The sequence below is a fragment of the Equus asinus genome, chromosome 9 (genome assembly GCF_041296235.1).
Source record: "Equus asinus isolate D_3611 breed Donkey chromosome 9, EquAss-T2T_v2, whole genome shotgun sequence".
In the NCBI taxonomy this organism is placed as follows: Eukaryota; Metazoa; Chordata; class Mammalia; order Perissodactyla; family Equidae; genus Equus; species Equus asinus.
The window spans coordinates 62,253,256-62,541,613 of record NC_091798.1 but is presented as its reverse complement, the minus strand read 5'-3'; the positions used below and the strand labels follow the sequence as shown (position 1 = coordinate 62,541,613).

At 39.2% G+C, this 288,358-nt stretch overlaps 3 protein-coding genes across 27 annotated transcripts; 2 read left to right on the top strand and 1 right to left on the bottom strand.

Annotated features, from left to right (window-relative positions):
- The first annotated feature begins 98,722 nt into the window (after positions 1 to 98,722).
- APC (APC regulator of WNT signaling pathway) lies at positions 98,723 to 215,661 on the top strand. 23 transcript variants are annotated; one of them, XM_070517586.1, is made up of 18 exons: positions 98,839 to 99,135; positions 145,499 to 145,611; positions 150,062 to 150,214; positions 155,257 to 155,341; positions 156,449 to 156,650; positions 160,397 to 160,505; positions 163,145 to 163,258; positions 170,859 to 170,942; positions 178,312 to 178,416; positions 189,697 to 189,795; positions 192,821 to 193,199; positions 194,904 to 194,999; positions 196,300 to 196,353; positions 199,961 to 200,100; positions 200,674 to 200,751; positions 201,043 to 201,159; positions 206,363 to 206,577; positions 208,072 to 215,661. In XM_070517586.1, exons 3-18 carry the CDS (start codon positions 150,080 to 150,082, stop codon positions 214,652 to 214,654), a joined length of 8,595 nt encoding a protein of 2,864 aa, XP_070373687.1. In that variant the 5' UTR covers positions 98,839 to 99,135; positions 145,499 to 145,611; positions 150,062 to 150,079; the 3' UTR covers positions 214,655 to 215,661. The 23 variants fall into 23 exon arrangements, with proteins under 23 accessions (XP_070373700.1, XP_070373696.1, XP_070373684.1 ...); XM_070517597.1 differs by lacking the exons at positions 98,839 to 99,135; positions 145,499 to 145,611 and adding exons at positions 132,833 to 132,891; positions 133,326 to 133,428 and having other exon boundaries at positions 193,124 to 193,199; XM_070517585.1 differs by lacking the exons at positions 98,839 to 99,135; positions 145,499 to 145,611 and adding exons at positions 132,833 to 132,891; positions 133,326 to 133,428.
- A 14,079-nt stretch (positions 215,662 to 229,740) lies between these two features.
- On the top strand, positions 229,741 to 234,848 carry SRP19 (signal recognition particle 19). Of its 3 annotated transcripts, none has more exons than XM_014842934.3 (5): positions 229,741 to 230,000; positions 230,595 to 230,670; positions 232,668 to 232,739; positions 232,835 to 232,946; positions 234,320 to 234,848. In XM_014842934.3, the coding sequence occupies exons 1-5, from the start codon at positions 229,960 to 229,962 to the stop codon at positions 234,451 to 234,453; spliced, it is 435 nt and encodes a 144-aa protein (XP_014698420.1). In that variant the 5' UTR covers positions 229,741 to 229,959; the 3' UTR covers positions 234,454 to 234,848. The 3 variants fall into 3 exon arrangements, with proteins under 3 accessions (XP_014698420.1, XP_044636036.2, XP_044636037.1); XM_044780101.2 differs by having other exon boundaries at positions 229,743 to 230,000; positions 230,566 to 230,670; XM_044780102.2 differs by lacking the exon at positions 230,595 to 230,670 and having other exon boundaries at positions 229,850 to 230,000.
- Positions 234,849 to 241,020: 6,172 nt separating this feature from the next.
- On the bottom strand, positions 241,021 to 277,624 carry REEP5 (receptor accessory protein 5). The gene is made up of 5 exons (XM_014842922.3): positions 277,385 to 277,624; positions 276,552 to 276,645; positions 258,906 to 259,044; positions 248,347 to 248,515; positions 241,021 to 243,347 (listed from the first exon to the last, which is right to left on the bottom strand). Exons 1-5 carry the CDS (start codon positions 277,500 to 277,502, stop codon positions 243,298 to 243,300), a joined length of 570 nt encoding a protein of 189 aa, XP_014698408.1. The 5' UTR covers positions 277,503 to 277,624; the 3' UTR covers positions 241,021 to 243,297.
- Between the last annotated feature and the right edge of the window lie 10,734 nt (positions 277,625 to 288,358).

The following is a 288,358-nucleotide window of genomic DNA, read 5'->3' as shown; positions in this document are numbered from 1 at the left end:
TAGATGTACAGATATTTAGTCTTGACATTAATCTCCGGAAAAATCCAGGATGTACTTTTAGCAAAACTGCCTGATTCCCAAGAACAAGCATGTGAAACCAACTCAGCTCATTACATTCACAAAGTCCTCTATGATATGCTTGTGGGTAAAGTGGTGAAATGGGAAATGGATGAGGATCACAATTTTGGCATGTAAATATGCTTGTTTGGAAGCAGGGGCAAGATTTGAGGCAGTGTTGGTGCCTGGGCTGGATTCAGCAGGCGGGTTTCAAAAGGAAGAGCCAAGAACAAAGCCAAGTCTTCATCAGCACTGCTAGCGGGTGCAGGAAGGCAGCCAGGGCTCCTCCTGTGTCTCCCAGGAAAAATAAATCCAGAGTGGACTAATACCAACAGGGGTCATCAAGGTCATCCTGAGGATCAGATGAGGAAGGTGAGGCAGACCTGGGGATCATTACTAGAGGTGAGATAAATCTATCAGGCTGTGTAGTCAAGTGTTACTTTCTAAGGGAGGAGCTCCAGGTTTCCCTTTGCAACCCTGTCTCCAAGTGGTCTGTCTGCCCAAAGGATGGTGATTAATATGGCAACTGCTGTTGTCATTTGTTGGTTTCACTACCAGCATCCATTCTTCCTCCTTCTGACATCGGTTCCTTGATCTTTCATTATAGGAACACCCTTTTTTTTGCACTGGCTGCATTCTCTGTGGACATCAAGAAGTTCCACTGCCACTCCCAGCATAGGGCGGGGATGGAACCCAAGGTGGGCCAATCACATACTCTCTCCTTAAAATCTGAATCTTGATCAGAGAGACAAAAGACAAAACAATTGTTGCTGAAACAGTAGCAGCACCTTGAAAAGACTGTTCCTTATGTTCTTGATCTTTAGATCCCCAAAGCTACCTCTGTTCTCCTCTCTCCAGGCCCGATTCTTCCACTCTCCCTTTAATTTTCTGAGCTGCCTCATTTCCCTCAAATAGATCCAGTTTTTGCCAAGGATTTTGTTCATTCTGGCTACAGGTTGCTTGCTGGTAGCTAAGGAATTCTCACTGACCCCACAAGCTGTGTTGATAAGGGAAAATCTAAAGGTTCTCTACAAACTTTGGAGGATTCTCATACAGGAAAAAGACAGTGACCTTGTTCTGTCTCCGGTTGCACATATCCACAGGAAAGTCACAGGAAGCAGACTCTAACTTTTGTACGTTCAAGGACCGAGTTCATTTTCTTCACCCTTGATCTGAAGTGCCCAATACAGTGCCTGACACAGAGTAGGTGCTAATTAAATGTCAGTTGCATGAGTAAATGGAATAGAGAAAGAACTTTCCAACGATTGGTTTAACAACAGAATTGCTACATCATGGAGTAGTGAGCTCTTTGTCACGGCAGAGATTGAAATAGAGCCTAGATCTCTCAGGATGACCAAAAAAAAAAAAATCCTGCATTGAAAAGGCGGTTTCCAAAAAGCATTCTACCGGCTTTGTAATTCCATAATCATTTCTTATTTGCTTTTAGAAAATATATTTTAAAGTAAAAATAGAACACTGTCTGCGTTATTATAGAGAGCACAGACTAGGTGGTCAGAACAAAAAGTATATATTTTTTCAATGTTAGGAGGGCATTTCTTCACATGCCCACAAAATAACCAGCAAAAGCTGTAGCAGGAGATGTAAACCATTGCTGGGCTTGTTTGCAATGACCTACACTTGATCTATTTTTAGTCTCAAGGAAAGTGAAATAATGAGAAAATAGATAGTTTGGTTGCCATGGTTATTCCCATCCACCAGCTCATCTCACCACCCATTTTCCATCATTTCTGATAACCCAGTTTCCCAAAGTGATATTTTAGGAGCCTATAACCCAGGCTCTTTATTTAATGGGTTCCCCTGGTGCCACCCTCATCCAGCCACTTTTCACAGCTTCCCTTTGTCTTGCCAGTCTTCAGCATGGCTGGGGAATGGAAAATGCCCAGCCTACGGCTTCCAAGAGTTTTCAGTGCAGGTAAGTCTTGTGCTTGGCCGCAACCACTTCAGGATCTTCATGGGTTCCTGAAACTCAAGGACACATCCTTCCCTATGTCACCAGGGCTAAAAACAATTGAGATGGTGGGTGGCTGTTTTCTTTAACACTAATTTCACTTATTTTATAAGCAGCGCACCTTGACAGGGGAGGCAGGTAGAATTTAAGAAAACACAGTCTGGAGAGTATACTACCTTGTGAAACTAGACATCTCTCTTGGTTGCTTCGGATTTCTTTAGTAGCTGACAAAGACATACCCCAACTTTTGGCAGAAGCCCAAGAGGATGGAAAAAATCCTGTTGGGGCCTCTTTGGAGACACTTTATAGGGAATTACCCTCGCTTGGTAAATTCTGGTCTGTGTCATAGCAGGTTGTGGGAGTTTGGCTTTCTATAGACTCATGCAAATTTTTTTTAAAGATATTGCTGGTGTCACACTTCTAAACACTAGGTGGCAACCTTGCCTTTTGTGTCACCAGTCAAAGCCATTATATAAAATCATATTAATGAAATAAATTAAACCACCAAATCTCAGCCTTCCTCTATCACAGTTTTATTTTAATATTGGCATCCAGATAGAACAAACAGCGAAAGGCCATCCTTAAAAGCAGGCTCAAATTAGGGGAGCATTAAATATATATAGACTTGAATTTTTTAGCAGCATTCATCACAATTGTTAAAATTCCCTCAGCTTCCTGCATGTGGATTAAACACTGGTTCCAGGGATGGAGGATTCTCTGGGGAACAAGAGATGAGGTCCTTGCTTTTGTGGAGCTTGCACTGAAGTGGAGGAGGCACACACTATACAAATATATGAAAATAATTTTAGATGATAACTGCAATGAAAAAATGACAGCACAGTGTAATAGCAACAGTGGGGAAAGAGATGGTGGTCAGGAAAGGCTTCTGAGGAGATGACAGACAACCCAAAGCCCGAATGAAGAGAAGGAGCCAGCCGGGCCAAGAGCAGGGGAACAGTGGTCCAGGTGGAGGGAAGAGCAGTGCAGCAGCCCTGGGTGGGGACAAGCTTTGAGTGTTAAAGAAATAGAAAGAAGATAATGTGGCTGGCGCATGGGGAGGGGAGGGAACTGGACGATAAGCAGGGGCCAGACCACGTAAGATAGTTGGCCAAGGAAGGAGACGGAATTGTATTCCAGGCTCGATAGGCAGCTCTGGAGACAGAGTTGGAAGGGTGAAGGGACCTGAGTTCATCCTAACCATTGTTGCCAACGAGAATGTATTAGGCTCCTTACAGTGCTCATGGTGGGCTGACCATTAAGATAGCAGGTTTAGTAGACTCAGCTCCCACCCTAGGACCTCCCAACCAGGAACAGACCTCAGGGGCACAGCACACCCCAGTGAAGGCATCCTTTTGAGTGTGGATCTCTGAAAGGAAAAAGCATAGCAGAGAAAAATTCAATTCTTTGAAACACTAAACACTGCGACAAGCATCTATTTCCTACTGAGAAAGTATTTTAACCCACGAACCTCCTTTATGCCAGAAAGAAAAACAGAAGAGGTAGAATTTTCCCATCATGATACACACAGATCAAATTTAGGCTCTGGGAGACGTGAGTTCTGCCTGGCTGTCTTTGCCTGGCACCTAACAATGAAGCTTTATAATAAATGATGATGGCAACAAATTGATAAGAGATGATCTATTTAATGCACTAACTGAGGCATTTTAGCCAGAAAGCAAACATTCTAAAATAAAGGCAGTCTTGCTCAGCTAGTCCTAAGACTTGCCTTTCGATACAGCCACACCCAGACCTGTTTATGGCCTACACTGCTCGCTCAGCTTTGTGGGTGGCACTGAGCAGCACCTCGGGAGGCTGCGAGCAGAAGGGGGCGGAGGAAGCTTTGCCTGCTGACCACACAAAACAAAGACAAAGGAACAGGACTGTATTTTCCTGCCAATTGCATGTGTACACAGACGATCATATGGAGCTAAGCTGCCCTTTTATGACTTTTCCCCCGTTTTTGAGGTTGCTCTGATCAGTGTCATCAACTGAGAAGCTGACCCATTCAAGGATCATCAATGAGGAGTGCATAGCTCATGGGGTCAGTGTCCAAGTGGACAGAACATGCCCCATTGAGAGGGGACAGCCACTCCCCAGTTGGGGCCAACTGTTTCCATGCAAAAATGTGGTTACTGACGTTATAGGATCTCCTGATTGTTCTAGAAAAACTGGAAATCCAGATTTTCATCTGAAGTTTCCTGCTTTTTAAAATGTCTGCAACTGATTCAATGAAAAAAAAACCTTTGATGGCCAAATATAATGTCTATGGGCCTTATGTGGCCTGTGGGCCACCTGTTTGTAAACTCTGCTTCAGTCATTTATTTTCTAATATGTATTGTGAAAATTTCAAATGTGTAGAAAAGTTGAAATAATTTTCCAGTGAACACCTCTGTATACTATCCCCCAGATTCTACTTGCTTTACCATACATCTATTCAGCTGCTTATTTTAATAGGATTTTAGTTCCGTGGAAATTTGAAGGGGCAGGAAAGAGGGAAGGAGAGGGCACGTCCTGTGGAGGTGACTCTAGTCTATTACCTCGTTTCTTAAAATTCAGCCTCGGGAGGAGGGGGAAATGGGGAATCGCTAATCAAAGGGTGTGAAGTTTGAGCGATGCAAAATGAATCAGTTCTAGAGATCTGCTGTACAACATTGTACCTATAGAAGGCAATACTGTATCGTACACTGAAAAATCTGTTAAGAGGGTAGATATCACGTCAAATGTTCTTGCCAAATTAAAATTAATAATTAATTAATTAATGAAAATTAATAATAGTAAATGTTTTAAAAATTCAACCTCTTTTGCACATGTGGGAACCCCGAGAAAGACTATTTTCAACCTGCAAGAAGTTTTCTATTTGGCCATGATTTAAAAATGGGCCCTAGGGGGCCCGCCCAGTGGCATAGTGGATAAGTTCACACACTCCACTTCAGCAGCCCGGGGTTCACCAGTTTGGATCCTGTGTGTGGACCTACACACTGCTCATCAAGCCATGCTGTGGTGACATCCCACCTAGAAGAACTAGAAGGACTTACAACTGCATATACAACTATGTACTGAGACTTTGGGGAGAAAAAAAAGAGGAAGATTGGCAACAGATGTTAGCTCAGGGCCAATCTTCCTCACCAAAATAAAAAAGCTTAAAAGAATCATTAAAAATAGGCGCTAGGAATTAGAGGTGTCAAAGCCCTGGTGAGCCATGTCAGCACTGGGCAGACCCCACCTGCCTCTTGAAGTGATGTCCCCAGGAGTGAGCCCCTGCACGCTGGAGGGTTTTGTGGACTAAAGAGAGCACACATTCTTCTGCCACCTCCCTGGACATAGTCAGAACCTCTGACACTTCAGAAGTGAGACCTGGAAGGTCCAGGCAGGGCCACGGGCCGTGGATTACCTTTCACTGCCCTCAGTTTAGTTAGAAAGGGGTAGGTGCAGACCATGGGATCCTGACCAGGAAGAGAGCCCGCAGTTAGTTAGAGATGTCACTCGCCCTGAGTATGTGTGAGCGGAGCCTCTTCGCACACGGGATGCTCATTTTGTGTGGGAGGTTAGAGTTGAAAGCCTTGACTGTGAAAACTGATTATTTTAATTAAGTCTCAGGAGACTTGATGCAGAACACTTCTCGGAGGTTGAAAATAGACTTTCTCAGGGTTCCCACATGTGCACTGGGACCCAGGGAAGGTATTTAAATCCCGACAGCAGCTCTGGTGTTGGCTTGTCTGGAGACGTTGATCAGCAGCCTGCTCTTGTCCTTTGTGGTGACTGAGGAGCACTGAGGGACAAGAGGGAGAGAAAGCTTTCGTGCCTACTCCTGTCCCCCACTGCTTTCCACTGAGCTGAAGGAAAATTACATTCCCCGTGTGTGCGGGAGGAGCGTATCATTAAGGGATGGTAATCACCATGGTAACCAAGGATAGTCTGCTACAAGCAAAGGGAAAAAGAAAGAGCGTCAGGCCAGAGCTTGCTACACCCACATTAGCTCAAAATGCTCAGGCTTTTAAGTAATATGGAAAAGGAATATATTTTCTAGACTGACAGCTGGACCAAATTTTAGAATCATTAAATTCTTAAAGTGAAAGAAGGCTTATGGAATGTCCAAGGGCTGCAACCAATTGCTTCAGGGTCAGCTGATCAGGTAAATAATCTGGCCAGTGACACCATAGGTTGGGGGGGGCGGCAGGAGAGCATGTACAAAGCTGGAACTGGGCTCTGAGAGAAGGGGCAACAGCTTCTGCAGCTGCAGCCAATTGCAGCAAGAGGAGAGGCCAGCCCTGTTATGTTAGATCGTGCAATTTTCAAAGAAAGCTGAGAATGCAGATTTTTATGTGAAGTATCCTAATTTTGACTACTAATGAAAACTAACTTCAAGCAGGTCAAATAAAACACATCTGTGAACTCCAGTTTACAACATTTGGTTCAATATGTACACCCACTCTTTTTTCTTAAACCTTGAGGATACTGAGGTCTGGAAAACTTGTTATTCATGCAGGTCACACAGTCAGTTGGTGAGCAAGTCAGACCTCTGGGGTCTGGACTCCCAGTACAGTGCTCCTTCCCTTGTAAAATGTTGTGGTGAGAAGGCAGCTTAGCTCCAGGGGCCTCGTTCCTACTCTGATTGGTACATAAACGCTGCTGGCAGTAGGCCTTCCTATGGGCTAAAAATTTAAATGCCATAAAAACAGTTCTCAGAGAGTATGAGCTGTGTGGGTCTACCCATTCCTATCCGTTCCTTGTTAGATCGTTTCTTGAATAGTTTGTGTTTACTGTTACATAGGATTTTTAAAATTATATTTTTAACTGGTAGCTGTTTGTATACAGAAAGCTATTAATTTTCTCATTACATTTGTAATACCCACTTTACTGAGTTTACTTACTTTTCTCTAATGACACATCAACTCATTGTCATGGAATTTCTAAATATAGAACCAAATCTTCCGCAACTAATTGTTATTTTCCCCCTTATCTCTTTTTCTTGTCTTTGCACTAATTAATACTTCAGCAGGACAGTGTTAATTAAGAGTAGTTAGTGGGCATCTTTGTCACATTCCCAAATTCAGTAGGAATTCTTCTTTTGTCTCACCATTAAGCATGATGCTGGCTTTTTCTATATTTCTTAAACATATTAAGAAGGTATCTATTCCTATTTTATTAAGAACAGTTTGAAAAACAATGAGTATATATTATATTTTATCAAATTCTTTTTTTTAGCACCAGTAGAGATGACTAAATAGTCTATTCCTTTGAGAAATATGGGGAACTACATTCCTAAATTTCCTCGTGTAGAATCACCTTTGCCTTCCCGAGTGAGGTCTATTCTTTTAAAGTTCTGCTGGATTCTGGTTGCAAACATTTCATCTAAGGTGCTTATATTCATATATGGTCAATTGTTCTCTTTCGTTGTGATATCTTTGACAGGTTTTGTCATTGATGCTATTCGATATTTATAAAATAATTTGAAGGCTTTGCTTCTCTCCTCTATACTCAAATGGTGTAAATAGCACGGGGGTTGTCTGGTCTTTAAAGATTTGATTGACTTTAACTATGACAATTTCGAAGTCCCATGGCCCTGACCAAGTCTGGCCCCCACTCTTCTCCAATGACCAATTCTGTCTCCTGACGGAGAGGCCCTCTCCTTCACATCCTCCCCCCGAGAGTGTGTGATCTGCCTCCTTGTCAGGAACAGCTTTCATCTCCCTTCCTTTAATCCAATTTCTTAATCCTGGTGGCTGAAAATCCCATTTCCCTGAGTGCCTCTCAAGGCCTAGGAGTCTTCAAAGGAACTAGAACCCTTCTGTGACAACCCAAGGGCTGAGGTGTCATTATAGAGTAGATTCATTCAGGCTACCTCTTTCCTCCTGCTTAGAAGGAGTACCAGACCCAAGGGGCTTGTTGCACTTAATCACTAGTCTTCAGCATTTGTTAGAGCTCTGTGTATTAAGTGTGGCTTTACCTGGCCAGTATGGGGATGTCTCTTCTTCCTCTTTTACTTTGTCCAATTCTTATCCTCTTCACTTTTTCCTTCTCTTCCTCTCTCCTTCTTTTCTATTCCTTTCCTCCTGCTAATGACAGAGGTATGCGTAGACTAGATTGTAAGACCAGGAGACATTCTGGCCTATCTTTCTGTAGCTCAAATCCTGGATTCTAGCCTTTCACCAACATTTTTGTTGTAATAAAACCAAGATCATTACAGCGTCTCCTAGCCACTCCAAATGAGTCATATTGGCAATGAAACTTCAATAATTTCATTTTTTCCACCATCCTTCCCATAGATGAAACCGCTAATGGAATTGACTACAGCTGGGTAGAAGAGCTATTCTGCACCAAATACTCCATTTCCTCATCAGGATGCTCTCAAACTAACCTGCGAGCTCAAGAGTTTTCTTGACCCAATGGACATTTTGAGGATGTGGTCCAGAGAAGAAAAGCTCCAGGCCTGGACCACATGAATGTTAAAATTGGGGCAAATTGAAAATCACATGCCCTAAAGATGAGAACCAGAAGTTGCCCTTCCCTAGACATCTTACTATCAAGAGGAAGAATGTGCATGGCCTTCTTGGGGCTGATCGTTTCCAGATCAGGCAAAACTGTGCCACACATTTTCTGGGATCTCTGTGCCCAATCCTATGCTCTTTCTGCAGCCCATCATCCTAGATGAGTTTGGGGCAAAATTACAACCAAAGAAAGAAATTTGCTGATGACAAGAACACGTTCTCACCGTCATAAACAGGAACAGGTGGCTGAGCAGCAGGTTCTTAAATACTGGGCCACTACAAGAGAGGGAAGAGAGTAATACAACATTTGCACTTGCAAAAATATCCTGCCTTTAATAACAACTTTACACTGTAAATGCAAATGATATGTTAAACTCAGTGGAGAATGGCATGATATTGCCATAGTTATTTGGTAGGACAGTAAAACAATGTTAGCAGAAGCCCTGCTAGGCACTTGACTGGTACTTAACATTTTCAAAGGTTCTGACAGGCAGCAATTCATAGTAAAGCTTTCCATGTGCTTTCTCTGGCTTGACGGTACTTTAGAAGCACGTAAATAGCTCTTTTCTACATGCACGCCTGAATGAAGTAGCTGGCTTGGTCTATATCCTCAACTGACAGTTTTTAAAGGTGCCATAGCCATGGAGGAAGTCAAATTATGGACTACTTAGCAGCCTAGAAATTAGTGGTCCTTCACTTGAGACTTTAATCTCTAGTTATGGAGAAGAAATAATATCAGTTTCTCTTCCTGGTTTTCACTTTTCTGTGCCAGCATACCCCATTAATGAAGCCCCGGAGAATACAAAGTCTTTAATCAGATTTTAGAAATGCACATGTACCAACTTTGTCAATAATAACAAAAACTTCATGGGACAGAAAACAGTTTTATCTATGCCCCCCCCCCCCCCACACACAGAATTTACCATCCATACTATTGACCAAATATGTGAAAGCAATCTATTCCATAAATGACTCATTGTACATTTTTATTGGGTCAAGGCATGTATTTCTTTTGAGGATGAGATTCCAAACTCCCTTGGATTATTTTTCATAGTTTATTACAGTCTTCTTTCTCTAGGTTGTGACAAAGATTCTTTGCTTGACCAAACTTTAGTCAGGCTCCTGAACCTTCTCCTAGGCCAATTCATGCACTTCCTTATAAAATCAAGTTTTACCAAGAACCCTGCTAAGTCAGTTCAGCAAGAGTCCCCTGTCCTCTATATCTTAACCCCCTTGATATCTAATCAGGTTCTTCATCCTCCATGATCCTCCAGTCTCATTCCCCTGGCCTGTCTTCAGCAAAGATCCTGTTAGGTTGGTTCAGCCAGAAACCCCCCAACCCATGACGTTTCCCCTCGGTAATTTTCCGTCCGCTGATCCCCACCCTGCTCCTTGGCTATAAATCCCCACTTGCGCATGTTGTATTCAGAATTGGGCCCAGTTCTATACGTGGTCTCTTTTCCCCCTATTGCAATAGTCCTGAATGTGATCTGTTTTTACTGCTTTACCTACTGCCCAGCTCTGTTTTTTCTTTGAGAGTTAGACAACTATGGTCATATACTTATTGTCCACTTCTAGGAAAATTATTCTAATTAAAAATAAATACCTATGGACAAGTTAGAAAAAATAGACTTTCAACTTTTCTTTATGCTGAAAGACAGCATAAAAAACGTAAACAAAAACATGTACTTCAATCCACACACAGCATTACTGAAGCTGTCCCACATACAAAGCATGTGCGAGGCATAAGGATATCGTGATGAACAAAACGTGGTTCCTGCCTTTAAAGATTTCACAGCCCATCTGCGTGAAAGAAAATGTCTATCTGGACTAAAGTATAATAGTATTTAAAGTAGAGGTGTGCCATAGATAGATCATAGATAGATGATGATGATAGATAAATAGACAGATATAGATAGATGGATAGATAGACAGACAGACAGAGATAGATAGATAGATAGATAGGATGGAGATACAAAGGAGAAAACAATTCATATGCTTGGGATCATAGGGTGATCAGAGAAAGCTAGAGAGAGGAGCTGGTGTTTTAACTTAACTACAAAGTTTAAGTAAGTAGCTACCAGCTGGACAAGGAGAAGGTGATTCTGGGCAGAGGGCAGAGGTACCACAAAAGCAAAGGTGGAGAAGTAAGAAGACACATAGCACTGTCCCCCAATACTCCTGAAGCCCAAGGATTCCAGCCCAGCATGAAGTCAAAGCTCAGTAAGCTTTTGCTGAATGCACAGATGCAGACATGAATGAGGCAGTCCAGGGAAGAAACATAAGCCATTGATCTCAAAATTGGGACAGTCCTGAGAAGCTGATCTAGCTAAAGTGTGACATCTGACAGAAGGTGGTGGCTAGACTAGTGAGTTTGTGAAAGGCGTGTGATAGAAGCCCAACTGCATTTCTCACTGGGATAAAGCTTTTGACCATGAGAAAATTTTCAGCAGAAAAAGATGAGAACTGGAAGGGACCTTAGAGAGCATCTAATTCAGTCCTGAAAGGTTACAACAATGGGCTCAAGCTCCAGATTCTGTGTCCTAGCGCTGGTCCCCCCACAGTCAACACTGAATGACCCATCACAGCCAAGGCCTCCGACCACTCTGAAGGAGGGAAGAAACAGAGGAAAGAAGGAAGGGGTGCAGAGTACACGGGAAGAAAAGCAGGCAAGCAGGCTGGCTGGCCTGTGGACCCCGGCCTGAGATTTGGCTGGCATTTGGTTTATTCCTCAGCATCTTGCTGGAAGGGAAACTCCCTTGAGCCCAGTTCCCATCAGAGCAAAGGAACAGCTTTTCACAGCCTGCTACACAGAAACAAGCCGCCTTCAGTCCCTCTCGGGGAGGACAGGCTTTTGTGGGACTTCAGCAACAGTGTTGGTCCTTTTTTCCCCACTCCACCAGGGCAATTGGTTGCAAGTTTCCAACCCAGCCCTTCAAACTCTTACAGGAAATTCCTAGAGACTAATTAGTCTGGCTACAAAGTCTTTGGCAGCTCAGCTCTGAAGCCCTCCTTTGAATTCTAAAGGAACCGGCAGAGGCCCCTGGGCCTCTGCTCCTGGGCTTTCCCCAGCTTTGACCCAGACACCTGGGTGGGATGGGTTTCCCCATGTGGAAGAAAATTGATCCTTGATTTCTTTGCCCCAGTGTTCTCCTATTCCAGGTGTCCTGAATTAAATATTCTTCTTACAGAGGAGGAGGTTTTAACCTAGTGGTTCTTAAACTTTAGTATGCATCAGAATCACCTGCAGGGTTTGCTAAAGCGCAGATTGCTGACCCCCGCCCCGATTCTGACAGTAAGTTCAAGTCGAGCCTGAATTTGGATTTCAAACAAGGTCCCACATGATACTAATACTTGTGCGCTATCATAGCTCATACTTTGAGAACCACTAAATCAGGAATCTGGTCTTATATTTGTTTCTTTTTTTTCTGCAAACAAGTTCTTCTCTACCTACCTACACCTAAAAATTGCCAGGAATTCCTAAATTAGGAATCAGGCCTTGTATTTTTTCCTGCAAACAAGTTCTTCTCTGCCCTCCTATACCTCAAAATGGCCCTCTGTCCTTCTTGGGAACATAATTATTTCATCGATTAATTACTGTTCAATCTACTTATCACGACAGCAATTTTGTTCCTGTCATCATGAGACATTCTTAATTTTATTTCCTGCCTCTCTTATCTGGACAAGCATCTTATTTATAATCTCCAGGCCCAAATACATGTATAACAGAAACAATAGAACAATATAGTCCAGAGAACAAAGACTTTGTTCTTTCCTAAGAAAAAGGAGCTTCAGTTGAAAGCTTGTGCAAGCTTTAGATACAAAATGGAGTAGCATGCACATGGAGTGATGGTAAATTTCCTGCTAGCATTCTAATAGGCTCTGTTAGTGAGGAAATTTTTTCCCTGGAGAAGGTTAAGAATTGGTGCCAGAATTAATTAAGGAAAAAAGGTGAGTGAATCTTTTCCTCTGTTGAATAGTCTATTCCACGTGGCCTTGCTTGCTCTAGTAATACCAGACAAGGTATAGTGTGAGTTTCTCCACTGGTGCCCTGAGCTGTCCTTCAAGAGATGCCAGGGCAGGGCCATTGAGCTATTAGAGGGGTTGGGTAAATCCACAAACTCCCTCTCGTAATGATTTGTCACATGTTGGGCTACTTCTGAAGAGGGAAGGAAGCTCCGTGGGCAGTATTTCTGAGCTCGTGAGAAGACACAATTAGAAGTCAGTTTTGGAGGTGGCCACTTGGGCCACCCAGATTGATGGCCTGGAGTGGAGATAGGGAGGTATAGTCCACTCTGGGTGTTACAAGATACCAAAAGCTACAGTTATTTGCAGGTGGCATGGGTCTGGGAGTGGGGCAACAGAACAGGCGTTAAAGAGTTGTGAAATGTGGATTGAACATGGAAAAAAATGTCTCCAAGAGAGAAATGACAGAGGGTTGTGGAGAGTTGAGATGAGTAGATGTGAATTTTTGGAGGCGACTATTCACCCGACTCAGGCACGAGGTGGAGGATGAGGGAGATGCTGTCAGCTGACAAAGAAAGTGACTTGTGGACTGGGTGGGTGAACCTTGGGACATGTAGAACAGACTTGTTAGGTTACTACCTAAGCTCCACCATTCTGGGTACAACGCATTCTGTGAGTTAGAATATTTCACCTGCACCTTGAGCATTCTCCAAGATTCTGTGTTGTGCTGGACTGGCTGACACCAGGCCATTTTCTTACAAACTCTACTACCTCTCCTTTCCACAGTAAGGTGATTGGTGCTGGGCCTCTACAAAATGGCCAAAATAGGGGCCAACCTGGTGGCATAGTTGTTGGGTTTGCATGCTCCCCTTTGGCAGCTCGGGATCCTTGGGTTCAGATCCTGGGCCCAGACCTACACACCGCCTGTCAAGCTATACTGTGGCAGCATCCCACATACAAAAAATAGACGAAGACTGGCACAGGTGTTAGTCAGGGCAAATCTTCCTCAAGCAAAAAGAGGAAGATTGGCAAGAGATGTTGGCTCAGGGCTAATCTTCCTCACCAAAAAAAAAGAGACCAAAATAAAATCACTAAAGAGAAGAAGTGAAAAGTATAAGAGTTTCTAACTCTGAAACCGGTATTTGGTTCAACAATCTCCAACTTTTATTTGTGTCTTTTGTTCTCTTTACCAGGTGTATCATCTCACACATAAGTCTGTTCTGTTTGTTTCTTCCCTCTTCCTCGTAGAAATACAGACTTCAGCCTAGAAGGCAGTTCCATGAGGGCAGGAACTCTGACTGCTTTGTTCATAACCGTATATTCATTGCTGACTGCCTACCTGGCATCATGTGTGCTCAATAAATGTTTGCTGAATGAATAAAGGGGGGAAGGGTTGCAGGCTGGAAAAGAGGGGAGGAAACGTTTCTGAACGGTGAATCAGGCCAAAAGGCCCCTTAACGAGCACCATCCCTTTGGATGATGCACCTAAAATTCTCATGACTGCACTTTCTCAACTCTAAAATAGGGGTGATCATGCCCACCTTGCAGGGTTGTCGTGGGGATTGGAGAAACACATGGAAAATACTGAGCTCTGCAGAGAAGGAGCTCAGGAAATTATAATCATTATTGTTATTATTGGTTTGCTTATTCCATATATCCAATCGTTCTGCTGCTCTTTTAACTATAGCCAAGGATATCCTAAGAAAATTAAGCCGGTGTTAATCCAAGTAGTCTGCAATTTGGTGTTTTTCAACTCAGCAATATACTGTATTGTTCTTATTTTCTCTTTCCTCAATTGAAAAGATGCCCAGAAGCAAATAACTAGCCACATATAGATTGGACAGCAATTTCCAACCAGTGCACAAATACTCTGATAATGCGTTTAACATGCAAGTCGATTGCACATTGGATTTTCCAAGCAGACTCTCGGCCTTCTGTATCAAGAGGATTATATTTGCCATCTACTCTCTCTGGCTGTTCTGTGGTGAGGATTACTGAGTTGGTATGTATTAAGTACTTTGAGCTGCAGGGAGGAAAAGGTGTCATAGGGACACAAAGAAGTATTAAATGCCAAAGAAACAAATTGCTTTAATTCAATGGCATGTTCAAGTTTTTACCAAAAAAATCATAAGGAAATAGTAAATCATGATTTCCACAAATAATTCAACTCCCTTTTGGTTTTTCCTTTCCCCTTTTGGTTTTGCCTATGTGAAACACTACACAAAATAGAGAATAATTCTAAAATTAATGAATTTGCTCCTGTTTAAACTTTAAACATCTCAGAGCTAATTAGTTGTTTAGTTCTCATAAGTTCTAATGAAAACACTTCATACATATGTTGTATCCTCACAGCACAAAGTCAAGATTCATCAAATATTTTATGTGACTGAATTTATGATCAAGGCAAGATGCTTTAATTAAACAAGTAATTAGCCTTGAGGAGAGAAATGAACACAAAAGTACAATTAGTGAATTTGTTCACTGTTCCTCCCAGTGACAAAACCAATAGCCATTCTATATGCAGTTAGATATTATAGTTCCTTTGATCGTGGGAATTACGCATGATCCTCTGATAGGCACAGTGGCAAAAATAAAAACACTAAAGTAAAGTAATGAACTTGAGTACAATGTACCAGAATAACAATTAGACGAGGAGCCAAGAAACCTGGGTTTTAGCTCAGGCTGCCCCTCCTCAGCTTTGTGTCTCAGGACAAAGGACCTCAACTGTCCTCGGCCTCAATTTCCTCAATTATAAATTATGGAAGGTGAACTACATGATTTCTTAAGTCCCTTCCAGTGCTAACATTTTTCAAGCTTATGTGGAGGAATTCCTCCCTTTCATTTCTTATCTTGGAAGCCCCCTGCTTCCTAGCACTGTGCCTGTCAAGCACCATCTCTGCGAGCAACTTACAAGGTAGGTCTGTCAGTGAAGAGAGAGGCTCCTGCCTCATCTAGTTTTGTTTACAGAGGCGGCAGTTCAGCACATCCTCTGTGCTTTCAGCAGGAAGCAGCCAAGCAGCAAAATTGCTCTAGCATAAAACAAATCCAGCTGCAGGGCATCTTCAAAATGCTCCCTATGTGTTTTTCCATTTAGCCTACTATTAACATTTTAAAGCACAATTTAGAGCTACAGTGTGCAGCCTTCTGTTACAAAATGAATCCAAGGTTCTCATTACTGGATTTGGGGTGGCAGGGGAGGGTAGGAGGGAAGGAGGATGTTCAGAGAGAGAAGATACTTTAGAATGTGGAGCATGATTTGCCTTGCATCCGTCCTGTCCAAGCACTCACTACCTGTGCCTCATGCAGGGCTTCAGCCCCACTCTTCCAACAACCCTGCCAGTTCAGAGCTGTGGGTGAACTGCAGACTGAGAGGGGATGGGAGCAAGGCCAGCCTAACTTGCAGCTGGAATGGGTGGTTCACGTGAGACGGGAGACCTGAGAAGCTGTGAGTCTGGACTGGCAGGAGGAGTGGAAGCAGTAGACAGAGAGGACATCCCAAGCAGGAGGAGCAGAATAACAAGGCATGGAGGAAGAAAAAGTGTGGTGTTTGAACAGTGCAACTAGTTCTCAGTGGCTTTAGGTTTAATGGAAGAAAAAGCAAGAAATAAGAAGGAGAGATAAGCAGTCACCAGGCATGTAAAGCTTGTAGGACTGTGTCATGCTGCCCAGATCGCCTGCTCTAAGACGGAAGGACTCATTCCATATTTGCTACTCACCCAAGGTCATACTCACTCCCCCAGGGGCCACCCACACCCAATAACGTGCTGATGTTGGAGGGTTGGGCACATATAAAGGTTCCCAAGAGCACTCCCTAGTACATTTCCTGCATGCGGAAATCAGCATGCAGCAACTGATCAAATCTGATCAGCAACTCAGATTCTGCTTCTCGGGGAACCCAACCTGCAGCACTGTGTTAGAGAGATGGATGGTACCCTGCTGGCAATGGTGAGATGCTGGAAGGATGTAAACAGGGGTTAACCCTCATCAGATTCGCAATTTTAAAACATGACTCTGTGGCAGTATGTGGAGGATGTATGGAAGTGGGCAAACACAGAGGAATATGGTCATGTGGGATATAATATAGCCTGCAAATGCACAACCAGAAGAGTGATCACAGAAACAGAGCTCCGCCACAGAACAGAAAAGCTCACAGAACAGACTCAAATAAAAAAACCACACAATTCATTCAAACAATTCAAAACACAGGGCAATAAACAAGGGGAAGAAATAGAATATGTTGACACAGGATAGAGTGCAAGTAGGTGGAAGGACCATGCTGCTGAGTCATGTGCAAATGTCCTCCTCTCCCCACCCTCATTCACATCAGCCTTCCCCATGACGGCATGGCTATGAGGACCAGAGTTGAGGTTTGAGCAAGTGGCCCACAGAGGGAAGGTACCCAAGGTCAAGACACACTTGCTCTATAGAAGGGCACAAGGCAAGTACACCTGGGCACAGCTGTAGCTTTCCAAATAGCCTGCTGAACAGCTACAAGTTTTATCTGCAATTCTTGGGCAGAGCACATGTGGGGCTAGAATGGAATTGTAATCATACTGGATGTCACCGCTGGGTGACTGATTAGGGGTGACATATCACTGTCATCCCAACGAAAGCACAATCATCCCCTTCTATCTGTAAGCAACTCTATTTGTTATATCACATTTTCTATTTATTCTACGTATCCTTTGCATGTCTCATAGGTTAATAACTTACTGTCTATTTTTAACACATCTTATGAATTCTACCTAAGTGTCACATGCTACTTGTTTAATCTTTGTCTATACTTGAACATCCTATGACTTTTGTCTATATCTCATAAGCTTTTCCTTTACTTACTATCAATCCTTCATACTTCTTAAGAGTTACATCCATTCTGTTTGATCTGTCTTTTATAGCAGAAGTGAATATTCTCAAATACTACCTCAAATGTACATAGAAATAGAGACCATTTGGAAGGTTTTGCAAAAGTGGAGGCTACAGATGATGTGATTTTGAATTAAGAAAGTGGCTGTGGAGATTCAAAGGTGATTCCATGAGGGGAAGTGAGCAGAAATGATTATTGATTAGATGTAGTAGGTGAATATGAGGGACACTGTTGGCTGGCTGACCCAACATCTATTCCATGCCCCTTCTCCCTCCCAGTGTAGAGGCTAGAAAACCTGAATACTCATTAGCAGCCTCTCGTGTTCCTGGGGGTGGCCATAGGTCACCGTTCTAGTCAATGACTTATATGGAAGTCTGCTAGAGGAAATCCTATGAAAGCAGTTGCTTCTCCTGGTCATAAAAAGGACAGGTAAAGCTGGAGCCATCTCTCCCATCATCTTCCTGCCTTAAACAAGAAACTGGTGCTTGGAATTCTGACAACCATAGTTTTATCTACCATGGTGTGAGAAGCCACTATGCTAAGAATGGCAGAATGGAAGCATAGGAAGAGCCTAGGACTTGATGACATCTTTGATCTGCTGCTTCATCCCTGGACTGCCAACCTCCAGACCTATTGTTATGGGATAAAAATGAACCCTACTGTTACATCACCATAGGCTATATTTTCTGCTACTTATAGCCAAACATATCCTAAGCCCTTAGTGAAAAGGCGAGAGGAGGCAGTATCGTTTAATCAAATGACCAGACCTTCATGCAAAAGACACTGTGAAATACAGCCTTTATTTTAGGTGACCATTAACCCAACTAAAAATAGAAAGATAGCTTACTAATACAAGGCGACAACTAGCAGTATTTTCCATAGGAGGATCCACGCTGCTAGTGCTCAGCAAGCAAAGTCAAGTTTCCCATCCTCCCTGGTTCTCTAGCATCCCGCAATCACAAATGAATTCAGACTGATTCAGCTAAAATCTTGGAGATGGCGGGGCCCAAGATCAACATTTTTAAAAGCTCCTCGGATGACTCTAATGAGCAGCCAGTGTTGAGAACCTCTGCTTTTAGCGAACACATCTGTTTTGGGATAAGAATATGGTCATCCTTCCCTCCTTCTAAACTTTATATGCTGTTGAGCTTAGTTATCTGGATCTCTGAGAAGAGGTGGGAACTAGCAGAACATTAGGAATCACAGATACCTGTTTCCTCCTGTAGATTTGTTGTGATACTGTGAATCTTGAGTGCAAACTACAGGCGCATGCTTTTTGGAGTATCGAGATAAAGTCTGTAGAGTGGCATCTTGCCATTCTGCTACATTTCTCTGTCAACTGCTATGTGTCACCAAACTCCTATCCACATAGCAAAGAGAAATAATCCTACTGCTCTCCTTCTGTCCACAAATTTTTCTACAGTTTAGAATCCCTTTTTAGCCTGAGGCTTTTTTTTTTTTTTCCCAGAGTAGAGAATGTTTCTAATCATGCTTTTATCAAGAGCCTTTTCTGGTGTCTCAATTCAGCCTTACCTTTGTAGTGGTCATAATATTTCTTGCCACAAAACTCGGATATGCAAAATTGTAAAAACTTAATGTTTTCCATAACTGAATCTAATTTCTATCTTGAGACCCCTTTCTACTTGGTGGCAGAACTAGAAACAAGTTAATTTCAGGTAAACTCAGTCCATTCAGGGTTTTTCTCCCTCCTGCCTTTACCCCAGGGGAGACTGTGGGGAGACTGATAGAACATCTGGACATGGTGGGGGCTCATCTGGTCCTTGGATGTCACCTGTCCATGCTGGCATCCTTTGCCATGTCCTTGTTCCTAGGAATCACCAATTGTCAGCATCTCTCCCTGCTGGCATCCAAGGAGGCAACTGAGTTCCCATCTGGCCTTTGATATAAGGACAGTGCTAACATCTGCTCTTGGGCCCCCTCTTCCCAATATGACGCATCTCCTAATCTGCCAGGCCTCCTTGAGATACTCCTGCACCTGTTTCTGGCAAGTGTGGATGCACTGCTGGCCACTCCGGGCTGTGGGAGGCTCAGGACTGCCCTGCTGTGCTGAGATTGCTCCTCCCCAACTCGCACCCTAGGGCAAAGGGCAAGACAATCTCAGACCTTCATCACTTTCCTCGGACCTCCTAGGAAAGCAAGGCAGATCCTTTCAGCCCTTGACTCTCTCATTCCCATCAGCCCAGAGAGGGGCCAGCCCAGGGCCACCCCTTAGAGACACACAGCAGTTTGTCCCTCTTCTCCCTCGTTCCCAGCCCACCGGATATTGATCTATCAAATCAAAGTAAACAGGAGAAATGCTGGTTCAATGTGTTGGGAGAGAGTAGGGGCAAAAAACGTTTATCTTTGGACATATACTAATTAATTTGTAATTAAAGTTATTAATACACAAAACCTATTTAAAACACATTAATATTTCAAAAATATTATTCTGCCACATCTCCTTGTCGACCTGGAAAGTCTGCCTCCAATTCACTCATAGTCATCAAGAAAAATTACATTAAAAACTAGACACAATAAAACAGGGATTTTTTTTCTACTAGTGAGGATATCAAAGCTCATTTTTTTCTCTTATATCGCCTTTTCTACATTTTTCAAATTTCTACTGTGAACTTTTTGCTTTTTATTTCTATAGTAAAAACATCTGGAAACTATCCAACTAAACCTCTGCTGAAAAGAAAAGGCATAAAAAAAGATTGATAAATCTGATCACATAACAATGTAAAATTTAAATAAGGTGAAAAAACTCCATAAATGAAATAAAAAGACAAATGACAGACTATAAAAGAAAAAAACTTCTCACACGAGTGACAGGAAAAGGATTCACGAAAAGAATTAATGCACTAGGCAAACTATACAAACAGCTTATTAACCAAAATATAAAAGCAAATGACCAAAAGCATAAAAAGAAACCCACTCAATCCACAAATGCAAATCAAAACAAGCCTGAGATATCATTTTTACTTATCAGATTTGCAAAGTGAAAAAAATTTATAAAACTTGGTAGTTGGTTAGGGTGTAGGGACAGATATTACATTGTTCTTGAGAATATAAATTTGAGTAACTTTCTTGGGAGAAATTTGGCAAATTGATCCAAATTTTAAATATATTTCTAGGAACACCTTGCAAAAGTACACCAACTGAATAAGTACATGAACAAGGATAATCATTGCAGGACTGTAGGTGACAGCCAAAAAAAGGTGGAAACAACCTAAAGGACAATCAAAAGATGATTGGTAAAATAAATTATAGTACATTGATATAATCAAATACCATAACCATTTAAAACAAATATGAAGTGATGTGTCATATTCTAAATTGGAAAATTTGCCAAGATATGTTATTAACTGAAAAACCAACGTGCAGGACAAGGTGAATAGTATAATAATCCTTTTCATGTAAATAAAAAACTATATTATGTAAATATCAGTGCTTATGTATTCACAGAGAATATTTTTGGGGAGTAAACAGAACCATTAACAGTTTCTCTCCAGTTTGAATATTCTGACCAAGTCCATGTTTAATATCAACCACGATTATCTACCTATGGGATTACAGATAATTGTTTTCATACAGAATTTCTGTCAAAAAGATGACCATTAGGTTAATAAAAAAGCAGCAATATGTAGAATTTCATGAAGTCCATCCATGCCTCTGATCATTGCTTCTTAAAGAATGTGATAAAAGTTATAGCTCTGAGCCGTCCAGTGCAGCTGCCACCAGCCATGTGTGGCTATGGAGCACTTGAAATGTGTCTAGTCCCAATTATAATGTGCTGTATGTGTATAATATACATCAGATTTTGAAGACATTACAAAGAAAAGAATGTAAATGATCTCTTAGTAGCTTTTTATATTTATTACGTTAAAATAATATTTGGATATATTGGATAAATAAAATTAATTTTATCTATTTACTTTTTAAAATGTGGTTACTGAAAAATTGCAAAATTTTGAAAATTTGAAAATTACAAATGTCAGCATTATATTCATAATATTTCTATTGGACAGCACTATTATGGATTCTCTCTCCATAGGTTCAAGATGTTGTTTGCAGTTTTGGGGTATTCACAGTCCCTGAGTCCATCCAGAGACCCCAAGTTAGACACCCCACTCCAGCTACAGATTAGGCAAAGCCAGCAGAGAGCTGGGTGTTTGGACTGGTCCAGATTGGGTCACCATCAAATGTGTTTCCTGAGCTGCACTTTATGGTGATGCCGTCAATCTTGGTTCAGGATCACTGTTATCAACATTCCTTTGGAGCTTGTTGATTTGCTGATGAATGGATATTGTGATGACTTTTATCACAGAATCTTTATAGAACTTTATAAGGAAGATAACATCAGAGTTGTGCTTCTACTGACTAATTAATTTGTTATTATAATAGCCAATATTTATTGAGCCTTTCTATACACCAAGCACAGTTTCAAGTTCTTTACATCTTCAGTATTACCTTACTTAATCCTCGCACACAACTTGGTGAGGTAGGTACCACGATTATACCTATTTTACAAGCAAGGAAATTGAGAGTTGTTGCTCACAGTGACTGAGCCCATAAATGGTGGCTCTGACCCAAAAGCCCAGGTTCTAAATCTCTGCACTATCTTTTATGGATGCTGTGAATTGTAGCCCAACCAGGCTTTGTTTTTGGTAATAGCTGCTAGGAAGTTTGGAGCATAAGAAGTGTGTAATGCAGTCTTGCAGTGTCCTCATTCCTGGCTGTATTGTATATCCCTACATTTGTTTTCTTTCTTCTTTTTTATCTCCTGATTAAATCCCCTTCCCGTATTTTATATATACCGCTAAGTTGCCACACAGCCTTTCAGAAGAAGGCATTGTATGTACCTCCTCAGATTCTCATCGTCTTGTATGTCTCCCAGACCTTGGCTGCTTGCTCTGCTTCCATCACCACTGTGACCGTGGCTTTGTGCAGGCCTGGGAAGACTTCAACCTGAACCCATACCCCATGTCTTTACCTCCTCCCATCATTTTTTAACTCAGATGAAGTGCCAAAGGGACCAAATAATACAACCAGGAATAGCAGGGGAGTTAACTTGCTGTAAGGTGACCTTTAACCAATGGGCAACAGGAGATCGGAGGAAGATAGCAGATAAATATTTTCTCTGTACCTATGTCCAACAGACCATTCCAAGGCACACATTTTCTGAACAGACTCTTCAGAAATATCCCATGTGTTCAAGCAATCCATGGTCCCTTTTCAAATCTTGCAAAGAAGTAGCGAGCTTGGTATTTGCTTGATATCCTTCCGTATTTTAATTCCCTTTTCCTCACTCTCACTGCCCTGGGATTACACCTCCCAGTAAAGCATTCTCTCTCCTCTCTTTTTTTTGTTAGTGGAGGAATGGCAAATTCACTCTCTCTGTTTGAGCTGAGATATCGATCTTTTCCTTTTTCCTCCCTTTAGACAGAGTTGGTTCTCAGTCCTTCAGACTTAGACCACGACTAACACCATTGGCTCCTTGATTCTCACTCAGGCGTTTGGACTCAGACTGAATTATACCACCAGCTCGCCTAGTTCTCCAGCTTGCAAACGGCAGATAAGGCGTTATCTCTTAACCTTGCCCCAGGCTCTGTTTTCCAGAAAACCAAACTAAAGCTATAGGGTATAAATTAATCAATTAATTTTTAAAATGAACTTGCCACGTTGTAGCAGAGCAGAATATGGACGTACTGTTGAAGCAGGCTAGCTGTGGAAATGCTATACCAGCCAGACTAGAATTTTTAAATTGGTTACCAACCTGGTCATTATAATTTTCAAATTTTTGTCATTGTCATCATTACCACAATCACCTTTCCCTTTAGATAATATAATGGATTACTGAGAGAATGTGAAACCGCAGAGGGATCTCTACCACCGGGTTCCCCACTTCTGTCTGACTTGGCTACAAATTAAGAGGTTCCCACCCCACCCCCCTTCAGGTTCAATAATTCACTAGAATGACTCACACAACTCAGGAAAGTACTTTGCTTATGATTACAAGTTTATTAGAAAGGATACAACTCAGGAAGAGCCAAATGGAAGAAATGCATAGGGCAAGGTATGGGCTGAAGGGTGTTTGAAGAGCTTCCATGCCTTCTCTGGGCCTACCTCCCTGTTCATCAACCCGGACACTCTCCAGACCTCATTGTTCAAGAGTTTTTATGTTTCAGTACATAAGGAGTGACTGATTAAATCACCGGCCATTGGTGATTGAACTCAACCTCCAGCCCCCTCCCCTCCATGAAGGGAGGCCTGAAAATTCCAACCCTTTATTCACTTGCTTGGTCTTTCTGGTGACCAGCCCTTACCCGGAAGCCATCTAGGGACCCCAGCCTGAGTCACCTCATTAGCATAAACTCAGATATGTTTGAAAGAGGCTTGTTATGAGTAACAAAAGACACTGCTATTACTCAGGAAATTTTAAAGGTTTTAGGAGCTTTATGCCAGGAACTGGGGCAAAGGCCAAATATATTTTTTATTATATAACATTTGTGTATCTTTCCAGAGATATTTAATGCATATAAAAACAAACAAATTTTTTATGCCACTTGAAAAATCCCATAGAATAATATATATATAACACTTCATCTTGCTTTTCTCATTTATCGGTTTGTCTTAGAGATCAACCCATTTCAGAACACAAAGCACAGTCTCATTCTTTTTTATTGACTACATTGCAATTACATGGAAGTATAATTTATATAACAAGTCCCAACGTATAGACATTGAGGTTCTTTCCAAGTTTTTGCTGTCATGAACAACTGAAAGTAGCATTGCTGGTCAAACTTTAGGTGCATGTCAATTTTGATGGCAGAGCCTAATGCCCTCCACGGTGTTGCACCAACCTACACTCCCTCTGAGAATTCCTGAAAATGCTTACTTCCCCATACTGTTGCCGTTACAGTATGTATCAAACGTATTAATCATTGGCATCTGATAAGCAAAAAGCTGTTCTTCATATAGTTTTCTTTATTTTGCTTTTATTGTAAATGATACCAAGCATATTTTCTGATATTTTTTTTTTTTGGCTGAGGAAGATTCACCCTGAGCTAACATCTGTTGCCAATCTTCCTCATTTTTGTATGTCAGCGCCACCATCACAGCATGACCACTCATAGTCAAGTGCTATAGGTCCAAGCCCAGGAACCAAACCTGGGCTGCCAAAGCGGAGCACACCAAACTTAACCACTAACCCACAAGGGCTGGCCAAGTATATTTTCCAGTTTTAAGAGCCATTGGTATTACATTTTCTGTAGTCAATCTGTTATATACTTTGTCCATTTTACCATTGGGTTTTTTGCAGTTATTGATTTGTAGGAGATCTTTATATATTAGGAAAATTGCTCTTCAGGAAAAGCATGAAAGAGGTGAGGGAAGCAGGATAGAGAAGGGGGAAGAAAGGGACAAAGGAGGGCTTATGCTCCACATAAACCTCCCTGCAGAGTTGTCTGTCCCCTAGTGAGACTAGCGGCCCCAGTATCAGTCAGTGGTCAGTTTCGAGGATAACTTCCAGGACAAGGTGGGTCACTTCAACTGAAGGCAATCTCCAGAGAAGGAGGCAGATGTGAGCCATTAGCAGCCAACACTCACAGAGCTGGGAAAGGGTGCTCCGCCTTGGTCATGGAGTTTGGGTGGGCCAATAAAATAACATCCACCACAGGAGGTAAAAACAAGTGTTTCATTTTGGACATGGTAAGTTTGAGACATATTTGAGATATCAAGGGTCAAGTAAGCAGTTGGAAAGTCTGTAACTCAGAGAAGAGATCTGTACGAGACATAAATTCTGTAGTAGTCAACATTTAGATGGTTTTTTTAAATCACGCAGATACCTCTGTACTGATATTTAAAAAGCTCTAGCATATACAGTAAAGTGAAGAAAGCAAGATGCAGAAGAGTGTTTGATACTGCCTTTTGTGTAAGAAAGGGGAAAAATAAGAATACATATACAGACACACACACATATACTTGTACGTATACATATATTTGCATGTAGAAAAGGAAACATTGGGAGAATACACAAGGAACTAATAACAGGGTTTACCTGAAGGGTAAAGGGTAGGAGTGGATGGAGACAGGAGTAGACATGAGACTTCTTAAAGTATTTTTATATCATTTCAAATTTTTTAGGTTATTGCCTATTGTAGAAATAAATACAATTTAAATTTTTTTTAAAGGAAAGAAAGCTATGTGGATAGTTGAGATCTTCTATGAAGAAAGAAAGAAAAAGAAAGGAGGGCCCAGATCCAAGATCTAAAGAAGATCAACATTTAGAATTAGTGGAGGAAGGATCAACAAAATGCAAGAAGCAAGTGAGGTGAGAGGTTAAAGGAGAAAACCAGGAATAATTGGTGTTAGGATTCCGTTCATGGACGCAGTGGTATATGAGCCACAGTTAAACCATTGGGAGCTTAATACTGGCCACGATGGGAGTATTTATTTGCACTGTGAAACAAGGAAAATGCTACAGTCAAGGCTTTTCCCCTCTTTGGAGCCAGTTTACCAGCACACCACAGCATGGAGGTCAGAAGAAGGAAAGTGCTGAGAAGGGGGCGACTATTCAACAGCATGAAATGTTACCGAGAGACCAAATGAGACAAGGGCAGAAAAATATCTATCATTCATAGGGATATCAACAGAGAAGTCGTTGATGAGTCAACAAGAGCAGTTTCAGCGGAGAGGTGGGTGTGGAAGCCTGACCTGGAGAGAAGAGTGAGAAGGGAAGAAGCAAAGACACTAAGCATAGGCAATTCTTGCAGTAAGTTTTGCGTGAAGGGGAGGAACATAATCAGTAAGTTGCTGATGGGGGATCAAGGGAGGAGAATGCGTGCGTTTTAAGTGAGTGATATTAAAATGGACACGTACACTGATAAGAGTATCCAGGGAAAAGAGAACATTGAAGAGAGATGGAAAAGCCTAGAGCACTGTCCTTCAGATAGCATCCAGAGCACACGTGTAGGGACTCCCATCTGGTAGGAAGGACATTTCTTCCATTAGAGGGAGAAGTTATCAGTCTCCAAGCAGCATCTGTGATAGGGCCGTGCCTGGACTCTCCCATCTCCCTGCCTGTGAAAGTTCATTACCAACACCTTGATGTTTTTCCTAAGACAGAGTGCACACCTATGCCTTTCTTTGAGATGTGTAACCACATACTAAATAAATTTCTAGCCATTCCCAGTATCTCAAGGTAAGCTGGAGTCATATCTAAAAACCCAGAGCTCCAGCTGGGGAAAGAAGGGAACCTACTGAAGTGTGTAAATATTCTATGCAGATGAGTTTCCAAAAAAAGGTTAGAGGTAATTATGTGTCAGTATTTCACCGTCTGCCACTTCTAGATTATACTTGACTTCAAAAATGTGCTAATGTTTGATTAAAGCTTTCTTGCTTTTAGTAGCTCAGCTAAAAGCACAGCTTCTAGTGAACAGGTGGTACATTAAATTGAAACATAAAAGAAAGAGAATAAAAGTGCTTGGGATGAGGAGAAAGGCCTTTAGAAGATGGAAGAGATGATTACCTTAATTGCTTCAAAAGGGAAAGGACTGAGCTTTCATTCAGAGGGAGGCGCTCCAGCCACAGTAGCAGTTTTCCACTGTCTTCTCACTATTTTGCAGCTGTAGAGACCAGTGCCTTTGATGAATCACACTTGAAAGGGGTCCTTGCTATGCTAACTGGGTGTTCATAGGGTTATGAAAAGAACAAGGGCTTTGGGTAAAATGCCTAGCACCCTACCTGTGATGAACAATATCAATTATTTTATTATTATTATTTAGTCATTTCTTTCTTTTTTTTTCTTTTTTAAAGATTGGCACCTGAGCTAACAACTGTTGCCAATCTTCTTTTTTTTTCCTTTGTGCTTTTATCTTCCCAAACCCCCCGTAAATAGTTGTATATCCTAGTTGCAGGTCCTTCTAGTTGTGGGATGTGGGATGCCGCCTCAACGTGGCCTGACGAGTGGTGCCATGTCCGCGCCCAGGATCCGAACCCTGGGCCGCCATAGCGAAGAGCGCGAACTTAACCACTTGGCCATGGAGCCAGTCCCTAGTCATTTATTTCTGAAAATTCTATTGTTGCTCTGTTATTACCCAAATGTGTGAGCATGACATGTGACTCACACTGTATCCCAACTTGCTATTACAGGTGAATTGTCCAGTGATTAATAACTGTGACAATTAGATGAAGGATGAATTCCTATTTACAGCTCTGCTGGATTTTAAGATATTTCTATTCAAATAAAGATTTTGTCTGTGAAAATTGTATACAGATTGACTTCCATTGTAACTATAACTGACCAATTGGCAGCTTCTTATATTTCAGTTGGTGTTTAAGAGCACCTTAAGAGTTTCAAACTAGTGTTTGGGACTCAGCCATCTCGTTCTCAGTAGCAGTATGTTGTTAGGGAAGATTTCTCTCCCTCTGTTTGGGAGAGTGTCTTAGGATAAGCTCCTTGGGAGCAAAATCTGAGATGGAGATTCTTGTGTAAGCAATTTGTTGACCGAGTGAGAGAGTATTCTCAGGAAATATCTGTAAGGGAGTGAGGGAAGCAGAATAGGGGAAGGGAAATCATTAGGAAAGATGTGGTTTCAGGAGAAGTCTAGCCTCAGCCTCATCTCACCAGGAACTGTAAAGCATGAATTATACCACAGTTTGTTCTGCCTTGAGGTGAGGGGGCGGGACTTTTATACCACCCCCTATCAGTCAGTCATGGTCACACGCCACCCTCCCGGGAAGGGGGTCATAACCTCCCTGGCTTCTCTGAACAAGAGGGCTTTCATTGGCTAAGGGCAGGTGCCCAAAAAAGCGGCAGCTGTGAGCTGCTATTGGCAGCCAAAACCCGCAGTGAATGGGGTAGGGTGGAGTTGGGGGGGAGCTCCAGCCTAGGAAAAAAGGATCTGAGTGGGACACCGATAGCGCCTTCCTGAGAAGACAAATGGCGATAGTGATTCCAATCCTAGGCCATCTTCCAGGAGCAGATCCAGCAGGGGAGGCCAGCCATCTGGATCACTGCACCCAGTTGTTGAATGCTCACTCATTGGATTTCTCAAGGACAAAAACAGAGCTGCCAAGTAGTCCCAACTTCTCAGAGAACTAGAATTACAGAGATGTTCAGCCCACAAGCCTACTGTTCCTGTTCCCCTATTTAAGGGTTGTTAAATGTTTTTGTAGGGTACTCCAGGTCACAGCAAAGGCACAATTCTTATTCTAGAAATGTTTACATTTTACAACATTTGTTGCTATTAAGAATTGTCCATATAAGATGATAACAATGACATCATTATAATATGAGTCTTGCTGTCTCTTTTACAAGTTAAGTCTCACAGGGCAAAGCCTTGGTTTGGATAAGTAACCTGAAAAAAGGCACAGGCAATTTGCTAGGTACGTGATGTTATATTGTTAGGAGAAAAATAAGTACACTGTGTGATCTATGTTGTCGGTGACCAAAGGTTACTTCAGTAACCCATGAGGTTAGCAGATGAGCTTCAGATGAGCAAATACCACAAATCAATACTTGCTTCTGCAGCATATGAATCACAGTGAGCCTCCTTGCGGATTTCAATGCTCTTATTCTGTCTACTACTGAAAATGCTTTCTCAAGGCACGGTTTCCTGACCTGAGAGGGTGATTATAATAGTCCTCCATTGTAATGTTTCTGGTTCACGATCAGTGCTCCTCCCCAGAGAACACTAGCACACTGAATGGAACTGCAGAACCTGAGATCAGGAGCCGTGGCCATGTGCACGGTTGCTGAGTGGTGGAATTTCCTGGTGGGAGGCAGTACACTGAAGAAGGAACCTGGGGCCAGAGTGCTGAGGTGAATTCAGGGTTGAGGAGAGAAAGTGTTTTGTCTTGCAACTCCTAAAAAGAATTCTCTCCGTGAGTCAGGAAGCAAGATGGTTCTAAGGAGAAGAAACAAGGAGAAATATGATTGATACCTAAAGAAATGACAGAAGTCATCCCGTGAGAGCATTTGGAAGGCAATAACTGTGTCACTTATTTTCCGTGAAACTCCCAAACACCCACCTCTGCACGTGGAGGGAATGTGGCTAACTAAGCTGGAAGCTCTTTGGCATTTTTGATTTTTCCATCATCTTCCAGAGTGCTTGATATTTAGTAAGAGCTTACTAAGTCCATGTTTAATTAACTAATATTGTGTTGTCATTGATGTCCTACAGGCCAATTAGTTTTTTGGTTTTTGTTTGGCTTTTTTTGCTGAGGAAGAGTTAACTTGAGCTAACAGCTGTGCCAATCTTCCTCTATTTTGTATGTAGGTCACCACCACAACATGGCCACCGATGAGTGGTGTACATCTGTGCCTGGGGACCAAACCCGGGCCACTGAACTTAACCACTAGGTCACAGGGCCAGCCCTCCAATTAGTTTTAACTTATTCAAATTTAAACAGGTGATATCAACTGGACACCTGTGTGAAAACATAGATTTTTGAGAAATGCTATGTTTATACATTGCCTCAAGAAGCCTTTAAATTTCTCAATTCCCACTCCTTTAGTTAAATGATTTGGTGAGAAAGTCTTGTTTCCTGGCTTCTTTGCAGCCCCAAATTTCTCAGAACAGTTTTTTGCAGGTAAATGTAGCAGCTCTCTGGGTGCTAACCTACTGATGTTTCCACATCACTGAAAATAGCTTGGTGATAAGTGCTGTAGCCCAGTAGTAAGTATAAGAATCTCCTGGGGATCTTATTAAAATACAGATTTCTAAAAACACCCTAGGGATTATCAGTTATTAAGTCTAGAGTAGAACTCAAAAATCTCATTCATAACAAGCGCCCAAGTTGTTCTGATGCAGATGTGTCTCAGTCAGCTATTGCCACAATAATATTATGTCACAAACCACCCAGATCTCAGTGGCAGACAATAAGCACCTACTTCTCACTCACTCGCACATCGGCAGGTAAACTGGAGTACAGCTCATCTAGGCTAGACGAGGCTCCAAGCTTTTGGCTGGGTCCAGGTCTGCTCCATGCAGCTCTCATCCTCCTCGAACCAGCATGTACCTGAGGCAGGTTCTTCTCATGGAGAAAAGCAGGAGTGTGAGATGGCAAGCCCTACCACTCACACGTGCCAAGCCTCCCCTCACATCTTGTCTGCCAACATCCCACTGGCCAAAGGAACATGACCAACGCAAAAGTCAAGGGATGGAAAATATACTGTCTTTGTGGAATCCTGGTGAGGGGAATAGATATTTGCTGAACAATAATTTATCCATCACAAGGTAGTACAAAAACTTTGTACTTTGAAAAGCACTAAAGTCTCTTGAACCGTCCAGGGACGGTGAATGCACGGTCAATTTTTTGTTTAGTTAGTTATTCAACAAACATTTATTAGTGACTACCAAATGCCAGACAGGCAGGTAATTAGTTATTGTTTGTCTGTAAAGAGTCTGGTCCAGAGGCAGATAAATACATAGATAATTACCAGGCGGTGTGCCAGTTACTATATAATAGAAATAAAAGAAGAGTTTATTTTAAAAAATCTAAAACAGACCTGAAAAGCAAAATGTAAAGCTCCTGTGAGCCAGCAATCATAAAGAATCCCTAAGATATGGGAGACACATAGAATCAGATTGTAAGATGAAATCAAATCCCAGAATACTCACTGGGAAAGCCTGCTGCAAACAATGGAAGTGGCTCCTGGAATGTGCCAGGCTCACAGGTTGTAGACATGAGGGCAAAGGGTGTCCTGGGATACCAGCAGCATAGCAAACAGCAAGAGTTTCAGAGATGGTTTTCTTTGGCCCAGATGGGGGTACTCATTCCCCCTGAACCATTCCTGTGACTCTCACTGGCCCGTCTGGATCAGAGTCCCGCTCCTGCAGGGAGAAGCTCAGGTGATCAGCCACAGGAACAGACCGCGTGGGAGGTGGTCTCCCAAGGGAAAGTCAAGGTACTGGCAAAAGAAATGTGTCCTCATGCTGGAATGCGATGCGGCAGAAACAAAGAGATTTATTCATGCTGACGTGGAAATACCTCCAAGACGTGTTGTTGGGTAAACTAAGAAAGTGGCAGGCTATTTTATATGTGGTATTTATGTGAATAAATTGTATATTTCTGTATGTATATTTGTATATCTAAAAATGCATAGAAATGTTATAGGACACACACTAAAAAGTCCCAAAAATAGTCAGTTAACTTGGGGAGGAGACTGGGATTTTGGGGTGAGGTGTAATAGAAAGGGACTTAGAGTTTTTCCATATTGTCTGAGGCTGTTTGCCTTTCTTCCCTCTCTAGAAATCCCAAGAACATAGGGACTTTGCCTGTCTCATTCACTACTGTATCTCTAGAGCTTTGAAGAGTGGCTGGCACATTTTTAATAGGTGCTTAGTAAATGTTTATGGCATGAAAGAATGAAGAGCACTCATAGGGATGAAGGTGGGAAGGCCATGGACCGATTAGGAAACTTCTAATAGTGCGGCATGACCAGAGTGCTTGGTACAAAGGAGTGGCAGAAGATGAATCTGAAAAGTAGACGGGAGTCCCCTCATAGGAAGTGACAGGGAATTGCATTATTCACTGGGTAACAGAGATGTCAGACAGGTGAGAGACATGATAGGGTTTGCATTTTAGAAAGGTTACTTGTGCAGCCATTTGAAGGATGGAATAGAGGAAAGAAGATGGAGAACTATGTACCAGTCAAAAACCTGCTGTCAGAGCCCAGGTGAAAAATGAAGGATCCTGAAACAAGGAAGCAGCAGTCAGGATAAGGAGCAGAGGATGGTTTTGAGAGATATGCTGACCTCGTTGATCTACAGAATGTTAGGATGGGTGGGGTGTGGGAGAGGGAGGGGTCTAAGATGACTCCCAGGTATCTGGATAGGCAACTATGAGGATGATGGTGCCAGTCATCAAGAGAGGGGAAATGGGAAAAGAAGTTTCTGGGTGAAGGTTATGAGCTCATCTTCAGACATATTGATTTTTTTTTTTTTTAAAGATTTTATTTTTTTCCTTTTTCTCCCCAAAGTCCCCCGGTACATAGTTGTATATTCTTTGTTGTGGGTCCTTCTAGTTGTGGCATGTGGGACGCTGCCTCAGCATGGTTTGATGAGCAGTGCCATGTCCGCGCCCAGGATTCGAACCAACGAAACACTGGGCCGCCTGCAGCGGAGTGCGCAAACTTAACCACTCGGCCACGGGGCCAGCCCCCAGACATGTTGATTTTGAAAGAACTGTGGGGCATCCAGGTAAAGATGTTCAACAGAAAACCTGAGGTCTGTACTGACGTCTCACTTTTTTTCTGCCCAGGGAGAGATTTTAATATTTCATTAAACATTTTTAAAGGGACTAATCCTCAGACAACAGTGTTTAGTGCTTACTAATTTAACAAAGGAGGGACAGCCCAGCAGAGATGGTTTTTGTCCTGAGGCCTAGCTCCGTCTAATAAATGTTATCCTTTTGCTTCATTAGCCAGAATAACATTAATCATGTAATTTGTTGTAAGGAAAGAGACTGAAAAATGTACCCTTGGAGAGCTAAAAACAAAAAGTCCACAGAGAGGTATTTGGGTACACAGGTTGCCTTCAATTTAAATGGATTCTCTGGCAAAGGATTGTGGGGAGAGACAAAGAAACTCACAACCCCCCAGCTGAGGTTCCCATCTGGCCGGAAGCTCAGCTCTCAGCTCTGAACTCCAGAGCACCCATTTCTTTCACTTGCTCATGCAACCTTCTCTTTCATCTGTTTCAAGGCTCAGAGTTTGCAGTAGTGACAAATAGTAAGAATCAAGACTAATAGCTACAAACCTTGATGCCAATGGCATTCTGATTCCCCTGGGAACCAAGGTCTGCACCTGGCACTTCAGTGCAGGGAGCTAAGGAGCACAAAAGAGCCTTTCACCCCAGATTCTTTTCCCCTACTCTGAAAGGGTGAAGCCTGGGATGGGGAGAACTTTCCTCTCCCACAACAAAAGCTGAAAACTTAACCCACCTTGTGCCTAACCACCAGCCTTACTGGAAAACCTTCCCCTCTTTGTCTCTTTGTATTTCACAGCTATTGGAACTGGATTGTTCAAAGAAGTACCTGACCTTGTTGTCAGATGCAAAACAGAAAATGCTGACCCTGAATTCCTTTATTTGCTCCCGCTGCTAACCAAGCAGTACTGCAGAACCTCAGACTCTTCAGCAGCTTTAGTCAGGCTGGGGGTTTAGAATAACGAATGCGTAAAGCTCCTTGACAGGAGCCGGTCTCTTCCCTCCAGAGGGAGGGAGGCTATTAGCAAGGAGTAAGCACAAAAAGAGATGATAGGTAGTCACGGTGAGGACAAAGGCCAGTTTCAGCCAATGCTGTTTGACCTGCTGGTACTGTTTCTACTCAGAATGGTTTCTCTGCTTTGTTGTGTTGTCTGAGTCCTGCCATTAACTTTGTCAGGGGAAGAAAGTGAGCCCATAAAGACAGAGGCAGTATCTCATTCATCTCCAGGACTTAGCACAAAACCGAGATTTAGAGAGGCAGAGATAACGGGAGGGGGGCATCTTTTGCAAATTTGAAAGGTAAATAGCTTTTATTTTCAACTTGCAGAAGAGAAACATAGGTTTGGAGATGTTAAACTGGTTCAAAACACAAAGCTAGTCAACAGCAGTGTCTCAGTTGGGCACCTTTGCAGAATACAAGTCTGACATATTTAACCAAAAAGATTATTTATCAGGAGGATATTGGATATAGGGAGGATGGCAATCTAGAAACCCAAATCAGAGAAAGGAGAGGAGTTAGGACAGATGCAAGGATAGCAGAGATTACTCAACCATCTCACTTAGGAGTCAGTTCACACCAATTTTTTTTTCCCCATACTTGCTATCACTCTGCTCAAGATGTTCAGAGTCCTAGGAGAAAGTATTGGATTGGCCAAGCTCAGTTCCACATGCCCACTGCTTGGAGAGCGGTGGGCAAGACACACCATCTCCAAAACTTAGAGCTTCATCAAGTTTACATACAGTGGGGACAGGTTATTCCTCCAAAGGAAAATAGGGTGCTGTTAGAAAGAGGAAATGGGTGCTGAGTGGCTACAAATTCAAATGTGCCCTCCAGGGAACAGAGTTCAAGCTCAAGGACATTTGATACCAAAGTTTGCACTTTTTCTTTCACTAGGCCAGCATGGTATAAGCAGTGGTTCTCAACCAGCGGTAATTTTGTCCTCCTACCCATAGAGACATATGGCAATATCTGAAGACATATTTGGTTGTTACAACTGGGAAGAGGTGCTATTGGCATCTAGTAGACAGTGGCCAGAGATGCTGCTGAAAAATCCTGCGGTACACGGTACAGCCCTCCACAAAAAAGAATCATCCAGCCCAAAATGTCAATAGTGCCAAGTTTGAGAAATTCTAGTATAAGCAAAGACAGAGAATTGAGATAATACACTGTGGGTTTAAGAAAATTCAGTAATTCAATTTGGTGGAAGTATGGATTACATACAGAAAAGTGGAAGGGGAAAAAAACTTTAAAAAATTAGTTTCAGACTAGATTTTGTAGGTCTTGGAGGGCAGGCTAAGTTGTCTGGACTGAATTTAACAGGATTGGGTGCTTCTTAGCCCAAAATTATAACTTAATTGCCTGGGCCTAGCAGATCTCTCTATTTATTGTGAAGTTTACCTCTAGAGCACCTTTGGAGCACATGATCAAATGACATGAGACCGTCAGTGACATGGTCCCATCAGCATCCCCCATCCTGGGCAAACTCTAGCATCTTCCCAAGAGTTTTGCTGCTCTATGCTTCTCCCATCTCTCAGGTGCATGATATTGGGAATGTCATTGCTTCTTAGAGTAGAGGCTCCTGCTAAAGAGATTAACACTATTGTCAACACTCGTTCAAGTAATATAGCTCCTGAATGATCTTTATTCTTTCCAGAATAACCTGTTTTTAAAATTAACGTATTTCACTTATTCACATTTTTTCACACCTCTGAAATCAAGATATACTTACTATCAATAGTATGTCCTAGTTTAATTGGTGAGCACTTTTTTCTTTCTTAGGAATATAAAAAATAATGGCATTTATAATCAATGGCACTTTAAATGCAATGAAATATGATATATTTATTTTCCTCTCATTTGTCACTGGTTAAATTTTATTCACACTCATTTAAAAGAACTGGATGTTGGCATTGTATGTGGGTATTAGTGTTGGACTCTGGCAGAATGCTAAGAACCATACAGAATATCATGATGGAACTGGCCCCTCTCTGTCATCATTATTTTATAATTAGAAATACAGCTCTTATGTTGAACAGAAGAGGTTTTGTAACCATGCAACCATCTCCCCGGTGGGAACATCCAGGGCCTGCCCCCAATGAAATGTTTCGTCTGTGTTTCAAAGCTTTTAAAGAGTATGTGAAAGAAACATTCATTCAGGTCAAATTGCCTTGGCATATGCTTTTCGGCTGTTCTTATTTTATGCAGACTTCCTTGGTCCATCATTAGATAATTTTATTTGTACAAAGGAAATGGAGTAAAATTTCCTTCTACATCACTTCTCTATTTCTCATCTTTATCCTCTAACAGGACTTCCTCCCCTCCTTTTTCATCGTCATACATCAGTAAGATTAATATGCAATGAAATCCACTCTCTTGCAACGTTATCAGCCTAAGAAACAAAGGCGTTAAGTAATACTAAAGAAGAACGGGAGATGAATAGTGGTGAAGCTTAAGCAACTGTGAATTTCCAGGAAATATTTATGAGCTGATTTAAATACTAATGAGCTGGTAGTCTGACAGCAGCAAGAAGACTGAAATACAGGAGCACGAAGTCTCCGCTGGGCTGTGGGTTGTCTCGTATCTACACAAGCTGTACAGTAGAGCAACCACATTTTAAGCCTCCTGCTAACAGACATTTCAAATTGCTGTTAAGTGAGAAATTGCCATTTTCCCACTGATTTTAATTTTTTATTTCTACCATGGTACTTACCAAATGATTTGAATCCCGTGTTGATAAAAGTAGCTAGGGCCTAGCTGCAAAAACCACTTCACCAAACCTTTTATTTAGATGACTACTGTGTTAGCAAAGACTCTTTCAGTTTCCTTTTTCTGTTCCCTTTAAGAATCCACCAAAAAGCCTCTCCTTGCAAGTTCCTATGCAGCAGCGTGAATGGCACCTCTAGAGTATAGTAAGAGGTAATTTATCTGAAAATGTCTCCTGTCCCAGCCTGACTGCAGAAAATACTTCAGTTGCTTATGGGTTAGAAAAGATAAAAACACTTGCTATTATAATAAAACAAATTTAACTTCCAAAGAACTTTTTACATAGATTGCCTTGGGCCTGACAATCTGCTGACTTGATCCAAAATAAACAACTGGCTTTTGCATTTCTAAATCATATTTCAAAGTTTCACACACAGAATTGCTGTTAGGGCTTATTCAGTGGGGATGTTTTTTCTTTTTTTGCCTTTTTCCTAACATGAAGATGCTAAGTAAGGCAGGGAGAAAAATAGAAGGAGCAACCCAGAGATTCTCTGGAAATTTAGTCATCTTTAGAATTGGGAAGCTGTATGTCCCAAAAGTAGGTGGCAGAGAGTCTGGTCACACCATCTAGAAACCTTGTACATTGTGTTGCCCTGGGGATAAGGGGGCTGGGAGGCCTGGACTAGATCAAGGTGAATGAGACACTCACTTCCTGCAGAACTTTCCCATGTCTCATTGGCCAGAATGAGGTCACATGCCACCATTAAAAGAGTCCCTGAGAAGGGGAATGGGATGACAATGATAGGCTTAGGTTAGCTAAGATTTACCCTAAGTCACATCATGGAAGGATAGTTACTCAAGCAAACTTAGGGCTTTGTAGCAAGGAAAACGGAGCGAGTAGCTGTTGGCTGGTCAGCTGGCAGTGTGTGCTACAAATGCCAATTACGAGTGATCAGACACTGGGAAGAAAATTTAACACTAATTTTTGTATCGTGTTTATCACTCGTCAGTACAGGGAATGGCCATGATGTTGTGTAAAACAAACTGGAAAAATCTTCAATGAAACAATATAGTTAGATCCTTACCTCCCAGCTGGCAGCATAAGAAATTCCAAGTGGGGGCCGGCTCGGTGGCCGAGTGGTTAAGTTAGCGCGCTCCGCTGGCGGCCCAGGGTTCAGATCCTGGGCTCGGACATGGCCCTGCTCGTCAGGCCACGTTGAGGCGGTGTCCCACATTCCACAACTAGAAGGACCGGCAGCTAAGATATACAACTGTGTACAGGGTGGGTTTGGGGAGATAAAGCAGGAAAAAGAAAAAAAGGATTGGCAACAGTTGTTAGCCCAGGTGACAATCTTTGAAAAAAAAAAAGAAATTCCAAGTAGATTGTAGAATTAAATGTGGAAACTTTACTACTATTAAATGAATACATTGGAGAACTCTATTATAGTCCTGGAGTCAGAGTGGCCTTTCTAATTAGGACTGAAAATCAAGAAGCCATAAAGGGAAAAAAGTTTCAGCATGGAATGAAAATACCAGAAGCAAAGCCAAAACGTAACTGACTAACTGGGGTGGGAGATGGGGGGCCCTGTAACTCATATCATAGACCATAACCTAATCTCCCTATTGTATAAGAGCTCCTAGAAATCAATAAGAAAAAAAAGCCATCGACATATAGAATAGCATAGAATGAGAAGCAAAGGATATAAACATCCGATTCACAAGAAAAAAAGTCCACAAATGTCCCTGAAACATATGAAAATTGTTGAATTTCACCTTTCATTTTAAGAAAAATTAAAATTATCCTAAGATACCATTTTTCATCTATCTGATTGGCAAAAGTTTGATAACACACTCTCTTGGCAGGGTTGTAGGGAAAGAGTCACTCTCGTAAAAGGCCAGACAGTACAAATTGGTATAACTCCCATGGACGGGAACTTGGAAGTATATGTTAAATGACTATACCCTTTAATCCAGCAATCCTGTTTCTGAGAATACATCTGTGGATTCTATATCCCATAGATATATTTGATTACTTACAAAAAGATTTTTCAGGGCTAATATTTAACTGGTGCATACACGTAAGACCTAACTGGTTAGTTGATGGCCAGTATCTATCCTAAAAGGTGGATGTCTGTGATATACTTCAGTTTGAAATTTTTACATATTACCCCTTTAGATGTGTAGAAGGCTATTTTTTGCAGAAAATTATTGGAGACAATCCAAATAGCCAACCAAAGTGGACTAATTAAATAAATTACAGTGATCCATATAGTGAAATAATATGCAGCTGCACAAAAGAATGAGTAGTGATATGGAAAGATCTCCAAAACCCAAGATAAAGTTAAAAAAAAAAGAAAAGGTAAGGTGCTGATCAGTATGTATAATACTCCAACTTTTGTATAAAAACAAAGGAAAAATAAGTACCATTAATTTATCAAAAATAAGCATAATTACATTCACTTATAAAAACTTAAAGAAATTCTGAAGGAAACACAAGAAAATAATAACAGTGGTTACCTGTATTAGGAGAATGGTGACTGGGAGGATGAAAGACAAGGATAAGAGGAAAATTTTTCACTATGTATCATTTATTTTTCTTTTGATTTTGACCTTTGTTAATGTATTTGTTCAAAAGTTTAAATAAAATTTATTAAAAATCTACAATTGTTTACTGTTGCCTACATTTAGTTTCCAAATCTTTAACTTGGCATTCAAGACAAATCACAGTTGAACTCAAATCAACCTTTCTGTGATTGATTCCTACTAATTTCTCCCCACCCCTCCCCAGACCCCTGACACACACACACACACACACAGACACACACACACACACACACACTGTCATCCCCGGAACCTCTTCCTAAAGATAATCACTGTTAACAGATTTCACTTCAGAAAAAAATATAATATGCATACGCATATGTTTATATTATATTACATCATTTTTTAAAAATTTGTGCACGTGATCACATTTTTATTTATTATACATTTTTAAGAATTTTCTGTATCATGAATTTTTTCCATTTATTTCTATATCTCGTAAGTTTTATATATCAGTACATATGGCTTTTTTTTTTAATGGTTAGATAATATTCTATCACAGAGATACATCATAATGTAACTTGTTATCTCCCTTGCTGGACAGTTAGATTGTTTCTGTTACGGTTATTGTTAGTACAAACAATGCTGCAAGAAATATCTTGGCATCCTTTTGCCATGATATCAAAGTGCAATTTTTAGGCAAATGTTATACACATTTAAAAATTTGATTGACTGTGTCAAATTGCCTTCACAAAGGTTATATCATGTTATGATTTCAACAAGTATGTGAAAATACTTGTTTCCTCATTCTCTCACCAATATCGATTTTGAAGATTTTGAAAGTTACCTGATAGGCAAAAAGTGTTCTTTTAATGCTTAATTTGCATTTCTTTAATTATTAAAATGAGCATATTTTTATATGTGATATAGGAATTTGTGTTTCTTTTTCTATGAACTGTCTGTTTTAGTTTTGTAAAGTCAAATGAAGCCATCTTTTCTATTATAACTCTAGGGTTTAGAGATGCGTTTCAAAAGGCTTCTCTACTTCCACATGACACACAAGCACAAAAATTCTCCTATATTTTCTTTTAATATCTCATATATCTTTAAAGTGTTAAATCTTTAATCCATCTGGCTTTGAGGGATGGGGGAAGAGGGATGGTATATCCTGAGAGGTAATGTGGTAACTTAATTTTTTTCCAAATGTCCCAATTCAACTTCCTGAACAATCTAAACCTTCTTCATTGATTTGAATTATTCGTTGATATAAATTTATTATATACAAAATTCCCATAGGCAATAGGTCTTGTCTATTCTGTTCTATTCATTTGAATATCTCATCTCACTAATACCCCAACACAAGTTACTATAGTTTTAGAGCATGTTTTTCATCTGATAAGGCTGGTCTCCACTTCGTAAGTCTTTTTTTTTTTTCTTTTCAAAACATTCTCAGCTATTTCAGTACATTTAATCTTCCAGATGAACTTACAGGTTAATTTGAGGGAAATAATGTTTTTATAATACTGAGTTTTTCTTCCTCTAAGTCCAGTGTACAAAATGTCGTGTGAAATCACTAGACAATTACTTAGTGAATCTGAGACCAGATCCTTGTGGACATTTATGACTGGATTAGTTGTGTGAGTCATCTATGGCATAATTTCACAATTCTCCCCTTTCTCAAGTAGACACAGGAGAATTACATGGGTATCGGGAAAACCGGACCCAGAGCAAAAAATAAACAGTCTGCATATCCTTCAGGAATTTTTTAATAGAAATATTAATCATTCACATCCTGTCCACAATGAGAGTGGAGCTCCAGCCACAATCAATACTGCTGCTTATGTGTGATGGAGGCTGTCTGCGTCTTGGGTGTAGAATTCCTGGCTCATGGCCATAACCAATACAGGAATAAATGCCATTTAATTCCACCCAGCTGTTCCTGGGGCCTTCCGTGGGTGGGTCTGCTGAGGGGTGTTTCATTCGATTCACAAGAAAAAATGTGCCCCTGAATGTCTTGGCACAGAGCCAGATTTGCTAGGACTTTCTAAACACACCACTGCGGGGAAGAAGCTGAGAAGACTGTTCACATCACTGGCCAACCAGCTCAAGGTGTTCTGCTGGGGGCTCTGTGAGCTTGCTGCAGTGTTCTGAACATGCGCTTCATTTCGTACTGAAAAACCAGTGCTTTGTGTTCAAGGTAAGGTCTTTCTAACAAACGGGGTTAGGAAGTCATCTTTACCTATTTAAATAAATGAGGCAGTGGAAACAATTAAACAGAAATTATAGTTTACATAGTATTAAAGGCGACATCAATCTATGTAAATTAGTATAATGGAAGAGAATGCAGTGCTCTTAATCCGAAAATATAGACCTTCTTTTGCTTGACAGTAGGTTACCAAATTGATGCGTTGTGGTTGTGTTTTCAGGTGTGCCAAAAAAGCTATTTCAGGTTCTGCAACGAGTAGTCATATCCCATTTCACATCACATAATTCCAGTGTTATAATTCAAAATTATCCTTCCTCCTGTGAAAAACTAGGGCCCCTGTGTGGTTTGTTCTTTTGTTGTTGTTTTATTTTGTTTTGACACTTCCTAAGGCTATGTTAGAGGGTTTAGAAATTGTGCACTGTGTTCAAGGTTATACCAAGAGAAAGGCTAGCATGGCCAAGGCCATGTGGCATAGCAGGGCTGGGACGTTTGTAGAAACTGAAATATGGCTAAATGGGTTGGGACAGCCCCAAACCAAAAGCTCCCTGCATTTTTGCCCCTGGTAGACAGAAACTATATGGAAATAGGAGGAAAAAGAATCTTTACTGAGAACCCGCTTGATACAGGTGCATATTTGATCATAGTTAACCCCCACCACACCCTGATTTGAGAACTAAGTCTCAATATTTAAATTAGCTGTATGCATTTTAACTCATTCGTCAAATTCTTAACAGTTCCAGTATGGAAAGTCTGTAGGCTGGCCAGCTCACCTTTCAGGAAACACCTTTACTGAGCACCTACTATGTTTCAGACCTTTCTTAAGACTTCTGTTGACAATTTGTAGCCCACCATGTTAGCTTTTCAGTATTCCAAATCCATATTAATTTACATAACAGATTTTTTAAAGTATTCAGTTAAAAAATGTATTGCATAATCTATAACACTTAGAGAAAGGGAAGTTGGGAATTTCTCCCAAGGAGAAGTTTTAAATACAAAGAAGAATTTCTTCTGAGATCTAGATGCTCCAATTGAAAGGATTTTAGAATGTTCTCAAGCCCTACAGTGCAGCACATCATAGGAGCGGCCTTCCTTCACATATTTTCAATCGTAAATAACAAGGTGCTGGAGAGAGGCTGGCTCAGATATGGTTGACTGTTGCTCAGCATCCATTCAGTTTCATTCTCTGTGCTTTCCTACAGCAGAGGCTAGAAAACTGAAATCTACATTTTCCAGACTCTCTTGATTCCAAGGTTCTGGATGCCACTGGGCTCTGGTAATTAGATGCACTTACATTTGATTTGGAGTATGGGAGCAAAGCCAAGAACATCTTCCTGTGACTGTTTCTACTGGTAAACAAGGTTCTCAGAGCAGGTGGTGCCTGGAGTCAGACTTCCAATTTTAAGTCTCCAGCTTTAAGGGTAATGAGAGGTAGTTGTGTTCACTTTGGCAGTGGCTTTCTGGTCCCTACATCACTGCTACACTGCTATAGCTGTGTGTTCTTTTTTTTTTTTTTTTTGAGGAAGATTAGCCCTGAGCTAACCTCTGCCAATCCTCCTTTTTTTTCTGAGGAAGAGTGGCTCTGAGTTAACATCCATGCCCATCTTCCTCTACTTTATATGTGGGACGCCTACTACAGCATAGCTTGCCAAGCGGTGCCATGTCTGCACCCAGGATCCCAACCAGGGAACCCTGGGCCGCCGAAGCGGAACATGCACACTTAACCGCTGTGCCACGGGGCCGGCCCCCGCTGTGTGTTCTTAAACTCAGTATTGCCAGTGGCCACAGCTGATCCCTTCTACTGCAGTCTTTCCAATGATTTTAGAATATGAATGGTGAACATGTTACCTTACATGGCAAAAGGGGCTTTGCAGGTATGATTAATTTAAGGACGAGGAGATGGGGAGATTATCCTGAATTATCCAGGTGGGTCCAATGCAGTCACAAGAGTCTTTTTTTTTAAAGATTGGCACCTGAGCTAACAGCTGTTGCCAATCTTCCTTTTTCTTTTTTCCTTTCTTTTTCTCCCCGAAGCCCCCCAGTACGTAGTTGTATATTCTAGTTGTAGGTCCTTCTGGCTCTGCTATGTAGAATACCACCACGGATCCAAATTGGCAAAACCCTGGGCCACCAAAGCAGAGTGCATAAACTTAACCACTGGGCAATGGTGCCAGCCCCAACAAGAGTCTTGATATACAGGATATACAATTGTAATAAAACTAAGTGTCGGTGCTAATATTCTAATTTGCATTCTTGCCTGGAGTTAAGCAGAAGCAGGGCCCAAGCCCAGGCCCGTCCATCTTCTGAGCCAGGGCTCTTAACACTATACTCTGCTACCCCACCATTCCAAGCTCACGGCAGATGCCCAGGCCTGTGCCCCTTTTTATTCTAATAAAGGGATCTAATAAAACTTATTCCTTACCAGATGCTGGTAAGTTAACACAAAGCGTCTTTTCTCATTTGTAGAGACTTAGAAGATTCTCTTCCTTCCAATGGCCATTGTGGTATTTTCTGCAAAGAAGCTCCCCCTGTCGCCCTTCCTAGTACATTTCTAGACCTTTGGTTCTCAAGTCTTTTCCTGCATGTGGAGTGGTTGTTAAAACGTCCAGCTTCTAGAGTTCCAAGTCCATACATCTGAGTGGGCTCTGAGGGTGTGCACTTTCACATCCCAGGTGATTCTGAGACGGGCACACCAGGGACCTCACTTGAGAAATACTCTTTTATATAAAATTATAGAAGAGCCTTGCTTTCTGAGTCCTCAGAGACAGCACTTCCAACATTCCAATTGCTTTCGTCCTTCTAGCAGGGTTAGAAGCAGGCATTCTTTGCCTGACTATGCAATGGCATTACAAAAACTGAATCCCACAATGACTAATGATAGGGGTCATATTGTTTTGTATTTTCTTTGTGGTACAGTAATGCTACTAAAGTTAGCTCTCTTTTTAATATTATTATAATAAAAACATTTAATATTACTACTGATCCCATTGCTTTTTTTCAAGTCTTGTTGAAATAGTCAATGCAGTTCAACACTCCCAGACCTACTCCAGTAGGACTGGATTTTCTGAAATGTAATTTAAATTCAACTACAGACTGTTTCACTGAAATTGCCACTTATTAGTTTGTGGTTTAAGAAATTCCTTCTAAGTGACAGCTCAGAAGCCAACTTCCCTTCACTGAAAACAACATTATACTGGCTTCCTTTAGATATTTACAATATTTCATTGAACCAGAGAATTTTATTGCTGCAAAGAACACTCTAGAAGTTGTCCAACCCAGCCCCATCATTTTGCAAATGAGGAAAATGAGGTTTAAAAGAAGGAGGTGACCTGCGTACAGTTATACAAGTAGTTAAAGGACAGAAGTGAGACTAGCAACTACTTTTCTGACTCCTGGTCTCTCCAGAGGCTCAGTCTCACCATAATGTTATTTATAAATACTCTTTTGGCACTTTCATTGCTTCCAGTGTAAGCTAATTTTTTATGGTGGATAATCTGGAGAAGATGAAATAGTCATGTTTTCGTTTTGCTATTTTTCCTTTGAAGAAATCAATTCAAGACCTCCTCCATGTTGACTCTAACTTCTTTCCCCTCGTTATTTGTTATTCAAAATTGGACTGTTAAGACAGAAAAATGTCTGTCGATCTCTACTTTGTTAGCCTTATCTTGATAACTCTCCCATTCAAATAAAAACAATGTTTGAGGTGAGGCCTAGAACACTTATTTCACTGTTTCAGCGCATCGTTGAGCATATCAAATCCAGCCCTAACCCCAAATCCTCTCTGCCTTGACCACTATAAAATAGTTTCATACTAAATACCCAAGTGAAGTTCTTTGAACAGTTGTTAGCGCAGGAAACTCAACACCCAGAATAGTGGCAACAGAGGTGGTAGTGTAACAGCTGGGGGAGTGTTCCGCTGGCCACAAGCAGACGTGGTGCGGGTCCAACTCTCAAGTTACCATTGCTCTCATTTGGATCCAGGAGCAAAGGCCTTGACAGTGAATGCCCGGATTCAGTGTGAATCTCGGAGACACCCATCCCCAGTCTAATTAGCATGACCAAATGACCCCTGAAGTCTTCCTATTTGCTAAATTCTTCTGGCCTGCTTGTCTTTTTCCTGCCAGTGGAGAAGCAAGGGGAGAGCACTGTTGACAAGCAGGACATTGGACTATATACAGCAACTGGGGATCGAAAGGGTGGAGAAAGCTGGCAGAGAAAGGAGCGGGGAGATGGGAGGGGCACAGGGCACAGTGTGGCTAATGCTGATCCGACTTTACCTCCGTCCTGATGAAGTCAAGTTTCTAAAGCAGCCATACAGGGCTTCCGGTTTCAGCTCCGACATGTAAAACAGTCATCCTCAGTGATTATCTTGACATGAAGCAGAGCAGGAAATTGAAGTGGAGGAGGGGGTTCTTATTGTGTCTCTTGGCAGCAGGGCTGACAACAGTCAGAGGTGGAGGTAGTAATTTTGTGGGAGAGGCTTAAGATAAGTGTTGTGTGTTTTCACATGTCTTTTACAGATTTTCAGTTCAGACATGTGAAAAATTGGGTTGGCCCTTATGTTTATTGTTGCCTTGAATTCCAGTCCATCTGGGACAAAGCAGTCTTGCTTGGTTACATCCCACTGGAAAATTAGTTCAACGTCTTTTCCTTCCTCCAGAACACAGCTTTTCTTTGTAACAATTCATTCATTCAATTTATTTATTCTTTCAGCAAATAATTATTTCTATGTACTGGCACTTGCTAGGTGTTTGAGACATGGTGGTGATTACAGCTGCCTTCATTAAAGCTTAAGATCTTGTAGGGGAAGCATACAATCAAATAAATCACGATAATAAGGTGCATTAAGTGTTATGATAAAGGAAGTAAGGGATGAATAGCTGAAACAGCAATCTTGTCTGCTTGCTCGCCTATAAAATGGGGATGATAAAAAGAATGTCTACCTCTGGGGCTGGCATGAAGACCAGATGAAATGATATGGTCAAGACGCTTTGTTAAGTTTAATGCCTCTTAGTTGTATTCCCTTGTCAAATCCCCTATTGAAATAATTTAAATGCTGCAGAGAAACATTTGCAAGAATACTGCTCTTATTTTGAGAGCCCAGGCTCTGGTTCCAGAGGATACAAGAGGCTGGCCAGGCATCATCCCCCAAGTGCTATACAAACACTGTGTACCAGCCTTGGTGACTGAGTTACTCCCCCGAAAGCCCTGCTCTACTAGGTGTCTATGTTCCAGAGCAGGAGGAGACTGCAAGGACACAGGCAGTAACCAGTCAAATGCAAGGCACAGAAGGGCGATGTCCTTCAGGTCCCAGCTCACCAGGAACCCACCTGACCCACGTCCACTCTCCTGACTTCCTGTCTTTCACTCAGTGCTTCTCACAGTTGTAATCGTGTCTTTGTGTGATCATTTAATCAATTTCTCTCCCCTGCGGTAGACAGTGTGCTCCACCAGGACAGAGCCTGGAGCTGTTTGGCTCGCCACTGTCTGCCCCAGCCCCAGCCAGGGATAGGGGAATTGAGCTGCTCAGTTGATATTGCCTGAATGAATGACAGAACATGTATTATTTACTTTGACTTATATCCCTTGGAAGTATCACTTTCTAGCTGGACAATAGTTTCCACTTGACATTTCTCAATGATGAAATCCCTTTAAGACTGTTCCTGGGAGATAGTACAGCAGGCTGGGGAAGTTACCCAAAGTGAAAGCTCAAGTTGAAAGGGGTCAGGACAGCCACGCAGGCTCCCTTTCAAGTGCCTAGAGCCGAAAATTCTAGAAAGTCTCACAGCACACCTCCAGCTGGGAAACATTTTCAGAAATGGGGGAAACACATTCTTTTGAAAACAAGGCATTTGATGCCCTTTAGTGTCTGGAGAGGCAGCTGGGCTCGGTCCCCTAAGGCGAGGAGGTTCCTTCATCAGGGGAAAGTTCCAGTGTGTCCTGCAAAAAAATAAATAAATACTGACCCTCAGCTTCTGGTCTTTGTCTTTATGCCCTGGTTGTGAGCAGTAGTTTTACTGGGAAGGAGGAAAATGGGAATACGTTTTGAGTATGTGCGTTTTTTCCTTGGTGCCTGCTGACTCCCGTGGAGGCTGTAAATCCCAAAATCCAAACACAAGAAGCCCCTGTCCGGAAGCAATGACCCCCCACGTTGGACTCCACTCAGTGTTCACATGAAGAATATCCTTGGCAAAGAGCAGGTACAGAGTAGTAGTGGTAAAAATAATCATTCTCTCGATTTTCAACTAAATATGACTCCTCATCGCTAAAGCAGTATAAGCTAATCAGATTTTTTTGACCTCTAACAAAGCAAATTGAAAATCAATAGGATATACAAAACCAGTATTAGACATAACAAAGATATTCTGGACTGCCGTACAAGTAGTTGTCTTACATCACTATCTTAGAATTTTGAGTGTTCCACTCTTTCCTATATGGAGTGAAGGGAGAATAGAAGAAATAGAATTTACCATATACATTTCTTTCTGTAAGAAACTATATGCTGGGGCCAGCCCAGTGGCATCGTGGTTAAGTTCATACACTCTGCTTCAGCAGCCTGGGGTTCACAGGTTCAGATCCAGGCACGGACCTGCACACTGCTCATCAAGCCATGCTGTGGCAGCATCCCACATACCAAATAGAGGAAGACTGGTACAGATGTTAGCTCAGGACCAATCTTCCTCACCAAAAACAAACAAAAAACCACTATATGTTCTGTATATGGTGAAAAAGGTCCTGCCAAAGACTCTATAGATAATCTAAAGAGAGAGTGAGTTTAAAAAACAATGAAGAATATTGGAGCCTTTTGGTTCAGATAAACCTTCTAGGGGTAACCAGAAAGCTGAAGGGAAATTGAGGTTAGCCAACTGGCTCCCAAATGTTTTTGCCAAGCTGAGGGAGTGACACCAGAATCGTTGACAAATGAGGCTTTCAGTAGACATTGCCCAATGAGACGCTGGTACTGAGGAGGAAGTGATGGTGCTTTAGGAGACAGGGTAGGAAAAGGGGCACTGAACAAGGAGAAATACAGTTAAAATTAGAAAGGTTAGGGGAGGAGTTTAAAGGCAAAAGTCATGCCTATTACAGTTCGTTTTCAAACCTCCTCTAGTGGAAAACTAAGATGACTACCATGTCTGCAAGATTTATTCACTCAAGCATATCAGAATCAAGTCCTCTTTTCCCCTGAAAGAAGCAATGCATTAAACCTCTGTCCTACACATTGTAACCAGGAGACCTGACGAGGCCAGGTCCCCATTATACCATTTTTAGCCCCAAGACATTTTTCTTCATTGCACTAAATAGGAATTATTATTTGAAATTTATGTATGTGGTTATTTGATGAAGGTCACTCTCCTCCATTAAACTACATGTTCCCCAGTGACGAAGATTTTGTCTTCTTTTTCTCTAACCACTGGTTCCTAGTGTCTAGCATGTTGCCTGACACTTAGGAGACACTCATTTATTAACTAAAGGAATAATGAATGAATGGAGCTTAATTATCCTTCCCCTTTTTCTCTTCTTTTCATCTTCCTTTTCTACTCAGTATTTTCTATTTTCTTCTCTGTTTTATTTTACTTCATTTCATTTTCAGATCAAATCCAAAATTCATCTCAACTCTTCCACACATTGGGTTCTTTTGGTCAACAGCCCAGCATAAAGCTAGGGGTAGCCTCTTTTGCCTCCAAACTACTCATATGCCTATCTCATACAACAAAGATTGGGGACCTTAGAGATCCCTAAACCAGCAGTCCCTGGGGAGGCTGGTGAAGTGCGGTGGTTTGAAGTACAGACACTGGAGTAGAATGCTGGAGTTTGAATTGTACTTGGGTAACTTACTAAATGTGTGATCCTATGTGAGTTGCTTGACCTTTCCAAGTTTTAGTTTCCACAACTGTAAAACGAGGATAATAATAAAACCAACCACCTCCAAGGGTTATTATAGTGATTAAATGACTCTAAGCTAAGCACATGGACCAGTGTCTGGTCCATGGAGAGCACAATCAGGTATCAGCTGTGCTCATGGTACCACATGGTACCATGTACCATGCTACCACAAAATTAATTGTGGACTTTCTTTTACATTTTTTGCAAATGGTCCACAATTTGCACCCCAAAAGTGGATAAAGGGACTCAATGTTAGACCCTTATCCCCTGCTGCCTGTCATTGCTCATTGGCAGTCTACTTCCCCAGCTATCCAGGCTTCAGGAATGTCTGCTCTGGACTAGGGGGACAGGGCAGTGGTCTGGGGATGTGGTAGAAGGAGGAAAGAACCCAGTCAAAATCAGAGCTCAATGGCCAATTGCTATTCCTGCGCAGAGATTTCTTTGTCTCCATTCTTGGCCTTCAGGCAACTGTGACCTAAAGGCACTCCCTTGAATCTCCAGGGAGGCGTCTGTGCCTAGAAACATAGCATCATTCCAAGAGCTCTCTGCTCTTACAGCTGCCTTTCCAAAACACTAGCAGGAGTCATGTGGTTGAATTCCTGCACCACTCAGAAAAAAGAATGCTTTATAACTTTACTTCAAGCATCTGAATCTTTCTCTTCAGATCTGGAGAGAGATGAGGTTTCCATGACATGCAGCTCAGCAGGCTGAAATGGTTGGGGTCTCAGCAGGGACAAAAGGTGAGAAGCTGCCCAGAGCAGCTCTGAGGCCAGGGTCACTGCACCCACTAGCCACTGCTTGAAAGAGGGCTTTTCTGAGAGAAACAGGAAAGAGTGGATTTGCTGTCAACATTTCTGCATTTTGCTCTCCAGACAACCAAAGAAATCAGGATGACAGGCAGAGTCCCCTGCAGGGGAAAAGCAGCTCTTTGCAACCCAGATTAGAGGGCTGGGAGTTGGGAGGAAAATGGAGGAGTCAACCTTGACACGCTTCTATTTGTCCAGGATGTGGGAAGAGGTAGGAAAGAGACAGAACTCCAGCACGTCTCCAAATGGATAGCCCCTGAGGCTTGAAGCTGGACAGATGGATGGGACCAGCACTGTACACAAAGCCCACTGCAGCTTTCCGGGTGAGGGGCTGTGACTGCAGAGATGGAACCTGGTTTGTCAGGGACCCCAGGGAGTGCTCAGAAAGCAGAACTCCTGCGACAGGGTGACTGAGGCTGAGATAGGCTGCCTTCGTGCACAATAGTACAGAAAAGAGAAAGCCCATCAGGGTTTTGCATTCTAGGCCATGTTTGTGGGCTGCTGCCGAGGGGGCTGTGCCTGGAAAGCGAGGACCCGAAAGGGGCAGGGGCAACCTGAAGCTGTGTGACTAGGCTCACAAGTGCCAGAGCAGAGCCGTCTGGAGGATCATTCTTGTGTATGCTGTGTGGAGTCAAACTCGTACACAATTACAGTGATAAATAAATGAAAAGCAATAGGATATGTTGGAGTATATGAAGAACCCATTTGGTTTAAAACTAATTTGGCCTGAACTTGTTTTTCCAAAAGGGCCTGATGTGGCCTATTGAGTATGCATTGTGCATCTGCTTTAAACATTTACAATATCCCAAAGCCAAGAATGACGCCCTTAAAGATGGGGATGTAGCTTCCCTCCATATTGGCATTTCTTTAAGTATAAGCATCTCTTCCTGGAAACTAAGGATTAATTACTGACCTGCTGTCCTCACCTTGCGACCCCTGATCTGCTGACCACTGACCTGCTGTGCCAGCTAAGCATCTCATAAGAGTAGTAAAAGAGATATTCCCATCATATGTGATGTATGCTCTTTGTTCCAAGATGATAAATAACTACGCTGTTACACCCCACTTCTTTGGTGCCCTTCCTTCCTTGGGGAAGGAAGGCCCCAGGCTACATATAGTCCTCAAACTTGGTTCATAATAAACTCACCCAATTTTGATTTATAGATTGATTGTGGATTATTTACATCAACAACAGGATGCCCTTTTTTCAAGATTGAGCCACAAGGCAGGAATTCTATGCATCCTTAAGGTCGACTCAAAATTTCCCAGTTTGTGGGAAATAAGGAAGGGAAGAAGTTTGTCATCGCTTTCCTTCCCACCAGGTTTCTCTCCTCTGGGCCTGATTTCAAAACACTTATATAATCCTCATCTTTGAAGTTAGCCTGATTTTTAATTTCTCACTGAATTTCATTTTTCTTTGTTTCCATTTAGATAAACCTTTTTTTGCCAACAGGGTATCTAATGAAGGAAGCAGGGGATCTAATCTGGAAATGCTTTTTTATGAGTTATACCTCTTCACAGGAAGGAGAAAATACTTAAAACACTGAAAATTTTAATATTTGATGTAATTTTCCAAAGCTACAAAATAATTAGGACCCAAAGCAAAAAATCTTGAGGAAGGACCCTTTACCCTCTATTTAAATGGAAAAATAAGTTGATTTCCAGAAAAGAGAAGCTTTGATTTTCATAAGACCCCTGGGTACCACTAATACTACTCTAATACTGCTGTTAATACCCAATGCCACTTACTGTCAATAGTCAATAATACTGTTGATACTATTATTAAAGTCACTATTAATCGTTATGCAGTACTCTAAAGCCACACATTTTTTCAGCAACCACATACATTTAAGGCTTCTAGCTCTTCTAGGCCACTCTCATTTTAATAATACATTACATTGACACAGCATTTTCCAGCTTTTCAAAATGCTTTTTGATACATTATCTCACATTTATTCCTCAAAATGATCTTCCGAGACAAAGCAAGCATTATTTTTGGCTTTGTTTTTAACTAGCTTATTTCTTGAAAAATACACCCATGCACATGGTAACAAATTCAAGGGTATAAATTGAAAGTGAAGTCTCTCTTTACCTGTCCTGCCCTGCAGTCTCCTCCTGAGATAGAACTACTATCAGGGGTTTCCACGTGTCCTTTCAGAAATCATTATGCACACAGTACAGAATCCTATCTACGTGTGCCCTTTAAAAACGAGCTCACATACATGGGAGCAGACTCTTCTCTGGTTTGTGCCTTGTTTTTTTCAATTAACCATGTATCTTGGAGATCTTCAATACAAACCTATAGAGAGCTCCTCCTCATTCCGTGTTTGATAGTGCATGTAACTGGTCCTCTAGTGATGGATATTTATGTTATGTCCAGGCTTTTCTGATATAAACAATGCTACAATGAGCAATATTAGCAAAAACTTACATAGTGCGTACTTCATGTTTTTTCATGTATATGAAAAAACTATCCTGTAACATAGAAACTATCATTACTCTGTTTCAAAGATGAGAAAATAGGCAGAGAAATTTTCAGTAATTTGCCCAACGTCACACAGCTATGAGGGGCAGAGTAAGATTTGAATCCAGGCAGTCTGGCTCCAGAACCCAAGCTCTTAACCAAACCACTATACTTCGTCTGTGTTTTCCATCTGCAATTAGATCTGAAAAGCCAGGAAACACTTTACAGCTGGGGAAACTGAGACCAGAGGGGTTTGTGTTGCCCAGCTGAATGGTGGCAGAGTGGGACTAGAAACCATGCTCCCAATTCCCAGACCCTTGCTCATTCCACTCCCCCTGTTGACGTGCCAAAGCCTTCAGAACGTGGTCTCTGAATTCCTGAGAAGTTCTGAACACTTAGACGTGAATGGAGAGTCTACACTGAGCAGTGGTTTAGGAGAGTCTTCCAGAGACGTGGGGCTGTAATGAATGAGTTTATTTCTCAGGGTCTGTCTAACGCTCAGATCCTGTGCTAACGCGTACTATAGTCAAAGCAAATACTACCACAGAATATCTTTAATGTAAAAATGTACTTTTTGGGTTACAAGTTTAGAGATAAATTATACCTTGTTTTATTCAATGTTACCATTCATGTTTAGCTATTACCGCAAAGAAAAATGTATTAAGTCATGGAAGTTTAGACTAAAGAAAGTATGCCCAATGAATCCTACGTGACTACTCATTCCCCACAGAGAAAGTGGCATGGAACCAACAGCCTCCCCCAGGCTTGGGAATCGCACAGCTGCAGTCTATATCTGAAACCACGTTCCCAAGTGCTGGGCAGCACTTGAGAGTTGTGAGCAAAAACGGTTTTCAAGCAACCCTTGAATTTAAATAGTTCAAGAATATCCCTCAGATCCTCACACCCCCTGGTCCTGGCCCCACTTGATTATGAATGCCTTACATTAAAAAGACGGAAAGCTCCTTAGAAACGTCTAGTACAGCCTTTCACCATCATAAGGCCTCACATTGCCTAGTGCTTTATTGTCTTCCTATCACTTCACCACTTGTAAGTTCCTGGGACCCCCATGACCACCCGATGAGAGCAGGTACTGTGTCTTCACTGTTTTTGTATTGCTTTCACCTGGACAGAGCTTGACCCACAGTGGAAGCTCCACAAATGTTTGTTGGACCCTTCCCTATTTGTATATTGTCTGAAAATTTCCCCCCACTATCATCCCAGCTGTTGCCCAGGGAACCTGAGCTCTTCCAGCAGCTTGGCAGGCTTGACGGAGAGAACCAGGCTCCCTGCCTTTGCTGCCAAAAGAAAGACTTGAGACAGGTTTCTGGGCTACATATTTAGGTTTATAACTTTTTCTTCATTCTTTCATCAGTTGTGCACTGACTATGTGCCATATATACTGCCAGACACTGGGTGTACAGAGATGAGCAAGAGAGGCAGAGTTACAGTCTCATGTGAATGACAGACACAACAGGCAACACACAAATGTACATATAATCACAAATCACGAGAGACTACTATACTATGTACATGCTGGGTATATACTACTGTACAGTCATGCATTGCTTAATGACAGATATGTTCTGACAAATGTGCCCTTAGGAAATTTCAACATTGTGCAAACATCATAGAGTGCACTTACGCAAACCTAGACGGTATAGCCTACTACACACCTAGGCTATATGGTATAAATCTGATGGGACCACCATCTTATATGCGATCCATTATTGACCAAAATGTCTTTAGGCACATTTTGTACTAGGCGGCATATGACAGTACTAGGAGAGAGACTACCAAAGGAGATGTAATTTAGATTGAGAGATCAGAGAGGGTGTCTCTGAAGAAATGAGATTTAAGCTGAGATTTAAAGGATGGGAGGGGTCCAGCTACTCAAAGAATAGGGAGGAAGAGAAGGGAGCAGCATGTACAGAGGGAACAGCTTGTATAGAGTCACAAATGCAAGAGAAAGCTTGGAGTAAGAGACACCTCTGGTGCCCCACATTACATCCTCTCAGCCATCCTCTGTTTCAGCCGCAGCTGAGGCAGACAGTCCCTGTGAGCACGAACTCACCTCCCGCTGACAGCCACCACCTCAAGCATCTGTGCCTCTTTCTGCTTTCTCTGATAATGCCACGTGTGCAGCCTGAAAGTGCAGAGACACTAATGCCTCCCCCACGGAAACTCTCAACTCTGGGGGACAGGAGCTGATAGACAAATGTCCCAGCCTCCCCTCCTTTAGGTTAGCATCTCTGGGAGGCATTTTATATACTCCTCAGGAGGTCTCAGCAAAATAGAGTACTGTTGCCAGAACAGCCATCTCAAAAAAATGCACTAACATTGGTTTTTTCTCTTCTTTTCTTTCTCTCTTCTCATGCCCTCACTCCTTCTAGATCACCCTTCAATTTGCACCTAAGTCATTTCAAGGGAGCTCAATCTAGGATACATCCACATTAGAGGAACTGAAAAAAGGTCTGAAAGGGAGTGAGCAAGGAGGAGAGTATAGGAAGGTGAGGTTGGAATTGTGGGATTGGGACAGACTATGCAGAGCTGTGGGCCAGAATGAGGGTGTTATAGTACATCCTTGTGGGTGGAGACTGCATTATGGTATACCCAACCAAAGTGGGCCCACTTCCTGGTGAAGTGAAATAAGAGCCGTCATCAGAAGTAGCTGTCGCACAAAGTAAAATTTATTTGAAGCAAATAGGAGACCATGAGGAATCATTTCCAAAGTTGTGACTCTCTCCAAGTACAGGACAGCAGGGACCTTTTATTTCAGATGTGGAATGAATATTCAAAAGCGAGAGGTGAGTATTTGCTTGTGCAGGCTCAGTTGGAAAACATGCGTCCACATACTTTTCATGTTATGGTAATAAGGCCTAAGCTCCTCCTAGGGCAGAGATCTTAGCATTAAAATGAAGTAAAGGATGACTTTAGGTCATCTCTCAGCTCACCTGCATAAGCGCTGCTCTTGCGGTGAGACTCAGTCTGGTTCAGGGTGATTGGTCATTGCATCTCTTAACATAAGCAAAAAAAAAAAAAGAACAATTTGGAGAAACAGTTAAACGCTTCTGAAAACTCCCTTGAGTTCCTTGGGGCGATTAGTCAGTGACAATAGTAGGTGTACAAAGCAGGAGGCTCTAACAGTAGTCCAGGCAACAGAAGATGGTGGCTTGGCCTGTAATGTTAGCTGAGATGATGAAAAGAGATGGACAGGTTGGGATATGTTTTAAAAGTAGACTTGTCCACACTTGCTGATAGATTGGGTTAGAGGAAGGAAGGGATCAAGGGTGATTTGGCTCGAGCAACTGGGTGGATGGTGGTAACATTTAACTAAGAATGGAAGGATGATGAAGGAACAAGATTGGAAAGGAAAATCAAGTGTAATTTTGTGCTCATAAAATCTGAGATGTCTGTGTGATATCCAAGTAGAAAACGTCAAGTACACATTTGGATATATGAGTCAGGAGCTTAAGGGAGTGGCCAGAACTGTAGATTTAGGGGTCTCTGTTTATATGTGGTGTTTAAGCCAAGGGACTGGATGAGTTCACATGGAGAAGTTGGAAAGTCAGAGAAAAGAAGAGGATCTGTATGGAGACTTAAGGAACTCTGACATTTGGAATTTAGGTAAAGAATGAAGAGGCAGAAAATGAAATTAAAAGGGAGACATCAGAAATATAGGAGCCTTGTGGTACCACACAGTCCAAGAAAGGAGAGTGTTTCAAAAAGGAAGAGATGGTCAACTGTTTTGAACGCTGCTCAGAAGTGGGATAATTTGAAAACATAGAACTATCATCAGCTCTCATGTCTTTCATCAGCATTAAATTATGAAAGGCACATACCCTCAGGCCAGGGATCCCAAGTGCAACAAAGCTACTCCTGAAAGCAAGTAGATGACTAGAGGCAGTAACTAAATACTTTGTCTGGTTTAGGAAACATCTCACTTAGAGATCCTTAGATTTGTGTGCCTCCATCTGCCTGGGCCTCTCTTCCTACCTATCTACTAAGTCTATATTCTTTGTCTAGTCCACTGACTTCTGGCTCTGGTCCAAGTCCTTGAGTTCTTCTAGCCCCAAGGAAGCTATCAAATTAGTTTTCTAGAGTAATATATTCCTTTTCTAGGGCTGCCATAGCAAATACCACATATTGTATGACTTAGAAATTTAAATCACTACTCTGGAGGTTAGAAGTCCAAAAGCAAGGTGTCAGCGGGGTTGATTTCATTCTGAGGCCTCTCCTTGGCTTTGGCCGTCTTCTCCTTTGTCTTTGTCCTAATCTCTTCTTATACGGACACCAGTCTTATTGGATTAAAGCCCACTCTAATGACCTTATTTAAATTTATTTACCTCCTTAAAGACCCTATTTCCAAATACAGTCAAATTCTGAGGTGCTGGGGGTTAGGACTTCATTGTACGTATCTTGGGAGCACACAGTTTAGCCCTTAACAGATATATTATTCTTTCCTCAGGTCTTAGTCATGAGTTAAGAATCACACTGACATACGCCTACCCTTCCTGGTTTCCCAGGTCACAGATCTATACAATTACTCAATTTCCAAACTCTTGCTCTCAACTCTTGTCTTTTGTTTACTCATTGCTTTCCTCTTTCATGTAACCTTTGAGCTTTCTTGGTTTCTCTGTTGAGGCTTGCTGTAAGCACTCAGGATTAAATTTGCCACACTGTTGGCTTCTATATACAGTAATTCAGCAGGGCTATACAGACTGGCCCCAGGAAAATTCACCAAGATATACAGGGCCTTTCTTCACTGAAGTTGAGAGCTCTATGGCACAGGAGATTAGCTTTATGAAAGTAAAGCCCATCTCTTCCAGCAACTCTTCAGTTTAGATTAGCCAGGGATGGCTAATGCTCTAAGATTGTATCGGTGCTGGGGAAAAAAACTATCTCACAGCCATCTCCTGAGAAGATAGCGTCATATAATTAGAGAATTTGGAAAGGTGTACATCTTGCAGCCATGTTTTCAGGATAATCAGGAGATCATTTCCATCTCCTAAGCCAGCCCAACTACCTGCAACTGAGCTAAACTCCCTTGAATTACGTCATTTTTATTAGATTGCTCCTCTGTTCAAAACTTACCTGGTCTCTTTCTTGTGTATTTCATCTACCCTTGCTCCTTTTGAAGTCTTCCATAAGCCAGTCCTACCATACGACCATCCATGTGACAAAACAAGCTTTCCACTGACGCGGTCCTTTCTCCCTAGGGCCGCGGAAGTCAACATTGCCTCTCTTCACGTGCCTGTAGTCTGTACTCAGAATGTCCTCCTCGGTGTTCCTTGATGGAACCCTGCCTACCACTGTACTCCAGGCTTCACATTACTGTCCCTTTTAAAATCCCAGGGCCCTTGATAGCCACTCATAATTTAACCTTTACCTTCCCTTGATTTTTAATCCCATTCTGTGCATCACTCTGAACTCTCTTTCCAAATTATAGAGTCCTCTTTAATCTCACCGCCTGCCACTGACCTAGGTCAAGCCCTTACTGCATCTCATCAGAAAGACTTTAATAGCACGTAACTAGTATAATATAGTCCCTCCTCTACTTAGAAATTCTTCAAAAGCTCTCAGGATGAAGTTCATTCTCTTACCTAGCACACACAACCTCTTATGCTCCAGCCTCGCTGCCCTTTCTGGCTTCATCTGCCAGCCTTTCTCCTCCCTGCCCCCCCACCACCATACACACAGCTTTGACGCTTTTTGTGTGTGTGTGTGACGCCAGTCACACATGCTGATTTATACCTCTCATGTGCCATTACCTGGAATGTACCTCCATGCCTCATTCGCTCAACCAATCCCCACTCATTTTGTACACTTAGCTAGAGTGAAGTCTTCTCCAGGGGTGCCGGGTGGTGGCACAGTGGTTAAGTTCGCAGGTTGCGCTTCTTGGCAGCCCAGGGTTCGCCAGCCCAGATCCCGGGTATGGACATGGCACAGCTTGGCACACCATGCTGTGGTAGGCGTCCCACATATAAAGTGGAGGAAGATGGGCACGGATGTTAGGTCAGGGCCAGCCTTCCTCAGCAAAAAGAGGAGGATTGGCAGCAGTTAGCGCAGGGCTAATCTTCCTCAAAAAAAAAAAAAGGAAATCTCCTCCAGGAAGTCTTCCTTCATTTAGATGTCCCTGGACTGTGTCTCCAAAGAACCCTATTCCTATCACTCCCAGCACTTCTTGGCCTGTTCTGTAAGTGCTAGTTCACTTCAGGAGCAGGGGTTATGGTTTTTTGTATTGGAATCCCCAGTGCCCAGCATTGCAACTGGCACATAATAATAATAAAATATCCCACAAATATTTGTCACATGATTGACAGAATTAATGAATTATTGGCTTCCTGCCTGCTGTCTCCCCTTCTTCTAATCTATCCTACATATTGGTGCCATAGTAACTTTTCTATTAGAACAAATATCTTATGTCTTCCCTTCCCGAAAGCCACTAATGGCTCATCATAGCTAACAAAATCCAGCCCCTTCAACTTACAATTCAAGACCCTTGGCAATTGGATTCCTGCTCTGCACACACCCCAGTTACACTTGCTGTTTTGTAAGAATGTCTCCTGTGCTTTCCAAACCCTTGCCGTTGACTCAAACCAGAACAATCTGCCTGGAGTGATGTCCTTTTGTTTTCCCCTCTCATGTGCTCCTATCAATGTCCAACCCATTCTCCAAGCCTCAGGTCAAATCCCGTCTCCTCTATAAAATCATTCCCAGATTTCCCCTATGCCTGAGTCACAATTAATCTTTCACTACTTTATAACCTTTTGATATCTAATTATAGCATTCATTGCTTTTTGCTTTTTATTAGGGGTGTGTGTGTGTGTGTGTGCTCGCATGTGCACATATTCCCCACTACATCATGAGCTCCTAGATGATCAGGCCCCCACAGCACCTAGGACATAGTTCATGCTCAGTAAGTGTACTAAGCTGAGAACCTTTTTGTTGGAAGAAGTCCTGAGTGCCAGGCCAACTTCTATTCCAGGCTTGGCTGCTTATAACCTTGGGCAGGTCCCCTAACTTCTGTTGGTGTCTCTTGCCTCATCTCTAAAGAAGATTAATCATATCAGGAATGCTGTGAAAATTAATTATTTATCATTTCGAGAGTGCCTTGAGATCTTTCAAGATTGGCATTTCTATTTTTGTGGCAACTTTCCCACTAGAGCTTGCAATTCTTTTAAAAGAATCTCACAAAGGAGAGGCATGAACTGTTCAAAGAACTGTTTTTTCAGAAACTGAAATAATTACATCCTGTGTTTCACACAAGGTCGTCTTTTACCCTTATAGTAAATGATGGAGTCTTTAAGAAACCTGCTTTTCCTACCAGTGACTTTAAAGTGATTGCGGTATTTATGTTGAATTATAAAAAGATGAGTAAGGATTCTATCATGCAGAGAACAGAGATTTCCCTGAGGGAAGATATAAGTGGAGAAAATGTTTAAAACATACCAAATGTAAATGACCTTTACAGAAACAAATCTCCTGGTCAAGGCTAGTGGTAGAAACACTTACTTGAGTAATTTGTTCATTTCAAGACACTCAAGACATAACCAAAGTCAGGGGCAAAGAGAGCAAAGTCACTGATATAATAACTCACATTTCATATACATTAACTCAGTCCTCACAATACTCCCATGAGATACTCAGGGCAGGTCTTACTAAATCTGTTTTATGGTTGAGGAAATTGCAAGCCAGTGTGGTTATGCAACTTGTCCAAGGCCACTCCAGAAGTAGTGGAGCCAGGACTCAACCCAATCTTTTGTCTCAAGTCCAGGGCTCCTCCCACTGACCTCACTACACCTCAGCCCTGGTGCTCTGAGCATTGTGCACAGGACACCAAGGCTGCTTGAAGATGAGAAGGGAGGGCAAGGAGGACAGGGTCTTCAGAGAACTTCCTATGCAGCTTCAAGTCCCTCTTCCAAACCAGGTCCCTTAGCCGCTCTACATAAGGATCCAACTACTTCCAGATGCTAGTCCTCTCTCCATGTGTGGGTGAGCTTTGTTTTTCTGTCCCCTTCACCTCAGTCAGGGCTTCCCTCTCCTCGTAGGCTTCCATCAACTGGCTGCTGCATGGCAGTAACTTGAAAGTACTGAGCAGGGAGAATGTGAATGGTGTCAGAACGACACGCCCAGCACACAAACGGTAGCATCAGGGGGGATCTCAAGTTAGCACCCACAGCAGCTGCCCCTGTGGTTCTCTGAAAAGGGGAGTGGCACCCAGAGACTGCAGTTCCTACAGTCTGAGGGGACACCCTTAACAAATGTCCATGGCCCAGATATGAACCTCCAAACTTTGCATCCCTTCTGCCAAATCCCTCCTCTGAGAGAAGAAGGGAGTGAAAGAGAGAGGAAGGAACACAGCCTCTGAGTCTGAAGTGGTGCTTCCATCCAGTCCCTCACATCTTAAAGAGGGAAATGCAATCCATCCCATGGCTGGTTTTCTCTCTCCATTGTGCTCTCACAGCATTTGAACGGCTCTTGCGACGTTCCTCACCTTGGACCTTGGGTTATAGTTCTCTCTGGATGTGTCTTATCTTCCCTATTGGATCATAAGCTTATTGAAAGCAGGGGAAAGGTTCACTTTTGTGCTAACAGTAATGGGAAGCGCTATTTATTGAATGCTTCCTGGGTGGTAGGTACGGGGCTAAGTACTTTACATACCAGCCTTTGCAACAGCCTTATGAGGCAGATATCATTAGTCTCATCCAAATTTTATAGCTGAGGAGAAAAAGAAGTGGAGAAGTTCTCTGTTCCAGATGTCACATCTAATAATCATCAAAGCCAGGACCAAGAGTGAAGTCTGTCATTGTCCTTTTCTGTAACCCCTGAACACCTAGGAAGACAATATAATGTTTATTGCATTAGAGTAGGACCTAGAAGTATATTTAATAGGATGTCATATGTATTTACTTGATTTAAGTAAACTGCTGTGTAGTTTAATTTAGAAGGCACATAATAATAAGAGCTAACTTTTTTATTGCTCGGACCTGTGCCAAAGGTACTATGCACTCAATCTCTGACTCTCTGTCTCATTCTGCCTCCCTGTCTCTCTCCTCCAAAGCAGAACATCTTTCTTTATTTTCCCTTGAATTTGTTTATTGAAGAAACTGGTTCACTCCTCTTGTACGGTTTCCTGCAATCTGGATTTTGTAGATCATGTTATATAATCCTCATAACAATCAGGTGATTAATCTTATGAAGTAGGTACTATTATTATTCCCATTTTGCAGATGAGAAAAAGATGACTCAGAATGATGAAAATTTCACTTACAATGACATAGGAAGTAGTAAGTGAGGACACAAACTCGGGTCTCCCTGACTCCAAGGCCCGTGCTCCTAGTCACCAGGTCAGACAGCCTCTCAATATGGCCTCGCCCAGTGAGCATCTGCCAAATGGATGTCAGTCGTTCTGCTATAATTCATTTTACCACTTAGACTGAGACACAAATATTAAAGTAGAACAGGCTTAGATGTTTTAGGTTCATTTGCAAGTTTTATGAGGGTCATAACTAATGTTCAATGTTTGACTAGAGCAGCACAGCACACAATTCTCTAAACTAACAAACTTAGAAAGTTGTCTTCAATAAATCAAAGACATCATGATTTTATCATAGGTGGTCAATTTACAGTTTTTTTCTTTTACAAAGTTCTTTGACTCATAAGTTAAAAAGATAAAATACAAAAGCGAGTTCAAAAAGCATTTAACTAAAATGATAGATCCATAGTGGCTTATGAAAGAAAGCCAAGGATATCTATGATAAATATCTCATCTTTAAAAATTGTAAATAAAAGTAATAAATGTTTATTATTGAACATTTGGAAAAGATTTTAAAGTACAGAAAAAATAAAAGCCACCTACCGTGGTCTTACCCTCAAATCCTCCACCTGTTGAGGTTGACATGGGAAAAGCAACCAGTCTCTTCCACAGCATGTGACTGCAGAGAGGAGGTGTGGCTGCAGGTAACAAAGGTCTGATTCCTAGAGAAGTTTTCAGAAGCGATAGAGTGTATGCTCACAGACGCTAGAAGGGGGAGACATTTGAGATAAGAAATAAAGTGTTGGGGACGGCCTCATGGCCTAGTGGTTCAGTTCAGTGTGCTCCATTTCAGCAGCCTGCGTTCCATTCCTGGGTGAGGACCTACACCACTTGTCGGCAGCCATGCTCTGGTGGCCACCCACATACAAAACAGAGGAAGATTGTTACAGATGTTAGCTCAGGGCGAATCTTCCTCTGCAAAAAAAAAAAAAAAGGAAAGAAACAAATAAATTGTCTAGTGCTAATGGGGTAAGAGTCATAAAATCTGAGAAAAACAAATAATAAAATACAGATGTTGATACAAATAAGTATCAATTGTTGATACTTATTGATAATTAAAATGAAAAAAATGAAGAGTGGAAGATAAGAAGGGATGTGATGTGGGTTTATGTTTTAGGTGAGTTCCAGAAGTTTTGACACGAAAATCACTTGCATTTTAGAAACAGAGATTTTGACCTTTGTAGTAGGAGATCAAGTCACAGGATGACATGGGATGTAAGAAACTGAGCTGTAGATCATTTCTAAAAAGATGAAAGACTTCACCTTTCCCAAAGATGCCAAGCCAGGGGTTCACAATGCCACAGCCAAGGCTGTACATCAACCATTCTTGCTTCCTATTGCAGATCCATCCTGGCTGTCCCCCTGCCCAGGTCTTCACTGTCATCTCCCATTCATTACAACATACCTGGGCTCCTATGGGGTGAATTTCACTGCGGTTGCTAGCAGATCTGAGATTAGAACCTTGTACCTCTAAGTGTGGTCCCTGGACTAGCAGAGTCAGCATCATCTGGAAACTTATTAGGAATGCAGAATCTCAGGCTCCACCACAAACTTACTAAATCAGAACCTGCATTTTCACAAGATCCTCAGCTATATCTTTGGCTTCTCTCAGTGATGGTTCTGACTCATGACCCTGTCAGTCTTTGGAAAACCTCATCAGATTTCTTTGCTCTAGACCTCGGGGCTCCCCTTTCCCCACTGTCACCCCAACACAACCTGGACACACTGACCAAATCATTTTCTAGGACTCTCATGCTGGGGATACGTCAATGAACAAAACAGACAGCATTCCCTTCCCTCACAGAGCTTACATTCTAGGGGAGGGAAATAAACTGATGGGAGAAAAAAAAAAGGTGAAATATGAAAAAAACAAAAAAAATGCAAATCCTAGCCTTTAGCAAGGTCACCTCTACTCAGGCACCAACATCAGGCCCGGGTCCTCTGTGTAGAGATCTTCTGCCTCTGGCTTGATGTACACCTCCACCCCGTCTTTCTGCTTGCCAAGGGAAGAAAAAGACCTTGGTGACCCCGATGCTAAGACCTGACATAAATGATTCGAGTTCTGCAGTTCCCAGGGCAGATGGAAACAGTTTGACATTGCCCTGCAACTGGCCTTTTTCCAAACATAATTCCTTCTGGAGATAGTCATGTTTTTAAAGGTAACCACATGCACATCTGTAATGTAACCTGTGGTGCTTATTATGGTATTTAATGAATGGGGTGTAACAGATCAGAGTTTTATAGACGGACCTAATAAGCAGGCCTACTTATTTTTTCCAGTCGTAAGACTGCTCCACAACCTTCTTTGCTGCCTCCTTTAGGTCATTTCCATACTCAAAGACCCACAAACGTAGGAGGCAGGGACAGGTTATTGTTTCCTAGGAGTCAGAGGTGACAGCAGGTTCAGCTCCTGAGATGCCACCTGGTTATTCTGATTTTAAAACGGAGACTTACCAGACTTCATTTTTTTTAAGAGTTGTGTTATCATTATTTTTCTTCAGGCAAAATAATCAATCATAAACTAATTTGGAAATTTTTGAATCGAGAGAGAAGAAAAGCAGGCTACAGGGCAATGGGGCCAAGCAGGAAAGGGAAAGAAGCCGAGGGAAAGTATTTTCACGAAAACAAGTGAAGTCTTAGCTCAGAAGCCTCACTCCAGCCAGAAAGAAAGAACGGTCTCTTTCTCTGTCCTTCATAACCCCAGCCCAACTTACTCTTAAAAATTCTGCTGCTTGGTGTGTTTACAGGAATCCACCCAGGAATATGGAGTTATATTTCTTCCTTACAGAAAGATTTTGATTTTACGGTTTCAGAAAGTATACCTATAATGTCCAGGCCTAAATGAAATATTTACATTCCTCTAGTTTTCCTAATCTTTTTTTTTCCCTGCTTTTTCTCCCCAAATCCCCCCAGTACATAGTTGTATATTTTAGTTGTGGGTCCTTCTAGTTGTGGCATATGGGATGCCGCCTCACCATGGCCTGACGAGCAGTGCCATGTCCACGCTCAGCATCCAAACCAGCGAAACCCTGGGCCAGCGAAGCAGAGCGGGCGAACTTAACCACTCGGCCACGGGTCCAGCCCCACTAATCTTTATCCACATGGACACTTACTTTTTACATGATTCTAATCATTGAGGAGGTATGATTTTGTGTTCTACATTTTTAACTGTGTTTCTACTGAAAATTTTTTTTTTGCAAGTCATCAAATATGGCTCGGGACCCTATTCTGTAATTCTTACATTTTGAAATAGAAGATTTTTATTTTAAAGTGGTTTAAGTTATTGGGCCAGGCTGGTGGCACAGTGGTTAAGTTCACGTGCTCTGCTTCAGCAGCCTGGGATTCACAAGTTCAGATCCCAGGCACAGACTTACAGACCACTCATCAAGCCATGTTGTGGTGGTGTCCCACATACAAAACAGAGGAAGATCGGCACACATGTTAGCTCAGGAACAATCTTCCTCACCAAAAATAAATAAGTAAATAAATAAAAGTGGCTTAAGTTATTGCAAAAACTGAGTTGCAAGAGTTGCTTCAAGTGGAATATCTGCTTTATTTAGTTTCTAGGTTAAGAGACTCTGGCTTATAGAGATCCACTTCATCTTTGCAATGGCTGTATATATTACATTGGTTGGACATAAGTTGACTTATTTAAAGAATTCGTCTCATTTAATCTTTTTTACATTATGTTTTATAACCGATTGTTGCTCATATGTAGGAAACCTACTGATTTGGCATACTTATAGTTATTCCTGGCTTCCTTACTTATATCTCTCATTAGACCTCATTGTTTTCCCTTTGATTGTCTTAAATATCCTAGGAAGACAATTTTTTTGTTGTTGTTGAGGCAAGATCAGCCCTGAGCTAACATCTGCTGCCAATCCTCCTCCCTTTGCTAAGGAAGACTGGCCCTGAGCTAACATCCGTGCCCACCTTCCTCCACTTTATATGTGGGTTGCCTACCACAGCATGGCTTGCCAAGCGGTGCCATGTCTGCATCCCTGATCCGAACCGGCGCACCCCAGGCCGCCAAAGTGTAACATGCGCACTTAACTGCTGCGCCACCGGGCTGGCCCCCTAGGAAGACAATTTTATCATTTAGTGATCATGACCTTTCTGTCTCTTTTTTTCTCAATACTTCTCATCATATTTCTTCCTGTTTTCTTGTGCTTTGGCTAAGACCTCAAGAAGAGTGATAAATATCACTGAGCATGACCATCTGTGTAACTTAGGTAAAAGTTGATCTTTTGAGTTCTAGAATTATTGAGAGCAAAGTTATCTAATTAACCTGTATGGACCCAGCCTGAGCGTGGTGTTCTCGAGCGCCACCTTGCTTTCTCTTAATTCGATGATGCACCTCGGAGATAGAGAGTTCAAGGTGGACGTTCTAACTGCAGACAACAGGGGCTGAATGAGGAGGTGACGGATGCACTTCTGTAGGTGGTGCTAATTTGCAGTTTCCAGCCTCAGACATCATCCTAGTCTATCCTCAATTTCCTGTTTCTGCCACCTTCTATCACAGGGGAAGAAAAAGAATTAGGAACCCTCAGGTTTTGCTGTTTTCACACCTGTCCGATCCCCAGACAACTGTCCTCCCAGCTGCACGTGGTAACTTAGGAAGGGAGAGCTGCTGCATCGACTAAGTAGCAAAGGACTTATGTGAATGCCTATTGTCTCTCCAGGTCTTGGTAGGAAGGCTAAATAAACCTAAAGACTTTGGTAAAATTACTTACCGATATTACTAATGCAATCTAGAATATTGCTTTACGTTGAATGGGCAGATGGTTAAAAAAAAATTATTTCCACTTGATCTAAAAAAATTAGGCTAGAAGACTGGAATTATTATGACTTCGGGGGGAAAAAGCAAAGACTGTCTGAGGTCAGCACAATTCTGTCAATAATGAAGTTGAAAAAGTTGGAAAGTTATGCTGTTTTTACTGAGTCTCATCTTGTTCTCAGTAATTGCTTCCTTTCAACCATAAAGTTGTTTAGTATAGGAGAGATATTCCAAGGCTTCTCTTTATATTCACTGCTGCGAGATCCCATTTTAGCATAATTACAGTCTTGGAGTTGCAGAAACAGGCTCACTCTATCTAGCTATGCAGCTGGCTTTCTCAAATGACAATAGGATGTTCACCAGCTTAGCAACGTCCAAGGCTGTGAGCCAGGGGGAGGCCCTCATGCTGAAATTTTCCCCTTGCTTTGTCTGTATTTCTTCCGTGAAAATGGGGAAATGGTTCAGAATTTTTAAAAGACAGTTTTTTGTTCTCTTAGGACTTTTTAAAGGACATGCTGAGCTTCAAATGCAGATTTCAGAATCCCAAATCATAGATCATTCATCTTTACATCTCAAAGTGATATTACTGAGCAAAAAAACGAAAAAAAAAAAAAAACTTTGCAGTGTTTTTCTTTTCCCCTTGTCCTTCTTCCTATATTTCTCTTTTCTTTTTGTGAGAAGGCCAAAGAAAGTCTAAATTTGACTGCCTCCTTCACTTGCAGGGTGATTCCGCATTCACCTTGACTCCTTGCTACAGAAATTCTTTTCATGTTTTGAAATAATCAATAACTATTCACACATAACCCTCAGTTATCTACTTAGAGACTTCTGCTGGCAGCTGCACTGATTTCCCTCCCTGCTTCTCATAAGGCCAGGGCCCCTCCTCTCTTCTACCCTGCTCAGCAATATGTATTGCCTCCTGCCCCCAACTTCTGTTCATTCTTCCTTCACACAAATTCTTACATCTATCTCCTTTCTATTCAATTATCACAACCTTAGTTCAGGTCTTTGTATCTCATGTCTGAATTGTTACAAAAGCTTCCTAAATGGTCTGTCTACTTCTAGGCTCTTTCTATTTAAACTCTTTTGAAGGTTTCAGATCAACTTTCTTATAGCACCTTTGAAAAAGAAATGAACAAAGAAGGCTTATAAGCCATCCATTATGTGTCAGGTGCCAAAACTGCTGCTTCAAATACATAGACGAAAGATACCCTCATGAGTGGGCTTTCTGCTCTGGTCAAACTGATGTCTTTCCTGGCTCAGGGGCAAATGAAAGATCTTTGAAATGTCTGGAGAAATGTTATTGTGTCGACTTGGGTGGAGAAGGGAGTTACTGTCATCTAGTGTGTAGAGGCCAGGGATGCTGCTAAGCATGCTACAATGTACAAGACAGCTCCCTACAACAAAACAGTAAGGTACAAAATGTCAGTGATGCCAAAGTTGAGGAACTCTGCACATGTAAATAGTTAACTCACGCATTGCCCCTTTAGCTCCATGCCTCTCATCTCCATGTAATCAAATCCTACCCATCCGCCAAAGCTTACTTCAGCTCCACCTCTCCTAGTTCTCTCTCTGAATTCCTAAAGCACTCTTGGTCTGTACCACTCACAATGGGTATATCAAGCTTCATTCTTCTTTGGAGCTAGTGCTCCGCATCCCATGTGCCTTATCTTCCGGTATGCTATCTTGTCAAGGTATTGCTGAAGTCACTGGGTCCATATTCTACTTTATTGTCCATAGCACCAAACACAGGGCCCTGCATATATTACACAATTAGTAAACACTTGTAACTCGAAAGAGGAGTCCATTAGCACAGAAATTGACAGTTGAGGTGGTCAGAGGAGAATCTGCTGCAGAGTTGAGATTAGAGCAATTAATCTGCAACAATCTCATTAAGAGCAAAGCTAAGGGGAGTGAGAATATAGAGAAAGGGAATGGACCTCAGGATGTACTGCCTAGGATAAGACGGAATGTGCACTTAATCAGATTTTTTATTGCAGAAAAATATACATAACAAAATTTGTCAATTTAACCATTTTTGAGTGTACCATTCAGTGATATCAAATACATTGATATTGTTGTGCAACCATCATCACCAACCAACTCCATAAGTCTTCATCTTGCAAATCTGAAACTCTATACTCATTGAAGAGGGGAATGAATCCCCATTCCCCGCTTCTCCCAGCCCCTGGGAACCACCATTCTATTTTCTGTCTCTACAAATTTAATTACTCTAGGAATCTCATATAAGAGGAATCATACAATATTTGTCCTTTTGTGACTGGCTTATTTCACTTAGTATAATGTCTTCAAGGTTCACCCATGTTGTAGCATGTGTCAGAATTTCCTTCCTTTGTAACTAAATAATATTCCATTGTATGTGTATACACATTTTGTTTATCCTTTCATGTATTGATGGACACTTGGGTTACTTCCACCTTTGGCTATTGTGAAAAATGCTGCTATGAACGTGAGTGTATAAATGTCTGTTTAAGTCCCTGGTTTCATGTCTTTTAGGTATATACCCAGAAGTGGAATTACTGGATCATTTGGTAATTCTATATTTAATTTTTTGAGGGAGCGCCATACTGTTTTCCACGGCAGCTACACCATTTGACATTCCCACCAACAACCCATGAGGGTTCCAATTTCTCCACATCTTGACAACGTGTGTTATTTTCTGATTTTTTAAAAATAATAAGCATCCTAGGGGCTGGCCCCGTGGCCGAGTGGTTGGGGTCGTGCACTCAGCTGCAGGCGGCCCAGTGTTTCATTGGTTCGAATCCTGGGCACGGACTCGGCACTTCTCATCAAACCACACTGAGGCAGCGTCCCACATGCCACAAATAGAAGGACCCACAATGAAGAATATACAACTATGTACTGGGGGGCTTTGGGGAGAAAAAGGAAAAAAATAAAATCTTTAAAAAAATAATAATAATAATAAGCATCCTAATGGTTGTGAAGTGGTATCTTATGGTGGTGGTTTTGATTTGCACTTCCCTAAGGACTAGTGATGTTGAGCATCTTTGCATTTCTTTTTGGCCATTTGTGTGTATTCTTTGGAGAAGTGTCTGTTCAAGTCCTTTGCTCATTTTTTAATCAGGTTGTTTGTTTTGTTGTTGAGTTGCAAGACTTCTTTATATATTCTAAATATTAATCCCTTATCAGATTTATGATTTGCAAATATTTTCTCCCATTCCATGGGTTACCTTTTCACTCTGTTGGTAATGTCCTCTGATACACATATGTTTTTAATATTGATGAAGTCCAATTTATCTATTTTTTCTTTTGTTGCCTGTGTTTTTAGTGTCATATCCAAGAAGTTACTGCCAAATCCAACATCATGAGGATTTTCCTCTGTGTTTTCTTCTAAGAGTTTTATGGTTTTTAGCCCTTACGTTTAGGTTTTTGATCCATTTTGAGTGAATTTTTGTCTGTGGTGTAAGGTAAGGCCCAACTTCATTCTTTTGCATGTGAATATTCAGTTTTCCCAACACCATTGATTGAAAAGACTGTCCTTTCCCCATTCAATGGTCTTGGCATCCTTGTTGAAAATCTTTTGACCATATATGAGAGGGTTCATTTCTGAGCTCCCTATTCTATTCCATTGGTTTATTTGTCTGTCTTTATGCCAGTACCACACTGTTTTGATTACCGTGGTTTTGTAGTAAGTTTTGAAATCACGAAATATGAGGTCTCCAACTTTGTTCTTCTTTTTCAAGACTGTTTGGCTATTTGGAGTCCCTTGAGATTCCACATGAATTTTAGCAAAAGTTTTTCTATTTGTGCAAATAATGTGTTGAAATTTTGATAGAGATTGCATTGACTCTGTAGATCACTTCAGTAGTATTGACATCTTAGCAATATTACATCTTCCAGTCCATGAACACTGAATGTCTTTCCATTTATTTGCATCTTCTTTAATTTCTTTCAATGTTTTATAGTTTTCAGTGTACAAATTCAATCAATTCTTTTTTAAAAGAAGTATTTTTGCAAACAATATAGTAACAATAGTATTGGAAATTTTAAAATAGAAATTATTCATTTCAAATCTCACTTCCCAACAAATCATTTGGCATCATTTTCCCTGTGTCTTCTTCTAGTCTTATCTGCATGTATATATAATTTCAATATAATTACAATCATTATGTAAGTCCAATTTTGAACCTTGGTTTCTATGTTTGTTATCACACTCTATTTATTTTCCATGTTGTCACATAGTCACTTTAACAGATTCTGAGGGTGCTATACCAATAGTGGACTCTATCTGGAATGGGGAAGAAGGCTAGTGACCTGAGATTTGGGGTTGGGGTAGGGATGGAAATCATCTTTTTAAAAAAAATTTCACTAAGTAGTGGAAATAAATACTTCCTAGGCAGAATGAAAATGAGATTTAGAGATTGCTCTGGGAAACCTGTTTGGTACTTGAATGAGACTAGTTACAATTCAAGAAAATATATGGACTGGCTTTGCCAGTGCCTCCTCTGAATATTCTCTAATCCTAACTCTAAAAGGCAGCCTTTGACATTTAGAATCCATCTTGAAAGACAAGAGTCCCAAAGCATCAAGAACATTTGTTTGCTGCACTTATCACAGGGGATGATGGAAATATTTATATCCATCTGTAACTTTCAGTTACTGTTCTATGAAATTCTGTTTTTCAATAGCTGTTCTATGAAATTCTGTGAAACTGGATAAAATGCAAATAGATTTTCGATATGAAGAGCCACTTTAGTAATATTTGATTTTATTACCTCTCTGGAATGAAAAACTAAGCTGACAGCGTTGAGTGTTGAACTGGGAGGGATGAATTGGTAAAGACAGGTTTGGGAAGCCTTGCCATGCCCAGGTTTATAATCAGAGTAGTGAACATGCCCCTACAGCGAAAGCAGTCTGTCTCCTAGAATTACCTCTCCTCGAGTAGTTAGAAGGAGTCTCTACATACTTGACTGCACCGTTGAAAACCCACAGCTTCATCTTTCCTTTGACAAAATTTACACCACTTCTTGGATGAATTTGAGGCTTGATGAAATGTGATCATAGGTCTTAGATTCTTCCTTTCTCCAGCTGCCCCATCCATTTTTTTTGTTTTTTCTTAATTTAGGGACTATGTACTTCTAATCAGACTTACTAGGGATATTGTGGATGAAAAATTCTACTAAGTATTTTTCTTCATCATCATCATCATCAGAGACTCCTATTCCAATTTGAAAGCTTTTTATATAAATATCTTAATAAGTCACATGTTTCTACTGTCACCACTTTCTCCAGGTTCAGGAATTAAAACATGGGTAAAGCACTCAGAATGTTCATTTTAATTAACTTCTAATGTTTGCTTTCCCATTCAGTTTAAAATGGAATATTTTTTTAAACTGGAATATATTTTGGCAGTCTTGGATTAAAACTTTTTTTTTTTTAACTCCCAGAGACCAGCCCTGAAAGATCTGAGACCTTACTTAAGAGGTTAAAGTAATAAATATCCCACTGAATAGCTACTAGAAAACGGGCTAGTTTAACTTTTTAGGCCAAGTGCCCAAGGTGGGCTGCTTCCATCTGTGGGGCACACACACCTTATTGTAGAGGGCAGAATGCACACATTTTAGCCAGTCACTGTTAGCATGCACCAGAGAAGTAGATAGCTCCATTAGGCAATGTCAGAGAAGATAAATGTGTCCAAATTACTTGCCAAAAATGCTTAGTAAGCGTCAGAGAGATGGGTTCTGCTTTCCAAATTATTAAGCAGCTATTCAGAAGTACTGAAACATCCATTTTTCATTGCAGATTGTTGACAGAAGCCAGGGACAGCTGTCTTTCCATGATGCCCTATGGTAACACCCACCGAAACTTTTTCCCTTCACTGCTCAATACACTAAAAGCTGTGAAAGGACATGCATCATTTAGCAACCCTGACATCTAGGATTTAACTGAAGGATTTTATGCAGAGAAACCCATGGTTCCTCGAAGGTCAATTGTCTACCTTTAGATGAATTTGTTTCAGTAATATCACCTTGCCTGGTTTTCTCTGCATAAAAATACTGAAGTAAATGATCACAGTAGGTATAGGTATTGTACGTATAAGAGTATCATAGTCTGTCGGGTATGCATCTCTCTGGGAGGCAGGACCTGAATCTGAGATATATGATATATTTAAAATGCATTTTGCTTTGATTCTACAAAAGATAGAATGGAGAAGTCAACCACCCCCGAGGAACTATTTTTGAAAGTGAGGTCGTTGATTATCTGCATCGGAATTATCTGGCTTTTTAGAAAATTCAGATTTCAGGGTTCCACCCAAGTACGGCCTGGGAATCTCTTTTTTAGCAAATACCACAGGGGATTCTGATGCAGGTGGCCCCATCATCTCTTGCCTAGGAAATACTGCCCTGGGGAGCCAGCAGAGCACCCACTGAAGGTCTCCCTCAGAGGAGCTGAGTTCTCTTCCTCCCCCTTGGTGGAAGGAAGGAACCGAGCGTTTTACACTGCTGAATTATTTTAGGCAGAACTACTCATACAAAAGAATTAAGGGTAGTTGGTAGCATTGTTTTGATGTCTGTCAACTTAGTCATCTTCTTTTCTCATTCTGGTATTTCTTCAATTTTTCTCCATGATGAAATGAACCCTTGTGCTCCAGCTGTGGGCCCTCAGTCATCCTCATTTATTTTTATGCTGCTCACTAAAGAGCAGAGAGCTAGCCACTATGGCCACGACATTTAGGGAATGATTCAATCATCAAATGATTATTCTTTTATTAGTAACTACTAGGGAGGGACTAGAATTCTGGCTAGATTTCCCTTCTGACCACTAAAAGACTTTGAAGAGAAAGCACACAGTAGGAGGTATAGGAGAATGTAGGAGGTATAGGCGCATTCTCTGTTTGAAACCATTTCTTAGGAAACTTGTATCATGTAGGCGGACTTCCTCTTTCATGTTTTTCTCATGGCTTTGGAACTCCCTGCCTTCTCACCAATTCCTCTGATGAGAATACATGGTTGTCCCACTTCTCTGTTTGCCCCTCATCTCTGCTTAGGGGACTCCAGCTAAAACTTTCTCCTCCTTCCTACACACCAGAACATGTTCTTCTGTCAAGTTTTGCCTATTCACGTATTAATATCAATGCAGAAATCATAAGTAAAATATTATCAAACAGAATCCAGCAGCACATCAAAGAAATAACACAGCAAGGCCAAGTGGGCTTCATTCTAGAGATGCAAAGGTAAGTCGCTTTTAGGAACTTTAGTAACTTAATTCATATTAATAGCTTTTAGGAGAAAAGTCATCTAAGATCATCTCCAGTGATGCTGAAAAAGCTCTTTAAAAAATGTACATCTATTCTTCATTAAAAACTCTCAGTCCTTAATATGATTGAGTTGATCTATGTTAGCCCAAAAGCTATCATCACACTTAATGGGAAACCACCAGAAACATTCTACCGAAGTCAGAAACAAAGATATTTATTCACTCTCACTTCTCTTAAGAGGCACTGTAGTAAAATGGTCAAGTTTGTGGGCTTTGGCGTTCATTTACCAGGATTCAAATCCCAACTTAGCCACCTAGAACATATGTGACCGTGGGCAATTTACATAATATTTCTGTGCTGAGCTTCCCTTTCTGTAAATGGGGATAATGATAATACTTACTCCTTAAGGCTGCTTGCTGTGACGTTTAAATAGTTTGGTAGGTGTAAAGTACTTATACGCTATAAGGCATATAAATATTCAACAAATTTTAGCGATTATTGCCATTATTTAACATTATATTTGAGGTACTAGACAAACCACACAGTTAGGAGAAGAGAATTAGAGTATTAAAAGGAGAGATAAAATTATCTACATTTTCAGTTACTATAGTTGTAAAACTGGAAAATCCAAGAGAATCTACTGAAAAACTACTACAAACAATAAGAAAATTCTATAAATAGCAGGGTATAAAATTCATATTCAGAAATCAATAGACCTCATGGATACGAAGAAGACTTGAATAAAAAGAAAGGCATAACGTGTTCCTGGATAGGAAGATTCAACATCATAGAGATGTTAATCCTTTCTAAGTTAATTTATAAATTTGTCACTGTCATTAATAAAATGCAAGGAATTTTTAAAAACTGGCTAACGTGATTCTAAATTTCATAGGCAAAAATAATCATGCAGGAAGTTCCAGGGAAATTCTGTAAAGAAAGAGAAAAGTAGTAATTTATACCACTAAATATTAAACATTATAAAGCCTCAATAATTTTAAAAAGCACACAAATAGACAGATTAACTGAATAGAATATAAGCTCAGAAATGAACCGACACACACACAAGAATTCACATACGACAAAGTTGTCATCTAGAATTAGTTGGGAAAGGAGGAACTATTAAAAAAAAAATTGGTGATGGGGTAATGGTGTAACCATCTGCAAAAAATAGAGGTAGATCCTGTCAAGAATTGTGATGAGTCTGAGATTTTACCCTGCTCGGAGCTAACAAGTTAGCCTGCTACAGTTTCATAGAGGCTGTCAGGACATGAGACTCCTGGGTCAGAGACAAAAAATTTTATTTCTCATTGCACAGCAGGAAGCATGAGCTCCATAATTGCATTACTCCCCTTGCTTCCTAAGTACCTCTGGGATGTTGCAGAGGTTGGTTCGGGCAGATGTTGCACACACACTGGGCTTGTGTCACAGCTGAGGAACTCTGAACTTAGGAAACCCTCCATCTTATAAGGGAACTGCTAGCAAACCTCACCCAGAAGGAAACATTATCTTTGTTATCCTGGACTGCAAACAAATCTGCTTTTTGACCCGGAGGGAGACATTATCTCCATTTCCCAAGACTGATCACTATATAAACATCCTTAAAAAGATAGTTCAGAACAAAAGCTGCCGTAAGATGTACAACATGAGAACTCCATGGAGAACTGACTCCCAACGGATCCATACCTTTCCCCTTATACCAGGATAAATTCCAAATGGATCGAAGAGTTAACTGTTTACAAAAAAGTGAGCAATAAAAGAACCATCAAAGGAAACAGAATCCTCAGATTGGCAAAGGCCTTTCTAAACTACGACACAAAAACATTAAACATAATTTTTAAGTGCATACTAAAATCACCATAAAAAATGTCAAGACACAGACTTGGAAAAAGAATTTGCAACTCATATCATGAACAAAGAGCTAATTAAACTAATATAGCAGGAACAAATAAAATTGATGTCCTCCACCATGTCCCTTCTCACCATTTTCCTGTCATCAGCCCAGTGTCCACACAGCAACCAAATATCATTTCTACTATGTTTTACCATCAAAAAAAGAAAAATAAGTCCTTTGTTATACTAACATCAGAAAATTTTTTTAAACCCCACCAAGCAGGAAATAACAGATGAAAGCCACAATCTCTAATGGAACTTCTCTTAAAGAAAACAAGTAGTACAGCATTGCTAGGCTATCAGTTAGAAGATGTGGCAAATGTGCAGGCCAAGTTTCCGACACATTGTTTTCTAGGAAGTTTCTCCATTTATTTTATATGCAGTGAAATTTATTTAAAATATTTTTAGGGAATCATCAGACTAGAAATCATCAGTCTGGAAAGGTCAACCTGTCCGGGATGAAAACAAAAATGACTTTGCTCCAAAATAAAATCACCCACTCTGCTCCTCACCACTTAGATTCCTCTCATCAATTCCCCAGTAGTCAGCTTTGCATACTGCAGAAAGACAGGTGGGAGTCTGTTATCCAAACGTTTTCCAAGCTGGAGAATTAGTCTGAAAAGTAGATGGGCGTGGGAGCACGGATGTACAAATGGGCACAGTTCCTGGAGGACATAGACCCCTGTTCTGCCCCTCGAGAACTGAGCCTCAGACCTTATTGTGAGTCTGAGGGCTGTGTATGTTGGGTCTGGCCTGCGCCGGAAGAGAGCATGGCCACTGTCAAGAATAGCTGCCTGCAAGATGCCTGGGGTTCAGACTTGGCTGCCTGTGCTGTTGCTCCCTTTCTGCAGATGCAGAAACCAGCTCTGCACTGCCTTTGTCAGGCCTGAGCTACCCAGTGAAACCCAAGGAAACATCAGCACTTCCCCGCCCCTCTCAGCCAGTCACTTGTCCCTATTTTTAGGATTCCTTAGCAACTGAACAGCCTGTTATTCCATAACTAATATTTTGCATTCCTGATTTCATACTACACTTATCACCTTCCTGCCTGCTCCCAAACGTAGGCTATATTGTTCCCGCAAGTTCTCCAGGGACAGAAAAAGCACATTCATCAGGATCTGCTCTGTGCCTTGTAACTCCTAGATTCAGGACATTCTTGCTATGTCCACCCTAAACTCCTTCTTCTTCTTCTTCTTTTTTTCTTTTTGGCTGAGGAAGATTCGCCCTGAGCTAACATCCATAGCCAACCTTCCTCTTTTTTTGTTTGAGGAAGATTAGCCCTGAGCTAACATCTGTGCCAATATTGCATACAATGTTTTTTGTATGTGGGACACTGCCTCAGCGTGGTTGGTGAGTGGAGTTAGGTCCATGCCCAGGATCCGAACCCATGAACTCAGCCCACTGAAGCAGAGCATGTGGAACTTTAACCACTCAACCACAGGGCCAGGTCCACCTAAACGCCTTCTAATGAAGTTGAGCCCTATTCTTCTCTCTTCATCTTCACAAGAGTTGAGGAATGGCTAATCAACATTCTCTTTAAAATAAGCTTTCATTTTACCTTATCAGAAACAAGAAAAGCATGAGATTTTAAAAAATCAATTATCTGCTTTTGAAAAAGCCATAGGGCAAGAGGGTTGCATCCACTCCACAATGGCCCCAGTATGGGAGGAGGAGGGGGTGGGGGGAAGATTTATTTGTAAGTCTCCACTAAGGAACTCTGCCATTTTTATTGTAAATCAAAGAAACATTTGTGCTACTCTTGTAAGATGTTATAACATAATGGAGTGGGGGAAAATCTCTGCTTTCTTTTACTCAGGATCGTTTTTAATCATTCAATCTTGGCAGGTCTGGTTCTCACCCATCACTCTCTCTTACTAACAGCTTGTTCCTATTCTTAGCTTGGTGGGAACGTTTGACTATGTGACATATTTTGGGAAAATCAGCTAGAGTCATTGAAAGTACAAATGAAGAAGCTCATTTTATAGATATTTAAATTAAGGTAATGCTAACCTTTAAAAAAAAACAGTCTATCTTCCATAATAAAACCCAATTTTAAATGTATCATATTTATTATGAATATTTTTTCTGATGAAAATGGGGCTCTGTTTTCCTCTTACCATGAGAAGTTGACAATAGCCAGGTCTACAGTGAACTTCGTACTTTCAAGTTGGACAGTGTGGGTTCTACACTCACTGATATGGACTCACGGCTTCTGCTTTCCTGGGGCAGCTGGTATGTTCCACTGAAGAATTTGTCCTCGGTGGAGCCTGAAGCAGGACATTCTTTGGGGCAGGCCCTTCATTTTCTTGCCAACTATTCAAAGCTTTGTCAACCGAATGCAAACTCATATCACTCTAGTACCTGATGGAATGACAAGGTGGGACGGTGGGTAATTTGCATTAGCATGGGCTCTGTGGGCCCATAAGTCCTAAACTCTTTTTGATGTAAATTAGAATATACCATGTTTGACATCAACTTCAGCTAAATAAACCAAGATAGAAAATGAAAGAAAGATATTGTGGGATTCTGGGTAGGTTAGAGAGATTGATTGGCTCAAAGGGCCTCCTTTTACCCAGAATCTTACATGCCTCCAAATGACTCAATGGAGTAGGTCACTATTATGCCTGTTACCCCTGAGATTGAGGTATGTGCACATTTCACACGTCACTCTCAATTTTGCCATCAGGATCTATCTTTTAGACATTGTCATCTGCTTAGTAAAATGCTGTGGGTAAATGTATTCTAACAGCTTCATCCACATTCATATACTTTTACCAAAAAGTTATTTTAATTCTCATCTATACCTACCAAATGATCTAAACGGTTTTTATTGTCATGTAAAATAAGCCAAAAAGACCACTTATGGATCAACCAGCTGTGTATTCAAACAAAAGTACAATTTTGACAGAATTATTTCAACCATTTGCCTCAATTTTCAGATTCACTTTGATCCTACTGACGCTCTGATAGTTTCAGCCAAATGCTGCTTTGGATGACCGTACCCAAATGGTTCTCTGTGGACATTAAGGATCCAAAGGTCTTTGGTCCCCTAAGTCCAAAGGAAAATCTTTCAGCTGAGGAGCCAGAGGCGGAACTGAGAGACCAAACCACCCCGTGCTGCTGTCCTCGCTGCTGCCCTCCCCTCTTTTCAGTCCAGGACAAGAGTCCATCAGAGATGGACTCAGTCTCCTTTGTTTCAGAAAGCACAGAGAAAGAGAAACTCCATGCTCTCTAGGGCTGCTTTTCTCAGATTCCTAGCATCAGGATTTGTTGGTTGTAAGTAATGTAGCCCTCACCCCTTCTGCCCCTCCTCTGGTCCTTTCTGCCTCCTGCCAGCGGGAGCAAATGGTGGGCCTCACATTTCTCCAACCTCAGCCAGAAACAAATTAAATTCTGGTACCCAAAGGGGCCATTTTGTTCCCTTGCTAAAGGCAAGTCCAGCATCTTCCTTGTTTAACACCTGAAAAGCCAGTTTGTAATAGGGCTTCGTGGGTGAGACGCCTAGAAACAACACATCTGAATAGTTCCTTATGGTGAGATTTTGCTGAAAGGTTCTACTTCGTTTTTATGCAACCCTTATGAGCTAATTCGTGAAATAAGATTTTGGCCCTAAGCACATTTCTTAGAAGTAAACAAGAAATTGAGGTAAATATTATGCGAATTCCTTTGAAGCTCTGCTCTGTATTACCTTCACTATCAGTTTTAATAACTGTCTTTAAAATATCACATTTGGAAGGGAGCTTTGTTTTTATCAGCCCTTTCTCCCATCTGCTACATTTTGTAACAAAGCTGTAATCTGGTGTTTGTGATATTAGTTGCTGTGGAAATTAATTTAATGCGATGCTGTCAATCAGCATTTTCCTGAGACAGCAAGGGTCAGTAACATGGTTTGAAACATAAGCATTAAACTACAGTAAGCATTTGAAAAAAACAAACAATAAACAGAATCGATTTTAGAATTACTATGTACTCACCTTTGTACTCTTATACTGCTTAGTTGCAGGGGCATTTTAAAGGATTAGGCCAAAGCAAATCCTATTTAAAAAGACTTTATTTCTTGGACAAGGAAATTGTATGCAAATGAAGAGATGAGGCTATTGTATTTTAAAGTGACCTCTGTGGCATGTCCCAGTATAAAGTATTTTTACAAAGATACTGACTTCTCTCCCTCCTCAGAATACTAGATTAGTTATGCTGGAGGGGGAGGGGGTGCGTGTGTGTGTGTGTGTGTGTGTGTGTGTGTGTGTGTGTTGGGGGTGGGGAACTAATATGGGAGGGAAGACAGAGCCCTGTAATAGAAGACACTTCTCTCTTAAACAATAATTTTCTTAAAGCCCTTTATTCCCACCACTAGAGTGACAGGATAATGCCTCTGTCTCTCAGTCCCTCCCCGCCTTCCCATTCCCTCGACTACCGGCTCCCGGCTGCCTCTTCGGCCCTGATAGACTACGTTGACACTGCCCTCCACAGCAGAGCGCTCTCCCCCAGAAAGCCCGTGATGCTTTCGCCCCATTGGACTTCCCCACAGGTCAAACGAGAAAGGACTTGATCAGAGAAGACTTGCTCTTGGCAATAAGGTGCGCTTTGACTAATGGTAGGGAGGAAACTAGGTTGAGAAGGAAAGTCTCAGACTCCAAGCTTGCCGGGGCTGATGCTTATACAGCTTCGTCCCTTCCTTCAGCTTGTCTCCTTCCTGCTCTGACACTACCAACTTTACTCACTGCCTCATTCCTGCCCCTGATTTTGCACACTGCCTCTTTGCTCCCCTTTGTCACTTTGCCCTCTCAGCCATCAAAGGAGAGGGAAAAGCAGTTTATTGTTTGAGAGATTTCGCCTAGGTTATTTAACAAATTCTTTTTTTAGGATGTATTTGCAAGTTGAATTTCTTATCTCCTTGTTTCCCTCATTGAGCTCCTTGAAGTAAGCTCCTATCCTCCAACATATTATTTACAGGCTGGCACTTAGCATATCATAAGCACTTAATAAATGTTATTCTTTGGTCATATAAAGATAATTAATGGGGATGTATAATGTCTTCTAGCCTCTGAAGAAGCTGTGTCATCATCAGGCTATTGTCAGCTGGGACAAGTTGAAAAGTTCTGGGGCCTCTGAGCCAGATGCTCAGTTGGCTGAAATGTGCCCAAGGGTTCCAAGTGTGGGCTACACAACCCACAGACACTGCCGATATTGCTCACAGCTGAGTCATACTGCTGTCCACACCAGGTACATGATTTAAGACTTCAAAGAGAGAATATGATAGTGTAATGCATTTAAAATTCACAATCTACAACTCAAGTGGGAAGAAATGTATTTTAGTTTATTTCTCTATAATGGAGTTCAGTTTAACTCTAAAGTCACCATTTTCAATGTTGGGGGAAACTCAGTCTTGTCGCTCTCAAACTAACTGTGTCATTGGAGTTTCAAGTTAGTCTGTTGGAGTAAATAGTCAGTCAAATTAGAGATTTAAATTCAGTCCATTTGGAGCTCAAATTCAATATCAAAGCTGTTCTCCACTCTCAAGAGTTCTCTTCTCTTCCCCCTCAGGATGTATCTGGATGCAGGGGAAGAACAGCACGGGAGAGTCTGGTTGTGCCCCAGATGCCTCTGTCCTTGCTGTAACTGAAAATTTTGTAACTGAATAATTTGTAATCTGTTGTCTTAATATCATAAAGGTCCATCACCCCCACCCTATTCAGCTCCTCCTGGCTTGAGCGATGCTTGGAGACTCAGCCTCATCTTGATCCTTTGGGCTGCCCACCCGGGAGCCTGGGCTATAGGGTCACCTTGCCCCAAAGTAAGACCACCCCTGTCATGCCCACTGCTGGGGCGTTTTGGAAAGCTCCATGTTCAGGCTGTGAGCATTGTCTCCACATTACCATTTCTACTCTGGCTTCCACACGAGAGGGTCAAAGGTCCCTCTGCTCCAGGGTGTCTGAACTTATCTACAGAGAAGAGGGAGAGGTGTCCGAGGCTGCGATGGGAGTAAAGTAGGAGAAGGTAACCCAGGGAGCAGCATAAATATTCTGAGCTAAACTGTCTTACTTTCTTCTTCTCTCTTTCCAGGTCCATTTCACTGGCTCATCTCTTTTCTATGATTTGGAGATATTTAAAAGATGTATTGTCTTAGCGCATTCCACTCTTTATTTCAAAATAAGTAACTTTGTAACTACTCCCTCAAATACAGGCAACAGATAGGTTTCAGAGCAACCTTACAAATGAAAGGAAAAATCTACATGAAATCCAATACCATAGTTTAAAATACTATTCTTATCCTTAGTAATGATACCTACAATCTAAATTCTAACATTATTCCTAGCAAAATCCAGTGTTTTCTTGGTTAAGCTGATAGACTACTTTGAAGTTTCAAATTCTATCATTTTTCGCCAGTATCTGATCTCATGCAGCAATTCATTCTTGCTGGGCTCAGCTTCTTTTCATTGGCAAAGGGGCAGCAACAGACATGTCTTTGATCACTGATAATTTCAGTACTCTAACCCATCAGTTCCCAAGCAAGTGGGAGGTGCTCCTGGAGTAGAAAGCCATGGTCTGGGAACTGGGCCAGCGTGCCTTTGGTATGTGGGGTTAGGGACTAGCAGGGACATTGAGCCCTGGAAGACACTCTTTTCCTCAGCAAGGAATAAGCTTTCTGGTCTGGAGGACTATAGGCTGTGGTCTGGAAGGCCCTCAAGTATCACCAGGAACTTTGTTTCCTGGGAGTAGTGTCCTGTGATAGCCAGCTTTACTCACTTTGGAGTTCTGTGGGGACATGATAAAGTATCTTTGGTCTCCATAGCTGGAGGCACAGAACACCTGGGGCTTCCTCCCACCTCCTTGCCTGCCTACTCCCTCCACCCAGTATTGGGTGATGTTATGCAGATGACCAGCGATAGCACTGACACCTGCCTTACCAGGTCTGTTTATCTGTGCAGTATCCCAGGACCTCACTGTCATGTCTGTGATGTTTAGCATCACTACACATGCCTGAGAGAGATTATTGCTGCAAAGATAGGCAGGGGCTGCTGTGTGTGCCCTCAATACACATAGCAATTCACCTGACTAGCTCAAGGATAAACTCTTCGATCTTTACCTGGCTGACTTGGTTTATTACAAACAAAGAAGAGCTAGATGGTGGCCCCTACCTCAGATATAAGAGCCTTTGTCTGCAGGTGGCAATAGAATCCACACCAGCATCCAACCTCCACCACGAACTTGGACAGCATTTAGTGATGCTACTGCTGCTCTTCTTTTTTAGTGGAAGGACTTTCTTTGTTGTCCTGACACACATCTCAATTCCCTTTGGCCTAGGGCAGGGCTTTCCCCCATATGAGGGCCTGGAGCACTGGAAAGAGTCCCTTTCTTCAGGAAGATTGGCCATAGATGAGACTGAAGAGAAGGAAATCTGAACTTTTCAGGCATGAGCTGTTGTGCCAGTTATCAATTTATCTACTCTCAGCTCAGAATTCACTCTTCATTGTCTGCCCTGTGATAATGGAGCTGGACTTTAAATATTTCTTCTCTGCCAGCTAGCATGATGGTAAGTTTGTCAATAGAAGGGTCTTATCATCTAGGAGCTCACAATCTGGTGGGGAACACACACACACACACACACACACACACACACACACACACACACACACATGCTTCCTACAAGACACAAGGAAGATGGACTAGAACAAGAATCCAGACAGAAGAGACTGAGGGGATACATATCACCTCAGCTTTACTGCAAAAATTGATTTTCCAAAGGGAAATGAGAAGAACTTCAGAAGGCAGAGTGAATTTAGCCACAAAGAAGATTTTCTGGCCCTCTTCAGGAACATGAAGAGAGGTAATAAGTTGCCTTCCATGGAGACATACACAAAGAAGTACACACTGCTTTGCATTTCATAAGGATATCTGGACATTTCCAAGTCAGAGGGCAGAAATAAAGCCCAGGACTTAAAATGAGCACTCCAAATATAGGCCCTTGACCAGTTCTACTGGTGAGGGATACTGGTGAGACCCTTAACTCTGAATCCAGCTCTGCCACATCAAGCAAGGAGGAAAGACCCCAGGGACCTTGGTGTCCAAGACCCCAGACTGTCCTTGTTGTTGTGCAGCCAATAATGCTTCACTGTCCTCTCAGAGCTCACTTTCCTGCCCCATGGAGGCATTCCTGGGAGGTGACCCAACCCCATATATCAGTCTCTGCTCCTCAATTCCCCTTTTGCACAATCCCCTGGACTTAGAGTCTTAGAGTTTTAATGCCTTGCTTTTCTCTCTTTTCTACCCCATCCTTCGTGATGAGGAGACTGGAAGAGGCACAATAAAATTCCTAGATATATTTTCTTAAAAAAAAAAAAACCACTGCACACATCTATGGACAGTTAATCTTTGACAAAGGAGCCAAGAACATACAATGGATAAAAGAAAATCTCTTCAATAAATCGTGCTGGGAAAACCGGACAGCCACATGCAAAAGAGTGAAAGTAGACCATTATCTTGTACCATGCACAAAAATTAACTCTAAATGGATTAAAGATTTGATTGTAAGAACTGAAACTTATAAAAATCCCTGAAGAAAACATAGGTGGTACGCTCTTCCACATTGGTCTTAGCCACATCTTTTCGAATACCATGCCTACTCGGGTAAGGGAAACAAAAGAAAAAGTTAACAAATGGGACTATATCAGACTAAAAACCTTCTGCAAAGCAAGGGAAACCATGAACAAAATGGAAAGACAACCCACCAACTGGGAAAAAGTATTTTCAAATCATTTATCAGATAAGGGATTAATCTCCAAAGTATATAAAGAACTCACACAACTCAACAACAACAACAAAAAACAACCCACTCAAAAAATGGGTGGAGGATACGAACAGACATTTTTCCAAGGAAGGTACAGATGGCCAACAGACACATGAAAAGACGCTCAACATCACTAATTATTAGGGAAATGCAAATCAAAACTACAATGAGATATCACCTTACACCAGTCAGAATCGTTGTAATTATCAAGACAAAAAAAAACAAATGTTTGAGAGGATATGGAGAAAAGGGAACATTCATACACTGCTGGTGGGAATGCAAGCTGGTCCAGCCACTATGGAAAACAGTATGGAGATTCCTCAAAAAACTAAAAAGAGAAATACCATATGACCCAGCTATCCCACTATTGGGTATCTACCCAAACAACTTAAAATCAACAATCCAAAGTAACATATGCACCCCTATGTTCACTGCAGCACTCTTCACAATAGCCAAGACATGGAAACAATCCAAGTGCCCATCGACTGATGACTGGATAAAGAAGATGTGGTATATATATACAACGGAATACTACTCAGCCATAAAAAAGAAAAAACCATCCCATTTGCAACAACATGGATGAATCTGGAGGGTATTATGTTAAGCAAAACAAACCAGACTGAGAAAGACAAACACCATATGATTTCACTCGTATTTGGAATATAAACAAACACATGGACAAAAAAAATAGTTCAGTGGTTACCAGGGGAAGGGGAGTGGGGTGTGGGCACAGGGGGTGAAGGGGAGCACTTGTGTGGTGACAGACAAGAAATAATGTACAACTGAACTTTCACAATTATGTTAACTATTATGAACTCAATAAAAAAAATAATAAAAATCCACTGTAAATAAGTATGAGGTAGAAATCACAAATGCTTGGGTTCAGAATGAACAAAAATGTCAATTAATGTTACACAAATAGGTATTTGTGGCTTATGATAAAATTTCTGAAGACAGCTTCATGCAGAGATTCAAGAAGTACTGTATTTCAAATAACAGAGGTACTGATGTGCTCAGAAAAAACTAGGTTAGATGACACAAGAAACGGTTCTAGTACTGGCAAAGATTCTGACAAAGATACATATGAAGAACTCAAGTAAAACTATTTCATGCTATGTGAGAGAAAAAAAGCCACATTCCTAAGTGTATATATCATTTTATATAATACGAGATTTTTATAAATAATTGCTAATTATAGCAAAGTTTAAAAAAATAGACTTTTGACTGTTTTGTCTCTATCCCTAGAAGTATATGTTATATACAAGTTGACCTAAAATAATTTAAAATTTAAAAAATTATTTTTTGAAAAAGAAGTGAGGGGGTCTCCTTATATTCAGGATTGCCTTGTATTCAGGCATATAAAGTATACAATGAGCAGGGTAGCTAGTAACCAACCAAAGAACTGTCTCCTTCAGTTCAAGGCAGAACAAGCCTAGGCCTGAGCCTTGCTCCAAGCTTCCTGCTTCAGGAAGTTACTAAACCCTGAAAACTGGTGAGGAAGGTGTCTATGGCCCCCTGAGTTACCCCTTTCCTCCCCAGCAAAGAATAGTTCATAGCCTCTGACATAGAAGGTCTTATCTAAAAATTCTAACACAACCCATATATGTATACATACAGTTAATTGATTTTCAACAAAGACGCAAAGACAATTCAATGAAGGAAGAACAGTCTTTTCAATAAATGGTGCTGGAAGAACTGGACATCCATATGCAAAAAAAAAAAAAAAGAACCTTGACCTTTATCTTGTACCATATACAAAAATTAATGCAAAAATAGATCATAGACATAAATTTACAATGCATAACACTTCTAGAAGAAACCCATAAAACTTCTAGAAGAAATCAAAGGGGAAAAATTTTGTGATCTTGGGTTAGGCAAGATTTCTTAGATACAACACGAAAAACATGATTCATCAAAAAAACCAATTAACCATATGGACTTCATCAAAATTTAAAACTTCTCTTCTTCAAAGGGCACTGTTAAAATAAAAGCTACAGATTGGGAGAAAATATTTGCAAAATGCATATCCATTTAAAAATGTGTATACAGAATATATAAAGAGCTCTCTAAACTCAACAGTGAAAAAACAAGCACCACTATACACCTATTAGAAAGGCCAAAATCTGGAACACTGACAACATCAAATGCTGGCAAGGAGGAGGAACTCTCATTCCTTGCTGGTGGCAACACAAAATGCTACAGCCGCTTTGAAAGGCAGTTTGGCAGTTTCTTGCAAATCTGAACAAACTGTTGTGATACAATCCAGTAATTACATTCCTCAGTATTTATTCAAAGGAGCTGAAAACTTACATCCACTCAAAACCTGCACACAGATGTTTATGGCAGCTTTATTCATAATTGCCAAAACTTGAAAGCAACCAAGAAGTACTTTAGCAGGTGGATGGATAAATAAACTGTTGTACATCCAGACAATGGAATATTATTCAGCACTAAAAACAAATAGCTATCAAGCCATGAAAAGACATGGAGGAAATTTAAATGCATGTTACTAAGTGAAAGAAGCCAATCTAAAAAGGCTACTTACAGTATGATTCCAACTATATGACATATTGGAAAAGGCAAAAACCATGGATACAATAAAACACCAGTGGTTGCAGGGTGGGGGGAATGAGTAGGCAGAGAATAGAAGATTTTTAGGGCAGCGAAAATACTCTGTATGATATTATAATGACAGATATATGTCGTTATACATTTGTCCAAACCCGTAGAATGTACACCACCAAGAGCGATCCTTAACATAAACTATGGACTTTGGTGATTTGATGTGCCAATGTAGGTTCATAGTCGGTAATGTATGTACTGCTCTGGTGGGTGATGTTGATAATGGGGAGGCTATTCACGTAGGAGGTTTGCACAGCGGGTATATGGGAAATCTCTGTACCCTGCTCTCAATTTCGTTGTGAACCTAAATCTTCTCTAAACAAAGTCTTCAAATAAATAAATAAACCAACCAAGTGGAATTTTTCAAAATCATTCCAAACTGAAAACAACCTGAGTGTTCTTCAACCAGTGAGTGGGTAATGAACTGTGGTACCCTACCCTACAATCTGTAGACTGCAATAAAGAGAAATGAACTACTGATACATGTAATGACATGGAGAGTCTCTAATATGATATGCTAAGTGAGAGAAACTAGACTCAAAAGGCTACATACTGTATAAGTCCTTTTATATGACGTTCTGGAAAAAACAAAACAAAAACAGGAAGAAGGATAGGGAGCTAATCAGCGGTTGCCAGCAGCTGGAGATAGAGAGCGTGGTTGATCACAAACAGGCTCTAGTGAATTTTGGGGGATGATGGAAATGTTCTATATCTTGATTGCAGTGGTAGTTATGGAACTGTATGCATTTGTCAAAACTCATAGAACTATACTTAAAAATGGCAGCTTTTACTGTATGTAAATTATACCTCAATTTTTTTAAATGTTAAAAACAGAAAAAAACAAACAAAACCTAAAAAACACTCTGACCCAGAGTCAGCGTGGTCATTGTTGATGGAGACTGCTGGCTCCTTAGCTCCCTGTAAGTGGAGTCGCCAGCTGATCCCAGGCATATTTGTGACTCCAGGAGTCCTGAAGGGGTGTGCAATGGTTTGTCTCCTTTCTTGTAGACAGCTGCTGGCTGATGGTGAAAGACAAGAGGAGGCAGGATACCACACAAGGCGAAACAGGGGAAATTTCTCTTTCTCTCCTATTCTTCCTCCCTTTTCAGCTTTTTCTCCCAGCTCTTATTTTTCTTTCACTTCTTTCCCCTATTTATTTATCAGTCTGTGCCTGGCTGAAAGGGATCTGCTGAGGTTATGGCGAGGGGGGCCAAAGGAAGCATTTGCTGTGATCACTAGTGTTCTCGTAAATGATTAACAACCAGCTCTCTGAAACACACACACACACACTCATGCACGCACGCACACGTGCACAAGTTTATTTTAAATTTCACTGATATGAAGAGCATAGAGCACATAGTTTATAAATAGTAATAAAATATACAATATTATTTTATGTGAATTCCATATAGCTAACTGATTCTCATAGAATATTTCATTGATTTTTGCTGAACTTTTGTATCTGTAGCCAACCTATCATCGTAAATAACAAACAAGTGTAATTTTGACAAGAATCTTGGCTGATATTTTCATTGACGTAAATGCGTAAGATGAAAGTAAAACAACAAAGATATGTGTTGGAACTTTACTCGCTCATCAATAACAATGAGTGACTTGGATAAATTTTACAATCGTTTTTGAATACTGGAGGACTATTTCCTTGATCGTTGTGTTATTCACAATGTAACAGCTACAAACATGACACAATATTAATATTTTCTCCATCACTAAACAATCAACAAAACAATAAATCAAGCCTGGGTTTGGAGCATTTGTGGATTTCCCTGGTATAAATACTGACCTCGGCCAGTTTCAAACTACCAATGTGAAATCACTGAACACAGAGTCATGAAGAGACGTGCCCCAGCACACTGTGATACAGCACTTCCACATACAGACACAAAAGAGAGAAACAATGTCAGGAGCATAGGTGATAGCAAAACGTACTGAAATGATTAAAAAGTGATATTTTGAGTATTTATTACCTTTGTTTCGAATATGAGTTATTTAATTGTAAGTTTCTATCATTTAATCTTTAATAATGACTATGTTTAATAACTAGCTTACAACACTCCTGAAATTTAACAGTCAGCTCTCTAGCACTTCTTTGAGCCCACGAAGGATCCCAGTACAAGTCAATGAACCCCTCCCCCATCACAAGTTCTGGGGCAGCAGTGGTAGCACGAGGGATAGTGGGTGCAAACATATGTGGTTTTGCCCAGCCCACTGCTCTCCACATGCTGCCAGGGCTGCCTCAGCCTTATGGCACATTTCCCTGAGCTATTGAGACTGGTTGTCAGGACTAAATTATCAATGTCAGCAACCACACCGTAAACTGAATGAGGAAACGGATGTGGATTTCAGTGGAATAAATGGCTTGGTTTTCTTCATTAAATTTCATTCATTAAAATATTCTGTTGGTTTTTTTAATGAGGATTTATTGTTGAGGAATAAAAATTGTTAATCTGAAACTTTTTGTTTTTTAAAGTCAAATCAGGAAAGCTAGTCACCAAAATTTTAGGATAGTCAGTTTTTTTCCTTCTTCCTGTGATTTTTTGGTAGTTTCCAAAATTTCTACACTAAATATATAACGCTTTTGTAAATGAAAAAAACTGAGACAAATCTATAGTAACCTGATATTTAAAACTGCACTAATGCTGTCCTTTTAAAGATTAGAAGAATAAATATCATTCCGGTAAAAGAATGCTCAGGGAAACAGACATTACTATGTTCAGTTTCATTTAAAAGCCAGATGTCCAGGAACTGAATATGGCTAATTATCAATTTCTGCCCAGATGGAGTGTTTTCTTTTTTTCTATCAATAGATGGAAAAGCACAGCATCTCTGGCTGCTTGCTTTATTACATTTAGTCACTTGAGTTGGAAAGCTTTAAGGAATAGGTGGAGCTTAGAAGAAAGGCAGTTTTTTCTATCATGAATGAAGGATTTTCAAGCCTGCTCTTTGACCAATTCCAGTAGTGTTAGAAATAGAATTCACACCTTCTCATTTCTGCCTTCCTGTATTAATCTACTGCTGTATAACAAATTACTCTGACTTAGCAGCTTAAAACAAGAAATAGCCTATTTCTTCTTATTATTACTTGAAATAATAATAGCTTATTATTTCACAGTTTCTATATGTCAGGGACTTAAGCATGGCTAGCTGGCTGCCTGTGGCTCAAGGTGTCCCATGAAGCTGTTAGCCGAGGCTGTGGTATCATTTGAAGGCTTGACTGGAGGAGGATCTGCTTCCAGGCTCACTTACACGACTGTTGGCAGGATTCCATCCCTTGTAAAGTGTTGGACTAAGAACCTCATTACCTCACTGGCCTTTGGCCAGAGGCCTCCTCTGTTCCATGCCACATGGGCCTCTCTGTAGAGTGACTAACAACGTGGCATGATTAATATTAAATTATTCCTTTGCTTGGCACCCAAGGCAATAAATCATAGTAAGAGGGGGATGGGTGAAAGGATGCTTCTCTGATAAATTGGTGAGGGCTATTGTGAAATGGATGAGAAAAGAGAAGCTGTATGACTCAGGATGACTTTTTAGGCAAGTCAATTTTAGAGACAGGTCATATGAAATTTTGGGATCTAAATATCCTGTCCTGACACCATCCCTTATGCATATTATTATTTTCCACTTGTGCCATGACGTGAAAATGGTTAGGAAGCACTAGTGTTGACAATGCTTCATATCCCATTCCTGTTTCTGTAACTGTGACTTGCTAACCTGTTTCTTTGCTAGACCCCTCCAAGAAGAACTAGCAACCACCTCTGCCGTGGTCCTCCACTGCAGTCTTCGTCTGTTTACATTCTGGACTCGAGTGTTTCCTCCACCTTAGTTCCTCCATCACTTCCTGTCTTCCAGACATTTGTGAAAATCTCTCATCAACTGATAGAACACTCTCCCATTGTCAATATTCATGGATGTATTCCCTTCTACATATACTTATTTACCAGGAAGTTGATCCAGGTTTTATCGCAAATGGGTGTTGGATTTGGATTTTGTCAAATGTTCTTTCTGCATCAATTGTTATGATAATGTGATTTTTCTTCTTTAGCCTATTGATATATAGATTACAATGTGGATTTTTATTGATTGATTTTTGAATGTTGAACCAGCCATACATATCTGGAATAAATCCTACTTGGTCATGTATTTATTTTGAATATACTGTTGGCCTTGATTTGCTAATATTTTGTTGATATTTGCATTTAAGTTTATGAGAGATATTGATCTGTAGTTTTCTTTACTGTATGCTCTTTGTCTAGTTTTGCTATCAGAGTAATACTAGCCTTATAAAGTGAATAAAGAAGTATTCCTTCCTCTTCTATTCTCTGGAAGAGATTGTATAAAATTAGTGCTAATTCTTAAAATAGTTGATAGAATTCTCCTGTGACACCATCTTGAGATTTCTTTTTCCAGAGAGTTTTAATGAAAAGTTCAATTTCTTCAATGGTTGTAGGACTATTCTATTTCACCTTGTTTGAGCTTTGGTAGTTTGTAGTTTTTGAAGAATTGGTCCATTTCTTCTAAGTTGTTGAATTTATAAGTGTCAAGGTGTCTATGGTATTTCCTTATAATTCTTTGAAAGGCTGCAGGAACTGTTATGATATACTGTATCATTACTGATATTGGTGATTTGTGTCTTCTCTTTTTTTATTTTGTCAGTCTTACTAGAAGTCTATTAACCCACTTTTGGTTTCATCGGTTTTTTTAAAAACGTTTTCTTTTCCAATTTCATTGATTTTTGCTCTTCCTTTCTTTCTGCTTGCTTTGGGTTTGTTTTGCTCTTCTCTTTTCTAGTTTCTTGAGACAGGATCTTAGATTATCATTTTGAGAACTTTTCTAAAGTAATCTTTCCTTCTCTTCTGATGTAATAATTTAATGCACAAATTTCCTTTTCAGCACTACTTTAGCTGCAGCTCACAAAATTGGATATGTTGTATTTTTATTTTCATTCAGTTTTGTGGTTTTTTTCAAATTTCCTTTGAGGTTTCCTCTTTTACTATGTATTAGTTAAAAGTGTGTTGTTTCAAATGTGTAAATATATATGCACCCCTATGTTATTGCAGCATTATTCACAATAGCCAAGACTTGGAAGCAACCTAGATGCCCATCAAAGGATGAATGGATAAAGAAGATGTGGTATACATACACAATGGAATACTACTCAGCCATAAAAAAGGATGAAATTTTGCCATTTGTGACAACATGGATGGACCTTGAGGGTATTATGCTAAGAGAAAAAAGTCAGAGGGAAAAAGTCAAATACCATATGATCTCACTCATAAATAGAAGATTAAAACAACAACAAACAAACACATAGAGACAGAGATTGGATTGGTGGTTACCAGAGGGGAAGGGGAAAGAGAGGAGGATGAAAGGGGTGATTAGGCCACGTATATGGTGACGAATTGTAATTAGTCTTTGGGTGATCAACATGATGTAATCTATGCAGAAATCAAAATTGATGATGTACACCTGAAATTTATATAGTGTTATAAACCAATTTTTTAGAAAAAGTGTGTTGTTAAATTTAAAGGTTTCCTGTTGTCTTTCTCTCATTGATTTCTAATTCAATTCCATAATGGTCAGAGAATATACTCTGTATGATTTCAATTCATTTAAATTTGTTGACATTTGTTTTCTGGCCCAGCACGTGGTCTATTATGAGTGCTTGAAAAAAATGTGCATTCTGCTGTTCTATGAGTGTCAGTGAGATCCCGTTGGTTGGTTGTGTTGTTCAGGTCTTCTATTCTCTGCTCATTTCCTGACTATTAGTTCTATCAGTTGCTGGGAGGGGGATGTTGAAATCTTCAATTATAATTTCAGAGATCCATGTTTTATGAGAGATCTATTTTGGAGTCCCTGTTTAAGAGAAAAAAATATAAAATTTGAATATAAATTTAGCTAAGAAAGTATTTATCTAGAATGAGAAAATAAATCACAACAAATTACAAATTTTAGAATGCTGACATAAAATCCACAAACATCACAAAATCCAAAAACAATATGTTTATTTTACTGCCTGACATACTTCTATAAAACTATATTTTTTTTATCTGGATGCTCTTTAACTGGCTCTTCATATGACTGTGATTTTGTTTTATCATATTTGCATAGACAGAATAGAAAGATAATTCAGTCTTTCTTCAAGCATTGGTGATCAAAAAAATTCTTTTATTGATAGTTTTTTTCTTCAGCTTGACGACTTGTTATTAGTAATAGCTTGTAATTTTTAAAGATTGTGGTCTCATTTGGGAAAACCTCTATTAAGTTTCATTTACATATGAGCTATAAAATTTGGAATAATTTTCTACAGACTAGATTCTGTCTCTGTACTTACTTCTGGTACAAGCACATTAGGACACGTTCATATTGCAACACAACCACTGGCCCTGCACCTTTGTGTCACAGTCAGGCAATGGGCTGTAGGAGTGTTACTGGGAGCTATTCCTCCACCAGGATGGGTAGCGATATTAACCACAGAAGTGACTGTGAATCATGTAAATATCCTCCCACTCAATTCAAACAAATTGTTTCCCAAACTCAACTTCCCATTAGATGGATCCCCAAAATGACTACAGCCAATCTATTACTAACTGACACAAGGAGAACCATGACAGTGGGGAAGTCTGAGTAGAAAGAGACAATGCCTTTATCTGCTATGGTTGAAATACATTCATTTTTCAGATTTTACAAAAACTTATGAACATATTGCTAAGGCACCTTCTAGGACCTTGGAAAGGACTCGTGCAAGTGAGGGACCTCAGAGCTTTACCTCCATTAGTTTCATTGAAAATTAAGCCCTGCTGCCCACATTTTAATGGGATAGAGAAAGAAGAGCGATAAATACTTATATTTAATCCACCACCTCAAAGCAGAAGTTTCTTAGATGCCCTTTTAAAGAAAACTGTTTATTATGAAAATTTCCAAGTATATCCAAAGTAGCAAGAATAATATAATGAATATTCATGGTACTCATCATTCAGTTTCTAAAATTATCAAACTTTGCTGATCTTGTCTTTTTGGATGCTTCCAGTTCAAGACATTGTGGGAGACAGACACAAAGTTGAGTGAGACATGATCTCTGCCCTCATGTGTGTACCTAGTAAAGAAGATGAGTCCAACAAACAATGTCATACTACCTAAAGGAGAACTCTGGACCGTGAAAGGAAAGACTGTCTCCAAGCAGGAATGACCAGTAAAGTCTTCTAGAAGAAATGGGCTACTTAGGAAACAAGTATATATTTTAACTTGTTCAAGCTGAGGCAGAATTGAAACATCTGAAATACACATTTCTGGCTTTTTACTCTAGAATATTCCTCTTGGCTTTTGGAAAATAGTTCAGTCTCCTTGCTGTTTATTTAGATCTCTAACTAGATACTCAGATTCATTCAGATTTGAGTAATATTTATTGAGTGCTCGCTAGGTGCCACTATTTCATGTAATTCTCACAACAAGCGAGAGAGATAGATCTCATCATCCCCTTCTGAAGATGAGAAGAGAGATCCAGAGAGGTAACTTGCCTAGGACTGCACAGGTAGGAAGCATAACTAAAATCCAGGACTTCTCATTCCAATTCTACACTTCTTAAAGTTATACCTACATCTGCATGATACTTTTCTGAAACATTTCAAGGTACTTCCCTAGTTCAGAAACCTTCAGTGGCTCCCAGTCACTACACAATAAAATTAATAATGAAAGTCCTTAGTCTACCATTTCCCTTTCTCTACAATCCAGTCTTGGTTTTCCTTCAACTTCATCTTCCATTTGCAAGACTGCATCTGAATCTTCTTCCTGTGTTTGGGAAACTGCTTTCCTCATGAAGCAGAACCCATGTCTTACTATGGAAATAAAAAGTTCACATACTTATTTTCCCAGCCTCCCTATCAGTTAGAGCTATGCTGGCAAATATGACAGCCACTGGCCACATGCAGCTATTGAGCACTTGAAATGCAGCTAGTACTACATGTTGGAATGACAATATTTTGGATATATTGGGTTAAATAAAATACACTATTAAAATTAATTTCACTTTTTTCTTTAACTTTCTTAATGCAACTACTAGAAAATTTAGGATTATGTATGTGGCTTGCATTATATTTCTATTGGACAGCATTGAGCTAGAGTGTTAACATACGCCTGGATTGCGTCAATCATTTGCCCCCAGGCTTGGGACTGTCAGCTAGTGTGGTGCAGTCACAGTGACCCTCCATTCTATTGAGAGTAGTGGCAGTGATAGTAACTGTATCTAGTCTCCAGGGGCAGCAGTGGCATCATGCAGTGTCTAGGTCAAGTGGTATTGGTGGTCCCAGTTTGGGTATCTGTATCCAGCAGTGGCTGCAGCAGTGGCTTCTTGGGACCAGTTCTGGGCATAATGTTGAGTGTTGCTCCTGATGATCCTGCAAGAATCCAAAATTCTTGTAATAAATCCTTTTTCAGCTAAGGTCCTTCATGAAGTCTCTCCTGTCCACCCCAGTCCACAATGATCCTTCCCACTTTCGACATCAATAGTGAGTCAGATCCAAATTACACACTTGGCCCTTGGCCTGTCTCAGTTATCTTATCATAGGAAAGCCAGACTTCTTAGCCAGACTGTAAAATTCCCCATGGTAGGAACCCTGGCTTTTGCATAACTGTTTCTCAGTAGCTGTCAGGCCATCTTGGTCACGGCATCTCTGGAGGAATGTTTGTTAGTTATCACAGCAGCTCTCTGAGGTAGGCAGAGCAGCTGTCATTATCCTTGTTTGTACAGATGACAAAACTTGCTCGGTGGGGTCAGATGACTCACCTAAGTTCTTGCAGCTGGTTTGCTGCCAAATTGGGACAGTAGCCCAGACTTCCTCACTGCCTATCCCCCATCTCTGCCCTCTATTTCAGGCCCTGCTGTATACATATGATGGTGCCTTAGTTTTTAGGGCTGTTGTAACAAAGTGCCACAAACCAGGTAGCTTACAACAACAGAAACTTATTGTCCCACAGTTTTGGAGGCTGTAAGTCAAATCAAGGTGTCAGCAGGGCCACGGTCCCTCTGAAACCTGTAGGGAAATCCTCGCTTGCCTCTTCCTAAATTCTGGTGGTTTGCCAGCAATCTTTGGTGTTCCTCAGCTTGTAGCTGCATAACTCCAGTCTCTGCCTTTGTCATCGCATGGCTTTCTCCCTCTGTCTCTCTTTCTTCGTATGGCTCTCTGCTTATAAGGACATTAGTTATTGGATTAGGGGTCCACCCTACTCCAGTGTGACATCATTTTAACTTAACTAATTACATCTGCAATGACCCTATTCCCAAATAAGTTCATATTTTTTAGTACTGGAGGTTAGGACTTCGACATATCTTTTTGAGGGGGACATATTCAACCCATAACAGATGGTAACCATAAGAGAAGAGAATACCATAGAAACCAAAGACATTGTCTTGTTTCCAAAACTTATTCCAAGGAGGAATTACACTACAGTGGGATAGAAGGTGGGGGAGTCTTTTCAGGTATGTATTCCCACTTACTACTTGGTTTGCATATGGACTAACTGGGTTTGGTTGACAAGTGGATGTTATCATGAGTTATAGTGCAGCACTTCCTCATAGAATGACTGGATAGCATCAGATGTAAGATAGCAGCCCCCTCTTTTTCTAGTAGTTCTCCCCAGCTATCCTGTTTAGAGGGAAATGCTGTGTAATTCTGATGACTAAACAGGATAAGTGATTGTTGCAGTGAGCCTGTCACTCTTTGCCAGAGAACTGCCTTTGATGTCTAAAGTATTGCTTGGGACCTAGATGAGAGAGCCAGTCATACAGTAACAAGCCTAACCAAGGGGATTCAGCTAGCATTTAGGATATGCACCCATTTTTTTTGGTATCACCTCTTTTCCTTTGATGAAACATATGGAAGTTATGAATAAAAAGGAATACAAAATTTTTTAAAAACATGAAAAGGAAATGGCAAAATGAGCTCTGCTCTAGTCCAAAACAAAGGAATAACAATTTCTAATCAGGCCCTTTGTTTAGATCCTGTACAAGAATAGCAATATGATTGGGATTCTTAAATGGCAGTAGCTGAAGTCTCTAATGAAAGCTTGCTAATGACAGAAAATCAAATCGCCAAACAAGCCCATCTCCAAATCCAATTTCTCAAGCTGGGAAGGCCATGGGCTTTAGGGTCAGTACTGTCTCTTAATGTGTGACCTTGGGCAAGTGACTTAAATTCTCCGAATTTTTCTATGTATAAAATGAAGATAACTACCCAGCAGGGCTGTGGTAAGGAATGAGTATCTAGCAAAGTGCATAGCACATATAATAGGTGCTCCCAGAGACTGAAGCCTCTCTTCTCCCAGGCCTGCCAACATACGCAACACAATCTCTGCCCACTGACCCACCATTACCTAGTCTTCTCCATCTCATTCTCTTTCTTTCTCTCTCTCTTTCCAAAGTTCCTACTTATAATCTAGTTGAGGAGACATATAAATAGGAAATGACTTGCATTTAATTTTAAAATGCAATCTGTGAAAAATAATGTAGTATACCACTGACTGCTTAGGTGCTAACAAATTTCCCCATTCATTAATTTAACAGTTATTGAGTGACCATCCGTGCCAGACATGGTGCTAGGCATGGGGTAGTCATCGGTAAACAAAACACCTTCTCTCCTTCATGGAGTTCACAGTTTATTGGGGAGATAGTGAAGAAAAAATAAATATATAATTTAAAAATATGTTGAGTGGCTTGGAAAACATGACTGGGTGCAATGACGGAGACTAATGGGAGGGATGGAGGGAGACTTAGTTTAGGAAGGATGGCCTTTCTGAGGTGACATTTAAACTGAAACCTGAGAGACGGCAAGCTAGACATGTAAAGAACAAGAGTAAGGGTCTTTAAGACAGTGGAATCAGCATGTGCAAAGCAGTGAGGCAGTCCGTCTGGAGCTAGAAGTGTTTGAAGAAGAGTCGTTGGGGGCAATGTCAACAAGTTAGAGGGGACACTTGGAACAAAATCCAATTCTTATCATGCCCTCAATGCCCTACCTGCTTGGCCCCTGCCTTCCCCAATTTCATCTTCCACTGTCCTGTCCCTCTTACATACCGGTCTCATCCCCCCTCAGGCCTCTGCTTTTGCTGTTCCTCTCTCTGGAATGCTCTGCCCCAGATCTTTTCATGGCTCCTGGCCCTGTGGTCTGTCAAGACTGCTGAACGAATGCCATCTCTGGAGAGAGATGCTAGTTCCTGCCCCTCACTCTCCATCCTCTTTCCTTGGTTTGCTCTCTTCCCATCCCTTATCACTATCAAACATGATTTTGTTGATTTATTTTAGTCCTTTATGCTCTATTCTTTCCCACCATAATGTAAGTTACACGAGTATAAACTCCTTACTGCTCTGAGCCTAGAACAGCATATAATAGAAACTCAAATAATATTATTTGTTGAATTAACGTTCAATGAAATTAAGCTAGAGAGGTAATGCAAGGTAAAGAGCTGATTAAACTGTGGGAGACAAACAGGGAGGACTTCCTGGAAGAGGTATGTTTTGAATCAAAATAGTAGGGGCGGGGAAGGGCGTGGTGCACAGCTACAAAACAAGAATTTAGTGAATTACTCATTCATCTCCGTCTTCTTCACTAGATTATGAGCTCCTGTAGGGCTGGAGCCGAGATTTATTAATCTTTTCTAGCATCAGCGCCTAGCACAGGGCCTGGCACATAGTAGGTATTAACTACATAGATGTTTGCCGAATAACTGACTGTGGGGTACGTAGAGCGGTCTATTAATCTGGCTGAAGCGCAGTTCAGGAAAAGGGAGTAGGACTGGTGACTCCGAGATTCGGCTGCCCAAGCAGCAATCGCGCACAATACACGACCCTGATGCACGACCCCCGCAGCCGGGGTGCAGCCCCCAACGCGGCTGCGCATTACAGCTCCCTTGTCGCAGGGCTGGGGGACACCGGCGATCTCCGCGCACGCATGCGCACTGTATTCTTCCCGCCTCCACCAAGATGGCGGTGGCCAAGTAGCGAGGGGGCGGAGTGTGGCCGCCGGAAACCCAGCCGCTGCTGGGGGGAGTTGCAGGCGAAGGCCCGGGAGCAGCGGGCCGAGGCTGGCGCGATGCTGTTCCCGGGAATCCTTGTTGGGTACTGGTGAGGAAGGTGAAGCACGGAGTTCCCTTCCCGGGCCCTCGGCGCCCCCTATGTACACCTCCCTGGGCTCGGGGCCGGTCGCCGCTTTGCCCGCTTCTGGACCACCCTCTCCTCTCAGGTCCTGGAGCTCCGGCGGCCGCAGGGGCTGTGTCCCGCAGGAGGGGAAGCGCCCAGGCTGCGTCCGTGCTTCTGGCCACGGGACGAGCGTCTGGCAGGTGAGTGAGGCTGCAAGCATTGGCGTCTCCTCCTCGCCGCTGCTCGGGACCCTAGTGGTGCTCGGCCCGATTGCGGCTCTCTTGTCTCCACGTCCCACCCCGTCCCCGCCCCGCGCCCCCTTGCAGGCCTCCAGTTGGCCCCTGGCTTCGCAAGTCCTCCATTCTCACAGCGGGTGGGGGTCGTGGGGCCTGCCGCCCTCCGCACCTTTCCTGGCTCCTGAGGAAGCTTCCCCCGGGCAAGCGGTCTCTCCGCGTTGGGTGGGTGGGTCGTCGGCCCCTCCTATTTTAGTCGCCTCCTCATCTTCTTCGTTTCCATCCTCTTGTTTCCTTTAGAAGTTTTTAACTGGCAAGATTACCGGATAACCTGGTACATAGAGTTACAAAGAAAAGGCTTGTTATCCAGAGGCCAGTGAATTTTATTCACCTTGATGAGGGAATCAAGTCCCAAGGAGTCCGGGATGGTTTGGGCCCATAGAACTCCTGCATAGTAGAGGAATAGTATGCCTGTGATGGCAAATGATGTTCGTCTAAATTAATCTCTACCTGACTATAGTAAATCTTTAGTCTCTGAACTTTTGAGGCTGGGGGCTGGTAAGTTTTCTAGATCTAGTGAAAGAATTGAGAAGTGTTCGTTTTAAAAAGGAAGGCCTTATGACTGTAAGATCATGTAATGACGCAAGAAAGGAGAAGTGATTTATTCTTTTATTCAATGTGAGCTTAAATTGCCCATTGAAGCTTTAGAATCCCGTATTGTACAAGCCCTTTGTTTTATTTAGAAAGGACTAAAATGGAGAAAAGCTTTTTAAACTAAAACTTTTCAAATTTCTCGGGTTGTCAGTTGTTGCTACTGCTTAACAATCCTTATAGTACTTGGTATTTTCTATAAAATTTAGGCTATGCCAGTCTCAGTTTTCCCTCCTTTTTTACTGGGACAAGGGGAGTCAGAATTAATGGTTTAAGAAACTGTCCTAAATAATGTAGTACCTTGCCAGAGCTTATAAATGGCATCTGCAGGATCGAAATAGTAGTAGAAGAAGTTGCCATGGCTGGTTCTCCCATCTTTTCTTGTAGTTGGATAATGTGTCAAGAGCCCCAAAACTGTAAAAGTGGGATTATAAATGGTAGTTTGTCCTTTGAGATTGCAAATGGGTGGACCCTTTTAAATTAACATTAAGTTGAGCAATGTCAGTTTGTTTAAGGTATGCTGGGTGCTCTCCAAAGTTATTAAAGCACAAACTATCCTTGCCTTGTTGGAAATCTACATTAAAAATCTTTCAGGGGCCGGCCTGGTGGCCTAGCGGTTAAGTTCGCGTCCTCTGCTTCGGTGGCCTGGGGTTCGTTGGTTCGAATCCGGGTGTGGATATATGTACCGCTCATCAAACCATGCTATGGCAGGTTTGCCACATACAGAATAGAGGAAGATGGGCATAGATGTTAGCTCAGGGCCATTCTTCCTTGGCAAAAAGAGGAGGATTGGTGGCAGATGTTAGCTCAGGGCTAATCTTCCTCAAAAAAAATTAATAATATAATAATAAAGATCTTTCACAGATGGCTTATAATTGGCCGCACAGATTTGTTTAATTTTCATTCTACCTCATGACACATACGTTCTCCTTTGCTGTAGACTTTATGACTTATTAATGAATCTCTTAAATTTAGGGAGAGAATTGTTGAGTTTAAGAGAAGGTGTTTTTCTGTTTGATTCTTGTATGAGCTAGTTCCTTCATTTGTTCATTGCTAGCCTTCACTTTTCTACCAACCAAGACTGCATGCTTTTAGAGCTGGTTGTCTCTCAATCCTGTGCTTTTGGCTGAAGGGATAGTAGGACTGCTGAGCCCCAATCAGTGGCTCACTCCCTCTGGCAAAATAATTTGAAGCATTTTGTCAGAAGACACCGCTGACCATAAACTCGCCTTAAAATCTCTCACTCTTTCACTTTTATGGAAGCTGTTTTTTCTCTCTCATTCTCTCTGTATGAACCCCTTTTTGTCTTTCTGTTCATCCAACCCATTAGTCTATTGCTGGCTTCATTTGCCTCCCTATGTAACCGGGATCCCATGGTCATCACTTTTTACAAAAGCTCTCGTAGATGCCCTAGAATGCGTTACTTTCTGTAGATTTACCTTTCTAATCCCCAGTCCTGAATAAGCCTCATCACTAACTTTGTCAGTTGACCCCTGAAATCCTAAAGGATGCAAGAGACAGTTATGTAAGGATATTGGTTAGTATTCATATCACTTGGTGCTCTGATTTCTGCTGGGTCTTTGGTGTTGATTATGTTCTTTTTGTCTCATTTCCTAAAGGTTTCTATAGGAAATAACTTGATCTCTTTCTTTCCTGAGAAAAATCTCAACCACCTTCTAGTTCACTCTTTTCCATCTCAGTGTCATTTCCTTATTTACTCATATCTCAGAGGAAGAAATGTCCTTCCTTTTTTTCAAGAGCAACCCTCTCCAAATGTGTTCATGGTCATCCCTCCCCATCTTTCTTTCTGTAGAACTGTCCATTATCACTCCTTCTTCAGTCTTTCCGTGTCTAGGCTACATACATGCTTATATCTTTAACAGGGCTGCCAAATACAGTATTATGTGCTGTGCAACAACAAGGAAGCCAGTATGAATCTTGAGCCTGCTATCCCACTGTATTTTTATTCTTTAAAGACTCATTCTTTCATCCCTGGAGCCTGGTATAGTAGGAAGAACATTGACTCTTGAGCCAGATCTGGATTTGATGTCTATCAAAACCATTTAGTGGCTGTGGCTGCAAGCAAGTTACAACTCAGACCCTATAAAGTAGAGTGTTACACTTACCTTACAAAGTTGAAATTGAAGAAATTTAACACATGTTAAATGTCAGTCCAAGTGTTTGGTACATTATGGAGTTCTTATAAATTATTTTTCCTTTGTACTCTGACTTCCTTTACCATTTCGGCACTGAAATTGTGAGTTTTTAAAAGTCACCTGTGGCCTCCTAATCACCAAATCTAATAGCCTTTTCTCAGTCATCCTTGATTTCCTTGGACCATTTGTGAAATGTACTCTATAGGAATGAAATAATCTGATGTCTTGGTTCTTCTGCATTGTGCTTCCTCATTCTCTTCTCTGAAAGTTTCTTCACTCCTGCACTGTCTCCTGCACTGTCTTCATTTTGTCTTCCCCCTAAACATAGCTGTTCCCTACATCAGTTAGGATGCAAACTGGATTTAAAAACAAAAGGAATGTATTGGTTCATGTAATTGCCAAGTGCAAAGATAGAATTGGCTTAAAAAGTAGTTTTTTTATAGTCTTATGTCATCAGGGCTGAGGTTCTGTTTTTCTGCTATTCTCTCAACTTTGTCCTGTTTGGGCTTCATGCTCAGACTGGCTTCCCTCCTGGTAAAAGACAGCTATCAGCAGTGTTCATATTATAGCCTCTTTCATTTACTTCCAAAGGGAGAGAGAGAAGGCTTCTCTTCCCCTAGCCTTTTTGCAAAAGGCCTAAGCTGTACTCTGAATAAACAGAGAAGATCATGCTGCCAAGTCTGCCACAATATCTTTGTCAAGAGAGATAGAATTATTCTAATTGACCTAGCCAGTGGATGAATCTCATGAGGAGGAGGTGGAATGGATCCTGGGGAGATTACCAGTGCTCTTAAGGGTCTCTCTGCTTTTCACTGTGTTCTCTTGATGATTGTATCCTTTTTTTAATGACAGAAGTCATCATTTCTGTGTGGATGTTTCTCAATTCTGTAACTCTGCTTCTTCAACTGCTTGCTGTATATCACTATCTTAGATGTCCTACCGTAAGCCTAACTCATACCAAACTGAATCAGTTGGATTTCCATCCACCTACCCTCACCTAGTGTGTTTACATGTGCATGTGTGTATATGTATTTCTCTTCCTCCTGATTTCTGTTTTCTAATCACCTTTCTCTCAGTCTCCTGGTCTTGAAACCTTGCAGTCATCTTGGTTCTTCTCCCACATTCAATCATTTGTCAGATCTTGAATATATCTTATATTGGTTCAGCCCCCAATTACATAATACCCGACTAACGGATCTTTAAACAGTATCTCACATAAAAAGAAGTCCAGAATTGGAGGGTTCCATAGTTAGTCAATTTAGCTGCACAATGATGTTATTAAGGATCCAGGTGCTTTCCATCTTTATCCTTTGTGTGCTGACCTTTGTGCTCAGGCTTGTCCTCTCATGGTTGCATATTCCTCCTTCTGCTCCATGCATCACATTCTCACACAGCCACCAAAGACAGGAGGAAGTTTGCCCTCACATCTCTTGATTAGGCAAGTAGACCCTTTACAGAAGCCCTATATCACATGTGCATCCTGTTGTGCTCATGCCTTAGTTGCAAGGGGGCAGGGAAAACTAATACTTGACATTTCAGTCTAGGAAGAACTTAGGCAAAAGGCTGAACAGAAGATAATCAACAATGTCAGTGACATACTTCCATTGTAGTCTATGGGGAAGTAAGTTCAAATAAATAAGAGTTTTCAGATAGTAGTAGCAAATTTAAAGTACTCCTTACTCCAAGAGTTGATATGTATAATAGAATTTTGGTCAAACATTAAATAGTCATAAGTGACTGATTAGAATTGTATTATTATGTAAAATTAGGATATTTGAATGGCATATCCCCAGTTTTTTAAGGTTGATGTTAAGTACGCTTAGGCATACCTGGTAGAGCTGCTGTGAGAAATGGGCACATATAACAACTATTAGGAAATGGATTCTTGGTTCCCCTTGTGGGTGGGAGGCATTTGGATATAGGGGGATCTTTTTGGTTGTCATAGTGATTGTGAGGTCCTACTGATGATTAGTGAGTAGAGGCCAGATACACTAAGTGTCCTGTGATGTCTGCCCACCAAGTAAGAATCATCCCTTCAAAAATACCAGTAGTGCCTCTACACAAAGCAAATGCTTTGCTTTTTGAAAGAATTCACTGAGGTTCATCTGTATTCTTATATAGCAAGTGACAGAAAACCAAATTCAAACTGCTTGAACAATAAACGGAATGATTAGGTCTTATAGTTAAACTTCAGCTAAGGCTTCATCCAGCGGCTCCTGTGAAATCATCAAGGACGTGGCTCACTTTCTCTGTGAAACATTCTGCTCTGTCATTCTCCGTGTTTGATTTCATTTTCAGGCCAGCTTATCTCATGGTAGCAAATTACTGTAGCACTTTCAGACTCAATATCCTCAATTTACATATAAAGTAAAATGAAGACTATCTTTTTGTTTGATTTTATGTTTGTTGAGTATCATCACTGCTGAAACCTTCCCTAAATACCTACACCTAAAAGTTGATTACTTCCCGTCATACTACAACTTTATAATCTGTGTAACTTTGTTATATGTCATACTCTATGGGTATTATTTTTCTATGTCTCATGTATTACCTTGTCTTAATTATCTTTGTATTCTTAATGTGTAGGGTACTCCCTGGCTTAGTAGCATACAGTAACTATTTATGGAAAGAATTAATGAATGACATAGACAGGAAGGACGTGGGAAGAGACAGAGAAATATAAGAAGGCCCCATTCCTGCAGTAGTTGTTATTGAACCATGAATTATGTACATTGTACTCCTGCTACCACCAAAGCATGTATTTGTAATTAATAAAGTATGAATTCCTTGGAAACCTTACTGAATTCTTGTAGTGTTTTTGTCATTATTTTCTCAACAAAACTGAAACCAATTGCCATTATTCATTCATTCAGCAAATATTTTTGAGGGCCTGCTGTGTGCACATAATATAGCAATAATGGTGAACAAAATAGAGCCTATACTCTCCTTGAACTTAAATGTTAGCGAGGGACACAGTCAATAAACATTATCCATGTGTCCACATGTACACACATATCAGATAGTCAAAAGGCTTTGAAGTAAAATAAAATAGGTTTGGGGGTAAAGAGTAATGGGATGCTACTTGAGATAGATTGGTGAGGGAAGGGCTTTTTGAGAAGCCCTTTGAACTGAGAGACCTAAATGAAGTGATGGAGTAAGCCCTGGAACTATCTGGGGGAAAATGTTTAGGTAGGAGCAGCAACTTCTAAGATGAAGTGTGTCTGTCATCTTGAAAGAACAGCAGGGAGGCCAGTGTGACTGAAATAGAGTGAGTGAAGCGGGGAGTGGTCAGAGAGGTGGTAGGACAGGTGGCAGAGGCTAGATCAAGTAGGGTATTGAAGGTCATTTTAAGACTTGATTTTAGTCTGAGTGAGATGGAAATCATTGAAAGGTTTTAAGCATAGGAATATCCAGATTTGACTTGGTTTTTGAAAGAATTACTCTGGCTTTGTGTAGACAATTGATTGTAGGAGGCAGGAATGGAAGCAGGAAACCAGTTAGGAAAATCTTACAATAATCTAGGTTGGAAATGTGGTGCTTGGACAAGGTGGTAGTGGTGGAGGAGCAAAGAAGTGGTCAGATTTGTGCTATATTTAGAAAGCATTCAGAATTTATTGATGGATTGGATGTGGAGTGTGAGGGAAAGAGAAGTAAAGGATGACTCCAAGTTTTTTGACATGAGCAACTAGGTGAAAGGTGGTACATTTTACTGAGATGGGGTCTATGGGTCAGTGGTAGGGGGTTGGTGGGAAGTGGGTTTGGAGATTTAAGTCAGTTTTGTTTTGGATATGGCTATGTTTGAGGTACCTATGAGGTACTCAAGTGGAGACATTGAATAGGCATATATATTAGGAGTTTAAGGGAGAGGTGGAGCTAGAGGTATACATTTGGAAATTATCGGTGTATAGATGATATTTAGGACTACAGGACCAGATGAGATCACGTGGGAAGTGCAAAAGGATTTATGAAACATTTTGATATTAAAAATGGTTTCTTATATCGAAGATTGGAAGCCATTATTTGGGACAATAATAGTTATAGCATTTAGAGTATGGAGAGGTTAGTTAGTAATTCTCTGAGAAAGAGATGGGACTTGACAGGATAAAAAAGGCTTTTTCCTTTTTCCATGCCACGCACAATGCCTGACATTTAGTAAGCATTCTGCAAGTGTGGTAAATGAACAAGAAGCACTCAGGCTGGGGAACAGCTTGAGCAGAGGTATGGCAGCAGCCAAAGTGGGAGTGTTTTAAAAGAAAGTCAGAGAACTAGAGAAGATAGTTTGTGCTGGTGAAGTAGTGAAAAGTAGGATTGGGTTAGTCTATTCAAGGTTTTAAATGCTAAAACAACAGTTATATTTAGTCCTATGATTAATGATTTTCAACTCTATTTCTATTGTTAGCACAGTGCCTCTAGTTTCCATCTTCTAATAGATGCTCAGTAAATATTGAATAAGTGAATATGGAATTCGCAACGTGTAAGATTTACCTCTACCGTATTCTCTCCGGCGTATTAAAGTATACTAGAATGCAAACTACGTTAAGTGACATAGGGATAACCTTATGTTTGCTTCAATTTATTATTATTTCTAATAATAAGCATTAAAAACATTTATACTTTATTATTGATATCAAGTTACTTGAGACATACCTCACAACTGGCCAGAAGATACCGGGGCATGGGGCTGGCCCCATGGCTGAGTGGTGAGGTTCGTGTGCTCCACTTCGGTGGCCCAGGGTTTCACCAGTTCAAATCCTGGGCAGGGACATGGCACCGCTCATCAAGCCCTACTGAGGCGGCGTCCCATATGCCACAACTAGAAGGACCCACAACTAAAAAAAAGCAAAATACACAACTATGTACCAGGGGGCTTTGGGAGAAAAAGGAAAAATAAAATCTTTAAAAAAAAAAAAAGAAAATACTCGGGTATTGGAAACACTGGGTTGAAAAATGGCTGCTCAAGAAAGTGAGGAGCCCTAACAATCTTTAGAGCTAGCAGTTACTTTGTTTTTATAGGAATGACTACTGTGTGCCTGTTTATAGATCATTTTCTCATTTAGGTGTCAAGGAGCAAAACTAGAGATGATATGTCTTTGGAGATCTAATTATCCTTTAAAAGTTATATCATTTAAAATACTAAATATAATTAGAAATGATCTCTATTTGAAATAATTAGCATATCATAGACTTACACAATTTAAATGTTAGAAAATAATTTACCTGGATAAAATCATACTGAGACAAAAACTAATTGAAATTTTAAAGTTACATTTTGAAGTATTTTTTTATATTTAGGATACTTCAGGTTTGTCGTTATTTTCTTCTATTCTTGTAGTATACCCCATTATTAAAGTTTTAAATAGTCGTTGAAAAAAATTTAGGAAATGCAATAAAAAGTACAGATAACATCCATAAACTCATCATATAGAGAAAACCAGTGTAGTTTTTGTCTTGCCCCGCCACTCCCTCCCTCTCATTTCTGTGCCTAGAACTTATTTCCCCCTTTAGTCACATTATAAGTGTAAGTGTGTGTGTACCTCTAATTTTTTTTAACATTAGGTTATATACATTTCTTAGAATATTTTGTAAATCTCATTTTTATTGACCGTATAATCCATTGAAAGAATTTTTTCAACTGAGGTCATAATAGTTTATAACATTGTGTAATTTCAGTTGTACATTATTATTTGTCCCTTACCATACATATATGCTCCTTTACCCCTTTCGCCAACTCCCCCAATCCCCTTCCTCTCTGGTTTTACTGTATTATCCTTTTTATGTATTGCTGGGTTCAGTTTGTTCATATTTTGTGTATGATTTTGCTTTAGTGTTCATGAGTGAGATGGCCTATATTGTCCTTGTCAGGATTTGAAATCATCATTATGCTAGCTTTATAAATGAGCCGACCCTCATTTTCTATTCCTGGAAGAGTTTGTGTATGATTGGAATTATTTCTTCCTAAAATGTGTGCTAGAACCTGGCAGAGAAGCCATCTGGGCTGGGAATTTTCTTTGTTTTGGGGGTTTTTTTTTGCTTGTTTGTTTGTGAGTTTTTTTGGTGAGGAAGATTGGCCTTGAGCTGAGATCTGTTGCCAATCTTCCTCTTTTTTGCTTGAGGAAGATTGTTGCTGAGCTAACATCCGTGTCATCCTCTGTTTTATATGTGAGACGCTGCCACAGCATGGCTTGACGAGTGGTGTGCAGGTCTATGCCCAGGATCCCAACTTGCAGACCCTGGGCCTCCAAAGCAGAGTGCGCAAATTTAACTGCTATGCCACTGGGCAGGCCCGAGCTTTCTTTGTTTTTAGTTACTAATTTGGCTTCTCATTGTTAAACAAGTTTTCTGTCTGTTACACAAGTTTTCTGTCTCATGATTATTTTGGTAATTTTTCCCTAAGACTTCTTTTTTGTCTAAATTTTCAAATTTACTGGCATAAAGTTGTTTGTAATAAATATTCTGTTATCCTTTTAATGGCTATAGGGAAAAATTCCGTTCTCATGTCTGATGTAGGCTGTGTGTACCTTCTCCTTCTCCTTTATCAGCCTCACCATAGATTTAGTAGTCTTTCAAAAGAACCACATTTTTAATCTTGATGATCCTTTTTATTACATGTTTTCTACTGCAATGATTTCCACTCTTTATTTCCTTCCTCCTACTTTTTTGGGCTTTACTTTTTTGTTCTTCTGCTGACTTCTTATAGTTCACTACTTTTCAGCATTTCTTCTTTTTAAATATGTGCATCTAAGGCTAAACATTTCCCTCTAAGCACTGTTTTAGCTAGCTGTATTACTCAAATTATGATATGTAGTATTTGTGTAATTCACTTTAAAATGTTTTCTGATTTTTGTCAGTTTCATCTTTGACTTTTGGATTATTTGGAAGTATTATATTTCTCAATTTCTAAACACATGGAGATTTTCTAGTTATTTTTAGTTTGTGTTTGATTTTTAATATTACAATGTAATCAGAGAACATACACTGTGTTTCAGAAGTCTGTGATTTCAGACTTAGAATTTGAGATCTGCATTATGGCCCAGTATATTGTTTTTTTTTTTCTCTGTAGTTATTGAGCACAATGTTCTTTATATTTTCATTAGGCCATGTTTGTTAATCTTGTGTTTCAAATCTCTCGTATAATTAATGATATTTTGTTTGCTTGTATCAATTACAGAGAAGGGTGTCTTAAAATATCCCAACATGGTTGTGGATTTGATCATTTTTTCTTGTAGTTCTCTCAACTTTTGCTTTGTGTATGAGGCTATGCTAGTAGATACATAGAAATGTATAATAGTTACATCTTCTTAGTGACTTATCAGTATGAAGTGTTCCTCTTTTATTCTGATAGTGCTTTTTGCATTAAGATCTAGTTTGTCTGGGATTGTTATAGCAACACCAGTGTTCTTTTTATTACTGTTGTAAGATATGTCTTTCTCCATTCTTTGACCTCCAACCTTTCTGTATTCCTATGTTTTAGGTGTGTCTGTGTGTGACATGTTAGGTTTAAATCTCCCATCTTACTGTGTACTTTATGTCTGCCCTATTTGTTAATTGTACCCTTTTCTCTGCTTTATCATTTAGATGAGTTGGCTATTTTATCATTCAGATTTTTCCCCTTATTTGAAAGTTATGACCTCTTTTTCTCTTCTTTTACTAGTTACTCTAGAAATTACAATATGCATCTTATAAACTCTAGTGTTAATTGATACCTTTATCCTCTTCCCAGATGATACACTTTAATTCTATTTACTCACAGCCCTACTTATATAGTATTCTTGATGTGCATTTTAATTCATTCTTATTTTTCTCTTTCTCTTCATTATTGTTTTTGTTATTGTTTTATATTATCAATACTCAGTTTAGGTTAATGCATGTATTTACCGTGTTCTTATGTTTCCTATGGTCTTCCACTTAGGATCGTTTTCCTTGATCTTGAAGAATCTGAAACACACCCTTTATAATTTCTTTTAGTCTGTTTGCCTGAAGATATCTACCTCACTTTTGAAGCATATTTTTGCTAGGTACAGAATTCTAGGTTGGCAGTTACTTTATTTCAGCACATTCCACTGCTGTTGAGACCTCAGCATTTTATGTCTCTTTTTCTTTTTAAAATAACCTATCATTTTCCTTTGGCAGCGTTTAAGATTTTCATCTTTGTCTTTGATTTTCTGTTGTTTTAGTATGCTGTGATTAGGCATTGGATTCTTTGGGCTTCGTGAGTGTGTGGATCGCTGTCTTATCAGTCATGGAAATTTCTTAGCCCTTATTCAGATATTTCCTTTGCTCTGTATTCTTTCTCCTGTCCTTTTGGGACTTCTGTTTAATACGTTAGACCTTCTTATTCTGTCTCCTCCTCCCTTTTCTGTTCTTTTCCTTCTTTTTGTCTCTCTAGGTATCATTCTGGATAGCTTGGTCTGACCTATCTTCAAAGTTCAAAATTTTTTCACATATATATAATCTGCTTTTAACTTATCCAATAAGTTCTTAATTTAGGTTATTTTATTTTTCAGTACTAGAATTTTTTATTCTTTTTGAGATCTACCATGTCACTTTTTATGTTTTCAGTCCCAAGCAAAAGTAGTTGAGCTGACTTTTATCCCCTTGAATGTATAAGCATAGTTACTTTGCAGTCTGTGTCTGTTAATTCCAATATTGTCAAGTCTCTGTGGGCCTAATTCTCTTGTCTGTTGTAGAAATAATTTGATGTATAAAATGAAGTTAATTTTTCTCTAGAGAAGATTGCCATTTACACTTGCCAAGTGCTTGGGAGTATGAGACCATCTTAATCCAGTTTCAAATCTGTAACTTTTGTGGGCCTCCCTCTGGTTGCCTCTTACGCTCCTTAGGATGCATCCCTTTGGAGTCCCAGCCCAAAGCCAAGGGTGTTTTTGCTGCAATCCCCGCCCTTTGTGTGTCCCAACTCTGACTTATGTCCCCCAGTCCTGCGAAGCAGGCAACAAATCACGAAGTTCAGCCTCTTAAATGCTGATGCTTTGTTGGCAGACCCACAAAAGGCAAAAGCTCAGCTCACCTCTCTGGGTTTTGACTTCTGGGGGATTCGAGTTGGTTATTCATTCCTCACTATCTTGGTAGTTATTTGATGCTTTTGAGAAGATTATTTTCATGTATTATCTAGCTTTTAAAGTTGACTTCAAAGGATAGATGGTCTGAATTGCCTAGTCTGCTATTTCTACAAGCAGAAGTCTAAATAGTTCTTTGACTAACTTGTTCAAGGAGGACTTAACATTTCTACATTAGTCATGCCTGTATGTTAAGGACCCTTTTATGGTACAAATGAGGTACCTTGGAAAGGTAAACATTAAGCTGTGGTTGCCTTGTAATACTTTAGCATGTGTTATCATGTCAGTTGCTGTTAACTTTGCAAAGCCCCAAAGAGGACAGAGGATATTTTAATTGACTAGAGAAGTCAGAAATACTTGTAGTATGTGGATAATGCATTGGGGTAAGAATTGTCTTTCTTGTGAGCAAAGAGAATATAATGTGAACATTTTTGAAGTGGAAATGTATGAAAGAAAGGAAGAAGGCACTGAGCTGAGGAGAGGCTGCAAGCAAATTTGTCTTTTAGTATTTTTGTTTGAAGTGGGGTTTGTTTCCATAATTAATGTGACAGCTCTCTGTATGCCATGTGGATGTTGTGTTTTTAGGTATTTTTAATGCTTTTTGGTATATCTCGGCCAGAAGATGATTTTTGAATCTTTTTACTCACATCTATTTAAAATATTGTAATTTGCATTTGATTTCTGAGATTAAATCTATTAAATAGGTCAAACACACAGGTTAGAAATTCTACTAGGCAAACAAAACTGTACTAGTTTTTACATAAATTGACATTCTTCTGCGGGTGGAGGATGTTGAAAATTTAGTATATCAGACCTATATGTATATTATATATATATATTATATCTATAAAACATATATATTTTTTTTACTGAGGAAGATTTGTCCTGAGCTAACATCTATTGCCGATCTTCCTCTTTTTATTTATTTATTTAAGATTGGCACCTGAGCTAACATCTGTTGCCAATAATTTTTTTTTTCTTTCTCTCCAAAGCTCCCCATTACATAGCTGCGCATTCCAGCTGTAAGTCCTTCTAGTTGTGCTATGGGGGATGCTGCCTCAGCATGGCTGGATGAGCCGCCAGGATCCAAACCGGTGAAACCCTGGGCCACCAAAGCAGAGCATGAACTTAACCACTTGGCCACGGGACTGGCCCCTCTTCCTCTTTTATTTGTTTGAGTAAGATTAGCCCCGAGCTAACATCTGTGCCACTCTCCCTCTATTTTGTATAGGGTTTGCTGCCACAGCATGGCTGACAAGTTGTATAGATTTGTGCCTGAGATCCAAACCCGAAGACCTGGGCCGCCAAAGTGGAATGTGCTGAACTTAACCACTAAGCCACGGGGCCTGCCCCTACCAATATATTTTTATTTTAAAGACGTTTGACTTGATGTTAATCACAGCTGTTAGCATTAAATGCTATCCATCATTTTGTGTTTACATCGATGTGTCAGCAAAATACAAAAGCAGTTTTTTTTAAGGAAACCTAGAATTCTTATATTTGTTTACGTGGTTCTTTTTTTTCTCTCTGCTAAAAGAAAATGCTAAGTTGAAGATTCTTGTTAATTATAGTTCCTTCACTTTTTTGCTATGTTAGATTTAAGCAGTGCTTTGTTTTAGGTTTGCTGACTTTCCTTCACAAAACTGAAAGATGAAATGAGGTGACAGAGAACTTTAGAACTAGAAGAGTCCTAGATATCAAGTCTCTCACGTGTCCTCCCTTCCTACCCATCTACCATTTTAAACACGTGAAAACAGAGCCTCAAGGAAGATGGATAACTCGACTTGCCTAAAGATAATACTGAACGAAAATCTCATCTCTCTCTCTTGAGTTTCTGAGGTTCTTTTCAGCCCTATGATCCTATTAGCTATACCAGGCATAGCTGAGATGATGATTTATCAGTAACTATTAAGATCAGATAAAATAGTAATGCATCTTGATTATCCATATATTTATTACAAATGCAATTAATTTTATACTTCCTAAATTCAATTTGTGAGTCTAGTGTTTCATTTCTTTAAAGTTTGGCTGTGACTAGATTTAGTTGTGAATCAGTCTCAGCAGTTGTAAATGTCTGTGTTGTTCCTAAATTGGACTCTCATATATATTTTCTAAAGAGTTTTACTTCAATACTGTCCCCTGTAAAACAGCTCTTATGTTAGAGTAAGTACCTCAGACAGTGGGTGAAGGATACTGTTCTACTGGAGTAACATTTGGCCTGTTTAGTCAACGTGCTTATTATAAACTTGTTTCCAAAACTTTGCAATGCTTGCCTCACAAGTGTAACATACATTTCCCCTGATGCTCTTCCATGTTCATTAGAGTTTGATTTTATTACCTCTGTTTAATTAGGTGTATGGCATTGTAAACTTCTCATTCTAGTCATTCTTTCATTTCTTCTCTCTTTGTCTTTGCCATAGTTTCATTTCAGACACTCTCATATATTTTATAATATTTCAATAGCATTTCTTCAATGGCTTCTTAGTTCTAACACAAGAGTTTTTCCTTTGCCTTCTTTAACAAACATCAATTTACATATTAGGATCACTGAAAGATGATATTAGCCATCAGTTAAGAAAATAAACTTAAAGGAAAATATGTCACCCTGGACAAAATCTACAAATGTATTTTAATTATTGTGCTCATTTGATTGAAACTCACCTATATTCTATTGAATTACTGAGTTGGATCTCAATTGAAACTAAGTTATGAATTTTCACAGAAATTTAATGCCTACTGAAAAACCATAAGTCATATGGGAGAAAAATCAGTTATGTAGTACCAATATAATGGATTATGCCAGCTTTAAAATCCAATTATTACTTCACTTTCATAGAAGAATTTACATGCTATCTTTTGGAAGTACATATTGGTAGGATTTTTTTTCCACAACTTAATGATATTTTATGATGATTTGCCACATACTGTGATTTCCTATTAATTTATATTGGACTAATAAGATTCTTGATTTAGTGTAGAATTAGGTCTTTGACAAAAAGTTTGCATCTCATTTCAGATAACAGCCTGCTAATTAAATATTATTATTAGGACCTTGAGGACTGGCTTTGAACCACAACAGTTTTCTTGCCAAAATGTTAAATGAAAGGAATCGAAAAGAATAGCTGAATGGGAAAAAGAGTTCTTTTCATCTTCTGTAACCAGTGTTTGATATATTGCTTTATATGCCTTAAAAAAAATAGATTATTCTGATTTTTTTTATTCTATTCCTAATCTATCATAGCGTTACCGAGTTGCAAATTAAGATCTTTTATTTGGCTTTTAATTGGTTCTTAATGAAGTTGCTGAAGGCCTTCTGTAAACCTAATAGTGGAGGCTTCTGCTTTTCTTACTTGTGTTTCCTGTAGTCAGCTTTTAATTTAATTAGGGTATTTTATGTGATTTTCTTCATACCTGGCTTACATATCCTCATTGTATTTGTCTGTTTTTTATTATCATTAAGGTATAGGAAGACATCTCTCTATTAAAGTTAAATTTATTTTGATTTCTAAATTAGAAATAGTTGACTTTGGTTCAATGGAAAATGAAAGCTGGATTCAAGTTTTTGGCTCTGCCTTTAACTAGCTCAGGACAAATCACTTAACCTTTTTGTGATTTAGCTTTTATGTCTGCAAAATTAGGACATGCTATGTTTTAACTATGCTTTTTTTCCAATATTTTTTGGAGTGACATAGTGAGCAACTATCTCAGGTAACTTTTCTAAAGCTGATGTGTATACAAAATTTTAAAAATCATATTCTACTTTTATGTTGTCAAAGCTAGGTTGTGGGCCAGCCCTGGTGGCCTAGTGGTTAAGTTCATCATGCTCTGCTTTGGCATCTCAGGTTTGGTTCCTGGTCATGGACCTACACCACTCATCTGTCAGTGGCCATGCTGTAGTGGCGGCTCACATACAAAAGGGGAAGATTGGCACTGGGTGTTAGCTCAGGACAAATCTTCCTTAGCCAAAAAAAAAAAAGCCAAATTGTTTTCTGTCATATCGTCTTGTCATATCCTTCAGAGGATATTCAGAGTTGTAACACGTAACTTGCTTCTTGGCCTCAAACTTAAATGTAGGCACTAATAAGATACAGAGATAATGTCATACTTGGTATGGTTTTGAATAAGTACTAAAATTGTTTTAGGTCTCTCTTGTTTTAAACATGAAAAATGCAGCTTTGTCAGGAAAAGAGACTTTAAAGTGTTATATCTTTGAGCAGATATTACATGCATGTAGCACACATTTCAAACAGAACAAGAGAGTGTGTGTGAAATGAAAGTAAATCTCCTACCCTGTCCCTCAGCCACCCACATCCCCGCTGCAGAGGCAATTACAGTTACCAGTTTCTTGTTTAACCTTTCAAACTATAGTCCACAGAAACCCAGAATTTCACAAACATGGCTGTGGATATTCTTTAGGAGGGCAAATATATTTACTATTATAGTGGAGTCTTATTTGTGTTTTCATCAAAAATGAGCATTCTGGAACATGACGTACTTAAGAATTTGAAGTTATAATGATAACTCTTATTCAAGCTCCAGAACAGTTTTTTACTTCAAAAATTATAAAGTAGATACAGGAAGAGGATAAACAGCTTTCTATCTAAGTCTGATTATCTAGTACTTCAGTGTGGAAATCCTATTGGTTAGGAGTTTAACAAAAGTGGTCCCATGATTAAAGGTAATTTGGAAAAATCTGGTTCGGGCAGCTCATTTGCTAGCCACACAAGAAGGTGGTTATGAGGACTTTCCATTGTAGATTACAATAAAGTGAGAGAATCTGTATATTTTGCTTATTCCCTGTCTACATGAGCAACATTTATTGACCTGACTGGGGCTTGAGGATCTGCTTCCAAGGTCACTTGCTCACTTATTTGGCTGGCAAGTTGGTGCTGATTTGGGCCCCATGTTGGCCTTTCCGTAGGTTTACCTAAGTATCCTTATACCGCGGCAGCTGGCTCCCGAGTGAGCAATCCCAAGAGACCAAGATGGAAGCTACAATGTTTTTTATGACCTAGCCTCAAAAGTCACACACATCTGTAATATCTTATTGGTCACACAGGTCAGCTCTATTTAGCATGGGAGAGCACTATACAAAGGCTTGAATACCAGAATTTAAAGACCATTGGAGATAATTTTGGAAGGTGGTTTCGAGACCTCCCAACCATAGCCCTTCCCCTCCCCATTTAAATAAGGATTGGATCAGCATTCTTATATTTGGTGTTTGTGGTAATCTCAAGGTGAATTTATGCAAAAAGCCTAAGGCTTTCAGAATGCTACATACCTTTCTATTATTTATGCACTGCTCAAGAAAATGCTTGTTTGATTGCCAAGCTTTTTGCAGTGATTTATTTTTTATTATGTTTGATGTCTGATGAGAAGAAAACTCATATAAACTGGGAATATCTAAAGATGCTAACGCTAGCTTCCTCTTAGAAATTGTAGAAGACATCCTTTAGCTTTAACAGGATGCTGAAATCTTGGCTACCTCATCTGTAGATGTTACTTTAGCCATTGGATCCAGGTGTCATCCAGAAATCTGAGTGGATATAGGGCATCTTTCATTCACAAAATAATGAATTCTGACTATAATCGTCAGAAATTTAAGGTGCGGGCATATTTATGCTGCTGGAATAGTATAGAAGAAAGAATAAGGCTGCCACTATAAGATAAAACAGAGAGAAAAAATTGCCCATGTGTTATGTTTGAGGGTAATCTTTAGAGGAGTAAGAATTTGAAGATTTAAGTCTGTTGGGGAGGTGGCAGAGAGATTTATGGGTCAAGAGTCTGTTTAGGTTATGTCCCAGACATCCAGATGAAATATCAGACAGATATTCAGAGGAGAGGGTTAGGATGGAGATATAAATTGGAGATTTAGCATCATAAAGATGATGGTTAAAGTCTTAGAACAAGGAGGAAACAGCAAAGAGAGAAAGCAGCCCTAGAACGAGCCCTGAGGCTCTCTATCTTTAGAAGACTAGTGAAGAGGCAGAGCCATTCAAGGAAGTTAGAAGGAGGAGGAAAACCAGGAGAATATGTCTTGGAGGCCAAGAGAAGATGTCTATTTCAGGTAGCAGAGAGTGATCAGCTTTGTCTAATGTTACTAAGAGATTGTACTAAGATGAGAGGATGGAATTTGGCCACATGGTAATCACTGGTGACCTTGATAGTTGAGCTTCAGGGAATTGTTTAGGATGAGGGTAGGTTAAAGAGTGAATTAGAGGTGAGAAAATAGAGCCGGGGAATGAAAGCCACTAGATCAAGAAGTTTTGCTATGAGTAGAACTGAGAAATGGGGTCATATCTGGTGTGTGTTGGGGGATAAGGTCAAGAAAGGGATTTGTAAAGATAAGTGATATTAGAGCATGCTTGTATGTTCATGAGAATGATCCAGTAGAAGAGGAGAAATTGATTGTACAGGAGAGACAGGGGCTAATCAAGGGTGACTTCTTGAAAAGACAAGAGTAGCTGGGCTCCATTGCCCAAGTGTGGGTATTGGTCTTTGATAGCAGCAGGGCTGCACATTTTAATGAAAAGGAAGCAGTGTGGGCTTATTAGGGAAATTTGAGGGAATTTCTCTCTAATGGAATGAAGTAGATCTTCAATTGAGAGTGGCATAGGTAGGAAAATAGGTGTTATAGGTTTGAGGAGGAAAAAAGGTATGAAGAAATTAACTCAGAAAGTGGGAAAGCAAACTTTCTAGGAAACTTAGTAGTCCTGCCAGTGTTGAATATCCTTTTGTGTGTATAGTTGTGAATTTAAAGTGAAACCAGCCAGCCCTATTATCTGGTTTTTCACATAAAAATCAGCTTTTCTGCATAATAAGCTCCTCTGATGCAGGCATGCAGAAGCGGAATATTTCGTTTCAGCCAGAGTTGGGATTTTACTAGGTAAATATAATAGAGGGAGAGAGAAATGAGGGGTTTGAATGACTGAAAGGGAGTGGTTATTGTTGAGTCTATGGAGGAAAGTAAAGATGAAAGTAATGGATAGTGAAAAATGATGAGAACATTAGATTGAGGAACTCAGTGAAGTAAAAGAACGTTGCATTTGGAGATAGTGGAGTGAACTAGAGGGACAGGAGTTGTGCTTTGGAAACTGGAACTTTTGTAATTGAGATTTGTGATTAAGATTTTGGAGTTAGTACAGTTATTGATGATGACAAGGACCTGAATGTGGTTGTGGGTGTGGATATTTGGAGGTGAAGAAGTTAAGAAAGTGAGTAATCCACAGAGTTGGAAGTCACTGAGAGGGATGTGGGTTAAGAAAGGAGAAGAGTGCTGGGGTCAATAGTAGATGCATAGCTGAATAGTGTGTCAAAAGAGCTTAAGTGTTTAAAGAAGTAGGAAAAATGGTTTGGAAGTGGTAATTGGATGCAAGGAGTACATCCTTCCCTTCCTCTGGCCCCTTCAACACCCACCATTCCTATCTGCTGGCCTAAAGTAAGTACATGGTGTATGAGAGGGAGAAGGTCTCCCATTGAGAAAATTGCAAGGAAAGTGGTGTCATCAGATTTCAACTAAGATAAATAGGTGAAGAGGATATTCATTGAAGAGCTTGAAGTTATAGGGGAGTTAGTTGATTAATTTATTGTTACATTAGTCTCTTGTATTTTCAGAACAGTAGTACTAAAGTGTACTGTTTATGTGAGTTACATAAATTTGTATGTTCTTATATTAAATATGTTAAACACTATGCCAAACCTGTTATGAAATTTAGATTTTCTTTTGTCAGAGGGAGGAATAGGAAGAGAGCAATATCTAGTACAAAAAGCCAAACATCTGGTATGGCTCTCATAGGAATAGTGTTGATTATAATGTTTATGGCCCCAGCCCTACCCACAGACCATTTAATCCATATGTAGTATTAACTCCCATAACTACCATGTATAATATTGAATAACACTATTTCTAGAGGAAAATGCATTTAGCTTTTCACTTTGGGATGTCAGGAACATTTCGTCTCTCCTTGTTGCCCTGAAGTAAAAGTTTCCCCTCCTTACCATATCATCACTGCCTCTATTAGGGTGAGACTTCCTTACTTCTAAGCTACTGTTAGGGCTCTAGTTTTATGGGATCAAGGAAGTAGTTGTTAGAAGTGAAAATAGAATTTAGATGAAAAAGAAAGAAGTTTCATGAAGTTGGGATAAGGAGCTGTGTGAGGAATGGTTTAGTCTTTTAATGGCTCCCTATCCCTAATCCTAAAGCAAGCACAAAATGTTTTTAGAGTTTTATGGTCTCGTATTAGTAAAGATGGAGAAATAAATAAGAAATGAGCAGGCTATCCTATGCTTCTTTTTTCACTTGTACTTTTTTTTTTTTAATTAAGATTTTGTTTTTTCCTTTTTCTCCCCAAAGGCCCCCAGTACATAGTTGTATATTTTTAGTTGTGGGTCGTTCTAGTTGTGGCATGTGGGATGCCGTCTCAGCATGGCTTGATGAGCAGTGCCATGTCTGCACCCAGGATCCGTACCGGTGAAACCCTTGGCCACCGCGGAGCGTGCGAACTTAACCACTCGGCCATAGGGCCGGCCCCATCCCTTGTACTGTTTAAGGACTAGTCACTCTCACTTCACTCTCTAAATATTTAGATAAATAAATAGATACCTGGGACAGTGCTTGTGTATTTAGGAAGATGAAGACAGCTCCTTGTTCAGCTCACAGTCTAATGGGGGGAAGTAGATCCAAGTTGAGTTGATAATTGATTTAAGTACTACAGGAGCATAGAGGGAAAAACTTCTGATTACTTCGGATAGTTAGAGACAGCTTCACAGAGTTGGATCTTGATGTATGAGAGGTAGTTCATTCATATTCCACAAATATTTGAGTAACTACTTTGGACCAGGCAGAATACTGGCTGTAGAGCATACAGTGATAACATACAAGATAAGAGTCTTGTCCTCAAGGAGCTTATGAGAAAGATCACTAAATAAGTAATCCCAAGTGTATAAATGAGATAGCTGCTAAGCTCAGGAACTTCTGGAAGCATATAGCGGGAGAGGGGATCTCACTCGGGCAAGAGGAGTTAGAGAAAGTTTTTGGGAGATGTCATCTAAACTGAGTCCTAAAAAAATGGGTCAGCGTTAGCTGGGTGAAAAACTGGTTGTGAGAACCTTCCAGGAGACGAAATAGTGAGTACAGTGAGTTGGTGGTGAATGCACAGGAGTCCAAGTGGTTGGAGTACAGGTGGAGCAGTTGGATAGCGCTGGGTAAGGGTGGAGAAGTATGAAGGGCTCAGGTCATAAAGGACCTTACATGTAGTGCTAATGAGCTTGGACTTTTGTTACCAATTGAATACTATGAAATGTAGAAGATAGTAATCTTGAAAGGTCTTTCTGGAAGCTGGCAATTATGGATTACTTTTTAAGTATAGCTTAGTGCTGGGTGGTTTTTTTGTTGTTGTTAATGTAAAAGTAGTATAGATCACTGTTAAAAATTTAAACAGTAAAAAAAGTACCACTCTATTCTACTCCGTAGAGGAAACCACTGTTAGGTTTCTTGAGTATGTTTTCAAACATTTCAAGCAGCTTAGTGTTCTTAATAACCAAAGTAGCATTAGACAAAAAAACTATTGCAAAAGAAGTGCTGGGGCAGGGGATGGAGGATCAATCCTCCTAGCTTCCAGGCAAATAAAATTTTACATAAACTGTGTAAAATAAATGGTTGATAAATCTAGCCCAGTTGTCCATTTGTCTTATCACTGCATAGGAGACTTTTTTTCTTCTTTTAAAAGAACTTTGTGTTTTCTATTATAGAAGAACAAGTATCAGAAAGATCTCGTCTCGGGACTCGCCTGGTGGTGTAGTGCTTAAGTTCATGTGCTCCACTTTGGCAGCATGGGGTTTGCAGGTTCGGATCCTAGGTGTGGACCTACACACCACTCATCAAGCCATGCTATGGTGGCGTCTCATGTACAAAACAGAGGAAGATTGGCACAGATGTTAGCTCAGGGACAATCTTCCTCACCAAAAAAGAAAAAACTCTATGAAAGTCCCAGGTGTTTTATTGAGCAGATCTAACTATTTATTTGAATTAAATAGCAGACCTTCTTTGGGAAAAGATTAAGAAAATGCCTTAATCGTTATATTGTGTTAGGTACAAGTTGGTTTGGGATCAAGGTGCTTATTGATTGCTGGTATTTGAATATGAAAGGAAATTTAGTCCAGTTCTTAAGAAATCTTACTTTTTGCTTCTATAAAAGCACCGTGACACTTCAAATAATTCTCCCCAATCTTGGAGGACTTGGCAAAGAAAGCTTAAAAACATTTACAAAGTAAATATGAAGTTTTAGTTTTAAAAATGTTACTCTATATTGAAAGAGAGAATTATGTTTATTAGTTTGCCTTGGTCTTCCTTCTTCTCTTCCAACTCTTAGAACATAATAATAGGTATTCATTTTGAACTCTTTTATTAGGTGACTCTTTCTCCCCATCCTTAAAATGAATCCCTATATCAGGTCCTATTGGGGGTAGTCCAGGTGACCCAGAGGTTTCTAATTTGATTGACACAGTCCAGTAATGCTAGGTAGATTTTTTTTTTCATTTTACCTAATAAGTTTGGATTATTTAGCCTATAATAGCAAACATTTATCTTCAGACCCAGAAGTGAAATAATTTTATAGTCTATACCTTGCCTTATATGTTCAAAATTCAGCATAAAACAAGAGGGGGGGAAGACATTCAAAAAGGAAGAAAATGGTATAGAATTAGGCAATACCATCTGCAACTGGTATACAGGATGTTGAAAAAGTGATTATTTTCTCATCCAAGGTAATAATTTGGAGATATTGGTATGAGAATAAAAGTCTTGACCCAAGGATTTGGTTTAACATTCTAATAAGTAAGGTAAACACCTTATTAGGCCATATATTTATTCTTTCCTGTATGCCAAATTTTATTTTTAACATCAGTTAAAATTGTTTTTTTTCTTATCAATCTGATGTATTTCACAGGCTAATTTGTGTGTTACAAATTGATAAATGAGTCATCAAGTAATCCAGGTTTTATGATATTTTCAATGTTAAGTGATGGTAATTATTAATCGCGTTTTCCTGGGAGAAAGATTTTTTTAAAAAACTCATTCTCCATGCTCCTGTTTCTTGAATTCTCAATGTATGCTGTAAACATTTGGTGCTGTTTGGTGACCTTAAGTCACAGAGCTCTCTAGTGTTACAATGTTATCCTTATGAATAGGATTTATAAGTTTATATTGTAAATTGTACCTTTGGGAGCAATCTTATAGCTGTTTTAGGTTTTCAGTAAAGATCAAAGTTAAAAACATTAAATAAGACATTTGTGTAAAAAACCAAGCAGAAAATCTTGTTTTAAAAGTTTAGTTTTAAAAAATTAATAATTTTTTCCCTAGGAGAAGGATAGTTTAAAACATTGGATGCTCTAAAACTGGAACTTTACCAGATTAGGGCATGTTAAGAACTTAAGAAAAAAATTTCCTTTACTTATACGCAAACATTTGAATATTTTATTAATTGGGTAGAATGATTGGCAAAGGTGATTTTTTTTTGATTAGCAACATAAAATTAATAAATAACTGTATTGTCAAAGTGGCCAAAATAACACCAAATAAAACAAAATTAGATTCCTTATAGAGTATAAAACTTAGCGTTTTTTCCTGCCATCATATTTTCCAAGTGAAAAAGTCTTTGGCCATTAAATTGAACTGTAAATTAGTAGTAGTATGCATGTGATTTCTGATTATTGCTCTTCTTGAGTGGAAACTAGTCCTGTTCGTTTTTGTGGATCTTGCTCTAATCATGTATCCTTCCTTATTTGAAACATCTATGTTTTTCATTGCCTGTAAGATAAAGTCTAAATTTTTAAACCTAACAGATGTGATCAAAATCTGCCCTGAAAAATTCCTAAACATCTTTTAATGCTAGTTCTGTTGCTGCTTTTTCTCTGAAATCTTTCTGAATTACCTAGCTGTAAATGATCTAATATCTCATCCTTTGACACACGTGTTGCTTTGTATTAAAGCTTTTGTTGTAAATGTTTTAGGTCCCCTAGTAGATTGTAGGTTGATGTCTTGTTCATCTTTATATCATCTACATTCATACATTTAACTATATATATTGAATGCTTACCAAGCACTGTTCTAGGTATGAAGGAGACAGCAGTGCACAAGAATCTAGGTTCCTGTCCTCATGGAATTTATATTCCAGTTTGGGAAGCAATGATGAGGGAGACAGAAAATTAAGTAAATAGATACATAGATAGAGCCTTTCAGATCTTAAATGATTGGAGGACAAAATAGCGTGATGTGATAGAAAGTTTAAAGACAGTACCAGTGTTGATCAGGTGATCATGGAAGATCTCCTTGTAGATGTGACATTTATGCCAAGACCTGAACGATGTGATGGAGCAGTCATTTGAAGATTTGGGAGCAGAGTTCTGGAGGCTGAAGGAAAGGCAGTGCAAAGGCATAAGAGAGAGGGGTTGGGGGGGGGGGGGGTGGGAGGAGAGGAGCAGTGGGAACAGGAGCTAGATTATGCAGTTTTGTAAACCAAGGTAGAGAATTTGAAATTTATTCTAATTTCATTGGGAAGTCAGTGAATGGTTTGAAGCTTTTAAGGGCTCATGTGATTATGTTGGGCCCACCCAGAATAATCTCTCTATTTTAAAGTCTGCTAATTAATAACCTTAATTACATCTGCCAAGTCCTTTTTACCATGTAATGTAGTATATTCACTAGAGTAATACCAGGGCATGTTTAACCTAATACATATTTAATGTATTTAACATAATGCAAGGGCAGCGAAGCAGAATTAACTCAGAGTAGCTATTATTGAGTTTTTCACAATTTTTCTTATTTCTTTTGCCTTTATTGATGTGTCCACTACCAGGCATTACCTTGTATTTGCCACATCCCCATAAAACAACCTGTTTCTTCAGTTATTTATCTAAATTAACATAAAAATGTCTCTTGCATTTAAAGAAATTTTGTTCTAGATATTTTCCAGAGAAATCTGTTTTACTCACTGATAAAAACTTATGGGTAAAGAGGATTTATTGTGGATTCCAAATGGGCATTTTCAAAGCATTTTGAATTTTCTTGTTTTCACTTATTCTGAGTATAAAAAATGCATAGATTCAATTATTATTTATTGAAGACCCACTACTGCAGAGCCAGGGGCTGCAGTAATCATCAGGATGATAATAATTGAGCAGTTACTTTTTATGAGGCATGAGGCTCTGCAGGAGAAGTGCAAGCTGACCTGGGAGATAACATCCTTAGATCTAACTTAGGTAGGGATGTATTCTTGAGACCTGGAGGGCAAGGCGGTTTTGATCCACACGGGCTTAGGAGGCAGACTGCCACTTCACTGTTGCGTGGACTTGGATGAGTTTTTAAATTTCTTTGAGCTGCAGGTCTCCATGTGTGTGAATAGTGATCTTTTTCAAATCTGTACACGTTTTATTAGAGTTAGATGAGGTTATATATATTTGCCTAATATAGTTTCTACTACTGGTTTAAGAGCAGATTTATCATGAAACTAATGAAGTTTAATGCACCTAACTGCATGGGGCCTTCCTAGGCCCTTTTGCAGCAGCCCTAGCAATTTTTTAATTAGTTTATATTTTCCTTAAGGAAGACACCTCCACAATTTAGATATGCTCTTGGTGCAACTCAAATCTGAATCTGCCTTTGGCCACAGATTAGATAAAAAATAAATGTTAATTTCTCTCTCCTTCAAATGTTGTGATTTCAATCATGTCCAACTTAGAAGTACTTAACTTTTGAAAAAAAAATTACAGAAATATTTTTGTTATGTTAGGTTGTAGAAATTTTATAAAATTCAGAAAAATTAGAATTTCTGTAATCCTAAACCCAGGGAGGGCACTTGATATTTTGCTTATCTCTTTCTTGTGTTCTCTGTACACATATATAATTCATTTTTTTTTTTAAAAGCTAGTTGGTATCATGTTAAGCATACAGTATTCAGCATTTTGCTTATATTACATGAATTATATTTTTATATGTCATATAGTTATCTTCTATGACATTATTTTATTTTTATCTTTTATTTCTGTGAGTTTGGCTTTTTATTTAGATTCCACATATAAGTGATACCATGCAGTGTTTGTCTTTTCTCTGTCTGGCTTATCTCATTTAGCATAATGCCCTCAGAGTCCATCCACGTGTTCACAAATGGCAAGATTTCCTTCCTTCTCATGGCAGAATAATATTCCATTGTGTATATATACTGTATTGTCTGTATCCATTCATCTGTTGATGGACCTTTAGGTTGCTTCCATATCTTGGTTACTATGATTAATGCTGCAGTGAACATGCAAGTGCAGATATCTCTTCCATATCCTGTTTTCATTTCCTTTGGATGTATACCCAAAAGTGGGATTGCTGAATCATTTGGTAGTTTTGTTTTAGATTTCTTGAGGTACCTTCATACTGTTTTCCATAGTAACTGCACCAGTTTACATCCCCACCAACAGTGCCCAAGGGTTCCCTTTTCACCACATCCTCCCCAACACTTGTTATCTCTTTTAGATGACAACCATCCTAACAGATGTGAGGTGATATCATTGTGCTTTTGATTTGTATTTCCCTGACGATTAGTGATGTTGAGTATCTTTTCATTTACCTGCTGGCCATTTGGATGTCTTCTTTGGAAAACTGTGTATTTACTTCCTTTGCCCATTTTTTGATCAGATTGTTTGTGGTTTTACTCTTGAGTTGTGTGAGTTCTTTATATATTTCAAATATAAACCTCTTATCAGATATATATTTGCAAATATTTTCTCCCATTCCATAGGTTGTTTTTTCATTTTGTTGATACTTTCTTTTGCTGTGTAGAAGCTTTTTAGTTTGATGTAGTCCCATTTGTTTATTTTTTGCTTTTGTTGCCTTTGTTTTCGGTGTCGAATACAAAAAATTATTGCCAAGACTGTTGTCAGGGTGCTTACCCCCAGTATTTTCTTCTAGGACTTTTATGGTTCCATATCTTAAATTTAGGTCTTTACTCCATTTTAAGTTGATTTTTGTGTATGATGTAGGATAGGGTCCAGTTTCATTCTTTTGCATGTGGCTGTGAAGTTTTCCCAGCACCATTTATTGAAGAGACTGTCCTTTCTCCATTGTTTTTGGCTACTTTGTCATAAATTGATTGGCCATATGTATGTGGGTTTATTTCTGAGCTCTCTGTTCTGTTCCGTTGATCAGTGTGTTTGTTTTTATGCCAATACCATATTGTTTTGATTACTATAGCTTTGTAATATAGTTTAAAATCAGGAAATATGATGCCTCCAGCTTTGTTCTTTTTTCTCAGGATTGCTTTGGCTGTCCGCGGCTTTTTGTAGTTCCATACAAAGTTTAGGATTGTTTGCTCTATTTTTGTGAAAAATGCCATTGGAATTTTGATAAGAATTGCATTGAATCTGTAGGTTGCTTTGGGCAATATGGACATTTTGACAATATTAATTCTTCCAATCCATGAACATGGAATATCTTTCCATTTATATGTGTTGTCTTCAATTTCTTTCATCAGTGTCTTACTGATCAGTTTTCTGTGTACAGATCTTTCACCTCCTTGGTTAAATTTATCCCTAAATATTTTATCCCTTTTTATGCAGCCATATCTCTGACATAATTTTAATCATCTTTAAGTGTACCAAAAATATAACTAACCAAGCTGTTGTTATCGATCATTGAAGTTGTTTCTGACATTTCACTAGTGTAAACAATACTGAGTATCTTTGAATATAAATCTTTGCATCTATCTGATTGTACATAGGATAATTTCTTTTAACTTGACTTCAGTGTAAGCATTTAAAGGACTTTTGAAACCTACTGCCTGTTTTCATGCATTCTTACCCACTGTATTATTTTAAAATATCATTGCCTATTTAATAGATGAAAATAATATTTTTATTTCTATTTATTTGATTCCTTAATGTAGTAAGACATTTTCTGTATATTTATTAGTCCTAATTTTTTCTCATGTTAATTGCTAATACATAACTAGGAAGCTTTTTTTATTTTGCTGGGAAAGATTCACCCTGAGCTAACATCTGTTGCCAGTCTTCCTCTCTCTTTTTTTTTTCCCTCCCCAAAGCCCCAGTACATAGTTGTATATTCTCATTCTCAGTTCTAGTTCCTCTATGTGAGCTGTCCCCACTGCATGGCTACTGATAGACAAGTGGTGTGGTTCTGCATCTGGGAACTGCCCTGGGCCGCTGAAGCAGAGCATGCCAAACTTTAACCACTAAGCCATAAGGGCTGTCTCACTAGGAAGCTTTTTGACAGGAAGAAGTAAGTTTTTTCTTCTATAAGCAGGACTTCAGGCTGTACAGCACTCTATTAAAAGACATTTCAAAATGGTCTCCCTACCACAGTGCAGTGAGAGCTTTGACAGCAGAAGTTAGAGTAGTACTTGGTGTTTCTCAATTCTGGCAGCACATAGCAATACCTGGGCCTCATCCTTAGATATTCTGACTTAGTGGTGTTTTAAAAACTCTGTAAGCTCCTAAAGCGATTCTACTGTGCAGCTACCTAACCTCAGAAACTTAGTCCCAAGGCTGCATCACATTTTTTTCACCTATAGGGCCCAGGGTTTTTATTTAAAGCATTCCATTTCCTCTGTAGAATGTATATTTTGCAATAATATTCATTATTCAGCATTTGCTCTTCTATTATTCCATGAGGGCGTCTGCATTGGATGCCCTTTGAGATTAATTTTAAATTGTTCCTTAAACTAATATTTAGGGGCGGCCTGTAGCCAAGTGGTTAAGTTTGCGCGCTCTGCTTCAGTGGCCCAGGGTTTCACCAGTTCAGATCCTGGGCACGGAGATGGCACCGCTCATCAGGCCATGCTGAGGCAGCATCCCACATAGCACAACAAGAAGGACCTACAACTACAATATACAACTGCGTACTGGGGGCTTTGAGAAGAAGAAGAAAAGAAGAAAGAAGAAGATTGGCAACAGTTGTTAGCTCAGGTTCCAATCTTTAAGGAAAAAAACCCTAATATGTAGTGAACACTTACTATGGGCAAAATATTGTGTTACACACTGTGAGACATACAAGATAAAATCAGGTATGGCTCTTCCCTCAAGATGCTTATAGTTAGGAATGGGAAAAGAGATGTACACCCAGAAGTACAAAATGCGTTTGTGCCGTAAAAGAGGTAGAAACAATGAAGAGAAGAGGAGGGTGAATTGATTTCTAGGTAGGATTACTTCATGGAAATGTATGTTTAAGCTAAACCTTGATTTGGACAAATAGAGCAATTAATAATCCTTTACTTTTAATAAGTATTTCATAGTTTAAAAAATTTGTTCATAGTTACATTTTTGTTGTTGTTTTTAAAGATTGGCACCTGAGCTAACATCTGTTGCCAATCTTTTTTTTTTTTCTGCTTCTCCCCAAAGCCCCCCAGTACATAGTTGTATATTCTAGTTGTAGGTCCTTCTGGTTCTGCTGTATGGGACACCGCCTCAGCATGGTTTGATGAGCAGTGTTAGGTCCACGCCTAGGATCCGAACCAGCAAAACTCTGGGCCTCCAAAGCGAAACACACAAACTTAACCACTTGGCCACTGGGCCGGCCCCCATAGTTAACACGTTTGATCCTTATGATAGCTCCATACAAATAAGTCAAACAGATGGTTATTCTCATTTTACAGATGGAAGAGTAGCCAAGTCTTAGAATATAGTTAAGTGACTTATCCAGAGTCATAGAGCTACAGAATGAAAGAGACAGAACTTTGAGCCTAAGTGTTCATTCTTCATATGCTGGAGCCTTCTACCATATCACATTAGAGTAAAGGCAAAAAACTCTACGTTTAAGGTGAGCTTTAGAAATGGCTAAGTGTTTAGTTTGATTGGACTATCATTAGGATGCAGGTTCTGAAAGAGTTGAAGATAAAGTGTAGTGTGGTAGGCAGAATAGTGACTCCCCAAAAATATCCACTTCCTAATTCCCAGAACCTGTGAATATGTTAGATTAAGTAACAAAGGGGAATTATGGTTGCAGGAGGAATTAAGGTTGCTAATAGGTAACTTGAAAATAGGGAGATTATTCTTGATTGTTGACGTGGGCCAGTGCCCTTAAAAGTGAAAGAGGGAAGCAGAGAAGAACTAGAGTCAAAGAAAGAGATAAGCAAGGTCAGTATGCTGCAAATTGAGGACTCAATCCTCCATTGCTGGCTTTGAAGATGGAGGAAGGAGACCTTGAACGTAGTTCGTGTCTAGAAGCTAGAAAGGGCAAGTAAACAGCTTCTCCTTTAGAACCTCCAGAAAGCAGTGCGGCCCTGAAAAACACCTTGATTTTAGCTAAGTGAGACCTATTTTGGACTTCTGAACTATAAAACTATAAGATAATAAATTTTGTTGTTTTAAGCCACTAAATTTATGGTAACTTGTTATGGCAGTCATAGGAAACTTAATACATGGAGGAAGCCTTTTACTCCATGGTTAAACTCCAGACCATCTCAATTCCACTGTTAGTGGTGGAAAGCCATGAAATATTCTTGAGGAGGCGTGTAAATAACTACTTTGATATTTGTTGGTTAGAGAGGAGAAAGATTGGAGGAAGAAAAACTAATTAAGATTCTATTATTGGTGCCGGGTACATTTCTTTTGAGACACTTTGGCCCCTTGGGGTAACACAGAACACCACAGATAAGTCTGGCTTGTAGAAGACCGAATATATCTCCCACTTAGTTTATACATCACTGAAAATCCCATTGCCATTGCAACATTTCAGCTCCTTCCCATGTCCCATGAAAAGTATAGAAAAGATGGGAGAATTGGTCTTCACAATCAATTTGCCTTGGAAATCTGACCCATTTTATTCTCTTCTTATGCTTTTTTTGTTATACCATAACCTAGTGTAAATCTAAAGACTGGAAAATTTCTAAGTGAGTCTGAGCTTTTATTTGATGCCTTAACACCTGAAGAACTTAGGTTTACACAAGCACGTGCTTTTTCAATCCATAATTATTATTTTTAAAGAAAACTTTTGTTCATCTCTTTGTAGGCATAAATCTATTCTATTCTACTATATCTGAGGTCTCCAGTAAAGAGAAAGAGTTAAGTATTGACAAAGCTCAAGAATCAGTTAAGATAACTGAAAGGGGCACTAATTTTAACACATTTTATACTAGTTAATATTGTTGCCCATGTTCTTCTTGTCAGGTTTTGAAATCAAAGGTCTTAAATTAGGCCAAACGTGTCTATGTTAAAATGGAATGCAAGATTTAAGACATTAAGACTCCTATTAGTTACTTTTAGTCATTAATTTTTTTTTAAGCTACAGAAGGTTCAGAGGTTTTTTTTTTAAGATGAACTATATGTTCATATTTATAACATTAATTTATGAACATTTACTAAAAACAAGTCGATCGTAATGAACACAGATATTTGATATCAGAGGCATGTTTGTCAGCGCAGTCTTTTAATAGGCTTAACATACAATTTATTTCTGTATTTAACTTTGACCAGAAAATATTTTAATGCATATGAGTATATGTGGTATAAATGATAACATTTTTAATTAAATAGGGGTGGCAGGAGCTTTATTCTGAGATATGTACAAACCTAGTAGCACAAATTAATGCTTCAGTGATCTCCATTGTATTCAGATTTGGCCCAACACATTTTGATTGTATATGTTTTTAACTATAGTTTTTAAAATAGCTAAGTATATTTTTAAAATAAAATTCAGATCAAACTTTTATGAAATCCCTGAGGATTCAGTTGGCAACACTGTAAAATGTAAAGTTTTTAGATTGGCTTGCTTTTAGATTTGAATCATAGTGAATAATGAACATGTAATGGTCATAGCTTTCTGTAAATTTTTGTCATTTGAATCACTGACTAACTTCTACAATACATGTAATAAAAATTTAGACAAATATTTTGGCTACAAACTGGTTTGCTAAATAATAGCTTGAATCATAGTCTGAGTCAAAAGCAACAGAGATGTTTCTTAGGGTACTGAGAGGTTATTTTTAGGAGCTTCTAAAATGTATCTTTTGTTTTGAAGGGTACTTTTTCTTTCCAGAAGTTTTAAGCCTTGGGAGAAATGATTTATTCTGAATTTATCACAAATAGTCAATGACTATATAAGTAAGTCCTGTTTGATGAATCATGCACTTTCAGTAAGAGGATCTTGAAAGCCTTTTGTAAAAACTAAGTCATCTAGACAAGAGGGATATCTAAGATAGAACCAAATTGACCTTTCCTTTATTTCAAATATGAAGGGAAATTGTTCCTACATATATTTCAACCTTTAATATACAGTTTTTCTAATTACTAGTAATATGTGGTTAATATATGTTCATTTGTTCATTCAACAGCTATTTATTTATATATATAAATAAACATTATAAAGAGACAAAGAGAAAAATACCCAAAAGCACAAAGGAAAGCAGAAATCACTCCGTAATCCCACCTTCTGAGGATAAACCCTAGGAACATCTGTTATATGTACATCCATGAACCTCTTGCTGTATGTCTATTACTCTTCTAATTTATAGAATTTTTTTTTCATTTTTTTGCTGAGGAAGATTTTTCCTGAACTAACATTTGTTGCCAATCTTAGTCTTTTTGCTTGAGGAAGATTCGCCCCAAGCTAACCTCTGTGCCAGTCCTCCTCTACTTTGTGTGTGGGTCTCTGCTGCAGCAGGGCCACCAAGGAGTGGTGTAGGTCCATGCTGTGAAACCAGACCCATTTGCCAAAGCAAGCCCACCGAACTTAACAGCTAGGCCACAGGGCCAGCCCCAAATTTATACAATTTTTAATAAAATGGATTGCTGCAAAATATGCTGTTTAATAGCTTGCTTCTTTTCATGCTATTAATTTGAAAAATTAAGAAAGTTACAATAAATATATTTCATTTAAAAACCTGAAGTTAAATTTGAAATAGATCATGGAAGCTAGTCCCCGCCCACCATGTAAACCAGAATTTAAATCCACTTTAAATTCTTAGCAATTTGGATTTTGTCTTCCTAACTTATAAAAATTAGTAATTTTAGCTTTACTTCGTTAGATTTAAATGAAATATAGAATTTACATTAAAATATTAAATTTAAATCTTAGATTAGTAATAGCTATTGTGTCAGGGGCTGATCTAAATACTGCTTCGTGTATATTAACTCCTCTATTCTATACTTCTACTCCCATTTTATAGAGGAAATTGAGGCACTGAGTCTTTAAATGAATAAAGTCATACAGCTAGTAAGAGGCAGGGGCAGATTCAACCCAGAACGTGTGACTCCATGATTCTGATCTCAACCACTCTGCTCTGCTGCCATCATAGCTTTTCTGGAAACTGTATTTTTAATTCAAACATAGTTTGAGTGATTTACCTAACATCAGTGATTTGCAATATAAAATTAACCATTGTAATACATTTAATAGAATTCTTTTTCTCTATGCTGCAAATATGCAAATCTTAGCAAATGAAATGTAATTTATTACCGCCCCATCTCCAGCATCTCTTGCTAATCTGTCTGCCCTGTGGACCTCCCTCATCCCACCCTATTATGCATGCCAGCTTCCGTCAGCTTTCGTGGGTTGCCTGGGTATAGGGGCGGTGAGGGTGTACCCACGAGCGCTAGGTGCGGGTTAGCGCTCCCAGGCTGTGCGGCGGGGCGGGGCCCTATGCTCTGCTGCGGAGTGCGGGTCAGGAAGCGGAGCGTGAAGCAGCTGTGTAATCCCCTGGACGCGGACCAGGGCGCTCCCCATTCCCGTCGGGGACCTGCTGATTGGCTGGGCGCGGGCACACGTGACCGACATGTGGCTGTATTGGCGCAGCCCGCCTGGGTGTCACTGGAGACGGAATGGAGGTGCTGCTGGGCTCGGAGATGGGGTAGGTGCTGGAGCCACGATGGCCCGGCTTGCTGCCGGGGGGAGAAGGAGGCGATTTTCCCTCGCACTGTCAGAAACTGGTGGCCTTTCTTTGGCACAGGGTCTACTGCCACATGCCAAGTTAGGAGGCAGGGGCGTCTCCCCCCCTCCCCCCTACTGCAGCACAGGAGATGGATTTCCTGTGCTTCTGATCCAGGGTTTTTGACAGAAGAGGAAGAAGGGGGGAGGGGTAGGAGTATTAAGGGGAGTCTGGTGAGAAAGAACTGTTTTTGAAGCCAGAAGGAGGTTTTGTTTTTATAATGCCTGTTGACAGAGTAGAGTGGAATAACAGTATCTAAGGAAACGGGTAGAGGACAACAAAGAATGGAGCATATTCATGGCAAGGAGCAAAAGCTCTAGCCCATTGAAAGGCTTCTTTTCCTCCCTGGCCACAAGGACACATGCAGCGGTAGCCAAGAGGGGATGCGAGCTGCTGCTGATGGCTGATGTCGCCCTGGTGGAAAGGGCTCCTTGAGAGAGGAGGAAGAGGAGGAGGCAGGTACTGCAGAGCTTGAGTGTTGGTTTTGGTTGATTGGTGAAATTTTGATCGCCAAAAGTGCTTGCTTTTGCAAAACATCTGAGTGAACTCCCTGTGAATAGGTGGCAAAAAGATAACAGTGTCTTTGTTAGTTACCAGACGCAGTGGTAGTGGCTTTTTGCAGATGACTGCAGCAGCGCTTTTCTCCCTCTGTTAGGCTGAAAGGACAACTGCAGAGGAATAAGAACCCTTGCAGCAATGCTGGTGGGAGAAGTCCATTTACAAGAAGCCGCAGTTTATCGTTGCAACCTGAATAGGAAAAAAATAATTCAGTTTTTTAAAGTAGGAAAAATATCAGCCTATGATTGTTTTGACAGTGGAATATATCAGACACTTTGATTCTGTATCACAAAAGAGATGCTCAAATTCTTTTCTTTAACGTAAATCCTATAGGAAATTTTAATAAATTATGTATGAAGCAGTGGATTTTTTCCTTTGTTAGTGTAGCTTTATGCCATTAATTAGGTTATTCAAGAGTAAATCACTTTATAATGTAAATTACTTTGTGAAAAATTGTAGTGATAGATTTTTCATAGGCTTAATATTTAGGATCTATATTAAGTAATTTTATGTTACTCTCTGGTCACTTTTAGATATCGTTGAGTAAAGTCTACAGGCAAACATTATCAATTAAAGCACCAGAGCTTTTCTTTTAGATGTATTTTTGTTTAGTGAGTACTTGTAAGATATACTTCTAATATAAAGTGTTTTTGTTGTACTTATTTTTTCCTTTCCTTAAATGTCTAAAAACATATGTTTTCAGATTGAGTATGATTTTAAATGCCTTGCCTTTATGCATATAAACGGTAGCCAGCCTGCCACACCTCCCTATTCCCTGAACAGGATGGCATTGGCTTTATAAAGCCCTCCAGGATCAGTGACAGTGTCTCTTAAATAGTGCTTATGTAATAGGAAGTCTTGAGAGAACCTATTATTTTGTTTCATTATTTTTTTTCAAGATAATAAGGAATTGGACTCGAGTAAATAAGCCTGTGTAAAGTTTTCTTTGACAAATTAAAGCAATTTAATGTTTATTTTAAAAATTATTTCTGCTTTAAGAATTGTTTGATCATGGATATTAAGGTTAATAGTCCTTAAGATCTCTTTTTAAAATCTGATGGAAACTGTAGCTAGAAATAAAGATGTCACGTTAAAATTCCAAATGAAATTTAATAGCTAATACCATTCAGTTCTTTGAACTCCTATTAGTATAGTTTTTGAGAGTTTATGCTTCTTATTTTTATATGAATTATCTCATTTTACTATTTAAACAGCTCAGTGTAGCATTATTTTCATTTTAAATGTTAGAGTACTCCTAATTAGGTATGTTGTGACTTTGTCCCAGGTCATGTATTGTATAATGATGTAAAGAACTTGTCTTCTGTTTTATTCTAACTCTATAAAACTACTACTTTAAAATGTCTCATTACGTAACATACAAATATTATATAATAGAAATTGTTTGGAAAGCCATATAAATCACTGAAAAATCATTTAGCAAGTGAAAAAGAAATCTTACTTGGTTATGAGTTTTAACTACGATTTAAGAATGCGTTGTAAAATACCAGGCAGCTGAGCAAATGGAGAGGCAGCAGTTTTCATAATGACATTCATAACATACTCTTTTTAGATCATCTTATTAATCATATGAACCCTTTTAAATAAAACAGCATTGGATTGAGATTTTTCGTAATTAAATACAAAATAAAGAACTAAAATAAGGAAAGTTGATTTTTTCCTTATAGTATGAATTACCTAATATAAGACTAAACTGTTGGCTTCAGTAGTCTTTGAAATTATTCATTGTTAACTGACATGGCCAGAATTAAGCTATTAAGGAATTCAAAAGTTAAATATTCGTAAGCATGCCTATGAACTGAATTCATATTATTTATTGATGTTTTTCATGCAATTAATTGCTCTGGTTTTATATTTTACCATTTGCTCTATTTTTTACTGTTACTAATTTCACATAATTTAACCAAACTTTTTATGTTAAATGTTTTATTTTTGTCCTTTCCCCTCTCCTTTTTTTTTGTTTTTTTTAAATTACAATATAAGTGAAACTTTACATTGCACACAAGATTGGATAGATGGGCTAGGGCATTATGATGTAGAAAAGGTGAATGATACTTGAGGAGATACGTTCTCTGCATATTTGAATACCTACTAAATGCCAGACCTGTGAAAGGTGCTGGAGAGTCAAATGAGACATGGAAACTAACCTCTAAGAAACTTAGAACTATGTGAAATGTCATTGCTAAACACTGATTGCTTTGGCTACTCCTAGGATCTTTAAAGGTTTATATCATCTAAAATATCTTCTAATTTAGAGGAATGTGGAGGTTTGCTCTTTGAAACACTGTACCTTGGAATCACAGATTTATAAAAAGCAAATTACTTTTGAAGTATTAAGTACGTATGTAAATGAGTAGGTTGAAGGTAAAATGAGAAGGTTAGAGGAAGTGATTTCTGGGTCTTCTAGTTCAAATAGTCAGTAGTCTGTGGTTCTTGATTTCTACTGGGCAACTGTTAGAAGGAAAAGGTACACCCACTCTTGGTATAGGTGGCATCTCACCTGTTATGAAATAGATATGTTCTTAAAAATTATTTCTGTAAATCAAATAACATCATCAGTCCATATAAGGCAGGCCTTCTTCCCTTCGTTCCCACTCCCCTTATATATAGTTATATATGAATAGACAGGGCGCCGGCTCCATGGCCTAGTGGTTAAGTTCGCGCGCTCTGCTGCAGCGGCCCAGGGTTAGGATCCTGGGCGCGGACATGGCACTGCTCGTCAGGCCACGTTGAGGCAGCGGCCCACATCCCACAACTAGTAGGACCTGCAGCTAAGATATACAACTATGTACAGGGGGGCTTGGGGAGACAAAGCAGAAAAAAAAAAAAGGAAAAGATTGGCAACAGTTGTTAGCCCAGGTGCCAATCTTTAAAAAAAAAAAAAAAAAAGACAAACAAATGTATTCTTCAGTATGCATTAATTCTTGTGAAATATTTAGCATCCTTGTCTTTTTTTTTTTTGAGCTGATGAAGGTTTTTTAATTGTAAACTTTAGATACGTAAAATTTACCATCTTAATCATTTTTAAGTATATATATAGTTCTCTGGCATTAAGTACATTCATATTGTTGTGAATGTACCAGCATCCCTCTCCAAAACTTTTATATTCCCCAACTGAAACACCTAACTGCTCATTTTCCCTTCCCTCCAGTTCCTGGAAACCTCCATTCTACTTTCTTTCTATGAATTTGACTTCCATCAGACTTCATATAAGAGGAATAATATAACATTTGTCCTTTTGTGACTGGCTTATTTCACTTAGCATAATGTCTTCAGGTTCATCCATGTTGCAGCGTGTGTCAGAATTTCCTTTTTTAATGCTAAGTAATATTCCTTTGTATATCGTATTTTATCTCTTCATCTGTTGATGGACACATGAGTTGCTTTTTTGGCTTTTGTGAATAATGTTGCTGTGAACATGGGTGCACAAATATCTGTTTGAGTTGCTGCTTTCACTTCTTTGGGGTATGCACCCAAATTTATGGTTTTAATTTGCATAATTTTTGAACATCTTTAACTCAATACTGTTTTTAAGATTTATCTATTTTACTTTATATTCATCTAGTTTGTGGTGCTGACTCTGTTGCATAGGGTTCTGTAGTATCTATCATTATTTCTCTAGTGATGGCCCTAGGCTTTTTCCAAATATTTTTTACCACAAACACTGCTGTGGTGTTCATCCTTATACGTGACTCCTTGTAGACTATGTTAGCTACATATCATATAACAAAATACTCCAAATCTTCATAGCTTAAACAACAGATATTTATTATTTTAGATGTTTTCATGGGGCAGAAATTCCAGAAAGTCTTAGCTGGGTGCTCTGGCTCAGAATCTCTCATGAAGTTGCAGTCAAGATAGCCAGAGCTATAGTCATCTGAGGGCTTGACTAGACTGGAGGATCCACTTCCAAGATACCTGACTCACATAGTCTGTTTCTCCTGGCTGTTGTGAAGAGGTCTCAGTCACTTGCTATTGGTCTCTTGCTGGGGCTTCTTGAGTGTCTCATGACATGGCATCTGGCTTCCTCCAATGTTTCCAGAGAGAAAGAGCAAGAAGGAAGCCGTTGAAGACATAGTCTCAGAAGCACACACCGTCACTTCTACCATATTCACTTCATTAGAAGTGAGTCACTAAGTCCACCCCACAAAAGAGATAAATTACACTCTACCTTTTGAAGGAGTAGAGTCAAAGAAATTGTGGATATATTTTAAGATCACTACCCAGACCAATGAGAAGATTTCACTGGAATTTATCCGTAGGAGAGGGATTACTAGATCAGAGGGCATTTTTTCCTGTTGCTGTTGTAACAAATTACCACAAACTTACTGTTTATAAAACAATTCAGATTTATTATCTTAAAATCCTATAGGTCAGAAGTCTGAAATGGTTTTCAATAGACCAAAGTCAGCATCGCAGAGGTGCTGTACTTCCTCTGGAGGCTATAGGACAGAATCCTTTTCCTCGCTTTTTCCAGCTTCTAGAGGCCACCTGCATTCCTTCGCTCATGGGTCCTTCCTCCATCTTCAGTGTCAGCAGCATACTAAATCTCTCTCTGACTCTGATCCTCTGCTTCTGTTGTCACAAAGCCTTCTCTGACTCTGACCCTTCTGCCTCCTTCTTATAGGAACCCTTATGATTACATTAGGTGCACCCATATAATCCTAGAAAATCTCCCCATATCAAGAATAACTTAATCACATCTGCATGGTTCCTTTAGCCATGAAAAGTAACACATTCACAGGCTTTAGGGATTACCAAGTGGACATCTTTGCTGGGTCCTTATTCTGTCCATTATAGGCATATACGTACAATTCTTTATTTTTTCAGGCATACACATACAATTCTTTATTTTTTTAATCTGAAATGTTTGTTTTGTGTGTGTTTTTTTTCTTTTTCTCCTCAAATCCCCCCAGAACATAGCTGTGTATTTTAGTTGTGCGTCCTTCTAGTTGTGGCATGTGGGATGCCGCCTCAGCGTGGTTTGACGAGCAATGCCATGTCTGCACCCAGGATCTGAACCAGTGAAACCCTGGGCCACCGATGCAGAGCACACGCAAACTTAACCACTTAGCCACAGGGCCAGCCCCTGTTTGTTTTTTTAAGTTATACCTTTGTGAATGAATGTTACTTTTTTGGGGTAAATTTAGATATTCATTTACCAGATTTGTTTAAAATATAGTATAGTATATAATAGTCATCAGATGGTAAGCAGATACTCATTGAAGAGTATTGAAATTTATTTTCCACTGACAATTTTTAGATTCTTGGTTTTATTATCATTTAATTTATGTCAGTATATTAACTACTTCTGACAGTCTAGTAGAAACTGAGAAACATTAAAGCAACATGGCCTTGTACCTTTTAGGTTTGCTATCACACCATTTCTGTGGGTACTCTCTCTAAACCTCGTCTTCCTTACACTCTGAAGCCACCTAGCCAAAGTCTGTATTTATGCTCTTACCTTCCTCTTTTCCCTGATTCATCCACACTGGATTTCAGCTAATTAAACTGCCATCTGTTCCTTCAAATATACGTCAGTTTCCAACCTCTGAGCTTTGATCATGCTGTTCCTTATTCTGAAACACCATCCACACATTTATGTCTGTTACAATAGTGCCATCTCTCAAGTCTCTTCTTAAATGGCATTTACATTCTGAAACACTTCTCAGCAAGGTGTGACTCCCATAGCACTCTGTCAGTGCTTTTGAACTCAAATTTGCCTTTGAATTATAGGTAATTTGTATCTTAGCCTGCGTTCCGTATAAGTCAGAATCTTGAGACAGGGCCTTGTATGAAAAATACTTTCTGTGAGAAGTGATCCAGGAACAGTAGAGGCCTAGAAAGAGATAAATAGTGAAGAAGGACAACCAGTATAAGCTTGTGTTCTCAAGTTGGCCACCGCTTTGGACAAGTGTGGCTTGATCTGCCAGGACTTTCTAAGGAACCATATGGAATTGTCCACCCAACGGAAAGAATTATATATATTAGCTCCCATTCTCCTTTAGTCAAGGATTGCTCCATCAGGTGTTCACTCTTTTATAGGTTGTACATGCATGAATGTTGGGGACCCACACTTGGGTGTCACAGATGCCCTAGGACAGAAAACAGAACATACCTGGTGGAGCTAATGTGCTGTCATTGGACATCTGCAGTGAGCTGATTGATGCAGCAGTGACTAGAGTTAAAGTGAGCCAAGAGAATGTAAAGTGGGACACAAATGTCTGATATATTTGTATACTGATTCTGTTTACTCTTTCTGCTGGAATATTACACCTTTGCTATATAATAAGACACTTGAGAACAAGGAACATGTCAATTTACCTTCCTGCCTGTATTAGTCTTGTAGGACTGCTGTGACAGAGTACCACAGACAGGTGGCTTAAAACCATAGAAATCTATTCCCTCTCAGTTCTGGGGGCTAGAAGTCCAAAATCAAGATGTCAGCAAGGTTGGTTCTTTCTGGAGACTCTGAAGGAGAATCTGTTCCATGCCTCTCTCCGTACCTTCTGGTGCTTGCTGGAGATCTTTGGCGTGGCTGATAAAGCACTGTTTCTGTTGATTCTTGCATGTGTTTGCCCTTTTGTGGCTGTCTCTGAGTAAAGCATTTTGGGAATTACAAGAGCTAAGTATTAGATATAAACCTTGTCTTAAAGGTGGAGAAACAAAACTCACCAAAGTTAAGTGGAATAGTTAGAGAATAATAAAGCCAAGTTGTATAGTATTTACTGTACAATCAGCAGAAGACTCATTCTTGGCTGGAGAAGACAGGAAGGTTTTATGTAAAGCAACAGAACTGGGCCTTAAAGGATGGGGATATGTTATAGCAAAGCAGAGGAAAAAAGGATGGGGCATTCAAAAAGGAGATGAATTATGAGCAAAAGTACAAAGTAGTTTCTATGGAATAGTGAGGAGGGACTTAATGAAGGAGGAGGATTATATTGGGACCTAATAGAAAATAAGTTTGGAAGTTAGACTGTTAACAGATATAAAAGGTCTTGAAAGCCACATAAAAGTATTATTGTGTGGTCTTTAAGAGCCTGAGCATTAGAAACAAATATGAATTTGAATCCTGGCTTAGCTACTTGATCTGTGTTCTTCGGAAAGTTATTTGCCATTTTGAAGTCCCATCTTTGTTAACTCTAAAATGTAAGTGATACCTACCACCTCACAGTTGTAAAGATTAAATGAGATATATGTAAGGCACTTATAGTACATGGCATATTATCAGTATGCAATAAATAGTTGGCTTTCTAAATTTCATATTTCAGATACACAAAAAAATAAGTCCATATATAGAGACTTTAAATAATATGCTACAGTCAAACAGGTATAGAACTTTGTACATACACGTTTTCTGTTTTTTAAATTTCAGTGGGATGTTTATGAAAATTAGTCATGTTCTTGACTACAAGGCTAACCTTAAAAAGTTCTAAGTAGTAGTGGTTTTGTAGGCACCAATTTTCAATCAATCTAAAAACAATAAGTCAATGTCAATAAAAAGATGACTCAGAAGTCATTTTATACACCTAACTATTGAGAAGGATTTTCACTGTATCCCCTAGATCAAAGAGGAAATCAAAATTGAAATTATGAATTATCAAGAAATACAGAGGAAAACACTTCATGCTAAAACCTATGAAATATGGACAAGGCTGTACTAAGAAAATGAATATCCTTAAACGTTTATTTTATTAAGGAAAAACTGATAAGTGAACAGGTAAATAAAGTACAGGAATAAATGAATTAATATTCTGTTTAAAATAATAAAGAACAAAATAAACCAATGGAAAATAAGAGGACATAATTAATAAAGATAAATGCAGAAATGAATAAAATAAAAAAACAAAGTAATGGAAAGAATATGTAGCACCAAAAGTTAAGTTTTTAGTAAAGATCAGTAAGATAAGTGAAATCCAACAAAGCCTGATTAAATGAACAAAAGACAAAACAAAAGAGGATGAATGGGAGAGGAGACATTTAAAAATGAAAACATGCACAGTTCTCTGGTAATACGCTTGAAAAGCTAGAGAAAATGGATAATTTACTGGTGAACTATTAATGAATCAAATCGATACAAGATGAAGAAAACATGAGAAGACTTAACCACAGAAGAAACTTTAAAATACATAAAAATCTTTCCTCTAAAAAGGCACCTTCTGATCTGAATTCTAGCCGACTTTCAAAGAACAGATAATTTTACATTATATAAAATTAAGATGAGAAGCCTGTTATCAATTCATTTTATAAACTTAGCATAAATGTAATTCAAAACCTTATTTTAAAATACTATAAGAAGTTAAAACTGTGGTTTCTCTTATAAAAATTCCACATGAAAAACTGAAAACTGAACAAACTAGTAAAGTAATAAAACATGAATAAGTAGGATTTATTGCAGGAATGGAGGATGGGTCAAAATGAGAAAATCTTAGAATTGACAGCATCAACAAATTAAAAGAAAAAACTATAATGGTATATGTTATATCAAAAGGTGCTGTGAAAACATTGAGAAGCCACTCCTAATAAAATATTTAAAATAAAAGGAAAATACATAAACATATTAAAAATATTTGCTGAAATCTAAGAGTAAAACTATTACATGGTGAAATACTAAACTATTCCGATTAAAGTCAGGAATAAGATCACTATTGTTCAACATAATTTTGAAGTTTCAAGCTAACAATAAGAGAACAAAAAGAAATATGGTACAAATATTGGGAAAGGAGACAAAATTATCTTTACTTATGTATTATATGGTTGCATACCCAGAAAAACTTTTAGAACTCATAGGATAATTTTATAAGGTGACTGCACAAGAGATAGATATTAAATAAAATCAGTAGGTTTTATCTGTACTAGCAATATCTGGTATGGAATGGTGGTGTTTCATTCACAGCAAATCAAACAACAAAAAACTCAGAAATAAATTTGTTGCAAAAGGCATAAGACCTTTTCTTGAAAAAACTGGAAAATGTGATTGAAGGACCTGAATTATTCATGACGCAGAGAGGTAAGATTTAGTGTCATAGAAATGTAATGTTTCAAATTAATATGAACGTAATGCAGTTACACTTCTAAGTATACATGAGAATTTAGCATAAGAGATACATTTCCGTTCAGTGGAAAAGAAACTGTTTGTTAATAAATAGTGCTGATGTAATTGGTTATCCATATGGAAGACAATAAAGTTAAGCCACTGCACTCATACCATATAGAAAAATAAAAATTTTATGTGAATTAAAAATCTTAATGCAAAAATAGAATTTCTGATGCAAGCTAATACATTAATCACTCACATTTTTCACCCCTTTCTCCTATGACCCCATTAAAGTGGGAGTAAAAAAATAAAAAAGGATAGGTGTTTACAATGCCAAAGAATGAGAGGGAGCCAAACTGAGATTGCAACAAATTTCTGGAAGATGAAGAAATTGTGGAAATTAAAAATGATTGCTGAAAAACGGTAAAGGATCTTAAGACTTCGTAGTTCTCTGTTCTTTCCAACATAGCAGGTTACTCCTGTTATTTAAATGTAAAATACTAATTTTGAGAATTTCTCAATAGTCTGAAATTATTTGGGCTACCTTGGGGTGTTTGAAAACAAGAATTGGAAATTCATGGCCAGAAGTTAACCAACTGCCACTGATTTTGTAAGCAAATTTCAATTGGAGTAACAGTCATGCTCATTTATTTAGGTATTGTCTGTGGCTGCTTTTCTGCTACAGCAATAAAGTCAGGTAGTTGTGACAGAAATCATCTGGCCCACAAAGCCTTGTTTCTTATCTGACCCTTGCAGAAAATGTTTGCCAAGCCCTGCCTCAGGTAATTTTGGTGGTCATCTTGGCTTGCTCTCACTTGGGATGGGCTTGGGTGAAGTCCAGCCAATGTGTGTAGCAATTTACATAATGTAAGGAAAGGAAGGAGTGGGGAAAGAATATAGCAGATAGGACACTGAACGTCACCACCTATGGGGCCTTAATAGAGAAGAGGAAGAGAAGTAGAATGGAGGATAAGGCCCTACATTGGTTGTTGAATAAAGAGAAAAGAATTAAAAACAGGTGAGCTGCATTCTGCTTAGAATAAAAAACTTTTTTTTGTATGTTGACTTTTTATCCTATAAACTTGTTAAATTTTTGTATATAAGATTTTTGTTTTGTTTCTTCCTTTCTCATCATTATTCTTTCCTTTTAAAAAACTTACGGTGCTAGTTAGGACTTCCAGGATTGTACTGAATAAAGGTAGTAATAGTAGACATCCTTATCTTGTTCTTGATTTTAAAAAGAATGCCTCTAAAATTTCACTATTAAGAATGATGTTTAGGGGCCAGCCCCTGTGGCCGAGTGGTTAAGTTCACATGCTCTGCTCTGCTCGCCCAGGGTTTTGCCAGTTTGGATCCTGGGCACGGACCTAGCACTGCTTATCAAGCCATGCTAAGGCAGCGTCCCACATAGCACAACCAGGAGGATCTACAACCAGAATATACAACTATGTACTGGGGGCTTTGGGGAGAAGAAGAAAAAAAAAAGGAAGATTGACAACAGATGTTAGCTCAGGAGCCAGTCTTTAAAAAAAGAAAAGTAGAGGAAGGTGGGCATGGATGTTAGCTCCAGGCCAGTCTTCCTCAGCAAAAAGAGGAGGATTGGCAGCAGATGTTAGCTCAGGGCTAATCTTCCTAAAAAAAAAAATAATAATAAAGATTTTTAAAAAATGATGTTTATTGTAGGTTTTTGGCAGCTTCCCTTCTATTTCCAGTTTATTAAGAATTTTTATCTTAAACAGATAATGACTTTTATCGTGTTTTTTTGTCTATTGAGATGATCATATGGTTTTTCTTCTTTAATATTTTAATGTAGTAAATGACACATACAAATGATCTAATGTTAAACTATTCTCCTTGCATTCCTGGAATAAACTCAGCTTGATTCTGTTGTAGTTTCTTTAACTGTACACTTTTTCCTAATACTTTATTTAGGATTTTTAATCAATATTCATGAATGATATTAGCCTTAATTATTCTTTTTCACACTACCTTTGATTTTTATACCATGATTATATTGGCCCCATAGAATGTATTGGAGAATATTTCCTTTATTTGTGTTCTAGCAACAGTTTGTATAACATTGGAATGATTTGTTCCTTGAAAGTTTGGTAGAAAGTGTCTGTAAAACCATGTGGATCTGCTGTTTTTTGGTGTTTGGAGGAGGAGGGGGAAAATAATTACCTACTGTTCCAATTTTTCAATAGTTAGAGAACTATTAAGGCTTTCTATTTCTTCTTGAATCAATTCCCCCCTCCTCAGAATTTTGTTCATTTTATATGTTTGGGCTCTTCTCTCTCTTATCATGTTTAGTCTTTCAAAGAACCAACTTTTTGCTTTGATCTTCAAACTCTACAAAAGGGTGTACAATGAAAAGGAGGGCTGCTTCTCAGCAGACCTCAGACTTTTGTTTCAGAGGCAATGATTGTTTTTGTATATCCTTTCAATGGCATTTTTTATCTTTATACAATCCTCTTACTTTTACTACAATAGGATGGACCATATGAGATGAAGTGATTTGCACTCTCCTTTTTTTGTCCCCCCCCTTTTTTTTTTACAACCCCATTCTTTTTTTTCCCCTGCTTTTTCTCCCCGAATCCCCGCAGTACACAGTTATGTATTTTAGTTGTGGGTCCTTCTAGTTGTGACACATGGGACGCTGCCTCAGTGTGGCCCGACAAGCGGTGCCATGTCGGTGCCCAGGATCTGAGTCGTCGAGACCTTGGGCTACCAAAGTGGAGCGGTGAACTTAACCACTCAGCCATCGGGCCGGCCCCAACCCCATTCTTTTTAATGCCAAGGTCATATTCCACTCCGTGGACGTACTCTATTTAAAAGTAGTTATGCTTGTATACCAAATAAAAACTTTCCCATTTGTTTGAAGTAACCTAAGAACCCATTTTTTTACTCCTATTCTAGTAACAGATATCATTTCAGAGAATTCCAGTTGGTCCTCCGTGTGCCTTACACCCACTGACAAATTAACTAAAATTAAAATGTTCATTGCACTGTAACACCGTCCTTGGAAGAGGGTATGTTCCATTTAAATATCTTTAATTAGAAAACAAAACTGTTTCCATAACTTAAATGCCATGTAATGTTCTTAAACACTTAAACCTCTGTTCCTTTTGTGATTTATCCTAGTGTGTAGTATGAGGAATAAATGGAATTTTATCTTTTTCCTCATAACTGTCCTGTTTCCCAGTGCCACTAACTTGAAGTCCATCTTTTCACACGTGTTTGAGATTCTACCTTTGTCATTACTAAATTTACATATATTTACTTCTGAGTTTTTGTGCATGTGTGTTCCTATGACTGATCTGTTCATTTGCCAATGCATAGTTTTTTAAAAACGTTTTATTTTTAAATAACTTTGGACTTACAAAAGAGTTGGGAAATTGTGCAGCAAGTTCCAGTTACCCTTGATGCAGCTTTCCCTATTGTTAACATCTTACATATCCCTAGTACAATGATCAGAACTAAGAAATTAACTAATTGGTACAATCCAGTTAACTCTATACTGTTTTATTTATAAAGGCTTTCTACAATATTTTAGTATGTGGTAGATCTACTCCTGTGCTTCTCTCTTCTTATTTTCTTGTTTTTGCCTGTTTGTTTTCTTCAAATGTCTAACTGCAGAAACAGTATAAAAACAAACTTTACATAGTATTTTTACTGGGAATGTGTAAAATTCATAACTTAGGAAGAAATGACATCTTTATAATAATGAATCTTCATGTACATGAACAAGGTATGTCTTTCCTTTTGTTAAAGTCTACCTTTGTGTTTTATAGTTTTCCTCATATATGTTTTGGATACTTTTTCAGTTTATGCCCAAATATTTTACTATTATTTTAAAATTATAAATGGGATTTTTCCTTCCATTTCATCTTCTATCTGGTTTTGTACATATAAAGGAAAGATTTCTGTCTATTTTGCACTACCCTACATTATGAAATTATCATATTATAGTAATATTTAGTTCTTTTGGATTTTGCAGGTATGTAATTATATCATCTGCCAATAGTATTCCCTTCTAATTTCATTGTTTAACTTAATTATGTTGGCTAGTATTATGAATAATAGAGTGGTAAAAACGGGCTTTCCCTGACTTTAGGAGTATATCTAGTGTTTACACGTTAAGTATGGTGCTGGCCTTGGGGCTGATGTATATATGATGTTAAAGAAGGGTCCTTTTATGTTCAGTATTTTCAACAAAAATGAGTATTGAATTTGTAAAACATCTTTTCTTCATCTTTGGCATGATCATATTTTCTTTTCTCTGTCGATCTATTAAGATATTAAATGATAGCGATTGTCTAGTAGTGATTTTTATTGTAAATTTTAGATTTTCCATCTCTTTTTTGGGTTGGTTTTGATAAATTGCATTTTCTAGTAAATTATTTCATTTACGTTTTCAAATTTATTTGCATAGAATTCAGCAAAGTAGTCTTTCATGATTCTTTTGGTTTCTTTTTTTATTGGTATTTTTCCTCTTATTACCACCTAAAAGTGCTGGCAAGAACATCTTTTTTTCTTTTTTTTAATTCATTAAAACAAAACAGTAAAAGCAGCTTGACTAATTTTAAACAAAAAGTGGTCGCGAACTTCTTAAATTAGTAATAGTGAATCCCTCCACATTTAATTCTAATTGAGCATCCCTTCCCTGCCTGAAATTTTTCTGCCTTCTTGCATTAATTTCTTAGGATACTTGTTAATTTGTTTTCCAGTAAGCATTTGGATAAGAGTTTAGATAACAGTCCTTTTGCTTTCTGCTCTACCCTACTCTATTGAGGTGGGCATCTCTTTGGTGGTCATCTGTACTACAGAAAAACAAATGGGGATGTTTGCATACTCTCAGTAAACTGAAAGATTCAGAGGTTTTCCCCATTTCCTAAGATAAATTTTGATTTTTTTTAATGCTGTTGAGTGACTTGTAGTTAAGATATATTTGTATGAAATTCTTGTGATTGTTTATACATTTTTACATTCCAAAGTAAATTTAAGATTTCTCGATTTTGCATAAAGCAGTTTTGAGTTAGAGAGGGATGGCTGCAACATCCTAAAAGGATATGATAGAGTATTACTCCAGGAAACATCTTATTTTTCCCATAAAATTATATGAAACACCCTGCTTTCTAGAGCAGAAATGACTTTAATGATTATGATTCTGGAGGGGAAAAAAAGATCATAGAATGTTTTAATTGTCCATCTGAGGCCTTGTATTTTTTTCCCTCCAATAAAGAGCACCTTTAGTCTCTGCTTCTCTTGTTTTTAAAGATCGGCACCTGAGCTAACAACTGTTGCCAATCTTTTTTTTTTTTTTCTGCTTTTTCTCCCCAAATCTCCCAAGTATATAGTTATATACTTTTTTTCAGTTGTGGCATTTGGGACACCACCTCATCATGGCCTGATGAGCCATGCCATGTCCGTGCCCAGGATCCGAACCAGTGAAACCCTGGGCTGCCAAAGCGGAGCGTGGGAACTTAACCACTCGGCCATGGGGCCAGCCCTAGCCTCTGCTTCTCTTGCCCATCTGGCTCTTTTGCAAATATGTAATGTTATACCCTCTATGTCTTAACATACCTATGTGTGTCTGTCTCTTTCTTTGTGTTATTACCCTTCCTCTTATTTTGTTTTATCATTTTAGTGTAAAGTTACCTGTTAAAATTTTGTTTGAAATAAAGAATTTAGAGTTTACGCTGATAAATTCTGACAGATGCCACCTCTATCACATGGTTTTTAATGTGCCATATACTTCCAGACCTACTTATTATTAGTATGATGTAAAACAGAAAAATGATCACACCTGTGAATTTCTCCTTCACTTTTGAGATGTCTCTTCTGTCCTTTTCAGGAGGGTGAATTACTTCGCCTCTTGACCATTGGTGGAGGGATAGGGGCTTATAACAGTAGATCAACATTAAGTTCTTAATAAGGAAGTTATGCTACATGCATATTTTCATAATGTAACTTAGGTTTACTTGCACTTTTGTTTTTCAGCCTGCCTTTTGTTATTTAATTCTAATAGTATCCCTGTAAATTATGTAAGAGCAGGTGGTAAATGTCCATTTTACAGGTGGTAAAGTGAATTAAAATGAAGGGGGAAAGGTCAAACCAATGCCAAACCTGAAGTTCAGACCCAGGTCTCCAAATACAAGTCTAGGGCTCATTGTTTTGAATCATAAAGTCTTTTGTGAGTGATCTCCACTTCCCAGGACCCCCTTTCCTCCCCAGGTGACAATGGCTTGCACCAGCTTTGTCATTGACTCTAGCCATTGGAGAACTGACTAGACCTGAGTCCCTTGGTTTCCCTTGTTAGGGGCCTTGCAGTTGCTGAACTCCAATATTGTCGGGACGAGCCACTGTTATAACCTGTCTGCCCTATTTTGCATAGTGGATTTTATTACAGAATCATTTTTTTTATGTTAAGATCTTTAAATATTGCTTAAGTACAAACTTTGTAGTACTTTCTAGCTCTTAAAGAATTAAGATAAGCAGAGTTTTATTGATTCTAAAGTGAGTTTGGGATTAAACTAAAAAGAGAATCTGGATCTTCTGAACTTAGTCTTAATATAACTCCTAGCCTTCTTTAATTCTTCATGCCAAGGGCCTCTTATTTCCTGGCTATCTTCTATACCTTTCTTTTTTCCCTCTTCTTTCACAGTCATATAATTAACTGGCAGACTCTGCTTCACTTCTCTTTGACAATCTCTACTCCTAAAATCATCCATTTTCCTTAAGTGTCTTTTGGCCTCAATCTGAGTACAGTGGGTCCCAGACCTCATAAGCTGTAGCATGGCCTATTATATTCATCTTTTTGAATAAATTTAATAGAACTTTATATTAGTAATTCTTATTTATCATCTTCCTAGCAAAAAGATTTGAAGTCTCAATCTAATGCTGTCTTTTGTGTCTGTTTTGTTAAATGGCTGCCTTTTAATGAGGCCTTCTTGGAACTTCAAACTACTACCCCATGGATGATATTTAAGGCTAGTCTTTTATCAAATGAAAAGTGATGAAATGCAATGCCTAATCTTATTAATCCATTCTCGCTCTGAAATTCTGTGACTGTTGGACAAAATCCAGAAATAAATTAATGTTATTAATATAAATAAATTTCTTATCAGTGATTAAATTTTGTAAGTTTTGCCTGAAAGACCAGGAAAAATATCTTTAAAACCTTGACAAAATTCTAACCTGATAGAAATCTCATCTACTGTGAAAAGGCAAGTGTATTCAAACACTACTGAAGTTCTCTTCTATGTTAGTCTTATTTTTCTTTGACTAAGATGCCAGTGTTTCATCCTCTTAGAACGATGCTGCTACTTAAACAATATTGTTTTGAGGCTGAAACTAGCATATTAACACAATTATTATTATTATTGTCTCAAGAGTTTTGTTTTTTTATCCGTTTCTTTGTAAACAAGCAGCCACTATATTTTTTAGTAGTGAATTTCAAAATCCTTTTTAACCTTATAGGTCCAAGGGTAGCCAAGGATGGCTGCAGCTTCATATGATCAGTTGTTAAAGCAAGTTGAGGCACTGAAGATGGAGAACTCAAATCTTCGACAAGAGCTAGAAGATAATTCCAATCATCTTACAAAACTGGAAACTGAGGCATCTAATATGAAGGTATCAAGACTGTGATTTTTAATTAGTTTATCCACTTTTATTCAGTATTCCCTCTTGTAAACTGGAGTTAGATACTTATTTAAAAGTGGATTTTAAGTTAAGCATTAATGTGTAAAAATTTTCTTGCAGAAGTTCACATTTATACTTTTAAATAAAATGTAGTGAATTCATCCAGTGAATCATATAAAGAAAATAGGTGTAAAACCCCAATGAGTAGTTGTTAGTTATTTTTAGGCTTAAAAATAAGAGACCAACTTCAGCATCACTACAGTGAGGCTGGGTATTCTGTGTAATTCATAGAAACTAGCCTCATGTCTTTAGAATATATCTCAATTATTAAATACAGCCTTCCTTTCCACCTACCGCAGATCTTGTCACCACTTAAGTGTCACATTGATAGATGATAAGAAAATCAGGGTGCCCTAGTGGGAAGAGTCCTGACGTGAAAGTCAGTACCTGGGCCTATTCCTGGTTTTGCCACAAGCTGAGCTACGTTACCTTTGGGTACCTGTCTGGACTTAATTTTAAGTTGCCCTTTCTGGAACATGCAAGCATTGCACTACTGGCCTAGAGAATTTCCATGGCACCTTCAAGAAAATTGGTTTGCCAAATAGCATTGAAAAGCTGTGATAACCTCCAAGAAAAGTTATAAAATATTCATTCTACAGTGGGGGGAATATGTTCTAATTTCAAAATAATTGAGGTTAAAACTTCAGCTGTTTTAATTTCGTTACTCAGGCTAGATTCTCTTCTCACTAAATTTAATAACTTTATAGAATTGGAGATCATCAAGAAAACTGTTACCTCCTTCCCTTTTAAAAAATTCTTCTTGCTTTGTGTTGTTTCTGCCTCCAGGCTATTTTAACATCTGGGTTCCTGACCCTGTTCTTCCTGTCTGTTCACTACTCCTATTCCTTATTCATTTCCTGTTCTCTGCGAGTTCTTTTTCTGTGCATTTTGAGGTCTCCCTTATTCTTCAAGCTTCTGTATATCACTAAAGAGTTTTTGCTCTTCTTTTACCCTTTGTATTCCTATCATAACAGTTCAAGCTTTTACTCATATATACTATTCTATCTCTATCTATCTATCTATAGACCTTTTCTACTCTAATTGCCTATTTTTGTAGTAAAAGCTGTCCCCAGCAATGACAGATCTCTAAAATATCTACCTCAAATCCTTTTGAAAATATGGTAGACTATAAAGAAACATTTTTTCCTTACCGCAAACTATGGGTAACCTTAAAAATAGCCAAATCAGTTACCTAATAAGTTAAAAAAGACTAGTTTGGTATTTTAACACTGATTAACAGAATATATCTAAAATTGTTGTACATGGTGTGTTTTTTAAAAAGTTTTAAAGATACAAAATAAAAAATTCCCAGCAGAACTATTCTTTCGTCTAATTTGGAGGTAGATTTTGCAAAGAACTCCTCCTGGCAGGCCTATCTGGATGTCTGTTTTGTAGTGGAGAGCTCTGAGATGGCTTTTTAAGTTTTTGTTTAACTACTTGAGCAAATTCAAGTTTCATTTTGGGGAGACATTTTAACCTACCCTTAGATCCATTTCCATGCTACAGTGGAATGTCTCTCAGAGAAACGTTAAAGTCAGACCCTTAAATGTCTACAGTGGAATATCAGGTTGACCACTTATCTGTGTCATATAATATATATCGTGAGTATCGGCACTTAAAATCTATCTGAATTCAACTGTGAATTGGTTATTATTCAGCACATGCTTCTATAGACACCCTTGCAAATCCATCCACCTGTTTCTTTAGGATTTGGCTTATGGTGTCATAGCAATTACAACTTTATAATGAAATTATTCATATATCTCTTCCTTAAGAGGCTTTAAGCTGTTAAAGAGCAGGAACCATGACCTGTTTATGTTGTCTTAGAATATTGATTTGTGAAAAGACTTGGAAACATTGCTGCTGCCTATGTTGGATTAAAATTAATCCAAAACAATGAGCATTTCCCAAAAAAATTACTTATTAGACTTTGGAATACATTATATAATATTGAATCATGTTTCCTGATCTTTAACCTACTTATCCCAAAGAAAGGCAAGGTGTGTCTCCTCCAGCTGGATGTTTTTAGGATACCTGAAATTTGTGCAGTAGTACCATCTAGTGGCAAAAGAGAATACTGCTTTCCTGTTGATTACATGACACTGATACACACTATAACAGTATTTTTGTGTGTATATGACAATCAGGGAAATATGTGTACAACAGTTAGGGTAATGTGAACACTGTATATTTGAAAATATTAAAGAAATGTTTGTTTTTTTTTAAGTATGATGATGGCATTGTGATTGTGTTAAGAAAGAATCCCTGTTTAAATATACATATTGAAATTTTTACAAAAGAAATGATACAATGTCTGAGATTTGTTTTCAAAACAAATCTGAGTGGAGGGGAGGAAATGGAGGAAGTGCATATGGGTGTAGATGAAACAAGACCATTAGTTGATAATTATTAAATTGGGTTGTAAAGGTACATGAGAATTTCTTATAACATTCTCTATACTCACGTATTTTTGTACGGGTTTTGTAAATACGTATACTTATGTACTTATTATGAAATTTTCTGTGATAAAAACATAATAAAATAAATTACAGATTTCATGGGATTTGGATGATAAATTACAGATTTCATGGGATTTGGATGACCTAGAATCAGATAAATACAGAAATTGTACTAAATTTAAAAAGATTATGTACTGTGTTTTTTACTCCAGGGCTAAAACTCAGCTTTGATTGACTTTAAAATGCTGAGCCTAGCAACAAGATAAATATGGTCATCTAGAGATGTGAAGCATTTAAACTGAGAGATAGCTGGGTATAGAAAAAATTGTCTGTAGACAAATTAGTAATGAACCATTTGTATCTTTGCTGTATTTTGACAAAATGAAATATTTATAAATTGCTCTATAAACTGTAGAACCATATACATGTAAAGTATCTTCTATTTTCAGAGTGTAAGAAAAAAAGAAATAAAACTTCAGATTGACACGTTTCATAATTTATTTTGAAGATTTAGTTATCAAGTGTACTTGTATCTGATAATGAAAAGAATCTGTAACTATGATGTATTGAGAAAAATAGAAGTGGGGCAAGTAGTAACCCCCTTGAAATCTCACAGTTGCTCATTGATAAATATTTTCTATTCACTGATATTACCACAGTACATTTCTTCTCTAAAAAGCAATTCTATAATGTTTCTAAATTCTTAAAATGTTTTAAATAATGTATGATTATATAAAGTAATTATTTTTTAAAAATCAAAAGCTTCAAGAATTTATAAATACAAATAAATGTTGGCTCCTTCAAAATTACGTATTAATTTTAAAAGCTGCCATTTGTCAGAAGATTTTTTGAAATATTTTATTTGGAATTGCTTGGCAGTTCTGTTGCATTTTCTTTTAAAAACTCTTTGAAATTGAGGAGGGCTTCTTTTAGGGTATACGCAGCCCCAAGCAATAAGTGCTACTACAGCAACTGGAAAACACTGTGTAAAACACAAAAATCCTACTTTAAAGACATTGGAGGACTGTGGAAGTATCAAGGATCGTATTAACTAAAATCCCAAAAAGGAAAGAGCTCTTTCTAGATGAGCTGAGAGTTCTAGTGATTCTCTTCCTCAGAGGTATTTGTTAATTCTGGGTTCCAGCTGATATTCATCATCAACGCAGGCAAACAGACTCCATTGGAGGAAAGAAAGTATTGGAGGTCTTGACAGATGTGGGTGGATGTGAAGTATTGACATTTAGATGAGTTCTAAATGCATGGCTAGTTTTCCCCATGGAACATTGGCTGGGTCTCGTGGTGAAGAATGCCGGGAATGGACTAGAAGGCAAAGTCCTGCTAGAGGAAAGACACATTGCTTTCACGCAACAGGTCTCCTCCTCAAGACGTTTCCCACATTTTGAACTTTGTGGAGCAAGAGGTTACTGACTTAAGCTCATAGCCTCCAAGGAACAGAAATTTTAGGGCTAAGGAGTCAGGTGCCACCTGAGAATAAGGCTGAGCTGGAAGACAAAGTAAAATATTCCATAATCTTGCAATGCTTGAGAGACACAGACCTACTATAGAGGGAAGGGGCCTGTATCAAACATGGCTGGTTTTCCTTTCAAGGTAAATTTCAGATTTTGGAGCTGTGTAGGGTAGGAGGCTAAGGGCTGAGCAAACAGAAACCTGTAATATTTTCAGTCTAGATTGTGAAAGACACACTCAAGGATCTTGTCAAACCAAATCAAGAGATGGATTTAGATGGAAAAGGAATAATGACATTAGAAGTCAGGAGGCAGTGAGCATGCAGTCATTTGAATATCTGCTGAATGTGAATTAGCACTTTAGTAGAATAGACTTAGATGTGCTATAGAAAGGGTTGAATGTTTATTAGGGTGTTAAAACAACATATTGTAATGTGTTAATTTGATGTTTTTCATGGTCATGTTCGTGCAAGCTTAAGAGACATGGATTCTAAACACCCAACTGAGCCAGGGCAAGTCTGAGTCTCAGTTGATCTATCTGAAAAATGAGAATAATCCACCTTATTGTATTGTTTCAAAGTTATAGATAATGTATCTTAAGTGTTCCATATAGTATCTTACGCTGAGATTCACCATAATCACCATTATCACGAAATATAACTATTATTTTTGTTGGGGTATATAATTTAAAATATTTTATATATATTACATAAGGCCTCTAGGAGTACTAAGTTATGGCAGCTATTGAGCAGCAGTTTATGCAGGGGACAGAGGAAACCCTTATCACAAATGCTGACGCTCACAGAAATTCACTGATTCCTGGTTCTAGGTAAATGTAAAGGTAGAAGAGAGAATAAAAATAGTTGTATTATTTATAATTAGTAGTAGGTAATATATGAATAGTGCTTTACAGCTTATGATATGTTATCAGATTGATCTGAAATAACTTTTTTCCCTGGCATACCAAAGTGCCAGGAAACTTAGAATCACGTCTTCAAGAAGTTTTTTAGAATTTTGTCATGTTCATGTATTGTGTTCTTTTTTACAGGAAGTACTTAAACAACTACAAGGAAGTATTGAAGATGAAGCTATGGCTTCTTCTGGACAGATTGACTTATTAGAGCGCCTCAAAGGTAGATTTTTAAAAATTGTTTTAAAATAATTTTTTAATCTCCAGTTGTCACCTTTAGGCATTTATATCCAAGTATAGCTTCTCTTGATTTGGGTGTTGGTATCAGTTTCTTGGTATAACAGCGTTAATCGTTAGGATGTAATTGTTAAAGTACAAAAATGTAAAAAGTCCATTTGTTATTTCTTCAGTTAAGCATTTAACTGGTTTTGAATAAACTATTTTAGATCCCGTCCTTGGTAATTTTCAGCTTTTTTTAAAGCTCATTGCTGTTCTGTGAGTCACTAAATAGACCTTTAGTAAGCTGTGTGCCACAGATAGCCCATTGCCTCATTTGAAGTAGTGTCCTCTGTTTCATCCAGGATAGAAATGCTTTATCTTCTCACGTATGTAAGCTGATTTTAAGCCCTTTATAGCAGACTTGTGAAAGAATATCTTTCTCACTTTGTTGCTTCAAAATTCCAGTGTCAAAACAGGGAAAACGCTTAATTTTATGATTGAAGCTAGTCAGAGAAATTACCTTTGGGTCCCCAAATATATTATTATCTATCGGGAATGTAAGGAAGGACATTTTGTCTAATTTTCCTTTAACATACTCCTTTTCCCCCTGACTCAAGCTGACTTTGGAGGGAAAGTCTGGCCATTCTCTTTCTAAATAACTGTTCCATCTGAACCAAGAAGTATGCCCTTGTATGGAGTCAGTACTCCAGTGCACGGTATAGTGTCCTTTTGCAAGCCCTCAGAGAACCAGCCTCATAGAATCTTGGCCATTTTCTGATTTTTCCATAGGATTATTCTTCTTATTCTCTCTCCTACCTTTACATTTACCTAGAACCAGGAATCAGTGAATTTCTGTGAGCGGCGGCATTTGTGATAAGGATTTCCTCTGTCCCCTGCATAAACTGCTGCTCCATAGCTGCCATAACTTAGTACTCCTAGAGGCCTTATATAATATATATAAAATATTTTCAATTATATTATAAATGGGTTAAAATTTGAAGACTAAAATATGAACTTAAGATTTCACTTTTAAAACAATATAATTTCATTAGTAATATTTTAGACTGATTAAAGCAGTTATTATATAAAACCTTCTCTCTATTTGATTTAGAACTTAACTTAGATAGCAGTAATTTCCCTGGAGTGAAACTACGGTCAAAAATGTCCCTGCGTTCTTACGGAAGCCGGGAAGGATCTGTATCTAGTCGTTCAGGAGAGTGCAGTCCTGTTCCTATGGGTTCATTTCCGAGAAGAGGGTTTGTAAATGGAAGCAGAGAAAATACCGGTTATTTAGAAGAACTTGAGAAAGAGAGGTAACTTTTCTTCATTAAATAGTAAACATTGACTTGTATGTTCCAATTTTTGCTGTTATTTGTCATTTTGTAATACGAGATATGAATTATGAAGCATGTATGGTAGGTGACGGCTAACACTTAGCATTTTGCATTTATTAACTCAAGAAAATAGTATGTTACTGATTGTCCTTGTATTACATCTAAAAATGTAAAGGAGGCAATTTCTTGAGATGGATTGTAAGACTTCTACTTTGTCACTTAAATACTTCTAATGCTTTGTAGACGGGATAATTCACATAATCACAATCTTTATGTTCAGTTAAAATATGTAACTGCTAGATCCAGCATACAGTGCTTGTTTCCATCATGGAAGGCCTATTACAAGTGGCCACAAGGAAACATTTCATAATTTATCAGTTTTGGTGTCAAAAAAACATTGCTTGACATATGGAATATTTCTCACAGCGAGTGTATTTATTCTTCTCTTCCTAAAGTTAAAATCATCTCGCTACAAATATCAGAATATATGTCATTATCAAGAACTTTGTCAAGTGTTTTGTCTCCGAAAAGAGTATAAATTCCTTAATGCATCAATGATACCTTATTATCTTTGCAGTCCCAGAAGTTCTATTAGACATTCAAGAAATGTTAACATATATAAATGTTACATATTAGCTCTGGGACTTTGGTTAAGACATTAAATTTTTGTGTTGTTTTCTTCTGTAAAATAGGGATGTGGTTCTACCTTGTGGAGTTGTGAAAATTGAATATTACTGTATGGAAAATGCCCAGCATATCTCACTGGGAAGCAAAAGACCTTTTATTGCTTTTTCTCTGGTTTTAGGTGTGTCTTTAAAAAGTAGGGATGATCATCTGGATGTGAAGTAGTGTTAAGCTTTCTTTCATCTCTTAAGTTTACATGAATCTCTATTTCATACCTTGAACCTGGACTGTTTCTCTCTGACAGTGTAGGAAGTACTCTCTTGAAAAATAAGAAGCTAATTAGGGTCCACAATCTTTCATCTCTTTGTCCCCTTTGAGCTCTATTAAGAGGCAAAGGACCTGCGAGCATACCTACTTTCCCAGGAACTTACTTTGCTTTGTGTAGATAAAGTCCTGATTTTATTGAGAGAGAGAGAAGTGAAGTTATGTGTGTATATAGTTGTGATATATCTTGTGTCCTCTTGGTTCTCAGTGTTGGATGGAGGAAAATTGAGTGCTTGCTTATGTGACACTATCCTTATTTTGCTTTCACATTTGATTGATAGTTTGGATAGGTCTAGGTTCAAACTCATTTTATTCTCATTATCAGTGTTGCTGATGAGAAATGTAATACGTCTTATTTTTATTCCTTTGTAGGCAACCATTTTTGCATTTTTGAAGCTTTTAGAATGCTTTGGTATATGTGGGTTTTTTTTCATTCATCTTGCTAGATACTCATGTGCCCTTTTCATCTGGAAATTTATTTTCTTCAGCTTTTGAAAATTCTGCTATCTTATTTCTTTGATGATTTTCCACCCTCTGTTTTTTTCTGTTCTTTCTTTCTAGACTTCCCTTAGGTCATAGATTAACACTCTCTGTGTCTTTTTTTCTCATTTTCTGTGTTATGCAAGATAAGTGCCGGGAAGTAGTCAAACTAGAATTCAAACCCAAGTCCATAGATCCATAACCTTTTTAAACCTCAGTTTTCCAGTCTGTAGAATGAGCATGAAAATAACTACCTCAAGGGATGGTGTGAGGATTAAATTAGATTTTTTAAAAGTACTTTGCAGGCTAACCCCAGTGGCCTAGTGGTTAAGTTTGGCCCACTCTGCTTCAGCGGCCCAGGTTCTGTTCCTGGGCACAGACCTACACCACTCGTCTGTCAGTGGCCATGCTATGGTAGCAGCTCACATACAAGGAAAAGAGGAAGATTGGCAACAGATATTAGCTCAGGGCAAAACCTCCTCAGCATAAAAAAAACGTACTTAGCACAATGTCTGGGATATAGAGCATTCAATAAATGTTAGCTGTTGTCGTGTTAGCCATTAATTCATTTAACAAGTAGTTAGTAAATGCCTAATAAATATGTGCATAAGCAGAGTCTTCCTTTCTTACCATGGATTCCCTCACCACTGAGGTTGCTACATCAAAAGTGAAGGCTAATTTCTTATTTTTAAGATTGCTTCTCAGGAAAGGGAAGGGAATTTTAGAAAGAATAGAAATTTCCACATACATGCATACATATTTTCCAAGAAAATAAAATCAACAGCATTTTAAGGTAATACTATCAGAATGGGGAACATCTCTCTGTGTATAACCAAACTCCAGAAGCCATAATAGAAAATATCTACAAATTCAACTGCAAGAATATAAAAATTTTTTACATGGCAAAAACATAAAGTTAAAAGATAAGTGATAAACTGAGAAAACATTCGCCAGTCATATAACTGACAAAATGTTATCATTCTTAGTATAGTAGAGATCCTATAAATGAGTAAGAAAAAGTCACAGAAAAGGAAATACAAATGGTTTTTAAACTTGAAAAAAATGCCCAACTTCACTCATTCTAAAACCATTTGATATACTGTCTTTTGGAAGGAAAAAAATCCCTAGATTTGCAAAAGTAAAAAAGTTTGATAAAACATTTACGTTGGTGAAGGTACTAGGCACGTAAATTGGTACAACATCTAATAAGGGCAGTAAATTAGAAATTTACATACCCTAGGAATTTATCTTACATACATGCTTGCACATGTGTGAAATGAGGCTGTGTGTGAGGATATTCAGTGCTGCATTGTTTATAATAGCAAAAGATTAGAAAGCCCTTAAATGTCCTCTAACAGAGAACTGATTTTAGGGTATCCTTTCATGGATTCATGAATACTATAGAATACAGAGAATATTATGTTCTGATATAGATTGATCTCCAAGATAGAGTTTTTACTGAAAAAAAAGTTATAGGACAACACATATAATAATACGCTACTATTTATATTTAAGTATGTACATATGTTATTGCATTTTTGTAGAATATTTCTGGAAATATACACAAGAAAATGGTAATAGTGGTCGTTTTGGGAAAGAGCCACGTGAAAGGAGATAGATGTATACTTTTTGTACCGAGTTGTATCCTAGGAACACTATTTTATTTCACATTTATGTTTATGATGATCAGATATAGCATGTCTTGATAAATTGTTATTGAGGACACCATCAATCGGGTTGTTCAGGGATTACATAACAAATTCATCTTCAAATTCCAAACTAAGAAAGCAGTTTTTCTCCCTCAGAGTAACTTCCTCTTACAACACAGTGACAATATGTTTTGGCTGCTGAGAAGCTGAAAACTACTCTTGTGTCTAATACAATAGCTTGTTATACTCTAGGTTTTTCTGCATGATTACTGCTTTTATTTACTCTTTTGTTACATTTTTGATTCATGTATTAATTTTGGGTTTTGTTATACCTGTACTTTTTCCTGTAAACCATCATCATATGCTTAGACTATGAATAAATGTGAAGAACACCTTCGATGAAACGTAAATATTCCTGTAAGGATGGCTACCATCTTATTTAGATGAAAAAGTAAAAATCTTTTATATTCAAATTTTCATGATTATAATATTCTAAATCCCATCTTCAAAAATCCAAAATCTATGTTTTCCATTTATTTATTATTAATACTTTAGCTTAAAGAGAGAACTTTACAATAACAGCTAATAAGAATTGCTGTTAGGCACTCTATATTAGCATTGTGTAAACTTATCTTTTTTAAAAAACAGGTCATTACTTCTTGCTGATCTTGACAAAGAAGAAAAGGAAAAAGACTGGTATTATGCTCAACTTCAGAATCTCACTAAAAGAATAGATAGTCTTCCTTTAACTGAAAATGTAAGTAACTTGGCAATAATTTTAGACTTTAATAACTTGATTTTTAGTCACCTAGATTATCCATTAAAAATTCAGGGTAACTGAACTTATAGTTATTTATAAACTGAAATATGTTTTATCCAGCTTTAAACTTAAATATATAATAGTTAATGAATTTTTGTTTATAAAGATGATAAAACCTCATTATGCTCAAGCAAATATTTATTTTAAGCCCCTAGTTAAGAAAATCTATTAAGTGTCGATCCTAAAGGGCTCAGGATTCAGCTAGGCAACTGATTTTTTATTCTGTATATTGAATTGCCAAATATACCCTGCAGAAGCATTTATCCCCATCTGTCTATTTTTTGAACCACATTGCAGGAATCATACCATATAGTTTTTGCAATAAAAATACCTTTGAAGATAATTTGAGTCCTATTCCGGTTATTATAAATAAGAATAGCTGTTGGCATGGATCTTAGAACTTTTTGCAAGTACTAAAATGTGTTTGTTTTGCAAATATAACTGTGTAAAAAAGAATTTAATCCTGTCAGCCTCGCGCTCCCCACCCAACCTCTCCATGTCAACAATCTTGTTCATGGGATGGCACATATAAGAACATTTCTGAATTAAAATAATAATTTCAAACAGGGCTGTGACAGACCATAAATATTTTTTGTAATTTTTAAAAAGAGAAATTAAAAACAGACAACAAAATATATCTTTCTCTGTTAGCTTAGATTTTTCATTTTCTAATACTTTTTCTAGTACTTTTGAGAGAACATAATGTACAAAAAGCAAAAGTAGAAAGAAGTAAAACCTTTTCCGAAACATGTTAGCCAGCCAGATTTCCTGAGTGGGATTGTCTGGCAGGAGGTAGAACTGGAAGCATAAGTGCTCCGTCCCCTGGAACACTCTTCCAGGGTTTTGAGAGGGAGAGAAAAGATCTCCCTTCCTGGGAATGTTCTTAACGTCTTCCTGGGAATTAAATAATAGTTTGACAAATAGTGAAAGAACAAGTTATTGGAGAGTTGTTAGCAGACAAGGATTAGGAACTCAAGAGAGTTTGGCAGGATTTTTACTCTCATAAACAAAAATACCAAAGCATAGTTTTGCTCACCTTTCACTTCAGTAATTAGAACATACAAAATTTAGAGACCAACTGTCTGTTTTCAGTCAGGTTGAGGGAAGTGTTCAGATATATATGACAACTGAAGAACAATTGGTTAATATTTGAAACAAAGATCAGTTGTCAAATAAATTCGTTATTCCCTTATTAATTTATTAAATAATCACGTTTATTTAATAGAATATATAAGACATTATTATGAACCATTTGGCAACATTAGCAACTTTAAATTGCTCGCATTTCATAAATATTTTTTAATTTCACAAATTTTACTTTTATATTGGGAAGCCAAGTTAAGAACACTTTCATATGGAAATACTTATCAAAATATTAGACATTGCTTAAAATATCAGGTCTAAACCATATTATTAGAACATACTGTGTCATGGTCAACCTTTTTTGCAGGGGGGTTTGAGAAGTGGAGGATGAATGAGTGTAGTTACAACTGGTTCATTGGGAATTAGAAACAACATGCAGACTATATCATCTATATTGCGACCCATAATTTACGTTTGCCTATAGGAATGCATTCTGCCTATGAATGTCATCTATATTGCAAGGGAAAAGATTGAGAGGTCCCCTAAGTTAACTAACAAAACAATTTGGAATCCTTGGACCTACAGAATGCTGTTCTGAGTCAGACTTGTGCCGCACCCAGCTTTCTGTAGGTCATATAGAGCATGAAAAATCTACAGCACTTCCTTATTCCCTTCATGACCCATTGTAACTCTGTGACCTACCATTTTGTCTAGTCTAGTCTAATTTTAGCCTTTATTACCTCTTGGGGCATGTGTTTATAAGTTTCATTACCTTGTCCTTTCCATCCTTTTGTATGCCTAGCAGTTATCACAGTGTCTGGAATTTTAATTAAAGGATTAATAAATTTTTGAATGAATTAACACTCTGTGAAGAAGTACTTTTTATTTGTTTCAACTTTGCTTCACTTGTGGATTTTTACCAAAAAGTTTGTGTTAACTTTGTCCTGGAGATTTCTGATTATCTATGTTACCTGAAAGCTTTTTCTTACCTCATTTTCTTCATTTTACAAATGGAGACATTATCTCTGTTTAGTCTGCATGTGTATGTTGATCCTTACCTTAAGTTATAAACTTAAGGATGATGGACCTGTTTCTTGATTTTCCTATGTTGTCCATGTTAACATGCTAGTTTTTAATAATTAAAGGTAAGACTTCTTCAGTGGAGAAGAATCATAAGAGAACTGAAGAGAGGTTCACCCTAATTGGACCAATTATATATTTTAAATGAAATAGTACCATTTAGTTAAAGACATATGTAGCTATGGAGCAATAAAAATGTTTCAACTCTGCATTTCACATCAAGGACTCAGACTGAGCCCAGCACCTATAATCAAGTTTTAGGACTCCTTAGAGTAAAAAATAATTTTTGCATGCACCATAACTTACATATTTACTTAGTCATTTTCATTGTTGGTATTTATATGCTTTTTTTGCTTTTACTGGTAAACACACAAATACGAGATACTAACATTTTATTTTATTTGTGGTTTTAGTTTTCCTTACAAACAGATATGACCAGAAGGCAATTGGAATATGAAGCAAGGCAAATCAGAGTTGCAATGGAAGAACAGCTAGGTACTTGCCAGGATATGGAAAAACGAGCCCAGGTAACTGATTTATTATTAAACTAAAAACAGCACTAGCTAGGGAAGAGCTATTAACAATGTAATGAATTATAGCTCTCTTAACATTGGTTAAATTTTATTATTAAAGATATTTGTCTGGGGGCTGGCCCCGTGGCCGAGTGGTTAAGTTCGCGCGCTCCGCTGCAGGTGGCCCAGTGTTTCGTTAGTTCGAATCCTGGGCGCGGACATGGCACTGCTCGTCAGACCACGCTGAGGCAGCGTCCCACATGCCACAACTAGAAGAACTCACAACGAAGAATACACAACTATGTACCAGGGGGCTTTGGGGAGAAAAATGAAAAAATAAAATCTTTAAAAAAAAAAAAAAGTACTTCTTAAAAAAAAAAAAAAGATATTTGTCTGTCTTCACTTTGGCACTATTTCAAAATAAAAAATAAGAATAATTTACCATGGCTGCTGGACAACACAACCAGTGTTCACATAATTCTGTCTCCACCACATTTCATTTTCCTGATACTGTTCTGCTCTGCCTTGGAATTGTAAGAAGGAAAAAGAGTTAGGTGCTGGTCATCTGGTAGCTGATAGCTAGCTTCAGTTCTCCTTTGAGATTTTTACTTCTTGTAATCTAAGTCTGTTTAATGACCTTCACAGTATTTCACTGCTCTTCAAGTTGTACACTGAAAAAAAAAAGGAAGCCCTCCTTCAAGGAAAGTAGGAAGGAAACATTTAAAGAGAACATTGGGAGAGATGAAATGAGTTGTATGGAGAATTCCCATATTTCAACCTCCAACTAATGTCAAGAAAGAATATTAACTAGCTTTGCTCGTTGTTAAGCAGTTTCACATATTAGTGAGGTTAGTCTTTTATAGTCACATAAATGTCTAACTGACTAATGTTTTTAAGCCCTGAAGAGGCCTTGCTGATTTCAGGCCTTGTCTGTTTCAAAGCAAGCATGGGGAATTTAAAAACAAAAAAAAAGCTATTGGGATAAATTGGGAGGAAAACATTACTTGAAAGATTTTCTTTAAGGAAATAGCAAATAAGGAGGACCTACATTCGTATGTGTGATATAAATGCATTTTTGTACTCTGAAAAGTTTATTTTATAGTTTTAAAATTACTAATAGAGGATGTTTTATATTCCCCAAAGTGTGTCTTTGTCTTTTATGTGGTAGTTTCCTAAACATAATGTATATTCTATTTATGCTGGAGTATTGTGGTAGACTAAAATGATACTTAAACACCAGTACCATAGTACATTTCATAGTCCATACCTGTTAGGTTCACAATGAGGCTGGAGACGCAACTAATATGTGTGTGTGTGTATATATATATATGTTATATTATAATATGTATATATAATATGTTCTTTTTTCTTAATCTCCTCTTACTGCCATCTCATTCCAATTAAAGTCTTAAATGCCAAAAGTAAAATTTTAAAAATAAATGTTTCAGTAGAAAATATATGTATCTTTCTAATATTTGGGTAAGAAAGGATTTCTTAAGCAAGACATAAAGTACTAATTATAAAAGAAAAGATCGATAAATTTTATGGTATTAAAATTAAGAATTTCTGTTCGTCAGGTATCTTAAAGAAAGTGAAAAGAAAAGTTACAAATTGGTAGAATATATTTAACACCATATAACTAACAAAGAATTGAAATCAGGGATATATAAGGAGTTTCCAAAAATACATTCTATTTTAAATTTGGTATTGGTAACATTTGAGATTTTCGTGGAATTACTTTAAAATGTCGGGCGGGTTTGTTTGTTCACAGAAAAAAAGTGAGAAACATTGGTTTAAATGAATTTGCCTGTTTAGAATGTGAATATATGGAATACTGTATAGAGAAGTTAGTTTTTCTGGATCTATTAATGTGTTTTTAGAGCTCCTTAAGGAACAAAATGAGATGGTAGGTGTGAAAATTCTTGTGTAACACAAATATAAGTAGATGTATTCTAGACAGTTTAATCTATATCCTAGAAGAGAAATTAACTTGAGTTCTTTCTTGGCCATTTTGTTCAGATATGTGCTGATACAGCCATTTTTATTTTATTCTAGAATACAGTGTTCTTCATTTTAGTGGTTAGTATTTTAAGGAAGTTTATTCCATATTTTTAGAAATACAACAAGCATTTATTGTGGAAATAGCCATGTGAAGGTTGGGGTTAAAGAAATATTCTAGACATAGTGAAAAGGCCAATAATGGAAATGTTTGTAACATATGTAAGGAGTTAATATCCCTCATATGCAAAGAGCATCTACAAATCAGTTGAAAACAAGACAACCAAATAGTAAAATAATCAGAAGATATGAATAGTCTCATCACAAAATAATTTCAGGTGACTAATAAACAGGTGTGGTGCTTAAACATCACTAGTCATCAGGAAAATGAAACATAAAATAGATTTTTTTTGTTGTTGGTGGTGGTTGTTTCATTTGTTTTTTGGCCTATCAGACTGGGAAAAACTTTACAATTTGGTGACATGCAGTATTGGTGAGAATGTGAGAATAAGAAGCGTTGTCTACCCTGTTGTTGCAAGAATAAATTGATACATTTGTGGAGGACAGGTTGGCACTACCTGTCAAAATTAAAATGCCTGTGCCTTCTGACCTGGTAATTCTGTAGGACTTCTAGAGATATGTCCTACAGAAATATTTACTTAAGGCAACAAGAATATAGGTATAGATTGTATAATACTCATTGCAGCACGATCTGTAAGAGGTTAACGAAAAGAGACAACTTCAGTGTACATCTTTTGAGGGAATTATTTAATAAATTATTAAATCACTAGTATGCAGCTGTTAAAAATAATAAGGTAATGGAAATAGTGGAAATACATTGGCCAGAGCACTCCTTTCCTTTGTAACTCTCTGCTTGAGTGGCTTAACATAGAAAACAAGAATGACCAGCTATTGGACGTGGAAGTGGATCCCAGGAGGACTTGAGGCCATGAGAAAAAATGTGGGATCTCATTTGCAAGAAGTAAGGATGGATAAGAATTCCAAAAGAGAATAGAGTGAAAGTTTTTAAAAAAAATAAGTATTTTTCAGAAACAAGAGGCAAACTTTATATTAATTTAAGAAAATAGAGAAATAATGAGATTATTACCATTGCAGTCATTAATATGATTAGGGTGCTTGCTGTCACCAGTATTATTTAACCTTGTTTGGATGCTCCACTAATGCAATTAGAAAAATAAAATAAGTAGTGTAAATACTGCACTATATTCCAACTAGAAAGGAAGAGACCAGATAATTGTCACTTGTAAATGATATGGTTGTTTGCCTAGAAAAGCCCTAGAGAATGAACCAAAAAATATTTAAACAAATAGAGATTGAGTAATGTGGCTGGAATTAAGATACATTACAAAAATTAGTAGCTTTTCTACTCCAACACATATTTGGGCTAGTCTGGTGGTCCCTACTCTCCTGTAGTCGTGTAGGCAAAGGTTGGATAAGTTGTTATGGAGCTTCCTTCCAGGGAGTGGGGATTGATAGCCTACATGTCTTCTCCTGCACTTGAGTCAGACTTTATAATTGATAATCAGTGGACAATGAAACATTATCTTGTCATTTAGTTTACACTTCCTTGAAATCTACTGAAGTTGAATATCTTTTCATGTATTTATTAGACTTTTGGATTTCCTTTCTGTTATTTGTTCCTATCTTTGCCTGTTTTCTATTATGTTAAATGTCTTATTCTTAAATATTTGAGAGATATTTTAATACCCTGTTGGTACCAATCTGTTATGGATAATATACATCACAGCTCTTCCCTGCCAAGTCCTTTACCTATTTCAGCTTCAAGATAACAAAAATGAGTTTTTGTTAAAAAGCTAAATTAATTATATTGCCATATTTTACTTTCTGTGACCTTTTTACAACGACTTTTCCTATCCTGAAGACATAAAGGTACCCTCCTATTATTTCTAGTAGTTTTAATGTTTTATTTTTATCCTATTATTTCTAATAACTTTAATGTTTTATTTTTATAATTGGGCCTTTAATTCATCTGTAATTTGCTATTATGTATGTTTATGAGGTAGGGATCTAATTTTACATATATACACACATATATATGGTTTTTATATGTATGTAAATATTTAATATTGATATACTATGTAATTTAATTATTGATATTTAATATTAATTTAAATATGTAATTATATATAAATGTTAGAAAATAAATTATATTAATCAGTATTAATATTAATATATTATACTATATAATATAATTATATATACATGCATATTTATGTTAATATTAAATATCTCATTATCATTTATTGGATATTCCATTTCCCTAGTGATTAGTAATGCCATCTCCAGGATGTGTGAAGTTTATATTTGCTGGCTATTTCTGGATTGTATTCCATTAGTCTGTTTTAGTTTCTCTGTGCCTGCACTGATACCATATTTATTTTATTCGCTCTAGTTTTATAAATCTTGGCACCTGGTAGGGTTAGTCCTTCCACTTATTTTTTGTTTGTAAAAATGTAGTTATAGTCTGTCTCATTACTCTTCCATTTGAAATTTAATATCAGCTTGTCTAGTTCAAAGAAAAGCCATATGCATTTTTTATTAGAATTACATTGAATTTATAAATTAATTTGAGGAGAATTTCTATCTTTATAGTATTGAGCCTTCTTGGTTGAAGGGATAGACTCTGGAGCCAGATGTCCTGGGTTCTCATCCCAGACCTGCCACTTACCAGCGCTGTGATCTTAGACTCTCTGCCTCAGTTTTTCTCATTGGTAAAATACAGATAATGATAAACTGTAAAATGTGAGGATTAAATGAGTTAATACATGTAAAAGCACTTAGAATCTGGCACATAGTAAACACTCAGTAAATATTAAGTATTGTTAATTTTATATCTCTCCATACCTTTAGGTCTTATTTTATATCCTTCAATAAAGTTTTGTAATGTTCTCCATAAAGTTCTTACACACCTCGTTTATTTTTTGGATTTATTCCTAGATATCTTACAGTTTTTGTTGCTATTGTGAATGAAATTGTCTTTAATTACATTACTAAATTACATTTAAGTAATGTGTCCAGTAATCTTCCTGAACTCTTTTATTAGATTGTCTCAGTAGTTTAAGATTTTCTTGAATTTTCCATATAAACTGTCATATTGTTTGCAGATAATGACAGTTTTGTATATCTTTTCCAGTTCTTTTTTCCTCTTTGTGTAAGAACTCTGATACACCTTTGAATAAGATGCACTGATAACTAATCTTTGTCTTGTCTTGACTTTAAAGGGAATCCTTCTAAAATTTTACCATTAAATACTGTTTACTCAAGGTTTTGACAGATACCCTTTATCAAGTTAAGGAATTTACCTTCTATTCCTCATCTGTTGAGTGTTATCCTGAATCTGTATTGAACTGTATTAGTATTTTATTTATTTATTTTTTTTTTTTGGTGAGGAAGATTGGCCCTGAGCTAACATCTGTACCAATCTTCCTCTACTTTATGTGGGACGCCACCGCAGAGTGGCTTGACAAGCGGTGCTAGTTTCATGCCTGGGATCTGAACTTGTGAACCCAGGGCCACTGAAGCAGAGCATGCAAATTTAACCACTACACCACTGGGCTGGCCCCCTATAATTTTTTAAAATCAGTCTTTCAAAAGTCATAAAAAACTTCATACTCCTGAACAATTAAGCATTCGTTATTAAACATAATTTCATAAATATTCAAGATTGTCGTATAAAAAAAGAAAAGAAATACTACTGGCTTCTTCCTTTTTCATGTTGAGAAACAGAAGCACAAGGGTTGTCATGTCAGAAATCATCCACCTCAGTGGACATCAGGACATAGACTTGACTTCAGGATTTAGTGACTTATTGGCAATCCAGAAATATAGTGTCATGGAGAGGAATTTTAAGTATAATTTCCTATTTTTGTCCTCTAAATATTAAAATTTTATTTAGGACTTTATTGATGGAGGGGAGCTAGTTATATAGGAAAAGGGGAAAACAATCAAATATTACAAAGCCAGTAATTGTGTGTAGTTTTGTTGTTTCTGTAAAGCCAGCAAGTATTTACCATCTGATGTGGAAGTGATCACTCATCTTTGCTGTGCCTTTAGAAGGCTAACAAAGTATAGGCGTTTCTCCTTCAGTATGTTTTCATGATGTAAATTGGACATGGTAAGATTTGTTAAATTAGAGAGTATTATTTACCTTAAGTTCATTACCTTAAGATAGAGAATCAACATAATTTAGTGTTAGAAAGGAAGGAAAGAAAGAAGAGAGGGAAGAAGGAAAGAAGGATTCTGTGTGTGTGTGTGTGTGTGTGTGTGAACACAGTTTCTCTGAGCTTTTCGTTTGTTTATCATGGGTTTGGATAATAGGAGCAATAAGCTTATTTACTATGGTAATAAGAAAATCATGATGACATTGTATTTAAGGAAAACTAGAATCAAAGGGTAAGTTTTGTATGTAAGTTTTATAACTATATATACTTAAAGCTATTTGTTACAGTACTTTTATTATTTATCTGTTGGGGTATACATGCCCAGAAATCTTTTATTGATGGGGTGCACAATCAAATAAAGTTTGGAGGTGACAGATTGAAACTAGACTTTTGGTGATGAACACAATGCAGTCTGTATAGAAGCCAAAATATGATGTACACCTGAAATTTACACAATGTTATAAACCAGTATGACCTCAATAAAAAAATTAGAAAGTTTGGAAACGACTCCATTTAGTTTCATACAGTTTTTGATACATCAGTATTAGGATGTCAACTATGGAATTATTGCAGAAAATGATACAACACTGGCAGTACTTGTTTTTAAAACCTATGTATTTGATCTGTCATAAAGCTAATCAAAAATAATTTCAGTTTGCAAGGTTTTTATATATATGTGATTTGTTTTTCCCACTTCCACTAGTACTCATAAAAATTAAAGCAAAATCAAGCTTTTTCTAAAAACACTTTTCCCACATTATTTCAGTTCTGTGTTGTTTGATCTGTAGTTACTGCTTTGGGTTCACTTGATGGTCTCAGGATAGTAAGAAAGCCAAAGCTCCCCTATCACTGTGATCCTAATGTTGGGAATAAACAACATTTAACTGCAGTAGGCATTTGGGAAAGCTAAATCTGGAAGGCACTACTGACTTGTAAGAGAAATAACTTTGGGGAAGGTTAGTCCTACTGTTTAAACTCTGATGTTTACTAGAACAAATCAGATGCTCTTTCCCATTATGGGAAGACCATGCTTTGTATAAATTCCTTACATTATATTGACATCTGGATTAATCTAAAAGATGAAATTCAGGTGCAATTTTCTCTTGAGATATTTTTTGAGAATAACTTTTAAATACCAATTTTTACACTACATGCATCATGCAATTTGATGTATGGCTTATATTTGTTTAATTTTCCTAAACAGATTTAGAGATCTATTGTATGAAGTTGTGTGTTAAAAAAATTGAACTGACTCCAGTATGTCATCAGTGTGTGAATATATATGTACATGCCTAACTTCTTATATAACAATGTTCAGCATAATCCTGAGCTGTTAAATGGTAGCCATAGTATGATTGTTTACACTAACATTTTTAATAAAAATAGGTCTAATTTGGCCACTTATTTTATTTTAGCGAAGAGTAACCAGAATTCAACAAATAGAGAAGGACATACTTCGTATACGACAGCTTTTGCAGTCCCAAGCAACAGAAGCAGAGGTTAGTAAATTGTCTTTATTGTTTGAAGGTATAAATATAGGTAGTTATTCTAAGAAAAGAAAATACGTATGTGGCATCATTGGAAAATAGATGTTCTTCTAGAGCATTGAGAAACTTTATATAAGTTGGAATCAACTTGATGGCACTAACCCCAACAAAATTAAGCTATTTCCTTATATGTAATTCATAGTAAAAATTAATCATACACATTTATCTATGCTTACTCCACAAACCCTATTAAAATAACAGTAAAAGGATAAGATGAAAAAGACACAAAGACCAGGGGAGGTGACACCAGTAAAATTGGGGGAGTTGGAAAGTAGCTAAACAAATGCATTCGTCTAGCATATGGTGGAGAGTTGGCCCTAAGGCAATATTAGGAAGACGTGAAACAACCTGTCTTATACTGTGGAGTCCTAAAAGGTTACAGAGTTGGTTTCACTAGGTACCTCTGGATGTGAGGATAAAAAAGGGGACTAAAAGCAAGAGGATGATGGAAAATTTATAAAGAAGCAGGTGGGGCCTCCAAAACCTCCCTTCAACTCTGTGTTGAAGGTGACTGCTCCTTTCCAATCCCAGCAAAAGATGAGATATTTATTCTAGAAAGGTAAAATAAAGGGTCTTTGGGCTGGGGATAAAGAGAAAGTTCTAACACCTTCTAGAGAAGGAGAGGAAAACAAATTTGACACAAAGAAACAGGAATACAAATGTCTTTACATATATAAACAGCAACAGTGGAATCTGGGAAGTAGAGTAGCAATTTCTTAAAATTTCTGAAAGAAAATTATTTCCAGCTGTGTTCCAACACCAATTTTCTGACAACTAAGGTTGTCCTTCAATTCAATTCAATCCTGACACTAATTACCCAGTTAGTGTGGACCCTACATTTAAGCATAAAGTCATTCACAAAACTGCCCTCACTTCAGATGCCAGCTGCAAATTTTGGGTGTCCCCAAGCCCCCTGCACTCTGCCCAGCTTTTTATAAATTCCACCCCAAGTGGGTATATGACAGTACAATTCAATTCTGACACTAACTACCTAGAGTTAGCGTATACCCTATAGGTTAAGGTCAAATTCTTTCATGAGACCGCCTGCACTTCAGATGCCAAGCCATCCATACTTCTCCCCAGCTGGCTACAAATTTGGGGCTTCCCACAACCCCCTTATGTTCGATAATTCGCTAGAATGATTCAGAACTCACTGGAAGTACTACTACACTTAAAGTTTTATTATAAAGGATGCAGATCAGAAATGGCCAAACGAGCAGACATATAGGGCAAGATCTGGGCAAAGTGAGCAGTGGAGGATGCAGAGCTTCCATGCTCTGTTCTCATGGGATCTGGACACATCACTCTTCCAGCACATCAGTGTGTTCACCAACCGGAAAGCTCCACTAAGCTTTGGTGTTCTAAGTTTTTATTGGGGTTTCATTATGTAGGCATGCTAGATTAAATAAGTGGCTATGTGATTGAACTCAATTTCCAGCCCCCTCCCTGGAGGTCAGCCTGGCCCAAAGTTCCAACCCTCTAGTCACGTGGTTGGTCATTCTAGTGACCAGCATCCATCCTGAAACTATCTAGGGGCCCTCCTTGAGTCACCTCATTTGCATAACAAACTCAAGAAATTCCAAGAGTTTTTGAAGTCCTGTGCCAGGAACAAAGGGACAAAGAACAGGTGTATTTTTTATTTTACGACACCAGCCTATAAACTTACCTCTAGTCAAACTGCCTATTAAATTTGGGAGTAGAATACATTTTCAGATAGGCAAAATCTCTAAAATATGTATTTCTCATGTACCATTTTCTGGCAGCTTTTAGAGGATAGACTTAAACAAACTGAAGATCTAGGATCCAGGATGTAGGGAATATAGTACAAGAGAAAGACTCCCGAGAATGAAGATGAGAAGGGAGATTCTGAGACAAATGATAAAGTGGCCAGTCCATATTGGAACCATTGAGAAGATTTCAGGAGAAATGAGTCTAAGAAGATGAAATCAGTAGAATGAAGATTTGAGATCCAGGACATAGGGAATATAGTACAAGAGAAAGAGATGAAAGACTCCCCTGCCTGTATTTCCAAATTTTACCAACTTTCTGGCTTCTGGAAATTCCTTAAAAATTGTCATTTGTTAATAGCAGTCCTCATTTTCCAGCATGGTTATAAGTTTATTGCAGGTTGGGGGCTTGTTTTTTTTATTCAGAACTTTTTATCCATATCATTGGATTTGGAGTCAACTGTCTACCATTGTGATCCACTCTCTTCTTGCCTCTTTTTGTTATGAAATGGTTTTTTTCAGTCATGCCTAAAATGGTTACATTTAGTCAGATAATTCAGTGAATGTAAACTGAAGGAAGTTGCCGTGTCGCTTTTTTTTTTTAAGATTGGCACCTGAGCTAACATCTCTTGCCAATCTTTTTTTTCTTCTTCTCCCCAAAGCCCCCCAGTACATAGTTGTATATTCTAGTTGTAGGTCCTCCTGGTTGTGCTATGTGGGATGCCACCTCAGCATGGTCTGACCGGTGGTACCATGTACGCACCCAGGATCCGAACCAGTGAAATCCTGGGACACTGAAGTGGAGCATGCGAACTTAACCACTCGGCCACGGGACCAGCCCCCATGTCACATTTACGAAAGAACCAAAACCTTTTTTTAAAAATTTTACTATTTAAAGTCTCTTTATTCCGTATTGTCATTCTTCTAATATAGATCAGAGGGAGAAGCTAGAAAATGGAGAAAATCGGGGATTGGACACTCATAAATTAGTTCCTATGGAGCACAGAGAAGAAAAGGAAAGATTTCTGCCAAATAATTTCTCCACCGTGAAGCATATTGCTCATAGCACTTTGTCCTCCTTGCTAACAACTCTGGTTTAGAGTCTAGACGCTGGAGATAATTCAAATGATATAATTATTGTAAATGATTCAAATCTCAAAAGTTACAAAAGGAGAAGTGAGGCAACCAGTGCTACCATTTTCTTGTGTATCCTTTCAGACAGGCTATTTATTGACAAGCAAATACATTTGGGGGGATCAAAGCAATGGGAACTGTGAGGAAAGTTGCAGAATGGTTTTAAAATCTCTAAAATCCTGTGCACAGTACTTTTACAGCTCATTAATATGGAGACAACGCCCCTCCCAAATGAGATAACTCAATTTAAAAATGGGCAAAAGATTTGAATAGACATTTCACCAGAAAAGAAATAGGAATGGCTAATAAGCACATGAAAATATGCTCAACACCATTAGTTATTAGGGAACTGCAAATCAAAAGCACAGTGATTTACCACTTCACCCCCAATAGGATGGCTGTAATCATAAAGACGGTAATAAGCATTGGCAAGGGTGTGGATAAATAGATGTTGTCATTTATTGCTGGTGGGAATGTAAAATGGTACAGCCACTTGGAAAACAGTTTGGCAGTTCCTCAAAATATTAAACATAGAGTTACCATGTGACCCAGCAATTCCACTTCTAGGTATCAATCCAAGAGAAATGAAAACATGTCCACACAAAGACTTTAACTTGAATATTTATAGCAGTATTATTCATAATAGCCCAAAAGTAGAAACAATCTAAATGTATATTAACTGGTGAATGAATAAACAAAATGTAGTATATCCTTACAATGAAATACTGTTCAGCAATAAAAAGGAACAAATTGATCATACATACTGTAACATGGATGAACCTCAAAAACATTATGCTAAGCAAAAGAAGCCAGACATGTAAGTCTACATATTCCATTTATAAGAAATGTCCAGAAAAGGCAAATTTAGAGAGAGAAAGTAGATTAGTAGTTGCCTGAGGCTGTGGATAGGAATGAGGATTAACTGTAAATATGCTCAAAGGATCTTATTAGAATGATGAAAATGTTCTGAAACTGGGTTATGGTGATGCTCGGTAAATGTACTAAAAATGATTGAATTGTACACTTTAAGTGAATGGGTGAATTTTGTGGTGTGCAGATACCTCAACAAATTGCTTTATGTTAATTTTTTCAGTTCTAGGGTAGAAAATTTTGGGGAAGTTGTCCAGCAATGATGAAAATGAGGAAACTAGCTAGGATTATTCTTTCATAGCAATCAGTGACAGCCTCTTTGCCTTCAATGTTAGCAGTAGTTTTGCACAGTGATCAAAGAGTACAGGCAGGCCTGTAGCCTAGGATCAAGGAAAGAATAAGGGGAAGTAAACGGGAAAAGGAACGAGGAAAGAAAATAAAGACAGTAAGTGTTAAATATTAGTTTGGGCTCTGGAGTCAGACTACCTGGGTTGTGATCCCAGCTCTGGCTCTGCCATTTACTAGTTATGTGACATAGGCCAGATACATACCTTCTCTGTGCCTCAGTTTCTTCATCTGTAAAATGGGCATAATAATGGTACCTACCTCATAGAGTTGGTATGAGGATTAAATAAATCAGTAGATGCCAAGTGATTAGTGCTTAGTAAACATTAGATTTTTCTTTTAACTTTATCATAGTCTTCACCATCACCATCATCCGATGGGTCTGTCTGTCCTGCAAGCCTACTGTGTTTCTCTGGATCCCCCCATACTGCCTCTATTGGAAAGAAATATTTCAACCCTTTGCTTACCTCCCTCACTCTAATAATTCCACCTCTTTCTTCATGGAGAAAATGGTAGTTATCATAGGAGCTACCTCTCCTCCCTACCAGGAAGCATTCTACCTTTCTTCCTGTGCTGTGGATTTTCACTTCCTCCCTTCTCAGGAACATTTTACTCTTGTCTTTTTTTTCTCACATAGTTATCTTCTTCCTCTTCTGTGGCACTTTTCCATTAGCGTTTAAACACACTTAAGTCTTATCTTTAAAAATATAATGTGAACCTTCCTCAATCCCACCTCTCTCTGCAGCTATCTTTCTTTATCTGTCCCCTTCCCTCCCTCACTGTCTTTTCCCAATCCCCACTCCAAAGTGCTTCTAGACTCCAAGTCTGCATTTCCTCCCCACCATTCACTCTTAACACATGCCTATCTAAATGTACTGCCACAGTCTCACTGAAATGGATCCTCAGTGACTTTCATGTTCTTAATTAAATTGACATTTTCAGTCTTCATCTGCACATTTTCCACATTATTCAACATTTCCTGTTGCCTGAAATAGTCTTCTCTTGGCATCTATGACAATACTTTTTTGGTTTCTTCCCACCTCTTTGGACTTTATAGGTTCACGTTCGTTTATCTGGACATTAATTGTAGGCATTCCTTAAGGCTTATTTCTCTTTTCTCTGTAATGTGTCTCTCTAAGACCATCTCATATGCTTAGGGGTTCACATACCATCTATATACTATTGGCTCTCAAATTCGTTTTTCTAGCCCTGAGCTCCAGACTCCTAAATCTGCATGCCTACTCTGCATCTCCACTTAGACTGAAAGGCACTTTAAATCCAATATATCCAAAACATAATTAATGATCTCCTCTTAAGCCCTCCTTATTATACCTTCTCCTCTAAAAAACCCTTGTCCTCCTTTAGTATTACCTGTCTCTGTGAATGACACCACCATTATTCAATTGTGTGAGCTAAGGAACATGAGAGTAATTCTTGACACCAGATCTTTCTCTACTCACCATATCCAGTCTATCATCAAGTCCTTCAGATTTACCTCTGTCTCCACTTCTTTTATCTTCATTACTGCTTCCTTAGTGCAAAGTACCATCATCTCACACTTAGATTAATACATTAGCCTCCAAACCGTTCTCCTCTATCTTTCCTACCTACTTAGACTATTTAAAATTTGACTTTAAAAAATCAATTTACATGCAACTTTTCCCATTAACATACTAAGTATTAGTTATATAGGGGCAAGAGTGCCATCTGAGAATCACACTAAAATTCAACAAAATCAGTAAGATTTTTTTTACCATCTTTTTGTTCTACTCTCCATCCCATGATTCTTTGATATACTGGAACAAGTCCTGCTCCCTTCCACCCCAGGTCCTTTGCATATGATCTTCTGTTTACATAAAACCTTCTTCCTCTACCCTTTTCCCTTTTCCTAGAACTCCTATTTATTCTTCAGATCTCAGTTCAAACAGCACTTGTAAGAGAGCCCTCCCCAAACTGCCAGATCATATGACATCCCTCTGTTATGTATTTTTATAGCACCTTGTACCCTTCTTTCAGAGCCCTTGTCAAAGTTTTAACTTTATTGTTATTTCTCATTATTTGATAGTATCCCTGACTAGATGGTAAGCTCCAAGAAAGCATAGAACAATGTCTGAGTTTGCTAGCACTGTATTCCCCAGCACCTAGTACAAGGAACTAACATAGCAGATGCTTAGTAATTACTTTTATGTTGACATCTTCAATAATGTTAATGTCAAATCTTTGTGGTTTTAATGATCTTTGATTCATTTTGTCTCTAAATTGATTTTGTATGTCTCTGCTTTTGTTGATTTTGTTGAATTTTATAGTGTGATTTTCAGACGGTACTATTTTTTTCTCTATTTCTGAATTACTGAGGCTACCCCAGTTTTGCCTACATATAACTTATACAAGTTTATTGATGGAAATGCTGCATGTAAATTAATTTTTAAGTCACATTTTAAATGCTCTAGGAAAGCTTGATATTTAAAGAGGTTTCAGTGGAAGCCATTTGGGAAGATAATTATCCACTATTATGCCAAATTTTTAAAAATATATGTTTTAGAATATCATTTTCCTAGAGCAGTCATGTTTTTAATTGTTTCTATAAAAGATAATGGAAAATTATTTTATTTCGTTGATTCTACAGTGGTATTTTTACAAAGAGACTGCTTTGTACTGGATATAATCTGTCTTGAAATGACTGCTTTTGCTGGATACAATCTGTCATTTTCATTTCGTATAACAGATGGTGGTTACATTAGAAAAGGTTTTTGGTTTTATTCGTGTCAGAATCTAAGAGCTTATCTATTGGTTTCATATGAATTTTATTGGCAGAAGATGTATATATATTCTGTGTATAAATATACTTACACAGAAGGTATTTGTAATAGTTTAACTATTATATTTGCAGCTCCATTAAATGCCAGAACTGTGTGACCTTGCAGAAAAGACAGTTATTTGTTCTCGTTGGGTTATATTCCTGATAGTGATGTGAGCACAGCTGGTGGAGGATGGTTGTTCTGTGAGTCTCAGAAAATCCTTTGTCTTATGCAGCTCTGATGCTCACGGGATGCTTCACTTTCCTCTTACCGAAATAGTCGACTGCCAACCATGCTGGAGGTTATGAGTATGAAGTACTCTTCTGTGCCTTTGTAAACCTGTATAATTGATGCATTCAGAGCTTTAAAACAAGAAAGGGAAAAACCTGTGGGCTAAGAAAACATACACTGTTTTTGTATGTAATGATGTTAACTCCATATTAACAGAGGTCATCTCAGAGCAAGCATGAAGCCGGCTCACATGAAGCTGAGCGGCAGAATGAAGGTCAAGGAGCGGCAGAAATCAACATGGCAACTTCTGGTAGTGGTCAGGTAAATAAATTATTTTATTGGTTTTTTTTAAATTAGCTATTTAAATATTTAAAAATAAATATAGAATGAGATGGTTCACCAAATGATCTATAAATATAATCTATTTCCTTGGTCCTGAATGGATATATCCAGAAGAATTTGGTACCAAAATGCTATCATTTTCTTTATTACATCTAACAATAATGCTTTCAGAGTTTCTAAGTATATTTTATAGCTCTAAATTGTGTGTTTCTTGTTTTAGTTTAAAATGATTAGTGTGAGTAGAATTTTTTTGAAAAATAAATGCTAAGCTGCATTTTGGTTATATATGTGATTTGACCTAGTTATTATTGCTTGCATGGAATAGGTTTGCTCTTTCTCGAAGGCATTCTTTGCAAAGACATTTTTATGTTTTTAAAAATGATTATAAGGACTTCGTTATTGTTCTTGTTTTCTGTTGTACTTCAAGATTACATAAATCTAAAAATCCAAATCTTATCATGGACAAGGATGATTCTAATGCCCATAGAAAATAAAGAGACATAGCCTCATTATGTTTAACTATTATCATATCATTTTTAGCAAAATTTTGGAAGTCAACTTGATTTTTTTTTTTAATGTAGAACTATTATTATGCTGCCATCAGTTTTCTGTTAGTTTTAATGGAATGAGTCCTAATATGACAGGATTTTTCTTTGGGATGTTCTGTATTCTTCACATTTTTTCAATGAATATTTTTATGTTATGAAGTAATGATTTTTTAAAAAAGAATTTCACTAAGTTAGTTTTAAGGTAATTTTCCTTCTGTTGATATAAAATATTTCTTTACTGTCTGTAGGTTACTTCTGATGATATTATTTATAAGAAAGAGCATGCTTCTATTAGTTCATTAAAATTTAAAGCTTAAAATGTCTCATACTTTATTTAAATTTATCATACTGAGTTAAAACAGATGCTTCGTTTTGGTATTACTAGTTAGCATTGTACTGAGGAAAACTCAAGTTATAGATGGTCAATTAGGGTAAAAGAAATTATATTTAAATAGCACATTTAAGTTATTTCTTTACTGTTTAGGGAATGTTTTTGTTGTTTAGGGAATTATTTGGGAAGTTTATGTGTTCCTACACATACGTAAAACGAAGAAAAGTTTTGTCTTCTTGACAGAAAAAAAATTATTTGCTTAGAATTAAATTCAGTATTAGTGCTTTGGATCATATTCCAATTATTATGCACTTTAAAGCCTTACTTATCCAATAAGCTGGCTGTCCGTTTAAAAAATAATAATTGAATCCTTATCACACTTCATACATCAGAATTAATTCTAAGCAGATTAGATTTAATGTCAAAAATGAAAACCATTAAAAATATAAAAGGATTAGAAGAAAATGTGAGTAGAATTTTTATAATAACTAGGTGAGTAGGAAACCATAAAAGAAAGGATCAATGGGTTTCACATAAAATGTAGAACGTCAGTATGCCATAAAACCGTAGCAAGGTGACAGGACAAACAAAAAGCAAGATGACATTATTTGTAAATATTTATGACAAGGAAAAAGTTAAAATTCAAAATACATTGAGTATTTACAAATCAGCTATTTAAATACTGTTAAAACACGAGCAAAAGACATGAACAGGAATTAAAAAGAGAAATGAAAGTGACTTGTAAACGTGTGGAAAGATGATCAATTTTATTAGTAATGATGTATAAAATATATAAACTACAACCAAAATGAGATTTTTTTGGAGGCCATTGGGTTGGCAAAGATCAATAACACTCAGTATTGGTAATAGTAAGTTAACAGGCATTCTCATATATTGCATTTAGTTGTGTGAAATGGAACAACCTTTCTGAAGAGCAATTTTGTCAAATTGTATCTAAATTTATAATGTACTTGGTCTGTGGCTCATCATTACAACATCTAAGATTTTATGAGTGCTCAGACATGTTTGAAGAGATTCCTCGTTGTATTACCTATAATAGTAAATATTAGAAATAACTTGAATGTACCTTAATCAATAAGTAACTGGTTAAATTATCTGTCAGTCAACTATAGATAAATGGTTAGATGACTCTAGAGTCAGCAGACCTGGTATTAAATCCTACTTCCCCACTAACTAGCTGAGAGACTAACGTTGGACAAGTAACAAGGTCACAAACTGAGCTTTAGTGTTTCCTCTTTAGTAAAATAAGATGATACAGTTGTGAGAATTAAATGCATTGTGCACTTGACATAGTCCCTGGCATATTGTAGATACTCATTAAAGGTAACAGCTATTGTTGTTGTTATTGGTAACTGTTAATAATTATTTTTAAATGAATAAATATTATGTGCCATTTACTGTATTGGACCCTGGAGCAAGAGAATTGAAGAGGACAGACAGATTCTGGCCTCATGGAACCTACATGGTATATCCATGCAAATGATAAATTATATTTCTGTTTATATAAAGCTCTAACTTTTGTTTTAGCCTTTAGCCTTGCCTTTTCTAGTAAATTCTTCGTATTTTGAGTGATCCTTCCAAAACACAAATAGAATCATATCGCTTTTTTGTGTAAACGTTTAAGTGGCTCCCCACTGCCCACGGACTAGAATCTAGGTTCTTTATGTTGCCTACTCTTCCAGCAGTATCTCTGTTTGCCCCCACTTCTCACCACTCCCTCAACTTCAGCTTCTTCAGGTCTTAGAGTATGTCCAGGCCTTCCATGTGATGTTCCCTTTGCCTGGAACTCTCTTCTGCTTCACTTGACTTGTATGTGTTTTACTCCTCCTTCCCCTCAGTTTAAGTGGCACTTCTTCCAGTTGACGCTAATTGAAACTGAAAATCTATCTCTTTGACTTTCTGAGGATCACAGTCTCATGATCCGCCAAAGCTCCTACCCTGGGCACTTATTTCTACCACCATATGGAAGTTCACTGTACCCCCTCTTTCACTTTCCTGCCTACATCCACTGTCAGAATGATCTTTACAATGAGTAAATCGCCTCCTTTGTAAAACCCTTTATTGGCTTCCCTTGGTTCTTAGAATAAAATAATCCTTTATTATGACCTGTAAAATCTGGCTCCCACCTAACTTGTCTGTTTATGTCACACTTTGCTCTCACCACTTGAGCCTCACTGGCCTTTCAGTACCTCATATTTACTGGGCTTCCTCCTTCTGCAGCGTGTGCACAGTCTGTGCCTGTTCCATGTAGTGTTCTTCTCTTCCCACTTCACTCAGTTAAGGTCAGTTCATGTCCGAACTAAAGCATGACTTTCTCAGGAGGCTTGAATAGTTCAAATGCCACTGTTCGAGGCTGTCCTATTGTGTTCCTCTCCTTTGTAGACTACCACGTTTGCAGTTTTACATTTGTTTGTGGGATTATTTGATTAATGTCTCTTTCCCCAACCAGACTGTAATCTCCAGAAGAGCAAGGATTCTGCCTAGTTTTGTTCATTTTCAAGCCCCACAGTCCCTGATAAATAGTAGATAACAATAAATATGTGTTGGTTGGAAGGAAGGACTGACATCCCTTCTAGAAATAGCTTCTTGATCTGTGATTAATCTCCCCTAGAAGTTAAATGGAAAGAGAACGCTAAAAGTAAACTATATAGGTTCGATCCCTGCTTGCTTAGTCCATAACTGTGTATATGATTCATTTATGAGTTGGTTCTCAGCTTTTCTATTTAAAGTTTAGAACCAAATCTCTGATGATAGCCAGTAAGTAATGATGAGGTTCAACTAAAAGTGGGAAAAGATGAAATTGTAAGAGAACCTTTCTGCTGCTAGTGTTTTAAAACTTTTTATTATGGAAAATTTCAGACATATACAGAGGCAGACAGAATAATATAGTCATCCACATGTACCCCATACACTTTGCCCTCCTATTTTATTTCTGAAGAAGATCCTAGGCTTCATCATAATTTCTTCCATAAATATTTCACTGTGTGTTTCCAAAAGATAAGAACGCTTTTTTAAAATATGTAACTGTAGTGCCATTATTACACTTGCAAAGAAACTAAAAGTAGTTCCTTAATAGCATCAGATTGCCAGTCAGTATTCAAATTTTTGTTTGTTCCATAAGTGTCATAATTTTTCACCATTTATTTGACTCGAGGTCCAGATAAGCTTCGTGCATTGAGATTGGTTAATATGTCTCTGAAGTCTCTTGTAATCTGTAGGTTCCCTCTTTGTCTCTTTTGTTTTCTTGCTATTTATTTATTGAGGAACCAAAGTTGTTTGCTTTATAGAGTTTTCTGTAGTCTGGATTTTGCTGATAACATGTCCATGTTGTTATTTGACAAGTCCCTGTATGTTTTGGATTTCCTGTAAATTGGTAGTTGGATCTACTGGTCAGATTTGGGTTCAATTCTCTCTATTTTTTTTTTTTTTTGGCAAGACTTTTTGATAGGTGGCATTGTGGTCTTCCATCAGAAAGATACACATTATATCTAGTTGTCTCTCTTTTTGTGATATTAACACCCATTGATACTTGGTGCCTAGCTCCATTAATTCATTAGAGGTTACAAAATTAGCTGGAATACTTCTGTAAAGAGAAACTTCTCCTTATCTACTGTTGGATTACTCCCAAGTACAGTTTGTATGGAAAAAAAAAAAAAAAAACGGGAAGTGCTTGCTTCTTTCCCTCTTATGCCAGGTTTCACAGTGACTTGGAGACTGCTACTACTTTTGTAGCAGAACTCTTTCTAAAATGAGCAAGCAGGAAGATAGAAGAGGGGTTCTCAGCCAGCAGCTGTAGTTGAAATTGACTATCCCAACTCTGCTAAGTATAATTGTCAGTCATAGTCCTTCTAGGCCCCCTCAGCAAACATTTGAGTGCCTATGATGGCAACCGATATGTAAGGATGAAAAAGGGGAAAGCAGAAAATAAAGAAATGCTTAATTCTAATAGTGAAAAGGAATTGTACTTATTTGGAGGGATCCCCCCAGTCATTCTTCTTATCCCCAGCTCTCTACTCCCAAGCCCATTTTTCACTCTGCTGTTAACCTTTTCCTTGACCCCTTTCCCCTGAAAGATAATATAAAACTCATTTATCAGTGTTCAGCATCTGTTAACTGAGCATCTGCATTATGCAAGTCCGTTCACAACCCTAGGATATGGTAGTGGCCAGGTAGATGGTACCTTATCCTCAAGAAACTTAGAATCTAGAAGAAAAACAGATGAACAGTTTCCACAAAGTGTGGTAATTGCTATGAGAGGGCAAGTTCACAGTGCTACAGGAACACGTGTTAGAAGCACATAACCTAGTTTTGAGGTGAAGTTGGTCCTAGAGAAAGTTGCAAATTACCTTATTCTGACTCCTCAAAAATAATTGGGTAAATTAGGTGCAGTAAGCTAGGTGAAAAATGATGGGGGCCTGGGGGTTAGGGAAGAATTAATAAATTTGAGAGAGTCATTTAGCCAACAGATATCTGAGTATCTGAGGATATTTAGGAAATAAAATCCATACGTTTTAGTGTTGGGTGTGAAAATTGAGGGAGAAGAAAAGGTCAAGAATGACTTTTTTTTTTTTTTGTCTTAGGCAGCTAGCAGGATGGTGATGCAATTCAGTGATAACAGTAGATGATGAGCAGGTTTGCAGAGGAAAGTAATCTAGTTTTGAAAGTGTTAAGTTGAAAGATACTAATTAAGTCTGAGAAATTGAATTAGAAATGTTGGCTAGGCTATTAGATATTTGGGTTTGGAACTGAGATGAAGGATGAAGAATGTGATAATTAAAGATATGGAAGATTTTTACATCCTCTGTGAGTATAGAGTTAGAAGATGAAGATCAGGGCTAAAATCCCAAAGCAAGGGAATAGTATTGCTCAAAAAAAGAAGAAACAGTTAACAGTATGCACCATTGACCATGAGGATTGAAAAATCTCCATTGGGTTTCACAAAAAACAAGAATTTCAGGGACTGGCCCTGTGGCGTAGTGGTTAAGTTCACACGCACTGGGGTTTGCTGGTTTGGATCCTGGGCACAGACCTACGCACCACTTATTAAGCCATGCAGGGGCAGGTGACCCACATATAAAGTAGAGGAAGATGGGCACAAATGTTAGCTTGGGCCAATCTTCCTCAGCAAAAAGAGGAAGATTGGCAGCGGATGTTAGCTCAGGGCTAGTCTTCCTCAAAAATAAAAAAGTTCAGTGCTGATCTTGGCAAAAGCAATTTCATTGGCTTTCTTCCCTACCATATGATATTGAAGTGAGTTGAGGTTTAAATGGAAGGTTAAAAAGTAAAAGAAAGCAATTTTAGCTAACTCGGAAAGTCTGGGTTCATTGAACTGCCGAAGAGAGAAAAGGCCATTAACTGATGCAGAGTACCAGATTTGAGAGAAAATTTGGAGATTGTTTCTGTTTTTTAAAATAGACATGAGCATGTTTGAATGATGATGAGAAAGACCCAGGAAAGAAAAAGGTTGAAGATCCAAAAGAACAAAGAGAAATGGGAAGGGAAAGGATCCAGAGCCTTCATGAAGGGATGGGCCTTAGTTGGGAGAAAGGGTGCCTCTGACGCAACAGCAGAAGATGGGGATGGATACGGAGGCAAGTAATTTTGTCAATTGGGTAGGAAGAAGTTGAGGGAGTTTTTTCTGGTGGTTTCTATTTGTCTGTAAATTAGAAGGTAAAATCATTTGTGGTAAAGGAAGGAAAAGAGCCACAGTTTTGTACAAAACAAGCCATGCTTAAAATAGCCACTGTGAGGAAAGAGAGCTGACTAGGGAAATGCAAGGATTGTGGGAGCAGTACTAAGAGTACAGATGTATTGGTGACCATAAAACTTATATGGGCAGCATCCTGTAGAGTTGTGTGATTTTCTCATATGCTTAAGTTTATCAAATACTGCTCAGCAGTTCATATCAGAGTGTAGAGAAAACAGACAGTTGGATTCATGTACAATTGCAGTGTTTCCAGATAGGTGGGATAGAATAACCATGGGGCAAAGCTACTGAAAACTAGCAAGAGAATTATGGAACTGATAGACCACGAGAAATCCAAGTTAGAGTATGTAGAGAGATCTATGCACTGAATATTCCAGTCATTTCAAAGAAACATTCTTGGGGAAGGTTAAAGGAGATTGCTAGAATAATGGGCTGTCAGAGTTACAACAGGATAACTAAATGCATTATTCAGAGATGGTGCGTTTTGGAGTAATGGGAAGTGGTCCGGGACATTGCCATGGGTGTCAATGGCTAAAATGGAGTAGAGGAGAAAAATGTCATTGAAGATGATATCAGAGAACTGAGAGGCTGAGGTTTTGAATGGGTCATGTGCATGGATGTTGAAGTTACCCAGAATGATGGCAGTGATTGAAGTGGAAGGAAATCAGTGACCTTTGTGCCACAGTATTTAATGATTGAGGACAGTGATTGTGAGTTTAGTAGGTGGTAGCACTGGGAAGGAGAAGGGTGATTATAACGCAAAGAGATTTGGGGCTATTATGGGAAGGTGGAGGCTAATGGTTTCAAAATAGTATTGAAGAGTTAGGAAAACACTGACTTATGCCAACTGCTGACTCTGAAGTATGTGGGATGTGGAAAAGAGGGCTGCAGGGGGAGTTGGTGTCCTGTGAGAGTGAAGTTTCAGTTAAGGCCAGTGAAAGGAGCATTCAGTGAAAAGTTGAGGATGTAGACATGTTTATGAGGCATGGAACCTGGATTCCACAAGGAAGGTTGGATAGGAAAGAAAACAGTGGGAAATAGGGTCTCTCACATTTTAGAGCTGAGAGTCAGAAGTGATATAGAGAGTAGTTATATCTTTGGACAGTGAGCAAGGCTGATTCAAAGGATATGCAACGTGACTTCTTTAAAAGGTCTTGAGGTTCTGAGAGAGTTAATCACACTCAAATTTTTTCAGAATTTGGTCATGAGTTGGTTGGGAAACACTTCTTAGGAAGTTACCATTTCTTGCAGGTAGAGAGACTCTAGTCCTTCTGAAAGATGTCGGCTCAGCCATAATAAAAGGGCCCAGGAAAGATCCTCAAGGCCCAAGTTCTAGGCTCAGGGAGTATATGTATGGGAAAGTTCTCTCAATGTCTCCTTATACGAAATGTATCTGGACTTCTAGCTAGCTAGAGTGGGAGAGGGGGTAGTGTTGCAAAATCAAGGAGCTGTTTAGGGAGATACTAAGATGGAAACTTAAAGAAGATTTGGTGTCTACACTGAAATGAATATCAGGAACATGTTTTATTGTGGAAATAGTTTCTCCCTTGTTTCATAATTTAACCCTTAGTTTCTCTTCTTTCAAACAATGTGTTAGTAGTCTATTGCTGCTTAACAAATTTAGCAACTTAAAATAACAAACACTTATTGTTGTTTCTGTAGCTATGTGACTCCATTTCAGGGTCTCTCACAAGCTTGCAATCAAGGTGTTGGCTGGGGCTCCAGTGATCTCAAGGCTTGACTAGGGGAAGAACTGCTTCTAAGCTCACTCATGTGGCTGTTGGCGGGCCTCATGTCCTCACTGGCTATTGGCCAGAGATATCAGTTCCTTGCCAACTGGGCCTCTCCTAAGGGCAGTTTGTAACATAGTAGCTTTCTTCCCTCAGAGAGAACAAGAGACAGTGGCTAAGATGGAAGCCACAGTCTTTGTAAACTTATGTTGGAAGTGACTTATCACTCTGCAGCATTCTATTCATATAAGCCAGTCATTAAATCTAGCCCATACTAAAATGGAAGGGATTTCATAAAGACATGAATACCAGTAGAAAAGGATCATTAGGGGTTGTCTTAGAGCCTACCTACCACAAACAGTAAAAATAACCTGGATATCCTCAAAAATAGTATGTTTGCAGTTAGAAATGTCTTCTTCAGTTATGTCCCTAGTGACTAGCACTGTATCTAGAAAGTAGCAGAAATTCAATAAATATTTGTTGTTTGGATGCCTGTGAGTTGAAAGACCATTATAAAAGCACCCAGTAGCTGGTGGCAGTGGAAAGAGATGCAAAAGGAGTCTTCCTCTGCTGCCCCTTCTCCCTGCCCTGAGGAGTGCTAACTAGCTACTCCCAATTGAGAAGTCTCTCTAGAGGGCTAATCAACATAAAGCGTCCAGACCCACAAAGGGAGTAGAGCCTGGAAAGGGTAGCCACTCTGAAACTCTACTGGCATTCTTAATCCAACCCTAGATTTCCCTATGTGGGTGAAGAAGTGAGTCTTCACGCTTTTCTATAAGAGACATAAAAAAGACCTCTCATGCTAGCGCTTCTTAAAATCAACTTTATTGAGGAAAGATTAACATACAATAAAATGTATCCATTTTAAGTGTATGATTGAATGCATTTTACAATTAAAAAATTTTATTTTTACAGTTACATTTACAATGTAATTTTCTCCTAAAAACATTATTGTGAATGATGGTCTAAAACATGTTTTGGTGGCCTAGTCCAAAAAACCTAACCTTAGCCTTTAACGTGACGTCTGTGGAAATTCTAGGCAGCCCTTTTAAAAATGAGCTTCAGGATATTGCCTATTCAAGGGCTTTTTATAACAAATCCAGAAATCTCTGTATGAACATTTAATCATGACCTCTTAGAATCCTGACTATCAGTTAGGAATGCTTGTTAACAATTTTCTGTGTCGTCTACCAGTGGAAGTTCGCAGATGAACAGTTACAGTTGTTGACTCATAGGGAAGTTTTTAATGTGTCACCCAAAGTGAACTTTATGTACAAAAGGAAAATACGAGGTCTGTTGGTTCCAGAATTTAGGGAAATGAGGTATATTCAGAGACACTGATTCATTCCAACCCTCTGTACCCTGCAAAGTAGGAGATAGCAACTCAAAATCCTCAAAACCTGTTATTCCCATCATGGTTTTCTCTTTATCACACTCCCTTCTCCAATTAGCTAGAGCATGTTTACCTGAAAGACAATTAGAATCAGCAGTGGTGTCCCCGGTCCTGATATTCTTATGAATTTTACTACTAGTTTCTCATTCATTCATAATGTAACGAATACTTTGTGGATACCTTCTCTGAGCCTGAAAATACAAATGTGAACAGAATGAAGTTTCGGCCCTCCAAGAGCTTATAGTCTAGTTTTTCCTCTTGAAGAGCTGAGAACTACAACAGAGTACCTACCAATATTGCTTTCTAATTGATTTCTATTCTTATGATCATTAATCTTAATCATTAATGAGTGGCTTTAGCTGTGGCCTATATTTTGATAGGTCCCAGGTATTTATCTGTAGCCCCTACTCCTGTCTAGAATTGTATCCTGTTTTCAGATGCCCATTGAGCATGCTTACTGGATGTCAGTGTATTCAAAGATGCGCTCAGTTCCCACACTGAAAAGCCATCATCTCTTCCTGGTTTCATGTATCTGTTAATGGCACCATTATCTACCTATTTATCCACGCTCAGCACCACCAAGTTGTCCTTGACTCCCAACGTCTCTTTACTCACAATCAATTAGTTAGCAAGCCATTTGATTTTATCCCCTACATATGATGCATCCCCATTTCCCTATTCTCACAGCCTTACTTTGTGCCTTCAGAACCACTGAACTATTGAAAATATCCTCTCCCTGATTTCCCACCTGTGATCTCTCCATCCTGTCCTCTAGAGTCTTTTTAAGACATAATTCTGGTTGTGCCATTCTCCTGCCTAAAGTCTAGTGGCTCTGCAACATCCACAGCTTGAAAGCAACATCTTTAAAATGACACGAGACACTTAATAATTTAACCCAACCTTTATCTCCCACCATACACTGTGTGTTCTACCCACGTTAGACTCCATGATCTCCATATTTATGCCTTTATACAGGCTCTTCCACCAGTCTCCTACCCCAAAATTCAAGGGCTGCCTTTAATGTTACTTATTTTATGCAGCCTTTAATAGTTCGTAAGCACGTAGTTGTTTTCCCTCAGTATTTTATACATTCTTCTACTATGGTGCTTATCATACCACCCTGCAATTATTTATTTTTTCATGTTTTTCTCCAGTAGAAGTTTCATGCAGTCCTCTCTATACTGTGAGCTCCTGGAGAGCTTGGACTATACTGAATTCACAATTAGTTTTATGGTAATTTGGAGCATTTCATCCCTCAAAGGAGTTTTCTGTCTATCAGTTTATATTTAACTGAATGTGGTTGCATGTCTTTTGATCTGTGAAAAAATAATACTCTTAGAATTCTTCAGTTTTTCTCTGAAATCTGCTTAATAAGTTTATAGATAAAAATACTCACTTTGAGCAGTTATGTTCACACTTTTAATGGTATATTTAGCTGTTTACCCTAAACACAGAAGTGCCTTAACATGAAGTTAGCTATGTTTATCTATAATCTAAATTATACTATCTATAATTTGCTTAATTTCTAGGGTTCGACTGCACGAATGGATCATGAAACAGCCAGTGTTTTGAGTTCTAGTAGCACACACTCTGCTCCTCGAAGGCTGACAAGTCATCTGGGAACCAAGGTAACAGAAAATTATAAACCTCCTTGCTAATACTATGAATATTCTGCTAAAACATTCTTCGTTTTTTTTTTGGAGGGAAGATTGGCCCTGAGCCAGCATCTGCTGCCAATCCTCCTCTTTTTGCTGAGGAAGACTGGCCCTGAGCTAACATCTGTGCCTGTCTTCCTCTACTTTATATGTGGGACTCCTGCCACAGCATGGCCTGTCAAGCGGTGCCATGTCCGCACCCGGGATCCAAACCAGTGAACTCCGAGCTGCTGAAGCAGAACATGCACACTTAACCGCTGCGCCATTGGGCCGGCCCTCATTCATCTTTTAAATTCAGCTAGAGGAGAATTCTGATTCCATCATCACAGTCTCTTAAAGAAATGACTTCTTTTTACACAAAGAAGCATAGACAAAGGGAAAATAAGGATTATAAAAAGTCCCAAATTAGATAGTTTTTTATTCTTTTTCAGCTTTATCGCCCACTTCTCTGCAAGTACCCCAAGCTCCAGCCACACCGGCTTACTTGCTGCCCCCCAAGCACTCCCTGTGCCTTTCTGCCTCCACGCCTTGCCTGTGGTGGCACACGCCTCCACCTTCTGCCCCACCGCAAAGTGGCTGTCAGGATCTGGCCAGCCTTCAGAGCTCCTCTCAGGTTTTACTGCTTTACAAAACATCGTCTGATTGCCAAGGTCCTCTCAGCTTCCCATGCAGTCTGTCTGCCTCCTTTGAATCACTACAGTTTGCATGACACTCTTTTGGAAAACAGGGGGTGTTTTTATGTCTCTTTTGCAGCATCTAGCACAGAGCCTGCACATAATGAGTGTTTAATAAATATTTATTTAAGTGAATGGAAAAGTTATTGAAAGTGAATGTTATCCAGTGCTGATAAGTGAGCTTTCTAAGGGTTTCCCAAATGTTAACAAATATTTTATGAGTTGGGAATAGTATGTTATAAAGAACATAATTATTGTTATTTGAAGCCAGAGGCTTTACTATTATATTGACAAAGGTGAAATTCTAATATTACTAAACTACATTTTCAGTTAAATCTAAATAATTCCATTGTTTTCACAGCATACTGTTTAATAATATAATAGCTCTTCGGAAAAGTATTACTGAAATAACTAATGTTGATTTAAGAAAAGAATTTTAGGGGCCAACCCAGTGGCGCAGCGGTTATGTGTGCACATTCTGCTTCAGCGGCCCGGGGTTTGCCAGTTCGGATCCCGGGTGCGGACATGGCACTATTTGGCAAGCCATGCTGTGGTAGGCCTCCCACATATAAAGTAGAAGAAGATGGGCACGGATGTTAGCTCAGGGCCAGCCTTCCTCAGCAAAAGGAGGAGGATTGGCAGCCGTTAGCTCAGGGCTAATCTTCCTCAAAAAAAAAAGAAAAGAAAAGAATTTTAGAATCATCAATGATATTGTTAATATGAGACATTCTGTTTAATAACTCACAATAGCTACTACTTGGGACCTCTAGTATGCCAGTAACTGTTCTAGAAGTTGTATGTACATTGTCTCTGATCTTCTCAAAAATCTTGTAAGATATTCTTGTCCCTCTTTTTTAAATGAGAAAACTGAAACAGAAAAAGTTCAGGCAGCTGTTGTGTAATTAAATTGGAATTCAACCCCAGATCTGTCCACAAACAACATAGTTTTTACTATGAAGAAAATCTCTAATATTCAACAATACTGTTGTGAAAGCTGGCAGCTGGAATACTGTTTTCTTTTGAAGTGATTTATGCATGCTAATATTAAGATTTTTGTATATTCTTGAATGCCAGCTACTGCCCTATACATGTATTATTTCATTTAATCTTCACAGAGAAAACCCTGTTGGGTAAATTCCTCCATTTTGCAACTGAGGAAATGGGCTTAGAGGAATCAGATAACTGGGTAGCGTCACACAGCTCGCTCGTAAATAGTAGAGCCAGAATTTGAAAGCCCATTTACCTGCCTTCCGGAAACTTTTGTATCTAAGAATAGTGTGTATTTACACATTTAGAGTAGAGTTTCTCAACCTCAGCACTATTGACTGGATAATTCTTTGTTGCATTGTACGATGTTTAGCAGCATCCCTGGTCTTTACCCACTAGATGCCATAGCACTTACTCCCGCAGTTGTGACAATCAAAACTGTCTCCAAGACATTGACATAAGTGTCTGGGGTGGGAGGCCAATATTGCCCCCAATTAAGAACCACTGATTTATAGAGATGATACATTTTTTATATAATAGCCTCTACTTTTACGTATTGATAGCGTGAAGCTTTGAAATGAGGCTGATCACAGTCTGGGATAACAGAGTACTATTTTCTGTTTGTAATCTGCTTCTAAGTAAATCCTTAAAATTCATTTTCAGAGAGTAATTGATGCTTAACAGTTGTTTAAAAAAAATTGAATAAGAATCCTGGCTTTATACTCCCTATGTGATCGTGGCATTCTTTTTTTATGACACAATATTTTTACATGTATAAGGGAGAAATCATATAATTTTAACTATATTATCATTATAATCTGATGAGGGTTAGTGATTGCTGAGAACTAGTACTTAGTAAATGATAATTACTGAGAAATGTTTTCTACTTAATTATAGTTGTAGATTAAAAGAAGTAAAATAAAATTTTAAATTGTGTAAAGAATTTAGATAAACCACATTCCTCATTCTGTGTGTTTGTGTTTGTGTGTATGTGTGAGAGAGAGAGAGAGGGAAAGAGAGAAATTAGTTGATTTTCATTCATTATAGTCAATGGATTGTCACCAGCTGATCCAGACAAACAGCAATTTAAGTATGTAAGAACCTGTTTTCTCTTTCAACACTGTATATAAGTACTAGTACTACTATTTACTCATATCAACAAATTGGTGGTGATTATATGAATTTTGAAATAATGCTCATTACTTCATCCTGGAAAGGTTTTTTGTTTTTGTTTTTTTTTTAATGAGTTACAGTAAATATCCCATTCATCACTTCATTGGTGTTAGCTTTTGGATATTAAAGTCATAATTTTGTTTCTAAACTCATTTGGCCCACAGGTGGAAATGGTGTATTCATTGTTGTCAATGCTTGGTACTCATGATAAGGATGATATGTCACGAACTTTGCTAGCTATGTCTAGCTCCCAAGACAGCTGTATATCCATGCGACAGTCTGGATGTCTTCCTCTCCTCATCCAGCTTTTACATGGCAATGACAAAGACTCTGTGTTGTTGGGAAATTCCCGGGGCAGTAAAGAGGCTCGGGCCAGGGCCAGTGCAGCACTCCACAACATCATTCACTCACAGCCTGATGACAAGAGAGGCAGGCGTGAAATCCGAGTCCTTCATCTTTTGGAACAGATACGAGCTTACTGTGAAACCTGTTGGGAGTGGCAGGAAGCCCACGAACAAGGCATGGACCAGGACAAAAATCCAAGTATGTTCCCTATAGTGTACATCAGAGTGCATGTTACAAAGCAAATGTAAATGTTTTTAAAAAGAAAACATTTTTAGTTAGTATGTTGTCCTTATGAGTAGGAAAGGGAAATTCATATTAGCCATCTACATTGCTAACATAGTTTAAAGGTCAAGTCTCTATTTTTCTAGAAAAAATTAGCAAAATAAAATCTTATATACAGACATATAGCATCATAGCATAGTAGATCTGCAAAGAACTTGAACAGTTATGCTGCCCATCTCTTTTATTTTATAGATTGAGGAAAGTGACTTAACATAAGTTCCTTCTGCTGTTAGGGACCAAGCCCTGATCTTGACATTTGCATATCACCGTCTCTGTAGATACACAGCTGTGTTATATCTCTTATTTGATCCTCACAACAACCTTGTGAAGTAGGAAGGGAAGGTATTATTATCTCCATTTTACAGATGAAGAAACTGAGGCTCAGAGAGGCTAAGAGACTTGCCTGTGGTCTCACAACTAGTAAGTGGTGGAGCCAGGGACAGAGGCCAGATCTTCTGACTCTCAGCCTACTGCACCATACTGCTCCAGGCGATGGGCCCCAATTGCTAGGGGCTGTCAGCCACCCAGCTCTTTGCTCAGGGAGACACCCTTGGCCACCAGCCCCTCTCCCTCAGGAGCAGGGAACATGGGAGTTGGGACCCTTGGGGATATACCTTACTTCATTCCTGTAGCAAGAACCAAAAGCAGTAAGTATATAAGGTAAGACCTTCCTTTCACCAAGACCACACACACAAGCATTCATACACACACATACACGACAAAGGACTGTTGTGTCAACCTGTTGATTTGAGGAGCAGGAGAGGAGTGATGGTGAGAACATAATCTATGAAGCTTTAGAAGATTTTCTTTTAGCTTAGATATAGAGGTGAATTTATTTGAAATCTAAAAATTTTGAAGAATAAGAGAACAGCAGAAATAGTCCTTTATATCTGTCTTAGAGATGAGGAGAACTAATAAGATACTTTACTGGGAGAACATTGTCTTTCTGACTTGTTTTCTTTGACTCGCATCTTGTGCTCTTGATACCTGTTCTCTAGAAAGTTATATAGAATAAATTAATATTATTACTTCTGAAAAATAGACTTGCTTTTTAAATTTTATTTCAAATAATGAGTTTTGAGACCTTGTGCATAGTATTAAATGTGGAGGTACTTTTCCTTGGACACCTTTTCTTTACATTTTTGTTTACTATCTAGCATCTGTCTATATAGTAAACTTTCTCTCCTAGGGTTGTACTAGGTTTCTCTACTACTTTTGCACACAGCCATGTGCTTTTAAACCACACTCGTGACAGTAGTTTAAATAAAAATTATGAACAAAATTAAACAGCTTTATACCAAAATACTTATATTCTTTCATATAGTCCATATAATTTAAAATTATTATTTGAATTATAGCATAAACCTGCAATGGACTTATTCTAGCAGACTTAGTCAAGGGCAGATGAGTGGAAACATTTTTTTGGAACCAAGAAAAACCCTTTCCTCATTTTCTCTTCCATATTTATAATATTCATTTATTCAGAAAATATTTGTTGATCCACTAAACTACTATGCATTAGGGATATATTAGTCAGCCCTGCATATTTTTTAAGTATAATAAATATCATTGCTTTTGAGAAAACAAAACGTTATGGTTTATGTCAATTTTCTTTTTCAGTGCCAGCTCCTGTTGAACATCAGATCTGTCCTGCTGTGTGTGTTTTAATGAAACTTTCATTTGATGAAGAGCATAGACATGCAATGAATGAACTTGGTAAGACAAAAATGCTTAATGCCGTAGAAGAATACTGAAGATTTTCATCATTGTTGAATTGGAATATAAGACCACTAACTTTTATTACCAGATGCTTCCTCCTTGTAGCAAATGATTATTCTCTGGTTTTCAGAGGAGAAAATGTTCTAAGTGATAAAAACTGCTACCCTTTTATAGGCTATCTTGGAGTTTCAAAATCTTAGTCAAAGATTGAGAAAATTACTAAATAGGCCACTCTTTGCCCCTATTGCCAAGGTAGACCCTGTGTGACTATTGATGGAGAGAGTAATTTGAATTATTTTGAAATGTGGAGCCTACTTCATTGTTTTCGCACTCAATCACTTCTCATAGGCACCAGAAGGAATTATTATTAAGAGTCTCATTTATCTTTGTGGTTATCAATACCCTACTGGATTTTCATGATAAGCAGCATGATATCTTCGAAACTGGTGAATATAGAAAGCATTATGGTCTAATTTAAAGTAGAAACATTCCATTAATTTTGGAAGGATTACTCTTTTAGGTATGTGTTATCCCACACTCTAAATCTTATGTAACCTGCATTTCTGCACCCCATTTTTCATGTAACAGTTTTTCTTTGATTTCTAGGTTCATTTTGCACAGGTGGTATTTATAAATTGCATCATGCTGAGCCATCTCATGTGAACTGGATCTCTCTAGTCATGCCACAAGCAAGAACCGCACACTGAGTTTCCATCTTAGTGTAGCTGTGCCCTTGCTTTTTGTGCTGTTTATGTTACGTTACATTCCAGCTCCCACTTTGTTTTCCTATCACCCTCATCATTGTCGTTCATCATTTACCTTAAAAGTGACAAGGTCACGAGACTCTTAAACCCAGAGAACCTGAACAGCCAAAATGAGTATTGTCTCCTCAGAGTCATCACTGGGAGGCTATGCACTTGTGATTTCAGGCCTGCCCTCCAGCCCGGCATTTCTTCCTGCAGGCCCTCACAATTGGCCCACCTGATTCTCTTCCTTCCCCCACCCACGCCCAGCCTCCTGTGGAACTGAGTGTAATCTTATGAGTTCTCCCCTCCTCAATACAATCTCAGCATTTGTGAAAATTTTAAGTTTGGATGTTTTTTTTAATGCTAGTAGTAATGGGAAGGGGGTAAAAATAATGAAGAAACAGGAAAATTAATCCAATTTAAAGCTACCGGAAAGGTTTTTCTATAAATGTCCCTGTGTTCCAAATGGACTGTAGACTAGGACTGACACATTAATCATCTGAATTTCAAAGTAAACCTAGACTCAGTATTTGTTCCTCTTCCTTCTTCAGGTAGGAAGGCTACCCGGGGCATTTCATCACAGGAGCTAGGGCAGGGGCTTTCAGGTGAGGAGCAGGTTGGGGCCTCTGGGGGTGTGACTGTTGGGGACGTAGCCACAGCGGATTACCTTCTTCTCACTCCTAGCCTCTGAATTTGCACTGGAGCAAAAGAAGGATAAAGGTTTGTGCATTATGGAGAAATAGAGTAAGACAGCACAAGGTATCTGACAGTGAGGGATAAGGGGAAAAAAGTCCCAAGTAGGTAAAGGGAGATTCCTAAGCCCAGTCAGTTGGGACTGTCCTTTGGACGTACGAGAAGATTCTACAACTATCAGGGTCATTTAAGTTTGTACCTATTAGTATTGCAAGTTTTAGACTATAATATCAGTGATGTATACATTTATTAATTCCCAGCTCTGTCCCAGAAACTGTGCTAGGCACTAGATATGAAAATGATTAAGATGTGGTCCTGACTCTCAAGGAATTCAGGGTTTATTTGTCTTCGTGTTTCCCAAACCAGATCATGATCACCAGAGGCACTTGTCAAACAATGTAGAACCATGTAGAAGCCCTGTAGAAGCAGGCTGGGTAAAACAGAAGCTCCAGAGGGGGCACCTAGGAATCATATTTAACAAGTGACCCAGGTGATTCTTATGATCAGGAAATTTTGTGAAACACCAATCTATAGAATATTGATGTTGGGCCCCTAATATTTATTTTACAATGAAGCATTTCATGCTAATGGTGACTAGCTAAACCAACTAAAAGAAAAATAATATACTTTAAAAAATTGTGTCATCTTTCTGTTATCTTTTTTTGGTAAGTCTAAATTAAAGATTTTGTTGAATGTCACCTGAAGCCATTGGTCCTCTACTATCTATAAGGTTATGAGATACCATATTGGATAATATTTGGTCCATCTGGACCACTATTTTCTAACAGAGACTCCAAGAAAAATGTGGAAGGACATGCTCATCATCTTTGCATTACCTTGCAACATACTGATTTTTCTTAGGGCAACCTAGTTTTTATTCCATCAGTCATCAATTTGCATAATATTTTTGTGAATCCATTTATAGTTTTAATGTATGAATTATATTCTTTGCCTTAAAATTCACTGAGATGTCTTTATTTGCCTGAAATTATAAAGGGCTTTCTCTTTTATCTGATATCCTAAATTTTATTGAACGTTCTTTTTTCATTAGCCATGTTCTTCATGGTTTTGTTTATATCAACTACATCCTTCTTTATTCTTTGTTTTCAGGATCAAATCCTAAGATTTTTAGTTTTTCCATACAAGAATATTCAACTCTTTGCTCATTTAGTACCTTCTTGGGACCTTTATCACAGGTATTGCTACACCAGGCAGGATTTTATGTAGGCTCAAAGCATAGTATGTTTTGTTTTGGTCTTGATAGTCTGCTTTATAATGCTCAGCATTTTGATGATCTCATCAGTACACAGGGCCACTGTCTTCAGGTCAACAGTGACCCCCAGGTCAATTTCCTGGGTCAAAGTGTTCAGTTCTTTTACTGGCTCCTTTTCTTTACCCAAGTATTAAATGGCGGAATTCCTCCAAGCCCTGTCCTAGGCTCTCTTCCTCTCTCCCTAGGCAGTATCCTCCACTCCATGGCTTCAGTTACAGTGGTTTTTCAAATTTACATCATCTTCACTCTGATGACTTTCAGACAGCTCTAACTCAGCTGTCACAAACTGAATTTGTTATTTCCTGCATCCCCAGATCTCTGTCTCTCCGAGGGTTCCTTTTCTCAGAAAATGGCATTCCAGTCTTGCTCAAGCCAGAATTTTGGAAGACATCCATGACTTGATCCTTGTCCCCTACATCTAGTAACTGACTACTTTAATATATCTCAAATCACTGCTCTTGTTTTCATTCCCAGTCCAAGCCACCTATAGTCTCTCCTATCTGCAGTACTTTGTCTTACCTGTCTCCCCATTTCCAGTCATAATCCATTCTGCACTCTGCAACCATTGGAATCTATTTAGAACACACCTACTTGTTCCTTCCCCTCCCTAAAATCCTTAGTGTGAGACATAAAGTCTTGCATGATCTGGCCTCTACCAATTTTTGTAGCTTCATCTTGTAACCCTCTCCTTGTTGCTCTACATTTCAGGCCCAGGGCCCTTGCACATGCTGTTTCATCTGGCTAAAATGCTTCATTGTTCCTGCCACACCCTTTTTAGATATTCATTCATCCTTTAAGTCTCAACTTAGACATTATTTCCTCAGCCTTTTTCCTGTCTGTGCCCTGCCCCTCCCCCCCACCCCCCGAGTCTAGATTAAGTTCACCTGCTACCTTGCCTTGGGCTTCTACACAACCCATCGCAGTTAAATTAGTTGTTCAACATCTATCTTTGCTCTAATCTATAAGATCCATAAAAACAGTGACTGTATTTTGTTCACAGCTATATATTTTTCCATCATCATGGGTGGATGGAGGAAAATCTTCCTAAATATGGTTTGGATTTTCCTTAACCAAATTAATTTTCACTTATCTACATTCAAACTCATCTGTCATTTCTGCTAGTCATAAAGATTTGCACAAATCTTCTACACTTGAATCCCCTAGCCTGGAATTCTTGACCTAAGATAGAACTCTGTCTTGCAAACTTGCAGATTCCTCTACATACTGACCCTTCTACATCATTTGCCAAAATACTAAATGTACAGGTTCTCTTTCAGATTAATGACTTGACTGATTAGACTTACAATATCTAAGAATTGCCTGTTCATATTCATCTTCTTTTCTGTCTAAGCCACTTCTCTGTGACAAAACAATATCCCCAGTCCCATGATGATTAATACTGATGATGAATGATATTTTGAATAGCCCCATATGCATTTTTATTTTTCTTTTTGTTTACTCCCTCACCATTTTGCTTTGCCTTTTGTTTTTTCACTACGCCTTCCTTTATGTCTTTCCTCTTCTTTTCCCTTCATTTTCCTCCTTGCCTTCCTAGTGTTGACCACTGTGGGTATTGTTGAGCACACCCAATGGTGGGAATCAAAGAGAAAGAAAATACTAAACCTTAATATAGTTGGTATTTGACACTTGTGAGTATCAAAGAAAAGTAAGAAATTTTTTTAAAAACATAAGTAGTTTTATAGAACTTAGTAATAAGTTGAACAGATAGTTCTTTTTTCATAAAAAAATAAGCTTTGCTTCATGCACAGTTTCACTTAGAAGTTTCAGTATTCCTAAAGATAATTATTCAACAGATAAAAAAAATATTGAAGTGATTAGGCCAGAGGGTGCAACAGTGAAGAGTGTTTATAAAGTCCTAATAATAAAAATGTTACCTTTTTCTGCTTACATTCAAGAAGACCTAGTGTTAGAAAGTAGCCTTCTTCATCGTTGACAAGCTACAGTGTATGTGCAGTAAAGAGAGTATAATGCTCATTTCATTCAGCAAGGCAAAGGGCTGGAGGGTGGAGAAACTGGCAGAAAATGGAATAGTTGTCGGTTGTACTTTTCAAGTATATTACAAAAAAGTCCTTTCTAACAGTTTTTGTAGCTTGTAATTCTAAAGACAAATTTAAGCCATATATTCTCATTCTTTGAGATCTTTTCCCTAATATTTGTTATAAACATGGTACCAATTTGTTTTATTTTAGATTATTATCTTTTTCCTCTTGCCCTTTTTGAATTAGGGGGACTGCAGGCCATTGCAGAGTTATTGCAAGTGGACTGTGAAATGTATGGGCTTACTAATGACCACTACAGTATTACATTAAGACGATATGCTGGAATGGCTTTGACAAACTTGACTTTTGGAGATGTAGCCAACAAGGTATGTTTTATAAGATCCATTTCTTAAGATACCTCAGGTATGAGTTCGTTTGCTTTTATATAAGCTACTTCACTGATTTTGTTACTCTTCTCATTAAACATTGACTAATAAAAACCTAAACCCTTCACACCCAACTGCATATCTTTACTCATTTGGTTGTCTGCCTAAAGAAAGGCAAAAGATGGAACACAGTAGTGGATTTACGTAATCACATTTAAATCACACTGTTCCTAGGAATGAGAGCAAAAATCTGAAGATTCTGATGGCCAGTGCAAGTGTTAGAAACATATTAGTTCCATCCAGATAAGAGACTTTAAAACCCTTTGCTTATCATTTCTCATGATTTATTCACTTTATTTTTCCAGTTTGCCAAGAGAAGAACAGATGGCAAAGTATTAGGAGGGTTATTTGTCTTTCGTTTATATAATCTGATTCTAAATTTTTTATGGGTAAAATATTAGTTATTATTAAAATGGGACAATTAAAACTGGATTTGAAGTTTAGTAGTCAAAAATACAGCACAGCTTCAGGTTGCTTTGACACTGACCCTCTCTTCCATATCTAATTTTACAGGCTACACTGTGCTCTATGAAAGGCTGCATGAGAGCGCTTGTGGCCCAACTAAAATCTGAAAGTGAGGACTTACAGCAGGTATTACTCAGAATTTCAAATGTTTTTCTTGGATATTGGCAGGTTAATGTCCTGATTTAGATTAATTTAATCTGTGGCTCAGTATTTAGTATCTCATGGTTAAATTATGATTACATTAAAACCAGAATAAAGGAAAAAATTGTAGGAATTCCATTTGGCACTATATTAGCATTTAGGAGGAATTTCTTTATTAATAGATTTCTACTCTTAACTCTAGCATTAAAAACAAAAAAACAGCAACTGGTATAAATGATTTTATATACAAATTATTCTAAAATTGCTTCATTTCAGGTTATTGCAAGCGTCTTAAGGAATTTGTCTTGGCGAGCAGATGTAAATAGTAAAAAGACATTGCGTGAAGTTGGAAGTGTGAAAGCACTGATGGAGTGTGCTTTGGAAGTTAAAAAGGTACCTTGAAAACATTTAGTACTGTAATATGGATTTTACCTTTGGATATTTATTGCTGCCCTCTCTCCCCCCTGAGAGTCCCTAATTTCTGACCTGTTTATTTCATCAATCCTTATTCTTAAACTTGTAAAAGTATTAAGATGGAAAAGTTTATATGACGTGGCCTAGAGTAAGTCAGAATTTTTCATGCTCGCACCGTTGACACCTTGGACCAGATAATTTTGTTTTGGGGGACTGACTCGTGCCATATTTAGCAGCATCCCTGGCCTTTGCCCACTAGATGTCAGTACACCCTCCCCTTAGTTGTAACAATCAAAAACATCTCCAGAGATTACCAAATGTCCCCTGGAAGGGAGGAGGGGCAGAATCACCCTTAGCTGAGAATCACTGGTGTTAAGTATAACCTCTGTGCGCTCCGAATCTCAGTCCCCCGGAATCCTCAAATTTTGATGGTCAGCTTATCAAGAGGTAAGCAGACTAAACAGTGAGAAATCCCCCAAATAATGATTTGTTTACAAAAGGAAACATCTCGAGGTGGGATATCTACTTCAGAAACTAAACTAATTTAAAAAAAAAAGTAAACTTGAAATTTAAGAGGGACTAATAAGCAAGTCTTAGCTAATTAATCTGGGCTTCCTTTCACCTAACCCGTCCTCCTAGACCACAGCCTACATTTTTTTCTTCAAAATATCCTTTTTAAGAGAAGGTAAAAAGGTTTGGTTTTTATTGTTTGTTATGTATTTTTGCTGAATTATTTTATACCTGGAAAACTCAAGAAAATCAGCTGAAAAATTATTAGAAGTAAGAAAAGTATTCAACTAAATAACTGGTTGTAAAGATAATATTCAAATATACTTAGAGTCTACATAAACATACCTTTAAAACACTACTGAATCGGCAGAACACTTGTACTGACACTGCAGAAAAGAAGATATATGAATGACCAATAAGCGCTTGAAAAGATACTCAATATCATTAGTCATCAGGGAAATACAAATTAAAACTACAATGAGATACCATTAGACATATTGGTTAAAATTTAAAAGATTGACCAAGTGTTGTCAAGGATGTTGAGCAGCTGGAGTTTTCATGCACTGCTAGTAGGAATGTCAAATGGTATAACCACTTTGGAGAACACTTGGCAGTGTTCTAAAGTTAAACATACACCTACCTTATGACCCAGCCATTCCACTCCTAAGTATTTACCCAAGAGGAACAAAAGTTTATGGTCACACAAAGACTTACACACAGATGTTCACAGCAGTATTATTTGTGATAGCCAAAAACTAGAAATAACTCTAATGTCCATCAACAGGTGAATGTATAAATAAATTGTGGCATATTCACTATGGAATACTATTCTGCTATACAAGAATGAACTATTGATACATGCAATAATCTATAGTGACAGAAAACAGATCAGTAATTGCCTAGGTTTGTGGAGTGGATTACCAGGAAATTTCAGAGGATAAAATAAGTGTTATTTTGGAGTGATGGTTTCATGAGTATCCGCATACATCAAAAATGATCAAATTACACACTTGAAATATGTGAAGCTTGTTTTCCGAATATACTTCAGTAAAGTTATACCAAAAAATTAGTACCGTGCACACTTTAAGACTCCTAATCTAATCAACCCTGCGTATTTTCAGAAAGATTTAATGTATTTGTATGTATTCTGGAGACTTGTACTGCTGCTGAATAATGGTTCATGACTTTATTCTCTCTCAAGGACCACAGTGGGCTACGTACAAACTAATTGCTACAAACCGAGAAAGCTAGATTAAAAAACACATCCTACTGAGAAACATAAAATAAGACTGTAATAAATAGAAAGTCCCTGTTCTTGTAAACAAAGAGTAGTATTTTAAAGATCATTTCTCCCTAAATTCATATATAAATGTTTAATGTAAGTCCAATCTTGGAAAAACTAGCTCATCAGAAGTTTATAATACCCAATTCTGGTTTGAGCCTGCTTCTGGTTAGCAGTCTTAGAAATTATTTGTTCCCCGTTTTTCTACATTCAATGTAACAGTCATTGTCAACATTCCTTCTCTTTTTAATTCATCTCTTCCTTCTCAATTTCCCTTACTGCTAATGACCAAAAGAATCAGAACTACGTTCCACATTCCCCATGTATTGCATCGTTTTAACTTCATGCAGCTGGCTCGTACTCTTCTATACCACAGAACGCTTCCTTCACCTGTACCCTGTGCCCCAAGGGTTGCTGTGCACCCTTATCTTCCATCTCTTCTCTACTGGATGGCTGTAGAGAAGGCGGCTTTTTTGTTTCAGCTGTCTATAGGAAGCCCAGTATTGGGGGCAGGAAGGTGGGTGCTGGTTCTCTGTTGCTTCTTCTAACTCCTGTAGTGTTTCTCTTTTTCCTGTAACAACCAAAACCCTGAACAGGTCACTTCCTCCATTTCTTAATTAATCTTAATCTTCCTTCTTCATTACCTCCTAATTTTCTAACAAAATCTAGATTTAAAGATTAACTTGGGTTTTTCTTTTGTACCTATACCTATATTTGATACTTTTTCGTCACACACCTTATTGAAACCCTTCCCTTTGTTTTCACCACCTATATACATCCAACCTCTACTCATTTCTTCTTATCTCCTCTAATCCTAACTATGAAGCTTCTCTGAAACAAAACCCTTGGCTCTCTACATGTGGTCTCGTAGAGAGTAACTTCTAATATTTTCCTACCTTCAGTTCTCACCTCTGGGCCACTTGCAATTTAGTTCACTCCTCTAAACTCTTGCTGTTTTTTCTGTGCTCAGGATACTTTGAATGTCCCGCCTTTTACCTCAATTACAATGTAATGAAAATTGAGCTCTATCCTTCTCACATCTTGATTGGTGGAAGCACTTCTTCCCTGCCTCTTGATAAAAAGTAACTAAACCTGGGGCTGGCCCCGTGGCCGAGTGGTTACATTCGCGCGCTCCGCTGCAGGCGGCCCAGTGTTTCGTCGGTTCGAATCCTGGGCGCGGACATGGCACTGCTCGTCAGAGCACGCTGAGGCAGCGTCCCACATGCCACAACTAGAGGAACCCACAACGAAGAATACACAACTATGTACCGGGGGCTTTGGGGAGAAAAAGGAAAAAATAAAATCTTTAAAAAAAATAAAAAAAAATAAAATAAAATAAAATAAAATAAAAATAAAAAAAAAGTAACTAAACCTGTTCCTAGATTTTTTTCATTCATTTAATTTTCTGATAAAGAGAATAGAGTACAGTGGCTAGCTATTTATTGGATTAGGCCTGAAATGTTTGCTGTGACATTCACGACCTTCTTTGACCTCTCTGCCCTTTCTTCCCACTGTTCCCCAGTATGCACTTTGATCTCCTCTGTGTCTTTCTGTTCTTCAGTCTTCTCTTCCGATTCCTACTTCCACACCGTTCCTCATTCTACTTCCCCGGCTAGGAGTCGCTGTCTTCTCTCTGAGTGTACAGGTCTTACCTTCTACAGAGCTGTTGTCCTCCGTGAAATATTTCATTTGTTTGATTAAATTCAAGTGACAATAATCTTTCCTTTAGAGTACTTTGTTTCATATATGGTTCTGCATCTTTTTTTCCCAAAGTAAATTGTTAGTGTCTTCCAAGCAGGCATCAGTTTGCTGTTTGTATCCTCTGGAGTGCCCGTAATTGTGATAGGCATAGAGTAGATTTCTAATGAATGTTTGTTCCTTGATTGATTTGTAGTAAGAAGAAAGACTGACATCAGGATCATGGCAAGTTTTTTTTTTTTGAACTTTTCATATTTTATTGTACCTTTTATCTACATATATATTAGGCTTAACAAACTGTAAAATTGTGATGTCAGGAATTCTACTTGGCTAAACTATGTATATAGTTAGTTAACATCATGCCAGGCATACAGAAATTACTCTGTAAAGCAAAAGGAAACTTTTGTTTTATTTGAATTGTTTGCTAATCATTTTACTAATCAAAATAATATATTAATATGCTTTTAAAAGAACTAAAACTTAAGGCCTTATAAAAAAAAATAACAATCCCTGTCTGCTTCTTATCTGCTCCCAGACACAAATATCTGATTTTATTCTTGTATTGCCTCCAAGGTTCTAAATAATTTGCTTAAATGGCTATTTTAAAATTTATCTTCTTGAGACATTTCCTAGTGAATGCCTGGACGTAGATGAAAATTTGAAGCATACCTATACCACTCCTTACATAAGTGTTCTCAATTACCCTATTGATCATCTCTTCCACTGCAGCAACAAACTAAAACCCCCATTTATTGTGTATCAATCATAGACAATAACTCTATTGTATGTTCTTGCCTCCACCTGTTCTTAACAACTTTACATCCCTCACTATCTCCCACAAAAGCATAGTATTTATATTCTAATTTTGCCAATACATACATCTTAGGTTATTTTTCTGTAAGTTGATTTTAAATTTGAAAAACAATAAATGGCATTTACATTATTTTAAATGTCAATCTAAAGCCTAGTAGAATGTAAGAATTGCATTTCTTTCCCCTGATCTCAATTTCACAGATCTTGTGAGAATCATGGCAAGTTTTGACCAAATATCCTTAATTGTATACTCAGAGTGCTTCTATGGCAATTACAGTTTGACAATTTACTATCATATTGTGTAGCAGGGAGTTCTAGTTTTTGTAATTACTTTGTTTTTTTGGGAGTTTTAAGAAATTGGAGTTTTTCCAGGATGCTTTCTTTTTAATGTTACATTGTTAACTTTTGCATCAATCATATAAGCATGTATGTGTTTTTTATACAAACAGAATATTGTACATACTGCTCTGCAACTTGCTCTTTTCATGTAATAATACATCTTAGACATCTTTCCATATCAGTATGTAGAGGGTTTTGTCTTGTTTCTGGTACCCTGGAAGTGTTATCTTTTCTCAGAATACATATCAGTTTTGTTTTATTTTCTAATATAAGCTCTTGTAGGATATGTGTGTACCCTCTAAACACTTAGAATAAAGTTCATAAAGGTCATTAGTTTAATATTGTCTTCTGCTTGTTTTATGGAGATATCACTGACTTAAGTTCCATTTGGTATTTTATGAAAGTTTTTCTAAATGGGGAATTCGTAATACTTTACCAGTGAAGGATAAGCAGCAGGAGAGATAAAAAAATAACCTAATAGAAGTTATAAGAGGCAAATTCCAACTCTGATTAGGTGACACATACTCTGTTTCTTCATAGGAATCAACCCTCAAAAGCGTATTGAGTGCCTTATGGAATTTGTCAGCACATTGCACTGAGAATAAAGCTGATATATGTGCTGTAGATGGTGCACTTGCGTTTTTGGTTGGCACTCTCACTTACCGGAGCCAGACAAATACGTTAGCCATTATTGAAAGTGGAGGTGGGATATTGCGGAATGTGTCCAGCTTGATAGCTACAAATGAGGACCACAGGTAAATACAGAGTTTTATATTACTTTTAAATGAATTAGTATAGAATTCATACCCTCTAAAAGACCCACTTGTAAGCAGTGTTTTGTGTAATTATGTAAGTTCTAAACCAAATTATATTTATTATGGTGAAAAGATAACTATTAATTCCTAATTTACTTATTAGTTTGTTCTAATATAAGTTCATAGTATCATGAACTTGTCTAGAAATAGGCAAATGATAGTTGAGAGGTATAACCCATATATAGAGGAGAAAATTAAAGTCACAAATATTACAGAGAGTACCCTCATTCACATTTGTCTCATGGTGTCTTAACATCAATAAGCATAATATTATTTACCCAAGAGCAATTCATCCAGTCTACTAGATAGAGCTATGAAACCTAAGAGAGGACCTCAGATACAGGGCACACATTTTCAGAACTTGGGCTCTGTATTATGTTAACAAAAATATGGGTATGTTTCACAGCATATTCATTTTATTCATTCAGTTTAAAATTTTTTCAGTCTCGTTCCTCTCTCATTTTCAAAAAAGGCATGAGGTACTTTTAGTAAAAGAACTCATAAAGAATGTAAACATCTTTAAGTTTTTGATGCGCAAACTACAAGCCTTGTGGCCCTTTCTGCTGTGCAAAGAAGACTTCTTAAATTTAGTAAGCCCTCAGGTGTCTACTGGACTGCTGAGAGAAGACTGCCACATTAAAGCTTATTTACACCCTTGCCAATCAATTTTAAAGCTCACTAAAGCTGAATATGCTGTCGTGCTGTCACCATGCATTTAACAAACTGTAGCTCTTTCAAGTCCCAAAGTTAATTTTGCTGACTCTCAAACCTTGTTTTTATAGTTACCTTTAAGTGTTTTAAAAACCTTTCATTCACTTTATTTTTGGAAATAACAACTACACACACAGTTTGCCAGAGAACACTTGTAAGGGGGAGGGCAGTACCACAAAATCAAGCCAGAGACAGCAATTACTGTAAAAGGTCAGTTTACTGATCTAACAGCTACAGAAAGATCTATTGATCAATTTTTCTACCTACCTCTTCCACGATGTCTCAGCAGTCTCCATTGTGGCACCCATCCATAGATTAAATGACCACAAAGTCCCTGTTCAGCATAGGATTTCACGATACATTTATAGACCTTACATTGGGAAACACTGTCACCATGTAAATAAAGTAAATGTATCTGCTCAAGAAACATTTTTAAAGCTATTGAGTCAGAATAGGAAATACAGAATAGATTTAAATTAACACTTTTACTTCTTTTAGTCTGACAGATGAGTACTTTAAAACAATAAACATTAAGTGAACTAAGGTAAAACAAAAGGAGATGTGGGATGCTCAGAGTTTATAGTATAACTTGGTACAATTTTGTTATGCCTGTTCTTAATAAGTTTTAGTAGTTATCTAAGATTTAAATTTGTTTTCTATCCTTTCATTTGTTGTTACTACAGATTTTGACCTTAATTTTGTGACCTCTTATTTTTATTTCAGGCAAATCCTAAGAGAGAACAACTGCCTACAAACCTTATTACAACATTTGAAATCTCACAGTTTGACAATAGTCAGTAATGCGTGCGGAACCTTGTGGAATCTCTCAGCAAGAAATCCTAAAGACCAGGAAGCATTATGGGACATGGGGGCAGTCAGCATGCTCAAGAACCTCATTCATTCAAAGCACAAAATGATCGCTATGGGCAGTGCCGCAGCTTTAAGGAATCTCATGGCAAATAGACCTGCAAAGTATAAGGATGCCAATATTATGTCTCCTGGTTCAAGCTTGCCATCTCTTCATGTCAGGAAACAAAAAGCCCTAGAAGCAGAATTAGATGCTCAGCATTTATCAGAAACTTTTGACAATATTGACAATTTGAGTCCCAAGGCATCTCATCGTAGTAAGCAAAGGCACAAGCAGAGTCTCTACGGTGACTATGTTTTTGACACCAATCGACATGATGATAATAGGCCAGACAATTTTAATACTGGAAACATGACTGTCCTTTCACCATATTTAAATACTACAGTGTTGCCCAGCTCCTCTTCATCAAGGGGAAGTTTAGATAGTTCTCGTTCTGAAAAGGATAGAAGTTTGGAGAGAGAACGAGGAATTAGCCTAGGCAACTACCACCCAGCAACGGAAAATTCAGGAAGCTCTTCAAAGCGAGGTTTGCAGATTTCCACCACTGCAGCCCAGATTGCCAAAGTCATGGAGGAAGTATCGGCCATTCATACCTCCCAGGAAGACAGAAGTTCTGGGTCTACCACCGAATTACATTGTGGGACAGACGAGAGGAATGCACTGAGAAGAAGCTCTACTGCCCACACACATGCGAATACTTACAACTTCACTAAGTCAGAAAATTCAAATAGGACGTGTCCTATGCCTTATGCCAAGTTGGAATATAAGAGATCTTCAAATGATAGTTTAAATAGTGTCAGTAGTAGTGATGGTTATGGTAAAAGAGGTCAAATGAAACCTTCAATTGAATCCTATTCTGAAGATGATGAAAGTAAATTTTGCAGCTATGGTCAATATCCAGCTGACCTAGCACATAAAATACATAGTGCAAATCATATGGATGATAATGATGGAGAACTAGATACACCAATAAATTATAGTCTTAAATATTCAGATGAGCAATTGAACTCTGGAAGGCAAAGTCCTTCACAAAATGAAAGATGGGCAAGACCCAAACATATAATAGAAGATGAAATAAAACAAAGCGAGCAAAGACAATCAAGGAGTCAAAGCACAACTTATCCCATATATACTGAGAGCACTGATGATAAACACCTCAAGTTCCAGCCACATTTTGGACAGCAAGAATGTGTTTCCCCATATAGGTCAAGAGGAGCCAATGGTTCAGAAACAAATCGAGTAGGTTCTAATCATGGAATTAATCAAAATGTAAGCCAGTCTTTGTGTCAGGAAGATGATTATGAAGATGATAAACCAACCAACTATAGTGAACGCTACTCTGAGGAAGAGCAGCATGAGGAAGAAGAGAGACCAACAAATTATAGCATAAAATACAATGAAGAAAAACATCATGTGGATCAGCCTATTGATTATAGTTTAAAATATACCACAGACATTCCTTCCTCACAGAAACCATCATTTTCATTTTCAAAGAGTTCATCCGGACAGAGCACTAAAACTGAGCACATCTCTTCAAGCAGTGAGAATACATCTACCCCTTCATCTAATGCCCAGAGGCAGAGTCAGCTCCATCCAAGTTCAGCGCAGGGCAGAAGTGGCCAGACTCAGAAAGCCGCCTCCTGCAAAGTTCCCTCCATCAACCAAGAAACCATACAGACTTACTGTGTAGAAGATACTCCAATATGTTTTTCAAGGTGTAGTTCACTATCGTCTTTGTCATCAGCTGAGGATGAAATCGGATGTGAACAGACGACACAGGAAACAGAGTCTGCCAGTACTCTACAAATAGCAGAAATAAAAGAAAGCAGTGGAACTAGATCTACTGAAGATTCTGTGAGTGAAGTTCCAGCAGTGTCACAGCATGTTAGAACCAAATCCAGCAGACTCCAGGCTTCTGGTTTATCTTCAGAATCAACCAGGCACAAAGCTGTTGAATTTTCTTCAGGGGCCAAATCTCCATCAAAAAGTGGTGCTCAGACACCTAAAAGTCCACCAGAGCACTACGTTCAGGAGACTCCACTCATGTTTAGCAGATGCACTTCTGTCAGTTCCCTTGATAGTTTTGAGAGTCGTTCAATTGCCAGCTCTGTTCAGAGTGAACCCTGCAGTGGAATGGTAAGTGGCATTATAAGCCCCAGTGACCTTCCAGATAGCCCTGGACAAACCATGCCACCAAGCAGAAGTAAAACCCCTCCTCCTCCTCCTCCTCCTCAAACAGTTCAAACTAAGCGAGAGGTACCTAAAAATAAAGTACCTAATGCTGAAAAAAGAGAAAGTGGACCTAAGCAAGCTGCTGTAAATGCTGCAGTTCAAAGGGTCCAGGTTCTTCCAGATGCTGATACTTTATTACATTTTGCCACAGAAAGTACTCCAGATGGATTTTCTTGTTCATCTAGCCTAAGTGCACTGAGCCTCGATGAGCCATTTATACAGAAGGATGTGGAATTAAGAATAATGCCTGCAGTTCAGGAAAATGACAATGGGAATGAAACAGAATCTGAGCAGCCTGAAGAATCGAATGAAAACCAGGAAAAAGAGACAGAAAAACCTACCGATTCTGAAAAAGATTTATTAGATGATTCAGATGATGATGATATTGAAATACTAGAAGAATGTATTATTTCTGCCATGCCGACAAAATCTTCACGCAAAGCCAAAAAGCCAGCCCAGACTGCTTCAAAATTACCTCCACCGGTAGCAAGGAAACCAAGTCAACTGCCTGTGTACAAACTTCTGCCATCACAAAACAGGATACAAGCACAAAAGCATGTTAGTTTCACACCAGGAGATGATATGCCACGGGTGTATTGTGTAGAAGGGACACCTATAAACTTTTCCACAGCTACATCTCTAAGTGATCTAACAATAGAATCCCCTCCAAATGAGTTAGCTGCTGGAGAAGGGGTTAGAGCCGGGGCTCAGTCAGGTGAATTTGAAAAACGAGATACCATTCCTACAGAAGGCAGAAGTACGGATGAGGCTCAAAGAGGAAAAGTCTCATCTATAACTATACCTGAACTGGATGACAATAAAACAGAAGAAGGCGATATTCTTGCAGAATGCATTAATTCTGCTATGCCCAAAGGAAAAAGTCACAAGCCTTTCCGTGTGAAAAAGATAATGGACCAGGTCCAACAAGCATCTACGTCTTCATCTGGAAATAACAAGACTCAATTAGATGGTAAGAAAACAAAACCTACTTCACCAGTAAAACCTATGCCACAAAATACTGAATTTAGGACACGTGTAAGAAAAAATGCAGACTCAAAAAATAATTTAAATGCTGAAAGAACTTTCTCAGACAACAAAGATTCAAAGAAACAGAACTTGAAAAATAATTCCAAAGACTTTAATGATAAGCTACCAAATAACGAAGATCGAGTCAGAGGAAGTTTTAGTTTTGATTCCCCTCATCATTACACACCTATTGAAGGAACTCCATACTGTTTTTCACGAAATGATTCTTTGAGTTCTCTAGATTTTGATGATGATGATGTTGACCTTTCCAGGGAAAAGGCTGAATTAAGGAAGGGGAAAGAAAATAAGGAGTCAGAAGCTAAAGTTACCAGCCACTCAGAACTAACCTCGAACCAACAGTCAGCTGATAAGACACAAGCTGTTACAAAACATCCAATAAATCGAGGTCAGTCTAAACCCATGCTACAGAAGCAATCCACTTTTCCCCAGTCATCCAAAGACGTACCTGACAGAGGGGCAGCAACTGATGAAAAATTACAGAATTTTGCTATTGAAAATACTCCAGTTTGCTTTTCTCGAAATTCCTCTTTAAGCTCTCTTAGTGACATTGATCAAGAAAATAACAACAACAAAGAAAATGAACCTGTCAAAGAGACAGAGCCCCCTGACTCACAGGGAGAACCAAGTAAACCTCAGGCATCAGGTTATGCTCCTAAATCATTTCACGTTGAAGATACCCCTGTTTGTTTCTCAAGAAACAGTTCTCTCAGTTCTCTTAGTATTGATTCTGAAGATGACCTGTTGCAGGAATGTATAAGTTCTGCAATGCCAAAAAAGAAAAAGCCTTCAAGGTTCAAGGGTGATAATGAAAAGCATAGTCCCAGAAATATGGGTGGTATATTAGCAGAAGATTTGACACTTGATTTGAAAGATATACAGAGACCAGATTCAGAACATGGTTTATCCCCTGATTCAGAAAATTTTGATTGGAAAGCTATTCAGGAAGGTGCAAATTCTATAGTAAGTAGTTTACATCAAGCTGCTGCTGCTGCATGTTTATCTAGACAAGCTTCATCTGATTCAGATTCCATCCTGTCACTGAAATCAGGAATCTCTCTGGGATCACCATTCCATCTTACACCTGATCAAGAGGAAAAACCCTTTACAAGTAATAAAGGCCCACGAATTCTAAAACCTGGGGAGAAAAGTACATTGGAAACTAAAAAGATAGAATCTGAAAATAAAGGAATCAAAGGAGGAAAAAAAGTTTATAAAAGTTTGATTACTGGAAAAGTTCGATCTAATTCAGAAATTTCAGGCCAAATGAAGCAGCCCCTTCAAACAAACATGCCTTCAATCTCTCGAGGTAGGACAATGATTCACATTCCAGGAGTTCGAAATAGTTCTTCAAGTACAAGTCCAGTTTCTAAAAAAGGCCCACCCCTTAAGACTCCAGCCTCCAAAAGCCCTAGTGAAGGTCAGACAGCCACCACTTCTCCTAGAGGAGCCAAGCCATCAGTGAAGTCAGAATTAAGCCCTGTCACCAGGCAGACATCCCAACCAGCTGGGTCAAATAAAGGGCCTTCCAGATCAGGATCTAGAGATTCCACTCCTTCAAGACCTGCCCAGCAACCATTAAGTAGACCTATGCAGTCTCCAGGGCGAAACTCAATTTCTCCTGGTAGAAATGGAATAAGTCCTCCCAACAAATTATCTCAACTGCCAAGGACATCATCCCCTAGTACTGCTTCAACTAAGTCCTCAGGTTCTGGGAAAATGTCATACACATCTCCAGGCAGACAGATGAGCCAACAGAACCTTACCAAACAAACAGGTTTATCCAAGAATGGCAGCAGTATCCCAAGAAGTGAGTCTGCATCCAAGGGACTAAATCAGATGAATAATAGCAATGGATCTAATAAAAAGTTAGAACTTTCTAGAATGTCTTCAACTAAATCAAGTGGAAGTGAATCTGATAGGTCAGAGAGACCCGTATTAGTACGCCAGTCAACTTTCATCAAAGAAGCTCCAAGTCCAACCCTAAGGAGAAAATTGGAGGAATCTGCTTCATTTGAATCTCTTTCTCCATCTTCTAGGCCAGATTCTCCCACGAGGTCCCAGGCACAGACTCCAATTTTAAGTCCTTCCCTCCCTGATATGTCTCTATCCATGCATTCATCTGTCCAGGCTGGTGGATGGCGGAAACTTCCACCTAATCTCAGTCCCTCCGTAGAGTATAACGATGGAAGACCAGCAAAGCGCCATGATATAGCACGCTCCCATTCTGAAAGTCCTTCCAGACTTCCAATCAACAGGTCAGGAACCTGGAAACGGGAGCACAGCAAACATTCATCATCCCTTCCTCGAGTAAGCACTTGGAGAAGAACTGGAAGTTCATCCTCAATTCTTTCTGCTTCATCTGAATCCAGTGAAAAAGCAAAAAGTGAAGATGAAAGACATGTGAACTCTATTTCAGGAACCAAACAAACTAAAGAAAACCAAGTATCCACAAAAGGAACATGGAGAAAAATAAAAGAAAGTGAGATTTCCCCCACAAATAGTACTTCTCAGACCACTTCCTCAGGTGCTGTAAATGGTGCTGAATCAAAGACTCTCATTTATCAAATGGCACCTGCTGTTTCTAAAACAGAGGATGTTTGGGTGAGAATTGAGGACTGTCCCATTAACAACCCTAGATCTGGACGATCTCCCACAGGAAATACCCCCCCAGTGATTGACAGTGTTTCAGAAAAGGGAAATTCACATGCTAAAGATTCAAAAGATAATCAGGGAAAGCAAAATGTAGGTAATGCCAGTGCTCCCGGACGCATCGTGGGTTTGGAAAACCGCCTGAACTCTTTTATTCAGGTCGATGCCCCAGACCAAAAAGGAACTGAGGCAAAACCGGGACAAAGTAATCCTGTCCCTGCCTCAGAGACTAATGAAAGTTCTATAGCTGAGCGAACCCCATTCAGTTCTAGCAGCTCAAGCAAACACAGTTCACCTAGTGGGACTGTTGCTGCCAGAGTGACTCCTTTTAATTACAACCCAAGCCCTAGGAAAAGCAGCGCAGATAGCACTTCGGCCCGGCCGTCTCAGATCCCAACACCAGTGAACAACAACACAAAGAAACGAGATTCAAAAACTGACAGCACAGAATCTAGTGGAGCTCAAAGTCCTAAGCGCCATTCTGGGTCTTACCTAGTGACGTCTGTTTAAAAGAGGTAGAATGATGAAACTAAGAAAATTATGTGTGAATTACAACTGCTATGTAGAAATTTTGTTTCAAATGAAACTTTAAAAGAAACTGAAAGTGTTTGTAAATAGGTTTGATCCTTGTTAGAGAGTTTTTGTTCTGGAAGCCATATTTGATAGTATACTTTGTCTTCACTGGTCATATTTTGGGAGGCACTCTTGATAGTTAGGAAGAAAATGGTAAAGCCAAGTATATTTGTACAGTATGTTTTACATATATTTAAGTAGCTTCCCATCCCATCATCCTTTAATTATTGCTTGTCTTAAAATAATGAACACTACAGATAGAAGATATGATATATTGCTGTTATCAATCATTTCTAGATTATAAACTGACTAAACTTACATCAGGGAGAAATTGGTATTTATGCAAAAAACCATTATGTTTTAGTCCTTGTGAGTCCATCTAACATAATTAATCATGTGGCTGTGAAATTCACAGTAATATGGTTCCCAGTGAACAAGTTTACCCAGCCTGCTTTGCTTTACTGCATGAATGAAACTGATGGTTCAATTAACAGTTCTGTGGTCACATGATGTGCATATAGATAGCTACAGTGTAACAATTTACACTATTTTGTGCTCAAAACAAAAAAATCTGTGTAACTGTAAAACATTGAATGAAACTATTTTACCTGAACTAGATTTTATCTGAAAGTAGGTAGAATTTTTGCTATGCTGTAACTTGTTGTATATTCTGGTATTTGAGGTGAGATGGCTGCTCTTTTATTAATGAGACACGAATCGTGTTTCAACAGAAACTAAATGAACATTTCAGAATAAATTATTGCTGTATGTAAACTGTTAACTGAAATTGGTTTTTGTTCGAAGGGTCTTATTTCACATTTGTATTATTGTCCAAAGGGCCTCTTTTAAAAGCTTATATAAATTTTTTCATCAAATTCTATGCATTAAGAGTAAAATTCCTCCTATTGTAATAAAAACAATTGAAGCTGACTGTTGGCATTTAACCATTCTATGCATTGGCACTTAACCATTCCTGAAATTTATTTTTCTTATATGTGATCAGCAGTTACTAATGTTTAATATTTTTCCACTTAAACTTTTTTTCTTACTCCACTGGAGTTGATTTAGAACAGATTCATTTAATAGCTGTGTAAACCGCCTAGCGTGGAATTAGGCATTGAACGTAATAGGCCCATAGAATACTTCTTTTTTCTTAAGAGAATTCTATACTTGAAAAATTAATTGATTATTCTTAGGTATAAGTAGTCTCTTCCAAGCCTGTCTTGGAATGTAACTGTCTTGTCCCTTCATCTTCTCCCTGTTGCTACTGAGTCTGGAATAAAAACTATTTATTACCCTATATATTGTGGCAAAATTCCAGCAGCCAAGTATAATCAGCACTTTGTCATGCTCAGAAAAATGCGAGTCGCCTGGAACAGCAAAAGTAGATTTAATACCAATAAGATATGCAAGAGATGGTTTAAACCCCCTTGCCTGTTAAGGAAAACTTTGTTTTTGATGGGTAGACTGCAGGGTATTTGTTCGAATGCCGCCTTCCTCACAGGACAGAGAGAATCCTCCTTCAGGAAGGAAGGTAAACTGGTACACTTAATAACAAAGATAAGTTAATATATCTTCCCAGAATTTGTTCTAAAAGATCAGAGGGTGAGGATGAAGATAAATGCTCACAGATTTGTTGAATAAATGAAAATTTATTTTTAGTGACAAAATGTATGCACTCTGCATTTGGGGAAGGGAAAAGATACTTAGGTATGGTGGGGCACTGGGAAAAGAGGATGAGGAGGAGTAAGCACATGTATCTGGTGTCCTGGAAATCACATCATGTAGTTAATTATCTAGCACTTACCTGTGTTTATCACTTACAGGAAGTGAGGCTGATTTTTTTAAACTAAAATGCCAGTAAATATAGTGCTGTGATTTGAAGTAATGCATTTTACCCCAAAGCCCATACTCTTTCCACTGGACCACTTTGCAAACACCTCAATTTACTGATTTTTGGAATATATCTGCATTTAAATTTTTGTCAAATTTTATCTGAAATAGTTTGTGAATAATAATACTAATTTATTCTATTTCTGTTTCTCAAAGCCTGCCTTATTCAACATGGATACATGCATATAGGTCATATTTCTTTCCTCTTTTAGTCCTGATTTTCTATTTTTCTGAATTATTGCATACATAAAAGTACTTATTTAAGTACTTTTATGGAAAGAGATGAGATGTAAGTCTATTAGAATAAAATCGCCTTTTTCAAGTAAGGAAAAAACATCAATCCTGGAAATAAAAAACGAGTGCCTTGCACATGCCAGAAAACTCAGGAATTCCTGTAGGCAACACCTACTAGGAAAAGGGCCAGTCTGCATTGCCCATGGAGGAAAAAGATGCTGTGTGACACCCTCTAGTTAGAGACAATGGCTCTGAATTAGTAAAGGGGTAAATCTCAATTCTGCTTTTAGAAGTTTGCAGGGTGCCGCCGTAAGTGACAGCAGGCCAGATATCTCCAGCGTACGCTTGTTACAAATGGCATACTGAGCCCAGAGTTGGGATTAGTTAAGAGTTGTGATGCCTGTTAAGGGAAGTTGGGGGCTGTGCTCTATCTAGCTTTGGACCGCAGCAAACAGAGCTCCTAAGGCGGTGGTTTTCAAACTAGAGTGCATTTGAATCACCAGAAGTGCTTATTAAGACATTATTAAGATGGGCCACACCCTCAGTTTCTGATTCTGAGTGGGGCCCAAGAATTTGCAATTCTGACAAGTTCACAGGTGATGCTGATGCTCCCGGTCTGAGAACCACACTTTGAGAACTACTGCCCTGAGTTACAACAAGGGAGCTCCTTGAGTGTCTTCAGTTCTGGCTAGTCCTCTATTCTTCTCAACAGCTGGACCTTTAATCTGACAGTGTCTGCGAACAAACTTCTTTCTCCTTTGGGCTTGAAAGATTTGAATACTGAGCTATACATCTGATATAGCTCATCTCAACTCCCAGTAGTGGACAAATTCACCAGATGTGAGTGAACAAGTGATTCTGAAGACAATGACTACATTGGAGGGATCGGCTAATGCTCCCTTTGAAACAGAGTTATTATAAAGGCAATAATTTCAGCAAATATCTAATTTGGATTTGCAATAAGATAAGAAGAAACTATGAAAAGGGAACTTTAAAATGAAGGAAGATTGATTTCGGGTGAAAGGAAAATCTGCCTATCTGTTAATATGCAGTGGGAGTAATTAACAACCAATTAACTATGGCATATCAGATTGGTATTTAAGAGTAAACTTTACAAGTTACCTGGGCACTAAAAGGAAAGTTAATGAGAGGGAAAAAAATGAAATAAAAGATAAGCCCATAAGCATCAAATGGCACTGTAAGTACAGTCAAAAAAATTTTGACTTTTTAAAATATGAAACAAGGTTAATTAAGTGAAGGGATGATTCTGTTGCTGAGGATGGGAGTACTATATCTGAATTCATGTTATCACAGGATTTCTTTATATCTAAAATAGGAAAAGAACAGAGTACTAGAAATGCAAAAAAATTGCCAAGAGCTGAAGAAAGATTTGAGTAGTCAGATCATTAAAATTTACCAAACAAAAATGATTTTTCAAAAGTCATAGTGGCTACAATAGAGTATATAAATTATTTTTAAATTTATAATAAGCATATTTCACTCATATTATGCTGACTTTAAAATACTGCTTTATAGTGCTGAAACCTGTGGACTCTGACTCCTGTAACACCAGGTCCTTTTCTTACCGTTCCCCTAACTGTTTGTTCTGTGTTCTAGAAAACTATATTCTGGTTTTCATTAGGCCATTGATACTTCTTTCAACTTGTTTCTATGTGTATAATACTGTTTTTGGTGCTAAATACACTTTCTTTCCTCTGATATTCAGTATAATTCTTTCTCTACATTTGTGACCACTCACTTATTTTCTTGAAGTTATGTGATTGTTACTTTTTTAATTAAAAATACTCAACTTTAGGTATACTAGTGAAGGTGACTATTGAATAAAAAGCCACATTAGTGAAAAATAACTATTGAGAACAATGCCAAATATTATCTGCCCCACCTCCACCATCTTTTGGAATCCCAAACACTTAGCCTCACTAGTTGGTCACTGAACCACGTACACAGTCTTTCTCCCTGACCCAGGGGAGACTCAACATCAGCTGGCCAGTGACCGAAGAATTGAATGGCCTGGCTTTAAAAAAAAAAGACTGGCCCAATCATTTTGAAGTAAGAATCACAAAAGAAATTTCTGGTTGGTGATTGAGGGCTGGAGCTGAAAGATCTTGTAGAGTTAAGGCTGTGGTTGTTATGGTTGGCATCATGAAGCTAAAAGTAAGTGAAAGCCAGCCAGTAGGGAAAGAGAAGGGAGCAGATAGAGGACGGAGGCATCGACAGCAAGTGGGAGACAGAGGCACTAGCTTCTGGCGTTACCTCAGTCCCTGCCATTTCTGGGACTCAGTTCTACTTTTCCTTGTGTTTGGGGCATTTGTGAACTTCTAAACCCACTTTGTTCCTGAAGTAACTTGAAACTAACAAAAAACTGCATTTTGACACAGCTTAGTGAGTTGTTAATTTCAAAGATAGAGAAAACTTTCTAAAAACATCTGTGGGGAGAGAGGAGTAGGTTCCCTACCAAAAAAATTAAGTTGGCATCAGTTTCTTCTCTGTAATACTGAATGCCAAAAAAGAAAAACATCAAAACAATGAAGAATATATGCAGCATTTGGAAGGGAACAGAAATATTACCTAAGAATTCTGAAACCAGCCAAACTAGCATTTAATTCATCTTAAGTACTTGTATTCTTCAGAATTCTTAATAATTGTAAGCAATAAGACCTTCTCTAAAAGAAAAGACGTTCATTTAAGGAATATTAGGTAGCTCACAGGATCTATATGACGGCCAGAAATTCAGTCTTGGAAATTAGACAGTGGAAACAATACCCAAACCATACTGTGAGGCTGCTTCGTTAAAAACCCAGCTGCTGCCCCTAAACCCTGGAACCCTCTGACACATCCTCGCTGTAAAATAAGGTTACTTGCTTCCTCACACTGCTCGCTTCTGAAGTTTTTCTTGGGTGGACATGATTGGTAGAGTCATGTGTTGGATTCATAAAACATGAATTCCCCAAATATGTGAGGGTCATTTCAAAAGCAGTAGGCAACCAGAAACCATGACGTATTTGTAGCTCAGTATTCCTGCTGCCCAAGGAATTAAAATAAATGGAAAGGTTTTAAGGAAACAATTTGAGCAATAAAACTTTAATCTTGAATAAACGTGTAAATAATTGTGGTTAATCTGATAACCTCAATGTGAATGTCCATGTAACTAAAACTGAAAAGATGAAATACTTAATAATTTTAATAACCTTAAATTCCACATTATTCCAGCCCAAACCAGGAAACAAGATTTAGAAGGGAAGGAACATGTAAAAGCCTGCTAAATTTCTAATCTTATGAAGGCAGTGTCAAGAGATACTATTTTACTTTTGACTTGGAGAAACACATTCAATTTTTTAATTTAGTGGTAACCCCAATGTTAAAAAGAAATAAAATTTCCCACCTAAATCACTAGCCAAAAGATAACAACTAAGAATACTTAAGCAAGATATCTAAGATCAGGAGAAATGGCAGAGGGAGAATTAGCCACACAAAGAAGCATAAAATGACAGAGTAATACCAAATAATACATGGATTAAACACATACAGTGAAATAACCACTCTCAGATTGGAGTCAAGTGAAAAATCCTCCAACTATATACCGTTAACAAAAGACACACTTAAAATGATCCAGAAACCATAAAACTAAAAGTACAGCCACACTTGCACAGGCAAATGCAAAGAAAGGAGTATAATGGCAACTTTATATCAGACAAAGTATAATTCTGGATAAAAGCATCAAACATAATGAAAAGAAGATGAACAGTTATGATGCTTTCCTTAAATGTCAAATGATACAGCATCAAATGTATGAAACAAAATTACAAATACAAAAACTGACAAAAACCATGGAACCAGTGAGACAGTGTTTGACAGATGACTTAGTCTATACAAAACAAAAGGAGAAGTTATTATTTAAAACTACAACTTCATTCTGAAAAGGGTGGATCTTAAAGGAAGTTTCTCAGAAGGTCCTTTTCTTTACCTGAGGACCTGGATGGGTTTGGGATCCAAAAAGCTAAGCCTGGAGTTTAGGTGGAAGGAGAGTTAGAGAAAATTTCACAGGTTTGCTTAAGAGAGGCAAGAATTTGGGATTCTTGGGGAGCTCCAGGAATTGGGGGCTGAGGAGCAGAGATGGGGAGGCCAGAAGGAAAGAGGAGTCAGCAAAATGGTGCAAAGTCAAGGTCTATGTCGGGTAGCATGGCCAGTGAAGACCCTAGTGATGCAGTGGCTAAAAGGACTTTAGAAACTGAGATGTACACTATGTCAGTTGGAACCCTAAGTTCTTTGCAAAATCTTTGTTCCAGTATTAATGTATTGACTTGTTTTTAGTTTTCAGAATATTTTCTTAACAATTGCAATTAGCTTCACCATCACATTATCAATAATTAAATCTAAGTATAAATTAGATTTAAATGTTGACCATTGTTTCCTCTACATTACATGCCTTTCACTTTCTTCAATTCTTTATGTTATTATAATTTGACTTAGCTGGAGTATGTCCTCAAATAGTTATTTTCTTCCAGAAAAGCTAAGCTGGGGATATACTTTCTAAATGCTTGCTTGTTTAAAATTGGGTTTTTTCCCCTTAGACAAAGGATAATTTGGGTCACAATTTTGGTCACAATTCTTTTTCCTCAAAACTCTTAACTTCTAATGTTTACTGTGGCTAAGAAATTCAAATGTCAGTCTGAGTTTTATTCCATTATAGATAACTTTTATTTCCTACGTTGCTGTTTGTAGGGTTTTGTTTTTATCCTTGAAATAAAGAACTGTTACTGGCATAAGTCCAGCTGTGTGTCTTTTTTCCACAACCCTGTCTTTTAATACTGAATCTTTTCAATCTTGAGTCTTCAGCTCAGTAAATGTTCTCGTGTTATCTCTTTTCTTATTCCTGCTCCTCCATCACTTCCTTTCCCTCACTTTGCAGGATCAGAAACCAAGCCATATGATAAAGAATTTGGAATGGACACCAAGTTCAAATCAAACATGTCTACCAAATTGGCTCTCTGCGTCAGACACCAGCCAGAATCTTGCTGGTGCCTAAGTGGGACTGTACCGTCAGGAGTTCTTGTATCCAAACGTTGCAGTGTGTTCTTTTAGAAGTGGGGAAAACACCTGTCCACCACTTTGGTATCAGCATTTTCCCATAAGAGTACCAAAGCAGTACTGCTTGTGTTCAAATGCCTTAAAAGGATTTTTAATGAAACAGTTTCATTAAAACAGATTCTAGGGGCCGCCCGGTGGCACAGCAGTTAAGTGTGCACATTCTGCTTTGGCGGCCCAGGGTTCCCTGGTTCAGATCCCAGGCGCCGACATGGCACTGCATGGCAAGCCATGCTGTGGTAGGCGTCCCATGTATAAAGTAGAGGAAGATGGGCACGGATGTTAGCTCAGGGCCAGTCTTCCTCAGCAAAAAGAGGAGGATTGGCAGATGTTAGCTCAGGGCTAATCTTCCTCGAAAAAAATAAACCAGATTTTACTTATAGTCAACCCTTCCACCCCAAGATACAGGTATGAACCCAATAGAGACTGGATATGGAATGTAGATAAACCTGACTCATAAACACCACGTTGTGCTCTGGATTTTCTCCCTGACAATGGAAGCTCTGTCGTTAGGTCAGGTTGGTCTCCCTAACTTTTAGTTATCCTAGGGTAAATTCTCAGTCTTCTGTAGAAATTGACTTCTGACACGGTGGTAGATCATATTTCCAAAGATGGCACACTATCTCCCATTCCACGTGCTTTTTTGCAATGTGAGTCTTCTTTGAATCTGAGCTGCCCCTATGACTGCTTTGACCAATAGAATACAAGACCAAGCATTAAAAAAGCCTGGCAGCTTCCACTTGGCAATCTGCAGGAAGCCAGCCACCATGGGAGAAGTCCTGAAACTACCATGCTATGTGGAAGTTGTTAAAGAAAAAGTTATTCTGACACTTGTTAAAACAGTAAGGAAGATTTTATTCAAGATTATCGCAATACGGATATTGCACTAGAGGAGCGAGATGGGCGTAACTCCAAATGTAGCAAAGATAGCTGGAGATTTATAACCAAAGAGCAGAGTGAGGGGCTAGGGTGAGGGGACTCTTGTTGAAAGCAGGCCAAAGACTTATCAGTAGAGGTGGAGGATGAGGAATTTGATCAGATATCAAGGGTGAGGGGACTCTCACTAAACCTACTGTGATGGTTGATTTTATGTGTCAACTTGACTGGGCTAGGGGGTGCCCATATAGTGTTAAAACATTATTTCAGGTGTGTCTGCGAGGGTGTTTCTGGAAGACATTAGCATTTGAATAAGCAGACTGAATAAAGAAGATCACCCTCAGCAATGTGGGTGGGCATCACCCAATCTGTTGAGGGCCTGAATAGAACAAAAAGGTGGAGAAAGGGCAGATTCTCTCTCTCTCTTTTCTTGAGCTGGGACCTCCATCTTCTCCTGCCCTCCAATATTGGAGCTCCTGGTTCTCAGATCTTCTAACTCCGGGACTTATCCCATTGGCTCTCCTGGTTCTCAGGCCTTCAGACTCAGACTGAATTATACCATCAGTTTTCCTGGTTCTCCAGCTTGTAGATAGCATATCATGGCATATCTCAGCCTCCATAATGGCATGAGCCAATTCCTATAATAATCTCCTCGTATATCTATACGTAGCCTATTGGTTCTCTCTCTCTGGAGAACCCTGACTAATACACTTAGCAGGATTCTTGCTAAAACTGGGCTGGACAGGCAGAAGACAGAACAAGGGCCAAGGTGGATGCCTAGTTGAGACAAGGGCTCAGATGATCCTGTCTAAAGTTTGGTCAAGGAGAGAGCCATTGTTAAAGTCCAGCCTAGCCATATGAAGAAGCCACACCACCTGGAGAGGGAGGTGCCCAGCCAGCCTTCAGCTGTTCCAGCCATCCCAGCTAAGGCAGAGACATGTGAGTAAAGAAGTCATTTTGGACTCTCTACTTCCAGCAGATGCCACGTTCCTGCTGAGCCCTTACCCCAAGTGCAGTTTTGTGAGCAAATAAACGATCATTGTTGTTTTAAAGCACTAACTTTCAGAGTACTTTGTTACACAGTAATAGACTAGCGAAACACGCAGACCATCCCATTAGTTAACCAAATATACCAAATACACCCAGGCGTGCCTGAATTCCCTGATGGACGCAACTCAGGCTCAGGCTGGGATGGCCCTGCTGTAGCTATATGCAAGTCAGTCTCATCTCTTAGACTTGTGAGAAACTTGAGCAAGCATTATTTTATGGGGCTGGCCCAATGGTGCAGCAGTTACGTGTGCATGTTCCGCTTCTTGGTGGCCCGGGGTTCGCCAGTTCGAATCCCAGGTGTGGACATGGCACCGCTTGGCAAAAAGCCATGCTGTGGTAGGCGTCCCACATATAAAGTAGAGGAAGATGGGCACAGATGTTAGCTCAGGGCCAGTCTTCCTCAGCAAAAAGAGGAGGATTGGCAGTAGACGTTAGCTCAGGACTACTCTTCCTCAAAAAAACAAACAAAAATAAATAAATAAAATTATTTTAAAAGTTATTTTGTTATTTATATCTATATCCCGAGCACCTCTGAGTATCTGGTACATCGTAGCTTCTCAAAATGTCTTTGTTGGATGCATAAGAGGCCACCAAGTGATCTGTAGCATGGTATCTAATCCACCATTTCTTCCCCTTAACACTTTTTCTGTCAAGGCTCACAGGTCATCTAACTTACATCTCCAGCCGTCTCTTCCCACCCTCAGACACATTTACATCACACCTCTTCTTTAACCCCATTCCTCCTACTACTTTTAATTCATACTCAACTATCTTGGGAAAATTTCTCTTGCTTACCACGATCTTCTCTTTCCACGTTTGTGAAACCCACCCCTACCCAATAGCCCCAACCAAGATTGATAGGTTGAATTTAATGGCACATCTGTATGAGGAAAAGGAAGACAGTTTGATAGAAATTAGATTTGAAAACAAGTGCCATCATTCTCTAGAGTCCTTTCATCATCTCCACCATTTTCCATGCTCCTTTAATTCAACCTGCTTTTCCACAACATAAGCATTTAAAAACTTTATATTCTGACGTGTCAAAATTTATGGAATACGGCAAAAGTGGTTCTAAGAGGGACGTTTATAGCAATGGAGGCCGACCTCAACAAACAAGAAAAGTCTCAAATAAACAATCTAACAGGGCTGGCTCCGTGGCCGAGTGGTTAAGTTCGTGCACTCCGCTCTGGCGGCCTAGGGTTCGGATCCTGGGCGCAGACATGGCACCGCTCATCAGGCCACGGTGAGGCTGCGTCCCACATCCCACAACTATAAGGACCTGCAACTAAGATATACAACTATGTATGGGGGGGTTTGGGGAGATAAAGCAGGAAAAAAAATTAAAAATAATAATAAAAAAAAAGATTGGTAGCAGTTGTTAGCCCAGGTGACAATCTTTAAAAAAAATAAAAATAAAACAATCTAACAGTGCACCTAAAGGAACTAGGAAAAGAAGAACAAACAAAGTCCAAAATCAGTGGAAGGAAGGAAATAATAAAAATCAGAGCAGAGGGGTGGCCTGGTGGCGCAGCGGTTAAGTTCACACTTAATAAAACAATAGAAAAAAATCAATGAAACTAAGAGTTGGTTCTTTGAAAAGATAAACAAAGTTGACAAACCTTTAGCTAGATTCACCAAGAAAAAAAGAGGGAAGGCTCAAGTAAATAAAATCAGAAACAAAAGAGGAGAAATTACAATGGACACCTCAGAAATACAAAAGACTATAAGAGAATACTATGAAAAGCTATATGCCAATAAGTTGGATAATCTAGAAGAAATGAATAAATTCTTAGAATCATACAACCTTCCAAAACTGAATCAAGAAGAAATAAGGAATTTGAACAGACCAATCACCAGTAAAGAGACCAAAAGAGTAATCAAAAACCTCCCCCAAAAAAGTCTAGGACCAGATGGCTTCCCTAGTGAATTCTACCAAATATTCAAAGACTTAATATCCATCCTTCTCATACTTTTCCAAAAAATTCAAGAGGAGGGGAAGCCTCCTAACTCATTCTACAAGACCAACATTACCCTGAAACCAAAACCAGAAAAGGACAACACAAAAAAAGAAAATTACAGGCCAATATCACTAATGAAGATCAATGAAAAAATCCTCAAACAAAATACTAGCAAATCGAATACAACAACACATTAAAAAGATCATACACCATGATCAAGTGGGATTTACTCCAGGGATGCAGGGATGGTTCAACATCCACAAATCAATCAATGTGGTACACAACATTAACAAAATGAAGGGAAAAAAATCACATGATCATCTCAATAGATGCAGAGAAAGCATTTGACAAGATACAGCATCCATTTATAAAAACTCTGAATAAAATAGTATAGAAGGAAAGTACCTCAACATAATAAAGGCCATATATGACAAACCCACAACTAATATCATTCTCAATGGAGAAAAACTGAAAGATATCCTTCTAAAAACAGGAACTGGACAAGGATGCCCACTTTCACCACTCTTATTTAACATAGTATTGGAAGTCCCAGCCAGAGCAATCAGGTAAGAAAAAGAAATAAAAGGGATCCAAATTGGAAAAGAAGAATTGAAACTGTCACTATTCACAGCTGACATGATTTTATATATAAAAACCCCTAAAGTATCCACTAAAAAACTTTTAGAAATAATGAATACAGTAAAGTTGCAGGATACAAAATCAACATACAAAAGTCAGTTGCATTTCTATACACTAACAACGAAGTAGCAGAGAAATTAAGAATACAATTTCATTTACAATTGCAATAAAAAGAATAAAATACCTAGGAATAAATTTAACCAAAGAGGTGAAAGTCCTGTACATTGAAAACTATAAAACATTGTTGAAAGAAATTGAAGAAGCCACAAAGAAATGGAAAGATATTCGTGCTCTTGGATTGGAAGAATTAACATAGTTAAAATGCCCGTACTTCCTAAAGCAGCCTACAGATTCAATGCAATTTGTATCAAAGTTCCAAAGACATTTTTCACAGAAACAGAACAAAGAATCCTAAAATTTATATGGAACAACAAAAGACCCCAAATAGCCAAAGAAATCCTGAGAAAAAAAGAACAAAGCTGGAGGCATCACACTCCCTGATTTCAAAATATACTACATAGCTATAGTAATCAAAACAGCATGGAACTGGTACAAAAACAGACACACAGGTCAATGGAACAGAATCAAGAGCCTAGAAATAAACCCACACATCTATGGACAGCTAATTTTCGACAAGGGAGCGAAGAACATACAATGGAGAAAGGAAAGTCTCTTCAATAAATGGCGGTGGGACAACTGGACAGACACATGCAAAAGAATGAAAGTAGACCATTGTCTTACACCATACACAAAAATTAATTCAAAATGGATTAAAGATTTGAATGTAAGACCTGAAACCATAAAACTCCTAGAAGAAAACATAGGCAGTACGCTTTTCAACATTGGTCTTAGCAGCATTTTTTCAAATACCATGTCTGACCAGGCAAGAAAACAATAGAAAAAATAAACAAATGAGACTACTTCAAACTGAAAAGCTCTGCACAGCAAAGGAAACCATCAACAAAGTGAAAAAACAACCTAACAACTGTAAGACGATATTTGCAAACCATGTATCTGATAAGGGGTTAATATCCAAAATATATAAAGAACTCATACATCTCAAAAACAACCCAATTAAAAAATGGGCAAAAGATCTGAAGAGATATTTTTCCAAAGAAGATATACAGATGGCCAACAGACACATGAAAAGATGTTCAATATCACTAATTATTAGGGAAATGCAAATCAACACTACAATGAGATATCACCCCACGCCCGTCAATGCCTATAATTAACAAGACAAGAAATGACAAGTGTTGGAGAGGATGTGGAGAAAGGGAAACCCTCATACACTGCTGGTGGGGATGTAACCTGGTGCAGCAACTAGGGAAACCAGTATGGAGATTTCTCAAAAAGTTAAGAATAGAACTGCCATATGATCCAGCTATTCCTCTGCTGGGTATTTATCCAAAGAACTTGAAAACACGAATGTGAAAAGATACATACACCCGTATGTTCACTGAGGCATTATTCACGATAGCCAAGAGTTGGAAACAACATAAGTGCCCATCAAAGGACGAATGGATAAAGAAGATGTGGTATATATACATAATGGAATACTACTTAGCTATAAAAAAAAAAAGATGAAATCTTGCCATTTGCGACAACATGGATGGAGCTGAGTGTGTTATGCTAAGCAAAATAAGCCAGAGGGAGAAAGTCAAATACTGGATGATCTCACTTGTGAATAGAAGATAAAAACAACAACAACAAACAAACACATAGATACAGAGATTGGATTGGTGGTTACCAGAGGGGAAGGGGGGAGGGAGGAGGGTAAAGGAGTGACTGGGCACATATGTATGGTGATGGATGGTAATTACTCCTTGGATGGTGAACATGATGTAGTCTACATAGAAATCAAAATATAATGATGTACACCTGAAGTTTATATGTTATAAGCCAATGTTGCCCCAGTTTAAAAAAAATAAATAAAAATTAAAACTTTGTATGCAGTTATTGTTCCTTTAATCATCAGTGTAGTAACAATATTGCTGTTTCCTCCTCCCTTTTCTTTGTACTTGTGCAATATTTCAACAAGAGTGTAGAGTTAAATAGGAGTTATGAATCTAGCCTTGAATGGCACTCAAAAATATTAGCTCTATTGTTAACTCCCTTAGTGCGTATGAATTAGGAAATGTGACCAGTTTTAATATTGGTCTTTTGGTCTCCAATTACTCACATGGCTCTAAGAACACAACTCCGTGGTAAATAGGCTACTGCATGTATTAAACTTCATACTACCTTGTTCATTTCCCACTTTTTCCATATGTGTATATAAAATGTTGATTTTTTTGAAAAGAAGTATTCGAATTTTGTGATGCAAACAAAGTATGAAAGCAACGTGCTGAAGCAGGTAAACTACGTACTTTAAAGTCTGGATTCATTTCATCCCTAAATTTTTTTTGTTCATTGCATAAAGCTCTTTTTACAGGAATCACGCACACTTTAGAAAGAAGTAAGACATTTATTTACATCCGCACCAAACTAACCCAGTACTGAGACTACAAGAAGGTTGAGAGGCAGGAATTGAGGGGATGGAGAAAAGGCAGGGACTTCCAGTCACACCAGCTGGGCATCTATGCTCAGCCATCACTAATGTGAACGCGCAAATTACCTGACCTCGGTGAGACTCAAGCTTTTCGGGAGACTTTTGTTTGTTGGTTTGTTTTGTTTGTTTTTTAATCTGTAAAAGAAAATACCTATCTTATCTTATCCGGTTTTTTGAAAAGTGCCTTTGTTGGTGTGGAATAAACAGCCGCTACTAAAATAGGAATGAATGTGTGAGTTGAAGAACGGAAATGCTGAAATAGTGCTTTTGCAATTAACCTAAGGTATGCAGAAATATAGTGAATTTTATGGTAGGAAGTGTTCTTCAGAAGTTTAAAAAGGTGTATAGTCAAATTTCTAACATTGTGGACTGCAAACGGAAAGACAGTGACAGTAATTTTGCTAGTTCCACGACTATAAAAATCCATTTTTATCAAGATGAAAGCAAGCTGCGGGAGCCCTGGCGCGGATAAAGATTAAACACGAGGGCATTTCCTCGCCTGGCCTAACAACCTGCTCGGAACTACACAGATTACCCGCGCTGTGGAGCCCTCGGATAAGGGCGAAGGTTCCTACCACTACCCAAACGCAGCGTGAAATCAGACGTGAAACAGCTTGAAAATTAAACCCCATTTTTGCGACAGCGCATGCGCAAAACGTCTGGCTTTGGCTAGATCTGCGAAGCGAAGAATTTAGACACGTTCGGGATCTTCTCGCGAGAAGAGAGGTCCCAAATGCCACGTCAGAAACTAGAGATATTGGCGCCGAGCGACAGGTGCCGGAACAAACGGACAGTAGCACCCGGCGGACGCGTAGGCGTTTCGGTGGGCAGGACTTCCGCCGGAAGTCGAGGAGGTCTGGGAAGTCTTGGAGGCGAGGTCTGGCCGGTTTCCTCCCTGCGGCTCCGGGGCTGGCGCCGTGCAGGTCCGGGTGGAGATGGCTTGCGCCGCCGCGCGATCCCCGGCCGACCAGGACAGGTGGGTCCGGAGAAGGGAAGGGGCTTCCTGCGAGCCCGCGGTGCTGCGCCGCCTTCCCCAGCCCTGCGAGAGGCCCGCCGGGGAGCTCGGCCCGGGGCTCCCGGAGCGCCCGTTCTTCCGGGAGGCCGGTAGCGCCGGGCGCTTCGCAGGTCCCTGCAGTGCCGATTTTGGGGAGCGCAGTGCTCACCTGAAAGCGCGGCAAGGGCTTCGAAGCTCAGAGCGAGAACGCTTCTCCGCGTTCCTCTCCCGTCCCGAAGGGCTCGTCGGGGTTCGTTAGTCCTCGGCGCCGCGGACGCCGTACTGAGATGGCAGAGAGCGGGCCGCCTCGGGAACTTGTGACAGGCAGCTAGTCTACCTGAACCGCCGCGGCATTGTTTTCTCCCTTCCTTTCTTTTTTAAACATTCTCTAGCAAGTGATTTTTTTTTTCCCATCAAAGGCAGTAAATTAAGTAAAAAGGAGGCAACTTAGAGAAAAAGAAAATACTAAGAAAATAATATAGGTGTACCGGCAGTCCTGATGTTGATGGAAGAATGAATTAATTTTTGGAAATACCCTCTGCTCTAGGGATACCAGCTGTGCTTTTTCTGTGGCAGGTTCATTTGCATCTATCCTGCTTATTTAAATAACAAGAAGACCATCGCGGAGGGGAGGCGAATCCCCATCAGTAAAGTAAGCGGGCTCCTGGGGGAGGTCGTAATGTTAGGGGCGCAAAGGCTGCTTTTACTTTTTTGCTTTGTTTGGGGCCTGAGGAGAACAGCAGCCAAGAATTTGGGGTGCTTTCCTTAATATTGGTGAAAACAGGCACTAATTTCTGGCTGAAGGAATTTATTAAGTGGTTCTTCATGAGTGTGTGTGTGAAAGAAGTTGGGTTCGGGGATTGTAGCTTTTGCACGGTTTTTTTTTTTAAACCAAGATTATGACGATCTTCCCCTTAATAAAAGAAGCCAAAATTATGGCATTATACAATATAACGTCTGGAACGCAACTGAATTTTTAAACAAGATTTGCAGAAAATTCAGACATACTGAGTTTTGTAGTTTTATGCCCATTATCTTCTTTGTTTTGTTTTGTGTTTTTTGAGAGAGGTAAAGTTACTTGAAAACTCACGTTTTTTAAAAGAAGGGTGTTATGGTTTTAAAAGACATGATTTCTCCCATGTGCTGTTTGAATAGGAAAACCCAGGTTCTTAGTTGGCCTGGTGACTTCAGTTTGGGAAGTGCCTAATGCCAAGTGAAGGGTCTTTGTAGCTTTTTATCTTCAAAATTGATGTCATATTCTAATTTTTAGTCATTTACATCTTGTAATCTAATGATAGATTTAAGGTAACTTGGCCTGAAGCAGTGCCTTATTTTTGTGTGATTTAATGTCTCGCATTTTGCTGCTTTAATGTGGAAGGGAAAATACTTTGCTGTCTCAGGGTAAAAGAAGATGTCAAAGCACTGGTTCAGAATAAGCCCTGACGTCATGCCACCGTGACAGAGGCCTCTGGGAGCAAGCTCTCAGATAAATTCGAGAATGAATTGTTTTTAACTTTATTGATAAATAGCATACATACAGAAACATACATAAATCTTACGTATATATCTTGATTAATTTTCACAGACTGAGTACACATGGGTGTAACCAAGCACCCAAATTAAGAAAACATTGCCAGCATCCAGGAAGATTCCTTTTTGTTCCCTCCCAGTCACTGTCCCCTCCACATATACTCACAAGGATAGCTACTGTCCTGACTTCCAACACCATAGATTATTTTTGCTTGTTCTTGAATTTTATTTAAATGGTATTGTACCCTGTGTACTTTTGCGTCTGTCCTTTTTCACTGAACTTCAAGCTTTTAAAATTTGTCCACATTTTTGAGTATAGTGTGTTAATTCTCATTGCTCTGTGGCAGGGTTTCTCAATAGCAGCACCATTGACATTTCAAGCCAGATAATTCTTTGTTGTGGGGCTGTCCTGTGCATTTAGGTGGTTCAGCAGCATCCTTGGCCCCTCCCCAGTAGATGCCAGTGCCCTACCCCACCCTAGTTGTGACAATCAAAATGTCTTCAGGCATTGCCAGGTGTCGATCAGGGAGCAGAATTGCCCTGCTGAAAACCACTGCTGTGTAGCATTGCACTGTGTGAATATAGCACAGTCCATTCTCTTGTTGATGGATAACTGGGTGGTTTATAGTTTGGGGCTTTTATAAATAGTGCTGCTGTGAGCACTCTTGAACTTGTCTGTTAGTGAGCATATTTTTACATTTTTCTTGGATCTATACATAGAGGTGGAATTGCACTGTCATGAGGAATGCGTATGTTTAGCTTTAGTAGATACTGCCGAACAACTCTAAAAGTGGTTGTTCTGTAATGGGTGCTTAACCAGGATTCACTGAGCACCCACTGTGTTCCAAGCATCATGCCTGGTGGTGGGGATACTGGTGAACACAAGAGTCTTTGCCTTGGTGCAGTTTATGTTCTGTTGGAGGAGAGTGGACACAGAGGTATGAATCAGTATTATTCCCAGGAATTGTAAAAATTACAATTAAAGCAACTATACCTGATAAGAAAGGAAACCCAGGGTTTTTGGTATGTTTCATTCGTAGTATTTGAAATGATTTACAACAATACAGCATTGTCCACTTAAAGCTAAGCTGTTCAGTGTTCTTGTTTTTAACTGTTCAGGCTGTTGAAAATCCTACAGCTACAGAGATTCAAGATGTATGCTCAGCAGTCGGACTTAATGTATTTCTTGAGGTAAGGTGTGGTTCCTTTTTTGCTATTTTCCATACTCATCTCCTTGATGTAATAACTTTCTTAAAGCCTGTTTGTTATTTTTCTTTTTACGTTAGAGAAATAAAATGTACTCTAGAGAATGGAATCGTGATGCTCAGTACCGGGGCCGAGTCCGGGTCCAGCTCAAGCAGGAAGATGGCAGCCTCTGTCTTGTACAGTTCCCATCACGTAAGCTTTTTTAATGAATGAATAAAGTTTGGGGATAGTTCATTCCTCTACACTGCATAAAGGGTTCTAAAACTGGCCTTTTGAAAGGTAAAAATCATAATTTGCATTTTAGAGATTAGTTTAGAGACGGGACTACTGCTGATGGAGAGAGGTAAATTGTGGTTCTAACTTCCTTTAAGTTAAGGACTTCTTTGAGAATGTGATGAAACCTACTAATCATTTCTTCAAAAAATTGTTTGGGAACATTTTATAAAGCTCTGGAAGTCCAGCATGGTTCCCAGGTTAAGAGTGTAAAATTATTAATTGCCATTTCACATCCTAGAGACCTTTGAGGTCTGTTAATAATTTCTACCATTAATAAATCTGAAAAGCCATGCTGAGTGAAAAAAGCAATAACCAAATAAACCTGGACATCAGTATTCCAAAATATTCTGGTATTAGGAAGATGAGTATTTATTTACATGTTATTATCTTCTGAATTTTTATTTCTAAAAAATCTGATTTTCTAAAATGGAGCTACTAATTTTTTTTCTCGACACAATACCCCAAAACTGACAACTTAATTGTTTTTAGTTGAATTAAAATAGATGGGTTTTTATATACCAAAACCTGTCAGGATTGGTACATATTTCTAAAAACTTAAGATTCTGACTCAAGAGAGACGGGAAGTATATTCCAATGTAATTTTTCTTCTCTTTGACATCTTCCTATACTCTCTCTTAAAAGTCAAAAGACAAAAAAAAAAAAACCCAAAAAAACCAACTTTTGATTTGACCAGTAAATAAAATAGAAGTAAAAACTACGGTTGAAAAGATGTTGCTTCCTGTTTCCAGTAAGAAAATAGTAAGAAGGTAAAAAGAGAAAAGACTGAGGGGCTTGGTGTGTTGAAAGCAGATACTGGAGCTGGAGGAGGTGGTTGGTGCACGGAGCAGGATGTACGCACGAGTCCTCTGGGCATATGAGTAGCATTTTTTGAAGCTTCAGGTCATTGAGTTTTTATAAGACTGAGAGGCCCTGTATTTCCATAGCTAAAGGTACAGTGGTATCCTGTTTCCAGCTGGTTATATTTAGATATCTGCTCCTTTGATCTTCATGCAGTTATTAGGTCCAGGGCCAAACATTTTGTTTCCAGTGAAGTGTTTTAAATTGTGATTTTGTTCATTTAAACATTTTGGCCTTGTTCTCAGTATGTTTTCCCCAGCAAAGGCCTCCACTTGAGTGAGTCATTGTCTTCATAGTCATTTAAATTGTTTTGTTAATCCACCTCATTTTCTTGATGTAGTAATGATTTCTTGAACTTTATGATTTTCAAGTTAATGACTTTTATGTCTTATTTCTCAAATTATACACTAAGCCTAACTTTCGGTTCCTAGGTAAGTCAGTAATGTTGTATGTAGCAGAAATGATACCTAAACTAAAAACAAGGACACAAAAAACAGGAGGTGGTGACCAAAGTCTTCAGCAAGGAGAAGGAAGTAAAAAAGGAAAAGGAAAGAAGAAGAAGTGACCTGATGTGAGAATCAAGTCTGTGGTACCTACTGTAAGAGACATGAATGGGGGCCACTAATTTGTATTGGAGAGAAACAAGCTTTTTGTTGGCATCATTTAACTGAACTGTGGACAGTTGTGCCGCCCAGCTTCAGCATCAGAGTTGACAGTGAAATAAATGTACATCAAAAGTTTGCATCTAGCTCTTATGCAGTATAAAAGAAAATTTTTTTGCCTTTCAATGCCTTTCTTTGTGGAAGAAAGCCTGTTTTTAAATGGACTCTACCATAACTTACTTGAAATACTATATGTTTGTCCTCTATGTAAACCATGTTTCAGATAAATGAGTTTAGTAAGATGTGAAATAAACATTTTGTTCACCTTTTAAGTTAATGAAATAAAATTTGAAACTGACTTTTGTAGCTTTTGTTTATGCTGGTAGAGTAGATAATTAGAATAAGATGGGTACTGGAAGCTTAGTGTGAGCCTGGAACCAGAAGAAAGTGATTCAGTCTTCTGAGGTCTATGAACAGCCATATCATACTCTTTTAATCGCTTATTGTAATTGTTCAAATACTAGTTTTTTGACTGGAATGTCCTGGAGTTTAAGCTTTAGATTTGCTTTATAGGCTTAAGAACACTGTTTTAATTGGAGTTCTTAAATTACCTATGCTTTAGCACCTTTAGATACACTTTTTTTCCAAGAAAATAAATTGGGTTGGTGATTCTGACTTTATTCCAAAGCACTATTTCTGAAAGTGGTAATTTTATATAAAATTTAAGATAATCTCCATTCAGCCATATATTTTGTCTGCTTGAGGAACTGCCTTCTCTAACTCCATATGCTTCTGGAAGGGCTGTTAATTAGAAGACCGCATCCTGACCGCAGGATGTGACCCAAGCCAGGCCAGTGGATTGTTTCTCAGGAATTTAAATCTGGAGTGATGGGAGCAAAGATATCTAATGGTCTATAAATTTAGCTATCCTGATTCTTACTCCTCGAGACCTGGCTTAGCTCTAATGTGAATTCTATGAGCTACCTCATATCCTTCCAGTAAATCCCATTTTCTTTGTTTTTATTGCTTGAGATCAAACACTTCTGTTTGATTACACAATAAATGAACCCAGAGTTGAGAGCTTTAAATAGCATTACATACCCAGACTGTATGAAGATGATCCATTGACATGCAGGAAAAAGTATTAAGAATTTCTACTTACTTTTTTCTCTAACAATTTCTGTTAATTTGTTTTATAGTGAATATAATAGTATAACAGTTTATACATTTAACTTACAAATAAATATTGGGGCAGTGTGTGCACAACATGATTCAGGGCAGCCCTCTGGGAAAGTGTATCCCTTAGGAATGTGTTTGGCTGTGTAACAAAACAACAAGGGACATAAGCCGGAGTTAATTTTTTTCGAATAACATGAAATCCTAAGGTTATTATAGGTGTCATTTAAGCTGCTCAGTGATGCCTCTTACTTCTTTCCATTCCACTGTCCAGGGCATATTTCTAACATCCTCCTAATTGTTGTCTCAAGCTTGTAAAAGGGCTGATACAATGCCAGACATCACATCAGGGTTCAAGGCAGAAAGAAATGACAGCTGTGCCAGCCACTTCTATCCCCCCTTAAAAGGAAAGCCAAGAATTTCTCAAAATCCATCCCAGCCAACTTTCACTAATGTGTCTCAGTGTAGAGAACCGTGGCACATGTCAATCTTCAGCTGCAAGGCGGGCTGGGAAAGTGAATATGTAGCTTTTTCAGTCCTGATAGTAGAGGCAGCCAAGAAGAAAGTAGTTGAAAATGGATATTGGGGTAGCCAACTTAAAAGATTTGTCATAGAAAGATGACTGGAGTGCAAAATTGTTTTAGTTATGGGGCAATAAGGATTGTTTAAAAAGGTTTCGGAACTATTGTAACATCGTATTGCTGTTACTTCACATTGTTGCAATTAGTGCATAATTGCACTTTGTCAATCAAGTGAAAAATGGAAGCTTTTTTTTTTAAGATTTTTAATTTTTCCTTTTTCTCCTCAAAGCCCCCCAGTACACAGCTGTGTATTTTTAGTTGTGGGTTTCTCCAGTTGTGGCCTGTGGGATGCTGCCCCAGCATGGCCGGATGAGCAGTGCCATGTCCACGCCCAGGATCCGAACCAGCGAAACCCTGGGCCACCAAAGTGGAGCGCGCGAACTTGACCACTCGGTCGCGGGGCCGGCCCCTGGCATCTTTTCTAATGAGCAAGATTGAGCATTTATTCATATGTTGAAATGCCATTTGTGTTTATTTCAGTGAATTATATTGACATCCATTGCCCACTTTTTAAGGACTTTATTGTTATTAATATTGTACATAATTTAAAGAGCCAGCCAGTTTTAATAGTTTGTTTTAGGCATTAACTTCCGTCTGTAGAAGGGGATGATTTAGTTTTCTGTACCTTTTTTTTTTTTTTAAGATTGGCACCTGAGCTAACATCTGTTGCCAATCTTCTTTTCTTTTTCCCTTCTTCTCCCTAAAGCCCCCCAGTACATAGTTGTCTATTCTAGTTGTAGGTCCTTCTGGTTGTGGCATGTGGGATGCCGCCTCAGCATGGCCTGATGAGTGGTGCCATGTCCGCACCCAGGATCCGAACTGGCAAAACCCTGGGCCGTGGAAGCGGAGCATGAACCTAACCACTCGGCCACAGGGCCGGCCCCTAGTTTTTCTTCCTTTACTCCCAATACACACATGCATGCTTCCCATCTTCCCTCCTACCAATGTATTTCATAATTTTAATCTCTACTCAGTTTACATTACTACTATACGTTCCATTCGTAGCTGAGCCATGTATCCAGCAGCACTGGCCTCTCCTGGGAGCCTGTGATAAATGCCGAAGCTCTGGTACCAGCTCAGAATTTGAATGCATTTAACAAGATCCACAGGCGATTCTTAGGCACATTAAGGTTTGAGAAACACTGAAGTGTGCCATGGTTATTTTCGTTTTCTGGACTTAATGTTTTCCTTGGACCTAATTATTTTATTCTTTCATTTGCTTAGTTTTCTGAGTATCGCTAACTCAACTACAAATTATCAGTTGTGAAAACGTCCTTTCAAAAAGTTTGTTCTGGGCTGGGCCGGTGGTACAGTGGTTAAGCGTGCACGTTCCGCTTCGGCTGTCCAGGGTTCGCCGGCCTGAATCCTGGGTGTGAACATGGCACCACTTGGCAAGCCATGCTGTGGTAGGCATCCCACATACAAAGTGGAGGAAGATGGGCACAGGTGTTAGCTCAGGGCCAGTCTTCCTCAGCAAAAAGAGAAGGACTGGCAGCAGATGTTAGCTCAGGGCTAATCTTCCTCAAAAACAAAAGGTTTGTTCACATTAAGTAGTTTATTAATTTCATCTTTTTAAAGAAGTCTGTTCTGGAGCCTTTTACCTGGCTCTCTGATCTCTACTGGTTACCTTTTAGGCCAGATGCACAGCTTCACTCTAGGTTTCTCTCTTCACCATCCTCCGGAGTGTGACTCACTTCACAGCTGGCTGTTTTGGAATCCTGTGTTACTATAGCCTATGTATCCTCTTTTTGGGGCTACTTCCTTGTTTTGTGTAGCCCATCTTCAGGATCTTCCTGCCAAAAATGCAAGGGAGGTAAACGTGCTTAGACCTTGCATGTCTGAAAGTGTCATCATTCTTACTCTCAGTGTTTGGCTGGACACAATTAGAATTGGAGGGGCCGGCCCTGTGGGCGAGTGATTACGTTTGTGCACTCTGGTTCGGCGACCCAGAGTTTGGCCGTTTCGGATCCTGGGCATGGACCTAGCACCGCTCATCAAGCCATGCTGAGGTAGTGTCCCACATGCCACAACTAGGGGGACCTACAACCAGAATATACAATTATGTACTGGGGGGCTTTGGAGAGAAGAAGAAGAAGAAAAAAGATGGGCAACAGATGTTAGCTCAGGGCCAATCTTAAAAAAAAAAATGAGAATTGGAAATCACTTTCTTTCAAAAGTTCAAGGACATTGCTTCATGGTTTTCTGTTATAGCTGAAGGGAAGCCCCAGCCATTCTAGTTCAACATCCTTTGTGACCCACATTTTTCTTGCTGAAACAACATCTCAGTATTCCAAAATCTCGCAATAGCCTGCTTCGTTGGGTCTTCTTGTGTCCCTTGTATGGGGTACCTAATGGCCTCTTCCATCGAGAAGCTTGTGTTCTTCAGTTCTGGGAAATGTTCTGGAAAACTTCACTGACCATTTTTCTCCCCTTTCTGATCTCTGGAACTTTTTATTTGAAGATTGGGCCTGCTGGACTAGTCTTCAAATGTTCGTATCTTTTTTCCCTCCTATTTCCATTTCTTTGCCTTTATGTTCTATTTCCTAGAATCGCCACACTTTCTCTCTCCACCCTTCTATTGAAGTTTTAATTTTTCTTGTATTTTCAATTACTCTGAGCTCCCGTGTCACCTAATTGCTTTTTCTAGCATTCTACTCTTATTTCATGGAAGTAATTTCTTCTTTCTCAGAGGGTATGATTTCTATTCTTTAGTTTCCAAGTTCCTTTTCTTCTGTTTTTATTTTGATCCCTGTCATGTTAAGCGGCTTCCCTTGGATTGACAGTTTTTTGAGTGAAAGAACAAACAGCTGACTGGAAGTTCTGAGCACCTAAGAAGGGCTTGCAGACTGCGAGTTTCACTAAAGGGATACCTGGCTGGAACATTTTTGGGGAAATTTCCAAGATAAGAGGTGTTTTTTCCTCCCGCTGCTCTGCTTCCCTAGAGAGGAGTCTAACAAGCTTCGCTCAGGAGGATACAGTTCTGGGAGCATAGTGAGAGGAGGTGGGCTGGGGCTAATAGGTTTCAGCGTTTAGTCACTCAAACCTGTTTTTAATGCAACTTCCCTTCATCACCTCCGCCTATATCCCCGACCCCAAAGATCCTCTTACTATCTCCAGACAATAAACCTCCAGTCTTTTACTTGGATGGGGATAGGATCATTTTTCACCGACCCTCCTTATTTCACTTCACTCCCACATTTGTTGTTCTTTGCAGTTATTTTGATATTGGGGGTGACTTTATAATGAAACTTCTTAACCCAAAGAGAGACTAGGTATAGTAGGCAGAATAATGCCCTCCCTCCCCCTAAAACCTGTGAATGTGTTACTTTACATGGCAAAAGGGGCTTTGCGGATGTGATTAAGGATCTTGAGCTGGGGCGATTAGCCTGGATTATCCAGGTGGGCCCAATCTACTCACGTCCTTATAAAAGGGAAGCAGGTCAGAATAATAGGGGGCCACAAGCCAAGGAGTGCAGGTGGTGTCTAAAAGCTGAAAAAGGCCAGGAAACGGATTCTCCCCTAGAGCCTCTAGAAGGAACGCAGCCCTGTCAGCCCATTTTGGATGCCCCACCTCCAGAACGGTAAGATAACTTTGTTGTTTTAAGCCACTAAATTTGAGGTAATTTATTACAGCAGCAATAGAAACTAATACACCAGGGAAACTAACTAGCTAAAACAAACTCTCTGATCTTGGGATTCTTGGCCTCTTAGTCGTCTCTACTAGTGGTTCTCAACCCTGGCTATGCAGTAGTTTCTACAGCATACTGGGACCTGGGTACCACAGCAGACTAATGTCAGAATTTCTGGTACTGGAGGCAGATAGCAGTTTTGGAAAGCTCCTCAGGTGATTGTAACGTGCAGCCAGGTCTGAAAAACCTCTGTATACTCAAGTGTAAAGACAGCATTTACCTAGCCCAGTGATTTTATCTCAAAGCCTGGTTAGTGGACCATTAGCATCACCTGGGAACTTGTTGGAACTGCAAACTTTTCAGCTCTACCCCGGAACTAGTGAATCAGAAACTGGGGAGGGGGCCAGCAATCTGTGTTTACAAACCCCCTCTCCCCCGACACAGAAATTCTGATGCAAACTAAAGTTTGAGACCCACTGCTGTAACCAAAGAATGTCCTTATTGCTCTTAATTCTCTGAGGTGCGCATTGTAAAGAGATTGTATGTCAATAGTAAGGAGTCAGAAAAACTTTTAAGAACATTTTCAAATAAATTTACTTTCCTGCTGTACTATATAGAATTGTAATATTTGATAGTTAAGGATCTGAATTGTATCTGTTATTCTAAACACCATGATTCTAGACATAAGACATGTAAAGGCAGATAGATGGAGCTGACCAGAGCGCACACTCTAGAAGTAGGTATTTTTAATAAAATTCTCAAGTTCTTCTTTTCTTGGTCTCTTAAGACAAAGTACAGAATGATTTGGAGGCACAGATTAGTGTTTACTACATCAAAATATACGCGATACACTATCTTATGTCATATGAGACGTGTGTGATGCAGTATGTGGGTAGAAAGCAGTGGTTTAGATTGGCTTTAAATCTAGTGCTAATTATTGGTAGAAACTTTTTTGGCTGGTATGTTTTCTTCAGGGAAAGTCTTTCATCTAACAAACAGTAACCACCAGGGGAAAATTACAGGCCAGGTGAGGAATAGGGTTAATAAACAGCAATATTTCATTTTTTATATTAAGATTTTGCTTAAATGATTCTAAATTAAAAGAAAAAAAAAGGCCCCACAAAATGAAATGAAATATAACAAATGAGATAACAGAGTTTTATTTACATCCATTTCCATTTAATACATCACACCTTCAGGATCAGTGGTACCTTAAAGGCTATGCTCATTTTCTTCAGGCTGTGGGTAGGAGCCTCCCCTGGGTAACTCTTGATCTGAAAGCTTTCAAGGAGGGGAAGAATTGCTGTAAGGATTCTGTAACTTTACCTACCCCCAAAATACAATTCATCTACAAATAAACGCTTGTCTTCAATTACTCTAGTCATGGCAATATATTTGGAAAATCTAGACTGATGAATTGTTCAACTCATAACTTCTGTCATCAATATGTATGCTTCGACTGCCAAAAACACTAAGTTAAATTTCTTGCAGAATGCACTGTAGGAGAAAGCTACAGGGACAAAAAAATTGCATTCAGAACATATATTCTTACTGTAGTAGTTTGTAAACTGATGGGAACCTGTAAGTAATTATGAGCAAAAGTAACTTTTATGCCTCTCCATCTCGCCTGATATTCTGTATACTAAAAGTTACATATTCTGGATACTAACAATCTGGTTATATATTCTGTATGCTGAAAGTTGCAAATTTTCATTCTTCTGCCACCAAAAAAGTGTACCTTATTTATGGGGAAAGGGATTTAAGTACTCCTAGAGATACCTTTTTTTTTTTTTAATCTAAGGCTTGATTTTCTCCCAATAACAATTGTTTGCCTTCTAAAAGTTTTTTTTCCAAGGTGATGTTAACATAAGATGCCTTATGAATCACTATTATATTTTTCCCAGAAAAAATATATAAATGCCCTGATCCATATTATAATATTTGGGTGATACTGTCCTTTACTTTTGATATTGTCAATATTTTTTACATCATGAGACATCAATATGATCTTACCTAACTGTTATCTTTATTTGCCTTAAAAAATATTTTACAGGCTAGGTATTAATCTTGTGAGTTGTTATACCCTTGTTTTAGTCAGTTTAGTCTAATTCAGAAGGATCCTAGTAGTATGGTTGGTATAAAGCTCAGTTTTTCTAGTCCAAACAAGTTGTCAAGGCCTCTCTAAGCTATCTGCCTGATCAAGCTGTTGAGAATAATTGTAACTTTTTTGTTCTGTACTTAAACTATGTAGTTATATGCAATTTATCAAAACAAAGCATAAAGATAGAGGCATTTAAATGGATTACAAATGATTCTTACTTGCAAACTAGAGAAGCCTCATGTGTTTGACCTTAAAGACCAGGGAAAGAACATGTAGGCAGTTTGACTTAACCACTGCCAACTAGATTATAGGTTATATCATACTTCCTTTCATTCTCCCAGAATCGCTTAGAGTCTGGTTAGCATGTACCGTGATATAAACAAGAACATACACGTAATCAGAGGCGGGCAAGTCTCGGGAGGTTCCTTAGACTGGGAAAGAAACAAGACTAAACCAACATGTTACTCAGCTCTGAAGGTGAAACCAGGGACACTTCCCATCCTTGCATCTTAAAAACAGACAAATCTAAAGCTTATAAGCAGATCTTTAAAAGGCCACAAGACAGTATTACTGTTCTACAGGGCATTGGGAGCTGTAGATGACTGATGTGTGTGACACTGCCACATTTATTACTAAAGGAACTGTTTCACAAAGCTGCTCTGATATTCAGCTGCTACAATGTCAGGAAAACAACCACGCCAATCTCCATTCAACCTCATTTATCACTTAACTATTCATTTGAAATATTACTCATTTGTATTAACTTTCTGAAGAATTATTTAGCAGGCCACACCAGCACAGTGGAACCTTCAGCTTTTGGCAGGTGCTCCCCATGAGCATTATGCATGTTATAGTCAGACAGTAACATTTCCCTACATATATGTATGCACACATACATTAAAAACATGTAATACAAAATTGTACATTACATCATTAAAGTAGAACCTTAAAGAGTATCCTAAAATCTAAGTACAGAGAAAATGCATGCAGAGAGAGCCCAGTGAAGTACAAAGCCTGTGGGATATATAATTTTAAGTTTATAGTTCCTGCAGGACGGTAACATACATCTTTTCCTACCCAGAGGCAAAATATATTTTCCAAAGATTTGGACACTGTCCATCGCATTAAATTTAAATTAAAATGCTCCCTATGTATATAGACAGTAAAAGTAAGCAAAATTTTATAACACATTCCTTTTTTTATATCAAAAATGTTTCCAAGGCAATATTATTAAAATGATTATGCCATAGTCCCTAGTATAACATCAGGCTTCAAGGGGAAGGTACAGAGAGCGCAGAAAGGTTCCATCCAGGCAGGGGTTTAGGTGCTCTTCTTTTCATCGCCCAGTAAATTCACGGCAGCTTTCTTGGCTGTTAGGAGGAAAGAAAATTCTATCAGAGCTATTTGCAATACAGGCTCTGTGCCTAATGTAGCTACTAGATAAGAGCCTGGATGACTCATGTGCAGAGAACACATGGGGAGGTTTGTGGTCAGGGCTAGAGTTTCCAGGAAACCGACAAGGGACCTCTTCAGAGCACAAATCCTGAGTACTTGAGCAAAGGTCTTTAAGGTCACCTAGCCTAGCCCTCTTGTAGTGACAGTGTCACTTAAGCCATCTGCCCTCCGTCCTCCTTTAAGCATCACAAGCAGCAGAGATTCCTTGAGCATATAGTGTTCCTCTGTACAACCAAGAAATTCTTGTGTCTGGGTGCTCACATGTATGACTTCACTGTGTCTCAATCTGACGACAACTAGGTCATCTATCTATCCCACAGTGACAAAAATCAGAGAAAGTCCTCATTCCCAGAACCCAGAAATGATGGTATATTTATACACACATTTGTATTCTCTCACTGTGCCCCCATTTCCTCCTATGAGGGGAAGAGTTTCCTGTAAGTCTTGGAGTTGGTGGCAAGATACTACGTTCGTCAAGAAAATATTCTTACACCTCTGGGAGACTAAGCCTTCCCCTTCCTAATTACCAAGTGGCTTGGAATGTGCTGTAAGAACTAGTATGGTGTGTGAGAAAGAGGGGCGGGGTGGGGGTGGGGGGTAGTTTCCTGGCAGTTTCCAGGGCCTCCTGTGAGATTCCACAAACCGCAGCTGTTTTTGATGGAGCCCAGAGTCAAGTGAAGTGTCTCATTCACCAGCTGCCTGACAGCTGCTCTCCCCTCACTCAATTAACATTGCTGAACAAAGTTGAAGAAGACACTGAAGCCTCTCTCTCAACTAGCCCTTTGTAAAAATTTACTTCCTGCACAATCTAGAAGCTTTGAGAAAAGTCTAATACGGCAGCATGTAAGTTCCTCCAAACTTATTTTCATTTTTATACTTCCTGTGTAGGAAGGCATCATATCAAAGTAAAATTGAGTTTTACAGTATTGATATGTAAGAGAACCAAGAGACTATGAAATGTGGGTGAACTAGATGGAAATGACATCGCCAGAGGTTGCTGGTTAGGCTAAGGGCAGAGAGGAATAGAAAAGAAATCTCCTAAAAAGAAACTGGCGATCTCAAAGTGGGAAGACGTGAAGGCTACAAGTTAGAAAACCCTTAAAATTGTCGACAAACGTATTGAAGAAACCTAGAGCTGTATGCCCAGAAATAGGAGTCCAGAGGAGAGAGGGGTCTGTGAGGGAGAAGTGGGGAGAACACGGCAGGGACGCCCGTGCTGCTGCAGACCTGTCTTGGTGGGGACCGTACTTCCCAGTGATCAGGTCACCTCCCAGCTCCCACTTCCTAACTACCATAGGGCTCTATAAAAACAATCTCTAATTCTATGTCCACTGCCCACTTTTCTCCAAGTTCTAAAACCCTTACTGTGCTCTGGAACTTAAGACTCATCATTAGCAAAATCTCCTCTATCATCCATTTCGCCAAATGTTTCCTTTACTTTCTTGCTTTTACAGAAATCTGGCTGTCCCCTGAGGACACTTTGCTCAAGTGGTGGCTGTTTTTTCCCTCCATGACCCCAGCACTACTTGGGCTGGAGGTCTGGCGAGTGCTGTCCTTGCTCTTCGCTGCCACATTCAGAATCTCACGCCATCGGATTCTATCTCCCACTAGCCTTTCTTTTCCAGTCATCTATGCTGCCATGCTGCCTGGTTTCTCTAAGATTAGCTCCAAACTTAACATCACTCTCCAACACTGCTCTTATTTTAATTACTGGTGATTTCAGTATTCTTCCAGTATCCTGGCCTCTTAGTTTCTCCCCTCCAAGCAACTTTGTGTTGGATCCTAGCTACTCCTGCCAACCTCAGGACTCACTCCCATGATCCTTGTCTCTGCCAGTAACTGCAGTCCCTCTATACTCTCGGCGTCAAGGTTCCCACACTCCACCATGACCTCCCATCTTTGCAGCTCGCTCCCTCCAGGATGCGGAGGCAGAGTTCTTCCTCCACCACCCGGTTTTATAATCCATCGATCCTATCACCTTCTCCGCTGCTCCTCACTTCCCTTGATGTCCTCGCTTCCCTTATCACTCAGCTTAAATTCCATTGTCAAACATTAACCACTCCTCAGTCCCACTCTCACTTCACGGTTCATACTTAGGAAAATCAGCTTTGACACAAGTCTCCACCTATTCTGCGGCTGCACCCATGTAGCTGAATGTGTCTGGGGAAAAACAGACAAACTGGTCTCACTTGAAATTAATGAACACTAATCTCATGTGAGCCTTAATACTCCCTCGCAATCACCTGACACTGTCTTAGGCCAGCAAATTACAGCCACACTCACTGGTTTATGTATTATTGATGGCTGCTTTCACACTACAGTGACAGGGGAGAATAGTTGCTAGAGAGACCTGATGGCCTGCAAAAACTAAAGTATTTATTATCTGACCCTTCACAGAAAAGGTCTGCTGACCCTGGTCCAGATAACGATTTCACTCACAGCTTCTCCTCTATCACCTCCTTCCTCGTCCCCTCTCACTTGATCTTTCTAACCACTTTACTGAGAAGTTTGAAGCATCAGAAAATCACTTCTGGAAGCACCCACCATCACATACACTCACCTACCAGCATCTCCACCCATAAACTGATGTCCCTCCTGTTGTTCTAAACTGTTCCTGCTCCTGTGACCAACTCCTCTATTTGTACACTAGGTCCCATCTCCTCTGATCTAATCAAGGGCAGAACCCCAGCAATTCACCCTCTCACGCACACCATTTTTTTGCTCTCTACTGGAGAGGATTAATTTTCAAACATATTTTGCTTCTTCTACTTTAAAAAAAAGAAAATAAAAATCCTCAGGACCCCAGTTCCTTCTTATAGTCTCAGCCCCATTCTGCTCCTCTGCAGGAAATTTCTCAAAAGACTTATCTATGTTCTTTCATGCCTTTCCTCCCATCTCTCAAATCCATTTCAATTTTGCTCTCCACAAAATCCATTTTGTCAAGGGCCTTCCTCATTGCTGAATCCAATGGTCAGTGTCAGTCCTTATCTCACTTGACCTGTCTGCAGCACGTGACACAATGGATCACTCCCTCCTCTTTGAAACACCTTCCTCACTCGGCCCCAAGGATACCTCAGTCTCGTGGTTTTCCTGCTACCTCAACTGGCCACTCCTTATCAGTCTGCTTTGCTAGTTGTTTCTCATGTTCCCAGTCTCTAAACAGTGGGGGCCCCAGGGCTGAGTCCTCAGACCTCCTCTTTCCAACTACATTCAATCCCTTAGCGACCTCATCCAGTCTCATGCTCACTACACTGTCTATACGCTGGTGACCCCCAAATTTATATCACCAGACCACACCTGTCTGCTGAACTCCTGACATCTATATCCAGCTGGCTGGCTGACTACTCCATGTATGTACCTAACAGATCACCTCAAAGTTATGTCCAGAACTGAATTCTTTATTTTCCCTCTCAACCTGTTACACCCAGTCTTCCCCAGCTCAATGGCAATTCTACCCTTCTATCCGTTCAGGCTAAGAAGTTTGGCCTTGACCTTGACTCCTCTCTCATACTTCATGCCTGACCCATAAGCAAATCCTATTGCTTCTACCTTCAAAATATACCAAGAATCCAATGACTTCTTACCGCTTACTGCCACCACTGTGAACCAAGCCATCATCATCTTCTCCAGCCAGATCACAGCAATAACCTTTTTTTTAAACTTTTTTCTTTTTTAAGATTAGCACCTGAGCTAACATCTGTTGTCAACTTTTTTTTCTCCTTCTTCTTCTCCCCAAAGCTCCCCAGTACATAGTTGTATATTCTAGCTGTAGGTCCTTCCAGCTGTGCTATGTGGGACGCCGCCTCACCATGGCCTGACAAGCAGTGCCATGTCAGTGCCCAGGATCCAAACCGGTGAAACCCTGGGCCGCCAAAGCGGAACATGCGAACCCAACCACTGGGCCATGAGGCCGGCCCCTGCAATAACCTTTTAACTGGTCTCCCGATTTCTTCCCTGTCCCCTTTCAGACTATTCTTTGTACACTGGCCAAAGTAATCCTGTTAAAACACGGGATGGAGCATGTTGCTCCTCTGCTCAAAATCTTCCAATAGCACCCATCTCACAGAAAAGCCAAAGCCTTTATATCAGCCTATATGGCATCACTCCCCAACCTCTCTGACCTCGTCTCCTTCGACTCCTCGAGATCACTCCTTTCCAATCGCAGTGCTCCTACCTCTAGGCTTTTGCACATTCTGTTCCTTCTATCTGGAGCATTCTTCCCCATGGTTCCTCCCTTTACCACTTTCATGTCTGATTCAGTATAACCTTCTTGGTGGGGATTTCTGAAATCATTCTAAGTGATTTAGAGCCCCTAGCACTCTCTTTCTATTTGCTTTATTTTATCTATATCTAATCTGCTAAGTATATATAACTTACTTCTGAATTCTACCATCTCTCTCTCTCAACAAGATTGTACGCTTTGTGAGTTCAAGTATTATGGTCTGTGTGGCCCACTGGTTCATCCCCAGCACTGTGAACATGCTTGGCACATATTCAGCACCTCGCTAAATAAAAATCTGTTGAATGAATGAAAACCAGGAGAGCTGAGAGAGAGGGCATTCTCTTGGACTTGTAACAAAAGAAATTCTAACAGCATATTAAGCAGTTCAACCTGCACTGAATTAAAGAGTGTACTTGTATGTAAATACAGATGATCCTCTAAAATCTCTGCCCAGCACAGGAAAGTCATTTTCCTAACGTGCTGACTGAATGGTGGGTTAAATGCAGCACGCTAGAAGAATCCCGGGAAAAGTAAAGGGCAACAGGCCAAGTCTTGGTAAAGAAGTCCCAGAGCAGCCTCGGCATCTGGCTGAGGAAAGGTGATGGAACAAGAAGGCGAGGAAGTTTGTTCTTTTGGGCCCAGTGTCCCCCATTTCCTCTCACATGCTGACCTAAGCTGTCCCCAAGTCGTACCTTCTTTAGTGATGGCATCTGCAGTCTCTTTGGCTTTGTCCTTCAAGTCATTCACCACAGTGTCCACCTGGGACTCGTGCTTCAGGAAGAAAGGGCGGATGACGCGCCTGTAGATCAGGTCTGCCCCGTTGGAAGGGCTGGCGGCCATGCACCACAACAGGAAGCCACACTGCACAGAACGAGAGCGTCACGGTCACAGGAGGGCGGTGGGCACCCGCACAACACACACTGCCCACCACTACGCTGGGGGTGGCACTGCCTCTGCTATTTTCTCCAACAGTATTTCCTGTGTTTTCTGCAGGCTATAGGTGCACTTTTCTCAGACAGAAAAAATGTAACAAATAAGGAAAAAGCTGGTAAAGAAAAGATGAGACTGAAAAGGAAAGGTAAAACACACCAAGTCCAGCAGCTTGACTTCCTTCCTAACTTGGACCGCTTACTAGTTTCTAGCTACAAGAGGCTTTCATTAATTCTAACTCTTAAAAATCAACTTAAAAAAACATAGTACTTACCTGCGCATGTAAAGCCCCTAGAGAAGCCGCGCATCTCTCCGGCTTGCTCTTAGTAAGCTAACCCTGGTAAGTTTGTCACATTTATTCATCCTGTTAGAGAAAAAACACCCCGGCCCTTCCCGAATTCTTTCCTTAGTGGAGTCTCAGTCTTTGGTAGATCTCGGCCTTCAAGGAGTCTTCACAGGCAGCTGTCCTTCCTCTTTTACCCTGAATGTAGGTATTATTCCTAACTCTTTCCTTATGGCTCTATTTTGCCATTGAGATAAAAAATGAACAAGAATTCTGCCATAAGAACTTAGAAAACAAGAACTGTCACACTATATTTACATCCCAAACACTTGTACTGTTTATTCAGATGATAAATAACAACCCAACACTTCAAGTCATCCAAGCAGTTTAGTGGATAAAGAGCAAAAAAGGGGATATTCAGAGTGATATGTGCTCGTTTCCCTAGAAAGTTTAACGAACAACATACTGGGTTCTTTTAAAGATTCTAACTATGCTGTATTCCACACAGCCTAGGAGACTCTATTAAAAACAAATCGTTTCTTAAGATTCCCAATCTGTATTTTTTACAACTTCTCCTTAAAGTAAAAATCTCTCAACTTCTTATGCCACAAATTTAACTCTACAGCCTTAGTCCTTGTTATTCAAAACCAAAAAACATGTTCAAATAATCAAGACGCTACACTGCTTTCCTGAGAGAGTCTTTTGGGCTTCCAATGCATATATCTGTGCCCCAAAGTTCACTCCATCAGTACCAAATTGGCTCCCAGAAATTCGCGTTACATTTTGAACTTCTATTACGCTCAAAATAAAAAATAAAACACAGATTCTCAACAGATTACTTTCTGTCAATTATCTGAACTACAGAACTCTGGGAAAGCAACACTCACGAATCAGAATTTGTACCGACTCACAAGAGCAGAGGAGCAAGCTTTCAAAAGACAGAGGTTATCAGACTGGATTAACAAAAACGGGCTACATGCTTCCTACAGGAAACACACCTAAGACAAAACCAATTAGGGACACTTACAGAGATTTTCGTCCCACCATTTGTATCAGACAAATACCAACTCCCAAAATAGTTTACATACTAATATTAATAGGACATAAATGTTACTTAGGGCACAAGAAGTAAACAGAGTGATAAGGAAGGAAAACAACTCACCCAACAGATTCACTTGAATATAGATCCACCTGTATATCTTTGAAATATGCAAATGATATACAGCTTTGTATATATACTTAAATTATATCTTTATAATTACACAATTTTTATTTTTATAACTATATAAATTTATAATTATATAAAGCTATATATTAAGTTCCAAATATAGCTTGGAAATACGTAAATAAAAGTCAGATAGATTGTGGACAAAATCCACAATCATAGTAGATTTTAACACTTCCATCAGAAATTGATATATCAAACAAACTAGTAAGAATACAGGACAAAGAACACAAAATTTAAACTCTTGATCTAAAGGTATATATACAGGTCTCTCCACCCAATGAACAGGTTCTAAGAGAACTATATATATATGAGAATGGGCTCAGAGAAACGGGTTTCAATCCGGATTCTGCCACTTACCAGCTGGGCAAACCTTGTGCAAGTTACTTAATTGCTTAGGTCTGTTTCTGACTCTATAAAATAGGTATTAATTGAAATTTTAAAAAATCTATCTCACATAGATTTTTGTAAGAAAATAAACATTTTTGGAGCATTTAGCACAGTAGGGGCTTGGTCTCTGTCCCAAAGATACTGAGTCTTCTACCAACATCCATGAAACAGTTAGCAGGCTAACTTATTAGCTTTAAGTGGGGTAAAATCAAATCCCAGAACCAACATACACCCTTTTTATTTATTTTTTTTGAGGAAGATTAACCCTGAGCTAACATCTGCTGCCAATCCTCCTCTTTTTGCTGAGGAAGACTGGCCCTGAGCTAACATCCCTGCCCATCTTCCTCTGCTTTATATGTGGGACACCTGCCACAGCATGGCTTGCCAAGTGGTGCCATGTCCGAACCTGGGATCTGAACCAGCGAGCCCTGGGACACTGAAGCCGAACGTGTGCACTTAACCGCTGTGCCACTGGGCTGGGCCCCATCCCCCCTTTTTTTTTAAAATTTATTTTTTTATGCTTTATCTCCCCAAATCCCCCGGTACACAGTTGTATATCTTAGTTGCAGGTCCTTCCAGTTGTGGCATGTGGGACACCACCTCAACTTGGCCTGACGAGTGGTGCCATGTCCGCGCCCAGGATCCGAACCAGCGAAACCCTGGGCCACCGCGCTGCGCAAACTTAACCACTCGGCCACGGCGCCAGCCCCAGAAGACGTTTGGTTTTTAACATCTCAACATACAATGTTTTCCATTGGTTGCTTGCATAGGTAATGCTACTACATACGTACCCCAAACTCAATACGACAATTTAAACAAAATGATGTGCAGGAAAGGGAAAAGTTACGTTCTCAACAGAAGATCAGAATTCTATATGGACATTTTGAAGAGTATGCAGTGTCCAAGGGGATGTGCCATGTACTACTGCATACAAAGCCACAGTTTCTTTCCAACTGTATTAACTATTTGGAGAGCAAGAAGTGTTGCTTTTAGCATCTAACATCCTAATATGAGACTTCTTACTTATATAGGAGTATTTTGCTGTGTTCTATTAATGTTTAGGAAATTGGTATGGAGTTGTAGATTGTCATGTAATACATTTTAACTCTTACCATTTAAAATTATAGGAAAGAGTTTCCTGGCAGGTATTCCTACGTAGAATATCTGATTTTCAGGAATGGGTTATTGATGTAAAGACAGATACCCACATTATAACCAGAGGCAGCAAGGTGAAGTAGAAATGACTCACTGGATTAAGAATCAGGAGAGCTGATCTATTCTATGACTCTAGGTGGATCAAACAACCTCTCGAAGAGTCCATTTCCTCTCTTCTGCAGGATTTTAGGAAAGTCACAGATTAATGTACTTGAAGAAAGTATACAAGATGTAAGCAGTAGTGTTACCAAGTCCTACAGTTCTTACTGTTGTTTAAAATCTCTGAAATATTATATGCTGATGTAGATATCAACGCGTCAGCAATCCAGAAAAGCTGATGCATTCATCCTTTCTGGACGAATTAAGGCAAGACTCCCAGACAGGACCAGAGCCAAGTGTCTACATTTCTGTACCTCTCTAACATGATTACTTTGTAGGCTACACTCCAGACTGCTAATTTAGTTCTTTCCGATACCCTGTAGCTATTATCTTGAGACAGTAAAATAATTACTGCTCTCTACCTACATCCTTAGCATTTTCCAGTTCTCAAATGAAATAACTTTCTTGTATTAAAAATAAAGTTAATTACTGCCCAACTCTCAGGGTGATATGCAGCGACCAGCTTTTACAACTCTCTTTCCTTAATCTATGTAACTGTTCCACAGTCTAGGAATACCCTGAGCTACAGCGATCTGGCCAGCCTTTTAATCAAGCTGACCTCAACGCGCCAGCCGATGATACTCCCAAGAGCAAAGACAAGCCCACGCTCACCTGCAGTTCAGACAGAGTCCCTGCTATTTTAACTGAACTATTAGCACTGACACACCAACTCCTTAAATTACAAATTACAACAGGCCAGATAATTCTGTCTGTGATTCTAATGCTGTCACCATCCAATTTTCTCCCGGAAGAGGTATTTCCAAGGTAGAGACATGCTTAATGTGCACAGGTTGGGAGCAGCCTGGTTAGAATTGAACGTTAATGTCAGAAAAAAAAAATATTTCAACACTGACCTCCTGATATGCTGCAATCACTTGATCAGAAACTCAGTCTTAGGAAGACCTTGTAATGTGGCCACAAGAAGAGTGATGGGCTACAGTTAAAACAGACTGCTCAGCAGGCACAAGAAAAGCTAAAAAAGATCATGTGAAGGAGAAGCTCTCTCTATCTTGTTTGCCTCCTACAAAGGTAAGAATAGAAATGTTACGCTCTCTTTCAACGGGTAAAACGGCACAGGTGACAGTCTGGATCGGGAATTAAACTTGCCAGGCTTTATTCAATCTTGTTTTAAAAATAAATCTAGAAAAGGATTTAAATGAGGTGCAAAGATATTCATTGCAGCATTCATTATAATAGCAAGATAAATGTCCTAAATGTCTATCAACTGGAGAATGAGTAAATTATTATCTCTAATGGATTAGACTGCATGAAAAAATACTCATAGTATTGTTAACTGAAAAGTAAGATATTGAATTGTATATAATATGTAGTCTCAACCATACATACGCGGTTAAGACAATAATATACACACAGTCCTCTGTGTTTACGTACATAGACCAATATTTTTGCACATTAAAAAAAAGGAAGACTTTCTAAGATGCTAACAGTGGTAAAATTACAAATGCTATTTTCTTCTCTATCTAAAACACGCCTCAACACTTGCGCATGCACACACACACGCACACACACAAATGCACACGGCATGACAGCAGGGACTTTGTTTTATTCAGCACAGTATCCCCCCAACCTAGAACAGATTCTGGCACACAGAGGTTCTACATAATCTGCTGAATAAAGGGATGAACATACACTACTTTTACAATCAGAGGAAAAAGGGCTTTTTCATTTATTTTTAAACCCTCCTGCTCAGACCTCAGAGTAAAGCTCCAAACATGCATGATCCACTATTTCTAGCTCAATACACTGTATATTCTCTCCTCAACCCAACTCTGATGCCTAACCTTTGGTTCCTCTTATTTCCCTCCAGTCTTACAGGGTGCTTTAGAAAAATAGGGGGTAAAATGCCAACAATATGAATTCTGCAAAAGATAAAATACTAAACATGTCCTTACTGGCAGGTCTCTTGTTCACTTCTCCCTACAACCTCCACGTGATTACTGTAGCAAGGGCATGGGTTAGATCTATGCTAGCCCTTAAAATGGGATATTCTCCTACAGACTCTGCAATTCAGACGCTTTTTCTCAGTCTGTTCACTGAAGCCACTCAGAATATAGCACTAACACATTATGATTGACAGCACAATCAATTTATAATCATCGCAAGCATATTCTCTATTTGGAACACATGCAGTGAATTCCCTCTCTCATTCCCATCGACACCACGATGCCATGCAGTTGGACTGCTAATGAATGCACATTCATTTTACTATTAGGGAAGAAAATTTGCTGCAAAGCAATTTTTTGTTTGTACTTTTTTTTTTTTAAAGATTGGCACCTGAGCTAACATCTGCTGCCAATCTTTTTTTTTTCCCCCGTCATCGTCTTCTCCTCCCCAGAGCTCCCCAGTACACAGTTGTATATTCTAGCTGTAAGTCCTTCTGGTTCTGCTATGTGGGACGCCGCCTGAGCATGGCCTGGTGAGCGGTGCTAGGTCTGCGCCCAGGATCCAAACCGGTGAAACCCTGGGCCGTGAAGCAGAGTGCACAAACTTACCAGTCGGCCACAGGGCTGGCCCCTGCAAAGCAATTTTTATAAGGTATTTCAAAACTCAATGTAAATGATTTAGTGATTACCTCTCATTTTGTATCCTCTCTCTACCTCATGTGGCCTCCGTTAGCAGAGGTGATCAGGGGTAGGCTGAAATCAGGCTTGCTCAGGTTTCGGAAGTTTGAGGTCAGATACTGGTGTGCGTGATTCTGCTGACAGGACGGCAAGCAGGCGAGCCCAGAGAAAAGGCCAAGTTTCTTTCCACTGGAGACTGCACTGCGACATTACTACCATTAGACGGATCTTATTAACGGCTTCAAAATTATTTGGAGTTTAAAATATGTGATATCCACATTGAAAATTATAAAATTACTTTTATAAACCCTAAATGTCTTTAATGACAAAAACACAAAAATCCAGCAATCTCTGAAATCTTAAATCTTCCCACAGACCAATTTTTTTTCCCATTTGTTTTGAAAGGAAAATTCTTCAGCTATCTTATAAGGAAGGCATTTGTGGTAACGTCAGCCAAAATTAAAAGAAACTATAATGAGTATGTTTTCATTTAAATTTTTTAACTATTTAGCTTGTTTTTTATTTAGTTCTTTTTTTTTGCTGAGGAAGATTCACCCTGAGCTAACATCTGCTGCCAATCTTCCTCTTTTTGTATGTGAGCTGCTGCCCACAGCATGGCCACTGAAAGACAAGTGCTGTAGGTTTGCACCCAGGAACCAAAAACCCAGGCCACTGAAGCAGAGGGCGCCGAACTTAACCGCTAGGCCACCAGGGCTGGCCCTTTATTTATTTATTTATTTATTTATTTATTTAACCATAAATGGTGTCATACTGTATGTAATGTTCTAGAATTTTTTATAATTAATGAATTATGCCAAAATCTCTATCTGTACATATGGATTGTTTCATTCCATTTAACTATATGGATGTACTATGAATTCATTTAACCATTTACCTGTTGATGGACACTTCGGTTTTTTATAATTTTTAGTTATAACCAAAAATTTTGCAGGGCTGGCCCAGTGGTGTAGTGGTTAAGTTCACACACTCGACTTCAGCGGCCTGGGGTTCGCAGGCTTGGATCCTGGGCATGGAGGTACATGCTGCTCATCAAGCCATGCTGTGGTGGCATCCTACATACAACATAGAGGAAGATTGGCACAGATATTAGCTCAGGGCCAATCTTCCTCACCAAAAAAAAAAGGGGGGGGGGGGCAGCCCAGTGGCATAGTGGTTGGGTTCAGATGCTCCACTTCAGTGGCCTGGAGTTCATGGGTTTGGATCCAGGGCATGGATGGAGGTACCAATCTCACCAAAGGGGGGAAAACATGCTGCACTAAATATCCTTACGCAGCTCTCTAATGCATGGTTAATATTTCCTTAGGATACTTAGAAATAGAATTGCTGGAGTATTACTTTTCAATTTGACAAGAAGCTGTCAAAGGGTCCCTTAAAAAGGCTATTCCAGTTTATATACTACCACCACACATCCATTTCCCAGCACCATATATTATCAATCCTTTAAATATCTGCCAATTTAATGAGCAAAGCATGGTATTTCACTATTTTAACTCACATTTCCCAGATCACGAGTGAGATCTTCACTGGCTACTCGCACTTTTTCTCTTATGTAAAATGTCTATTCATAACCTTTGTCCATTTTTCTTTTTTTCTTCTTGTACACATTTTTATATTTTCTGGATATTAATTCCTAATCTGGTGTAAATATTGTAAATATATCCTCCTAGTCTGTCATTATTTTAACTTTGTCTATGCTGCTCATTGTCATATAGCACTGGAATTTTCTAAAATTAGTCAAATTTATCAAATCTTTTTCTTTGTTACTTTACATTTTGTCCTGCTTCTACAACTCCAAGGTAAAAACCATTCTCCTGTACTTTTCCGTAAAGCAGAGGTTTTGGCATAGAAGCCCCGTCCTTGTCAGGTGCTGAGGAACACAGGTGGGGACTAAGCAGCCAGGGCAGTTCCTCCCCTCCCCGCCCTGCTCCAACCCTAGAGCCGTGAATCACAACTTAGGAGCATCTCCGTCTAACGCTGCTCAGGGGAGCAAAGGGTGGCGCCTCGGCCTGAGGAGCTATTTTATGGGGAAACAGTGATTAACTGCAGCTCCTCTGCTGCCTGGGGCTCCACAGCCTAGGACTCATCCACCCCGACCCAGCCCCACGAGGACTATCATGGACTGAAGTGCCCGACAGAGGAGCTGGTACCCCTGGAGGAAAACGAGCTTATGGGAAAAATAACAAGGGATTTGAAAAGAACCACCATTTCAAGAGAAAGACCACACAGTCAACCACAGATTCTATCAGTAGCAAAACTATTAGAACTGACTGACCAAGAAGTTTAAATTGGATTGCTAACTGTACTAAAAGAAATAAGAGAAAATATCAGCAATATGAAAGAACAAGAAAACATAGGAAAGAGCTGAGCAAAAATATGAGGCATGAAAAATACAATAATTGAGAAAAAGAACACCACAGGGCTGGCCTGGTGGGATGGTGGGTAAGTTCACACACTTTGCTTCGGCGGCCTGGGGTTCACAGGTTTGGATCCTGGGCACAGACCGAGACACGCTTAGCGGCATCCCACACACAAAACAGAGGAAGACTGGCACAGCTGTCAGCTCAGGGACAATCTTCCTTACAAAAAAAAAAAAAGAACACAACATACGACATAAATAGCAGAAAGGAACAACCTGAAAATTGGAAGATCAGAGTGAGACAGTCTCCCAGGAAGAAGAAAGAAAATACAAATAAACAGACCAGAGAGAAAGAAGAAATGTCACCACAATTACCCAGAATTAAAAATCGAGATATTATCAATATGGCGGTGGTTCGGCTGGGGGAAACCAAAGAGCTTCCTGAAAGAGCATCCTGTATCTAATTGCCTATTATCTAAATTTTTTAGATTAAAAGTTTAAAAAGAAAGTAAATAGAAATGGAGAAAAAGTAGGATAAATTGAAATGATGACACTAGAAAGAAACAGGTCTGAATTCATAAATAAGAAAACAACTATTGGTTCCGGGGGAAATAAAAAACTGTGTGCGAACACTACATGGACATGATATGTGCACTATATGGCCCAACTAAACCGTATCTGCAAGTCATAATAATGTCAGCGGCGCATGTTTAACCAAAATTATGATATAGACACCTGAGGAAGATGGGGACATGGGAAGGCTGCATGAGTGTGGCAGGGACAAGGGAGGAAAGGGAGGCAAATCCTTATCTTCCAGTGGGAATCAAGAGCTAATGCATAAAACAGAAAAATTAACACACACACAGGTACATGACAAAATAATCTGCTGTAAATTAAGGGATAGTGGTTCCCTCTAAAGGAAGGAAATACATGGGGCAGGAGTGCAGAACTGCTGTTTTTCTTCAACAGTCTTACAAAACTATTTGAATCCTTATTTCATGTATAACTTTTATTAAAACAAATACTTAAGGGTATGAAAGGGGGGCCGGCTCAGTGGCGCAGGGGGTAAGTGCGCACGTTCCGCTTTGGCGGCCCGGAGTTTGCCAGTTCAGATCCCGGGTGTGGACATGGCACCGCTTGGTAAGTCATGCTGTGGTAGGCGTCCCACATATAACGTAGAGGAAGATGGGCATGGATGTTAGCTCAGGGCCAGTCTTCCTCAGCAAAAAAGAGGAGGACTGGCAGCAGACGTTAACTCAGGGTTAATCTTCCTCAAAACAAAAAATAAAGGGTATGAAAGGAAAGAAGAGCCTCCAGAATTCCTAAGGGCTGGACCACCCGCCCACTCCAGCTTGGGAAGTCTGGCTCTGTGAACCTGAGGCACTGTTTACATCCAATGCAACTAACAGGAAGTAGGGCCTCTTCCACGGAAGACACTTGAGCAATCAACTGAGGACAGCTTGTCCCATTTAGAGAGTAAGAATTACTCAATTAACAAGTGTGAACTTTCTCATTCTCATTCACCTCTGGTCCATGGCTGGAGTTGATACACGTCCCGTTAGGAATGAGTTTCAACTTCCTAACTCCTTTTCCTCACAAGGTGGTAACCAAGGCTAGTCATTTGCCAAACACAGGACGTGGCAGGGCCGATCCCTGACTACTGCACCTGCCAGAGGTATTAAAATGACCTCCTCCGAGGGCCCATTTCACATCTTTTTTCTCCAAACCTGTATAAGAAATAGTTTCTTCAGAAATAATGACTCCTGCTCACCACTGTGAATAACCGACAGCCTGCCAATATTCCCAATACTTCTGCATCAAATGTAGGCAACATCGCCACTTGAAGGTGGGATCCTGGCAAACTAATAGCACTGTTGGTGCTAGGTCATGGTATTTCCACCTTTTACTCTTAACACACCTTGAACACACAAATGCTTAGGCTGTTTCCAAGATAGTATACAAAAGAAGTGAGACACGTCGAATCCTGTCTTCCTGTTTCTAACCTGAGGCAGAACCACAGATGCTCAACATTAGAGTATTTTTTCCCATCCTTGTGGATAGGTCCTGAAATGGAGTTTATTTTAGTGTCAGGGAGCAAAGCAAAAACACACCTGGATGGAAACAGAGCAGTTCAGGCAAAGCCAACGTACCTTCAGCATGTAGTAGAAGGGGAACCATGACAGGAAGAGGTCAGAGAAGAATTCGGCAATGCTGAACACACCATACACTACCCAGTAGGTCAGCCACTGCGTATCATCTTCTTTGTTGGGACTCTCGATGGCTTTAATTCTGAAAGGCAATACAAGTGTAGCATGCAGTAAGATCTCAGTAAACGTTCTCAAACATTACACTTTCAAAGCCTACCCTCCAACATCAACTGAGAAACTCAGGCAAACGTGTGCACCATGTCACTAGATGCGTGAGGACAACAAAACAATAGGAAGCAATGTGGAGATATCAGGACAAGCCATTATAACTACTTGTTACCAGTCTTCAGGTCACCAGAGAAACCAGCACCAGCTGGCCCTGGATCTCCACTCAGGCCCCAGGAGCTACCACCAATGACTGGGAACTCGAGTCATGCCCACTCGCAGGTGGAGTCCTGCCACCGGGATACAAGAATTCCCTCAGGGCAGCTCAGCTCTCATGCACTTTCAATAACTGAGATACATCATGGGTGAGCAGGAATTCCCATAAAGGAACTTCTGGAACCCAGTTCAGGTGCTGTCCAAAGTCCACAACATCATAACAGGCAGTGAAAACAAACATCACGGTGTCCATCTGGTTCTGACTGTCATGTGATCCTCAGGCTGGGGTCTTTCCTCCCCTCAGTTAATAACATGACTTTCTCAGTACCAACTACCGGTTAAACAAAGTTCATTCTGCAAATAAATGGAAATAAATTTAAAATAAGCTTCTGTTACTTCTGAATCATAGAAATTTCCTCCAGTCCTGGGAATCTCTTCATTCTAAACCTGAATTCCATAATTTTTTATCCTATCCTAACATATGTCTGGATACTTATCATAACTGAGCTGGACTAAAATAGTCCACTGGAAGAAATCTGAATCTTCTTTAGCCTGTGAGATGGGTTAACTATTGACAATACATTGGCTACTTGGTGAAAGGGGATCCCCGAAGAGACAGTTAGGCTGCTGAGTCATGCTGAGTCATTCACTAAGAAAGCCTCTGAATTAATTAGAAGCAGCTTTGGGTGTATGTGTGCGTGCATGTGTGCATGCATGCCTGAGGGTTTTATGAAAACAGCCGAGGGGGGGAAGTTACGGTTGAACGAGATGCCTGCTGATGACATAAGGAAGAGGAGAGGAAGATGAAGTCAATACTGCTTTGAACGTCAAGACTGGCAAAAGTTTCTCACTTTAAACACAAGAATCTTATGAAACAAATTTAAGAGAGCTGATTATAAAATAACGGCTTATAACTTGCGGTGTTAGCTTTCCTCAGACAGAAGCTAGCTAATGTAATACTGCGCCAAAGGAAAAGTGTAGGCAAGCATGTTAACCAAAGAACTAACAACAGGATGCCCTTTACATGTAAGGTTTTTTTCCTCTGTGCTTTATTTGGTATAGCGTATGTTTGTCTATTTATATTTAAGTGGATTTTTTAAGTTATTAGTATGATAAAATTTGTTTCTTACGTATCCATCCTGGGCAGAGGGCATACAGTTATCTTCACTTAAGGTCTTAGTTTTGGGAACCAAAGCAGTCCACGACTAAGCACACACACGTGATCCAGTCACCACGCAGATCCACACGCAAATACAAACCGAAATAAACATTTCACGAAACCATTCTGGTATTTTCAATTCCATTCTACGTCATTATTTTTAAGACGTTAGTCAAGATCCACGGATTCAAAAACAGAAAAACTACCCTAAATAGTTCAAGTTCAGTGCTTCAAGGAATTAAAAAAATGGTTCCCTCAATTATCAACAATACAAATTCAAAAGTTTCCATGTGAAGACCCTTGGAAGACTATATGGTAACAATGAAAAGCAGAAAGAAAAGAACTCAAAATTGAACACACACACTGATCACTTCTCTGTAGAGAAACAAGGGCACATGAAAGAAGACTGGAAAAGACCACAGAGGCTCATTTAGACTTTTTATAGAACTTCTCATACTACTGGAGCATTTAGTTATTGTTTTAATTTAAAATAGCACAATGTTCACTTTTTAAATGAACTAAGAAAGCCTTCAGTCACAACATCATAAGCTAGTCAGAACAAGAAAGAACATAAAAGGTAGTCTAACCCACTCAGTTTACAGCTGAAGAACCTGAGACTCAAAAAGGTGAAAGAAGGGAGCCTGCCCGGTGGTGTAGTGATTAAGTTCATGCGCTCTGCTTCAGTAGACCAGGGTTCGCAGGTTCAGATCCCACGCACAGACCTACACACTGCTTGCCAAGCCATGCTGAGGCAGCATCCCACATACAAAATAGAGGAAGACTGGCAACAGATGTTAAGTCAGGGCCAATCTTCCTCACCCAAAAAAAAAAAAAAAAAAGCAAAGAAAAGAGTTTAAAACTGGGGTTTCCAGAATGCTATTTACTTATACACTTCCTTGGCCATGTGAGTGGACACAGGTGACTCAACAATACACTCTTCTGCCATGTCCATGTACTGAATCATATTTCACCTCACATATCAGAAGGAGGATGTACCAACCTATCAGGCAACGTAAGGGATTCAAGAAATCATAAGATGCCCTCAACGCCTTTAGGTCATTTGCAGTCCAGCCAAAATGGCAAAGCTAAAGAATGGGAGGGGTAGGAACCTAACAATTATTTAATTTAACCTTCCTAATAACCCTATGGAATGGGTATTGTTATTCTCATTTTTGAGAGGAAGAAACTGAGGCTTAGGGAAGAAAAATAACTTGTGCAGGGCACCCATCTACAAGGAACAGAGATTGAATTCACACCTAAGACTGACTCCAACAGAGCCTGTGCCTGTCCCACCAGCCCATGCTGTTTTCCTCACTAGAATAACTCACCACCAGCCTGCAGAGCACTTAGCAAAACGTCTGGTCCTAAGTGAGCATTTAATAAATATTTATGGCATTAATATAATACAAAGGAGCTTATAATCTTACTTTTGGAAGGGACCACAGAGATCTACTCCTATACTGGAGGAAATCAAGGCTCAGGAAGGTGACAGTGGTCACAAAGCAGGCAAACAGGAGGAAAGGTCAGTCTCAACATTCAGATCCCGGGAGGACGGCTGTGCGCTCTATCCTCTTCCGTGGGTGGCAGGGCTGCAGGGGAACCACCAGAAGTGAACAGGATGGTGTTGAGTTCGTGCCCTAGTCCACTGGCTCTCAGACTCAGGTGATGACCCACATCCACCTCGGGAACTGACTAAACGATACATGCCCAGGTCCTTCTTCAGACTGAGTATTCAGACTCCATGGCACACAGAGCACAGGCATGTGTGTTCAGAAAGCTATGCAGGTGATCCTAAGGCAGAGCCAAGTTTCAGAACCACCAGCTTCAAGTTTCTGTCTCAGCTCCACCTCCCCATGTCACTTCTAGGAGAGAAAATCCAAATGACCGATTTGGGTCCAATCTGCTGTAGCCAGGGAGCAGGCCACCCCTTTCCAGCAGAGAAAGAGACGCCAAGAGACAAGAAAAGCCAAACCCTAGAGGAACTCTGAAACTGTCCCAACAGCAGCTGGGGACAACTGCAACCACGCTCTCCACAGTACTAGGCCACTGACTTACTCTATCTAGTGCCACCTCAGCCTCAAGTGGCATATGTTAGCTGCACCACAGACACTGACCCTGGGCTCAGAACTACTTCCAGGGGGGCCACTGACAAAAGACAGACACCATGGTCTTACACTGCTCTCTGCAGACTTACTGCCATATTCCCAAGGCCTGGCCACCTAGGCTCGGTGCTGTGACTTCTTTGTTCTCTCTCCTGAGCCACCTACCATGCAGTAGGGGCAGAGCTCCACCTCCCTCAAGCAGGAGGCAAAAGAGAAGTGAGTGCTGGGCGAGCAGCAGAGACGTGGCTGGGGTGCAGACGCCGGCTGGCAACACTACAGGAGCAGCTGGCAGTTCTAAACAGTCACTGAGCAGAATCACAAATCGTAGACTACTGAGTGGGAAAACATCTTAGAGATGCACTAGTTCAAATTCTACATTTTACAGACAAAATAATGAAGTTCGAAGAGGAAAGACTGATACTCAAATGAATTTCAACTCATAGTTCACGGGGGCATGTGTTCGCTCATTTTTTAAGAGCAGGAATGGACTGTTGAAATACATTTTGGTGTATCCATACAATGAAATATTCTGAAATCTTTAAAAAGGATATTAACAGGGAAAGACGTCCAAGATATAGTGTTGAGTGTAAAAAGGAAATTACTAATTTTGTGTTAAAAAAAAAAAGATATATTTGTGTGTTTACAGACCAAGAATGGCACCCAGAAATATATACTTAAAATTGTATAGAGTTAATCCTGGGTATTGCGATTGCAGAACTTTACTTTTTTAAGGTCTTTGCAATGAGTATGTACTATTTTTTATAACAAAAGGGAGGAAAAAAATTCTATTTGGGGGGAAAAAAAACTGGCACCAGACTTTCTATAACTACTTCCTCCTAAGAGACTAGGTCTCTCTTGAGGGCTTTGTTAAAAACAAACACTAAAGTGAACATTCATTTAATTTCTCTCTTGAGGAAACAGTTCATGAGTTTCTTACAAACAAATTTCTCTAACAATGATCAGACACAATCCGTGGTGTGTTAGAGCATTAAAAGCCCTTCAATTCACACATATACAGAAAGATACAGAGAGAAAAGTCATACAGCTCATCACATGAAACTGACTCATTCTAATTTTCTCTTTAAACAAAGCAAACTATCAGAAAATTATGAATTACACTGAATTATGGAAGAGCCAGGCTTTTCCCTTCATTCCTTCCCAGTGCTCGTCTGGCTTGACATCATCTCACCATCCTGAGCGTGCAGCTTTGCATCCTGGTTCCACCACTCGCTAGACACATGACCCTGGGCAAGTTATTCTGGGCCTTAGTTTCCTTATCTGTCAAGTAGGAATAATAAATCTTACTGTGTTGTTGTGAAAATTAAATTAGTTAACACGTGTAAAGTACTTAGAAACAACAACTGGAATGGGGTAAGGACTCAGTAAATATTATCTTACTGGGTAATAATTATAACATGGTAATAATTTATTTTCATAGGGAGGCAAGAGATTGAAAAGAAAAGAGGGCAACAGTAACACTCCAGTCCTTCTGGCTAAGCAGAGCAGGTAAAGGATTAATAGCATTGTTAATAAGGCTAAAAGGAGATTAGAGAATTACTCATGGATTTTAATTATACCTCACTCTTCAAATCCCAAATGCTACAAAGAGTAGAGTGAGCTGAAATCCCAGAAATCCTACTTGCAGGTCAGTGGGAACAAATTCTGACACTGCTGAAAACAGTTCCCAGGCCCAGGCTGCAAAGGTGGACTGGCCAAAATTTGTTATGTATTGGATTAGTACTGATATGGACATAATCTACCCCACTGGCCAGCCCTCATCCAGACCAGTGAGCCCCGATGACTGGTACTGGCTGCCTCTACCCTTGTTGGCCCATCTACTTCTTCATACCTTTGCTGCTGTTTTCTAAAAGCAAGGGCAGGAACCAGGAATGGCCAAAGGACAGCATTAAACACATGTGAAGAAAACAAAGGTTGAGCAGAGATGGTCCTGGGCTGGGACTGTCCCTCCCAAATTAGGAGTCATCATTCAGAGAACCTAAGATATTCCCTGACCCATGGACACGACTAGGCTGCAAAGCCCCTAAGCACTTCATTAGAAAGAAATCATGTAAAGTAAGGACTGTTCATGGGTTTCATAATTTTGTGAGGGCCAGCACTAAAGGAGGCAGTAATCTTGCTAACCTTGGGGCAACCAGCACGAGGAGGAAAGCCAGCACTCCAAGGTCAGCAGGAGAGAGCGTGGATCTCTGCTGCACCAGCCATGGAGTGTCAGCCTCCAGACTGCTGCTTACGTTAGACAATTCAAGGTCGTTATTGCTCAGGCCGCTGTTAAGGGATGCAGCTCACTGAATCCTGATAAGAGAGGTGAGCGGCACCACCAAAAGCTTTCCAAGCCAAGCTTGCGAGACATTTAGACATGGTTAGAACCAGCTATGCTTCCCTCGCTGAGGTTTCATCTAACAAGTAAATTTTTCAAAATGTTCAGTTAACGCTCACTTGGGGGGACAGGAAAGAGATAACCCTCCACAATATTTTTAGAATTATTATAGACACAACACATCCATGTGGGAAAACATCCACTTGTACATGCTCTTAATTCAGATTCATGCTCTTAGTAAGCAAAATAGATAAAAATGCTTTTCTATATATGAATTGTACAAGCCATTTATATTTGTTTTGAACCCTTGTCTTTTTAGGACAAAGTCCATATTTATTATGTGTAACATGTAATAGCATTCAGAAGTTTAAGCAATTAACAAATACAAAAAATATGTCAAATAATATGCTACCCAACTTCTACCTAATCTTTACTATTGTAAATATTCTATGGTTATATCATTAAGAAATTAAAACTAGCAAACGGAAAAGCAGATATGGTGGGGGAAGCCATATTTTCTACATCTGAGATATTTCTGTCACAGTTTCACTTACTGAGATTTTCTTCTTCCATCAATGACAACTTCAGTGACATTGTATCATTGGGATGGATGTTACATTCTCTTACTTAAATGTAGTTATAAATTAACTATAATAATCCTTATCAACTCTTTCAGAATCAAAGGTTATTCCTGGTTAATGGGTATTTCAATGCCTTCACTCACATCATTAAATTGAAAAATGTCATTCCCTACAGTAGAATGGAGTATATACGCATCTATTATATTTATGTATTATACACATATATGTATACAATGAAGGGTAAGCAAAAGACAGATGACAAATCCAAAAAGCTCATTTAGAAGTTTTGCAAGTATTCATTCCTACATCCTATATTCCAAATGACATACTTAAAGGGAGCTTCTAACAGGAAATAAGACTGGCTTAATCTTCTTTACTTTGTGATAATTTTTCTTAAAATAAAAAAAGGAAAAAAGTAAATAAGATTATTTGCTGTCAGTACAAACCAAAAACCTGGCTGGCTTTCCTTTTCTCCAGTAGATTCTTAGCAGAGGGGGACGAAGGAAACGGTGAGAGGAGCCGGGTGATCAGTGACAGAGGCATGCTGAACCAGGAAGCAGACGCCTGGCGCTGACAATGTACTGATACTGTCCTTAAACCTTTCTTAAACCTTTCAGCCAAAACAATGATTCTCATGGACCCAAAGTCCACAGTCAAAAAACGGTTCCACTCCCAATTAAGCAGCCCATGTGTGCCTGGGGCGGGGTCCCCAGGAAGGGGGGTTTTGGAGGCGGAGTTATGGGAAACTGGAAATCTCCATGGGAATTAAACAAAGTAAAAACTGGATTTAATATTAAAAAACTGTTAGTTAAAATTATACCCAGTGCTTAGGAACATGGATACCACTGTCCCAAAACAGAAGAAAGCCACTAGCCAAACCACATATTTACAACTTTGAAGAAGAAAACCTTACTGTACTTCATGGCCCGTGGAATAACAATGCTGCTGATAGAAGTACAGGAAAAAACTGGTAAGACAAGGAACGAAAAAGAGGTAAGTGGAAAAATAAGTGAAAATAAGTGAAAGAAAATACTATTTAGGAGGTTTTCTTAATCATTTAAAAGCCCAATGACACAGAGTTAGGGAACTATGACTAAAATTAAGTCAGTTTTCCTCTTTGTATGTTAATAAAAACAACCAGCCCTGGTTAAGCACTTACTGAATGTCTGATTCTGTGCTAAGTGTTTGACAAATATTATTCCCCCTTTTTACATATGAGAGAGTTTTATAAAAGTTAAGCTATTTGCCCGAAGGTTAATATAGCTAGTGATTATCAGGTCCATGTCCATATGCTTCCAGTTACTCACACCGAAGAAACTTGGGTACATATTACCTGTCCTGTACACGGTTCATATGTAACTTAGTCACTACAATTCAAACTAGCCAAATGACATAAAATTAAGAAACATGCTATGTCTTCAAAGCATTGGCTTTACTACTCTAAAAGCAGGTGTACCCATCAACAGGATTTTAATGTTAACAAGTAGATTATATGACCAGACTGACAGTGCATCAAAAAAAGCAGTTAATTAAAAAAACTCTGCAATGATAAAAAGCTTTGAGATGTACTGTTGCTAAAGCACAAAAAAGCATCTGCTTCTGGTCCATTTGCTTTGTTTTATTTCTAAGGTGGTAAGTTACGTTTAATAGCAAACATTCCAGAGTTCAAGGTAGATGCTTTGAAGCTTGAACATGAAGAATACAGACCATAATGTTTACAATCTTTTTTGATGCAGCAGACACACAATGTGACCATCCACAGCCACTACGCATGGGACTGCTTTTCGCTGTATTTATCAGAGTGTGGGGAGGAACTCCTGACAGCGCAAAATGGTCTTCCTATTTCCTACTACCTCTTGTTTAGGAATCTGCCATTGCAAATATTATTTGACACATACAGTGTGTCAAATTAGAAGGGACAAAACATTACACGTTTTAAGATATAAACACTAGTTTGTTTCCTTGCCAATAAGGAAAAGATTTTTCTTCTTCAAGGAAAAAACGGTCAGAAACTATAGGTGCTCCAAAAGTTACACTTGCAGAGCAGGTGTGCTTTCAAAGCAAGAGGACCAACAGAGCGAGAGAGACTAATGAAAGAAAACAACATACAATAAAACCAAGTTGCTGATTTACTGTTTATGTCATGCCCACTCCTCCTCCCCTACTTGAAAAAAAGATATGAGATAGCTAGCGGCAAAAGCGGCAAAGACATATGTAGAAACTACCTTCTAAGAGGACTACACAAGAACAATGAAAAAAATATACCATGCTCCTTTACCCTTAAGATGGTGTTCTCATAGTATAAAATGACCGACTTCATGAAATGCACAACATGCAGTAAGCTAAATTCACAAGCAAATACATTTTAAGATGAATCTATAAAACGTCTCTTGGGGCCGGCCCAGTGGTGTAATGGTTAAGTTCAGCACACTCCCCTTTGGCTGCCTAGGGTTCGTGGGTTCGGATCCCAAGCGTGGACCTACACCACTCATCAGCTACGCTCTGGCAGCAACCCACATACAAAATAGAGCAAGACTGGCATGGATGTTAGCTCACGGCCAATCTTCCTCAAGCAAAAAGAGGAGGATTGGCAACAGGGTTATCTCAGGGCCAACCTTCCTCACCAAAAAAATATCCCCAAAAAGCCAAACAGTATCTCTAATGGACACTGAATAATAAAGAAAATAAAAGCAGTCATTCAGTGGTCAAACACTTTGGTGTTTAATCACAGGAACCTTAGTAACCAGCTGTGCACCACTTTGGTTTTTAATGCAAAATGGAAGATTAGGCACAGTCCAATATAAACCATGTGAAATGCTGACAGTGCACAGGCCAAGGGAGTCAGACATCCCTACACCTACAACCTGGCTTGGCCCCAAGAGACTTGTGACCCAAGTCAAGTAACTTCAGATTGTGGCCCTGGTTTCCCAATCTGTTAAAGGCAACTATCACCCTAGCAGCCTGATCTCTGAGACCTCTCCTAGCTAACATCTTATAACTCAGAACTGAACGCATTCCACTGTTTGATAGATAGATGGTTTAAAAAGATGAATGGCTGAAGCAATAAAACAGCAGATGTGAATCCTACTGGGACCACCCTTTGTCAACAAAATTGATGGCTCTGTAAATAGAATATCTATGTCAAGTATGGTATCATGAAGTCTAACTTAAGCTCAACTACCCTCACAATCTAGACAGGAACAACCTAAACTGACCTTTTCCAGACAAAAGAGGGTCACATCAAGATGAAGACAACTGTGCAGAGTTACCTCTGACACGTAAATGATCCTTCCACCAGATCGCCTGGCCTGACTATCAGAAGCTGCAGGATATATATAGCAGTGGCCGTGTGACCGAGCGGGACTCCTGGGAACCATTAACAGTGAGCAAGTGATAGAATGAAGTCAGGATAGGTTTCTACAGCCCCCACTTAAATTTCAACTGCTACAAAAAAGTAATTTCATTAGCAATTTTTGAAATTTTTTTTAAACTTCTATATTAATTCACTGTTCCTCAAAATTAATTAATTGGTAATGTTATCAATAGCCGCTAAACACCTTAAAAGGTCCCATATGTATTTACACTTATTTTAAATACCATATGAGGTGATTAAGTTGAAAACTAAGTCCTCACGCACAGTCACTCCTGAAAAAGAGAAGAACTCAGGACAGGGGGAGATGAAGGCAGCTCAGAAGAAGGAAAGAGAGACCCAATCTCTAGGTCCTACATAAAGAGAGGGGAAAAAGGTTCATTAAGGTTTATAAGTAACATTCCAGAACAGAGTATAGTCGGCCCTCTGCATCTGTGGGTTCTGCATGCATGGATTCATCCAGCAGGGATGAAAAGGCCTATGATGGTTGAGCTTGTACTAAACATGTACACACTCTTTTCTCCTTGTCATCATTCCCTAAACAATATAACAACTATTTACAAAGCATTTACATTGTGTTAGGTATTATAAGTAATCTAGAGATGATTTAAAGCACACGGGAGTATGTGTGCAGGTTACATGCAAATACTACATCATTTTATATAAGGAACTTGAGCACCCCCGGATTTTGGTATCAGGGGGTGTCCTGGCACCAACCCCCGGCAGATAACAAGGGACAACAGTATTAGGAATGGGATTTCCCTCCACAACTGCTTTAGAGCCCAGAAACTAGATTATGAATAAATAATTTACATCATGCATATTATTTGTTTCTCAAAACTTTCTTTTCTCTTTGACACAGGCAAGGGGAAAAAAATACTTAACCAAAATTCTGGCTGTATTTCTCCACAAAAATAATCACAAATTGTTATAAGGATATTTGATTATTTTCTCAGTTTTCTCCACAACTCCATCTTAAAACAGTTCAGCAGTATTAGCAGTAATACTAAGTGAAAAGACAACCAGTAAAAAGCTGACAAAGGTAAAATGCTCAAATGATGAAGATTTCTGTTACCTAAGGTAAAACTTACAGAACGGCAGTTATATATATATATATATTCATTTTATTTATTTTTTTTTCAGAATGCCAGTTGTATTTGTGATCCAAGTGCACAGCTGGCCAGAACATTTGCATGTGCTTCATACCCCCCAGAGAAGTAAAACGCGGGCATGCTCTGTCTGCTCTTAAGCACCATTCAAAGAACATACAGTTGCAGAGAGCAAAGCTAGTGTAATAGGAACACAAGCAGCTTAGTAGAAAAGGTATCTGCTCCCAAGTTCTCATGAGCAAAAAAGAGAAAAAGCAAGATAATTACAAGTTCGCAAGAAAACAAACCCGCCCCTTACTAACGAGTCTAAGAAGAGACCTACAAACACACATCCTCCAGCACCCCTAGGGAACCTAGCTCTGGTTCCATGAAACGCAGCGGTTCACAACTGTCAGTCACACCAGGGCGACTTTCTCAAACTCTCCTCTGGGTAATGCACCTCTGTTCAGGAGTCTGCCGTTGCAAATCCTAAACAAGTATTTTTCAATCCATTTTAACCTATGTTCCCTCACTTTATCTGCTGTGTATCATTAGCTAAGAAGATGCCATCGTTTTAACTCGTGGTTAATTATTACAACTCTTGTAATTATTTTGACAAGCGTTTTTTTTTTTTTTTTTTCAAATTATCCCCCTCACCATCCCTTTTCTGATCTGACCTCAGAGGGGTCATCCCCAAACATCTCCTCCTTGAAATTTGTTGCCTCCTGACATAGAACTAAAGGGAAGGCTGCATTGCTGCAGGAAATCCGATTCAGGGTGCCACCTTTAGAGGGGCTCAAACTGGTAAAACAGAGCAAGTCTCTGCAAATAACTATCTATAATTGCTGTTGTCATAAATTAATGCTACATAACATGTAACAAGAGAAAAAGTGTTCACAATACATTCTAACACATGTTCAAAAACCAGTGCCAACGACCATGTGTGCAGACATATGATTTGTCAGTACCTTATTTGAGAGGAACAATACAGTACATGAAGGTAATGTGTTGACAGTGTCAGACCGATAAACAAAAAAGTTAACACCAACAGTTCAATTTTCATCTCTGCCTTGGCTTATGGCACATATCTGTGGAACAGTCAAAGAGCCACATGGGAAGTAATAAAACATAAAAGTTAGAAACATGGACTTTGGAGCCAAACTCCCTGGGTTTAAATACCAGTTTTACCATTGACTAGTTGTGACATCCGAATCAAGTAACTTCTCTTTCTCTGTTCCCTCATCTGTAAAACGGGAACAATCATAGTACTTCCATTGCAGGGTTGTCAAGGGGATTAAATGAGCTCTATCTGTAAAGCACTTATATAGGGATACACAAGTATTTATTAAATAAACTGCTGCACAGGTGGTCAGCAGCCATGCAAACAGCTAAAAGCAGTAACATTCTCTGTACCAGCAGTGAAAGTTTACAATGGTTGGTGAGCACACACAGAAGATAAAATGACGCACCACTAGGTGACCATGAGATTTAAAAGTGTTAGCAAACATTAGATTAAATATAAACACCAAAATGGTGAGCTCGAAACATCTTTAATTCTTCCGACCTTGGTACTAAGATGGGTCTAAACGTGCGCTCACATTTCTGTGTGGTAACTGAGGGTCCAGAGCAACTGTGGCCTCTGTGTGACCCTGGGAAACACTCTCCCTCTCTGTCCCGGGATCATGTGAAAACTAAAGGAATCAGACTACATTTTTGATCTCTGATGGTCCCAGGAAGGTGGCAGCTTGATCCTTAAGAAAAATATGAAATGAAAAGAGCAAAATTCGTACACATTTTTATAGAATTTTAAACAAAAAGGTTGCTGAATAGAACACAAAGCAAACCTCCCTCCTTTCCTTTCTCTGCAGGGCAAAAATTAAAGTAGAAAATAAAGTCATTATATTTTCTCTCATAATCCCATCTGGACAAAGCAGCAGGGACAGGACCACTGGGAGCAGGTACCTTTGGGCTTAGGCAACGGGCCATGCGCATGAAGGGGCAGCGCAGCACGCGCTCTGGAGAGGCCGCTCAGAAGGCTCATTTGTGTAGCGCCATTAAGAGCAGCGCTGCACCAGAAAGAAAAGGCCACGTATCGCGTGATTCCATTTACAGGAAATGTCCAGAACAGGCAAATCCATAGAGACAGACAGTAGACTGGTGGTTTGTAGGGACGGAGGCGTAGGAGCAATGGGAAGTGACTGCTAACGGGTACCGGGTTTCCTTTTGGGGTGATGAAAATGTTTTGGAATTAGACAGTGGTGAGGGTTGCACAGCTTTACAAACATACCAACCACTGAACTGTACACTCTAAAAGGGTTGCATGTGAATGATATCTCAGCAAAATGGGGGCGGGTAGGTCTACCTTAATAATGGAGCTCCCTATTATAATCCAGCAGTCTGCCTTCTCTTATCAGGAAGAGACAAAGGAAAGAGAGTAAAGTAATTCTGTCAACAGCTTTTGATAATGAGAAGGCTGGAATCAGATCTCAAATCACCTAGACAGGGTGGCCAAAAAGTCTAGAAACGTACAGGTGGAGGATTAAAGGCTCTGCTCTCAAGGAGCTCAAAGGGAAATTATGTACACAGAAAATAAGAGTATTTTAAAGAGAAGAGAAAACAAGAGTAATTATTTTTTATAATAAAAATAAGGAACTGATTGTCCTCCCTGAGCACCAGCCAGGCCTTCAGCTATCTGCGTGCTCCAACTGGCCAGGACCTGACCTGCAGCCAGGTGCCCTGAGTCCCATCCATAGGTTTCCCAAGGTGAGGAAAGCAAGGAAGCCACAAGCTTTTCCAAATTTTACTTCCGCGCCCTGCAGCCTCTGGGCCTGATGCTGAGCGTTCCACACAATCTGCAGGCCCCTCTCCATGATGGCCCAGGGAGAGGAAACAGCAGGAGCAAAAGCTGAAAGGTAAGAAAGGAAGCGATCGGCCACAGTTTGGCAGGATCGCCAATTCTTTCCAGAGGTCACAGCAGCCAAGATGACATTAAAATGTAAATCGCACCATGTCAGCCCCTATTTAAAACCCATCCAAGGCAATCAGAAAACGAGCAAACCCCCTACAACCACCCAGAATAAAACGCACACCGCCCATGCCTGATGGCACCACCACCTCTCCTGGCCTCCCTCACCACTTGGCCCTCTCACAGCGCGTCCCACGCACGCACCTCCAACAGCCTAAGCGCCTGCTGCCCCAGGGCCTGGCACACGCTGCTGCGTCTGTCTGCCTCTGTTCTTGGCTGGCCCCTTCTCATTCCTCAGGTCTTAACTCAAATAGTAACTCAGATAAAAATGTAAAGAGGGTCCTTCCTGTTATTCTCTACCACAGCTCCCTGCTCATTTTCTCTGGGTCTGGCCCTCTGTCACTGCCCTGCTATTTACTGCAGCTCACCCTGGCAGACAGTCCATTCAAAGAGGGTAGAGAGCAGGTCCACCTCAGTCCCTCGGGCATCCAAAGTGCTGCCTGGCACATAGCTGGCATTTGATTTTTGCTAAATAGATAAGCCTGTATTTTTAAAAATAACTCTGGCTGGGGAGCACAGGGAGAGTTGCAAGAGGCAAGAACAATTAACGTGAAGGTGAACATAAATCACGCTGGAAGGAACGCTGGTTTACGTGCTACTAATACCACCGTTTTCAAGGACTTTCCGACAGTGACACAATCACGCTGGGTGTGAACAGGCTTGATTAGACTCGTGGAACACTGTCTGAATATTTACTAACCCGGGGTCTGTATGCTTTAGACTGTGCACACAATCCCAGGTCTCCTTCAACCTCCTTCACAAAGAAGAGGCCAGGTATGCTTCCGGACTGTTCTCAGAGTCGGTAGCCATTTTTTCCTTTCCTTCAGCCCGTCTTCGAGGGTAAAAAGCAGAGGTTACTGCTGCTGCTCTCCACCAGCACGGCTCAACATCGGCTGCCCACCAGAATCCTTCACCAATTATAAAAGACCAAGGGGCTTTAAAAATCCCAAAACTCAGGCCACCCGCTCCCCCAGGCCAATTATATCAGAATCTCTAGGGCTGGAACCCAGGCATCACTATTTTTTAAGGCTCTTCAGATAATTCCAAGGGGCAGCCAAGGCTGAGAACAGTATTTGGGGGAAATGTCCAAGCCCCCACAGAAACTAACCTTAATTTAATTCCCTTATGATCATTATTTTAAAGGTAAAAGAGTTGGGTCTACCAAAAGGAAGCAGCCTATGAAGAAATACTAATCTGGAGATACTCACTGTTTCCTGAATTTTTGCCTAAATCACTAAATTCCTTCTAATAGATTTTTAATATTTTCCAACACCTATTAAGGTGTACTACAAATGTCACTTTGCTTCAGAATATTCCAATTGAAAAGAAAATAAAGTGTATATACTGGGTGAATAGAATAATTCTAAAATGTGTAAAACTCACTTACCCGAACTACTCAGAAATATGACTATCTCTACCATTTCACAGAGTTCATAGCAATAGACAGGAACATTTATCTTACTGTAAGTAAAAAGAGGCAGTAATATTCAACTGACTATGTAAAAACTGAATGACAGAATGACTACAAAAAATGATGTTGAAACTGGCTGGCTTGAAATTACTTTAAAATGACTAAAAAAATGGCCCCTGCTAGAATTAATCCACTTCAGGTCAAGGAGAAACATATTCGAGTTCTGTCCACATCTTCAGTCATATCCAGGAATCTACACATCCCACCTAGAAACAGCCTTTTGCCTTTCTTTTTCTTTCTTTTTTTTTTTTTTGAGGAAGATTAGCCCTGAGCTAACATCTGCTACCAATCCTCCTCTTTTTGCTGAGGAAAACTGGCCCTGAGCTAACATCCGTGCCCATCTTCCTCTACTTTATATGTGAGACGCCTACCACAGCATGGCTTGCCAAGCGGTGCCCTGTCTGCACCAGGGATCTGAACCGGTGAACCCTGCACCACCAAAGTGGAACATGTGAACTGTGCCACCAGGCCGGCTCCACCTTTTGCCTTTCTAAAACCCACACCCGTGATCTAACCACACCAACAGAGAAGGTTATGTTTCTCAAGATTATGTGCCAAACAGCACTCATATGGAAAAAAAGGTTTTTAGGCTATTCAGTATTTTAAAATCCAGATTCCTTGCTCGTTCAATATAATTCAAGCAGAGAGGCAGTTACTAAACTGCCACACAAGATTAGTTCTAAATGTGATCAATAATATCCAGAGCACAAAACTGAACAACGCTTCAAAATCCTTCTTTTTAAAAGAACTCCTGTATGAGAATACATACATAAACAGAAGAAAAGTGAAAGTAAAGGAGTGAGCTACCGGGTGATTCTGTCTGTTGTCAGAGACACAGGGATGTGCAAGCCAGTTTGAACTAGGGTTGCCTGCAAACTTCCTCTGTACACTACCTAGCAAGAGACTACATTTTACGGAATACTGCTATTCTTATACCTCTTTCATTGATCGGAAGGCCAAACCAGTTCTCCTGGTCTGCTTCAGCATCTTTTGGTATGAAATCTGGATGGTGCTTTAGCAGGTGATGCTGGAGAGGATAAAGCTCTTCTCAACTGAGGATCTCCAAATTCATAAGCAAGCAGTGTCCTCTATGGACTTTCTGGAGGGCCACTAAGGGAAGATACCAGACTAATAGAGTAACTACTACTTATGTAATTTCAATTTAATTGTTCAAATCAGAACTAACTTCTTCTAAACCACGTTTCCTCCTTTCGAGTCATACATTACATTCTAGCCCAGCCAATGACAGACACAAGTGTAATTATGCGTTATCTGTGTCTTAGCATCCCAGCTGAAAATTTTTCCGTGCTTTATTTTCATCCCTATGGTTGAGGAAAGCTGCAAAGACCAATTCAATGAAAGTAAACTCCACCAGCTTTCCTGGGAAGAGCTGTAGAGTAAAACAAAACTCAATTGTGGGGAAGAATAATTCCTACTTGAATGACTGGAAAAATGAAATTGTAGACTATTTCCAAAATAAACACACTGTAGAGTAAAAACAATCTCAACTAATAATAAATTCAGATCCTAATCTGTCTGATATGATTCATTTTTAATTTAATTACATAAATGAGTCATTTATATAACCAAGGAGCAGGGATGTATTGTGTAAGGTTTTTGTTTTCATATTAGGATAAGCATTTCCATCGCTTTTAACAAGTGGCAAGCCTTTTTTAAACGAAGAAGACAAAATTCTCCTCAGTGCCTGAATTAACATTAATCCGGAATTAAGAAAGCCCTAATTGATGGGGTTTTACTGTCTACGTACATAAACATAAGGTGAAATAAACATTAAAATAATCATTAGGGAGAAGGAATCAGTTCTCTGTACCCGTCGAGATCTCCCCAGCAGTAAAGGTAGGACAACTTTGTTGTAACACTTTCCATTTGGGCATCCATTAGAAGGTACACACGCCGCCAGTACGATCTGATGAAATACGCATTTCGGCTAGCATCAGAAGACCAGGCATCAAGTTAAGGCTCTAAAATGTGTAACCTTAAGCAGTCGTTACTACCCTCCGGTGCTCTGACTGCTCTCGCCCAGGAAATGGGGAGATATAGTAACTAGGGCGGCCCTGGATGGGGGAAGGGGAGTGAAGGGGAAGAAGGGACGGTCGCAGGGGGAGCCACTTACGAGACATAGGCTGGGTAGCCAAATCCTATCAGGTTGCAGAGGAGAGAGGCTCCATAACCGAACACCAGGTAGAAAGCCACCAGCCCGATGACACCTGGAGACACGAGGAAAGAAGCGGGTCAGGTGGCACGACAGGCGCTTGAGCCGGCAGCCCCCGCCCACCCCGCAAGGCTTGGCCTATACTAGGCGATCGAGAAAAACAAACCTCACGAAGGTTCGGCCTGCGCCTTCGCGGGGCTTTGCCTCCAGTCTGGGGATACCGGGCAGCATGCACCTTCGTGCACTTCCTCCCGCCCTCACTCCCCCAGGAGGCCGCGCCGTGCCGCGCACCAGCCCCAGGCACCCCACTCCCCAGATGGTCCGGAGGCCTGGATTCCTGCGCCGGCCCGCAGCCCCCACCCCTCCCGAGTGGCACCCCTTCCAAGTGCGGAGCTCCACGGAAGGTCTGGCTAGGACCGCGGACCTCCGCCACCGTGCCCGCGGGGGACCCCGCCGCTCCGCGCCAACCCCGCGCAAAGCCAACAGGACAAGGCGCTCGGCCGCGGGGACAGACACGTCAGCGCCGGCCCTTCCCCGGGCCCCGGGCGCTCCGCCACCTGGCTGCGGACACGGGCCGGCGTCCCCCCACCCCAGGCCGCCCCGGCGGGGTCTCCTGCCCCCGGCCTTTTTGCGCAGTCAGTTTGGCCCCCGAGCATGCCGCTCGGCCCTGTCTGTCGCCCACACTGCCTTCCCCGATCCCTCTCCCGCTTGCTTCCCCAGCAGCTGGTGCAGGAGCTGCTCCCGGGACCGGGCCAGCGGCGCCGACCCCCGGCGGGCCGCGGCCCCACACCCACCGAGCGCGATGTAGCTCCGGTTCACGCCGGTCTTGGCTTCGAGCTTAGCCAAGATGTCAGTCATGCAGTTCTTCTGGTGCAGGAACTGGTCGAACCTCTGCCTCATGGCCGCAGACATGGCGGGGACCGTCGCGCCGCCGCCCGGGGCTGCTCCTACTGCCGGGTGGCCGAGGAGCGGGCAGACTGCGGCGGGGGCCGCGGCGGGCGGGGCCAGCGGCGGGCGGGCGTCCCTCCCCCTGCGGCCCCTCGCCCCGCCCCGCCACGAGCGCCACGCCCCGGGCGGCGGCCGGCCTGAGCGTCGCCCGGCGGCTCCGAGGGGACCGGCCCGCTTCTGCAGCTGCTCCTGGCGGGGCGACCGTCCCCCGCGTCTGTTAACAGCCTTAATCCAGTGCCGGGGGGAAGGGAGTGATGACTCCTGTGAGCTCCTTTCGCAATCGGACTAGTGCAAAAAGCAGGTGGGAAGGTGGAGGCGCCCTTGTTGCTCCCACATGCTGCGTAGTGGGACTGGTTCGATGTACCTGCAGGGCTGTGCTCAACCTGCTAAGGCTTTTTAAATCCAGAAATTGTGATCTACGACCATCCTAGAAGAATTCTTTGGTTGCAGACCTGCCTTTTCCTTCGTTGCCAGAATTCGGCGTAGTCTAAGACCCTTGAAGAAACCTGGTGCACCCTTTTCCGGAGGACACCTTTTCCAAGCAAGTGCTGCGCTACGTAAACCTTTTCATGGTGGACTTGCGTTTGCTTGCTGTCTGGTGTTGTGGAAACGTTTCCAAACCCCGGTGGCGGAGACAGTAGTCTGCACAGGCCTGCAAAGCAAAATTACCCTGAAGATGGTAATTCCAAGCCTTAGGGCAGGACCTCACGTTGCTTCTTTCAGAGTGGTGTGCTCGTGCGCTTCCAACACCAAAACCTAGGTTGATGTTATTTCTGACTCATTATATCAGGAAACTCCTTTTGAAATTAGTCTTCCTAACTCCTGTGACTTGCACACTGCTGCGGTTGTCCTCATTGCTTAAGCTTCAAAGGTTCCCACTACTTACAGGCTAGAGCTCCGACGCCTTAGCATAGCATTCACTGGCCCTGAACACAAACTGGCCCCCAACATTCTCTCTTTGTCCTACACAATCCCTCTGCTCTTTGAAATTGTCTTTCAAAGCACGGTACTGCCTTCTACTTCTGCAAAAAATTATCTTGCCTGCTTAGTTTTTTCCCTTTATGCTAATTCTTCTTCCTCTTTTCTTCCCCAGAGCTTCTTAGCTCAGTGCTCTCAGCACTCCCACTACCATCCAGCCAAATCAGCAAACAAAGTAAACGAAATAAAAAATGAATGGGATTATTGTGATAGGCTCCCAACTGAGCTGTCCATTTCTTTCCACCTACAGTCAGTTCTCAATGTGGCAGCCAATTGGATCTTTTAAAAATGCGAGTCGAGTTGTGTTGTCTTTGCTCTCAACCCTCCCGTGGCTTCCGGCTGCCTAAAGAGTGGCCTCAAGGTCATAGGTGATGTGGTGCATCTCTCCCTTCTAATTTCATTTCCTGCTGCCTGCCTCCTTGCTGTGCCTCAAACAAGGTGAGACCCCCTCCATCCCCTCAGCTTTGACTTTTCTTCTGTTTCATTGGTTCTCAACCAGGAGTGATTTTGTGCCTCACAGGACATGTGGCAATGTCTGGAGACATCTTCGGTTGTCAGGCAGATGGTCATAACTGGGGTAGGACGTGCTACCCACTCCTAGCATCTAGTGGGTAGAGGCCAGAGATGCTGCTAAACATCCTGCAATGCACGGGACAGCCCCCCACAGCAACGAATTATCCAGCCCCAAATGTTGATGATGCTGGGGTGGAGAAACCCTCCTCTATCTAAAAAGCTCTTTCCTGAGATAACCACTTAACATCTCCCATTTTTCAGGTCTTTGTTCAAATGAAGCCCTCTCTGATTTCAAATTGCAACCCCCAATGCTCTCTAGCCCCTGTCTTGCTCTATTTTTCTCTATAACACTTATTACTGTCTGACATTCTATATGATCTACTTTTTAAATTGTTTTTTCTTTCCCCAGTAGATTATTAGCTCCATGAAGGTAGGCATTTTTGCCTATTTTGTTTACTTCTCTATCTCAAACACCCAGAACAGTGCCTAGCACTTAATAGTCATTCAATAATTGTTTTTGGGCCAGCCCGGTGGCACAGCAGTTAAGTTTGCATGTTCCGCTTCCATGGCCTGGGGTTCACCAGTTCAGATCCTGGGTGCAGACCTACACCGCTTGTCAAGCCACGCTTTGTAAAGTGGTGGAAGATGGGCATGGATTTGAGCTCAGGGCTAATCTTCCTCAAAAAAGAAGAAAAAATGAAGAACTATTTGTTGAATGAATGATTATCTATCACGTATTGTACTACCCAGTATTCTAAGTGTTACATGTACTAATGCATTTAATCCTCACTGCAGCATGAGGCAGATACTGTTTTACCCTCATTTAACAGAAGGAAATGAGGCCTCATAATTTATAAATGTCAGAGCCAAAATTCAGACCCAGGCTCATACCCCTACATCATAGTACTGTTTTGGTTTGGATATGTCCCCTCACAAAGAAGATATGTTGGAATCCTACCACCCAGTACCTCAGAATGTGACCGTATTTGGAGATTGGGTCTTTACAAAGGTCATCAAGTTAAAATGAGGTCATTAGGCTGGGCTCTAATCCACTGGGACTGGTGTCCTTATGAAAAGGGGAAATTTGGGCACAGAGGCAGACACACATGGAGGACAGATGATGTGCAGACACACAGGGAGAAGGTGGCCATCCACAAGACAAGGAGAGAGAGGCCTGATCCTTCCCTCACAGCCCTTGAAAGAAACCAACCCTGCTAACACCTTCCCTGGGACTTCCAGCCTCCGGAACTATGAGACGATAAATTTCTGTTATTTAAGCTATCGAGTTTGTGGTCCTTTGTTACAGCAGCCCTAGCAAACTATTACAGCTGCCTGTCAGAATAACTGATTTCTGAACTTTTAAACCAGTTTTGAGTTTGTATGATTTTCTACTAAGTGGATAGTAATTATTCACTTATCTGGAAGTTGGGGTCATGTTTTTGAGTGCTTCGAAGGATTTGCTATTTGATAGTTTTATTTATTTTTAAGCCGAGGAGCAAAATCCTTTTAAGTTAGATATTCAGATCAGCCTAGGTTTTTCTCACTACATTTCATGCAGTGTCAACATTTGTGCTATATCAACTATGCGTAAAGTATCTGGAAGCATACTGTTCATTTGGATTTCTTTTGTACAAATATTGCTCCCTTCCCAGTTTCCTCCTAACTTAGATTCCAAAGTTTTTCTTTCCTCCATCATTCCACCTAACACTGGTAAGATGAGGCAGCATAGCAAAGCATAATGTGTGGAGCACTGTCTGTATGGGGAAATCCCAGCTCTACCATTTAACTGTGTGTCTTTGAGCAAGTTACGTAAGCTCTCTGTGCCTGTTTTCTTATCTGTAAAAAAGGGATAACAGTAGTACCTGTTCACAGGATTGTCATGATGATTGAATGAGTTGCTATTTGTAAAGTTTTTGAAGAGGACCCGATGCAAAATGTGTGTGTTAAAATAAGAAGGAAAGAAAGAAAAAACACAGCTCGATGCTAAAATTGAGATAGAGGAATATTACATAATTCTTGCCTTAGGCAGTTACAATCAGGTTGGGGAGTGTGGGACCCTTAGCTCATCCAGTCATCACTATGAAGCTTAGACTCTTTCACAGATGAGAAAAGAGATGCAGAAGATAAGATCTCTGCCTTAGGTCTCAGATTACTCACTCACTCAGATTTATGGAGTACATCCTATGTGCCAGACACTACAAGACCTGGGAACCAGACAGACCAGGTTTCTATCTGGGAGGCCATGGAGAAGGCTGGCGGAAGCAGGCTGATTGTGGCAATTCCTAAGAAGGAAGTCAAACCAACCTGGGATGATGCAAATGCTATTACTATACCTTTCCTGGGCTAAAGAAAGTTCTGCCAGAGACCTGAAATCAGTCACTTTTGCTCTCCACAAGCTGTTTCTTCAGGTTAAGATAATTTCTCAACTACTTGAAGGCATTAACACATTTTTGTTCTCACTCTCATTTATGCTAGGAAGAAGATGTAGCACATAATTTGCTGGATAATCTCTTCATTACCTTCCCCCTATCCCCACATTTGGAGGGGACCCTGGCTGTTACTGGACGAGGCAGCCAACCTTCTCAAAATCAGGAGACCCTCAGGCTCTGTGGACACGAGCCTGTTGGCACACAGCCCCCCTCCCTCTGCCGGACGAGGCTGAGGGTGACGTGTCATCAAAATAAAAAAGGGAAAAGGCAAAGTAAACTAAACCTGAGACACAGACTTGCCAGACGACAGGAGGAAAATGCAGAGGCTAAATATAGCTCAAGAGGGAGTATTAAAAGAGATACAACATGGGCGCTGGCCCAGTGGCGCAGCAGTTAAGTTCGCACATTCTGCTTCAGTGGCCCGGGGTTTGCAGGTTTGGATCACGGGTGCAGACATGGCACCGCTTGGCAAGCCATGCTGTGGTAGGCGCCCCACATAGAAAGTAGAGAAAGGTGGGCACGGATGTTAGCTCAGGGCCAGTCTTCCTCAGAAAAAAGAGGAGGATTGGCAGCAGATGTTAGCTAGGGCTAATCTTCCTCAAAAAAAAAAAAAAAAGAGAGAGAGATACAACATGAAAATTACAAAGCTTCATTGACTACATTTGAATTACATTTTGTTTGCCCCATTTGTCTTATCCTTAAACATTTTGTACTGAAAATATGGACAAAGCATTTTTATCACATGTCTCCATTTATCAAACAAGAAGTTGAATTTTAGAAATTTACTGCTTACAATTGAGAATAAATCAACCTGGGAAAATCCTTTTTTTTAGCAAAGTATTTTTATTCTGAAATTAAATACCATAATGTCATCATTATTGCACATAAATCTATTTTCACCGGATATAAATGTGCCCTCTATTTCACCCCTTCATTTCTCTAATGGCACCTGCACAGGAGACAAATCAAAAATAAGTCACTGAGAGGTTGTTTCTCTGTTCAAGACCAGTTACTCCAGTTCTGGACAAACCATGGCACTTGGATTCCATACTGGGGTGGTACTGTGTCCACTGACCCTAGGATATGGTTCCAAGCACAGAGAAAACTCTGGATTCGCCTCATAGCCTACAGGGTGGCATGCATTTTTGCTTTTCTTTCCGTGTAAGAGAAGGACCAGAAAGAGTCAGACACTTTTGTGCACTTCCGTTGGTGACTAGGCATCAGGGGAATTTTGTTAACTTGAATAAAGGAACTGACCGGTTGTAATAGTTTCCTACTGTTGCCACAACAAATTGCCACAAACTTGGTGGCTTAAAGCAACACAAATTTATTATCTTACAGTTCTCTGTGTCAGAAGTCTGACACAAATCTCACTGGCCAAAACCAAGGTGTCATTGGCAGGGCTGCATTCCTTTCTGAAGGCTTAGGGAAAGATCCGTTTTTTTGCTCATTTTGGATTGTTGGCAGAATTCAGGTCCTTGTGATTGTAGGACTGAGGCCCCCATTTCCTTCCTCATCTTCAAAGCCAACAGCAGTGGGTCAAATCCCTCTCATACTTCAAATTTATCTTTCTTTTTCTTTCATCTCGTCTCTGTGACTCATCTGCCGTCCACTTCCCTTTTTTTTTTTTTTGAGGAAGATTAGCCCTGAGCTAACCATTGCCAATCTTCCTCTTTTTGCTGAGGAAGACTGGCCCTGAGCTAATATCCATGCCCATCTTCTTCTACTTTATACGCGGGATGCCTACCACAGCATGGCTTTTGCCAGGCGGTGCCATGTCTGCATCTGGGATCCGAACTGGCAAACCCTGGGCTGCCAAGAAGCAGAATGTTCGAACTTAACCTCTGTGCCAGCAGGCCAGCCCCCCCTTTTTTTCTTTGATGAGGAAGATTGTCGCTGTGTCAATCTTCCTCCATTTTGTATGTAGGATGCCACCACAGCATAGCTTGATGAGTGGTGCATAGGTCCGTGCCCAGGATCTGAACCTGCAAACCCCCAGCTGCTGAAGCAGAGCACGCAGACTTAACCACCATGCCACGGCTTGCCCCTTCCACTTCCCATTTTAAGGTTTCATGTGATTAGATTGGGCCCACCCAGATAATCCAGGATCATCTTCCTATTTTAAGGTCCATAACCTAAATCACATCTGCAGAATCCCTTTTGCCACGTAAGGGGACATATTCACACAAGTTCTGAGTATTACGTCTTGGACATCTTTGAGGGATGTCCATTCTGCCTACCACACCAGCCTTACATTGGGGATCCATAACAAGCTTCAAGGTCCCTGGAAAGAATGAACATATTGAGATCAATCATCTGGTGTAGTCCTTTTCCTCACATTAGGGGCCCACCCAGGACATGGCACAGGCTTAATTAAGGCACAGGCCCTGGAGCAGATGCCCTGGCTCCATTACTTACTAGTTGCGTGATCTTAGGAAAGTTCTGACTCTAAAAGCCCCACTTTCCTCAGCCTCCAAAATGAAGATAATGTTAGTATCTATCTACTATACACTGAATGTTTGTGTCCTCCCAAAATTCGTATATTGAAACCTAACCCCCAATGTGATGGTATTTGGAGGTCAGGCCTTTGGGAGGTCATTAGGTCATGAGGGTGGAGCCCTCATGAATGGGATTAGTGCCCTTATAAAGGACACCCCAGAGAGCTCTCTTGCTCCTTCTACCATGTGAGGACACAGAGAGAGGATGGCGTTCTATGACCCAGGAAGCCAGCTCTCACCAGACCCCAAACGTGGCAGCTCCTTAATCTTGGATTTCCCAGCCTCCAGAACTGTGAGAAATAAATGTTTCTTGCTTAAGTCACCCAGTATATTTTTCTTATAGCAGCCCGAATGGACTAATACACTACCTCATAAGGTTGCTGGGATAAGTGACGTACTCTGTCTAAAGCACTTCATAGAATGCGTAGCCTTATGAAGTGCTGATGCAGTTTTAGCTAATCCGAAAGACTCATACATAGACAATGTATATAGTCACAAGAGTTGAAGCCTAAAATTTCTCCCTTTTGTCTCACTCCTTTGATTCCAGGATTTGGTATCTGTGAAAATAAAAATATTCTAGAAGAAACAAGAGCATGTTTTCATCAGTACTTTGGCTAAGGGAAAGGGAAGGAAAATGAAAATTTATCCTGAGCACCTATTTTGTTAGGCAGTTTGTGTGCACGAAGGATCTGAGGGCATATTTTAATGGGGTGGAAGCACCAGGTGCTTGAGGATTAAACGAGTAGGCTTTCCCCAGGCACAAAGGAGTGAAACAAAATTGCTCATTTCCTAGTTTTGTTTAGGATCCTTTGGCTAATTGTTGGCCAAGAGAAATGGACTCTCCAGGCCTGCACAGATAGGAGCAAGAAACTGACCTAACAATGCGTGTCAGTTCAAGTGGAGCTGTTCTCTGACATGCAGCAAACTGATTTACGCAGCTCTTTATCACTGGGCAGTCTCCAAATGCTTCCTCTCTCTCTGTCTTTCAGCCTTTTTTAGATGAGTTTTGGCTCAAGAACCTCCAGCTCTTGGACATCAATCATGCCATGACCACCCTGGTTGACTCAAGGACATGCCTCTTCCTTTGAATACATAAGTAACTTTTCCTTGATTATGAGCTCCGCCATGCAGTTAGGAGAAAATAACTTGTCCAGTGGGCTTCTGCCTTTTACCCAGGGTGGTCTCTCTCAAATTGATACTGATGTAGATTTGTAACTGACTAGTATTGGGGGATTTGGAATAAGGTTTGGAGGGGGACAGGCTTAATTTTTTTCACACGTTTGTTTCTAACAACTCTTTATCTATCAGCCACCATAACAAAACCTCAGCCAAAAGTGAGAATTTATTGGTCTAAAAAATCATGATGTTTACTGTCTCCATATAGCACCAACTGTTGTGTGTATCATCTTAGCCAGCTTTATAAAAATTTGCTGAAAAGTCACAAGTGTTGATATTTTAATGATCATTCTTATGCAAACAGTTTGAACTTGGAAACGTCAATCGCTATAACTGTAACTTCTAATTTTGTACAGTAGTAACTGAATATATGTTTAACACAATACACCAAGTGCATATCACACGTATATTTGGTGTGTTTATAATTCCACACTGTGGCATGTGAACTGGATTAAAGGAGGCGTTTCCATTTCTGGATTCTTTGGGAATGTGATTACTTACAACTTGTGACTTTAACATGTAGGAAGACCTTTATACTTAGATTGCTTGATATCAAGTTCACAACTTTCATTTAATGTTAAACAATGCCATGATTTGGACTAGATGCAGACATCTTAAATAAGCCTCAAAAGACTTGAATGCAAAATTAATTGGAGGATAGAGAGTTAACTTGATAAATTAAAATAGAAAAACAAGATTGGCTCAATTTCAGAGTCATCTTTTTAAAATAAATTATTTTTCTTAGTTCCCTCAAGTCATGTTTTCCAGTTCCTATTAATTCAGCAGAGAATAGGGAAAAAAGCAGCTTAGAATGAAGACCTGTATCGGTGTATCTAGTATGGTTGCCTTTCATTTGCCTTAATGCATCTATATGGACAGAGGAAAGTGGGGAGTTAAGCAACTGTCTTTGGATTTACCAGTAATTATATGAATTATATGAATAATTACTTAGTGTAGACAGCCCCAGGCTATGACCTTTCAAACTAAGTCAGAAGTCAGAATGACTTAGTTTGAGACCAATGAATGGTCAGTGCTGTTTTGTCAAGTATAAAATAGATTCCAGAATACACTCCTCCATCCTTGAAGTCCCTTCCCATTAGTGTCAGACCTAATTATTTAGATTTAATTTTTTAAAGCTTTGACACTCATTTTCAGAAGGCTAATGAATCACCAGTATTTAATATTCATTCATTTAACAGTTATTTACTGAGCATCTACTATCTGCTAAGCGCTGAAGATAAACTGCAAACCAAGATACATAAGGTCGAAGATTTATGAATCTCTAAGTAGTTAATAAGCATAGCAACATTTGATATTCATTGTTGAGAATTTGAAAGAAACTTTAGTATCTTAACCCAATATTTATATTTTTTCACCACTAGATAGAAAACTATTATCAATAAAAAAACTTCTCGACTTGACTGTCATAATGTCATTTGTTGTCTCTTTACCAAACACCCTCTACTCTGCGAACAGCAAATCCTTTTCAGCTCCGTCAGCTTTTCTCTCCCCCTTTCCTCAGATCCAATAGAAGTTGGGGGAGTGGTGACTTCACGGCTGAGTCATCATTTTGCTACATTATATAATAAATTCATAAATGCTAACAGTGGAAAAAACTAAACAATGGGAAAAGATCTATTGTTTATTTCTTGTCTTCCAGTCTCCCAGTATTTCCCTAGTGGGGTCAGTTGTGAAATTGTCAGACCCATGAGGAGTCACTGACCTGACCAAGCATCTGATGATGATAATCTCTTTTTATTCTATAGGGAGACATTTAAAACTGTATAAATAGACATCTTATTGTTTTACCTTAATGCAAAATGTGTTAGCAGTTAGCAATTGTTTGTTAGACCAGTGAACTAACATCTGTTAACAATGAGACTCTGGCATCCCTTCCCACATGAGTAATTCTGAGGAAAGGAAGCCAGAAGAGCAGGGTAGCAGTCACCCCAAAATAGCCCTGAGACTGCAGCTTTGGGCAGAACAACCCATTGGCAAAGCTGTGAGGTGAGCAGAGCTGTTTTTCCATTATTCATCTGTTTTACACACATCTATATAGTGGCTGTGATGTGCTAAGCATTAGGCTCGAAGATAAACAAGATGTGCTTCCTGCCCAAAGAAATTTATAAATTTTAGCTTTCTTCTCCTGACATTTTTTTTACCTTTTCACACCCCATATGTCCAGTATCCTAATACTCCTTGTTCTTTGCTCTCTTGATTCTCTCCTCTTATCAGAAACTCTTTTTAATTAGCTACAAGTTGGGAAGAAACTGATAGTTAATTCATACTAAGATGTAAGAGACTGTATGGCTCAGTACATAATATCCTACTACCTTTCTCAGAGGTGTTTGCATTTTCAGAGCAAGGAATCCCTTAATCTGAAGCGGTGAAATTGATGGCAGCACTCTAGGCATTAGCGAAGCAAGAGCAGAGATGCTTTCCCCTGAGTTTATGTAATTTCCTAAGGGCCACTGCATGTGGTGAAAGCCAGGCCTGACTCTGAGTCCTAAATGCTCAGTTCGCTTTGAGATATGAGCCCTAGTAAACCAAGCTGACTACGTTTTTTTGTGTTAGTATAATTAAACCAAAATCTCTTAAGTATTAGAGCGTGTTTCTCCGTTAGTCTGTAATTAAAGAAAAGTTTTCATGGCTTTTAAAAGTTTATTATGCACTTATTCATTCAACAAACACTTGCTGAGTGCCTGTAAAATGCCAGTCATACTATTAAGCAAAAATAAAAATTCCTATTGGCATTAATAACACAAAACATAAAATAGGTAAGCATAAACCTGACATGATATGTGATGAACACATTTGAAGAAAACTATATAACTCAACTGAGGAACATAAAAGACATGGGACAAATTCAATATTATAAATATTTAGTTCTCCCCAAATGTATCCGTAAGTTTAACACAATCCCAACATTTGAGATGTGACAAAATGATTCTAAATTTCACCAGTAAGAGTAAGCATGCAAGAACAACTACTAACATTCTGAAAAAGAAGAGTATGAGGAGAACTTGCCTTACCTGATATGTAGCTACAGTAATTAAAACCATGGATCCTGGCGCAGGAGAGGACAAATCAGAGAAATAAACCAACCTACGGACAGACACCAATATATACACGAAATTAGCATGTGAAAAAAATAGAAGGGAATGGCAAAAAAAAAAGCGAAACAAAAAAAATCTAAAGGCAAAAAGCAAATCTGGAAAAACCTTTA

Coding starts and splice junctions, on each gene's coding strand:
- APC (XM_014842947.3), top strand. CDS start 98,971: ATGTACACCTCCCTGGGCTCGGGGCCGGTCGCCGCTTTGCCCGCTTCT. Junction 160,506..163,144: donor GTCTTCCTTTAACTGAAAAT/GTAAGTAACTTG, acceptor TTGTGGTTTTAG/TTTTCCTTACAAACAGATAT. Junction 189,796..192,820: donor CAAGTCATCTGGGAACCAAG/GTAACAGAAAAT, acceptor TTTGGCCCACAG/GTGGAAATGGTGTATTCATT.
- REEP5 (XM_014842922.3), bottom strand. CDS start 277,502: ATGTCTGCGGCCATGAGGCAGAGGTTCGACCAGTTCCTGCACCAGAAG. Junction 276,646..277,384: donor CCGGAGCTACATCGCGCTCG/GTGGGTGTGGGG, acceptor TCGTGTCTCCAG/GTGTCATCGGGCTGGTGGCT. Junction 243,348..248,346: donor AGATGCCATCACTAAAGAAG/GTACGACTTGGG, acceptor TCCTCCTAACAG/CCAAGAAAGCTGCCGTGAAT.
- SRP19 (XM_044780101.2), top strand. CDS start 229,758: ATGCCACGTCAGAAACTAGAGATATTGGCGCCGAGCGACAGGTGCCGG. Junction 230,671..232,667: donor GGCGAATCCCCATCAGTAAA/GTAAGCGGGCTC, acceptor TTAACTGTTCAG/GCTGTTGAAAATCCTACAGC. Junction 232,740..232,834: donor GACTTAATGTATTTCTTGAG/GTAAGGTGTGGT, acceptor TTTTTACGTTAG/AGAAATAAAATGTACTCTAG.